At 42.3% G+C, this 244,612-nt stretch overlaps 3 protein-coding genes across 5 annotated transcripts; 2 read left to right on the top strand and 1 right to left on the bottom strand.

Moving 5' to 3' along the window:
• Nucleotides 1-36,288: 36,288 nt before the first annotated feature.
• Nucleotides 36,289-157,650, top strand: Fyb2 (FYN binding protein 2). Its single transcript, XM_032891730.1, has 21 exons — nucleotides 36,289-36,320; nucleotides 38,922-39,147; nucleotides 72,739-73,483; nucleotides 76,306-76,464; nucleotides 78,513-78,546; nucleotides 115,231-115,331; nucleotides 122,215-122,249; nucleotides 124,128-124,159; nucleotides 124,926-125,028; nucleotides 126,216-126,375; nucleotides 133,958-134,072; nucleotides 134,160-134,200; nucleotides 137,660-137,723; nucleotides 138,713-138,811; nucleotides 140,879-140,910; nucleotides 142,569-142,629; nucleotides 149,339-149,410; nucleotides 151,806-151,899; nucleotides 154,238-154,394; nucleotides 154,481-154,514; nucleotides 156,810-157,650. Exons 1-21 carry the CDS (start codon nucleotides 36,289-36,291, stop codon nucleotides 156,820-156,822), a joined length of 2,409 nt encoding a protein of 802 aa, XP_032747621.1. The 3' UTR covers nucleotides 156,823-157,650.
• Nucleotides 91,590-91,688, top strand: LOC116899453 (metallothionein-2-like). Its single transcript, XM_032901235.1, has one exon. The coding sequence runs from the start codon at nucleotides 91,590-91,592 to the stop codon at nucleotides 91,686-91,688; it is 99 nt and encodes a 32-aa protein (XP_032757126.1).
• Nucleotides 157,651-164,652: 7,002 nt separating the features above from the next.
• Prkaa2 (protein kinase AMP-activated catalytic subunit alpha 2) lies at nucleotides 164,653-234,661 on the bottom strand. 3 transcript variants are annotated; one of them, XM_032901203.1, is made up of 9 exons: nucleotides 234,503-234,661; nucleotides 203,785-203,926; nucleotides 189,102-189,195; nucleotides 188,406-188,550; nucleotides 186,883-186,970; nucleotides 184,013-184,237; nucleotides 174,202-174,706; nucleotides 171,623-171,749; nucleotides 164,653-171,158 (listed from the first exon to the last, which is right to left on the bottom strand). In XM_032901203.1, exons 1-9 carry the CDS (start codon nucleotides 234,594-234,596, stop codon nucleotides 170,920-170,922), a joined length of 1,659 nt encoding a protein of 552 aa, XP_032757094.1. In that variant the 5' UTR covers nucleotides 234,597-234,661; the 3' UTR covers nucleotides 164,653-170,919. The 3 variants fall into 3 exon arrangements, with proteins under 3 accessions (XP_032757094.1, XP_032757113.1, XP_032757104.1); XM_032901222.1 differs by lacking the exon at nucleotides 203,785-203,926 and having other exon boundaries at nucleotides 234,503-234,587; XM_032901213.1 differs by lacking the exons at nucleotides 203,785-203,926; nucleotides 234,503-234,661 and adding an exon at nucleotides 201,808-202,148.
• Between the last annotated feature and the right edge of the window lie 9,951 nt (nucleotides 234,662-244,612).

Genomic DNA, 244,612 nt, shown 5'->3' with positions numbered 1-244,612 from the left:
CTGAGAAACACACTTCTGATTTGTATGTGGAAATTTCAGAAAGGCATCAAGGAGCAGCTCTTTTCCTCTCCTCAGAGATGTAGGCAAAACTTGGCAGATGTGAGCGCCAGTTTTGAATGCTGGAAGGATCCTAAGACTGTCTCTCTGTTCCCCACATCTCTCTGTTTTTGATTCCTAGGTCTTAGCCTCCGTGTTTCCCCATGTATACATCATTTGAAAACTTTCTTTTCTTCTTTTTCCAGAAAAAGGAACCAAGTTTGCCTTTTCTGTGCTGTGACTGCAGATGTAGAGATGGGGGCGTTACATCTAGACACACTCGAATTGCTCAGGGTAGTGTATCTGGACTTCACCTTTCTCCTAATTCCTGACATGACAAATTTCCTATCTCAGACCCCTGGAACTGGAACTGAGGGTTCCCCAATCATTTCCATAGATTTCTTTATGAGGAACATACCTCCCCCAACACTGTCTTCTCAAGTAGGAGTGACATTATCCTACTATTGGCCACTTGGTAATGCCCAAGGATGCTTGTGATTGACCCATGCGATAGTGATATGCTACTGGCATCCAGTGGACAGAGGCAAGTCATCCCACAATGCACACAGGTCCCCACTACAGAGAACCAGAACTACCTCAAGTGTCAATAATGCCTATGTGAAGTACTGCAAGGGTCTGACCTGCCCTCTTCTTCCCTGACCTCCTGGGTCTCTCTTCATTTCATATGTATGATGATGGCATGCTCTTTTTAGACCCTCTCCTTCCTGAAATTTCCTAGGTGACTATTCTTACCTCAAACCTCGGTGACCTTCAGACTCCTAGTTGGCCTTTCATCACCTCTCCCCCAACATCTTCCATCATTGTCACTTAAAGTATATTGCTTTTCTCTGTAATGTTCCCTCCTTGCTTTGTCTTCACTACTGTAAACCATTCCAGCCTCTCCCTCACACACACTCTGAAACTCTCACCTGACTCCTGGCGGGCCTCATTTCTCCTTCCATTCCATGGTTGAGCTCATCTTCAACGATCTCATGGTCTTCTTGGTATTACATACCCCTTGCCTTCCTCCCACTTTATCCCAGCGGTGGCTTTGCTCATCTTGTCTCCTCCATCAGAACCATCTTTAGTCACCACCCCCATCTTTCTGCCAGGTGGCTTGTCAAGGTCTAGTCCCCTCGCAGATATATGACATATGGATCCAGTTCGAAGTTGTTGCCTTGTTAGCTCATAAACGTGGCAATGACCTTTATAATTTTTCTCCTATTGTTTTCTCCAGTGGGGGAGCTCTCTGGAAAATCAGCCTTACATCAGTGTAAGTCCAGTTCCTGATTCTTCCTTATAAGCTCTCCTGTCACTCAGTATTGGATCTTCAACAAGAGCTATTGATCCATGGCTAATCAAGTGATCCATTAAAATAGATGGCTTTCACAATACTTGCATTCATCATTTTTATCTTCAAAATGATTTTCTTTACTCTCTCTCTCTCTCTCTCTCTCTCTCTCTCTCTCTCTGTGTGTGTGTGTGTGTGTGTGTGTGTGTGTGTGTCTGTGTGTGAGTGCACATGTGTATGTGTGAACATGGGGACATGCCACATCATATGTGTGGAGATCAAAGAGCAGTTTTCGTTCTATCTTTCCACCACGGATCCTGGAGAATCAATTCAGGCTTTCACAGCAAGCTCTTTTATGCACTGAATCATCTTGCCAACCCGGCCCCCCAAAAGGATTTGAAGAGATCTCTGGAAGTCAGAACTGTGGAGTACGTGCTCTGTGCCTGCCACCTCGCAGAAGCACAATCCTCACAGAAATCTTCCAATGCCAAGAATATCGATGCATACTAATTAGTATTAATTCAATTGACTATGAAGACACCAAGATTTAGAGTGGATAAAGGGGCTGACTACGATCTCTCACAGAATGAGTCTGAATCACAATCTTTCCCATTTCTGAACATGAGGTTGTTTGGCTCTCGTTGTGCAAAGTGCCACGTCAGGCTGAGGCTAGATCCTCTAAGCCCCAGGTCCAGAGTCCCACCTTTTATGCATTAGCAGAAATGGATATCATTTCTAAGGACAAAGGAGCCAATATAAAACAAATTCAGAAAAAATGAAACAATAGACCCTAGACTGTATGTGGTGGCAAAGTCCTATAATCCCAGCACTCAAGAAACTGAGGCAGGAAGATTAAATATCCAAAGCAAGCCTTGGATATATAAAGAGACCATACCTCAAAGAAGAGAGTGGAAAGAGGTCAATGGAATTGTGTTATCCCTTTATGAGAGAGTATGTGTAGACCACTGGGGTGGTGACACCCATTTGCTCCGGCCAAAATTTTCTAAGATAAGTGGACAATGAAAACAGCAACAGCAAAACCTGCTAGGTTTGCATATTTGAATTTCACCTTAATAAAAGCATCTTGCTGTCAGTGATAGCTGTAAACTGCTATGCAGAAGCAACAGTAAGACGGTAATTCATTTTGAAAACACATTGCCGCCTGTCTGCTCTTCACTATAGAAATCAGCCTGTGAGTTATGGCCCCAGAACAGAACATGCCTACCCCGTGCTGGCTCATGTACTGCCATGACATCTGGGCTTGCACTTTGTAGAGTATGCTTTTAGAAGTTCTTCACAGTTCCTCTGCTAGACCTACAGTTTGCACAATCACATAGGAGAGCTGACTCTGCAAGCCTGATGTGAAAGGAAGCAGTTCCCTGGGGGGGGGGGTAGAAAGAAAGCAGCATTAGGTCAGAAAGAGCAGCTGACTGGTTACTATCTCCTGGCCTGGACTTCATCGTTTATGAAACAGATAAAATAATGCTTCCCTAATAGGACAAGCTTAGACACCAAATGAGGGGATCTGTCCATACCTGGGCACTTTGAACAGCTGTTTCTGCCTTGTTGAAGAAGTGATTCCCATTCTCTGTTTTTCTTCATTCATATGCACGGGAGATTTTCTTCAAATACTGAGGACAGGGAAGAGGGAAGAAAGCTCAGGTGTGGCGAAGAAATCATCAGAGAAAGATAAAATGTGAGAAGTTCACACCTAGACACTTTGGACTGAACGTGAGTCTCCTTGAACGACAGATGTTACTAGCAAGAGCTAAACTAATAATTCCAAATACAAGAAAGCCAGAGAGAGCTGGTCCCATCTCTGCCTAGGTGCCAACAGCACCACAAGGGTTTAAAACTCAGAATGACAATTTCAAGTTGGATGTGGCAATCTCCTGATGGCCACTAGTGCAGCTGGATTGGGCTCTCTCTCTCTCTCTCTCTCTCTCTCTCTCTCTCTCTCTCTCTCTCTCTCTCTCTGTGTGTGTGTGTGTGTGTGTGTGTGAAAGAGAAAGAGAGAGAGACAGAGAGAGAGACAGAGAGAGAGAGAGAGAGAGAGAGAGAGAGAGAAATATTCTACTTTCTCAGTGCAGTAGCCTAAGAGACACCCAACACAGAAGCTGGCACAGTCTGCAGACAGTGAATGAACACATCCCACCCACTGCCTTCCCTACTTCCTCTCCTACCCTTTGTGGGATCCCTAGTCTATTGTATCTGTTTTCCTCCTGATTGCCTCATCAGTTCCTGGCTGCAGCCTAAGACATTAGTGGTAGGTTTTCCACTAGAAATGAAGTGGGCCTGGGTTAAGTAATTGGTCTCAATCAAAGGCTGTACACTGGATGGGCTAATTCATGCCTGCTGCTGTCTACCTCCAAGTGAGCTCTGTATTTGCATTTAAGGACGTGGGATGAGGAGTCAATGTCTGGCTCATTACAGTAGAAATTAAAGACCTATCCTCCAGGAAAGGATTCAGCATTCTAAGTGGCTCTGGCCAAATCTGGGTGGTCCTTCGGGAAATCCTCATTGGAATTGAGCAGCAGTAAAAAGCAAGTCAGCTCTGCAAGCTAAGCAAGTTCTCCATCCCTTGGTCAGATGCCTCCTGTACCATGGTTCCCCTCATGTTGTTGCAGGTTGCCTCTCCCTTGTTTGTTCAGAGCCTGGTCATACTTCCTCATTAAAAGATCACCAAGGTGATGGCTTGTCACTTATCCTACTTGTGGTATCTGTGTCTTCCTGGGAGGGAGAGCTCTTCCTGACCCAGTATGTGACACTCAATGAGTGAACTAGCTCTGCAAATCAAGAGCAGCGTCACCTGCCTCTGGTGCAGGCATGGCGTGGGCAGGGGCATTAAAATCTATACAGGCTGGAAATGAGTGGTCTGTATGATGTCACCAAGGACAGGCAATTGTAAGCAAAGCCCCATAACTCTTTGCCCTCTGTTCCCTCCTGCAACGACTCTCCTGCTGCCTGCTGTCCCTGTGTGACATGGAGTGTGGAGGTGTGGGACATGTGTGTCCACACACAGGTAAATATGCATATTTATACGCATGCACAGCACACACATTTTACATGTGCAAAAATATACATCCTGGGCCAATGGTGACAACAGGACTGATCAGGATATGAGTCTGGAAGGCCTGGCCAAGCCGACTGCCTCCAACTAAGCTGTCAGGTTCAGTGATGGACCTCATATGGCAATTGGTCAGCTTCTGCCTTGTCTCCAGTCAGGGCTAGAGTTAAACATTGGTGGGCACTGGAGATGAAGAACACAGCTCCTCCCTATCACAAGGCGCCATGGCTGGGATTGGGAACAAGGGCCAGGCTTAGGGTGTCTATGATCAAGGACGAATGTGTAAGTGGGCTTTAGGGGAAACACTGGGGGAGGACTAGGAAATTATTTGGTGTAGCTTTGTTCTTTAGACAAAAAAAGAAGGTAGATCATTCTAGGCTTATCTCTATACTTTCCTTGTCTAAATTTTCAGGTTTCTATAATCCTGATCTAGAAAATCTCTTTTAGAACTGTTAAACTGGCAGAGAGAATATCTCTATCTATCTCTATCTAATATCACAGTGTACACACACACACACACACACACACACACACACACACACACACACACTTCTAAGCCTTTCAAGTCTCTCTGAATACTTTTATTCAACATTTGTCTTCTCAGGAGACACTCTGAACTATCACTCTGTAACTTGCCCTTCTCCCCACTCATAAGCCAGGCTGTGACAGCATCAGGTTAGCCCACTGCAAACAAATTTGGTCAGTCCCCTTCTTGCCAGTCTTGGTTCTGGTTGAGTGTATTTCGGCAGCTCCCGGGTGAGTGTTAATACCATCTACATATACAATAGCAAGAAGAACAATAATTTGGTGGACTCCCTTTTTTGGTGATACTCCAGATTTTACATCAGCAGCTTCTTTGTGAGGTGCTGTGGGGCACTAGGGGAGGGTATAGCAGGAAGGCAGTGCTCAGAACCTACAAGGAGCTAAAGACACAGGAATATAGTACCAGGCTTGCAAAGCAAAGCATGCTATACCACCCTTGCAAAGCAAAGGCTACTAGATTACTAATTTTCCTTGTAACCTTGTGTAAGTCCCTCCTAGAGTCTTGGATATCTTGACTGTAAAATGAGACTAAAGGCACTGCCTCATAGGCCAGAATAACTAAGGCAGTGTATAGAACAACCCTTGGAAAAGCTCGTGACTCAGCCTAAGGACTGATGATTCAGTATAAGTAGATCCACGTCTGAGTCCTGGAGAATGAGAAAAATTTTAGATCAGATGTCATTGCCCTAGTTAGCTTTAACTGCTACCGATGCAGCCTGAGGAGGGAGTTAAGGGACTGCCCAGAGCATACCACCAGCCTATGGGACATATCTATGAGGGGTTGTCTTGATTGTTAATTGATGCATGAAGTCCCAGACCACTGCGGGCAGCACCATTCCCTGGGCAGATAGTCTAGGGCTGCATAAGAAAACTAGCTGAGCGCGATCCTGAATAAGCTAGAAAACAGTTTCTTCCTGGTTTCTGCTTCAAGTCCCTACCCTGATTTCCCTCATCAATGGGCTGTGATGTGGACAGGTAAGTGAAATGAACCCTGTCCTTCTCAATGCTGCTTTTGGTCAGAGAGTTTTATCACAGCAGCAGAATAATACTAGACCACCCATGAAAATGCTTTCTGATAAAAATTGTCATAAATTAGCTGTAGATGACCAGTATACAAGCAGAAAGAAAGTCACAGACATTATCAAACACTGGTGGTCTTCCATAACTTTTGTGGTACCTTTAGATGGGAATACATTTTTTCTGGATAGGTATATTTTATTTTTTTCCTTTTATTTAGTTTTTTATTGATATGATGTTTTTATTGCATTTTTTATTTACATTTTAAATGTTAACCCATTTCCTGGTTCTCCTCCAGAACCTGCTATATCATCCCCTCTCCCTGCTTCTATGAGGGTTCTTCCTCATCAACTCTCCCACTCCCTCCCACCTATCCACCCTGACATTCCCCTACACTGGGACGTCGAGCCTTGACAGGACCAAGAACCTCTCCTCCCACTGATGCCCCACAAGGCCATCCTCTGCTACATATGCAGATGGAGCCATTCCTGTGTTCTCTTGGGATGATGGTTTCATCCCTGGGAGCTCTGGGGGTCTGGTTGGTTGATATTGTGTTCTTATTATGGGGTTGCAAACTGCTTCAGCTACTTCAGTCCTTTCTCTAACTCCTCCCATGTTCCAGCTATGTGTACTCTTTGCTTGGTGGTGTAGTCCATTGGATTGCATACTGGTACAATCACTCTCGAAATCAGTCTGGCGGTTCCTTGGAAAATTGGACATAGCACTACCTGAGGACCCAGCTATGCCACTCCTGGGCATATACCCAAAAGATGCTCCAACATATAATAAGGACACATGCTCCACTATGTTCATAACAGCTTTATTTATAATAACTAGAAGCTAGAAAGAACTCAGATGTCCTTCAACAGAGGAATGGATAGAGAAAATGTGGTACATTTACACAATTGAATACTACTTAGCTATTAAAAATTATGACTTCATGAAATTCTTAGGCAAATGGATGGAATTAGAAAATATCTTCCTGAGTGAGGTAACCCAATCACAAAAGAACATACATGGTATGCACTCACGGATAAGTGGGTATTAGCCCAAAAGCTTGGATTACACAAGATACAATTCACAAAATGCATGAAGCTCAAGAAGAAGAAATGTGAATGCTTCAGACCTTAGAAGAGGGAACAAAAATACTCTCAGGAGGAAATGTGGAAACAAAGTGTGGAGCAGAGACTGAAGGAAAGGCCATCCAGAGACTGCCCCACCTGGGGATCCATCCCATATACATACAACCACCAAACCCAGACAATATTGGGGATGCCAAGAAGTGTATGCTGACAGGAGCCTGCTATTGCTGTCTCCTGAGAGGCTCTGCTAGAGCCTTACAAATACAGATGTGGGTGCTCACAGCCAACCATTGAACTGAGAATGGGGTCCCCAATGGAGTTAGAGAAAGGACTGAAGTAGATGGGAATTCTTAAAACCAATCCAAATACAAAGAAACTGAAGTCCAAAACAGTAAAGAAGGGATAGAGGATTTAAGACCAGGTTAGTCTGACCTCAAAGTCTACTACAAATGGCCCTTGTTTAGGGCATTGCAAAAGTAGTGACATCAGATTTAGATGAAGAAGATATATAGTAAAGTCTAAAACAAGAAATGATACATTTAGGGTTACTACTGATCTTGTCAATGCAGCATCAAGGTGGATGAACTTCGGTCATAACCTACAAAGTATCACGGTTTCCCTTTGCAGTGTCCCTACATCAAGAGCACAGCCTGGGACAAAGCAGCTAGTCAATACTACAGCTGTCAGATGAGTGAATGAATCCCATAGGTGCAGATAGCATTCGCCACTTGAGCTTTTCTCACCAGTCACAATAATAAAATTTCTCACAAAAACTGTCTAAGGAACTTGCACACATTTGTTGAAACAACCATTTCTGTTTCACTGCCGTATAACAAACCATCCTAGAATCCAGTGGCTGGGGATGCCGGTTTATTGTTTATAAAAATTTGACAATGGTTGCTAACAGGTTCCGTTTGGTAGAAAGCTCAACTGAGATTAAAACATCCAAAATGCCCCACCCCTGCCTTCCATGGTCTCTCTGTATGTGGACTCTTCACTCAGACTTCTTTACCACGGTTGTACCTCATGCTGTGGCTGGACTTGGTAGTGTGTAAGAGTCACCCAGGTGGTACTGGTTTTGAAGGCATGAAGGGGTCATGAAGAGCAGCTGAGGCTCGGCACTGTGAGAGGCCATGGAAGGCCATGGTGAAGGTGCAGCCTCACTTGCAATTGATGGCCCAGGATTAAAGGGGTCATTGCAAAAAAAGTTGAGACTTGGTACCATGAAGAGAGCCTAAGAGAGGCTATTGGTGAAGCCTAGTTGCAGGGTTTTGGAGATGCCAGTACCATGAGATGACCACCAAGAACAGCAGCAGCAGTGGAGTACAGGCAGCTGGAACTTAGAAGACAAGGTGTGCACCACAAAGGGGGGAGCTGGAGAAGCCCTTGGAGGAGGTCAGAGATCATTAGTGGATCTCAGACATTGGACAGTGAGAGTTTGATTTTGTTTTTGATTGTCTCTGTGTCCTGATATTTTTCCCCTCTTGAAGGAAGAAAGTATTTTAGTGAAGCCCAATTAAGAGACGTTGAATTGAAAAAAGACTGAATTTTAAAAGAGATCGGATAGTTTAATGAGATTGAAATTTTAATATGTAAGAATTTTTAAAGACTATGGGACTTTTAAAGTTATTTTGATCTTGGGGATGAATTAGAAAATAAGGATTGAGGCTTAATAGTGATGTGTTTGTGTGTCAAGTTGGCAAGGGGTCAATTGTACTGGCTGGTTTTGTGTGTCAACTTGACACAAGCTGAAGTTATCAAAGAGAAAGGAGCCTCAGTTGAGGAAATGCCTCCATGAGATCCAGCTGCAAGGCATTTTCTCAGCTAGTGATCAAGGTGGGAGGACCCAGCACATGGTGGGTGGTGCTATCCCTGGGCTGGTTGTCTTGAGTTCTATAAGAGAGCAAGCTGAGCAAGCCAGGGGATGCAAGCCAGTAAATAACATCCATCCATGGCCTCTGCATCAGCTCCTGCTTCCTGCCCTGTGTGAGTTCCAGTCCTGACTTTCTTTGGTGATGAACAGCAATGTGAATGTGTAAGCTGAATAAACCCTTTCCTCCCCAATTTGCTTCTTAGTCATGATGTTTTGTGCAGAAATAGAAACCCTGACTAAGACAAATTGGTGGTGATTAAAAAGAGACCAGAATCATTGAGGTAAAATCTTCTAGGAAGTATTTTCTAAAAGCACAAAGAAGCTGTGTTCCAGAGATAGCCAAGACAGTGCCTCTCACAGCAGCAGTACTAGGTAATGTGTAAGAGTCACCCAAGTGGTACTTGTTTTGAAGCTGAGGCTTGGCACTGAAGAGGCCGTGGAAAGCAATTGGTGAAAGTGTAGCCTCAGTTGCAGTTGACAGCCCAGGACTGAATGGGTCATGCAAAGGATTTGAGGCTTGGCACCGTGAAGGGAACCTATGAGAGGCTAGTGGTGAAGTCTAGTTGCAGTGGAAGACCCTAGTATACTGGAGATGGCAGTACCAGGGATGATCACCAAGAACAGCAGCAATAGTGGAGTGGATCAACCTGAGCTTAGAGTGCTACAAAAGACAGAAGTGACACTAGCCCTTTGGAGGAGCCCAGAAGATCACGTGTGGATCCCAGACACTGAAACAAGAACCTGTAACACTGATGTTGCCTTGGAGACTCCAAGATGTGCAAGATGGTCTATCTGCTGAGAAAAGCTTCTAACAGGGAGTGGAACCAGCCCAGGTGAAAGAAATTTGTTGCAGTCAACAAAGATCAAAAAAAGGAGCTGGAGATCTGAAGACTGCTTTAGCATCAGACAGAGATGCAGAGATTGGAGTTTGCCCAGGTGGTTGTCTGTCTTGCTTTGGGGATTACAGTTAAGTGATTGGATGAATCTCAGAAAACACCTTGAATTTTGAACTTTTAACACTGTTGAGACTACTATAGACTATGGAGACTTTTGAAGTTGGACTTTATTTTTATCATGCTATGTTTTATCATGCTATGTTTTATCATGCTATGTTTTATCATGCTATGTTAGGTATGGCCCCCACAGATTCATGTTTAAATAAGCCTATGGGGGCCAGGGAGTGAATGTGATGGCTTACATATGCTTAGCCAAGGGAGAGGCGTGATTAGACGATGTGACCTTGCTACAGGAAGTGTGTCACTATGCAGGTGAGTTTGGAGACGCTCCTCCTAGCTGCCTGAGGATGCCCAATCTGTTCCCGGCTTCCTTCGGATGAATATGTAGGACTCTCAGCTCCTCCCCCACCGCACCTGCCTGGATGCTGCCCTGTTCTTGCCTTGGTGATAATGGACTGAACCTCTGAACCTGTAAGCGAGCCCCAATTAAATGTTGTCACTTGACAACATACCTTCAAATAAGACATACCTTGGTCATGGTGTCTGTTCACAGCAGTAAAATCCAAGCTAAGACAGAAGACAGAATCACCACTAAAGAAGCCAGGCCTTCTTTACTGCATAGCAGTTTATCCCCAAAGAGAATCCTTCAAGTCATCACAGTGGCCAAGCCTGGGCTCAATGTATAAAGGGACAATACAAAGGCATGAGTAAATTATTGCTGTAAAAGATGGCTTAGCAGGCTTAGAGTCCTGGCTGCTTTTCCAGAGGACAGGGGTTCCAGTCCCAACACACATAGTGGCTCACTCTATGTAACAATCTGTAACTCCAGTTCCAGGGGACTCTGGCTTCTGTGAGAATTGTGTACATGTGGTACAGAGACATACATGCGAACAAAATACCTACACACATAAGATAAAAATAAATAAATCTTTACAAAGGCATGAATATCAAAATGTTGTCTGTATTCACCTTCGTGAGTAGCAGATGATAATGATTTGGTGTGGTTAAGGCACTCAGAAAGGTGCCTGGCACTTAGTGTGCTCTGCCTAAGGATTAGTAATAGCCAATTACTGATAGTAATTATAGCATGCTGTTAGCGGCATTATGAAATTCCTTACTGCAAATGCTTTTAATTTACTGACTGCAATTCTGACGCAGCCCTCAAGCCCTGCACACACTATATTATGTAAAATATGCAATTGTGTTTGAGGAACTGAGTTAGCCAGAAAATACAAAGATGAATCCTTTTTTCCCTCTTTTCCCCTACTCACTTCTCTTTGTTGGATTACTCTCAACCTGAATTTTGTCCTTGCTTATTAAAACCCAAAGAAGAATTATTCATTTTTATAAGAAGTATTGTGCTGGGACTCATTTAGAAAGGGACATATGACCTAGCTCTAGCTGGTAAGAAGCAGAGGGAATTTTGCTGGTTATTTTTTTTAAGATTTATTTATTTTAAATGTTATTTATACAAGTACATTATAGCTGTCTTCAGACACACCAGAAGGGGACATTGGATCCCATTACAGATGGTGATGAGCCACCATGTGGTTGTTGGGATTTGAACTCAGGACCTCTGGAAGAGTAGTCAGTGCTCTTAACTGCTGAATTATCTTTCCAGCCCACTGGTTACTTCTTAGGAAGATTTCTTTGATGAAACGAATGAGATGGGAATCTATGTTTCCTTTTGTACTTCTGGACACTGTTGGGTGACAGCCTGACATGTGAAAGTACCTTCACATGTTCTCATTATTACATGGATAGTTCTCTAATCCCAGAGAAGAAGAAACAGAAGAGTGTAGCCCAGCAAGTCTGCACACTTCAGCTTGAAACAGAGTTGCTCATGTAAATCTGGATTGTACCAGCTAGGCCTTCAGCTGTGTTGGCTTGAATCTGGGCTGCCTGTTGGATCACAGTTCAGTGGGAAATAATGTGGTTCTGGATTGGGGAGAGTTTTAACAGCACAGTTGTGATGATAGCTAGCCAACACATCATCCAGCATCCTGGGCCACTGACAAAAGATAAGCTTCAGAATTTAAGATGGCAACCTGGCACCACCCATGTGGGAAGAGAAATGCAGCTAGGAGGTTCTTGAAGCAAGTGCCTCAGCATCTAGGAATTTAGGAAATACAAAGACTAGGTTCTACCTTCTCCTGAACCCTAAAGGCAGGAGTCCTACAGAAGTAGCCATGCAAGCAAGAGTAGGTGGGGACCGTGGAGTCCTATGATAAGACAATGAGTTAAAATATAACATTGAGTCTACCCCACTATTCAACATGATCCAAAGGCCATAGCATCACTAATCTAACTTGGGAGAGCTGATTTAATGACAGAGCATAACTGATTTAATGCAGCGTCCAGTAGAGAGATGGAGCCACCCCTGGTTTGCAGCCCCCATTTAATAAGTAAACCTGCAGCTTGTATTTCTGAGTTCCTAAAACATGCGGCTATCTTCAGTGTAGAGACTTGACTGTGCGTTCTCACATGCACCACCAACAGGAGACTCACCATCAGCAGTGCTCCGTCTTCAGATCCTACCCCCTTGCTTTATGTCCATACATTGCGTGTATGAACCTGGTTCTTCCAACAGACAAGCTCCCAACAATATCAGTATACATAATTTAAGCTGATGAGTCTCTGAGCATACAGTAATGTCCAAAGATTGTTAGTCAAGTGGGATCAGCAGTATTATTGCTGGAATTAAAGCTGTTGGTTGCAGGAACAGTAGCTGAGATTTCTGGAACACTTTCCACACTCCTAACTCTGTAGTGGTATTCTACATGCAGTTCGCCTGATCCTCACAATGGCTGATGACAGCAGTGTTGTGCTCCCCTGCTCCCAGGGAGTATAAAGCAACATCTCTCTGTCAGTGCTTCTCTGTGCTCACTGCAGAGAGCACTCTGTAGCAGCTGGATGATGATTTACCATTTCCCAGTAAGAATGCTGAATGGGAGGAGATGGTCTCACATCACAGAGCCAAGAAGAACCAGCATCTGGAATTGAACTCCGGTTTATCCACTACTGAATGTGTTCGTTCTGTTCCACCCTTCTCAGCAGGAGTGACACTCCACCCTGCCTCTCTGACCCTTCATCTGCTTTGACAGTCTTCTCAAAATCTTTTCAAGGTGGGAAAATGCTCGGTAGGTAAAAATGCTCGTCTCGCAAGCGTGAAGACATGAGCTGGAATCACCAGAACCCACAATGAGAGCTGGACACGTTAGCAAGAACATGTGCAACCTCAATTCTTTTGCTGAGAGATGGAAGGAAAGGAATGGGAGAATGCCAGAAACCCATGAGCGAGCTGCTATATTCAGCAGGAAAAACATGACAAGAGACCTGTCTCAAACAACATGATAAGACCTAAAGTTGTCATCTGACCCACATACCCATGCTGAGATATATGTAAGCCTGCATTCACACACACACACACACACACACACACACACACACACACACACACTAAAAGGTTCACCATCATTTGAGTGTGCTCTCCTGTGGTTGGAATTTGGTGACTTAAAACAGGGAGAAAGAGGAACACTCCTTCATTGCTGGTAGGATTGCATACTGATACAACACTGGAAATCAATTTGGAGGTTCCTCAGAGAATTGGAATAGACCTACATAAAGACCCAGAAATACCACTCGTGGGAATATACCCCAAAGGTGCCCCACCATGCCACAGGGGCGCTTGTTCCATTATGTTCATAACACCTTATTTGTGATAGCTGGAAGCTGGAAACAACCCAGGTGTCCCACGACAAAAAGAATGGATACAGAAAATGTGGTTCATTTACACGATGGAATAGTACTCAGCTATTAAGAATGAAGACATCCTGAGTTTTGCAGGCAAATGGGTGGAACTAGAAAATATCATCCTGAAGGAGGTAACTCAGATCCAAAGAACGTGCACAGTATGTACTCACTAATAAGTAGATATTAGCCAAAAAAGTACAGAATACCCAAGATACAGTCCACAGAACTCAAAAAAAAGTCAACAAGCTGAAGGCCCCAAGTGAGGATGCCTCAGTTCCACTTGGGAGGGAGAAGAAAGCAACCACAAGTAGGGAGAGAGGGAGGGACAGGGAGGGAAAGGGGATGGGGGGAGGGGAACATGGTCTGGTATTGGGTGGGGAAAAAACGACTGAAGCCCTGAGGGCCAGCAGAAAGAATGGAAAAAGGTGTCCTCAGAAGGAAGGAGGACCTTCTAGAATGTGCCAGAGACCTGGGAAGTGAGAGACCTACCATGACTGTTCTCCAAAAGACCCAACAAGCAGTTGAATGACTCAGATGCAGATATGTGCACCCAACCAATGAACAGAAGCCACTGGCCACTCTGGTTGAATTAGGGGAAAGCTGGAGGAAGCTAAGGAGGAGGGCAACCCTGTAGGAGGACCAGCAGTCTCAATTAACCTGGAACCCCGAGATCTCTCAGACACTGGGTCACCAACCCGGCAGCAGACACCAGATGAGATGAGGACTCCAACACATACAAGCAGAGGACTCCTGGGTGTGGGTTCAGTCAGAGAAGATGCATCTAACCCTCAAGAGACTGGAGGTCCCAGGAAGTTTAGAGGTCTGGTGGAGTGGGTGGGGTGGGGACATTCTTGTGGAGATGGGGGGGTGGCGGGGGTGCGGTAGGGGGAGGTATGGAATATGGAACTCTCAGGGGGTGGGTGGACCAGGAGGGGAATAAAATCTGGAGTGTAAAAATAAATAAATAAATAAATAAATAAATAAATAAATAAATAAATAAATAAATAAATAAGAGAGAGAACAGAATGACAAAGATTCAGTCTGGTCAACTCTTAGGTCGAGTCCTGATATTGGCTTCTCTCCCACAGTTTATGCCACAAACACAAGCTATTCACAACTCCAGTGTCCCTTTCAGGTGCTGTGGCGTGATTAGGAGGCAGCCGACGCTAAGAGAAGACACAAAACTATGCAATACCCAAACTGTACAGTTCACAGATCTCCTTCGTGTATTTTGGGTCTTGTACTCACTCCACAAAATAAACATCATTATGCTCAATTTATTCATAGGCTAGAGATGCCATTCATTGCTGAGCAATCTCAAATACAATACTTCATTTCAACATCACATGCCCTACAAAATAAAAATTACTATTTTGTCTTAAGGAGGAAGGAATGGAGTCCTGAGTGACATCCCTACTGCTGTCCCCTACACTCACGGACAGGGTGAGATTTGAATGAGAACTGTATCCTAGGACAAAACTCCCACTCAGTTCATGGGCAGTACTAGGTTCCTTTAAGAAAGTCTGTCTAGCCTCTGCCCTGGAATCTCACAGACAAACCAGACTCCATCGCTGACCCCTCTGAGTGTTTCTCCTGTCATTGGCTGTGAATGCAAATGACCTGTCTAGTTTGCAGGACTGCTGATCCAGAGAGAGCTTTGTCTCAGACACTGCACTCAGGGAGCCTTATCGGCAGCCTGGCCTGATTGATATCTGGATCCTGCACCTTGAACCCGAGTCTTCCAGCACACTGGGATGAGGCTTTGTGGTTGTCGTGAAGTGGTGAGCATGGCAGGCCTGTGGAATAAAGGCAAAGGAATTGTGGTCAGAGGGCAGACCAACCTGCTACTCTTAAAGCATGATTGCTGAGCCCATTCATATGCCTCCTGCTGTACCCTCTCCCTCAGTCTAGGAGGCGAAAGGCTTAATAAACTAGCTTCTCTCATCTCCTGTCCTTGGGAATTCTCAGTCGTCCATCCCAGCCACGGTTGTTACATGGGAGCCATAGATAGTCCCATATGGAAAGGAACTGACTGGTAGGTTTTGCCCACCATCTAAGTAGATCCCCAGAGGCGCCTCCAGCCAGTGCTGCCTAGAGCAGGGATCAGACCATACTGCTGAGCCTGACCAAATGGAAGCTTTATGAGCAAACTAAATGGCGGGTCTTGTCTTAAACCATGATGTTGCGGCTTGGTTAGCTATGCCATAATAAATAACGGAAGGAGTGGCCATCTTGAAATTTCTAGAGCCTGTTCTGCATGACAATACTGACAGCCCTTCCTAGACACATAGCAAGACCATCATACTGACAAATAGCCCTATGTTTTCATAACAATCTCTTGAACACATGAAACTGCAGCTCAGAAAGGAGCCAGTGGACCAGCCTAGAGCTGAATTCAGTCTGGTTAAAAGCATCACCCCCTAGCTCTTCTGTCTACACTACAGGCAGTGTAGTAGACTCTGACCTTTCCCAACCCTCGCCTCCCCACGCACCTGTGTCTCTAGTCCTATGGAGTCCTTAGGTGCAAAGCAATCACACTGGATCATTTTCTTCTCAGTGATAGGTGTTTGGAAAGAAACACATCTGGTATCAATTCCAGAGCACTCCAAGCAGTTGGATGTCACTGGCTGAGTCAGTTGGGTAACTCTCCCTCCACCTCTGCCTCCTTAGACTTCCCTGAGCCTCAGTTTCCTCATGTGTACATGGGGATAGCAATATTTACTTCTCAGAGGCATTGTAGAGATCTGGGAAGGAATTGTTAGGAAAATGACAGCGTAATACACAAACCATAGTAAGTCTTGAGTAAACTGGGTATCCTTGTGGTGGATGGGTTTAGCCTGAGAAGTTTTTTCTCACAACCTCCTAATGAAAACGAGGGAGAGGGAGAGGGAGGGAGAGGCAGAGGCAGAGGCAGAGGGGAGGCAGAGGAGAGGCAGAGGAGGGAGAGGCAGAGGCAGAGGCAGAGGAGAGGAGAGGAGGCAGAGGAGAGAGAGAGAGAGAGAGAGAGAGAGAGAGAGAGAGAGAGAGAGAGAGAGAGAGAGAGAAGAGGGCTCTCTGAGGGTCACAATGGATCAGCTATAACCCAACCCCCCAAAGATTCAGTCCCTTTGGCTTCCTCTTTGCTTGCCCCTCCGGAGGAGAACAGGCTCCAACAGCTGCTAAGCTTTGCTCACACATTCCCCCTTCACGACTGACTGAGCCCTGACACAGGAAAGAAACATTCCGTTGAATCATGTAAATCCCCACTCATCTCCAAATTGGGTGCTGGAGTGCCTCAGGGAAGTGATTTTACAACCTCACTGACTCCAGCCAAGGTAGGCTTCAATTGCTCTTGCAAGATAATTCAGCCTCAGCCTCTGCCTGGCAACAAAGCTGAGCAGGGGTTCCCTCCCTCCTGCCAGAGAGATGCCCCCTTAGGCTGAAGGAGAACAGTGTCTTTCCCCAGTAAGCAAAGGAGACCAGGCTTAAGCTGCCTTCTGTAGCCTTCTCAGACAGTGCAGGGAGGGGTAAGAGCCTGAACAAAGGCTCGCAGACAAGCACGGGAGGGGTAAGAGCCAGTGCGTTGGACTAAGAGGTCAAGGTTGCCTAGAATTCCCCTCACCCCTCCAGGATCTCAGAGGCAGGGTTATGCTATGATGGACTGAGCCATCCTCCTGCTTCACGCAAGAAAACACTTTCCAGCCTGCTGTGCCCCTGGGGAGAGCTGTTATCTGTTCTTGTATGGCTGCCTATTTAAAAAATTTATTTTCAAATCTGAGCCTCGCAATAGATTATTCAACCCACAGCCAACAGAGCAGCAAGAAGCGCATAGCCCTGGCCTCTGGTTTGGCTAACACAGCCTTGTCTTCCTGAGACACCCTGGCTGCTTCCTCATCAGTGGCTTGGGTCCCCAGGATTGCTACGAAAGATGGTGTTTCTCTCATGGTGTTGAGAGCTCAAGTCCTAGTGCAAATATTAGCAAACAGGTCAGTCACCTGCCAACAAGTGCTGCCGTTAAACCGTGTCAATTCACCGGCACGAGGACTTAATAACCAACCACCCAACCATGATTTTGTGCCACCAATTCCTATAACAGATCTTATTGTCTGTGTTCCATATTGGCAGAAACAAATTCAGTCATCAGGAGATTGGTCCAAGGGCTTCCATGGCTATGTGGAGGAATTAGAACGTTGGTTCCAACATCAGGAATTTTTGCTGAAGTCTCTAGGGAAGCCCTCCGCAGAGGAGTTTGCTGACAGACTGCTGGCTATGTTCAGTTAGTATCCTTCCTTCCAAGACTCCTTCACAGCTCACCTCACACAGATCCTGACTGAGTCTGGTGGCCCTCGCTTGTTACAGGTGCTGTGCTGCCCTGAGCCACGGGAGTTACCTTTCTCTCTCCCAGCATTTGCTTTGCACACCCCAGTGCCATTTCTGGTGTGTTTTGGCATGAATAGTTTCACCAAATTCAAACTCCTACTCCTTGGGCCCTTGCCATCTTTCCCTTGCTGTCTGGGTCCTGATATCAAGACTGGACTAGACCAGAATTTACAGAGAACTGAGCTGTGGGGAGATGTCTAGGGAATACCAGCCAAGCAAAGTGAGCATAGACTTTCAGTTCCACAGCCATCTTTATGAAAAGAGTAACACTGATTTTTTTTTCCCCTTGTCTACTGTGAGGTTCAAATGCACAGTCCACAAGGGTCTGTCCCTTCACTAGAGGAAACTCCATTCCATACCACAGCCCTTGAGTAGCACTTCTGCTCTGATAAAGTCTAGGCAACCTTACCAAAGGCTATTATCATGTAGTAATAATAATAATAATAATAATAGTAATATCATCATCATCATCATCATCATCATCATCATCATCATCATCATCATGGGTCAGTTCTACCCAAAGATGGGCAGCTAGTCATATCCATACTCTGAGGACCCAAGGAGAACTCAGTTATTAGTTGCAGCAGGGAGGCTGGCCGTTCAGAAAATGGTTATTAGGTAGAATGGAAGGCCCTCAATAACCTGGGGCTGCATGCAAGCAAAATCAGGAGGAAGTGTAGGGCTGAGTAACTAGAGTCTGAGAAGGACCAAAGGCATCCAAGGAAGCTAATCATTGGCAGAAAGAGAGGCAGAGAAATGCCAACAATAAGCTTCGGGTGAGTTATGCCAATTATGGGTGCTGGGTGCAGATCCAGAAAGCATTAGGCTGATACTTCTGGAACCCCTGCATGCAGGGGCTCAATGGCGGGTCTGGCTCCATGGGATACTATTCTAGGATTCCCAGGGGCACCTTCTGTCCCTTTTGCCAAGAGCATCTGTGCCGTCACCCCCTCCAGTGTGCCTCTTATTCCTGGTGCTAGCTACATAGAACCCTTCATTATATCAAAGAGAACGCTGCCAAAGCCCCAGCCTCCATACAGGTGAATGTGTGCGAGGTAACTGGGTTAGCTGTATCTTATAGACTCTAAGCTGGGTCAATGCTATGCTTTATCTAGGCATCGTGAGGGCGAGGGGACCTGTTTATGTCTTGTTAATGATCCTGTGGAGAGGTTATAAAGCCAGGCAACTGTCTCAGCTTCACCTTTACTTCCAGCGTGTGCCTTTCTGCATGCCTTCTCCTCATTGTTTTAACCTACAAGGTTTCACATTTAATACACTGTTAATAAGCTATAATTTCCTTTTCAAACAAGGAATGAATAAGCATGTACAAAGGCATAATATAAAAGTTGGGCCTTGGTGGAAAATAATTTTCCCACAAGGCTCGAAAGGAGAATGGTTAAGAACTGAACCTCTCAAGGAGGTGAGGACGGGGTTGAAGAAACCAATGAGATGAGATCAGACCAGGAAGAACTGGTACCCTTACCACGAGAGGAGTTTCTGGCACACCCCAAAGCCAAGGCATAAGGAAGTACAAGAAGACCAATACTCTGGGACTGCCTATGACCAGCCACAAAATAGGAGGCAGGAGAGATGCTGTGACCATCTTTTTTTTTTTTTAATTAACTTGAGTATTTCTTATTTACATTTCGAGTGTTATTCCCTTTCCCAGTTTCCGGGCCAACATCCCCCTAATCCCTCCCCCTCCCCTTCTTAATGGGTGTTCCCCTCCCCATCCTCCCCCCATTGCCGCCCTCCCCCCAACAATTATGTTCACTGGGGGTTCAGTCTTAGCAGGACCAAGGGCTTCCCCTTACACTGGTGATCTTACTAGGCTATTCATTGCTACCTATGAGGTCAGAGTCCAGGGTCAGTCCATGTATAGTCTTTAGGTAGTGGCTTAGTCCCTGAAAGCTCTGGTTGCTTGGCATTGTTGTTCATATGGGGTCTCGAGCCCCTTCGAGCTCTTCCAGTTCTTTTGCTGTGACCATCTTATCTCACCTTGGGACTTCACACTAGAGCTTCCAACTAGAACCTGCCAGCACCGTCCAGGTCATGGTTCTCTGTAACTCAGCCTTCCTGAGTGCAGAGAAAGGTTAAGGAAGGTAGAAAGGTAGGAGGGAAGTTTAGAATGAGCTGCTGAGAGGAATATGATGTCTGAGGATGGAACATGGTCAAACACCGTGATCACACTGAAAACTAGAGCAAGAATTGCTGAATGGTCAGCCCACTCTGTGGGACTTGTGCTGCTCCAGCATGAAATCTCACAGCAAACCTTGTGTCAGGACCTTCCTTGTCCAGTAGCCCCCTTCCTTCAGTCCGGACCACTATGGTGGCACCCTTGACTTCTGGACATCTGCAGTGTGTCTGCCAATGGTGCCCTAATGCTTCTCCAAGTCCCTCGGATTCTACCTTGTTTAGTCTCTCTGGGCTACTGTGACAGAATGCCACAAACCAAATGGCTTAAATAAGAAGTCCTTTCTTTCCCACCATTCTAGAGACCAAGCAATCTACAATCAAGACACAGGTAGACAGGCGTGTGTCTGAGCAGAATCCATGTTCTAGGACACAACCAGCTCCTCATTGCTGTCATGTGGGACAGGAGGTAGATGTCAGTTGGATTCAGAGTGGCTCTACCCTCCTGATCTTATCAAAGCTAACACAAGCACACTGAGATTAGGTCCAATATAAGGATTGGAGGTGGGCACAGCCCTTGAGGCTGGTCTAGCAGCTCATCTTCCTCTGTCCATGTGGTCTGCTCATCACATAACCAAGGGAAGCAACTCCTGCTAGTCCATGCAGTTGGGTGAGAGATCTCCGCATGCTCTCATTCCAACTGTCTGGACCATTCTTGACCATTCATGAGAAAAAATACTTCTCAGTTCAGCTAAGCGTCTAAACTCTCACACCTCTAACAACAGGCCTTCTTTAGAGCCGAGGGATTTAGGAGGAGAGCCCAATGCCCAGGTGAGTCCTCTGTCACCCAACTGTTTAGGACTTCAAAGGAAATCCTTAGGCACCTGAGCCTCAGACTCAGAATCTGTGAAAATAAAGAGGTCCCACATATTTGTGACTGTATTTAGGAAAGTGCAAAACCTTTTCCAGGAAGAAAGTTGGTATTGGTTGACCACCTGTGATGGACACACACACACACACACACACACACACACACACACACACACACACAGAGAGAGAGAGAGAGAGAGAGAGAGAGAGAGAGAGAGAGAGAGAGAGACGCACAGACACACAAACACAGACACACAGACACAAAGACCGCATCTCATACGGAGACTCAATCTGAGAGAACCGCTGTGCACAGCCTGAAGATGGTTTGCCCAAAGGCTCAGTTTCGCTGCCTCAGAAAGGCGAGGTTCAGTTGACTTTGGCAGTGCTTTCCTTACTGCGTGGCTCTGCAGCAGACCTTGTACCAGGGCTTTGGGCTTTCCTCATACAAATGTCCTCTTGTCCTTGATTCTGAACTTTGATTTGACCCCTAGAATCCTGGAAGTCTGTTACATGTCTGCAACCCCCCCTTCCCCCAGGCCTCATGCTTCAACTCTCTAAGTTCCTCAGAGGCTGCTTGTACTGCGGTGGACAGAGAACGCCACAGACTGGGTTTTGTCCACAGGGTCCTATGACATCATACCTAGCAAGGGCACAGCTTGTCCGAGTGACTGTGAAGAGAGGGGACCTTTGAAGACAATGGCTCCTTATGTCATAGCGAGCACTCTCCTAAGCACATGATTTGGGTTTTAAAGACAGATTTACACAGGAGAACAGTCTTTTGGTTCAGTTGCCTCCAATTTTCTGTCATCTGAATCATAGCCAAGGAATAAATTGAATCTTTTTCTAACATAGAATATATTACTCTTGAAATAGTAGGAAATGTTGATAATTGCCTTTTATTGGACTCACAAATAATTTATAAGTTGGTCCGATTTAAAAAAAAAAAAAAAGTATTATAGTCTTATTTCTTTGGTTTCTTCCTTGAGGCAAGTATCAGTCTCTAAAAATAGAACCCGTGTAGAGATGGGACTAGTGCTCCCCCTGGTGGTCACTATTTAGGATTGCAGGCTCCATAAATGGATCTGAAGCTGTAGGCTACATTTGAATAATTCCTTTTCCCCTAAGTACACAGAAAGATTTGATTTATTCTTCCTAGCCATGTCTGCGTTACAGAGTACTTCTCCTTATAAAGTCCATCTGCTTTGAGCGTAAGTAAATGATCTATTCCTCATATACATTATCAGGCTGAACGTCTCTGAGGTAGTAAGAGCATCCCCGGTTCTATCAAATGTCAGGGAAACTGGGAGTTTCTTCTTTGCTTTAGAAGATACAGAGGAGTGAAATGCAAGTTGGCTGTCAGAGAATCACGGTGACAAGATATTGAAGGGATAACTCCATGTGAATGTGTGTGGGGGCGGAGTGCTGTGGAGAGATGGAGAAAGAGGGAACACTACTGGCTCAGCATAGACCCCTGGGTCGGAGACAGGGTCCCGGGAAGGACAGGCCTTCACTGCGATAGCAGATACATACCCCCCTTCTCTGGAGAGACTGTGATCCCTTGCCTTCTTCTCAGGTAGCTAGAGACTTAAGTGGCGATTCCAGACAGTGGGCGGAAGAGCTCGCTGCAACCCTTATTGACCTAACCCTCCAGCACCCGGGATGGCTCCTGCTCTGTCTCTGTGTCCACACAAATGGCAAAGGAATACTCCAAGATGTCACAGGACGAAAGTGGACTCATCTCTTGTTTGAAACATACTTATTTTCATTTTTGAGATTATGATATAATTTATATCATTCTCTCTGTATTTTTCCTCCCTCCAAACTCTCCCATATGCCCCTCCTTGCTCTTTCAAATTCACAGTATCTTTTAAAAAATTAATTGTCATCTTACACGAACACACAAATATACATACATATACATATTTATATTTACATGAACATACATATTCATATATGTATATGTGTACATAGATGCATAAATACAGATGCAAGTGTTACTTTTATATATGTTTTCAGGGCTGACCGTTTGAAATTGCATAACCAATCAGTGTGTCCTTCCCTGGGGAAGACTGTTTCTTCCTCTCTCAGCATTGTTCAGTTGCTGTGGTTCTTTCTTTAAGGTTGAGGCCTCTCGTCTTTTCTCCTGTCCACCTTGACATGTCTATTATGTCAAATTGTGTATTATTATCACATGTCTAAGTTCATGCTTAGATAGTTGAGTTGGTGAGACTTCGTGGTTCTGGTTTCTGATATTCCTGGGAGTCACAGTACCACAGCAAACTTCCTATTCCCCTGACTTTTATAGTCTTTTGGTCCCCTGTTACTCAGTGATCTCGGAGCCTTGGTTGTGGCAGTTATATCATAGCTGTATCCGCTGGTACTAGGTTCTACAACAGCATGTTTTGATTGGTTGTGGTTTTCTGTAATGTTCTCCACTTATTGCAAAGAGAAGTTTCCTTGGTGAGAGATGAAAACTACACTTATCTGTGACTATAAGGACCAATGTTTGTAGTGTAGTTAAGAATTATGCTAGTTTAGTAAAGTAGCAGTTAACAACGGCTTTCCTCCAAGCTGACTTCACTAGCCCTGGGTGGTTGGTTAGGCTTCTGATACTGCCTAATCCAGGAAATGCAGGTGTATGTTCTATTGTTTTCTGTGTTGGCAATAATGAATTCTGAAATCATGGTTTGGTTTTCACCCAGGGTTTCTGCTGCAAGAAAAGGAATTCCTTGCTTCAATAAGTAAACAAAATCAGCTTCTCAAAGCCAGGCCGGCCCAGTGTAGATGAAATCTTGGGGCAGTTTAATCCACTCAAAGTGTCTTCCTAAATTGGCAGCATGCAAGCAGACATCGTGCCAAAGAAGCAAATGAGAGTTCTTCATCCTGATCCATAGCCAGAGCGAGGAGAGGGGGAGAGGGAGCGAGGGGGAGGGGGAAGAGGACAGGAAGAGGGAGGGAAGGGGAAGGGGGCAGGGAGAGGGAGAAGGACTTTTGAAGTCTCAAAGCCCACCCCAGTGACACACTTCCCCCAACAAGGCCACACTTTTTAATCCTTCTAATCCTTTAAAATACTACCCTTCCTGGCCCTTGGGAGCCATTCTTATTCAAACCACCACAGGTAAGTAAAAGAAAGAGGCTACTAGAGACAGCTTGGAGGGGCAAATGGTGAGTGTTATTTTGCAATCACTCCAAATGATCTTTCAGAAATTTTTTAGTTAACTGAATGATATGGTTTACAGCTTCCTAACCTCTGATAGTGAGTTTCCTAAAATACCCTCAGATATTGACTCCCTGTCTCTTTTGACAGTGTTGGGCTTTGGAAAAAGAGTTTTCATAAGAATATTGCTCTTCTATTCTGCGTTCCTTCCCTCTTGATTTGTGTGTCCTTTGATTTCTGTGTGGTAGAAAGTACATAGTGCTTTGTAGACGTGAAGGACTGGTGTGCCCTTCCCGGCTGGGATAATCACGTGGTACTCAATCATTAGGTAACCAGACAAATTTTAAGGAGATTATTTAGATACTCCCGAGAGTGTCCTAAATAATTGCCCTTGTGAGCAGTCACCTAGAGAGGTGATCTTCATATGCTTCCCAAGCGTCTTTCAGCCACAGCTCAGATTTTATTTCCTTAGTTTCAACCCGAAAGAATAGTCCCTTGTCAGACTACACTATGCATCTGACTGGATTCCTGGCTCCTGTAAGTCCTTCCAAAAGACAATCTAACTCCAAACAAAGGCTTGTCCTCTTAGATAACATAACTCAGGATAGGAATGCAATTGTCTGTAGAGAGGTAGAAGAACATTTTGGAATCTGGTATTCAGGATCAATGTTAAAGTAGGAAGTGTAGAATTTGTTGTTGCTGCTGCTGCTGTTGAGTAGAACAGAAGGAGGCAAGATGATATCCTGGTGCCCTGTACTCCTCTTCCTCAGTCAGCATGCTCTGACAACCACAACTCCCTCTCACGCCTTGCAGGAGAATTCCTCCAACCTTCAGGCTTTGGACTCTGAATACCATTCAAAACCCTATTCACACACAGACACAGACACAGACACAGACATAGACACAGACACAGACACAGACACAGACAAAGACACAGACACAGACACAGACACAGACACAGACACAGGCACAGGCACAGGCACAGGCACAGGCACAGACACACAGACACAGCCACAGACACAGACACAGGACACAGTCACAGACAGAGACACAGACAGAGCACAGGCACAGGCACAGGCACAGGCACGGACACGGACACGGACACGGACACGGACACAGACACAGACACAGACACAGACACAGACAGACACAGGCACAGCACAGGCACAGACACAGACACAGGCACAGGCAAGGCACAGGCAAGGCACAGACACAGGCACAGGCACAGGCACAGGCACAGGCAAGGCACAGGCGCAGACACAGGCACAGACACAGACACAGACACAGACACACTTTCAGACTGAAGGACTGAAGTTCTCTTTCCCTGCTGGGGAGACCAGAAAGCTGTGGCCCAGTCTTCCTCTGTTTTCTCTGCTTCTCCTGGCCTCTTTCAAATTGTCTTGTCTTATGGTCATATGAGCTCCTCTCAAACCTTTGACCCCTCCTAATTCACAGAAAGACCATGTTGTTTCAATCTTGTGGGAGGCAGCTGTCTCTTCACAAATGTTTTCCTCACATATGCCTGCCCTCTATCCAGTCATGCTCAGAACAGTTCTTCATCCCTGCCGAACTCCCTTCAGTCTGACAGAACGCCTCTTCCAGGCCCTTCCACCAGGTGAACCCTGCCTCTCCTGTTGAGTAGGAGGTGCTGCCGGGAGACTGGCGGAGAAGACACGGGAGAAGCTGAGTTATTCTTCTCTATGAAGCCTCGGGAGATACACATGTTAGTAGTCATGTGGTTCTGGCTCCCCCTGGATGTTCCCAGATCTCAGCCTGATGATATCTCCAGCTTTTTACTAACCTCTGGTTTTCTTGTAGCTCTCAGGGTAGGACCAGTTCTCTGTATGAAATTCCCTCTGTCCAATATTAGGAGAACTCCATGTTCTTGCAATTGCACACTGACAGAGAGGCCACTCCCCACTCCATCTAGCAGTATCCTAAGAAGTCCGACTTAACCATACAGCCAATGAAAGGATACATCACTGCGGTGTTTACCTATAACAGATGAAATTTCTATTTCCATTCTCTAAGACCTTTATGGCTCCTCCAAATATAGCTTTTCCGACTCACTTTTAGAAGAAGGTTCCACGTTTTCTAGCTCAGTGCCCTATTCCCAAGCCCCTTGTTCAAGTTAACCAGCACTGTGTGGCATTTGCATCCCTGACAGATGGTCAAGACACTGAGTACAGAGAGGGATCATCAGATCGGAAATGCTTCGGATCCACAGAGCCGGCGCTGCTGGCTGGGCCTGCAGCACAGTGTGAAGGACTGAGTACCCTTCCACTTTCCCAGTCTGATATGTGACTTTCGCCAGAATGAGGCCAATTTACTGTTATTCCCAGAGCCCAGGGCAATTTTCACATGAAGGGAAGATGCACATTTGTGGCCAAATAGGCAGATTTGGACATTGGACTGGATGCTAAAATGTCCCCCCTGTGCTTGAGGCAGGCACACAGCCGGATGACTGCCTTGAAGCTGCCTGAAACATTATTTTATTTCCATGGTCTGAGCTGATCAGAAGCCAAGCATTTGGAAAGGATCTGGGAATAGCTGGGGGGTTTGCATCCCAGCTACTTGAAAACAACGGCATATCCTGCAGCCCTCAATCTATGTTGCCTTTCCTGAGCGTGGCTGTCAAGGTGGGTGGTGGGCACATCAGAAACAGAGTTCTAGGTAGAAAAGAGAAAATCAGGCAAATATCTGGACAGCAATGAATCACTGTAAGCCCAGGAATGAAGAAATCAACTGCAGAGGCATCTGTAGCCAAGGATGGAACAGCCCCAGAATCCAGTTATGGAGAGTTATAAAGAGCCTTTGGTATGTGAAAAAACTTTAGACTTCATCCCTTGTGGTGGGGCCAGGGGTGGTTTTCATTGCACAGTATTACTATCACATTTACCTATGGGAAGATCAATCTGGAAAGACCCAGAAAACTTGCTTGATGTGGAATGGGAGACCAGAGACAGGGGCATCCTGGGTCTAAACATACATCTCCCTATAGAGGAGACTCACTAAAGAAATTATCTAGGGCAAGGGTCCTCAACCTTCCTAATGTTGCAATCCTTTAATACAGTTCCTCATGTTGTGGTGACCCTAATCATAAAATTGTTTTCATTGCTACTTCATAACTGTAATTGTGCTACATTTGTGAATCATAATGTTAATATCTGATAAGTAGGATATCTGATATGTGACTCCTGTGAAAAGGTTGTTTGACACCCCCCAAAAGGGATCATGACCCACATATTGAGAACCAGTGGACTAGTGAGATCTTCTAGAAGCCTAATAGTCTTCTGAGGTGAAACTGAACTAAGTCCCTTGATGACAAAGACTGTCTGACTTCCGGTGGGTAAGAGCCAAGTACCAAATACAGGAGTGGGCACAGAGACAGAGCCTTTGCCAGTCGCTGCCAAATGATGCACAGAGAATGGCGTTTAGGAAGGTCCAAAGTATCTTCGAGGAAGGTGAATGATTTCTGTTGCCTGGAGCAGGTCAAGGGGTCAGATCTTGGGTTAGGTCGTGGTCTTGCTGGGTTTGACATGTTTGTGGAAGACTCAACTGAGAACCCTCATCAGCATCTGGATACAGGTTGCTCGTTATGTCATCAATACAGAGAACAGCACCTACCTAACTCAATACCATGAGCCGGTACTCAAAAATATGTATTGAAAAAATGAACAGGTCAGGAATTCAGGAGGGGCCTGAAGTTCTTGACCACCTTCTGTGTGGCAGAGGTTGCCAATCTTCTCTCCCCAATTACTGACCCCCTATAGTACTTGAGAATGCAAGCACCCTGGAAAGATTCACCTGTGACCTAATGTTGGCTCCTTAAAGTGTCGACATTGTCCTTTTGTTCACTTCTCCATCTCTTGGCCTACTCTAGCTCACAGAGAAAATGAGACTAATATTTGTTGAATGCATGAGGACCTAGGAACATTTGATGTGGGCATGGATAGGATGTAAGGAGTAGCCAAGAGCAGGGAGGCTGATCATGCTCATCACGGAACTTTCAAGTTTGTCACTCTTCTGTAGCCCTCCCAGCTTCCTCTTCCTCCCCGACATGCCACACCTCCAAACCAGGCCCAATCAAACCCTCCTGTTCTTTCATCTGCAAAATGGGGATTTAGGACATACCCTACCTAGTGCTTGCAAGTACTACATGAGGTAATTCAATGCAACAAATGTCCACAAGGGTGATTAGATGCCTCACTGTAAAAATGCCTCTGAACAAGTCACTGCACACTGAGTTCTCCCTGGCTACTGTCCATGTGGATTGTGCCACCATGGCTAGAAGAAGCATCCCCTGCTCGTGGAGAAACACATCTTATTGGCAGAAGCATACCTGCCCTCCAGGGATCCCTTCCTTTCAATGACAAAGACTTTCATCTTATAATCTGAATAAATAATCTGCCTCCTTCAGCCTCTCCATTCAGATCACTATTTCTCAGACAGGCCATGGTGGTGAGGCCTGTCGGCACCTCCCCTCCTCTCGAGCTGTAGCACTGACTCTTCATTGCTTGGGTCTGAGCTTATGACCATGCTGCTAACACTGCTAGTGAGTGGGGGGATGGATATGAGCAGAGGAAGGTCACATGATAAATGCCACAACTCCTGAAAGCATAAGCCCTGCCTTGCACCTTTTAGCCCTCTTAAGGTCTGCTCAGGAGAGCTGCTTGTCAGTTGCTGATCTAGATCTCTTCTCTCTTTAGACTGAGCCCCCTCCCCCACCCTCAGTTCGTTAGGACTAAGAGTCAAATCTTGTTAGCTCTGTGAAGCCTGCCTCCCTCTCTGAACAGAAACATTGGTTTCCCTCTGTAAGTGAGAGGCTGGAGAAATACTATGTTCCTGCAGGAGTTACCTACTGTGAATGCTTCTCCCTATGCCTCGTATAATTTCACAGTTGCAACCATGTGGAAATAGAATGTGATTCCATTATACGGATCGGAAAGCCGAGGAGCAGATAAGACAGAGCTGACATGAAGTTGAATCAGAATTGGCCAGAAACCAAATCCACAATAGCAAGACTTTGTCCACGTTGCCCACAGAGCATGGATTTTGTAGCTTTGATTTTGTCTCCTCTAGGGCAAGGATCTCTCCTCTTCTACCTTGATGCCCAGACACACTGGGCAGGTCTAGAGGCCTTGATCACAGAGCAAGGTCTTTTCAGGTCCAGAAATTATCAACCAAGTAGCTAGGAAGATGGGGGCATCCCCCTAGCAGGAAGACCTGGTGTCATTCTTCCGCTAGTCTGATGCACATTAAACAGTCTTTTGTCGCTAGGGTGTCATTATATCTTGCCTAGTCCCCAGCCTCCGTTGCATGTGGCTGGCTCTGCCAGCTGGGCATCTGCTTCCAGTCTTCGTGTTCACGTGCCTTCTGTGAGAGGCCCTAATGCTTGTCTGCTTGTCTGATGCTCTGGCACCTTTCCTAGGCACATCAGGCTCGCTCCCTGGGCATTGAAATCCGTCTCTAAGATGCTGCCAGTAACTCTCTAAGTGTTTGACACCAACTCTTCCTCAGAACACAGTAATGTCACGCCTGTGAGCTTCTGTGAGGTCATCAGCCCACAATGCAATGACTACAAGCATCTGATGTTACCTCACCAATAAGGGCTGAGTTTGAAACCCAGCTCTGCTTCTTATGGGCCATGTAAACTAGAGCTCTCTTTATACTTCAGTTTATCCATTTATATCATACGATTAAGAGCACTGACAAAATAGGATTATGATACATGTAAAGTAATAACCACTGTTACTCAGAGGAGCTCAGATCATGTCAGTCAGCACTACAGTCTGCTCTTCCATTGATGCCCCACCCAAGGAGTTGGCTAACCCTTCCCATTTCAGGACATTTTCCCATTCGGTCTGTGCTAACTCTTCCCATTGACTTTCATTTCCCTTTCAAAGTAACCATGATTTTATAATGAATACAGGACAGGTGTATCAGTCAGGATAAGAGAGGCTTTGCCACAGTTACAAATCACTCCAGATTCTTAGTCCTTTAAAGCAACACAGTTTTATTCATAGCTCAAGCAGGTGCTTGGTTAACAGATGCCGAATCATAGTTCTCTTAGCAGCTCAGGGATACAGACCACTCTGGTTCTGTGCCTAGTCCATCATAACCAGACATGTTGCATGATTGCTGCAAAAAGAAAGGGAGGTGGACAATTTAATAGTCCCACAAGTCATATTCACTTCTTTTTACTACAGACTATTCCCAAGTGTGGTCACATTCTTAAATCTGCTTCCAAGGATGGTTAGAAATACACTCTTCTCCTGGGCCTAAGACTGGGAGATAAAAGTTAGATATGATGAGAACAAAGTGTCCTGCCTGCCCTCCTTAGCTATATTTATAGAATAACAACCGCAGCTTCGACGTGTGAGGAAGACTGGCTGCATCTCAGTACCCCTGCACCCACACTCTTCAGCCCTGGCAAATGACCCACTAATCAGTATTGCAGCCCTGCCAACCTCAAAGGACATGACCCCTTTTATTTAACACTCCATCCCACATGTGGACCAAAAGCATTTGCTTTTCCACTATTGCAGAGTAGAAGTTAAAATGAAATATCTAACAATAACGGGTTTTATAACATGGTTGCCGGCGACGCATGAAGAACAAATAAAAAATGCTCCTTTTTCTTTTTCAAAATAAATTTTAAAGTTCTTTAACTTGGATGTTCTTAAACCCCTTCCCTGCATCCACAGTTCAGAAGCCATCTCGCTTCTGCAGTCCAGGGATGCTTGCATGCACCGTCTACCCATAAAATGTAAACACAACATTTAAGGCAGAAGAACCAGAGGAAAAGGGGTGTGGACGTGAGTGCTAGAGAAAAGCCACCCCTACCTCAAAGGGAAGAGCAAGGCCACCTCTCAGACTTCAACAGAATTTTCTAATGCATATGAAGTCAGCTCGCTTTTAAAACTCTGATTCATGAGAACCGTTCCAATGTTTATGATTAAAATGCTTGTGTCCTTCCTCAAATTCGTGTTGTAGTTTAATATATCCCATGTGGAGGTTTTCAGAGGGCCTTCTAAAAGAGCTAGCAGGAAATATGGCAAGGCCTTTTTGCCCTCCTGTCTCCCACCCTGTGAGGATCCAGACGCGTTCATCCTGTGCAGAGCGTGCTGTGCTAAAAGCCTCTCCCTGAAAGCAAAGACTGAGCTCTGAGCAGACACCTGCTACTGTCTTGATCTCGGAGTTCTCAGCCTCCGTGACTATGATCATTAAAGTTACTCTATTCCTAGATCAGACAGTCTAATAGACTGAGATATCAATTGACCTATGGATTTTGTGGCAAGCCCTACCATCCCTACATCCTAATAACTCCTGGCCTTTATGCATTACAGTCATGAGGTGTGGCTATGCCTTGAAGTCCTGATCTAAGTAAATGAGACCCAAAGAAAGAGAGAGAAATCCCCGGCTTGAGTTTTCTAACTAAGGACCCACTTTTCTGGGTGATGGAACATGGGAGTGATTGATATCGGTAATGATTTCCTACTTGCCTAGGAGTCAAGTATTCCCCATCTCCTTGCCACGGGGGAGTATTCCTTCTTTGATCTCAACAAGACAAGCATATCAGAAAACATCTTAATAATTCATCTGAGCGGAGCATACATAATGTAACTGGCATTAGTAGAGGAAGGAAATTTCTGTACAAGAAACCAAGGACTACCACATCCCTAGCTCCAAGCAGGACACCTGGTGCAAAACAGCTGGTAAAATTCTCCTTAAATGATCATGAAAAAGTGGGGGACACATGGGCTGTTGAGGTTATCACAGTAGTTGAGAGCATTCGCTGCTCTTGCAGAGGACCCAGGTTCAGGTCTCAGCACCCACCTGTCAGCTCACACCACCTGTTACTCCAGCTCTCCAGGATCCACTACCCTCTGGTTTCCACAAGTACCAGGATGACAGTGGCCCATATCCACCTATGCAGGCAAAACATTCAGACATACAACATAAAAATAAGCAAATCTTTGAAAAGAGGTTGTTTAAAGGAGACCAACTTGACTTGGTCATGTTTGCTTAACATTCTTCAAGGTCAAAGTCTGAAAGGTATGAATTTGCATGGGATATGTTGAGAGGACCATGGGTGGACTTGGGAGAGAGAAATGGGGTGGTCATATTTCTTTGTATATGGTATGGCATTCTCAAAACTAAGGAAAAGTTATATTCTATCAATTCTTTGAGAATTCCATATAATACACTTTAATCATATCCACTGTCCCTTCCAAAACTCTTCTCAGGTCTACTCCAAACTACCTTACCCACCCATCCTCATGTCCTCCTTTAAAAAAATTGAGTTCTGTCTTAGTCAGGGTTACTATTGCTATGATGAAACATGGTGATCAGAAGCAACTTGGAGAGGAAAGGGTTCATTTAGCTTGTCCTTCCTCATAATAGTACCATCATTAAAGGGAGTCAGGGCAAGAACTCAAACAGGACAGAGAACCTGGAGGCAGGAGCTGCTGATTACTGGCTCCCTATGACTTGCTCACCCTGTTTTCTAGAACCCAGGGCCACCAGTCTAGGGTTGGTACCACGCAAAATAGGCTAGGATCTCCCCCACTTCAAACACTAATTAAGAAAATGCTCTACAGCCAGATCATTTTCTCAGTTGAGATCCTTCATTTCAGATGACTCTAGCTTGTGTCAAGCTGACATAAAACTAAATAGCACAAGTCCAATCTGTATTACCCATGTGCTTTGGATGTGAGACCTGTCCTGGAGTGTGGTTAACTTACAAGAGGTGACATCCTTAAAGAAAATGATTTTCTTTTCCCAGTAGATATCAAATTCCAAAAGCTCCTAATCTATGGATGGGGCTTTGTGCCATCCCCATGCTGGGATTTTGTCTAGCTTGAGTTTATACAGGTCTTACACATTCCATCATGATGACTATGAGTTCATGTATGCAATTGTCCTGTGTGTCAAAAAATTGATTTTTAAATTAATTTACAATCTCTGTCCCCCTCTTCACAGATCCCTGGGCATTGTGAGCAGAAGCATGATATAAATATACCATTTAGGGCTGAAAATTCCATAGTTTCTTCTTATTCTCTGCACATTGATCAGTTGTTCTCTTAATTGTAAGAAGAAACTTCTCTGAGGAGGGTTTGAGAGATGTACTAATAATCTCTGGGCATAGCAATATGCCATTAGGAATAATTTTAATGGGGGAATAGATGTGGTCATATTTCATTGTATACACTACAAAATTCTCAAAACTAAAGAAAAATTCATCTTGCTAAATCACATGTTAGCATGCCACTGATTAACATAAATAGAAAATGGGAGCACTAAGTACTGGATTATACACTTTTCTCAAGCAAAGAACAAGCGAGCCTTTTATAGGTCCTCAGACCTCCAAGATAGTTCTAGGCATTTCATCATAACATATAAACTACAAATAGGCTTTTATTGTCTGGTAATTCATTCCACATTTCTGATTCATTGTCCATCCCTTCTTACCCACCTACCTGCCTGTCCTCTATAGAACCCTCACCTTCTCTTTAACAATCTTATTTTATTTGATATCTTATGACTCAAGTCTTTTGAGGCTCCCATGAGGAACGGAAGAGAAGAGGTGGCTCAGTGGAGTATGGAGTCTGGGTCCTTCTCGCTCATGGGAAAAATCTGATGGTCAAGTGCATGTCTGTGGTCCAGTGCTTGCAGGCAGAGACAGGCAGGGGCTGGCAGAACAGGTGTAGTTCATGAGCTCCAAGTTCAATGTGAGCCCCTGTCTCAGGGATAAGGTAGAGAATGACAGGTAAAAACACCTGATGTCAACTTCTGGCCTCCACATGCAAACACACACACACACACACACACACACACACACACAAACACCACAAAGCAGGGGCAGCTTGTAGAGAAAATGAAAAGGAAGAATCGAATCTGAGTGCCAGAGCATCTGCCATGATCTTTCTGATCTCGCCCTCTTCAGTGAGAAGAAGAAGGGAAACAACCCTGAAAACTCTGTCATGAAAAATAGAATACAACAGATGCTGTGTCACTTGTTATACGATAGACTTCCAATAAATTTAACTTCCTTTCCCCTTCCCTTCTTTCCCCTTTGAAAGTAGTCGGGGTATAAATTATACATAAACAAATTACATGTTCTGCTGAAAGTCCTCAGACATGATTAATGTAACCAATAATAGCGTTAATATTAATAGCGGGCTACTCCAGCAGCAGCATCCTGAATGACAATCAATCTGTGCGCCCCAGCCTTGTCGCCACATGACAGATCGCGCTCAAGGCTTACCCAGGGAAATGGAGAATGCACAGGCTTTCTTCCCACTTTTCCATTTTTAAAAAAAAAATATTCCTTTTTTTTTTTTCCGTTAGGGTATTGTGGCTAAGCCGTTACTTGCAGTGCAAAGTGTAAGTAATATATTTGCCAAGAAATGAAAAACCGTGACGTGATAGGAATCCCTAAGAAGCTTCAAGTAATATCTAAGGCTGAACGGTTTGGAACAATCCGGAATGTGCCGGAATACAGTTGTCTGACGCTCGCTGCCTGTTGCGTTATTTTTCCTGGGAATTCACAAATGAATATTTGTTCACTCCAGACAGGCTGAAACCAGGAACCAAAGTTATGATTGTGCCCAAGTCGAGCTCAGTGATCCAATGAGTCTATTGAGAGAACTACAGAAGCACAAGCCAGAGAGAGGTTCTTTGAAGGATGTAGGTAGCCCCCAAAGAGCTTCACCACTGAAAAGTCTCACCCTAGCGTGAGCAGTGACTTCCCCCAAACTGCAAATATGGGGTCCCCGCTTCCATTAACTCTTCACCTCTTATAGACCTCCCTAGCCTACAGGCACTTTGGACAGAATTACACCTAGAATGTAGAATACAGAAGGCAGGGAATGGCTAGAATTTTAGGTAAAGGTCTAAAGACCCTTCCAAACCCCTCCTTCTAGGAGGAAGGTAACAGATTTTGTCTTTTGTAGGTAGCCATAGGCTCTCTGGAGAAGATGGTAGTGACTGTTATGTTTCCAGGGCAGTGGCCCAAAGAATAGATGGGCCCTGAATGAGGCTGGGGTGGGGTGGTTTGAATAATAATGGCCCCCACAGACTTGTAGGGAGTGGCACTATTAGGAGGTGTGGCCTTGTTGGAGTGGGCGTGGCTTTTTGGGAGAAAGTGCACCACTAGCAGGTGGACTTTGAGGTCTCAGAAGCTCAAGCCAGGTCTAATGGCTCACAGTATCTTCCTGCTGCCTGCAAATCCGGATGTAGAACTCTCCACCCCTTCTCCAGCACCACGTCTCCCTGCATGCCGCCATGCTTCCCACAATGATGACATAAGCTAGCCCCAATTAAATGTTTTCCTTTGTAAGTGTTGCCATGGTCACGGTGTCTCTTCAAGGCAACAGAATTCTTAAAAAAGAGGGGCACATCGTGTCCCCTATAGGAAAAGCAAACCAAAGATAGTAAAAGAAATATATAGAAGAATTTAAGCCGAAGTTCAGTCTATCTGTTAAGCTCTCCAACCTCCCACTTTCAGAACTCAATTGGGGGAAACCACTTTAAACTTCTAAGTTCTCAGATCCTGTGGGCTTATTGTTTGGTATTTCTTGAACATTGAAAGAAAAGGCAAACAGGCTGGCCGCGAGGGTGGAGTCGGCTGTCTGGACTGGAATTCCTGTCCTTCCATTTGCTAAATGCTGCCCAGAGGAGGCTACTTAACTTGTGCGTGCCTCAGTTCTCAGCTAGAGAGTAGAGCTCATACGAAAGATAATTAAGGAGCGGTCTGCAAGGTCTATGGTGCTGTTCTCCAGAGGCAATCGTCCGAGACACGCAGCCAGCCATTTCCTTGTCCCTGATTAACTGGAACTCGTGAGGCCATTTCTCCTGGCCCGGGGCTAGAGCAGATCCTCTGAGTACCAGGTACTTGGTCAGATTTCCTCTTTCTTGACTGATAGTGTTCATTCCTAAGGTATAGTGAGATCTAGGTTTAGTCCAGTCAAAACTCAAACTTCAAATCTCCAATTCTTCACAGTGACTGGATTTGCTCCCTTCCCCCTCCCCGTGTCAGCTGTGTGATTTGCCTTCGGGTGGAGCTGGACACCCACTCACTGGGATCTGCTCACTCACAGGATCGGGCTCGTGAGCAATTGGAGATCACTGGGGTTGGGGGTGAGGGATGGAACTGCGCTACCTCATTCCCGCAGTTAGGTGTGGCCTGTGCATTGCGACACGGATACAGTGATTTAAGGTAAGAGGAGAAAGGAGAGGAACGGCATGTGGGGCCTTGTAAAGTGCTAAGCACCATACCATGGTTCTGATGGCCGTCAGTCCTGAAGTTAACCTTGTTGACCTTCATTTTAAAGACTAAGAACATCACAGAGGGACTTGTGGACCTTCTCCAGGCCAACCATTAGAGGGACAAGGGTATTTCCCATCTGCATCTTATGATAATTAACATGGTGCCAAGCATAATTCTCCTACTGTCTGTTTACCTTGAAAAGTTTTTATTATTTATAATATCTAATACAGTGTAAGTGATAGATGATACATTATTAAAGAAAAAATGCCAAAAAATGTCCATTCGAATTTAGTTCAGATGTAATCCTCCTGCCCTCTCCATTTCCCCGGCCCTCCCTCCACTGAACCCTTTGGCCCCCGCAATTTCCTCTTCCCCTCTCATCACCCGAATGTGCCTTTGGCCTCACTGAAGTCATAATGTTTATCATCAAGAGCTAAATGAGTGGGGCGAGTGACATGACCCTGTGGTTAACAGCACTTGCTTCTACGAAGGACCTGGGTTTGGTTGCCAGCACCCACATGGTGGCTTTCAATGGTCTGCAACTCCAGTCCCAAAAGATAAAAAATAAAAGACAAACAAACAAACAAACAAACAAAAAGCCCTCTTCTGGCTCTGCAGGCACTTCAGACATGTACTGCACATAAATACATGGAGGCAAAATGCACACAAAAGGGCTAATTAATTTGAAAATTATAAAATATATTTTGTTATAGTCTTTCCCCTCCCCCACTCCTCCCAGATCTTGCCATTCCTACTCACCCAACATCATATTCTTTCTCTCTCCTAAAACAAAAATCAGCCTAGATGTCCATCAACACACGAACTGGTAATGAAATGGGGAGCACATACATGGTGGAATTGCATTCAGTTGTAAAGCAAAACCAAGTTATAAAATTCATATAATCCAGGCTTGTTCATATGCAGATCCTAGCTTCTAAACATTAGCTACAGTAGACAGTAGGAAGTACAGAAAGGCCAGGAAAGTCCAAAGGAGCCCAAAGGATGAAGGAGGAGGCCAAGCCTTTTATCTACTGGAAAAATAATTCCCTCGCCCAAGTTTTATGTAGGTGCCTAGTATACACTAGAACTCACCACTCTAACTAGCTCAGGGCCAAACCAGAAAACCTCTAGGAGCCTCTGGATCTAGGTGGGTTGTCGGGTAACCCTGAAGCCCTGCTTAACCCTCTGCCATGTGGGCTGTCCTGACGCCACCAGGGGGAGCCCTTGCGTTGGGACCATGGGGATGTTGGCGGCCTAAAGGCCCCTGAGGCTCAGAGCTGTGAAGTATACCTGGATATAGAGGACCAGAGCGCTGAGCAAATGACCCTTGGCCTTGAGGAAAGACAGCAAACATGACAGTGAGCAGCGCTGAGCAAAACGAAAGTCCTGCAGTCGGTTACCTCTTAGGGGATAAACAAGCGGGTACTTCCTTCCTACTCTCCTCCTGTCAAGACAGGGGAATCGTGTTTTTAAGACTTTGAAAGCCAAGGCATGGTGGTCAATGCCTTAAATCACGGCACTAGGGAGGCATAGGCAAGTGGATCTCTATAAATTTGAGGCCAACCTGGTCTACACAGTGAGTCCAGGGTAGCCGGGGCAATATAGAGAGAAAACAACAATAATGATTTGCTCGGAGGCCATTCCAAGTTAAATATGTGAGTCTGAAGGCAGCCTGAGTGGGAAATTCTGCACCAAACAAACAAACACAAACATATTTTCCCCCACAAAACAAAACAAAAACAAAAAAAAAACCAATAAAACTCAGCAAGCTATATATATATATATATATATATATATATAAATCAAAGCATAGGTCATTCACCCTGCCCACCTCCAATCCCCATGACAGTTGGGAGATCCGCCCCTCCCCAAATCTAGGAACTGAAGTTTGGGTTTCCAGCCAGGACCGACTCTGGAAGGAAATGGCAAAGAAATCAGAACTGGAAGTCATTATTAGTCAATCAGAGCCTCTTTCTTTCAGCATCCTACCAGAGTCACTCGAAGCTAGATAAAGGCATCTCTCTCTAAGCTCCAGTTCCTGCCCTGCTAAAAGGAGGACAGTTGGACATGCCAGGGCTACTTGTAAGAGTTAAAGGGATCCATGCATTCAAACACTGGGGACCATACCTGTCTTTAAAACAGGTATAATTTAAGTATAATTTATTTCAGCTTCCTCTCATACCCCCATCAAACGCACCTGCCCTATTAGCCACCCTTAAGAGTTTTCTTTTCTTGGGGCCCTGAGCAGCTTTTGTGAAATTAAGTAGCCACCAGCAGGGGCGGAGTTGGGCGAGGGTATCACTAAAGGAGATCACAGTGTCCTGAGCTTTCAATCTAACTTTAGTGATAAGATGTACTCAGCTCCTAGAAACTCCCCCGGATGGGATGTGATGGGAGAGGACCCGACGCAGACACAAAGTGAAACCCTTGCAGAGGGAGTGATGACAAGGAAGCCTTGGGAGCAGCGGGCAAAGCCTTCTGCCCACACACCTCCCCCTACCCCTATGCAGCAGGTCCAACTGGGAGGATGGAGGCCCGCCCACTCCCAGCCCTGAGGGAGGGAGGAGCCACAGCCCAGGTGGAGCAGGTGGAGAGTCCCGGTTCCAGCCTGTCCGGGACAGGAGAAGTGACTGCACGCTGGCGGGCGGAGGAGGGAGCGTTGTTGGCCCCAAGATCCAGCTCTGGGAAGCTGGCATTGTCTCCCAGTCGGAGCCTCGGAGGACCACAATGGAAGAGGTAAGGCACCCGCTTGCGTGTGGACTGTCACCTTGCGAACTTTAGTTCCTTCCAAAGGAGAAAGTCCTAGGGAAAGAGCTGCCCGGTGTGCCCTGGGCCGAACCAAACACGTCAGGTATCCTGATGAAACTGGCAGGCTGGCCTTGCTCAGGAGTCCCGTGTCCTGTGTCTCTACAGAACCGGAGGCGCTCTGTCTATAACCCAAGCCACAGTTGAAGTGCCTGTCACTTTATTGTTGACTTTCTTTCTCTGTCCTCTGCGGTGGCAGATGGGTATCCAAGTTCAAGGACAGAGCATGACTGTGGGAAAAGGTGGTAAGTGGTATGCCCTGTGGCATTTTTACATCGCTCTTCCCTATGAACTCTGTGGTCTGGGACGAAAGTGCTAGTGCCCTTGAGCCTTAGGGAATCTCACTTCTCTTAGACTGAAGGTGCATGAAAAAAGTTGAGCCGAGGCGTGTGAAGGCTCCAGAGGCAGAGGCTGCAGTGTTGAAAGGCTAAAACCAGTCAGAGTCACACAGGGGGACCCTGGAGGGTTTTGGTTTTGACAAAAGCAACACGAGGTTTTGAACGACGTTGAATGGCTGAATGCCATTGGCATATTTAGAGATTTTGCCTGGCTAACCCCATCGTCTCTAGTCCTTGCCCTGCTGTTCTGTTAGTGGCTTTCATTCCACAGAAGCATATAAAGATGTTGTGCCGTGTCTCTATTAAATATTTGGAAGAAAGTTATTTACTCCTGAAATTGCGTTACTTCCCACCCAGATGTTTGGTTTACAGTTAGAATGGTGGACCCATTCATCTGTGGCTGGGCAAGGACAGCTCCGGAGTTTTAAAGGGACGCTTGTATCTCTGCCGACACTTGTATCTCTGGCAGTTCACATCACTCAGTTGAGCTTTGGAGAAGGGGAGCCGAGGATGCCATTTCCAGCCCACTCGTGGCGCTACCATGTTTAGAAACTCATTCTTTTAGTGCGGTGGGGAAAGTTGTTCTTATTTAGAAAAAGTCTTTACAACCCAGGCTGGCCTCAACCTTTCAAATGCTCGAATTACAGGCATGTGTCACCATGCCGTCTTCTATTGGTCAACCTTTGGGACCTTCTTCCATGCTGGCCACCTGCCAGGCTGAACTGATCCATGTGGATTCAGAAAAAAAAAAAAAAAAAAGAGAGAGAGGACAATTTACATTCTGCCCTCTCTGGCTAACCAGGATCTGAACTGCCTACCACTTTGTCCTATCAACCTGATAGGACAAAGACCTAGAGGTCATTGTCCCCGGGGTTTTTAGGTGAGGAAGCTGAAGTACGGTACTGCTTCACGGGATGGCACCATCAGTCAGAGCAGGGCTAGGGCCTAGGCTCAGGTTGGCTCCTGGGTGCCAACTCCAAGCCAGGCAGCACAAGCAAGGATTAATTACTCCAGCAGAACGGTCAGAATGTACAAAAAGTACGAAAGGACCTATTTGCTTCCTAGTAACATTGTTTAGGACAAGAAAAACCAGTGCATATCTTCCTCTGCTCAGAAACACGAGGAAAGACCCCAAAAGAAATATGGGCAGTTTCTCATCTGGAAAGGATCCATCTATTGTTTTAGAAAGCCAACCAAACACTCCTTTATATAATATATAAATTTTGAGCGCCTTCTTTGTCTGGTCAACTCCCTTTTTGGGTACATGGATGCAGCTAGGAACCAAACAGTGCAGACTATTTGTGTTAGCCAGGTACACTGGTACATGTGTGATTCCAGTACCTGGAAGGCTGAGGCGGGATCAAAAGTTCGAGGCCACACTAGGCTAGGTAGCTGTAGAAAACTCATTCATGAAGCTTATATACTAGTAAGAAAGGAGAAGGAAACACAAACTAAGGGTTAAATGGCAGCTAATGCAATGCAGATGTTCAGAGAGGAGAAGGATCTAAGGTCACCAGGCAGCAGAGGAGACTGCCATTCTAAGGGGCAGTGTCAAAGGTCCCTGTAAAGAGGAAACTGAACAGCTTTAGGTTAAGAGAGTGGTTGTGTGGATGTTTGGGGGAAAGATTCCATTGAAAGGTACTAGTTCATCTAAGCTGCTTTGGTGAAGACCAAACCGTCCAGTATAAACTAAAGAAGCAGAGGAAGCAAGAGGCGAACGCTCGCATCATAAAGGGTGTGGAACCCTTAGTAGACACGAGCTTTGCCCAACGATGGCGAGTAGCTATCTGGCACCATCTGGCTTTCATTTCCTAAGAATCGGGTGACTGTAGTTTGGAAACGAGATGGCCAGAAGTGTGAGAGCAGCCGCTGGCTGACCTGGTAGAGGGAAGGTGCACAGGTCTAAGGAGAAGTGGTGTGGGCCAGGCTTAGCAGGGATGGTGGTTAGAAGTGACGGATTCTGGGTCTCTGACTTTGGATGATTGGTCTAACAATGTTTTGGCTTTCTGAGGCTCTCATTTGGTAAAAAAAAAAAAAAAAAAAAACTACTTTGAGTTGTGAGTTTCGACGTTTTCCTGGATCAGCCATTTGTGGTGCTATACAGGCAAATGAATATTCGGTGTGTTCTCTGTTGCTAAGCAATGAGTTTTACTAGGATGGGTGTATCAACTGCATTTTTAGCTTATGATATGGTATTTTCTAGTTACCATGGGATGGTTAGGCCATTGTCCTGTCATAAGTCAAGGTACATCTGTATGTTAAAGGTGGAGTCGTCGTGGTATACTGACTAGAAAAGGGAAGGAGGGAGGAAGAGGATTGTCGATGACCTGAAGGCATAAAGGCTCAACTTGAGGAAGGATGCAACGGCGTTTTTTTTTTTTTTTTTTTTTTTTTTTTTTTTCGGAGCTGGGGACAGACAGGGACCATAAGAGGCAAGTCTCTAACTGAGCTAAACCAGGTCTGCAACCGGCGTTTTTAAGACATAATTCTGAGCAGTTCAGGAGAGCAGGAGTCAGTTTTAGACATGGAATGATGGAAGGGCTAATTATCCAGAGGGATCCTCAGCTTCAGAGTTCACTGGGGAGGTTGAAGCAGGAGACTAATCAGAATAATATCTGCATTAGGACAGTGCTGTTTAAGACCATGGTGTTAAAACTGGCCTCACATGCTCCAATATTCTCCACAAGACAGGAAAGCAGGCTCCCTATTCTGTGTCTAGGCAAAACTGCAGGCTGCCTTGAACATTGCAGGTTGCCACATTTGGCCCTGTGGGACTTCACAGACCCCCTAGGAAACACACTGTCCCCGTCTTGTTTTGAGAAGTGATTCTTACAGCCCTGAGCTAGGTCAGCAGCCTTTGCCCTGCTGCTTTCATGCTGAAAATCACCTCATGTACATCCTGACTGACAGTTCCAGATGAGTCTTGCTTGCTGGCCTTCCTGCAAGACCACTCTCAGGGCCCCACAGACCATGCCAGCACCAGGCAAACCCCACAGAGTGGCTTTCATCAATACCCCGTGGATAGAAAACTCACCCAACTGGGCCGTGTTGATATTCTCCTCCTACGCAATTGGGAGATGCAGAAGGTGGGGTTTATGTTTGTTTTAGGTCACTCAATTTCCTGTTGTTTGGTTCTGTATTCGTAGGCATAAAATCAAAAGGGTACATTTAGGGTTTTTTTCCCAGTTATTAAAGGAAAAGTTATTTATCTGGTCATAGTAGTACACACCTCTAATCCTAGCATTTAGAAAGCTGAGGCAGGAAGACCTCAAATTTAAGACCAGCCTATGCTACACAGTGAGATTCTGTCTTTAAAAAAAAAAAAAAAAAAAAGTAATGTTGCTACACAGCTTTAATCCTAGCACTCTGGAGGCCAAGAATGTAGATTTCTGAGCTCAAGGCCAGCCTTATCTACATAGCAGTTCCAGACCATTCAAGGTTACATAGGGAGACCCTGTCCCAAACAAACAACGGCAGACAATTCTTTCTTATAAATATATGTTTTGGAGGAATTCTATAAGAGTATGTTTTGAGCTGGCTCAGTTGGTGTAGTCTCCTCATGCATATGCAAATATGTACACATAGGTACATATGCATACATCACACACACACACACACACACACACACACACACACATATGCCACCATGGGGGGCTGCTTTACAGATCCTCATACTGAGAGGTTGGTAAGTCCTTTTTCAAATGCATGTGCTCTTGGTCAGGTGTGTTTTCACTTGGGTCCAGTCTTGGCAAGAGAGAACTGTAGCATTTTTTAGTTAGAGCTCACTAATCAAGGTGTCACCAAACGGGGCTCAAATGTTTGATGGATAAGCTTGAACCACATTAAGAATCAAGCCACATTGAAGTTCACCTCTGCCCATTGGCAGCCAAGTGACTGCAAGTGCTGGAGTTGGGAAATCTCTCAAAGTCCAACCAGTTTAACAACTCCCATTTTATAAGGAAATTTGAGTCCCAGGGGCAGAAAATTGGCAGTGGTTTGAAATTACCCATCCAGTCTCTGTACCTTGGGTATCCTGTTCTTTTTCATGTAGAGTTGGGAGATCTGCTAGTTAGGCCCAGCTCTCATCATCGGATGGACATGGATCAGGGGTCTCCATGGGCCAGGCCCGCATTAGCATCTGAGAGGGACCTGCTTTACTGATGTCTAGTGTCTCTCTTATTCAGCAGAGCGTTAAAGAAAACAAATGGCAGAAAGTAGAATAATGAAGATCGTCCCAGCCTCAATGGCAGCAGTGTGGCTGGTGTCTAGCCCAGCATGAGGACTCATTTGAGGGGCTGCTGTCTGTGCAGAATGTCAGAGGAGTTGGTAGCAATGTATCAGAGGAAGAGGAAATGAAGAGTGGGGGTGGGGTGGAGGACAGCAGACAGGCTCAAAGGTACACAATGACACAATGTGAGTCAGGGGACACTTTTTTTAAAGATGTATTTATTTATTATATATAAGTACACCGTAGCTGTCTTCAGACACACCAGTAGCGGGCATCAGATCTCATTACAGATTGTTGTGAGCCACCATGTGGTTGCTGAGATTTGAACTCAGACCTCTGGAAGAGCAATCAGTGCTCTTAACCACTGAACCATCTCTCAGCCCCAGGGGAGTTGCCATAATGGAATCCTAAGATTTAGAAAGGACGAGGATTAAAAGGCCCTTGGTGATGCCCATGGTTTTACTCTGAAAACTGAAGTTCTCATTGGGTTGCAGTAGGGGAACTTTTCCTCTAAATTTCAGGGTTGAGCTGCATGTCCTGTGGTGGTCCTGAGGTGGTAATCTATTACCAACATCACCTTTGGCTAACTGGAATAGAATCTAGGCACGAATCCTTATGAAACACAGCTTAGCAATGCTTCAAGAGAAATGTTTGTTTGGTTTTTTTTTTTTTTACCTAAATAATCTGGTGTTTAAGGAAAAGGTCCTAAGGGAACATCTATTGTTAAATAACAGAGGTGCCAGCTGCCTTCTGTCTGTGTGTATCTCCAGTCACAAGGATTAATCCTTGAGGATCCTCCTGCAATGACAGACTCTGGTCGGTGAGCTTGTCTGGAGAGACTAGAAGCAGTTATGGTTGAGAGATGTGGTGGTGCACACTTGTAATCCCAATACCCAGAAGGCTGAAGCAGGAGACTGCTGTGTGTTCCAGGCTAGTCTGGGTTATGGGGTAAGACTATGTTTTTTTGTTTGTTTGGTTGTTTGTTTTTAAAGTTTGGCAACTTCATAGATGTGTTATGAGGGAAAAGCAACCACCCAGTAAATCACTGAATGAAAGGCTGGGCAGCTCTCGTCTGTCTTGCCTGGGGGTCTGTGGGAAGCATCCTCTCAGACTGTAGTGTTTCATCCTTGCTGGTGAGACAAGAAGTGGCCTGCATCATTGCCTCATAGCAACTCCCACCCTTATCATCCTTTCTTCAAAGGAAGAGTTAAATCCCCCTCCTCCAAACCAGTCACCTACATTTCTCCTAGGAGAAATGCTCACAGCAGGCAATGTGGGTCACATCATTCTGCTGTTGCATCTCAGTCATTCTTGATACCTGTAACAGAAAACCCATGCTTGTCAGCCCAGCAGACAGGGCTGCAGTCTTGGTGCCCACACAGTATCCTCTCACTTTAGCCATTGTCCCTGGGCTATCCCTCTTCCAGCCTGGCATTTCTGTAAGCATCCTTAGCCAGAGGCATGACCGAAGGCTGGTGTGGCTCAAATCAAGCCCTGCTTTGCCAAGAATTCTTTCTGAGCTCCTGGGCCACAACTGGTCTCTCCTCTCCTTGCAAAACCTCAGGTCCTTTGAATAGATCCAAGTGTAGGCTCTGAGGTCCCATGGGGCAAAAACCTGTCTTGTAAGAGACAGGAAAGCTTGCCTCTCAAAAATACAGCCCCTCAGGCAACCTGACTGGTTTGTCCCTAGCTCTGACAAATGCCAGTTTCTTGGTTTTGAGCAAGATATTTAATTTCTCAGGCTCCCAGGTGCTCCACTTGGAAAGGAGAGAAAATAATATCTGCCGTTTAGCATTCCACAGAGGCTTAAATATATTCCTAGGAATAAAGAACTCAGACCAGCCCACCAGGCTCAAAGGGCAGATAATGCTACATCTGACATAACAGTAACTTACAGAAGGAACAAGTGGTTGCTACAGTTGGATTGTGTCAGTCTTATACTGAAGGCCCGCAGTGCTTGGAGAGCATAGGTGTTATTTCGAGGGTCTTTACAGAATAGTCAAGTTGAAGTGAGGCCACAGGAGTCAGTTTTAATCCAGCATGAGTGATATCCTCAGAACAGAGGATTTAAACAGGGGCTATGCAGAGAATAGACAGTGGGATGGCACTGTGAGAATACCCTGTGAACATCAAGAGCACCATTGGGCTCCAAGCTGAGTGAAAGACCTACCCTCCCCAAGAGGGAACTGACCGTACCTGCCTCTTGAACAGTTACCTTCCAGAACCATCAGACAACAAATGTCTCTTGTTTAAGCCACAACTTATGGCATTTAATCATGGATGCACCAGCAAAGTTCTGTAAGAACCCATCTATGCAAGTTAACAAGAAAGTTGATGTTAATATTCGAGATTTTTTTTTTACACAGGGTGATGTTTCATGTTTGGACCCACTCCAAAACAGTAACTATTTCTTCAGAAAAGGGACTTGAGGGGCAGACATGAGGTTGATATCAAAGTTGATGTTCTACCCAGTTAACAAATGCCTAGAAAGAGTTTCAAAGATTAGTCAAAATAACACCCTATGTGCGAGGACTCATTAAATACAGACAAGTTGCATAGACTACTTTAGAAAGATCAAGCAACTTCGTACCCTGACTAAGAGTTCAGATTTCCCCTTTCTCTCATCTCTTGACTACTTTTACTGTTACCTTTCCATTCCAAAGACAGGGCAGGATCCTGGTGCAAACTAAGACTGCTTAACTCAAAGTGTGATTCTTCTGCGGTTTTTACGTTTTATTCACTCTGTGTGTGTGTGTGTGTGTGTGTGTGTGTGTGTGTGTGTGTGTGTGTGTGTGTGTGTGTGTGTGTGTACAGATTCGTGCCATGGTGCACAAGTGTGGAGGTCAGAGGACAACCAACTAGAAGAGTTAACTCTCTTCTGCCATGTGTGTCCTAGGAACCAAACTCAGGTGATCACGCTTTCCCACTACGTCTTCCTAATCCTGCAGCCTTTTAATACAGTGTTGTAGTCGCCTCCCACTATAGTGCTGTGGTTGCCTCCCACTATAAAGCTATTTCGTTGCTACTTCATAGTTGTTATCTTGCTACCCTTATGACTCATAATGTAAATATCTGAAATGGGAGCCTGAGGGGTCGCGACCCACAGGTTGAGAGTCATGCACTATGCCATCTTGCTGACCTTCCGGTTTCAGTTCTTGTTGACTGGCTTTGTCCCTTTCATCGTGACGGTAGTGGATGCTTATGGAACAGAGGGCTAAAATGTTAGTCCAGGACCTGCATGTGATCCACCACCTGCCATGCACTTGCTGTTTGTCCCCAGACAAGTGGGGTTGTCTTCTCCGACTTTAATTTTTCTCATCCGTTTGTGTGTAGAGTAACACCTGTCAATTTAGTCAATAAGGATTACATTTTGAATAGTGTATTTCAATAAAAAGGAAAACTAAAATGCTACACTCGCAGTTGTTGATAGTGCCAAGCTCTCCCATCCATAGAATTAGAGCAGAGCCACCACTTACCAGTGGTGCAAACCACCTCCAAGCCCTGCATCCCCAAACCCCCAGATCTTTGGTGAAGTAGTCCATAAGTTGTCTCAAAAATCAGCCATGGCTGGAGGCAAGCGGAGACAAAGGAGCTGGAGGCGAGGATTGCTTCTAAAACTTTTGAGGACTGAATGTTTATTAAGCCAGTATCATTTATAAAGGTTTAAAGGACAAATAGAGACTTGCCAGCTTCAAATGCCCTTTAAAACCAAAGTACCCACCACTGGTGTGCTCTTTCTTGTTTGGTTGGTGGTGGTTGTTATTGTTTATTGTGCTTGTTGTCCTTATTTTGAGTGACAAGGATTGAACCTAGTACTTTGTATATGCTACTCTACCAACCCATTCTGTTCACCTTTCTTCTCTTTTCTTTTCTTTCTTTTCTCTTTTTAAAGGAAGGGTCTCATTAATGGTTCATTGCCCAGTCCGGTCTTGAACTCACTCTGTAGCCCAAGAAATCCTTGAACTTGTAGCCCTCCTGCGTAGCCTCCCAAGCAGCTGGTCTCATAGGCCTGCGCCCCCCGGATCTGCAGTGATGCTCTTTGGAGTGTGTGGAATGTGTGTCCTGGGACTTTCCTGTCTTCTATGGTGTGAGGAAAGAGCATGAGGCTGGTAGTCTTGGGACTCTTGTCCAATTTGGTGTCCTCCTCATGCCTGGATACCTGAAGGTGAATTATTTTACCCTCTGTGGCCTTTCGCTTTATTGCTTGTGAGAGAGGAGTTAAATGTGGAGAGCAGACAGCTAAGAGCATGTAGCAGCAGAACTGCCTGTATCGTTTGACTGATGTGCAGGGCGGCTGAAGAGTGTGGTACATGAGACGTAGCCCTGGTTGAAGACTCCAAACCAGAAATACTCTCACAAGTGAGCTGCCCTGAGCACTGACTGACAGGGTATCACAGAGGTTTTCACACCATCTCCTTTTGGTTCATACAAAGAATTATTTAGATTACCTTCAGGCTACGGTATAAGATATATATGATATATACATGAATCTTGTATTTAGGTTTAATATCATAATACATATATAGGATATTCCAAACTTATAAGGTATATGAGAGAAACCCAATATACTACTGGGCCCACACATTTTGAATAAAGGATGCTTAAGTACTTATGTCTTCTGCCTTGTTTGATCTCCAGGTCATAGACCAAGGACCCCAAGGTCTGGTGGTGTACCACCACCATAAACCATTTATACCTGTAGATGTGTGTTCTCTGTTCTCACTTCTCCTTGCCACTCACCACAATTCTGTGCTTAGTGACTATTTTAATGAACTCAATGTCCTGGGGAGGATGGAAGATATTTATAGAGCACCGTCCAGTCCTTTCAGACACAATTTCATTCAGACCTCACCAACCCCACGAGAAAGACTCTATCTCCATTTCAGAGACAAGGAAATGGTTCTCTGGGTTGCCTGGCTTTGTTCAAAGTCTCATGGATGAAGAGCCAGGGAACCAATCTTTGAACCATATGTTTCACTTAAAGTCCCTAGATGTTCAGCAGAATAGATCACCACTTTCTGAGTTTATTTGGAAAAACACAGAAACATTAGCTTATGTACTACACTTTTAATTTTCCATTTGGAGTAGAATCATATGTTTACTATGATGCTTGGTCTTGGTCATAGACTTAACTGAATCTGGAATCAACCTACTGGGCACTCCTGTGAGTGCTCCTTCAAATGTGAACTCATTCTATCAGTTTTCTTCCTCCAGAGAATACTGATTAGCACATTTACCAAGAAATTAAATAGCCATCATTGTCTTAACTTCTCCACGAACCAGAAACTCTTCCTTGCAGCCAGGTTACAATCTCTGAGTATCAATCATTCGTCACAGAGGAAATAGAGACTCTGACTCTGTCTATCCTTTCAGAGAGAAGTTTCTGGAAAATCCTAGGACCGAGCCTGCCTCTTAAAGATTCCCATATCTGTCTGGATAGGAGTACTGGACCAAAGACATGCATGGCCTGTAAATCTTTAATATGTTCTGTACGACCAAGTGTCACCACCCCCAACTTTTCATAGAAAAAGAGAGGCTCTGAGGGTTAGGAGACATCTCCCATGGGTGGCTCCAGGTCTTTCTCAACCCATTGTGCCAGCAGGGAAAGGCAGTCAGTAGGTTTTCTTCTTATGCACCCTGTTCTCCATCACATTTCTTCATTATGATAGAACATGGAGTTTCTTAGTAAATGTCCCCAGTGGTGACTCTTGTAGTTAAATATCCTCTCCTAAACAGGATTCCATAAAACTACATCAACAGTAGCATTACCTCAGCTGGGACGTGTGGGAGAGTCATACACCACCAGGCAACGATGAACATCTACACACATTGATGCTTCAAGGACTTAGTCGGAAAGTGCTCAAACAGTCTCAGCTGTACTTTTTGTACAACTCTTTTAGGTGGAAACTATTAATGGGACAACATTCTGTGAGATTCATTGTTGTCCTGTTACTGTGAAGAAACATCTTTTCTGAAAGAAATTTGAGGAAAAGTGAGACTATCTTGGCCATGACATTTCCCTGCTTGTGCATAGCCAAAACTGCTTTTATTTTTTCCACAGAGACTCACAGGCAAGTTGTGCTTTTATGTTTCATGGGCTTGGTGTGTTGAAACTCTTCTCCTTCGACTATGACTATTCTTTCTGCATTGTTCCAGGGATTATGGGAAAAGGGAACTTTTGTAGAATGCCTCTCAAATCTCTTGTCTTCAGGGTGGGCTGTAGCTCGGTGGTAGAGCATCTGTGAAGCATTTTTGAGGCCCTGTTTTCCATCTCCAGCTTCACAAAAGTGAACACTTCTCAGTCCCTGAGTCTGAATGCTGCTACTACCTCCCACTGGGTGTGTGATCTTCAGCCTGTTATTCACATCTCTGAGCACCTCAGGGGAGGACCCTACCCACTTATTGACAGTGCCCAAACTCTCCTGAGCTCAGGGTTTCTACCAAACACTTATAATGGTACCAAATGCCATGAACACGATGGTGGCATTAGCTGATGCTGCTGGCAATGATGACAGCACACTGTCAAGGTACTCACAGTCCACAGAGAAACAGAAAAGCAGATGTGGTGAATAAAGTGAGAAACACACATGATATTAAAGACCATGCCTGATCAAACAGGGTCAAGAGAGGAAGATGTATGGTGTCCTGGCTATGGTAGATGGGTTGCTGAGAATAGTTAAAAATATATTAGTGAGTCCCTTAGAGGCCTAACATGTAAAAGGCCATGAGTTGGGATGGGAGAAGGGAAGAGATGGGAAACGTTTGTTTGTTTGTTTGTTTGCTTGCTTGCTTGCTTGCTTGCTTGTTTTTTAATGCAGACTGCATGGCTGGATTCACTAGATACAAATCGCCCTGGCTGCTTGCCCTTAGGGCCCTGTTCCACTGCTTTACGCTTTCCTTGCTTTATCTACAAAATACATCATAATAATAATGGAGCTTGCCACATAGATATTTTTATAGATGTGAAGCATATTACCTAACACATGTGATTCCTTTAACACTGGCTGTTGGTAATAAAATGCCCACGTCCCGTACATTTTCTGGAGGATGGTGTGGTAGAACTTCTAAGCATGAAGCATCACAGAAGAAGGTGCACAAGGCAATGGTGTACCTGACCATGGTTGACTAGGGCACAGCCATATGGCCAAGCTGCTTAAGGCTTTTGAGGTTAAGTTTCTCTTCTGTTGAATGGAATTGATAAACACGTCACCCACCTTTTTTCAGATGGTTATGGAGATCAGATGACATCAGTGAGGAAAGGGTTTTGTGAATTACAATACAAGGTGCCAAGGAAATTATGGCAGGGAGTGACGTGTAGCCTGGATAAATACCCAGCTCCCCCTCTCTCCTACTCTGCTACAGCTTGAAATTATTACTTATCTCATCACCTTGACAAAACACCTGACAAAAGTAACTGAAAGGAGGGGTCTTTTGTCTTTGTGCTTAGACTTCCAGAAAAGAAAATGCAATCCAAGATGGAGGTGGGGTGAGAGGTGGGGAGGAACAGGAGGCTGCTGGTCACTTCATATCCAAAGAGAATCAAATACTTGTATTCAACTTTCTTTCCTCCTTGGTTATGGTCCAGGACCACAGTGCATGTAATTGTACCTCTCACATCTAATATATATCCTGGTTAGCTTTGACTGTCAACTGGACATAGTCTAGCCATCTGAAAAGGAAGTCCATCGAGGAACTGCCTAGATTCCTCAATGAATTGAGGAAAAGGGATTGGCCTATGGACATGTCTATGAGGAGTTGTCTGGATTTTTATTGATGTAGGATGACCCAGCCCAATGCGGATGACACTAGGCATGGTCCGGACAGGCAGTCTTGGGCTATGTAAAGAATCTAATTAATCATGGACTTGCTAGTAATCGAGAAAACAGTGTTCCTCCATGTTTTCTACTTCAAGTTCCTGCTTGCATTCCTGCCCTAATGTCCCGTAACCTATAAACTGAAGGGAACTGTTGCCTCACCTATGTAGCTTTTAGTCAGAGTGCTTTATCAGTGTCACAGAGATAAAACCAGAATAGGGTGTGTCTTCCTACTTCAATTCACTTAATCTAGATAATCCCTCAGAGACCTGCCAGGAGATAGTTCCCCTGGTGACTCTGCATCTTATCCAGGTGATAATCAAGATTAGCCCTCAAGCTTGGTGTTGAATCAGGCTGGGCTCATAAAGGCCTGCTTCAAGTTAGTAAGCCCAAGTATAAGTTACGTAGGAACATTAAGGGTTCCACTGGCGAAATGTCCTCACAGGAAATTTTATATAACCTGACCTCCAGCTAGAAAGATTTCTGAAAGGAAGAAAGCAGCTCTCCTCAGTTAATCTCAAGACCCTGTTGGAATCCTTTTGGAAAGAAATGGGGAAAAATATGACTAGCCTTTCCACCAAGCAACTAGAGATCTTACGCAAAATAGAAATCTGCTGCGAAAGTAGTTTTAGTGCCTTTATGGCTTGTCAAGTTTGGGCAAACGTGTTAAATTCAGCTTGAATGCTCATACCCATCTGACCTTAGGGAAGTTCAACATGCTTTCCTCTTCCCTCCATTTTTTTTCTCTTCACTCTGCAAGTTTGTCCAAGGTTGGCCTGTGTTCATCGCTCTACCTACCTCTCCTGACCTCTAGTTACCATGTCAAAAGCCTCTTTGAAAAGTCTTACTACTCCACATCAGTTTTTTAGTGCTGTGGCCAACAGTGCTCAGTACTTACTTACCAGACATCCCTTTGCTCTCTTAAGGATACCCCAGCTTTTTTTTTTTTTTTTCAAATTATGCTGAAGTCATGTGACACGGGCTGGCCAATGGGATGTGAGTGCAAGTGACACTCCAAGGCACCACAAATGGCTATGAGTCTCTTAGCCCTTCTGAACCTCCCCAGATGCTGAGGTATAAGATGTCGCAAGGCAGATCTCTGGGTGAATGTGGAGACCAGTCAATCCTTCTACATATGTTGGGCATGTGGAAGAGAGGGCTGGAATGGAGGAGCCTTGGGTTAGGCCACTGAGATTTGGGGTCTGCTTGAATTCAGCAAAACCTATCCTATACTAACCACTGATCACCCCGTTTTCAAAATCGCCCAAGTATTGGTTTCTATTGATGGTGTAATAAGTGGGCCGCAGGTTACACGCCTCCTGTTATGAGAAAAATCTGTCTCCCTGCCTTTTTCCTCTTAGAACCCACTTGCTCTCATTGATTGGTGGCTCCTTCAGTGTGAAGGGCAGCAGGGTGGAATCTTCCTTTCTCTCTGATCTTGGCTTTCAGCCTTATATCTTTTAAAACAATTGATTTCTTATCTCTGTTCTATAAGGGCCCTAAGAATATACTGAGCCCACCCGGGTGAGCCAAGACCTTATTTCCAAAGTTCCTTTGACCATGTAAGACATCATAATAAAACAGATTCACAGGTTCTCAGACTTAGGACATGGGCATCTTTAGGTACTCTGAAGGGTACTATTGAGGTACTCTGGAGAGTATTATAGCCTACTTCTTTCCTAGCCCATCCTGACCAGTTGCTTTTAGAGAATTCATCCAATTGCTTTTAGTTTGTTTGTTTTGTTGTTGTTTGTGTTTTTATGGACAAATAGCTATTTCTTATACAATTTATTTGCCATATTGTGACTTTCATTCTGAAAAAATAATCAGAGGTTATTTCTTATTGTTATCTTGTCCACTAATTTATTTGATCAATAAGAATGACAACTACAATGATAACAAGTATGTTCGGAGGCCTGGGCATGGTCTCTTTCCTGTGAAGAATGTAACTGCATCACCTGGCATTCTGACAGCGATCACTCTACCTATCTCAAATAGAAAGACTGAACCCTCATGGGTTTAAATAGTTATATTCTGAGACCACAACTCAGTCATGAGTCCAGGGCTTGAAACTTAGTCTATGTGATCCCAGAGATCTTTCATTTAATAAGCAGAGTGCCAAGAGTCCATAAAATGAAACAATTTAAGCCTTTCTCAAACATCTTGGCATTTAATAAGGAAGATATACAACAGCAATATCACATCAATGCAGTGGGGACAAAAGCACCACACTCAAGTGACTGGACTCACTTGGTGAGTCAGGAGAGATCATTTCTGACTCAGGCTTCAAAGGATGACAAGCTATTGCAAGAAGGCTTTCTCTAACTAGGAGTAAACACTTATCTGCCTTCACCATCTGGAGCACCTTCTGGAATAAGCAAAGTATAATTCTACCAAAGTCTAACTTGGGGAGCCAGTGCCTTGATTGGGCTCACTTACAGAGCATGGGTGAGAAGTTCTCGACTGTATAGGTGACCCAAAGCAGTCACACTGTCAGAGAGTCTGACCCTGCATGAAGGATGATGTTCCAATATTGGCATTGATGGGAGTCCACCTTTTGGTTAACCTTCTACACACTGTATAGTCTAGTGCCTTCTGAGATCACAAGACCTTATGTAATTAAGGCAGAATTACATAAAATAGGTAGGAGTGTGGGGGAGGAAGATGAATCTCAAGTGAGGATCCACTTTCTTGCTTCCGTACCCCCTTCTTCCATGAAAGAACATCAACAACCCACAGGCTAGATCTTGAGGTCTCTTGGGAGTAGTCATGGCTACTTTGGTAAAAGTTGTGTCTGTTATGCCAGACGGACAGCATGCATAGTTCTAGCAATGGAGGACAGATGTGAGAAAGACATTGTAGCCATAGAGGATAGTGTGCCTCATGGACCTGTAGCAGAAAAGAATGTGCCTTGTGGAGCAACAGGCTGTATGTATAGCAAGGCGTGGGACTGTAGACAATAGAATCATGGACACTTGTACACCCCTGCGGAGGGCTGAATAGGCTCTCGGACGAAGAGCCAGGGGCAGATGATGATGAGAGCAGATCCTGGATTCGCTACATCTCCCTCCTTCACTTTGCTCTCCTCGGGGCTCTTCATGAGCCTTTTAAGTGCATGGTTAGAGCCTGGTTTTGAGATTTGAAACAGTTTCCCAGAATCCCTATCGGGGCTGTGTTCAGCTACATCTGGTTTCTAGAAATAGGTGGGCACTATTCATCCCCTCATTAGGTCACGGTTATTTTTGAGCTGCCACAGGTAGAATGCTGCTCCGTACACCAGTGTCCTCAGCGAGCTGTACCTGTCTCTGCTAATCTAGGTCTAGGCACTCAGCTCTTTCTACCCAGACCACCCTTTCATGCATTGCAGACATTTAAAGGAATTCCTCCAACCTGAGTTGCATTCTACTCTATTCATAACATCTTCCTACTTCACTTGATATTTACAAGAACTTTAGTAATGCAAAAGAATAAATACAATCATTTTCATTTTAGATATTACCAAAATAAAGAGAGAGTATACATCTCTAATTGGTCAACAAATATTTTACCTAACTTCCTTAAGCTGCGACATACTGGATGAGAATGAATTAAGATTAACTTTTACTCTAGCGACATGGTAGGCTCTGGGGTCTCTAATCCCTACTACAAACTTCCAAAACCCGAAGAGAACTCGTGTTCTAGATCATCAGCTCTCAACCTGGGGAGTGAACAACCCTTTCCCAGGGCTCACTGAAGACCATAGGGAAACACAGGTATTTACATTATGATTCATAACAGTAGCAAAATTACAGTTATGAAGTAGCAACAAAAACAATGTTATCATTTGGGATCACTTCAATAGGAGAAGCTGTATTAAGGGGTCCAGAAATAAGGTTGAGAACCACTGCTGTAGATGAACAGGCCTAGGCTCTGAGATCCTAATACTCTAGTGTTATTTCTCCTCTCAGTTTGGGCTCCAGGGAGTCAGATCCTCTTGAGGAACCAAAGCTTACACAGGATCAGAAAGCCATCACCACAGACCTTCTATTCTCTCAAAGCTAAATAATTGCCTGTGGTTTTTATCTGTGCAGTATCCTGTGCCTTTAAATGTCTTATTCATTCATCTTGTCTATTAACACACAGAAAAGAACACCCATCACTCTTAAAACCATGCATGCTACACAGATTGCCTGTGTCACTCCACCCTCCCCTTATTCTCACCATTAACCTTAATCTGGTTTCTTAGCCAAATCCCAGATCTGTCCCAGCACCCATGAGAAAATTCAAGGCCATCTCTAGCTGGTGGCCTCTTCAGATTCTTTCCTCATTAGGGCTCCCTTTGCTATTCCCCACATTTACTGACTATACTTGAAGAGAGACCCCCAGAATAGGGTAGTAATGGGCAGAATAAAGTTTTGAAGTGGGGGGTCTGGTGCCACTCTTCTGAGTGAACATCATTAGCAGACCTGGGTATAAGTTAGAAGTAGGAAAGAAAACATGAGAAGAGAGTAAAGTCGTAGGGTTTGTCAAGGTATGTAGATCAGGAATGAATGTGACTCCTTAAACATGAGATGAATGAAGACAACAATAGATATGCTAACATGGAATGGGTTGGAGGAACCCATGAGCCCTCAACCCTAAATAAAGAACTGTAAGCAACTAAGGAATGCCCCAGAGAACTAGTCTTCCTCGGGGAACAGCACATGGATTGCACACAAGAGCACACATTACCCAATACCAAATGTTCAGCCCTGAGAACATATATACAAATAACATTATGCAGACTGAACAGGCTATTTTTATGTATTTAGGAATATATATGTGTGCATACATATATATGTATAACAAGTAATGGAAAAAGGCCATGACATGAAAGAGAGTAAGGAAGTGTACATGGGAGGTTTGGGAGGGAGGGAAGAGACAGGGGAAATGATACATTCTCAAAAAATAAAAGAAATAATAAAGAATTCTGACCCAGAATATAGGTCAAATGGGATGGAGAGGTGGCTCACCAGTTAAGGCCATCTGCTGCTCTTACAGAAGACTGGAGTTTAGGTCCCAGCTCTGACACGGTAGCTCACAGCCGTCCATTACTCTGATCCCAAGAGATCTAAAGCCCTCCTCTGGTCTCCAGGGGCATCTTAAGACAGGCATGTGTGTATATACTCCTGTACATCACACACACATAGAAATAAAATAACCTATTTTATAAAACAAGTCTTCAAGAAACGATACTTTGAAAACTCTTGCAATATCATTGCTACATATTTCCAATAAATCATCGCTAAACACATCTTTCCTTTTTCCTATGGATCACAATTCATTTTTAATTGTGAATATATTTATTTTTGAACACATCACACAATAGGCTAAGTGTTATTACCTTTGTAATCTAGGTTGCATATATCATTGCTCTTGAGAATTGCTATATTGAAATTTGATTTCAAAATAGATTCTTTATTCATATATTGTGATACATTAATACTGTACATCAATGAATTAGCAAAGTATTAGGAATCCAGAAGAGCATGAGTGCCTCAAGCGAGAAAACTAAACGGTAACACCTTGGGTTTTTATGTTTTGTTCTCTGGTGATAGTTATATCTTAATAAGTTGTCTTTGTTTTCCATTTCGTTACTTCCATGGTCATGTGAACTCTAGCTCCTAGGCTAACAGTTGTTTTAGATACAAAATAGAGTTTGCCTTATATTCTTCAATGCTGATAATAATAAGTAAGTGTATATTACTACTAGAACATTTAAAATTGAAGAGGAGGAAGAGGAGTGGGTATGATGAATGCAGAGAAAGAGGGGTCAAGACTTGCCTTTGTCACTGGCAAGTAAAATGCCACCTATCAAAACTGATATATGATCCTCCCACATGAAAACACCAGGCTGATTAACTTGGGCACGTGTTTTTGTTGCCTCGGATAATCACCCTGCCAGCACTCACATGATAATCATGAGTGGATCGGCATTACCTCCACCATCACCACTCTCACTGCAACTCTCTGTCCCAACACCATTACTTAAGAGCCTCCTTTATGCCAGTTACCAGGCCAACATTATTGCCTGTGATGGCAGTGCTTGGTAGCCCATTTCATGTGTCAGAAGACAGGAACCAACTTTGTTAAGGGAAACACATCACGATGCCAACCTAAGGCATTTCAACCCTCAAACCCGTGCTCTTAGCCCCGCTCCCATTATTGAAAGTAATTCTCAGCCTAGGGAGAAAGATAAAAACTGGACCACAACAACAGCACAGTAAGACCATGACTGAAGGAGCACAGGGCATTCACCACCTCTCACTTTGGGAGGCTTACCAGGTAAGCGAGATGTATGGTGACTATTGAAACACACACATTAAGTGAGGAGAAGGCCACAGTGCAGTGCTCCGGCATGGCATAGGTTTCTTTTTAAAGCATGGTGTCCTCCAAAGGGCACCCGAAGTGTGTGAGCACACATTCACACTCAAGAAAAGTTTATTGTTAAACCAAACTGCCTCTTAGTAATGGTGCAAACCGAGAAACCCAGGGAGGATCAGTTAGTCTTCCCAGGCATAGTTAGTACCGGGTAACATGATGACCACTTACCACGGGTTGTCTTAGTTAATGGATACTGAGTAGATGGACCCTACTTGACTGATGGGAACTGATGTGACAAAGATTCAGCTGAAGGTCACCCAAACACAGCCCCTCTACTTCCCAGGTCCACAGCACAGAGTTTTAACCCTTGACTAAATTGTTCTCTCTCTAAGCCAGATCCTAACACTGTAAAATGGTAATGACACATACCATATCATATTGCTAAGGGGTTCAAAGGTCGTGTCTAAAAGGCAGCAGCTTATAGACACCAAATGTTGGCAGTTTTATAGTGGGGGTGGAGGAGGAGGGAGAAAGAGGAGGGGGAAGGAGGGAGTGGAGGGAAATATTGGGGGAGATATGTGCAGGGCAAAGCTGACTGGCACTTCATATCTTACAAGCAAGTTTTCTGAAATTCTAGCAGAAAGGAGGCATGGAATAGACAGAGAACCTGGGGGGCTTATTTGTTCCTTCTTTAAAATGTACTAGCACCCCATAAGCTAGAATGGGGTCCAGTTCCTCTCAAGGTTTCTTCATTTGGCTGGGATTCCAATATACAAAACAATCTAAGAAATTTAAATGGCCCGGTCAGCTGAGGCATTTGCATCATAGAGTGTAGGTCAAAGCAATAAAGTGACTCAGAAAAGCTACTTAACCCTTCTCCTTTAGGTGCTTGCTAGATTGCACTTTATGTAAAGCTGTCATAACCCTGGTAGGGAGTGACTGGCTAGAGAGGACATCAGGGTACAGAGCAGGGAGCGCTGTCAAATAGACTGGCTCTGTGCCTGCTTCCCAATAGGCAGCTTCTGCTGAAGCCTCCTTTCCCTCCTTCCTCTCCTCTTTCTCCTTCCCCTTTCCTCCTCCTCCTCCTCCTAATTGTGTATCTGTGTATGGAGATATACACATGTTAAAAGGCAACTCTCAGGAGAGATTCCGTTGTTTCCTTCCACTGTGGATTCTGAGGATCAAGCAAGGGGTTTTACCCCAAATATCTTGTCAGCCCAGAAACTCCATTCTTGCCCCTAAGCTCCCGTTCCAGATAATGAAGAATGGTTGGGCAGTTGGCAGGGCTATGGCACATTTGCACAGATTGTAAATTCCGATATAAGGCCCCATCTCCTGTCTGCAGATAGAATTAAAACCTAGGCTGTTGGCTGGGAGCTTCAGTTTGAAACTGGCCTCAGAGGCTTATGGCCCTAATTTCCTCAGAGACCCTCAACACCAGCACTGAGCCACTGCTCGGCAACGTTTTGATGTCTGGAAGCAGTGCTGAGCCACCACTGCTCGGCTGACTTCCTGAAAGGCACCGTAAATCCTGTGTCTGCAGCGAGCCGTGGTTTGCTTGGCCGGTCATCCTACTCGGTCGATCTACAGACCTGTGCCTTGAGGAGGGGCCTGGTGGCTCTGTGTGTAAAACGCTTGCTGCGCAGCTGTAAAAACTGGAATTTAGATGCCGCAGTATTCGCAGAGAGGAAGGCAGGCTTGGCACCTGCTCCTCGCTAACCAGAAGGCAGAGATAAGGGATGCCTGGGGTAAAGCCAGGGAGAGACCTTGGACAAATAGACAGTGATGGAGGGAGATAACAGTGTCAATTTTGGGCCTACGCCCACAGAGAGTATCACTTTCTTGTTACCGGATCTCACTACATCCCAGAAGGCATTTCGAACCATGACACTGAAAATGTGCTGCTCATTTAATGGTGTGCAGGCCTGGGGCTTACAGCCATCTCCACTCTTCTCGGGTCTCACTCCAGCCATAGGTGTGATAATCGTCCTCGGCCAGGAATCTCTGCCTGTTGGGCTCTCTAGGCCTCAGGCCTTTTAAAGCTTTCTCTCCTTGCTTCACAACTGGTAAATAACTGTGATTTCCACTTCCTAAGGGCAGCAGCCTCCTTTTCTCTGAGATATCACTTGTTACTCAAGCCCAGTTAGGTTTGTCCTGTCCTGTCTGTCTGCCTGCAGCGCTCTGTCCTAGCAGTGTCCTTGGGAAATTGTCAGTGTCACAGTATGTGGCCTCTTACACGAGACAATGAAAAAGCTGTGTGTGTGTGTGTGTGTGTGTGTGTGTGTGTGTGTGTGTGTGTGTGTGTGTCAATCCCACGAGGCCTTGGATGCTCAGGGGAAAGATAGCAGACTTTATCATTGAGGAAAAGGAGTGTATAACTGTGTTCTTTTGAAACCCCAAGCTATTGGTTGTCACTGGCTTCAGACCTTGTCTTCAGTGTTCATTTGCGGCCTGAAAACAGCTTCAGAAAGCTCTGGTCCTCTGCTCTGTCCTTATCTCAGAAGCCTGTTGGTGGAACTACAGAAACTCGCAGCAGAGACATACTGCCATGCACACCCGGAGAGGCAGTAACATAAACAGAATGGAATCAGAGTTCTCAGTCCCCACATGCATAAATGCATAATTAAAAGGACCTGTGTCATCTTTGTATTCTCTGTGCGCCTAAGCACCATGACAGGAACATGAGCTGGGAAAAAATGCATTCCTGGGCTCTGCAGACCTCAGTGTGAAACAGGGTGAGGTCAGAGCAGACAGACACATGTACACATAGACGACTGTGATCGAAGTAGGAAACTGGAAGCCGGTGAGCAGAGGCTGCTGTAACAGCGGTGTGTGTGTGTGTGTGTGTGTGTGTGTGTGTGTGTGTGTGTGTGTGTGTGTGTGTGTGTGGAGCGCGCCTTGCCTAGCCCCAGAGCTGGAAAACACTTCTGGGAGCTGACACCTCAGCTCTGGGTCAAATGGTGACTACGAGTCCAGAAAATAAATATGGAGAGGTATTCAAGGCAGAGGGCACACTGTGGACAAGTGCACATAGAAAACTTGGTTTTCTTGGGGGATGGGGTGGAGGGGGGTGGGAGAAGAGTCTAATGGAGTAGGAAGTACTAGGGAAAGAAGATGGAGGTGAAGGCAGACAGAGCCTTATGTGTGCAGCTCAGGAACGTGTAAGTTAGCGTCAGGCCATGGGGAGCTCCTGAAGGATTTTAATAAGGGAGTGCCATGATTAGAAGAGCAATTTAGAAGCACTGTTGGCAGCAAATTAATTGGTAGTTCTCTGAGAAAGCCCTTTTTGAGATGAGAATCCCCTCTAGGCCGCTATCTGAAATCTGCTCATTCACTTTGTTCTGGGTTGCTTTGGTAAATATTTATTGAGCACTCGGAGCCGCTTGTGGAGAACTCATGGGCTCTGTGAAAATGAGAGCACATCTCTACCTGCCACCAAGGAGCTCATGGAACCCAGGGAAAGCAATGTATTCCCTTGAGTCCTTACAGTAGGGCGCAGGAAGTGATGAAGAATAAGACCGGAAGAGAATGGCAGCTGGAGAGCTCTGCATCCAGATGTGTTGTTGGACAAAAGGCTGAGATGGCCACACAGAAAGCATTATGGATGCACAGATACCCTGTCCAGTGGGGGGCTGTGTAGAGGTCCCACATCCAAGACCAAGTCCCACATCCATTGCCAAAAGAGGTTTGAGAAGTGAGAGATTTTGAGGGGTAGTGATAACAGCCTCATGGGAGTTTCTGAGCCGCATGTAAAAGAAATAAGTATGGCTTGAACAGTGATCGCCTAGCAAAGATACCCCACACATTTCAGAAAACATTTCCAGCACAGGCTGGGAGGATGGGGGAAGTCATGGTCCTTACCCATGAAGCACAGCAGGTCTACGTGGTCATAGAATAAAGAGATGAATAGCATGGGCTTGGTGTTAGAATACTTGTCCAGCATTATGTAAACTCTTGGATTAGAGACTCAGTATGAGGGAGGGTGGGAGGAAAAAGCACATTTAACAGTGGCTTGAGATCCAGGAGCTGAAGTAAGAGTTACCATTTGTGCTGGCTGGCTTTATGTCAACTTGACACAAGCTGAAGTTATCTGAGAGGAGTTAAAAATATGCCTCCAACAGAGCAAGCTGTAGGCAGGCTTATAGGGCCTTTGTAAAATTAGTTATTGGTGTTGGAAGGACCAGTCCATTGTGGGTGATGCCAGTCCTGGGCTAGTCATCATGTGTGCTATAAGAAAATAGGCTGAGCAAGTCATGAGGAGCAAGTCAGTAAGCAGCACTCCTCCATGGCCTCTGCACCAGCTCCTGCCTTCAGCTTCCTGCCACTGCTATGTCTGATTCCCTACCTGATTTCCTTTGATAATGGATTGTAATACAGAAGTGAGACAAACCCTCTACAAGTTACTTTTGGTCATGGTGTTTCATCATGACATTAGAAACCCTAACTACTACAGCATACTATCTGATTAACAGTTCAGGGGAAAAGCCAGCTTTTGAAAAGAGAGTGAAAAATTGTTATAGAAATGTATTTTAGAGCCATCGAGTCATTGAAGGGTTGCTTGCATGAAGCTAATTGCTAGTGAGCAAACAATTGCAAAGATACCAGCTGAAGCCGATGGCCCACTGGACTCTCTGCTAGGGGTTATCTACAGCCACAGCTGCCATTTTCTGTACCTGGCACAGACTGATTGCCTTGCTCTCCTTCCTCCAACCTTGAAGAATTTCCTGGGAAATGGATAGGAACTCGTTCATAATGCCCCACTCATGTTTCCCAATGTGCCTTTAGGATGACTAATTTGTCATAACTGTCTTAGTGTCAGAACCCTACCTGAATCATCCCAAGAGAATTTCTGGTCAATACGTGTGGTACCTTCAGCAAGCATACATTGTTTTCCTAGGGAAACAGTAGCAGGTCTGAGCATATAGCATGCTACTGCAGTAGGAACCTTAACTAAGACAGGACTCCAAGCAGCTTCCCAAAGATAGAGAGAGAAATGAAGCAGGTTCTGTGACTTGTAAGACCTGGATGGGCAGGGTTTGATGAGGGAAAGTTGGTCATTAGTATTCATTTGGGGCACTGGAGATAGGATTATTTATATTGGTACCAAGGTACTATTAGGACCTTTGAATTCCAGTTCCAGTATTTTTCTGGTGGCTGAACAGAAAAACTTCCTCCAAAAAAAAGTTGTCCGTAGATATAGACTAAACATTGTCATCTCTGTCCTCCGAAAGGCTTTGCATCAAAACACCTTCTTTTTCTTATCGCCCTGAAAGCACCCAAGAGCATGGCTTCCTTCTTCCATCACCCCTGCACTGTTCTGGTTGCTCTGATCTGCTTCCCCGCTTTTATTTATGCTGTCCCATCCACCCAGAATGGCTCTAGAGCCTCTCCTCCAGTCAAAACACTTCATCTCACTTCCTGTGGGCTTCACCAAACTTAGTCTTGTGTCTGTGTGTGAGGGTGTGCACACACACGTCTACGTCTCTGTGTTTGCCTGCCTATCTGTGTGTCTGCCTGTCTGCCTGTCTATCTGTCTGTATCTGTGTCTGTGTGTGTCTGTGTTTCTGCCTTTTTGTCTGCCTGACTGCCTGCCTGTGTGTGTGTGTCTGTCTGTCTGCCTATTTGTCTGTATCTGTGTCTGTGTGGGTCTATGTTTCTGCCTTTTTGTTTGCCTGTTTGCCTGCCTGTATATGTGTGTGTGTGTCTGTCTGCCTGCGTGCATGCACACGAGCGTGTGTGTGTGTGTGTGTGTGTGTGCGCGCGCTCATACATGCAGATGTGGAGGTTAAAAGACAACTCGCAGGAATCGGTTCTCCCCACCTTGTAATTCTGTCACATGGCAAACTCCAGGAGTTTCTGTCTCCTGTCTCTGCTTCCTGCCTTGCTGAGGAGTGTGAGTTCAGCAGGTTGAGCTCAGGCAATGAGACTTGTGAGGCAAGTACTTTTACCCACTGAGCCATCTCAGGGCCCCAAACGAGGCCACGAGGCCACGGCATGTTTATTGACAAAACCTTCAGCCTTGGGTTAGGTGGCTGTTTCCATAACTGCCTTCACTGAGCAGACGGCCACTGAATGTTTAGGGTTGCTCTCCTCAGCTGGCCCAGCTATCAGCTGAAGATAACAGAGATGAACCGAGCTCCTGCACTGTGAGAAAATTGAAAGGCTCATTGAGCCAGTGGGCAGTTGAGATAAGTTAGACGGTGATAAGCAGGCCGAACTCACCCAGAAGAGTGCCTGGGGGCACATGACCACCGTGGACACTGGGAACTGCCTTCCGGTCTGCATAGTGGAGATATGATGAGAGAGGAATTTGACCCGTAGTTCCAGAAGTTCTAGATTCCGTCCTTAAAGCATATGGGGAGTGCTCCTTAGGATGCAGATCTCTGAGGACACAGTTACACTTGTCAGCCCTTAGACTGATTTCAGGGGCTTTAACTTTTCAGATTGAACCTGTTCTCAGGGAAGGTGAGGGGACCTCAGACTGCCCTGTGCTGTGTTTAGCCTTTCCTGGTGGTCTTAGGTGTTAATCTCTGATGCCAGGAATACAGACAGTCTTCCCACTACCCAGCTCTTGGAGTGGTGGAGCCTGTATTCATGAAAGGTGACTGTCTACATGCTATTTTGAAGTTGTCCCCTTTAGCATCTGGCAGCTATGACTACTCCTTTTACTGGAGCCTAATTCCTTGGCTTCTGCAGCCTTCCCTGTGCCTTGGATTGTTAGCTTGCCTGTTCCTTAGGGATCTTGCACTTTGCTTATGAGGAGGGACGGTTTCAGGTTCATGATAAACCTTTGTCATTGATGTTGCCCTGTGGTGAACAATAATTCTCAGCAATGTATAGACTTAGCCTGCACTTATGTTTTTACGTCAGCATTCAGACATGAAGTCATGGATAATTCATTGGAAACCTGTAGAGTTCTTTCTCATGTGGGGCTGGGGTGTGATGTGATGTAGGCACCACAGAGAGACATCTAGAGTACCATGACACTGCGTCCAGCAAAGACATGAGGCCAAGTAGCCTCCACCCCACGCTGTGTAAACTTCAGAGTGATGAATGATTTGACACCAAACTTGCCTCGTTTGCAAATTTACTTTAAAAGCATGACATCACCTAATTACATTTTGTTATTTAGTTTTGCGCTTTTATATTTTAAAAATTGCATTAAGTCAGAGCTGCTTTGAAAACCCAAGGGGGCATGGGCACGTTTGCTATGTCATTTGTTATAAAAATTTAGAATTTTGTTAAGAAAAAAATGTTGCGTTCCTGTCAATATAAATAACAAAAGGCAAATAAAGATTGGTTTTCTGAGGGCCAGAGAGATGAGTCAGTGGTTAAAAGCACAAGAGTTGCGTTCCCAGCCCCTCCCCCCCCAGAGCAGTTTACAATCACACCTCCAGATCCAGGGGATTCCACGGTGTTTCCTAACCTCTTCAGGCCCAGGCATGCACACAGTGCACACACAGATATACAGGTAAAACACTCATATGCATAAATATAAATTTTTGAAGTTTTTTGTTTTTGTTTTGTTTTGTGTCATTGTGACATGGCTTTCTGCGTAGACCTGGCTGTCCTGGAACTCGATCTACAGACCAGACTGACTGGCCTCAAAATCAGAGATCCATATACCTCTGCCTCCTGAGCCCGGGGATTAAAGGTGTGTGAGACCACTGCCTAGCTCAAAGGTTATGTTGTTTGTTTTTTAAAAGGTGGGTTTCCTGGAATTTTAAATTGCTTCCATAAAATAACTATTAGATAATTTTTGTTTTCTTTTTTTTTATTTATTGTAAATCACGAATGTGTTTTGCATGGGTAGAAGAAAACAGGCACCCATGCTCCACAGTGAGAGCATGGTCCCATGACGGTTTTCAGGGGTCCAGTTTTCTCCTTCTGCAATAGAGTTTGGGAATCAAACTCTAGTCTTTAGGTTTGCTCAGGAAGCCATTTTATTCACTGAACAGTCTGACTGTGACTAGGGACAGTTTTCGATGACACTGTGACATTGACACAGTTAGTTGTGGGACTTCTGTGAGACAGGAAAAGAATTACAAGCCAGTGCTAAATGTCAGCGTACAGTAGCAGAGGGGTTGGAAGCAGTCCTGGGATTCTACAGAGGAGGATTTGAATCTCTGTGTAGTGTTCCTTGTCCGTGATTCTCAACCTGTAGGTTGTGGTTCCTTTGGGGGTCACATGACCTTTTCACAGAGCTTGCATATCTGATATCCTGCTTATCAGTTATTTACATTATGATTCAAAACAGTAGCAAAATTACAGTTATGACTAAGATCGTTTCCTCTGAGTGGGAATACTGTAAAAAATGGAAGGAATATATGAAAGCTCTGCCATCATCACTCCAAATAAATTCTTAACAAATGTCAGATAGGAGCTTGTTTATTGTTTAATCAACACACTGTGAACTCTTGTGAACTCCCAATCTTTTAGCACCAATCCTAACTGCCAGCAGCCAACAGACGTTGGTTAAATGAATCACTGAAACAGTATAGTTTTCTGCTTGGGTTGAGGTGTTCCTAATCTTTTATGAGTTTACGATAATACAATAAAAAAAATTACAGTTATGAAGTCGTAGTGAAAATAATTTTATGCTTGGGGGGGTGGGGTCTCCACACCATAAGGAACTGTGTTAAAGGGTCGCAGCCTTAGGAAGGTTGAGAACCACTGATCTTTATAAACTTGAGTCATTTAACCCTGTTCCTCACATTAGCTTATCTATAAAATGGCACAGTAATCACACCTGCATGGTGGGGCTGGTAGAGATCAATCAAGACTATGCATCAGGGTTCGTGAGGACGAACATATGCCTGTCAGATGTGTCCTGTGCCCAGGAGCACAAGAGCAGTGCACTTATAGTCTCGGGGGTGAACGTGACCCCAAATCTAGGCTGCATGAATCAGTTCCTGGGTTGATCTTCTGTGACCTGGAGGGATGCACTAGGCTTTCTGTGCTTGGTATCTGCCCCTGGGAAACCAACAGAGGTGAACTGGTACTCAGATCAGCGTGTGGATGTGGGAGAAGCATCTGCCTCCTGTGTTATCACTGCTGTTAACGCTCCATGAGTCTATAAAATAAAAGGTGAATGAGAGACACCTGCTGTTCTCCAAGTTTGGCTAAACGGAGACATCATAATATCACATGCAGGGAACTGGCCTTAGAAGTGTTTGACCCTGGTGGCCTCATCCTTCTGAAGTGGCACTTACTTCTGTTTATGGTGTCTGGTTGCCCCTCCTTTCTGTGGTGGAGATAAGCCTCTTCTGTTTAGAGGACACTACACCTTTCATCTTTGATTGTCCCCACAATAGCTCAGGCATGGCTTTGCCATGTGCTTCCCAAATGAAGCTTTGGCGGCTCTCCTGGTCCATCTAGAACAGAAGTGCCCAGGACAGTTTCCAAAGCTATTTTTAGGGTGACCTGCTGACATTATAGAGGACTGTTTTTTTCTGTGGGTGTTCAAAGCTGACCTCACAACGATGGTGCAAGAAAACTTTAAAATTCTACAGTTCCCATCCACGTGTTGTATGGACCTGCTAACTTTTCCAAGCGTGCGTTCTCTGGTTCATCGATTCACCACAGACTTAGTGAACAAGGGAGCTAGAGGTAGGCTGAGATAAGTAAGACTCTGTGTGTCTGTAACATCTAGATTCTGAAAGGCTTGTAAATCTTCATCGATTCACTATTTTTTTTTTTTATTGAGCGGCTGTTTAAGATAAATATTCTTCCAGGTTCTCACGTTACATTGCAGGAGTGATCAAAAACTAAAACACAAGCAGGGGCCTGCTTTTGTGGAGTCTCCACTCTGACTGAGGGAGATGGACAGCGTGCTGGGTGCTCAGCGCTGCTGTGGAGCAAGCATAGCAGTGTGTGTCAGCCCTTTTCACTGCAGATCACCTGATCTGTTGTTCCTGGTCTAACAGCAAAGGGTTCATTATAGGTTCCTTTGGAAATTACCAAGAGCACTAGGAAGAGTGTCATATTCTACACCCATGGACATTACACATCCTGGCAACCTCTGCCGCACTTGGCTCCCAAAAGATAGGCTCTGGTACCCATCTCCCTCACCGGTGCTTGGAAACTTGGATGCCTCTGCTTGGAAAATTTCAGCATAGAGACTACCTGGAGATTTACGTCTGACCTTTCCAGCCTCTGCTTGAAGGACATCACTGCACCAAGCTGGATGAGTCAAGCTACGTTCGGGAGAAGGCAGGCAGAGGGAGTGAAGGCGATGTTGCTGGTTTGCAGAGACACGGACAGGGTATCTGTTGTAAATTGTGTTTGGCTCCTCAGTGGGAGAGCCATCCGTCCTGCTCCCTGCACTTAAGATGGTGGCCTCAGGCACTCTGAGAAGACCAACTTTATAGCCTCACCCTCTGACACTGGGAGCAGTTGTGAGTGGAATTCTTTGCTCTTCCGTCAGCAGCAGGCTGCTCCACACTTCTAGGCCCATGGTTCTTGTTCTCTGGATACCCTTTTCCTGTTCATGCTCCGTTGGTGTCGCCTCCAGGAAGCTTTCTTTGTAACTCCATTGCAGCACAAGCCTCTATTCCTGTGTATGCGACAGTCTACTGTATTACACTGGTGTGGTCCACAGGTGGCCGTTTCCCTTATTTCATGAGTCTGACTGGGAACTAGTCTATGTGTCACTCTAACTTCAGTGTCTAGCTCCCAGAAGATAAAGCAATACATACCTTAAAGCAACACAAATCAGATTTACTAATTTGAGGAATTAGGAGAAGGATGGGCATTCCAGGCAGAGGAAATCATACATTTGAAAGTCGAGCACTGTGAGAGGGCTGTGTGTGCACTTGGATTTGGTGAGGAGCTGGGCAGCCTGCTTCTCACCGAAGGAGGGGCTGCAGTGATGTCAGACCAACAGGATAGGGCTTAGGGATGTCTTAGCTGATCAGAAAATGTACTGGAGCTGGTTTGAGAGCTCGAGAAAGCCAATTTGAAGGATTTTCAGCATGTGAGGGACTTACATAATCAGATTTGTGTTGTTAAACAGATTTGTCTAACAGCTGGGTAAATGAAGGATTAGAAGAACCCAGAGTCACAGTAAAGAGACCACAAAGAAGTCATTTCAAAATAATGAGAAAGGCTTTGAGGCGGTAGGAAGAGCAAGGAAACAGAGAACAGTTGCTGAAGAAGACAAGGTCACAGGGATGTGGGAATCCATAAAAATGGGCTGCAGTTCTGGTCCGAAGGCTTTAACCCACTGTCAGCTCCCAGCCCATCCCCATGATGTCTATGTACCTCATGCTCTCAACTCTGAATTCTCAGAGGGTGATAAACTGTAAAGCCCAAGTCACACCTATTTCCCATGCATACCAGGAAGAAGAAGGCAGTGCAGTGCCGGAAGACGCTTTGGGGACCATTGAGGTGACACTCGCTATGGTACATGGCTGAGTAAAATAGTGGCCTCTCTGTGGTACCTCTGAAGATCAGATATGATGCCTCACGTTGCACGGCGCCTACCCCGTTCTCTATCTAGCTCCTGCCTCTAAGCTTTTCTTGCGTGTTATACTTACAGGTTATGTCTCCCTACTATTAAACTACAATATCCAAGAGAAGAGCCTTTCAGTGTTGAAAACCGTATCTCGTCCACATAGTAGGCACTTAATGGACATTTATTGAAGAGGAAATGAGCTGAGCATTATCAGCTTTGCCCCACCTTGAAGCAATGATCTTTGCACAGGCCCTTGGCTTAAAGGTTATCTAATGCACAATTCTGTTTCCTAATTTTTGCAAAATCATTTCTACAGAGATTAAATTTTACCAAGTAATAGCTTTTTGGCTCATATGGCTTCAGATAGTAAAGAAAAAAAAATATCACATTACTTCAAAACCATTAACCACTAGCTAGTTCACACCCATTTGGATGGCCAATACAAAAAAAAAAAAAAAAAAAAAAAAAAGAGCTGGTGAGTATGTTGATAAATAAGAATCCTTGTGTCCCAATTGTGGGAATGTAAAATGATGTGATTGCCATGGAAACCAGTATGGAGATTTCTAACAGCTTAAAACCAGAAGTGTCATGTGATCCAGCAATCCAACACCTGGGAACATACCCATGAGAATTGAAAGTGGTGCATCAAAACAATGTTTGTACAGAGTTTTATAGAAGTCTACTACCCAGTAACTAAAAATGTGCAAAGAACCTAGGTATATGACCCAGGCCAGCCTTGAGAGCAGATCCTCCTGCTTTGAGCCACCAAATGCGTGCCAGCCTGCCTGGCTGGAAGAAAGGAGATCTAACACTACAACCTGGCTAATCCTTAAGGGCACTGCACTGCACTAAGTTAAATCGCCAGTCACTTAACCATACCAAGTTACATAGCCAGATGAATGCTATATGTTTTTTCCATTTGTTTAAATACCCAGAAGAGTCAGACTCAAGAGTCAGAAAGTGACCTGGGAAGGGAAGACAGAGCTATTGTTTGAGGGATGTAGAGTCTCGTTTGTAAGATGAAGAGTACTGGAAATTGGTTGCACAGCAGCGTCCGTCCTTCTCATGGTGCTAAACTGAAGTCTTTCAGTAGCTAAGGTCATGTATTTTATATTAAAAAATATTTACCAGGACATATGTGCATCTGTTATCTTGATCCTGAACAGTTATGAGAAATGTATGTCTATTCCCAGCCCATCCACCACACCTCCTGCCTATATTATTTATGAGAACAGGTCCCCTTGAGTAGCCAAGGCTGGCCCTGAACTCCTAATCCTTCTGTCTCATCTGAATAAGTAAATACTACTCTATAGTAGAGAAAATAGGTTAGAATTATAAAAAGGATTTCATAAGGTACCTGGCTGGAGAAGGGCTAGCCTGAGATCCCAGATTTCACTCCCAGTACAGTCTTCTGCCATATCAGGAGAGAGGATGCATAGATGATTTACCTGGTCTGTTGCCTAAAGTGTAAGAAATGGACCACTGAGATTTGGAGAAAGAACTATAAGCAAGTGCTGGGCTGGAGGTGTTTAGTGATTTCAGAGGAAGAAAAACAACCATGGATATAGCATGAAATCCAGCTTGCAGCCAGCCACCTGCCTTTTGCAACGTGTCAACTTCCCTCCCTTCCTGAATCCATGAAGGGCAGGTGTGAGTCAACTGTAAACACGGTGAGGAAAGGACACACCGAGTTCCTGCAGCTGGCAAAATCCAAAGTCCTGCCATGGCAATGGCCTGACATGCAAGTTACAAAAAAAAAAGAAGAAGAAGAAGAAGAAGAAGAAGAAGGAGGAGGAGGAGGAGGAGGAGGAGGAGGAGGAGGAGGAGGAGGAGGAGGAGGAGGAGGAGGAGGAGGAGGAGGAGGAGGAGGAGGGAGGGGGAGGGAGGAGGAGGAGGGAGGGGAGGTGGGGAATGGGAGAGCAAGGGAGAGAGGGAGAAAGGAAGGAGGAGAGGGAGGAAGGAGGGAGGAAAGAAAGGAAAGAGGGAGGGAGGAAGGAACGGAGGGGAAGGAAGGAAGGAAAAAAGAAAACTTGAAGCATGATCAGGAGAAGATAACGGCTCTTTCTTTTTGAAATGACTCCATTAAATGTCTTCCTACCTCCCATGCAGGCCGAAGATGCCAGAATTCACTTACAAAAATAAATGAACTTTAAGAGGAGAAAGTGGGAACTCTAGTAGAAAAAGCATCACGCCTATTTGGCTAGATGAACGGCCAGCTCACTATGTAGTCCTGGACTCTCCCTCACTGTCCCCAACCCCGGCCTTCTTGCTGCCCTAGACCGGAGCCACCATTACCAAGTGGTATGGTAGCTTTTCATTTGCTTGAGTTGACCTGATCTCCAAAGGAACCACTAACAGGAAAATATTATCTAGCTTCTTGCAGCTTTTATTTATCATAGCCCTACCATGTGTTTGGCCCCATACTGAACACTTTCCATATAGTAGCCCCAACCCTTCTAGTGTTTGTAATATTAAGCGACTACATGTGACGTTAAGATAAGGTTGCTTATAGTGTTTGCCTGGATTGGAGGAGGCAGAGTCAGAACTTGGATATAAGCCTCCCGAATTTGCTACTAACACAGTGTGAAATTCAGCAGCCAAGTTATAAAGAGAGGTCAGGGCACCATGGAAGCAGCTGGCCCTACCTGGTCTGCTAGAGGCAATCGCAATGGAGAAACGAACTTGAAATCAATCAGGAAGTGAAAGGAAACTTGACATGGAGATGGGAGTGTACAAGGAGGCCAGGATGGTAAGCAGGGCAAGGTCTTCAGGTGGATTGTAAGCCATTCATTTGGTGTAAGACTGGTCCTCTTTTAATTGTTTTATATGGAGATAAAGTTTCATTATTCTTTGAGCAAACAGAGACTATATTATGAAGACAGTTGCTTTATGCCAACACAGATTTTAACTAATTCTTTTAAAAGAAAGAAGCCATCCAAAGGTTTATCAGCCAGACATAGTGGTATGCGCTTTTAATGCCAGCACTCTGGAGACAGAGGCAAATATACCTCTGTAATCCTGGTTCACACAGAGTTTCAGGCCAGGCAGGGCTGCATACTGAGACCCTACTTTAACAAAACACCCAAAAGGTTTATGATCAATTGCTATGATTGTCTCTGCTTGGTCCTTCCATGCAGTAAGAACATCCAGCACAGCCAAATTTAAGAGGAAGAAAATCATTAACGCTCATCTCACAGACATGGCAGTAGCACCGTCTAACGCGGCTCACCTGGGGAGCAATGCTGTCACATCAGCCATTGGAGACATTTAACATGAACAAGGAAGCCATCAAGCTAGATGTTTCCCCAGGGTAATTTGACTCTTTTGTTCTCCTTTGTGCTTTAGGAAGGAATAAGAAACTTCAAGGAACTTCGAGCCAAATTTCAAAAGCTCAATGCCGTACCTCTTTCAGGACCTCTTAAGTTGCCAGCTGGTGTTTCTCGAAAAGACGGTAGAGGGTACACACAGCCAAGTCAGGATCCGGCTAATAAGAAGTACCTCTTATCCCACCACTATTGGACCCCATCTAATTCTTCTGCTGGACTGTCCCATCCTCTTAAAACCCAGAAAATAAAGTCGGCTCAGAGAGATGACGTTCAAAAGAGTTCCCTGGGAACTCCAGAAAACTCTACTGTGTGTCCTGAAAGAAATTTCCAGAAAGCTGCCATGACATTGGATATGAATAAATCAAGATCTGAGACATCCAATGAGGAGAGAGGAATGACCCTCAGCAGCTTCAGATGCAAGCTTTGGAACTGGGAGAAAGTTTCATCTCAGAAGAGTGAAATGTTTCCAGCTGCACTCCTTACCAATGGGAGGCTTAAGACCTTCCATCTCGAAGGGCACAAAACCATGGGGCTTGCTCAAGAAAAACCAGAGAAGAGCCTGAACACAACAGAAGCCCAGCCTCTTCCTCCCCAGAACCATTTGATGGCCCAGGGAAAATCACCCACGGCCTCGAAAGCCTCTAAAGCTTCATCACTTCCTCGGTATAGCAGGAAGCAAACAGAAAGCCCTGGCACTGAGGGGAGCCATGAGAGCGGCCCATGCCAACCTGTTTATGAGTGTGAACTTGTCAGCCTGGTTCCAGGTAAGAAACTGAGTCTCCTTGGGACTGGGAGCGAGACCGTCATGTTTTCTCAGCCCAAGCCTGCAGACTTGAAGTGTATGTGGCTGGTGCAATAGAAATACAGCTTGGCTGTGGTCAGCCTGTCCAAGTGTAGTGTTGGGTGTGAATAAGCGTTTAATTCTGAATTACGCCATCACAGAGTCTGGCTGAACCTGGACTCGAATCCCAGCTCTACCTGCCACAAGCTGTGTGAGTGTGATTTATAAACTTCTTAAAGCTTAGTAGGCTCTGTGAATCGAATTCATCACCAGCCTTCTCTGAGTGGAATACATAGCTCAGAACTCAATTTTTTTTTTTCAAAATTGCAACCTGGGAGGGACACTCCAGTCTTCTGTCCTTATTCTTTGCATAGAATCCACCAACTGGCTCTTTGACTCTACCTTAAAAGTATCTTTGGAACCCCTCAACTTCTGTCTCTGCCCCGGGCTGTAGTCTCTACCACACCTTTCTCTTACAGGGCCATTGCTAGTGGTCTCATCACTTCCATGCGGTTACTCCCTTGTATTCTGTGTCCCTCCCCACAGACACGGTGATCCTCTAAAATAACATGAATTGGGCATCATCACACAGTGCTCAAAATCTGCTCAACCATCCAACAGTGCCTCGCATAGAGGTGCTCGCCTGCTTCTCTGTCCTTGGCTTTTATCCTTGCCTGCTTAGTCTTTAAATATAAGATGTTGGCTCCACCCCAGGTCTGAGCACTGTCAGTCATCTGTCAGGGTAATTCTTCTACAAGCTTCAGGGTGGCCAGGTGATGTCTTCCTCCCTTGTAGTCTCTGTCGTAGTGTCTGTCCCCTGCTCTGCCATCTCTGCTGTCCCTGTTACCCTTAGGCTTCCGGCAGTTCTTTGTTTTTTTTTCAGGTAACTTGCCTCAGCCCAGGAAACTGTCATACACTTGTTTGCCTTTATAAGAAGGAGATTTTCAGAGGATAAAACTTGCCTTCCTAAGCCCCTTACTCCCACAAAACAAGACCAGGTTGATGAAGTCTTCAACAAATATTTAGTGATTGAGTAGATCGATGGATGGATGGATGGATGGATGGATGGATGGATGGATGGATGGGTTAATGGGTAGATGGATGGATGGGTAGATGGGTGGGTGGATGAACAGTTAGATGGCTTGATAGATAATGAATCAGCTACATACAGTTCTATGACTTTTCCTTTTACTTAGAACAGAAACTAAACTATCTACTACAATCTTAACAATGTCTTTGCACATTAGTCCTTCCATCTCTGACTTCTCTTCCCCTAACTCACATGCCAGGTAGACCTCCAGAACTCTCTTCTTTGTTCTTTCTTTATTATTAATCTCCTCTTATGATAATAAAAATTCCTGAAAAGGAACTATGTTTGTTTCTGTTCTTGGTTCTAGCTCTAGCCCCCATGTTAAATCCTGGAATACAATAAAATAGGTTCTTAAGAAAGATGGGAAACAAGATGAATGAAAAGAAAGGTGTATGAGGAAAAGCGAAGAGTAGGTCATCTCCAGATAAAACTAGGGAGAGAGTTTAATGAGATAAACATGTAAAGTAGCCTCACACAGTGCTGAGGGTTGGGAGAGACCACGAATCTAGTTAGAAAGTGATATTTCATTTTCACTGTGTCTCTCCTTTGTGAGATTAAATTCCCAACATTACAACAAACTTACAGTTGACTCCTACAGAGAGTGTTGTTTGACTGTGAGCTTCTGGAGACAGGCATCTCGTGAAAGGACAAGAAGGAAGCAGTCCCTTCCATCTCAGCTTGCAAAGGACACAACCTTCCCAGAGGCACATGCCCAACCCAGTCTACTTGTTTAGTCTTAGCACGGATGGCCTATATAAACAACTACTGTATTGTGTTAACCAAGAATGAACATGCTCTATTTATTAAAAACTTGTGTCCTTTTCTGCCAAGGAAAATCACATATACTTTTTACATATAATGGAATATTGGAGTTGTATTTATGAATACAGAAAGCAAAAATACAAACCATTGGGACTGTTTAGAAAACTCTAGGACACTGAACTCATATATTCTAACAACCTTGAAGCCAGAGCCCTGTAAATTCAGCGATTAATTTCAGATCAATTCAGAGATCTGCTTTATGGTCCTGTGCTATTTGCTCAGCCGGTACTCGAGGAGTCTTTCCAGTGAGTAATCATAGCCCTCCTTCTCTAACGTAGGCCCTGTGCTTCAAGCTAGGACAGCAGTGTCACCGAGTCCCACAGAAGTCCACTAACCACCAAATGACTTACTAGATTCTTGGTTTTTCCCCAAGTGTGCAGCAACCTGAGCAATACAGTAGAGTATGCAGATTTGAGGGTGGTTAGTCCTACCCTTGATTCTAGGAAAACTCAAGAGTGCTGTAGGGGATCTGCCACTGGAGCTCAGCCTTAAAATAAGAAGTGGAAATTAGGATGAAAGGAGTCAGCGTCCCACGGTCAGGAGGAGCATACACAGAGTCTCGGGGATGAAAGACTCACAGAAAGCGTTTAAAGTCAGTAGTGGATCACTGAGAAGCCAGTGGCAAGAGTGGAAGATGTGTGTGCTAGAAGGTCGGGAAGCGGGACAGTGCCACTTGCTGATGAAAGAATCTGGAAATGTGACTCCAAATTGGACTGAAATAGCAGATCAATGACTGGGCCACATTGAAGATCAGCAAGACAGTGACGTAAGTGGGTGTGTGTCGGGGTCAGAGTGTTCTCACGGTTGCATAGAGACTAGTCAGGAGGTCAGGCTGGTTAGTTTTACCCAACAAATGTAAATAATACCTTATATGTTTTCCGATTTGTACTCAGAAAAACCAGAGAGCCAGCATTGCCAGCTTCCCAAAACAAAGCCACTGCCTTCCATTGAGAACCTTGGTCCGCCTCCCCCGAAGCCTTCGAAGCCCCCGTGCGTGAACATCTATGCTTTCCCCAGGCAGCCAGCTGTTGTCTCCAAGTCCCTGAAAGAAGGTAAGAAGATGCACAGGGCCCACCCTCCCTGGCCAGCGTCATAGGTGTCTGGACCACACATCCTGTCCATCTTCACCCCTCCCACATAGCAAACTGCTCTTCCAAGGGGTTTGGGCAGTATCACTGCTGTTTGCACCCACAGACTGTGGCAGCCTGCCTGTGATATGACACACGCGTAGAAACTGGCCCCTTCTTGCTCCTGAGCCAGTCCACTTCCCCCAAGAGAACTGCATTACGTCACTGGAAATCTGGCCAAGAGGAAGAAAATGAAAAGTCTTTAAGTGAGGAGGCAGTGAACCTTCGTGTGCACTATAAACAGTCAGTGCGGGAGGAAGAAGAGTAAGGGAAAGGGGAGAGTTGGTGTCAGCTTGACCTGACATATTTGCTCATCTCCCTCAGACTCCCATGACCTGTATCTTCTGTGGGATGCAAGGCATCATCCTTGGAAGACATTTTCCTGTCTTCTTTTGTCTCTTCCTCTGCTATTTAAAGGAACAGCTCTGTTCCTTTCTGTTCTTACACTGGTGTCGTCGTCCTGATTTCTTAAACACCTTTCCTTCTTCCTCCAATGAGCAAGAGGGGAAAGCACACTTCGAGGCTCTGTGCAGTGGGCGATGTGCTAATGTTTGCTTTACCACGCCGTCAGCACCAGCAGATGGTGTGGTAGCAGGGCTAATACGGGCTTTGATTGCTCATTTGTCTGCTTTGGGCAACCTCATAGTTGAATTTCCCTAACTCAGATGTAGATAGAATCTTTACATAATGTGTGGAAGCATCGCCTGTCCATAAAAAAGCCTCTGGCCAATGAGCTGAGGCAGGAAATAGGAGGTGGGAATTCTGGCAGAAAGTGAGAGGGGGACTGGATTCTGAGAAATAGACACTGGAGATTCGCCCCAGAACGCTCATGGACGCAGTCACATGAACCCAAGGAGAGGTAACTAGCCCTATGGCACTCGTAGAATAGAGTACGTGGCTAATTAAGTTATGAGCAAGTTGGCCTAAGCATTTATTCATAGATGAGACGTCTCAGAGTCATTATGTCTGGAAACAAAGAGGTCATGTGGAAAAACACAAGGTTACGGATGGCTTTAGCTACACTTAGTGCCTCTCATAATGAAACCAGCATCAGAATCACCTAAGTTTAAAAAAAAAAAAAAAAAAAAAACAACTCAATTCTAGAGCTTCTCATTCTGAGGGAGACTGAACACATTCCTTTTGAGCAGGTAGTGGCATGCTGGTACGTGCATATCGAGAACATGCACTACAGGCCACCATCAGTTTTACCTTTTTAAGAAAAGTCCACTCGCAGAGACAGAGCTCTCCTAAGTGTGTGCTGGTCATGTGGCAGTTCCTCACCGGAGAAGACTAAGTGACTGTGATTCCCCCTCTGGCCCCACCCCCACCCCCGAGCACGCACCTTGTTGTTGTTTTTCCAGACAGGACTTCTCTGTGTAGCTCAGGCAGTCTCTGAACTCAGATGCCTTCTTCCTGCATGCTGGGATTAAAGGTTTCTGCCTCCATGCCTGGCCGTGGTCTTTATAAATGTTGAAGAGCTCAGGTTTCAGACTATTGTCACAAAAGGGAAGATGACTGTCTAGAACCAGACGCTAAGTCTCCTGTAATAAAAACAGGCGTTTTGGATCTCAGCTCCGCACCAGCAGCTGCTTCAGGTTGAGCATGGTGGTCAGTGAGCCTCCTTTTCTGTCCTGCGAGGTGGGAACTGTGGTACCTCTGATAATGTGAAATTCTTGTGAGAAATTGTTCTGACCATACTTGGCACACTGCACATGCTTAGTGTATCTGAGTGTCCTTCAGAACATATGGCGAGTGGTTCTCTTTGCCAGTCCGTGTGATAAAAATGAGCAATAATTAAGAGATTGAACCCTGGGTTCCTACCCCTATGGAGGTCAAAGTGCCCATAAATAGTATATAGGTATGTGCTTCTGTTTAGCGATAGGCAGTCCTTAGGGTAACCAGGGTGGAAGCATCATTCGCTTTAACCAGACTGCTACCAACACCTTCTTTTCCTCTGCCTCTTGCTTTTGCAGTGACTACGAAGGAGAGCCCCCTGCCTCCGGACAGGTGAGTACCTGTTCCTCTCCTGTGGGAGAGAACAGCCCACTGGGTCGGGGGAGGGGAGGACTCATTGGCCTTCTCAAGCACAGGCAAGTTGCTCAAAACCAGTATGCATATCCCCCAGAAAGGCTGCAGGGAAAAGAAAAACAGACTTACCAAGCAAACAGGAATTTCTCGTTTCAAATAAATAAAGATGCATTTAACTTCTGTGCTGATGTTAAGTTGGAAACGTCATCCTCTGAGGTACTTGATACTTCTTCATTGTGCAAGTGGATTTAGTAAATTAAAACGTTGGCCTTCTTAGGTATAAATCAAATAAGAGGCTAAAGAGTGCTTTGGACAGCTCTGATATTAGGCGTTGGAAATGGGATAAAAAATGTTCTATTTTTGGTGCCCCCTCCTGAGAATTTCACTACGGAGAGGTCAGGTCATTAATTCACTCAGCCAAATAATATCTCTTGAGCCCTCTGAAGGGACCTGGCCTGAGCGGCCTAGTTTTCGTGTGTTTGCTTAGGAGCTGCAAAGTTGCTTCCACAGCCCTCATTGTAAGGCCTCAGACGCCCAGCTTCAGAAATGTTCTACTCTCCGGGGCCATGATTCCTGTCTTGATGTGGCTAAACCATTTTGACTAAGCCTCACTTCCCTCCTAGAGATGTTCTTGGCAAGGACAGACAGTCTTCGGAGGGGAAGTGTGCAAAAAAAAACACAAGCCATCAGCTGATCACAGTGCTCAAGCATGCAGTCTGAAATAGAGGACGCATATGAGCCAGAGACTGCACCAACGAGAGAACAGTACATTTTCCTCAGTGGGGACCAGGAAATCTTTAGAGAAGTACTCCTCCATTGCAGCATTAGTAACCCTTAGTAAAAGCAGAGTTTTAGTATGGCAAGTCCTTGGGGACAGCCATTATGGCCTCTAGACTAACTCCTGTGTTTGCAGACCATTAGTGATGCTGGCTGGAGTTGCTCAATGTCTGCAGCTCTGGAAGCTGGCTGACGGAGAACTGCTTCTAGGACTGGGTACTTAGACTTAGCACTGACCATCATCATAAGACAGAAATGTTCCCTTCTTGGTGGCAGCAGACAAGCAGGACAGTGGCGTGAACACTCACATTTCCCAGCCTTTACCAGGTCTCTTTCACTAAGGATAAAAAATTGCTAAAAACACTTCATCGGCCAAGTCCAGAGTCAGTCTGGAGGAACACTGAAGACTCACATGCCAAAGGAAAGGGCTGAGGGAAGGGTGGTAATAGAGATGTTGGTCCAATCAACCCATCAGTGCCGAGTTGAGTGTTGAGGATGAATGTTTGCTCCATATAACATAGTGAAGAAATGCTACAAGAGGAGACTGCATGTGTGACATAAACACTCTTGTTTGTGGAACAATAGAGTTGTGTGAAATCAGAATATAGACAGTATAAAATGTCTACACGGGACTGTAGAGCAGACAGGAGCATTGTGAAGCATCTTGTACACTCAAGGATTGTGGAGGTGGCCCTGTTCAACCATGATCTGCCTGGGTTGTGCTAGACATAATTCATATGCTCAGGAAATCCCTAGTTGAATGTCCATTTGAGAGTTGTGTATCAGATAGGCCAGTGCAGCTACATGCTATGTACAACTATGTGAAAGAGACAATAATGTAGATGGCTGTAGCTGTGGTTGACACTGGCCACTCTGTGATCACAGGCCCAGAGTGACAGTTGAAGTGGCAGTGAACTGCTGCAGCACTCAGAGTCGGCCTTGTCTCATGACTGCCATTCTGGAAACATCTCAGGATGCATGGAACTATACTGGGTACATTGTACTAAATGAAGATTTCTCTAGCATTTTAACCACAGCAGCAGCAACTCATTCCACACTGAGAGCTGTGAGGGGCCCGTTGGGAGACTGTTTCCTGTGTGGCACTCTCTTCTTATAGGATGTGTGAAGGCAGTTTTGACAATTCTTCCTTCTCACACTGGCTTTAGAATACACCTCCATCTGAACTGGGGTTTTGTTATATGTGAATTATGATATAGGCACATACGATAAGAAAGAGATAAAACAGGCCACATGACTCAGGTGGCTTCATGGAAGAGGAACTAATTTGAGGAATAACCTACACAATAAGCAGGAGGTCGGTAGGTAGGTCTACATTTCATTTTTTTGATTATACCATAAGATAGATAACAGAGCGTTCCTCCTGGGACTAACCATGTCCAGACATATTGATGGGTGGATGTTGTGGTTTGCCCTGGAGTTATCTGTATGTTGATGCTAATTCCACTGCCCCAAGGACAGCTGCCCAGTCACGTACTCAGGACTCAGGTGACTTCAACAGAACCTTCTCCCCATTGAATATATAAAATACAGGTGAGGGGCAGGTACAGGATAGAAGGAGGCCTGTCATTGGAGGAGAAGGAAGGATGGGTGGGAGAGAAGTTTGAAGGAAGAGGAGGAGACTGGAACAGAAAGGAGAAAGAGACAGGAGGGAGAGAGGGGCAGAGAAGCTGTGGCAGGACAAGATGGCGGGTGATGTTAAGATTCTGCTCTGTGTATTACAGGTTGTTATTAATGTTCTTAAGGGATGGATGGTACTGGGCTTTGTATGTTTAGGTGAACAATTATATCTTACCAATTGGGTCAAAGGTTATTGTGTTGTGTGTTCTTTTATGTGATGGGTTGAGTGTAGCAAAGTGTGCGGCAGCAGGAGACACTGGGCCGCCGTGGAGTTGGGATGTGTTTCCGCCAAGATAACTAGCAGATACCTGGGGCACTGCAGTGTGACCTAGCGGGGATAAAAGACAACCCTACTTTTTTTATTTTTAATATTTTTACAACAATAGGTGGATGGCTTGATGAACAGTCAAGATAGAAATATAATGAGATATGATAGCACATGCTTGGAATCCAAACACTAAGAAGGCTGAGGCAGGAGAATAGACACACGTTCAGGGACAGCCAAGGCTACATAGTGAGACCCTGTCTCAAAAAAAAAAAAAAAGAAGAAAAACCCAACCCCCACCCCCTCCCAAAAAAAAACCCAAGATGGCAAACAATGTGTTGAACATAGGCAGCAATAAAGAGAAATAAACAGACCAAACCATCCTGATACAGAAAAAATAATTGATATGTTTAGTGTAAAATACAATCAGCCATCTGGGTTCTGATCTATAAATTCAAATAAGCCGTAGGTGAAAAAAATTGGAAAAAAAATTCTGCCTGCTGAGCATCTAAAGCCATTCTTGTCCTCGTTCTCTGAGCATATGGCGTAACAGTTATTTGCACAGCACTGAAGCCACACTAGACATGCTAATAAGAGAGAGGTGAGGTAAGTGTGTGGGAGGGGAGTATAGGTTCTGTGTACACACTAAGCATTTTATAAAGCACCGTGGGCATCCACAGCCTTTCTTGTTTGCATGGATACTAGAAGCAATTCCCTATAGATACTAGGGGGCAGGCAACTGTATATTAAATACCATGATAAGAAGTTTGGACTTTGTCTTGTCAATGACAAGTCAGATGTAGTTTGAACACATAACTGTCATAATGCCCAAAAGCCTTAGATACAATTTCCATGGAAACTGGTGCTTGCTAGAGAAGAATATCTCCCTTGTTCAAGCGCTAACCTTCAATACAGATATTAGATTTAGGCATAAATTTATGGTAATGGGAAAAATACCTTGAAATTTCCTGATATAGCCAGGCATGGAATTAATGAGATCCGGGTTTTGAATCCCAGCACTACCACTTAGTATTTGGAATACTGAACATGCTTTAACCTCTGCAAACCTGCTTCCGTTCTTGTCTAATGGTTAAATGAGATAAGGGTTGTAAAGTGTTTATTACAGTGTCTGAGACAGTAGCTTACTTGGCTATTACATAACAGACCCAAAGATAAGAACAATGCATGAACCCTATTTTCTAAACATCTATCACTGGAGAACTCAGTAGCTAGAATACTCAGTACCTGTTTTTCTTTGTTAAACCCTATTTTAATTCACCTAAAATGTATTTCTCCAGCATGTTTGGTATACTGAGCATGCTTTAAGTCTTTCAAATTACTCTGGTGTAAAATTGGCCTCCATTCTCCAATTCAACCATTTATACCATCTAAACTTGATTCTTATGTATAATAGACAGGAGCTTTAATCCCCCTTCTCAGGACAGTGCTTAAAGCAGAGAATTGCAGTTTCTCAAAGTAAAAACACTTCTTGCTTTCAATCGTTATTGATGAAGTTATTGTATTTTTGCTGCATTAGAGGACATGGAAAACACACTGTAATTATTTTGCTAAGAACCCAATGCCATCAAAGGCAGCCATCTTCCCTGTGTTAAACCTGAGACACAATGCTGTATAACACAAGTGCTTCCGGAGTCAGAGCAGTATATGGTCAAGTCCCTCCTCCACAGTTAAGAAAAGCACCAGTGTGCCAGAGCTTTGTCATTCACAACCGCAAATAGACCTGTGATAGTAGTCCATTCATTGTGTTATGGAGACCAGTGTGTAAATACAAGCAGGATATAGATGATGCCCAGTGAGCCTTAGCTACTCCTCCCACACTTGAACTCACCATCCTTGTTGCTTCTGAAACATCAATATCCCGTTAGCGCCCAACAGTGATAGAGGTCTTTAGAAGATGCTCCTTTCCATCACTCTTTCGTGCAGACCAGGCTGGCTGGCATCCCTCTTGGATCAGCAGTTAGAGCTTGTGTGAACAAAGAAGGCTGGTCCCTGGGTAACAGTTAGCTTTAGGTTGCCGGCAGGATTTAGCAGGGTTGGTTGATGTTTTATTCATGAGCTACAAATATGGCTTTCTCCCATTAAAAAGTGGCAGAGGGTAATCTTGATTCAGGGAATGTCTGAGTTAGATGAGAGGGAATAGAGAGAGTATTTACTTCAGAAGTAGGAAAAAATGCCCACGTATGGGGCCTCAGAAGAGCCTGCAAGTGTGTTCGTAGAAGTCTACCACTTGACTCTTGTGTGTTTGTGTGTGTGTGTGTGTGTGTGTGTTTTGAAGAAAGTCCTACTATCCAGTCTCAGCTAGCCTTGAATGTATAGTCACTTTGCCTCTACCTTGCAAAAGAACTTTAAAAAATAATTAAGGTTTATTTTTATTATATTTAATCTGTATATGGATGCTTCTGTGCATGCATATGTGCATGTGTACAGGGATCCTCTGAAGCCAGAGGTGTGAGATCACCTTGGAGCTGGCTGTAAGCTGTTGACGCAGCTGCTGGAAACTGGTCTCAGACCTCCGGAAGAGCAGCCTGTGCTCTTAACCACTGAACCGCTAAGGGGACTTTTTTTTTATGTCTCTGATTCACAAAAGTTTTAAAACACCAGTATCAACTTATTTCAAGTCATGTGGCTGGTCTCTTTCATACTTAGTGTTTTGAAACAGACTTTGTATTTGTGCTTTTTGTATACTTACCTCATGTGAAACACAAAGCCTTCTAGGGCTGGATGGCTATTTGACTGTATCTAGGGCATTCCACACTAGGAGCAGGGAGTGGTTGGTGCCATGGAAGTGGGGGAGGGTAACTTTCTTAGGGTCAGGTGGTAAAAAATAATGATAATAGCAGTGCTGAGAACAGCCAAAGTCACTCACAGCCCTTCTCTGAAACAGCCACAGAGAAAGCTTTTAGGGAGTATTAGCATAAAACTGGGAATTGAGAGAACCAAAAGAAGTTTAGAATGAATGGCGGAGAAAGGCCTAGCGATGATGACATCTGGCTTAACATCTGAGTGAGAACCCATTCTACTCATAGAAAGGTCTAGGAAAGAGCATGCCCAGAAAGGGAGTATTCTCGAAGATTCAGAGTCTCAGAGGATTCGCACCCTCCACTTGTTAGAAGAACCAGACAGGAGGCAGTCATGGCTATAGCCCGCTAAGCAAGAGGGAAGGAGAGTCTCACCAGTTGGGGATAAGTTTGGAGTTTGTCCTAAACGTACTAGAAAGCCATGGGAGAATTTCAAGCTAAGGAGGGGTGTGAGCTGGCATTTGTTTTGTAAAGTTCACTATTAATGTTGAATAAGTAATATATTTAGAGAGGAAATGGGAAGATAGCCTAAGAAGTCACTAAATCAACAAAAGTAGCAACATTCACAGACTAATTCAAGAGGGTCTCTTCTGTATCCTAGCATTCCTATACTAGGTAGTAGCTATCCCTTTTCAGAGCTAAGAACACTGAGTCCCAGAGAGGTTAAATTAACCAGACCAGGACGAGGGCGGATGAGATTAGTGAAATTACTTGGCTTATGCTGGGGCTGTGTGGGGGGAACCCACAGCAATTGCTGGCTGAGGCATGGGGACAGAAAAGGGGAGTGGCATCTAGGATGGCTTCCTGCTCTTTTCTACTTCCCTCCTCGTGGCTGATAACACAGATGAGGACTTGGCACGCAGCCCAAGCTCAGCACAAGGCAAGAAAGTTTCTTCCGGAAGCTGCTTGGGCTCTTTCTACTTTGTAGCAAGAGGAGCACAAAGCCAATCTGCCTTTATCAGTGTGACTGACGTAGCTCTCAAGGCCACTTTTTAATTACTTAGTTTCTTCCCTGAGAAGTTGTGCTGCCGGAAATCAAGATAAATGAAGAGCAAAGGAAGCTTCTCTTGTTCTGTCCTGAGGGATGGGGGTTCGGAGCACCCGGAAACCCCAGTCTTCTCAATTAGAGTGCTTGGGGGGTAGGAAGAGCGAGTGTGGAGAGGACTTTTTTTTTTGAAATCTGTCTCCTAAGGAGTTTTAGATCCAGAACATTCTAAAGCTTCTGTTTAAGTTACTTCAAAAATGTCCCATCTGTTAAAATTGGACTTAGGGGACATTCCACACTCACGGTGTACCCTTCTCTTCACAAGGGCAGTGGTTTTGGGAGACATGGATGTCCTAGAAGGCTTCTCTTATGCCACATTTTCAGAAGTCTTTCTTTGAAACAAATCACTCCCAGTTTCTATTGTTATTTTCTAGTCACAAAGCCTTGAGTCTCATTTTCAAGCTCCCAGCCACAGTCTCCCTGGAAAAGAAGTGGTTTTCAGTGGCTCCTAGATATCTGGCCCGCAGAGTCAGGTCAAACAGTTTATAACAATGTATCTGGATCAGGAGGACCTGGTCTGTCCTGGTCAGCTTGGCTCTGGAACTTGGGGACAAAGGTTCCCTGTGGCTCTTCTTCACAACAGAGGAAGCTTAAGAAGCCTAAGAGGAGGTCCGCTCCAAAAATTTCTCTTTAGGGTTTCATTTAGGAGCCAACCAGGGCAGAACTAAGATGCAAAAGGGTTTGGAACCAGGCAGTCTTCACCCATTGTGAGTGGCATTCAGATGCTAAGTTAGAAAATTCCAGAACTGAGGAAAACAGACAGTTTGCAGGTTGCAGCCCATTTTTGTCTATTCTTTAAGGTTGACTAGAAGCAAATTTTTAAATATGGCCACATTCCTGGCACTTCTTACATTTCCCATTGCTGTTAGACACGTGTAAGATAGCATTTAGTCTTGTTTCACAGAGGAGATATCGGGGGTGGTGATGTTCCCTGACTTTCTCTCAAGTGGGAGATATACAGACCGCCCCAGTCCACGATAAACTCAGGACTCAATAAGGATCTCACCTGCACTGTACTGTCTCAGACTTACAGCAGGAAGGGCTGTGGAGGAATATACTGTACTACAAACCGTGAGTAAAAGAATCATTTTCAGCTGTTTCCCAGCCATTATCATGCAGGGATGGGTGAAGAATAATCACTGGATGGCCAGTGGAACGTCAGATAAACTGAATGAAAGGACGATGGTCAAGTGAACAATAAACCCTCCACTAACTTTTAGGCAAATGACGATAGGCTTCATTTCTTTATCTTGCACTGATTTGCAAATCTGGTGCCATATTCTTCTGTTGTTCAAGCTTAGTGAATGGGCCAAACTGAGCTCTTCACGTTTGCGTGGGAGCCGTGTGACAAGGGGCTCACATGAAGCCTTTCCTCTTCCTCTCAGGCTAGAGCCCAGCACCAGCTGAATTGCCAAGGCCTTGTCCTGATTCTTTTAGCTTTCAGGAAATACATGTTCCTCTCCTCCCCTCTTTTTTTTTTTTTTTAATGAACTCACTGGTCTGTGGATAAAATATGCCGTGAAATTAGTCATCAAACATTTGTCATCCGTTTTGAACTTAGAATAAAAACTTCAAAAATACGAAACTTTTTACCAGAGTCCAGGAGTCCTTTTGTCCTGTCCATTGTCTCTCCAGGCTTCTCTCGTAAGCGCCCCTTTCTCGTGATTGCTGCCTTTCATCCTATTGCAGCCTATTGGCCATTCATGCAGGGTTGCTACAGCTCTGCAGAAATATTAGCCGCCTCCTGTGTGTGGAAGAGTCTTCTCCCATGCCATCTCTAGTTAGCTCCTACTCGTCATACACGATTTGCTTATATTATGTAATTCAGTAATAACAAACCAAAGTATGTTCGAGCCATTGTTTATACTCTGCCTTCATACCGGATATTTTTTCAGTTGGAAGAAAGACAAGTAAGCCAGTAATGGCATGGACCATAGGCGGTGTCAAATTTGTCAACTTACCCGCCTTTAGCTCAGCTTCCTCATCCAAGGTACAGTTCACAGATGGAAAGGAGTCGGGCTGTTCCTAACGATTGATTCTTGTTTCTTATTTGACTCCTGTACTGCTCAGATCATGAGGCTCCTGAGTGCAGGCTCCTTGTGATACTCATCCCCATGTTCTAGAACAGTGAATGTATGAGAAACACCCTCATAGTCTAGATCAGAGAATGTATGAAGAAAGGAGTCAAGCCGGGAAACACAATGATGCAACATTATATTCCCCCCTGGGAATGTCTCAAATGATGCAATACACCTCTGAGCATTGACACAGTACCCAAAACTTTCAGGCTTTAGAGCACTTCTGATTTTCAATTACCATATTTGGATGCCCAACTGATAAAATGTATGCAAACATTCAAAACATGTGAGAAACACCGAAATCTGAAACAGTTTGTTTCCATGATTTTCTGATAAGATATCCTGGGTTTCTGTTGCTTTCAACACCAGAAGGTGATACAGTTGTCAACTGGCACCCAGTGTGACACAAGGTTTGTTGATCTTAGAGCCTGTGCTAACGGTGTTCTGCTCAGAAAGTCTCTTTTTGTGCCAGTTTAAGGATATTCCCCACTTTCTCTTCTATCAGGTGCAGTGCATCTGGTTTTCTGTTGAGATCCTTGAGAAATTTGAGTTGAATTCTATGCATAATGATAAACGTGGATCTATTTGCATTCTTCTATATGTAAACATCCAGCTCGACCAGCATCATTTATTGAAGATTCTGTCTTTTTTCCCTGTGTATATTTCTGGCTTCTTTATTAAAACCTAGGTTCCTATGTATGTGTGTGTGTGTTTGTGTCTGGGTCTTCAATTCCATTGATCAACCTGTCTGGTTTTGTGCGAATAGCATGCTGTTTTTATTCCTATAGCACTGTAGTATAACTAGAAATTAGGGATCCTGATACCTCTAGAAATTCTTTTATTGGTCAGGATTGTTTCAGCTATCCCTGGGTTCTACTGAAAGTAGGCCTTTTAAGATCTGTGAGGAATTCCGTTGGAATTTTGATGGGGATAGCATTGAATCTGTAGATTGTTTTTGGTAGGATGGACATTTTTACTGTTACCCCTACTGATTCACAATCATGGGAGATCCTTCATATTCCAATATTTTCTTCAATATCCTGAAGTTTTTAATCAAACAATTCTTTTCTTTGTAGTTAGAGTTATCCCAAGGTATTTTATAATAGTTGAGGCTATTGTAAAATATGGTAGTTTTTGATTTCTTTCTCAGTCTGTCATTTGTATATAGGAGAGCTATTGAATTTTATGATTTTATGTCTGGCTAATTTGCTGAACGTGTTTATCAGCTGTAGGAGTTTCCCAGTGGAAATTTTCAGGGTCACTTATATTTGCTACCATATCATCTGCAAATAAAAACAACCTGACTTCTTTTGTTCCAAGTTGTATCCCCTTGATCTCCTTTAGGTGTCTTATTATTCAAGCTAAGGCTTCAAGTAATGGATTGAGTAGGAATAAAGAGAGTATATAACCTTGTTACTAATTTAAGTGGAATTGTTCTGAGTTTCTCTCTATTTAAGTTGATGTTGACTATGCACTTGCTATAAACTGTCCTTATTATGTTGAGGTTTATCTGTTGTATTCCTAATCTCTCCAGGATGTTTATCATGAAAGAGGGTTGAATTTTGTCAAAGGTCTTTCTGCAGCTAATGAGAATATCACGTGGCTTTTGCCTTTCCTTTGGTTGATATGGTAGATTATATATTTATGTTTTTGTACGTTGAACTATCCCGCATCCCTGGAAGGAAGCCTACTTGATCATGGTGGATGATCATTTTTGATGTGTTCTTGGATTCAGTCTGCAAGAATTTTGTTGAGAATTTTTGCATCTATATTCATAAGGGAAATTGGTCTGTAATTATCTTTCCTTTTATAATTTATGAGGTTTGGGCATCAGGGTAACTGGCCTCATAAGATGACCTAGACAGTGTTCCTTCTGCTTCTATTTTGTGTAACAATTTGAGGGGTATTAGCACTGATTCTTCTTTAAAAGTCTGGTAAAATTCTGCACTAAAAATATCTAGCCTTGAGCTCCTTTTTGGAGGATGAGATAGAGGGAGTCTAGAAGACTTTTAATGACTGGTTCTACTTCACTAAGGGTTACATCTGTTTAAATTACTTATCTGAACTTGATTTAACTTTGGTAGGTTGTATTTATCAGTAAAAGTATCCATTTCTATTAGATTTTCCAATGTGGTTGAATACAGTGTTAAAGTATGTCCTTGTGTTCTCTGGATTGCCTTACTGTCTATAGTTATCCCCCATTTTTCCTTTCTAAATTTGTTAATTTACAGCTTCTTGTTCTGCCTTTTAGTTCATTTACCTAGGAGTTTGTCAATCATATTGGGTTTTCCCCCAAGAACCAAATATTTGTTTCATTGATTCTTTGAATTGATTTTTTTTTTTTGAGACTTGCTTTCTCTCTGAGTATGTGGTCCTTTGGAGAAAGTTCCAGTAAATGCTGAGAAACTATATTCTTTTACATTTAAAGTGAAATGTTCAGTAAATCTCCATTATGCCCATTCGGTTTATAACTTCAGCTCCAGCATTTCTCTGTTTTTGTTTAATGACCTGTCTATTGTTTAGAGTTGGGTATTGAGGTCTCCCACCATCAGTGTGTGAGAGTCAATTTGTGATTTAAACTTTAGTAATGTTTCTTTATGAACTTGGATGGCCTTGTATGTGGTGTATAGGTATTAATATTTGCCATGTCCTCTTGCATATTTTGTTGTTGTTGTTGTTAAGTTTTCTTCCCTATCTCTTCTGATTAGTTTTGGTATAAAGTCTACTTGTCAGCTGTTAAAATGGCTACACCTTTTACCCTGAAGTGATGTCTATCCTTAAAGTTAAGATGTGTTTCTTGAATGTAGCAGGAGTATTGATCTTTCCTTTGTATCTATACTGTTAGACTATATGTTCTTCTTGGGAAATAGAGACCATTGATGTTAAAAGTTATCAATGAGTAACATCTTTTTAAAATTTATGTTATTTAGTATTGGTGGTAGTGGTATGAATGGGTATGTGTCCCCTCTTTTGATTTGCTGGTTTGTGATCATTTATTTGCTGTGTTTTCTTGGTGTGTTAACCTCTTTTGTTTGAAGTATTCCTTCTAGCACCTTCTTTAGGGCTGTATTTGTAGATAGATATTGCTTAAATTTGTTTCGTCATGGAATGTTTTATTTTCTCCATCTATGGTGATCGAAAGTTTTGCTGGGTGTAGTAGTCTGGGCTGGCATCATTTGTCTCTTAGAGTCTGTAGAACATCTGCTCAGGCCCTTCTGGATTTTAGTGTCATTAAGAAGTCAGGAGTTATTCTATTAGATCTCCCTTATCTGTTAGTTGGCCTTTTTCTTTTAAGCTTATAATATTCTTTGTTCTGTAATTTTAGTGTTTGGATTATTTTGTGCTGATGGAGACTTTCTGTTCTGGTCCTGTCTATTGGTGTTCTGTATGCTTCTTTACCATGATAGGCATCTCCTTCTCAGGTTAGGGACATTTTCTTCTATGATTTTTGCTGAAAATGTTTTTTGTGCCTTTGGCCTGTGTTCTCTCTCTCTCTCTCTCTCTCTCTCTCTCTCTCTCTCTCTCTCTCTCTCTCTCTCTCATTATTCTTAGATTTGATCTTTTCATAGTGTCCCAGATTTCCTGGATAGTCCACACCAGAATCTTTTTATTTTTAATTTTCTTCACCCAAAGTATCCGTTTTTTTTTTTTGTTTTTGTTTTGTTTTGTTTTTTCTTCAGTGTCTGAAATTCTCTTTTCTAACCCTTGTATTCTGTTGGTAAGAATTGCCTTTGAGGCTGCTGCTAAAATTTTCTTTTTCAGATTTCCCTCAGTTTGTTCCTTCCACTTTTTGTTTGTATTTTCATATATTTCTTTAAAGGATTCAGTCCCCTTTTAAGGACCCCTATCATATTCATAAAGACTGTTTAAAGGCCTTTTCCTTATGTTGTTGTATTGTAATTCTCAGGGCCTTCTGTGGTAGGGTTGGTGGGCTCTAGTGGAGGCATATTGTGCTGGCTGTTATTGAGTTACTACTCTGGTGTCTAGGCATCTGGGTTAGACATTATTGTAATTTTAGGTACTGATATTGGGTCTCATGTTTGTTGAGTAGGTTTTTTTCCCTGCCTTGGTTTCTGTTGCCCTTTCTGGTTCTTAGGAGAGTGTGATGGCTGTGATCACTGGTAGGAAATTCTTCTGGTATCATGCTAGAAGTGGCTATTGTGAGTTCCAGGTCAAATGTATTTCTAGGTATTGAAAACACTTAGGAATGGGAATGGACTGGGAGTGGGTGCTGTGAGAGTCCACAGGAGGGAAGAAAGCAGGGTATTGCACCAAGGTCTGTTTAGTCCATGGTAATGGGGGCAGAGGATGAGTAGAGTCCATAACAGGTAGTCTGCTGTAGAACATTAGAACTCTAACAATGATCTCTTATCAATCTCCAACTGCCACCCCCACTCACCATGGACCCCAACTGCTCCTGTGCCTCAGATGGGTCCTGTTCCTGTGCTGGCTCCTGCAAATGCAAACAATGCAGTTGCACCTCCTGCAAGAAAACCTGATGCTCCTGCTGCCCTGTGGGCTGTGCAAAGTGCTCCCAGGGCTGCATCTGCAAAGGGGCTTCCGACAAGTGCAGCTGAAGTGTGAGGTGTCCCCATAACTGTGTAAATAGAATATGTAGGAAGGAAGCCTTTTTTGTAGAACCCTGGCCTGTTCTCCATACCTTTTTCTATAAATAGTGTAACCAATAATAAAATAAATAAATAAATGTTGACTTGAAAAAATAAAAGAACTCTAGATAACACTCAGGGATTCCCCTTTGACAAAGTGAAGGGAAAGTGAAGATAAAAAGTTCACCTACCTGCTTCACTGGGCTACTTGTCTCAGTCTGACTTGGAAGGTGGGTTCCCCAGGGAATGCCATTGGAGTTGGGGGTTAGGGCGAAAAGATGGTGGGGAGAAAGGTTAGAGGAGAAGACCTGTGTGATTCACTGTAGACCAGGAGCAGAGAGGGAGATGAGGCTACAGCAGGTGGTGAGCTCCAGAGCTGGCTATGAGACTTGGGAGATTAGATTTGGAGGAGAGGAGAAAGAGGTGAAGATCTTTGGTTAGCCTCCCTGCTTCCCAGGTTAGAGTGATCTGCCAATAATTTCTTCATCATTTTTATTTCCTTTTCTGAGATCTCTGTTCAGATCCATAGCCCATTTTTGAATGCGTCATTGTCTTTTACTCTTTTTTTATTTCCATATATATTCTGCATATTAACCCTCTATCAGATCTATAGCTGGCAGAAATCCTCTCCTACTCTGTGGGCTCCTTTTTCTCTCAGTTGATTGCTTCTTTAGTCACACAGAAGTTTACAGTGTTTATGACATCCCATTTGGCAGTTGTTGGCCTTTAACTGTTGGGCAATGCCATTCTGTCCAGAAAGTCCTTTCTCGTGTCTCCATACAGCAGGGCATTGCCCTTGTTTTCTGCCAGCATTGGCAGTGTTTCGGTTTCATGTCCAGGTCTTTGATCCATTTTGAGTTAGTTTGTGTGCAAAGATAGACATTGGCCTGATTTCATTTTTCTGTGTGTGGCCATCCAGTCATCCCAGCACTAGTTGTCAAAGATGTTGACAGTGTATATTTTTGGCATCGTTATCAAGTATCAGATAGATGTAGTTATGTGTCCTCTGCATGTGTGGGTCTTCTGTTTTGCTCCATTTGTCTGTATGTCTGTCTTGTGTCAGTACCACAGTTTTTATTTCTATAGTTCTACAATCTACCTTGAGATCTGGGATGGTAATCCCTCCGGCATTGTTCTTCTTGGCTCATGATTGTTCTGTCTTTCAAGAGTTTTTGGTGCTTCCAAATAAATTTAAAGATAGGGTGTTTTTTTTTCCTCTATTTCTTTAAAGAATGAGATGGGAATTTAGATTGGGAAATCATGAGTCACTGAATAAGTAGTTTTTGATATTTTCACAATACTAATTCTACCAATCCATGAGCATGGGAATGAAAGCCTTTGATGGCTCCCACTGCAGCATGAGCTACTCAATCACTTCACCTAGCGCATGCTTCATGTGAGTGGGTGTCAGAGTTGTGACCAACAGTTCAGATCCTGGAGTCAAATGCTTGGCTCCTGTACTCTGCTATACCACTTACTCTCTGGGAAGTTCAATTATATCTTAATTTCCTCATCTGCATATGGAAAGAATTATAGTGTTTACTTCATAGGGATAAATAATTTGACACATAATTAATACAGTGCTTAGCATACAGTAGTGATCAGTAATCATTAATTAGCTAGTATTTACCTGTCCTCGTGAATATAATAAAAAATTTGATAACCTACTATCAGAGTCAGGCACATTAATTTTGAAATTTAGAACAGAGGAGGTGGTATATTTTATAAGCGTATCTAGCACTTTAATGGCATTTACTTGGTCCTTATAGATTTGAGTGTTTTGTGAAGAGAATTAGATTACAGATACAGGTGTCTAGGATTGAGTGATACTGTATTTATTGTTTCCCAAGTCAGAATGCTAAGTTATATATGTGAATGCATGTTTGCGTGCATATATAAACATGTAAAATATATGTAAAGAAACATATACACAGAATGTGTGTGTGCTTGCTGTAAGAATGGTCTATTAGGAGAGCTAGTAGTGGTAGCAGACATTGAAGCCCGTGTGGTAGGAGTGGAGAGCCATGTAAGAGCAGGTGGCCTTGTATCTTCCTATAATTTATGTGCTATAATTTATGTTTGCTGGTAAATACCATAGAGAACAAGATACTTGTCATTCTGAAGATAGACGCAGGCAAATGTACTCTGTATTTTGAGAGCACAAGAAACATTTAGTTCCCTGATGAATTTTCATTTACTTACTTATGTATTTGTTCCTTTTTTTCCCTTTAAGCCACCTTGTCTTTGGCCTGGTTCACCTGGTTCTTACAGTGCTTCTGCTGAAGCCTCTACCTTGTTGGTGTAGCACTTGAATCTCTTTTTTTCTCATCTTTATTAACTTGGGTATTTCTTATTTACATTTCGATTGTTATTCCCTTCCCCTCCCCATCCTACCCCCATTACCGCCCTCCCCCTCAACAATCCCATTCACTGGGGGTTCAGTCTTGGCAGGACTAAGGGCTTCCCCTTCCACTGGTGCTCTTACTAGGCTATTCATTGTAGCACTTGAATCTTAAAACTATTTTGTTATTTTGTCTTTTTTCTTTTTTTCCAGAGCTGAGGACTGAACCCAGGGCCTTGCGCTTGCTAGGCAAGCGCTCTACCACTGAGCTAAATCCCCAACCCCTTAAAACTATTTTGTAACAACTAACAAAATATCATTGTGCAGAAAAGAACAAGAAGGTTTTTAATTATAGTGTATGGAAATTTTGAAAAAACAAGCAAACATTGTAAATTAGATTACTTCTAACAATTCAACTGAATGGAAACAATTCTCCAAAGCCAGTTGGAGACAACAGTATGTTACAAAAGGGCCAAATGTGATTAGTATGTTTCTAATTCCGTGGCATTACTGATTTAGGCCAATTTATTTGTATTAACAAAATTAAGACTCCCTAATCTCTTTTTAATATCAAATACACATATCTTGCTCTGAATAGAATTAAAAGAATTTTTCTTAGGATTATGCACAATCTACATTTATGTCTGCTAGAAAAGACTTAGAATGAAAAATATCAAAGTATAAATAATATTTTTTATTCAACTTGTTTCCTTTACCTACTATTTTTAAATTTTTATATACAATAAAATTTCTTATTTAAGTGACAATAGAAGAGCATGTGGGCTCAGTGGTGGGAGGAGGTGGACTCTGTGAATATTACAATAAACACATATTTTATGTCACCTCAGCATCATCAGAAACAGGAAAGGGGGCTGGAGAGATGTTTCAGTGCTTAGGGTACTTGCTCTCCTGCAGAGGACCCAGGTTTAGTTTCTAGAAACCACGTAGTGTCCCACACCCTCTCTCTAACTCCAGTCCAGGGAAATGAATCTTCTCTTCTGATCTCTACCAGGTATATGTGTGGTGCATATACACACACACACAGGCAAACACTGATACACATACATTAAAATCAATCTGAATATCTCTTTTTAAATAAGAGTTTATTTAAACAACAAGATGCTTGACTTGCAGGGAAAACTAAGATTATTTTGTTCAAGAGTAATTTGTTGCTTCTTAAAGACAGATTGCCCTACATGTTACAGTTATGTACTAAACAGTTACAAAGTTGCCCTTGGTTTTACAATGATCAATGGAAAACATTAAAATTCTCCAATCAAACAAGATACAAAAGGATTTTGTGTTGTTGAGTTCTTTTGTTAAAACAATGAGAGCAAAGTAACTAACTGGAATAAAAAGACAAGAGTTGAATGACCGTGTCAATAGTGGAGAAGGGGGATTTTTTTTTTTTCACAGAACCAGTACTGTCCCCAGACTGTCTCCATCTGATGTCAACCAAACAGAACAATGGCCCTTTAGTTTAAAAAAGGAAAAGAGAAAAAGAGCAATATGCCTGTGCAATACACCAGTCGCTTATGTACCATAAAGAAATGGGGACAGGAAAATGAAGGAAGAGAGAAAGCAATACTGTAGTTGTCGGGATATGGTGGGTCTGACTTGTAGCTTTCTAATTGAGAATGTGTTCTTGGTCTATAACAAACTTCTGAAGTAAAGTAGCAGGCTCCCTTTCAGTAGACCTCTCCCGTCTGCTGCTGGAACGCATCAATCGCACCTTCATCCTCCATTTCCAACTGTGCAGGTGTGTCTGTTTCGTTGATTGGCTGCCAGTCAAACCGGAAACTGCTCTGCCTCATTGACAGACCCTGTTGCTCACAAAAGGCTTTCATTGGTTTACTAAGTTGTGTATGTCTCTTAAACTGCACCGCAGAACCATCTCGTCCCACCACCTTCGAATTAATATGACTGTTGTTCTCAGTCCTGACTCCTCCTGTGGGTTTCTTGTCAGCCTTAGCAAGTGCGGGAGTTGCCTCAGCTGCCACTTCACAAAAGAGGCACCAAGTCCGCACGGAAGGAGCCCAGGAGCAGCATCGGGAGCAGCGGAAGGAGGCGGCAGTGGCAGATGAGGCAGAGGGCGCATACACATGTCCTGAATATCTTTTAAAGTTTATAAAAGGATAATAGGCCTTGGGTCAAACTCCCTATTTAATCAAGGCCTCAACCAAGGACAGCTGATAACACCTTTATCTCCTCTGACGCCGCTTCCCCTCTGTAATCATTTGTTGTTTGGTGGTTGTCACATTTAACCATTATCTTATGTGGAAAAGGAAACAGTTGTCATGGCTTGTAAAGAGAAAACTCCCTTTGACCATAGAACTCTGTGACTCTGGTGTAATTACACTTTTCAATTCTTCTTAGCCTGATTAGATGTCGAGGTTTTATTTTGTGTGTGTGTGTGTGTGTGTGTGTGTGTGTGTGTGTGTGTGTGTGCTCATATATGTGAGTTTAAGTGTGCAGTGCATGTAGAGGTCTAAGAACAACTTGTGAGACTCATTGCTTTTCTTTCACTGTGAATTTTGGGACTCAAACTTGGGTCATCAAGCTTCCATAGCAAGCTGCTTTACACACCAGGACATCTCCCTGGTGGCCCTAAATGTCACTATTAAACTTAGGAGAGGATTTCTTAGGGTTAACTGCTTTGGACTGGTGGCCTTGCCCAAAGCATTTGCTTGTGGGAATTGGCCAAGTTTGGAACCTCACGTAAATGTGAAGTCAAGTACTCTCTGGGATTGCTTCCTGCCCATAGACTGTCACGAGGGGCACTAGCTCCTCCGTGGCCCCCATTCTCCCTTATCTTTAAAGCCCATGTCCTGTTAGAACTGAAAGTGGGTGCAAAGCTCCATCCTGGTAAATATAAGAGGGCACGTGTGGGGCTTGATACTAAAGTTTCAACTTTTTCAGTTCTTTAGATCTTCTGGAACTTCCTTTCAGTCCATTTTTTAACCTGCCAAATTATATGTGTGGCTCCAGAAAAGTCAAGAAATCAGACCAGGTAGCAAGAGATGAATAATGGTGACCCTCAAGAAATAGTAACTATTATTGTGATTAGTAAGTTTACTGTTTGAGCACATAGTCTGTTGACTAAGCCATGGGAACCCCTTCTATGGAGAGTACAGCTGGGTATGGGGGCTGACAGACTTCTCTAAAAAACACAGGGATTGTACCAGGACCCCAGATTAATGGTCCCAAAGTAGATGGGCCAAAGGAACCAACAACAAGATGTCCCTTAGCCATGCATTAGCCAGAGATCTTCCCTGCTCAAAGCTTCATTTTGAAGATAAGATTCCAGGGGTACAAACAAAATTCAGAAAGTTCTAGTTTCTAAAACCATCTTTAGCATTCACAGTGCAGGTAAAGAAGAAAAGATGGTCGTGATGAAGGCTTTATTAAGAAACATTAAAGCTTTATGATGCTGAATTTGAATTATGAGAGGTTCCCCGTAGGAAAGTATGAAATTTAATGTTATATCTGTAATAAAGGATCTTTATAAGATACCTTATAACATCCTTCAAAATAAAATAATGTGACCAATGTAATATTACTAGTATGATTTTTTTTTGTGGCACCATTATGCAGAGGAAAAATGTTTCATTCCATATCCCCGCCATATCTGTAAAGTAGATTCTTTATTGGTATTTTACACAGTGGAAAATGGAGGCTCAAACTGTCCATCCAGTGCTTTCAAACTGGCATTTGAAGAGAGCTGGAGTTCCGGTTCCTTCTGTCTGCAGCCATGCTGCTGGCCTGGCTGGCATTCTATCTCCGCATGGTTCTAGCATTCTGCACACATTTTTCATAAATGTGGAGATAAGTAAATTGAACCGTATAGCTCTTATTTACCCATGCTCTCCATATTGATCCACACTGTTTAAAATCCAGATGGATCTTAGATCTAGCGCCAATGTCTTGGAAAAAGCAGCACATTCTTAGACAGCAAGAAAGGGAGTTTAATCACCACCGACACTATCTCTTTCCTAATGATGGGCGTGCAAAACGATCCTTGTAAACTTGTCTGAAAGATGTTGCTGCTTCCCACCCCTCCTCATCATCATCCTCCTCTTCTGCCCCTTCCTCCCCTCCTCCTCTTTTCTTCTTTCCTCCTTTTCTTTCTCTTCCTCTTCCTCTTCTTAGAAAAATGGTTAAAATACTTTATAATCATCTAAAATCAGATACTTACTCATTTTTGACAAAGCTTATGCAAGTAATTGATTGTATATCCTCTTTCAATTTCTCCAAAAACTGTTTCTCATTAATAAGGCTAATTTCCCTGCTCTGATGAGATCATTAAATCATCAGGCGTGAGATACTACAACACAGTCTCTAATTTAGCAACGTTTCTCTCAATAATCTTCTGCAGGGGTGAAAATATGAAAGAAAAAGTTCCTAAAGGATTAGAATTCTTAAGTTTTCTTTTTCAGAAAAATGGAACTAGTCTTGTATTTAAAAAAAAAAAAACTGTAGAGAATATGCAGATAAAGACCAGAAAAAAGGAGATGGCTCAGAGGTTAAGAGCGTTTTGCTGCTCTTCTAGAGGATTCAAGTTCTGCTCACAGCACACACGTCAGTCAGCTGACAAGTGCCTGCAAGTCCAGCTCCAGGGCATCTGGTACTGTCTTCTAGCCTCCACAGGTAGCCTTATGTAGATGTATACACGTGCGCACGCACACACACACACACGCACACACACACAAGCATGTGCTTTATTGCACACATGCAGCTTTAAATAAAATTCCTTAATGTAATCTTTAAAAACATAATGAATGAGGGAAAATGAGTGGATAGAATGTGCTTATATTCCATGGAGGAAACAAAGGGAGATAAATGTCCACCTTTTCATTTCCTGTGACGTAAGTGAACAAACCCAGAGATGGGAAAAGTAAGTAAGAGCCCTAACATGAGAGGCCCTCCTGTGTGTGGAGGTGGAAGGATTGCATGGTGTGATCTCCCCTAGGTCTCCCACACGGGATGTGCGTGCCTCCTTTGGCCCCAGCACAGATGTACTTCTCACCTCTAGAGCCAACACCTATTATGGATTCAGGGGTGTGTCCAGGCAGACCTTTTCTATATTAGAACTACAAGTTCATTTGCTTGTTAAAATAGAACTTTAAGTTTTTGTATAAAAAGCAGGTTTCTCTACCTTCCAAGGCTTGTTGTTGAGGAAAGTGGTTTTCTAAGCAGACTTAGGCAAGTCTAGTCTGTGGCGTTAGACTGCTGTGCCGTAGCCTATCAAACGAACATCACATTTGTTCACGTGTTCCTCACTGGGCGGCTAGGCTGCTTGAAAATGTCACACATGTGGTTGATCCAAGTGAGTTTTCCAAAGCCATTTATTTACCAAAGAATAGATTTGCAAAATAATACCAATTAGACAGCTTCAGCTTTCAAGACCTGGACACACTGTCTCCCACATTGGCTGTGCCAAGTCTCTCCCAAACCATATAAAGATTCACTACTTCTCAATTTTCCCACTGAATGTGATGTCATCCTCAAGCTGAGATTCACGAGGATCTGATGGGTAAAGTAAATGGTTCTCCTTTCCATTTTCCTTTTTACTGCGACTTTAAAGAATTTAAATTCAATTTTGTGAGGGCTTCAACCTGATTTTTCTGTGGTCACTATAACGATAGCTTTCCAGGTGCTATCCCTTTTCTATTGATGAAGAGCTTTCCATGGGCTATCTCTTTTCTATTGATGAAGAGCTTTCCATGGGCTATCCCTTTTCTATTGATGAAGAGCTTTCCATGGGCTATCTCTTTTTCTATTGATGAAGTTTCTGACAGAATTATTACAGATATTAACACTTTTTTGCACTTTGTCATTAACTGCAGTATTTGTTGGAGATCAATCTAGTTAATAAAATTTAACCCCACGAAATGCTTTTTCGCGTTTATTGACATCTGGTATTTTTTTCATATTAAAACTGTGATTGATTAGAGTGGTATATTCTCTAAGGCTGAGACATCCTTGTGGTTGTAATAAACTCTTTTGTTCTGTAGGTACTTTTAATACTGATTAATTTCTTTTTCTAGGATTTCACAAGCAGGGCTGCGTTGAATCTTTGTAAGTGAGCTTTGAACTCTTTCAATTTTCTTTTTTTATTTGATCATATTGTTTCTCATGTGAAGATAATACACATTAAGAAAATAACTCTTAAAATTAGTAACTTTACCTTGATTCTATTTTCTGAAACTTTCTCTTCACCTCACTGGCAGGGGCTGGGAGGTGGCTGAGTGTTAAAGCTCGTGCTGCACAAACATGGGACCTGAGTTTGTTCTTTCCTGTTTATTTTGGTGTTGAATTGTGCTGGCCAAGTGTCTGCCTTCTGCTAGTGTTGATTCAGTTTCAGGAGTTTCTCTATGCACAGGGACCTCTGCTGACCACACCTGGCTTCACAGCTGTGACTAGGACAGGTTCTCCCTCCCTCTTGCTTTCATTTGTTTGTCTTTCAAGGCAGTGTGGTAGTGGTAGTGATAGTTAATCTCAATCAGGGGTTTCTATCTTTGATCATTCAGTTCCCAGATGAAAGGCACACAACCTTTCTATTTATGACAAGCCTTTAAAGCACTAGAGCTGGGCAGAGATCTCCCCTCTAAGCTATCAGTGCTTACTTGCCCATCAGTAACCCCACATTATAACTTGCCATGTTCCACCTGGGCCACTCTTAACTCAAATTGGCCAACCCTCATGGCCATGTTTTCATAATTCACCTACCCCATGGCATCTTCTTCTCTCTCCACCTTCTTCTCTTCTCCCTTGTGGTCCTGCCTCAGACTCTAAGCCTCAGGAACCAAAACCTCACCTACCTCTCCTCTTCCCAGCTGTAGGCTGTAGGCATCTTTATTTAACCAACAGTTTTTAAAGTAAGGAGCAAGGTTACATAGCATCACTCAGTATATGTGAAGATTCCCTCATCCCTTGGGTCATCCAGACCTTGGGAGCCACTATTGAACATAGCTACAGACCAAACCTCAACAAGCCAGGGTCTTTTCAGTGTAGCCTTGGCTGTCCTGGAACCCGATCTGTAGGCCAGGCTGACTTCAAACTCACAGCAATCCACCTGCCTCTGCCTCTGGAGTGCTGGGATTAAAGGCATGCGCCACCATTGCTCCAGTCCCGCCCTCTTGAGTCTCCCCAGATTGAGTCCTTTGGGGTAGCTGATGTTCTAAAAGGAATCGTGTCCCAAGTTCAGTGGGAATATGGGAGGCAGGCACGTGCTGAGATCTCTGCAAGTTAAATACTGCTTAGAACACACACCCCTACCCATGTGTGTGTGCGTGTGTGTGTGTGTGTGTGTGTGTGTGTGTGTGTGTGTGTGTGTGTGTGTGTGTGTGCTCCACCAGCTTAAATGTAGGCTCCCTAGCTTGTAGTTGTTCCCTGTTTTCAGGCTTCCAAGATAGCACAATTTTATTTATTTCTTTTATTTTATTTAATTAGATATGTGTGTGTGTGTGTGTGTGTGTGTGTGTGTGTGAGAGAGAGAGAGAGAGAGAGAGAGAGAGAGAGTCTTTGCCTTCATATGTGTTTGTGTGCCACATCATGCCTAGTGCCCACAGGGCATCCATCCCCTAGAACTGGAGTCAACATGTGGGTGCTGAAACCCAGGTCCTACGGAAGAACAGCCAGTGCTCTTAACCACGGAGCTACCATTTCAGCCAGGTAGCTCAGCTTTGAACACTAGACTCCCTCTCAAGACGGCACGCAGCCACTGCCCTCCTGCTCTCACAGGCCATTCTTTTCCACTGCTGACCCACCACAGAGGAACTGCTGCCTGACCAAAGTCTACAACTAGATTTGAGACACCTAGCAACTATGGCTTGTCCTGAAGGGTGAGACTACTGCTCTCTTTGCTCCAGCACCACCTACCTTATTGTTGGATGGGGCTTTTACAGCCCTTTCCCGGAACAGGAAGCCATATTGTACTTGTCTTCAGTTTAGCCAACTGCCAGTCTTTTTGTTCTGCTTTTCAACTGTTTTGTCATTGCCTTTGGGAATTTCCAACACTCTTCCCCTGTGAAATAGAACCTGTTCTTTCTTAAGCTACCTCTCATCCTTAACCAAATCACACAGAGGCAGCTTCTAGCCTGGTGCCTTATTAATCTCAGGAATTATATTTATGGGCTAGGGAAATGGCTCCATCAGTCAAGTTCTTGCCTTGTAAGCACAGAGACAAATTCAACCCCCTCCCCAAATCTTATAAAATGGCCAATGGTGATGAAACACACTTGTAATCTCAAGGCAGGCAAATCTCTTACCAGCCAGCCTAGCTGTTCCCGGCCAAGTGAAAGTCTCTGTTGTAGAAAGCAACATAGATGGCACCTAAGGAATGATGCCCACTCTGGCTTCCACATTCAGGAACATACAGGTGCACCAACATGCACACATGAACACACATGCACACAAACAAAAGAATTATCTTTATGATTTCTTTATCTCCTTTCTCTTAGCCTTAAGTATGTAGAGTCTTCTTTTTGGGGCTCTCTTATTTTTACCTAATAGTTACTATTATTGACATAGTTTTTTTCAAATACTTAAATCACACTCTAGTAAGTTTATTGTCTCCATTGTGTACATCTTCCCACTGTTCTAAGGTGGCTCACATTATCCCATGCTTTTCAAACTTTGACAATAATCTTGTTCTAAGTGAGGATTGTTTCCTTTGGAGGCTTAGATATTGTGGACATGAGAATATTTCTATCCAAGTACACCAGAGTTGCTTTATAATGCAATGCAAACTCAGATGTCACTCCTAGGCAATGAAGAGATAGTTTACTATGAGTCAACATGAATGAGGATGGCCTGGGGATATGAATGTAAGTTGCCCCAAATGCATTCTTCTAAGAGGAACCAGTGACATGAAACTTTTATAGACACAGAACAAAAGAAAGTCACAAATCAATAGATTTGCCAAGTACATTGAGGGGGGCAGCCTGGATTGAAGCAAAGCAAGGAAGTCTCTGCTACATGGTAGCAGTATTAGCCCATGGTGCTCGAGGCTCTTACCCACTTTCTCTTCTATTAGTTTGAGTGATTCTGGTTTTCTGTGGATGTTCTTGATCTACTTGAACTTGAGCTTTGTACAGGGTGATAAGAATGGAATAATTGATTTTCGGTCTTCTCTATGCTGACTGCCAGTTGAACCAGCCCCATTTGTTGAAAATGCTAACTTTTCTCCACTGGATGGTTTTAGCTGCTTTGTCAAAGATCAAGTGACCATAGGTGTGTGGGTTCATTTCTGGGTCTTCAGTTCTATTCTACTGATCTACCTGCCTGTCTCTGTATCAATACCATATAGGTTTTTATCACTGTTGCTCTGTAATAGAGCTGGAGGGGAGGGATAGTGACTCTCCCTGAAGATCTTTTATTGTTGAGAATAGGTTTCACTATCCTGGGTATTTTGTTATTCCAAATGAACTTGCAAATTGCTCTAACTCTGTGAAGAATTGACTTGGGATTTTGATGGGGATTGCATTGAATCTGTAGATCGCTTTTGGCAAAATGGCCATTTTTACTATATTAATCCTGCCAATCCATGAGCATGGGAGATCTTTCCATCTTCTAAGATCTTCAATTTTTTCTTCAGAAATTTGAAGTTCTTCTCATACAGATCTTTCACTTGCTTGATTAGAGTCACCCCAAGGTATTTTATATTATTAGTGACTATTGTGAAGGTGTCATTTCCCTAATTTCTTTCTCAACCTGAGAAAGTAAAGAAAGGCTACTGATTTTGTTTGAGTTAATTTTATGTTCAGCTACTTTGCTGAAGTTGTTTACCAGCTGTAGGAGTTCTCTGGTAGAATTTTGGGGGTCAGTTAAGTGTACTATCATATTATCTGCAAAGAGTGATATTTTGACTTCTTTCTTTCCAATTTGTATTCCTTTGACCTCTTTTGTTGTCTAATTGCTCTGGCTAGGACTTCAAGGACTATACTGAATAGGTAGGGAGAGGGAGGGTAGCCTTGTCTAGTCCCTGATTTTAGTGAGATTGCTTCAAGTTTCTCTCCATTTAGCTTGATGTTGGCTATTGGTTTGCTATATATTTCTATTACTATGTTTAGGTATGGGTCTTGAATTTCTGATATTTCCAAGACTTTTATTAGGAAGGGGTGTTGAATTTTGTCAAATGCTTTCTTGGCATCTAATGTGATGATCATGTGGTTTCTTTGAGTTTGTTTTTATAGTGCATCCCTGGGATGAAGCCTACTTGATCATGATGGATGATCATTTTGATGTGTTCTTGGATTTGGTTTGAGAGCATTTTATTTAGTATTTTTGCATCGATATTCATAAGGAAATTTGGTCTGAAGTTCTTTTTCTTTGTTGGGTCTTTGTGTGGTTCAGGTATAAGTGTGATTGTGAATTCATAGAACAACTTGAGTAGTAATAGTTTGGAGAGTATTGGTATTAGGTCTTCGAAGAAGGTCTGATAGAATTCAGCACTAAACCCATCTGGTTCTGGGTTTTTTTTATTTGAAGACTTTTAATGACTGCTTCTATTTCTTAAGTGGTTATGGGACTGTTTAGATGGTTTATCTCATCCTCATTTAACTTTGGTGCCTGATATCGGTGTAGAAAATTGTTCATTTCATCCAGACTTTCCAGTTTTGTTGAGTATAATCTCTTGTAGTAAGATCTGATGATTTTTGGGTTTCCTTAGTTTCTGTTGTAATGTCCACCTTTTCATTTCTGATTTTGTTAATTTGGATGCTGTCTCTGTGCCCTCTGGTTAGTCTAGCTAAGGGATTATCTATCTTGTTGATTTTCTCAAAGAACCAGCTCCAGGTTTTGTTGATTCCTTGTATAGTTCTTTTTGTTTCTACTTGGTTGATTTCAGTCCTGAGTTTGATTATTTGGTACCATCTACTCCTCTTGGATCTATTTGCTTCTTTTTGTTCTAGAGCTTTCAGGTGAGGTGTGAAGCTGCTAGTGTATGCTCTTTCCAGTTTCTTTTGGAGGCACTCAGAGCTTTGAGTTTTCCTCTTAGCACTGCTTTCATTGCGTCCCATAAGTTTGGGTATGTTGTGCCTTCATTTTCATTAAATTCAAAAAAGTCTTTAGTTTCTTTATTTCTTCCTTGACCAAGTCATCGAGTAGAGCATTGTTCAAATTCCATGTGTATGTGGGCCTTCTGTTGTTTTTGTTATCAAAAACCAGCCTTAGTCCATGGTGATCTGATAGGATGCATGGCATTATGTTAATCTTCATGTATTTGTTGAGGCCTGTTTTGTGATGGATTATATGGTCGATTTTGGAGAAGGTATATTCTTTTGTTTTGGATGAAATGTTCTATAGATAAACTGTTAAATCCATTTGATTCCTAACTTCTGTTATTTTACTGTGTCTCTATTTAGATTCTGTTTCCATGATCTGTCCATTGATGAGAGTGGAGTGTTGAACTCACTCACACTTACTGTGCGAGATGCAATGTGTGCTTTGAGCTTTAGTAAAGTTTCTTTTATGAATGTGGGTGCCCTTGTATTTGGAACGTAGATATTATGAATTGCGAGTTCATCTTGGATTTTTCCTTTGATGAGTATAAAAAACTTATCTTCTTTGATAACTTTTGGTTGAAATTTGATTTTATTGGATATTAGAATGGCTACTCCAGCTTATTTTTCGAAACCATTTGCTTGGGAAAAGATTTCCCAGCCTTTTACTCTGAAGAAGTGTCTGTCTTTGTCACTGAAGTATGTTTCCTGTATGTAGGAAAATACTGAGTCCTCTTTACATATCCAGTCTGTTAAGTCTATGTTATTTTAATTGGGGAATTGAGTCCATTGATGTTGAGAAATATTAGGGATCAATGATTGTTGTTTCCTATTATTTTTGTTGTTGGAGGTGGAATTATGTTTGTGTGGCCATCTTCTTTTGGCTTAGTTGAAAGAAGATTACTTTCTTGCCTTTTCTAGGGTGCAGTTTCCCTCCTTGTGTTGGAGTTTTCCATCTATTATCCTTTGTAGGGCTGGATTTGTGGAAATATATGGTATAAATTTGGTGTTATCATGGAATGTCTTGGTTTCTCCATCTATGGTAATAGAGAGTTTTGCTGGATACAGTAGCCTGGGCTGGCACTTGTGTTCTCTTAGGGTCTGTATGACATCTGCTCAGGATCTTTAGCTTACATAGTCTCTGGTGACAAGTTAGGTGTAGTTCTGATAGCTTTGCCTTCATATGTTACTTGCCCTTTTCCTCTTACTGTTTAATATTCTTTCTTTGCGTAGTGCATTTGGTGTTTTGACTATTATGTAACGGGAAGAATTTCTTTTCTGGTCCAATCTGTTTGGAGTCTTTGTAGGCTTCTTGTCTGTAGGCTTCTTTATGGGCATCTCTTTCTTTAGGTTAAGGAAGTTTTCTTCTATAATTTTGTTGAAGATATTTACTGGCCCTTTAAGTTAGGAGTCTTTGCACTCTTTTTTTTTTTAAGATGTATTTATTTATTATATATAAGTACACTGTAGTTGTCTTCAGACACAGCAGAAGAGGGCATCAGATCTCATTACAGATGGTTGTGAGCCACCATGTGGTTGCTGGGATTTGAACTCAGGACCTCTGGAAGAGCAGTCAGTGCTCTTAACCACTGAGCCATCTCTCCAGCCCCTCTTTGCACTCTTTTATACCTATTTTCCTAGGTTTGATCTTCTCATTGTTTCCTGGATTTCCTGACTGTCCTGGGTTTGGAACTTTTTGCATTTTACATTTTCTTCTGCCCCTGAGATTCTCAGCTCTGGGCACAGATAGAAACTGGAAGGATCCTGTTTCAGACTGCTTCTTGGCTCCTCTAACCTGAGGGCTCCAGGCAGCTCCCTCAGAGCAGAAGTGGTAGTCCTACCTGCGCTTTCAGGTGTGTTAGCACTTCAGGAAGACCAGCTCTCTTCAGCTAGATCCAGGAACAGAGAGCTGTGGCACAGGATCAACTCAGGGTGCAGATGGAAAAACCAAAAGTAAGATGCATATCTTAGATGCAGCTGAAGATTGGTTCCAATTTATACATATATACTGTTCTTATTGGGGAATTAGGACCATTGATGTTGAAAGATATCAATGAACATTTTTATTCCTGTTATTTGGAACTGGCGAGGGGTGAGAGAGAGAGAGAGAGAGAGAGAGAGAGAGAGAGAGAGAGAGAGAGAGAGAGAGACTGTTTCCTCTCTTTTGGTTGGAGTTTTCCTTCTAGCACCTTCCTTAGGACTGGATTTGTAGATAGATATTGCTTAAATTTGGGCTTGTCATAGAATGTCTTATTTTCTCCTTCTATGGTGATTGAAAGTTTTGCTGGGTATAGTAGTTTGAGCTGGCATCCTTTGTTCCTTAGAGTCTACAGAACAGCTGCTCAGGCCCTTCTGGATTTTAGTCTCATTGAGAAGTCAGGTGTTTTTCTAAGACTAACCTTATATGTTAGTTGATCTTTTTTTTTTCTTGAAGCTTATAATATTCTTTGTTCTGTACTTTTAGTGTTTTTTAGGACAAGAGGATTTTCTTTTCTGGCCCTATTTGGTGTTCTCTATGCTTTTTGTACCAGATAGGCATCTCCTTCTTTTATTTTTCTATCTTTATTAAATTGGGTTTTTCTTATTTACATTTCAAATGTTATTCCCTTTCCCAGTTTCCAGGCCATCATCCCCCAACCCCGTCCCCTCCCCTTCTGCATGGGTGTTCCCCTCCCCATCCAATACCCATTACCACACTCCCCCCAACAATCCCGTTCACCGGGGGTCCAGCCTTGGCAGGACAAAGGGCTTCCCCTTCCACTGGTGCCCCTACTAGGCTATTCATTGCTACCTATGAATTTTGGAGCCCAGGGTCAGTCCATGTATAGTCTTTGGGTAGTGGCTTAGTCCCTGGAAGCTCTGGTTGGTTGGCATTGTTGTTTTTATGGGGTCTCAAGACCCTTCAGCTCTTTCAGTCCTTTCTCTGATTCCTACAATGGGGTTCCTGTTCTCAGTTCAGTGGTTTGCTGCTGGCATTTGCCTATGTATTTGCCGTATTCTAGCAGTGTCTCTTAGGAGAGATCTACATCCAGTTCCTGTCAGCCTGCACTTCTTAGCTTCATCCATCTTATCTAGTTTGGTGGCTGTTTATATCTGGCCACATGTGGGGCAGGCTATGAAGGGCCGTTCCTTCAGTCTCTGTTCTAACCATTGCCTCCCTATCCCCTCCTATGGGCATTCTTGTTCTCCTTTTAAACAAGGAGTGAAGTATCGACATTTTGGTCATCCTTCTTGTGTTTCATGTGGTCTGTGCATCTTGGATAATTCAAGCATTTGGGCTAATATCCACTTATCAATGACTGCATACCATGAGTGTTTTTCTGTGATTGTGTTACCTCTCTCAGGGTATTTTCTAGTCTCATCCCTTTGCCTATGAATTTCATGAAGTCATTGTTTTTGATAGCTGAGTAGTATTCCATTGTGTAGATGTACCATATTTTCTGTATCCATTCCTCTGTTGAAGGCATCTGGAATTTCTGCAGCTTCTGGCTATTATAAATAAGGCTTCTATGAACATAGTGGAGCATGTGTCTTTGTTGTATGTTGGAGCATCTTTTGGGGACATGCCCAAGAGAGGGATAGCTGGGTCCTCTGGTAGTACAATGTCCAATTTTCTGAGGAACCTCCAGACTGATTTCCAGAATGGTTGTACCAGTCTGCAATCCCACCAACAATGGAGGAGTGTTCCTCTTTCTCCACATCCTCGCCAGCATCTGCTGTCACCAGAGTTTTTTATCTTAGCCATTCTGACTGGTGTGAGGGGGAATCTCAGGGTTGTTTTTATTTGCATTTTCTTTATGACTAAAGATGTTGAACATTTCTTTAGGTGTTTCTCAGACATTCCACATCCCTCAGCTGTGAAATCTTTGTTTAGCTCTGAAGCCCATTTTTTAATAGGGTTATTTGTCTCCCTGCGGTCTAACTTCTTGAGTTCTTTGTATATTTTGGATATAAGCCCTCTATCTGTTGTAGAATCAGTAAAGATCTTTTCCCAATCTGTTGGTTGCCATTTTGTCCTAACAACAGTGTCCTTTGCCTCACAGAAGCTTTGTAGCTTTATGAGATCCCATGTGTCGATTCTTGATCTTAGAGCATAAGCCATTGGTGTTTTGTTCAGGAAATTTTCTCCAATGTCCATGTGTTCAAGATTCTTCCCCCATTTTTCTTCTACTAGTTTGAGTGTATCTGGTTTGATGTGGAGGTCCTTGATCCACTTGGACTTAAGCTTTGTACAGGGTGATAAGAATGGATCAATTTGCATTCTTCTACATGCTGACCTCCAGTTGAACCAGCATCTTTTGCTGAAAATGCTATCTTTTTTCCATGGGATGGTTTTGGCTCCTTTGTCAAAAATCAAGTGACCATAGGTGTGTGGGTTCATTTCTGGGTCTTCAATTCTATTCCACTGGTCTATCTGTCTGCCTCTGTACCAATACCATACAGATTTTATCACTATTGCTCTGTAATACTTCTTGAGTTCAGGGATGGTGATTCTCCAGAAGTTCTTTTATTGTTGAGGATAGTTTTAGCTATCCTGGGTTTTTTGTTATTCCAGATGAATTTGCAAATTGTTCTGTCTAACTCTATGAAGAATTGGATTGGAATTTTGATGGGAATTGCATTGAATCTGTAGATCGCTTTTGGTAAAATGGCCATTTTTACTGTATTAATCCTGCCAATCCATGAGCATGGGAGATCTTTCCATCTTCTGAGATCTTCAATTTCTTTCTTCAAAGACTTGAAGTTCTTATCATACAGATCTTTCACTTGCTTGGTTAGAGTCACACCAAGCTATTTTATATTATTAGGGACTATTATGAAGAGTGTCATTTCCCAAATTTCTTTCTCAGCTTCTTTATCTTTTGTGTTGAGGAAGGCTACTGATTTATTTCAGTTAATTTTATACCCAGCCACTTTGCTGAAGGTGTTTATCAGCTTTAGTAGTTCTCTGGTGGAACTTTTGGGGTCACTTAAATATACTATCATATCATCTGCAAATAGTGAGATTTTGACTTCTTTTCCAATCTGTATCCCTTTGATCTCCTTTCACTGTCTGATTGCTCTGGCTAGGACTTCAAGAACTATACTGAATAAGTAGGGAGAGAGTGGGCAGCCTTGTCTAGTCCCAGATTTTAGTGGGATTGCTTCAAGTTTCTCTCCATTTAGTTTAATGTTAGCTACTCGTTTGCTGTATATGGCTTTTACTATGTTTAGTTATGGGCCTTGAATTCCTGTTCTTTCCAGGATTTTACCATGAAGGAGTGTTGAATTGTGTCAAATGCTTTCTCAGCATCTAATGAAATATCATGTGGTTTTTATCTTTGAGTTTGTTTATATAGTGGATTACGTTGATGGTTTTCCATATATTAAACCATCCCTGCATGCCTGGGATGAAGCCTGCTTGATCATAATGGATGATCGTTTTGATGTGTTCTTCAATCGGTTTGCAAGAATTTTATTGAGTATTTTTGCATCGATATTCAAAAGGGAAATTGGTCTGAAGTTCTCTTTCTTTGTTGGGTCTTTGTGTGGTTTAGGTATAAGAGTAATTGTGGCTTCATAGAACAAATTTGGTAATGCTCTGTCTGTTTCAATTTTGTGGAATAGTTTGGACAGTATTGGTATGAGGTCTTCTATGAAGGTCTGATAGAATTCTGCACTGAACCCATCTGGACCTGGGCTCTTTTTGGTTGAGAGACTGTTAATGACTGCTTCTATTTCCTTAGGAGTTATGGGGTTGTTTAAATGGTTTATCTGTTCCTAATTTAACTTTGGTACCTGGTATTTTCTAGAAAATTGTCCATTTCCTCCAGATTTTCAAGTTTTGTTGAATATAGACTTTGTAGTAGGATCTGATGATTTTTTTAATTTCCTCTGATTCTGATGTTATGTCTCCCTTTTCATTTCTGATTTTGTTAATTTGAACATACTCTTTGACCTCTGGTTAGTCTGGCTAAGAGTTTATTTATCTTGTTGATTTTCTCAAAGAACCAGCTTTTGGTTCTGTTGATTCTTTGCATGGTCCTTTTTGTTTCTACTTGGTTGATTTCAGCTCTGAGTTTGATTATTTCCTGCCTTCTACTCCTCCTGGGTGTATTTGCTTCTTTTTGTTCTAGAGATTTTAGGTGTGCTGTCAAGTTGCTGATATATGCTCTCTCCTGTTTCTTTCTGCAGGCACTCAGAGCTATGAGTTTTCCTCTTAGCACAGCTTTCATTGTGTCCCATAAGTTTGGTTATGTTGTGCCTTCATTTTCATTAAATTCTAAGAAGTCTTTAATTTCTTTCTTTATTTCTTCCTTGACCAGGTTATCATTGAGTAGAGCATTGTTCAACTTCCATGTGTATGTGGGTGTTCTTTCCTTATTATTACTGAAGACCAGCCTTAGCCTGTGGTGGTCTGATAGGACCCATCAGATTATTTCTATCTTTCTATATCTGTTGAGGCCTGTTTTGTGACTGATTATATAGTAAATTTTGGAGAAAGTACCATGAGGTGGTGAGAAGAAGGTATATTCTTTTGTTTTAGGATAGAATATTCTATAAATATCTGTTAAGTCCATTTGGTTCATGACTTCTCTTAGTCTGTGTATGTCTCTGTTTGATTTCTGTTTCCATGATATGTCCATTGATAAGAGTGGGGTGTTGAAATCTCCTACTATTATTGTGTGAAGTACAATGTGTGCTTTGGGTTTTAGTAAGGATTCTTTTCTGTGTGTAGGTGCCCTTGTATTTGGAGCATAGATATTTAGGATTGAGAGTTCGTCTTGGTGGATTTTTCCTTTGATGAATATGAAGTGTCCCTCCTTATCTTTTTTGATGACTTTTGGTTGAAAGTCGATTTTATTCGATATTAGAATGGCTACTCCAGCTTGCTTCTTCAGACCATTTAATTGGAAAATGGTTTTCCATCCTTTTACTCTGAGATAGTGTCTGTCTTTGTCTCTGAGGTGTGTTTCCTGTAGGCAACAAAATGCTGGGTCCTTACTATGTATCCAGTTTGTTAATCTGTGTCTTTTTATTCGGGAATTGAGTCCATTGATACTAACAGATATTAAGGAATAGTGATTGTTGCTTCCCGTTATCTTTGTATTTGGAGAGGTGAGATTATGTTTGTGTTCTTGTCTTCTCTTTGTTTTGTTGCAAAACGATTAGTTTCTTGCTTTTTCTAGGATGTACCTTGCCTCCTTGTGTTGGGCTTTACCATTTCTTATCCTTTATAGTGCTGGATTTGTAGAAAGATATTGTGTAAATTTGGTTTTGTCATGGAATATCTTGGTTTCTCCATCTATGTTAATTGAGAGTTTTGCTGGATACAGTAACCTGGGCTGGCATTTGTGTTCTCTTAGGGTCTGTATGATATCTGTTCAGGATCTTCTGGATTTCATAGTCTCTGGTGAGAAGTCTGGTGTAATTCTGATAGGTCTGCCTTTATATGTTACTTGACCTTTTTCTCTTACTGCTTTTAATATTCTTTCTTTGTTTTGTGCATTTGGTGTTTTGACTATTATGTGACAGGAGGACCTTCTTTTCTGGTCCAATCTATTTAGAGTTCTGTAGGCTTCTTGTATGTTTATGGGCATCTCTTTCTTTAGGTTAGGGAAGTTTACTTCTATGATTTTGTTGAAGATATTTACTGGCTCTTTAAGTTGGGAGCCTTCACTCTCTTCTATACCTATTATCCTTATGTTTGATCTTCTCATTGTGTCCTGGATTTCCTGTATGTTTTGGACCAGTAGCTTTTTCTGTTTTACATTATCTTTGACAGTTGTGTTGATGTTTTCTATGGAATCTTCTGGTCCTGAGATTCTCTCTTCCATCTCTTGTATTCTGTTGGTGATGCTTGCATCTATGACTCCTGATCTCTTTCCTAGGTTTTCTATCTTCAGGGTTGTCTCCCTTTGTGCTTTCTTTATTGTTTCTATTTCCATTTTTAACTCCTGGGTGGTTTTGTTTATTTCCTTCTCCTGTTTTGTTGTTTTATCCAGTAGTTCTTTAAGGGATTTTTATGTTTCCTCTCTAATGGCTTCTAGTTGTTTACTTGTGTTGTCCTGTATTCCTTAAAGGAGTTATTTATGACCTTCCTAAAGTCCCCTATCATCATGATAAAATGTGATTTTAAATCTAAATCTTGCTTTTCTGGTGTGTTTGGATATTCAGTGTTTGCTTTGGTGGGAGAATTGGGCTCTAATGATGCCAAGTAGTCTTGGCTTCTGTTGCTTCGGATCCTGCGCTTGCCTCTCACCATCAGGTTGTTTCCTGTGTTAGCTTGTCTTGCTGTTTCTAACAGTGGCTTGACTGTCGTGTAGGGCTGTGTGTCAGGACTGCTGTAGACCTGTTTTCCTGTTTTCTTTCAGCCAGTTATGGGAACAGAATGTTCTGCTCTCAGGCGTGTAGTCGTTCCTGTCCACTGGCTTTCAGCTGTCCCTGTTGGCGGAACCAGAAAGGCCTGCCCCTACTTCTCCTAGGTCCCTGTGCACAGGGAACACAGATGGCACAAGGTGTTTTCCTCTTGAGTCAGGAATGTGGGCAGAGAGTAGTCTCCTCTGGTTTCCCAGGAGTGTCTGACCATCTGAAGGTCTAGCTCTCCCCCACACCGGATTTGGGCACAGGGAGCTGTTTGACCGGTTCAGTTCAGATCCGGGTGCAGTCTGGACCACGGGACTCCTGCAGCTTGACTGCTCATATCTTCCTGTGTCCAGAGGCACTATGCAGTTTCCTCTTGGGCCAAGGATGTGGGCAAAGGTGGGCAGAAGTGGCAGTCTCTCCTGTCCTGCAGTTTCAGGATTGCCTACACTTCTGGGTGATCAGCTCTCTCTCCCACAGGGTTTGGGAGCAGGGAGCTGTGGGCCAAGATCAGTGAGGTTCGGGTGCCAGCCAGGAAGTTTGCCTTTGTGTGTCCTGAGTCCACCAGGCAGGTCATTTGGAGCAGAAAAGTTGGTCTTACCTCTGGTCTCGGGCCTGAAATCGCTCCTCAGGGCTGACTTTCAGCTTTCCATGAGGGCAGCAACCAGAAGGGCCCTGCCCCTACTGCTCAGGCATCTCCTTCTTTAAGTTAGAAAATTTTTTCTTTTATGATTTTTGTTGAAAACACTTTTTTTGTGTGTATCTGACCTGCGTTTCTTTTCCTTCCTCTATTCCTATTATTCTTATATTGGGTTTTCTTATGATGTTCCATATTTCTTGGATGTTTTAAACCAGAATCTTTTTAGATTTAATATTATTTTCTTTGACAGAGGTATCCATTTCTTCACTGTCTGAGAATCTCTGTTGCATCCCTTGATTGTGTTGGCGAGGCCTCCGTCCAAGGTCCCCATTCAAGTTTCTAAACTTCATATCCAGATTTCCCCCAGGTTTCTTTATAAATTCCATTCCACTTTCAGGTCTTGAACTGTTTTATTCACTTCCTTCCTCTGCTTGTGTTTTTATGGCTTTCTTTAATGGATTTATTAATTTCCCTTTTAAGCACCCCTATCAGATTCATAAAGGCTATTTTAATGGCTTTCAGATATTTTCCAAGACTCAAAACCTATTGTTGTAGGGTCACTGGGCTCCAGTGGAGGCATATTGTCCTAGCTAGTTTTGCTGTTTTTTGTTTTGTTTGCTGGCTTTTAGGCATCTGTGTTTGGGAAGATTATAATTCTTGATAGTGATATCTGATTGTGTTTTTTTGAGTGGGTGTTTTGTTACTCAGTTTCTGCTGCCCTCTCTGGTTCTTAGGAGGGTTGGGTAGCAAGAAATTTTTTGGTATCCCACTAGATATGGTCACTGGGGCTTCCAGGTAAACTGTGTTTCTAGGTATTGGAAGGTGACTCTTAGGAATGGGGATGGGCTAGGGAGATCTGAGAGGATCCACAGGAAGGAGGAGAAGGCAGGGTGCTCTACCAGGATCTGCTTAGTCCCCTGGGAATGGGGACAAGGAGGAAAGAGAGGCTGTAGTAGGTGGTTTACTGTAAGGATGGATATGAGATTTGAAGATTGGATTTAGAGGAGTGGAGGACAGGGGAAGATTTACAGTTTGCCTGCCAGCTTCCCTAGTTGGAGTCAAGAAGCATGTGATTTCAATGAACCCTTTTTCTTCCATTCTTCTCAGTGCAGAGTTGGAAGAAGCACATAATTATGACACAACAATTTCATATCTGAGACACTCTGGCAACTCTATTAACTTGTGTGCTGCAGGAGAAAGTGCTGAAGGTAAGTGTGCCAAGGCCAACTGACCTTATAACCAGTGTGAGTAAAAGTGTGTCAAGGTCATAGTTCCCCTATAGCCAGTGAGACATTAAGGTTATCACATTCATTCTGCTCTGCTGTCTTAACTTCCTTTTTATCTCTCCCATATCTACTCTCTTAACAATCTTATATACATCAGTCCAGTTGGGCATCAGCGCTGATCTACAACCTTAATACCTAACTCCTCTATATACCTCCTCCTTTCTCCTATTTCTTTCCATCTCCGATCATTTTAACTGCTTTGCCCTTTGTATGTGTGTAGGAGGAAAACTCAAGATGCTGTGATTCAATGTTTCTCACTTGTCTTATGGAAACCTCACCTCTCACATCACATACTTAGTGTGTGGAGATGGAGACAACACATGATGATAATTAGGCTTTGTGGTCAATATAATTAAGAAAAGGGGGTTATCTAGTAACTCATAGAGTCCAAAGCTAAGTCCCTCAGCCTTTCATGATGCTCAGAAGGTTTCATGCAAAGGAGATGCCCAGAGGAAAAGAATGAGAAGCAGAGACTCATAATATTCCTGCAAGTTTCAAGGTCTTTGTTTTACTGTCAGAATCATCCAGTTCTCTGTAGAAGCCATAAATATCAGCACTAGACTCAATACTAGGACTTACAGGGCCAACACTATGAACTCCATTTCTCTGCTAGGCCCTCTGTGCAGATGTTTGATGATTGAATGCTCCCACACTGCTAGAGACAGGAGACTGAAGATCAGAGAGGTTGAGCTGTACATGGTGACCCAAGTACTGTGTGGTAGAACAGTAGTGTAAAACAGGCTCAGCCTGTCTGGACACACCATGCTCTGTCCATAAATCTAAGCTGCATCTGACTTGGGGAGCTTATCTCCCTTGCTCTAGAAGGCTCTTCTGGCTCAATTATTGCTGTACCAACATGAAGACTAGGTTCCAGGAAAGGAGTCATTGTCCTGGAATATGTACTTAGAAAGTTTGTACTGACATTTCACTGTCCTTTTCCAGGAGTGAGAAGTTGAACTGCTACTAGAAAATTCTACTGGGCAATGTCTATTATCAGTGATGCTACCTTGAACACTTAAAATTTAGAAGCTAGATCCAGGCCTTGGATGAAGCCCTACAATTGGCTACTGATATCTGCCAGAGATGAAGGATTTTGTTGTTGTTTGCTTTTTGTTTTGTTTTCAATCCATTGCCTTACAATCGTAGGATTGTAAGGTTCTAACAATCTGAAAGTCAGATGGTTGTCTTTGTGCCCTGATAAAGTTTGAATTGGGATAGATCAGATCACCTGTAAGAAACCAGGATTCTCCCCGAGGTAAAATACTAGCCATAGGAACAGAACAGGGCTTTGTACTTTCTAATGTTTGCACTGAACCCAAGAAATCTTACAGTACAGATTCTGATTCCATGGCTCTGGTATGTGGCCTTGGAGCCCCTTTTCTAACAAGTTCACCATTCATCTGATACTCCTGGTCTGTCCACTGTACTTTGACTAGAGATGCTAGGGCCACATGAAGGCAGAATTCTCACTGCTTAACTTTCTTCAAGACTAAAGGCTCACAGAGACAAGGGGAAGTTTCAGTCTGAGCCTACACCTTTTTTCTCTGGACCCCTGAGACAACCTTACCCAAAATCTACCATTGTGGAAATGCCTCATCAGGATCCTGGTTAGGGATTCTCTGTTGGTCCATCTTCCTCATGACAAGCTGAGCTGTAGGGGAGTAGTCCTGTATGTCTATGGATGTCCTAGACATACAGGACTACTCGTGCTAGAGGATGAAACTGAGGGTTGACTAGGGAAAGCTGAGAAAGACATCGTTCATTCACTCTGGGACACAAATTCCAAATTGGGCCTCATGGGACACCATTTCAGATACCTAAAGAAGGAATTGCTCACCTAAGCCTCTCTTCCGTCTTTTCTGACGAGTCACTTCTTTGTCGTACTTCAGGAGTAATGCCATCAAGTAGGCAAGGGCTGATGACCAAAGAGTCAGAAAGGGCTCAGAAAATGAGACCTGGTCCAACTAAGAAATGACTGCGTAGAACAGCACACCATCAGATGGGACAGGGTAGAGGTGGCTAAGACTACCTTTGTAGAAGGGCATCTTCGTAGTAGATGGGGATAGACCAGGTAAGACTTAAGAAACTGGAGATCTATGGCCAGTGGTCAGGAGGATTTCTGTGGTATGCCCTACCCCTTTACAAACATCAGTGGAATTGACAAATCTCTAGAAAGAGTGACTTAAAAAATTAACAATCTCAGGAATAAAATGAGGATCTCCTCACAGACCCTGTGGGTACCAAGCAATCAGGAAGCATTAGAAAGCACTGCACATCCATGAATTTGGCAACTTCGACAAAAGGAAAACAATCCTTCCTAAAGCACAGACTATCACGAATCACCCCAAATAATTTGATAACCTGTGACACTTAGGAATATCTGAACTTAGCACTTAAAGTGTCCCCCGACATAGGGGCTGAAGTTATGGCTCAGTGGGTAGAGCTTGTCATGAAAATATGAGAACTAGAGTTTTAATTCCCAGGGCAGGCGTGAAAGCTAGGAGGCAGAGCTACTCCCTATAATCCCAGCATTTGGGAAGCAGAGATAGGGAGCCCTGGAGAATCAGTGAGTTCTGGGTTCAGTGAGACAGCCTGCCTCCGAAAGTAAAATGAAGAGCAGTTACCCAACACTAAGCTCTGGCCTCCAAGTATACATGCACACCCCCAACACACATGGGAGTCCACATACATGTGAACATAATATACATTTGCACATCTCCATCACACATGGTGTGTGCGTACATGATATATACATACATGTGTGAATATACATACCATATACACAAGTTCCCCAAAGAGCATCTACACTCAGATGATTTCACTGAAACGTGCTTCCAAACACTTAAAGGTTTGATGTTTTTCACTGTCTTCAAGAAGAATAGAGGCAAAAAAAAAAAAAAGAATCAAGAAGAATAGAGGCAAACCATTTCTGGCTCATGTCATGAAGTTAGCATAAGCCTGAGAGTAAGACTAAACGGACAGCAACCCGCATGTCAATGTCCTATCTGAGAGTGGCTGTGAAGACACATAATAATTATTAAAGATATTAATAATAGAATTCAGCAAACATAAGTGCCCGTAGTTTGTTTCAGAGATGCAACACTGACTCAGTATCCATAGGTCAATCAATGAAACCCACCATAATGAAGGAATGAAGCAGTTAAATCACACAGTATATTCAGAAGGGACACTGGGAAAAGAAGTGACAACTACAGGAAGCCTGCAGAACACGCTGCTTGATGGTAAAGGCCAACAATTTTCTCTCCAAAATCTGAAACAAAGCAATGTCCTCCCTTACTGTGCTTACTCAGTGTAGAGCCAAGAGTTCTAACCAGGAAACAAGGAAATAAAAGGGCGAAGGAAGATAGCATCTTAATCTACAGAAATTCCTAAGAGTTTACAAGAACCTACCAGAGCTACACCTCACCCCCACCATCACTGCCCCACCCCCACCAAGAACCACAACACAATGGTGTTTGAATGCTCTATTCCCATGCACGTGGATGCTGATTTTGAAAAAGTACAATACCTTTAATGTTTTCTCCCCAGAAGATAAATACATAGACTTAAATTTGTCACAGCATGCATAGGATTTAAATGTTAAAGAGTAGAAAATTTGGGGCTGGAGAGATGGCTCAGCCGTTAAAGGCTAGGCTCACAACCAAGAGTAGAAAATTTGGATTAAACAAATTTAAATCTAATCCAAAAGAATGAAGGGACATACTGTGTTTGTGGATCAGAAGACTCAATGAGTAAAACTGACAGTTAAAAAAAAAAAAAAAAATACATCAGTTGTCCCCGAGTGGCACACAGGCTTAAGGCAGTGCCTATGAAAATCCCAGCAAGGAGTTCTGTAGCTGGAGACAGGATTCTGCTAAGATTCCTATGGAAATACAGAGGGACTTAAAATAGCTGCAGATGGGTTTGAGAAAGAAAACAGGAAGGATCAGACACTTGACTCCAAGGCTGTGAACCACAGTGGTCAAGATCGTGTGGCCTGGGTGGAGAGACACGGTATAGGAGAATGACGTTGAGAAACCAGAAACAGGAGGATACAAACACATCGAACAATTACTTATGAAGATGAAAGACAACTCGATGGAGACAGCCGTTTAACAAATGGTGGTAGAGTGGATAAGCGTCTCTAGGTTAAAAAAATCAGGGCAATCTGGAACCTAGCTCTCACGCCTTTAAAATGTAAATAATGTTTCTCTCGAGAGCAAGAAGTCAAATTTCTTATTAAAAAGGAGTGGAGAAAGACAGAGTGAGACAAGGAGGGGAGGATACAGAAGTTAGTGTCTGGTGGTTCAATCCCTTGAAACAAAGCCAGCAGTTTGGGGTGCATAGCACACAAGGTGCTCACCTTACAGAGCTCGATCTTGGATCACATGATTCAGGTTGTTCTGGAAACTACATAATTATCCACAGAGGTTATCAAGACCAGTGCTCTCTGACTAGTCTCATGGGTGCCCAGGAATTCTTGAGAGCTCGGGCCACCTTCAGACTATTAAGTTCTTGCGTGGCTTTGGGCAAGCTTCTTCACTTGCAGAGAATCAGTTTCCATATTGCTAAGCGTAACGATCAAAAGGAAGGGCACTGCCTACACTGTGAAGTTGTTGGCTAACCTTATTATCGAGTTATTCAATATTAATGATCCTCTTCTCACCTGATGTAAAAGGGAGACTTGTCTGAGATCATGTGGGAAATAGGGTCTCCAGAGCATGATGAATCTCTGCCGTTGGAAAGTGGCTGAGGAAACTCTTCTGAATTTTTCTCTTTCCCCACCACCCTGGAAAGCCAAGTCATAGAAGGAAAGTTACAGAATCCTGCATAGAAACAGAGTCAGACTCCAAAGCTGTGGATCAAACGCCATTGCCATTCCTAGTCCCTTGCTGACTCTTTTGGAGTACACCCCCCTTCTTTTATGTTTGAGATTAGAATCATCTCTCCCTGCCCCTTCCTCCCTCCTAACCCTCCCATCTGTCCCTTCTTGCTCTTTCCCAAGCCTTATATTCATCCCTTGGAGTAAGTCTGGATGCCAAAGCCTCCTATTGGAGAGACTTCACTTTGATAAAGCGTTGGTGTTATGAGGACACGTGTTAGCTGAGTTAGCTGAGTATGTGATCTCTGCCTGCTCGCTGGAGCAAGCATCCTCAGGGCATCTGCAAACCTTGGTTCTGTAGTTTTTAGACATAACATGCACTGATATTCTCCATGGTAGCCAAAGAGAAGCAAGTGCAATCACAATGTGTTAATTCTGTGAAAGACAGAAGACACGCACATGAAAGAGAAGATTATCTGTTTTAAAAAGTGGAAACAGGGGTTGGGGATTTAGCTCAGTGGTTAGAGCGCTTGCCTAGGAAGCGCAAAGCCCTGGGTTCGGTCCCCAGCTCCGAAAAAAAAAAATAAATAAATAAATAAATAAATAAAAAGTGGAAACAAGTCAACACTCAGAAGTGTCAAAACCTGTGTCATAAGCAGATTTGAATTTTTCTAGCTTAATGAGTGTTTGGCCAACACGTGTGCCCGAGACCCAAGGAGATTAGAAGAGGCTCTTGGATCCCCTGAAACTGGAGATGCAGGCGGATCTGGGCTACCATGTGGGTACTGGGACTTGAACCTATGTCCTCCACAAAACCGCAAGTGTTTTAACTGCTAAGCCATCTCATAAGCCAGCCTCATAAACATATTTATTTTTTTTAAAAATGGTGTTAAACAAAAATTAAAATAAAGGGCATAAAACATTTCTCCTGAATACTCACTAAATATGAACTTCTGCAGTTACCTAAGCAAAGCTACATTATTAATCATGCATGCAGAATTTTAAGTCTAAAAAAACCTAAATTTTAGGGAAAATTAGGATTACATTTATTTTGTCAGTGGACTGTATGTTTACATTAAGGGCTGATCAATGCGGCATTTTTGATCAATTTCAGGCCAGTAGTAAAAGAAACAAACCAGAAACCCTGCCTGCTACACACCTCCATCCACAGTTCAAAACTTTTATACATGATTGCTAAGCAAGAAGCAGTGAGAAGCAAGTTTCTGAAAAATCTGATACTTTTCATAAAGGTCCAGTGTCTTCTGTTATCTGGGAAGTACTGATGGCCCAGCTTCACAGATAAACGGGCTCCTGGGACTTCATCTGAAACTCCCAGGAAGAAAGTGGCAGGACTCATCTTTGAAGCCAATTCTTATATTTTTAATAAGCCACCACTTACATTTTTCAATAATTTGAGAAGTCATGATCTAGTTAACCATCAGGAAGGTCAGAAGACATTTATGTCCTCTCAGGTTCCTCTTTCAAGCTGAGTTTAAGATAAAGGCACTTGGAATAGAACATAGCAAATATCTGTTGAGTTGGACTCGGGTTCCTGTTACTCTGTCTCCTCAGCCCCTGCCCCCACCCCAACACACACACACACACACACACACACACACACACACACACACACCCCTCCCACATACCCCACCCACGTACTCCCACCTTTCATATTTGTCTTCTAAGTGCTGCTACTGATTTTCAATGCTTTCTTTTAAGCAGGATGTAGGCATCTATTGACTAAAGCAGGAAACCCAAGGTATGGTTTCTTAGGCTTTCACTGGTTATAAATTCCACCCTGGAAATCCCCATAGAATTCAAACCTTGAACCTTAGAATTTCCCTACCCCTGCAGAGCAGGTCAGAGATCAATATTCTGAGGGGTGAGAAAGCTGGACTTTGTGACCATGTGAATTGTGTTAATCCTGAACACTGTGAGAGATGAGTGGATAAACTGACTGGAAATATCTTTTGTTTATTTTAGCCACTTATGAAATTGAGATTGAAGAACTCCAAAAGGTATTGCTTCTCCTGTCCTTACTGATGTGTGACTAAGAATACCACACTCCCACGGACGTGAGTCTAGGGTACTCTCCAGCAACATGAAAGATCCTTATTTGCAGCAGGCTTTCCCAGGCTCCTAGTTGTCAGGATTCTGTACCCTGAACCTTTTGTTTAGAGTTAGAAGGTGCGTACTGAGGTGAGCAGACATGGCCTGAATTGATTCTTGGACCCTCCCTCATCTCCTGAGGTCTATGCCAATAGCTTTAATAACTGTCTCTTTCAGAGAGACACGTCCTTTAGGATAATGTCCAAATTTAAACATTTTATGCTTTCAAGAAAATAGCCAGAGCCAGGAAGGCATACTTCCTGGATCCTGCTGGTGGCATTAAGTGCCACCTGGGAGATGATGTAGCAACCCAGTTGTGGCCCCCAGTAGAATTGTACAGGCTTCAGTCAGATTTTGACTATGACCTTGAATGCTAGTCGCTATCCTACCCTGTGCAATGGAGAGAATAGAACACCGATATCTCCAGTCCTTGTGAGGGTTCATAAGGCAAGCCCTGAAGGAATGGTAGTTCAGAAGTACCTGGGACTCAGCATTCAGCTCTCCGAACCACCACTCTTCTGCAAATGGAGTATTCCACATGGAGATAGGAAGCATGTTTTACCACTGTGTCTGCCATAGCAAATGTTAAGTAAAGAGACCAGTTAGTTCTTCTTCAAACTGCAGAGAGCAGTAAGTCATATGAACTCTTGCTACAATGTCTGATGCATAGTAGGTGCTTCCTGAGCACTTTTGTGGGATCCGTGAAGGATCCCACATTCCATGCCCAGTGGGAACATTTTGGATTTTTAAGCTGAGTGACCAGAGTTCTAATTTTATCTTCAGTCATGCTAAGCTGGCTGTAGGGCTCTGTGAGCACAGTTCATGTTCTTACAAGATGCCCTTGGATCCTTAGAGAAGGGCTGGTTACCTCATCTCAGAGCTCAGAGCTCTGTTTCCTGTGGTTGACGTCTTGCCTGACTCCTGTTTGCATGTTGAGTCCTTTGTCTGACCTGGAATTACATAGCAACATCCAAACCTCAAGATGGCCCTGGGAGTCAGCACCCCGATCCCAACGATAAATAATAACTTGAGAACTCAGAGCTATTAAGTAGACAGCAATTAATAAATCAGAGATATTAAGAAGAGTCTGTCTGACTTGTCTTTTGGTCCTGAATTCCCAGAGTTCTATAAAGAACCACTAGCCATTGGATGAAGGCCCGTGGGTCTCTCTTCCAAACACTGCCTGGTGTGCTTGGCATCCAGGCAGTCTCTCAGATCCTTATTTTCTGTCTTCTTAGGGGTTCTTGGCTAGAGTCCAAACAATTACTGACATCAGATGTGAGTCCAGTGATTAAGGGGAAGGGAGTTTGTATTATGTTGTTATCACTGGGGCATAATCTTAACGAAACCAAATCTCTGCCACATAGCAGTGGAGTTTTGATCAGAGAGCATGAAGCTAGGATTCGGTCCAAGCAAGATTCACACACTGACCTACGTCAGTTTTGGCAACTGAAGTTCCCCAGATGCCACAGGCTGTGCCCTCCCAGGGTCTGGACACTCTTATTCTTCACAGTCATGTCTGGAAAGGGGTGCAGAGAAAATGGTCCAAGCCGTTTTATGTGCTATAACTTACACACGCTGTGCATTCAGAAATGTTGGTCTCTCTTCTGCTTTGCCTTCAGTCCCACCAGAAAGGTTCATGAAACTTTCTGTGGCCATTGTCTACTTTCGCCATGTTCTTAAGACTTACTTCCCATTGGATGAAGTCACCTGATGATCTATAACCAACAACAGAGCCTGCTTTGGGTAAACGCACAAAAATGACTGCTTTCTTTTTTTGTTTTTAGCCTCAGAGGGGTATTCTCCTTCCAGAACTGAGGTAAGTTTTATCTGCAAACCGAAAGCACAGTCTAGTCACTGATGACTCACTTTCTTGCTATGGGCTGGCCATGGTCCCAGTGCATAAACTGGTTCTGGTCCCTGGCACCTTGTAAGGTACCCAGTGCACAGCAGGTTCTCAGTGACCCCGCCTGGCCTTCCTTGCCATTGTCGTCTTAGCTCATACTATACTCATGCAGCAAACTGGAGCTGACAAAACAGCGAGGAGGTAAGAGAGATAGATCCATAGGCAACATGCAGTGATCTAAAACACTGGAGACAACATGACTGCTTGAGGGTATCAGTGGTGGACTCTCAAGTATTGTGACTTAGACAAAAGACATCTTGAGTTTGTTAGCAATGTAAGACGCAAATGGCATGTTTGGGAAAACTAAATGGCTAATAAAAAGTGAGACACACTCGAATAAGCTGGTGTGTTGGGGGAAATGGAGAAGCTAAACCCAAACAGAAGTGGAGGAAAGGAACAAAGAGATATGGAATTGGAAAGGAAGAAGCCTGGCATACCACAAGAGGACTTAGATTGCATCTCAGAGGTACTGGAGAATGAAAAGATTTAAGCAAGAGTTGGCACTCAACTCATACTGGTTGGAATAGGCGGAAGCTCTCGGGAGCTATCTGTCTGACGCGTTTGTCCTAGCTCCTCATCTGAAAGGAAAATTCACTGTTCTCAGTCATCTCATTAGGACTGGGCTAATCTACCATCTACAGTCAAGACCTTACTTCTCCTTGGTATCCTCCTATTACAGTCCTAGACCTAAAGATGGAGAAAACACCACAAGGGAAAAGGAGTCATGTGCATCAGAACCTCCAAAGCCAGGGAAGGTGTCGTACCCTAAGCATCCTTCCAAGGTATCTGTGTCCTAGGGCTCCTGATGTGGTTCAACCATGTGATCTGCCTTAAGTATGTATCTGATCAGTACCATTCACTGCTTGTCTGTCAAAAGTAAGAACTAAAATCCAAACTCCTTGATTTGTATGTAACACCACTCAGAATTCAGCCACCACCCATCCCGCTTTCAGCCTCCTCTCATCTTCCTCATCTATTTCTTCCCCCTTTCCTTTAGCTTAGTTCTCAGTACAGCTTCCACCCCACCCTCCTAGGCCACTGACACTTCTCCACTCTTTGCTCATTCCGATGAATCTGCCAGACATTCCTTTCCCCTTCCATCTGTCTCCTACCTACATTTTACAAGATAGGCTTGAACGCATTCTGCTTTTGGAAGATTTCCTGGACTCAATCTCCCAGTGAAAAGGACAAATCTCTCCATCCTCTGTTTCCAGGGCTGTGAACCCTTCCATGAGTAATACCACATTGACCCTAATTTCTCGTGAATGTGCACTGTGACCTGTATTTGAGATACTCAGTCAACTGTCTGGGCTACTTCCAGAGCTTCTCATGCTATCTTATATTCAGTACAGGTCTCATAGGTCAGAAAATGGAGACTAGGGAAGGGACACAGGTAGTGGATAGAAAGAGAAATGCCAGGTAAACTGTAGGGAAGGAAGGAGAAGTAACCAGCAGCTTCCTTATAGGCGATGAGAAGAGGGATGGAGTGCTAAGCCCTCCCTCAGTAGATTACTAATAGAGTGGCCCATCACCAGTTATTTGACCTGCCTAGATGCTTTATCAAGAGGCTAACGGTGGGGTTGGGGATTTAGCTCAGTGGTAGAGCACTTACCTAGCAAGCGCAAGACCCTGGGTTCGGTCCCCAGCTCCAAAAAAAAGAAAAAAGTAAAACAAAAAAGAGGACTAACGGCATTTTTTTTCTCATGGGATGCCATGATGATTGACATAGAAGGAAGAGCCTGACATAGAGTTAACACTCTCGAGGGCTACCTCTGTGGGACTCATTAGCACTCAGAAATAAATGAAGGGCATGGTATGTACTCTAAGAAGACATGGGGTCTAGTAAGAGAGCACTCAACAGCTAGTAATAATAAGACATGTTCCCACTGAGGAGCACATCCTCAGGATGCGTGAACAAGGAACTGAGGTGGCAATCAGCCCTAGCAGTGCTCTCCTTGCATGTGTTTAGGTTGCTGTCTGCGAAGGGACTCCAGGAAAAACCCAGATGTCTGGAGTCCAGGAGAACAGAAGGAGCATGCCAGCTGGGAACCAGCAAGCCATTATCGACATCATTCAGAGCAGACACTTCCAGGAGGATGCGATGCTGGCTAGGCATTCCCAGGGTAAGAGTAAGGTGCATTTCCCCTGGGCTCTCTTTACTACCAAACTGTTTTAAAGGGAATTGTGGCTGAGATCATAATTTATTTATGAATATATAAAGGACATTTATTATGTACCTAGTAACTCACCTGGAAAGGCTATCTCCCCAGAGCAGTGGAAAGATCACTAGATTTAGAGGCAAAGGGCTTGAGTTCAAGTCTACACATAAGTGAACTTAAGGGTTGTATGGTTAGTTCATATTCCAGTAGTTCAATTTCTCTGTTACAAGGGGAATCTGAACATGAACTTCACAGGAATTTAATGAGGACCAGCTCCAACAGCAGGTCATATGACAGTCTTGTTCTTTTCTTGTCTACCGTCTGACCCCTGCTCTCACCATTGACAAGCAGATGTATCACTAAGTGGCCATTTCAGCTGCATTTCAAAATTCTTGAATATAAACAACAATAATTAAATCATACTTGGTTAAACCACATACACAAAAGGGGCTCACTTGGCAGAAATTATAGGCTTGGTTTGATCCAGGAATACAGATAATACCACAAGGACAAAGTATCCTGAGTTTTTCTCTGAGGTAACTCTGTTTTTCAGGCAGAGTTGGTTTCTGTTCAGTCAAGCTGGCAGCAAGCAGTGAGAGTTACAACCTATTCTCTGATAAGCCCCAAAGGAAAACTAGTAATTTTTGTCTCTCAAAATTGATTTGATTGGATCATGTTCCCTCTCAATTTAAAAAATATGATGCCCTGATGGAACCTGACTGTGTCATACATGGAGCTAGGGGTGGATAGATTAATTTCTACTAAACAACATACCATCTGTCTTGGTGACTTTTCTGTTGTTGAGAAGAGACACCATAATCAAGATAACTTAGATTTCATGACCATCTTGTCAGGAAACATAGCAGCAAACAGGCAGGTACGGCGCTGAAGCAGTGGCTGAGAGCTTGTGTCTCATCCATAAGCACAAGGCATGTGAGGAAGAACTAATGGGGGATAGTATGAGCTTCATCAAAGTCCACCCCAGTGATACACCTCCTCCAACAAGCACCTCCTAATTCTTCTCAAATAGTTCTACTAATGTGGGACCAAGTATTCAGATACAATGAGTTTATGTGGGCCATTCTCATTCAAACCAAGACTTCATCACATGGAAGGAAAACAGTACAGCTGTTGTCAGGAGAATGAGAGTAGATGTTTCATAGATGAGCAAATGCACAGTGAATGAAGCACATTGGTTCATTATAAAGCCATGGATGTGATGTATACTGCCAGACTAGAATGAATTCAATGATCAAAAGGATGATCCTTGACATTTACTCTAGGCCCATGGGCTTTACCTATGCCACACGTATGCCCCCTGCATACTCTCTGCCCTGGAGGAATGATTTCAGACAGGTCATATGCTTTGATGGCCTTAAATTTTGACTTGATTTCTTTCCTCCACCTAGAATGTTTTATGTCCACTCTTTTACCTTACTGTGTCCTACTACTCATCTCTACAAACTCATCCTTAAAGTCACTTCTGGAGTTTACCTTAGCTTCAGCTCATTTTTCCCTTAGCCCAAATATTAATTTATTTTATCCTGAAAAGACTTAGACAAACTAGGATCTATTTCTTAAATCATACAAATAAAAGAGGTGGTGGTAAATCACAGAGTGAAGATAATATATATAGTTACTTTGTGGTTGTGATTAAACCATGTCTACAGCAACTTAAAGCTGGCATTTATTTGGGCTAATACTTCCTGAGGGATAATAGTCCCTCACAGCTAGGAGACACAGTAGCCAGTAGCAAGCATGGTGACAGAAAATGCAGAAACTCACATCCTCAATGGCAAGCAGAAACTGTAAGTAGGGCAAGGCTGTGTTTAGTCTCAAAGTCCACACCCTAGTAATATATTTCCCTTTGTAAGTCTGCACCACCTAACTGTCCCCAAATAGTGCTACTAACTGGGAACCAACCTAGCATTCAAATATGAGCCTATGGCCCCATTTCTCATCTAAACCACTGTACATGTTCACAAGTTTAACAAAGGACTCATAAAGGGAATAAATAAATCTTTTATATAGACATCTTTACATTCACAAAATATAAAACAGAAACTAACCATGTTTAAAAAAAAGAATGGTAGATATTGAAATTGAAAAAATATTTGAACTAGCAGTTGATCATAGGGGAAAGAGGGCCTCCAAAAGGTGAATATGCACTAAGAACCCAAGGTCATTGACTCTCCACTGCCAGTGGAACTGTAAGTGAAGAGCATCTACCATCATAGCATCTCCAACAAAAAAAGACTAAAAACATTCAGTGTTGGTGAAGATATGGACTAGGTCGAATGCTCCTATTCTGAGGAGAGTGTAAGCTAGGATCAACACCTTGGAAACATTTGTGAATGTTAAAAGCAAACACGTGTACTTTCAGTCTCTAGACATCCCAGGATACACATATCCCAGGCAGAAATATGTATTTAATTCACAAAAATATACAAATTGGGGGTTGGGGATTTGGCTCAGTGGTAGAGCGCTTGCCTAGGAGGCACAAGGTCCTGAGTTCGGTCCCCAGCCCCGAAAAAAAAAGAAAAAAAGAAAAAAAAATATACAAATTGTTTGCACCAGAACTTTATAGTAGTCTCTGACTAGAACTTGTCCGATGAGGAGTAGAATGGAAGGCTGGAAAAGACAGCATCCTGAAAGCCCAGCACTAGGGACACAGAGGTAGAAGGATGAAGGTTTGAGGCAGCTTGACCACATAGTGAAGACTGTGCTCTTCTTTCTAAATGATTTATTTTTTATTTTATGTGAATTAGTGTTTTGCCTGCATGTTGTCCGTCAGGTTCTCTGGAATTGGAGTTACAGACAGTTGTGAGCTACCATGTGTGGGTGCTGGGAATTGAACCTTGGTCCTCTGGAAGAGCAGCCAGTGCTCCCAACCATTGAGCCATCTCTCCAGCCTCAGGGCTATGTCTGATAGGGAAAAAGGCAACAACAACAATGAAAAGAGTAGACAAATACATCATATCCTGTTCACACAACAGATCAGAAAACGTAGTCCTAGTAATGGTCACATTGCAACTATCAGCAGCAACCTGGAAGAATCTCTCAGCATAGTGCAGAATGCAAGTGTGCAACACCCAGGAGTGCAAACTGCATTGCTGCGTGAATAAAAAGGTCAAAAGCAGGCAGAATGGACCTAATGGATGGGAGTCAGACCATGGTTACCCAGAGGTAGGGAATGGTGTGGGTGAAGCTGGCTCTTCATCTGCACCTATGAAGATGCTCAGGTTAAGACAATCCTTGGTCAGTAGTCTGGTGATGCATTCCCCTGTATCATGGCTGTCCTTAAACCTTACAACATTCCTAGGGATGCCGTTGAGCTGTACTGTGTTGCCCAACATGTACAGGACTCTGGGTTTGAGCCACAGCACTAAAGTCTAAAGACCAACAGACAAGCAAAGAATATGAAAGCAAAAAAATAGTAAAAGGTTTTTAAAAACACAAACATAACATATACACCCTCTAAAATGAGAAAATGAAAAATATCAGAGAAGAAAACCTTGGTTAAATCAAGAAAGAGGAAGATTTAAAAAGCAGAGAAAAATTTTAAAATATGTTATAAGATAGAAGGATACAGACATTTCAATATCAGTAAAGGCTGGGTATGTTTGCTTTAAAAATGCATTGGAATTGTTCAAAATTCAAATATTTGAGTGTCTTTTACAGGTCCTATACTCTGGGTGTGGGGATTTAGCAGTAAAAGAAACAACAACAACAACAAAAATCTCTTCTTCATGAACATAGGACTGAAGGTCCTGTCTTTCATACTGTACAAAACTCAATTCAAAGTGGATCAAAGATCTTACTGTAACTACTAGAACCCAGGAAGTCATGAGAAAGACACCTGGGGAAAACTTTAGAAATATAGAGATAAGCAACTAGTTCCATAAAATAATTGTCACAGATGAGACTATGCAAATGTGAAAGCTTCCAATGGCAAAGCAAACAGCAGACCACACAGAGGGCGACAGAACAAGTGAAGATCGTTGCCAGCTATGATGGACTATTAATATAGAGAATGTATAAAAGTTTAAAATTCAACACTGAAAAATCAAATAATCCAACCAAGAAATGGCACATGAACACAACGGGGTCCGCTCAAAAGACATGTAAAACACATTACATGGAAAAACATTCAACATCCTCAACCATCAAAGAAATGTAGGTCAAATCCATGTTTAGAGCCCATCTTACCCAATCAGAATGGCCATCACAACTAAACAAACTCTAAGAGAATGTTGGAGGAGGGGGCTCAACCACTGCCGGTGGGAATGTGAATTAGAGCAGCTGCTACAGAAAGTGGTATGACCAAAACTTTCAAAAAGCTAAAATGGAACAGCCACATGACACGGCTATACCAGGGATGGCTCTGTGCAGATGGGGGTCTAAGTCAGCCCACCCTTGTTTATCAGAGCACTGCTTAAAACAGGCAAGTTATAGAGTCACCATCAACAAATGAATGTCTAAAGAAAATGGAACAGAGAGGATGGGGGAGGGAACGAAGGAGGAAGAGGAAGAGAGTGCTTGTGTTATGAAGAAGAATGAGAAGGCTGGGAGACAGGGAGGTGGATCCATTAGTAAATATCTTGCCTTGAGAACTCAAGTTCAGATGTCATAACCTGTGTGTGAACAAGCAAACAGAAACCACAATAGGCATGGTGGTGTGCTTTATAATTCCAGCCCTGCAGAGACAAAGGCAGGCAAGATCCCTGGGGTTCACCAGCCAGCTCAGTAAGTTCCAGGCCAGTGAGAAAGCCTGTCTCAAAAAACAACGCCCAAATTTGACCACTGGCTTCCGCACATGCATACACACTTAACAGAATGGAAGAATGAAGCTATCATTCATACCAAAATGGATGCAACTGGAGAGGGACTGCGGACAGGCTCAGAATGATTTAATCATGTTTTCTCTCTCATGCGGAAAGATACTCACAAGGAAGACAGAAGGGTCCGTGTGGAGGGAGACATAGGTAAAACCAAGATGATGGGGTAAACAGGATCGAAGTGTATAAGCTGACTGTGCGAGCATCCCACAGTGAAGTACATTCTTTCTACAATTAATGTCAATTGATAAAGAGTCCCTGTCCCCATAAGGGTCACTTTCTGATCAAATGCAGCAGACAATACATAAACAATAAAATGTTCTTCTGTGAAATGGAGGTAAATAAGTCAAGAAGGGAAAGAAAAGAGTCATGGACATTAGAACTTGAGTGTGACTGTGGTTAGCTTCAAAGACCTCAGGTATATACAGAAAGGATAGTTCATGCTGCACATCTACATGTTTAGAGACACTGGAGATGCACCTCTCGGCACGTCCATGGGGGAATTTCCTGAGAGATTTAGCTGGAGAGGCTAGATGCATTCTGCATGTGGGGCTCACCATCCCACATGCCAGAGTTCTGGACTGGATGAAAACAGAAAAAGGAGAGAAAGTGAACTAGTAACTGCGTTGGTCTCTCTTGGCTGCCTGAAGGTAGAGGCAGGGTGACGAGCCACCTCACGCCCCTGCTGCCATGGCTTCCCCTGCCGTGAAGGACAGGAGCCAAGTTACACTCATTTTTCCTTAAGATGCTTCCGTCGGGGGTTTTAGCAGAGCAGTAAGAATAGCGGAGGGATGTGTGTATGTGACGCAGGAATATTATAGGGCAAGGAGAACAGGAAGCGAATACCTCCAGGCCAGAGCTGATCATCGGTGTTGGTGGAATATAAAATCTCGTGGTCGGCACAGAGAAGAGAGAGGTGGAGGTGGAAGACAGAGAGCTTTGGTCTCTGCTCTCAGTGAGACTTTCCAAGCCATTCAGAGCTTCGGGGACACACTAAAGGTCATGCTCAGAGTCGGCATGGGAGATACAGAAGAAGAGAACCAAGGATGTCTCCAGCACTTGGGGCCTGAGGAGCCTGAGGAACAGAAAGGATACATTCGCGCTTTCAGAAGCAGGGTAGATTTAATGACTAGCAAGTTCTTTCAAAGAAATCATGAGATCGGTTTGCAATCCAGTATACCTAGGACAACCCAGTGGAAGAAACATGAAGGATTTTGGTGGATTTGGAATTCACTGATCTGTTCCTTAAAGACATACATCTGCAAATTTTGTTTCTACGAAGATTCCATGGTGTGCTTCATAATTCAAGAAGAAAAATTAAGAAAGGCGATAAGGGAGTTGGAGAGATACCTCAGTGGTTAAGGGCATTTGATATCTTAGAGGATCTACGTTTGCTTCCCAGAATCCACATGGTAGTTCACAGTCACCCGTAATTCCAAGTCTGTGGAATCCAGCCCCCTCCTCTGGCCTCTGAAGGCACCTGGTATACATGTGTTACACTCACATACATGCAGGCAAAACACTCAGACCCTTAAAGCAGAATAAGTGCATTTTTGAAAAAAAAAAAAAAAGCACCTGACTATGTGCTTAGCATCTTTATTTTTTTTGCTGGAACCATTCTGATAACTTCTTCAGAAAAAGTAAGCTCCTTCCTCTGGGAACGGACACTCTCTGAACCAGTTTGGGGGTCATGTACTTCTTGCAGTAGGATACAATCTTCTCATTTGGTTCATTTAATTAATAGATACAAGTCGCTTCGCGTATTGCATATCTTTAGATACACTTCTTACGATAAGTGGTTCATGTCTGAAATGAAAATAGCTCTGAGTCACCCACAGCCTAAATGTGAAGCTGCACCAATTGATGAGGAGGTGAGACTTACGGCTGGTTTACAAGTTTACAGCTGAGAAATACCTGCATTTATCAGGCTGGCTCCGTGTACAAACAATCCCTACAGACTTTTCAGATTGGTGTGTTTCCTTGTGGTTGATTCTGTCTTTAATAGGACACTTGACATGTGTTCAATTAGCTTACTTAAGAATCTTTAAGAAAAAACAAAACAAAACAAAAAGACACCAACAGATTAGAAGCCGCCATTTTGATGGTAGAGAAAAGCTCCAGGGCTGAAGGACTTCAGCACAGAAGGTCAGAAGAGGCATTTCACTGGGGAAGAGCTTTGGTTTGCCAGGGAATTAGCACTCATTGAGCTTATACACTGCCCTTGCACAGTTACGTTGTCAATTTCACTGCAGTGACTAAAGAGATGGCAGGAGAAAGGAGAGGTTGGGTTTGACTTACAGTTTTACAGGTCTTACTCCATAGTCCTTGGCTCTGCTACTTTTAGGTCTGTGGTAGGACAGAGCATCGTAGTGTGGAAGCATGTGGAGGAGGAAGTGGATCATGGTGGACAGGAAGCAGAGGAGAGAAGGGATAAGGGATAGCCTTATAAGGGATAGTAAGGTGCCCCTTACTGACCTAACCAGGCTCCACCTCCTGAAGTTTCAGACCCTAACAAAACAGCATCTCTTTTGAGGACAGAACATTGCACACCTGAGCCTTGGGGGGCAGCTCTTGCTCAAATCAGCACATGCCAAGGTGGCAATTCAGCTTGATTCTGCCTTTTCCCACTGTTGCTCCATTGCCAGAGATGAGGGCAGATGTGTCCCTAAAAGCCAATGACAACTGTCTTGGGGATTTCCCTGTCTCCCTTACAGGTGGGTATGTAGAGGCTTTGGGGGTGACAAAAGAAACGCCAAGTCCAAGCACCATTAGGTCAAGCTCCTCTTCTGAGAAGACGTATGATGATGTGGAGTGCTCCAGAGAGGACATGTAAGTAGATTCTGCCCTTCAGGGGGATGAATTCCGTGAGACCGTGGACGTGCAGTAGGCGAATGATCTTTATATCTTTCTCCACAGACAAAAGTGGGACTTCTCCAGCTCGTTCACCTCAGACAGTGGTGAGTACTGGTTGGAAAAGCAGGATCATTCTGAGGCTGAGCAGAGACCACAGCCTTTTATTTGGGCACATTTTCCGCGATTAGAAACTGGGTGGTGTGACTGTAAGCTTGGAGCATGCGCTTAGAGGAGGGAGTAGTATTCTTGTGGCCAAAAGTAATTTCACACGAAACAGCTCTCTTTGGGCTGTCTTCGTAGCACAAGTCTGAGAAGTGATGTGCAGTTTTATTTAAAATATCATCATGGCTTCCTAAAATAGATTTTAATTACGTGTGTGTAGGGGCTGTATGTGCCTACCTGTTGGAGTCTCTGAAGCTGGAGTTTCAGGCATTTTATTAGCCAGCTGATATGAGTGTGGAAACCAAACTTAGATCCTCTATGATCAAATTATGGAGCCCCAACTTCCCAGTGCCTTTGATAGCAATAGCAATATGGCCTAATGGCTTTGAACGGCCTGGTGTCTCCCCAGCATTTGTGTGAGTCCATCTATGTCCCACACCACATTCAGGTTTCCCTTGAGAGGCTTCCATATTGACTCTTCTCTGCTTCTGCAAATGCCAACCAAAATCTGTTTGCAGATCCCCAATTAAAGGGACACTGTCCTTCTCGGGATACCTTAAGTGGCCCCACCCCCAATTGAAGTGACCCTGGCCTTCCTGGGTTACCCTCAGTGGCTTTTGTCACCCTTGTTTCATTTTCATTCGTGACACTTTCACACACTTCCATGAGGAATTTTAGTTGTTTTCACACTCTTTTATCCTCCTCCCTCCCCCACTAAAACTTTTCTCCCCTTCAAGTCCCTTCCACTTCCATGCTTTCTTTGTGTGCGTGCACCGCTGGATTTGGGTTCCTTTGTGTGTGTGCACCGCTGGATTTGGGTTCCTTTGTGTGTGTGCACCGCTGGATTTGGGTTTCTCGCCAGAGCCCAGGTGTGAAGTCACTCACGAGAACAAGGTCGTTCATCCGTGGTTATGCCATGAAGAAAACAGCAAACCCTCCCTGCAGAACTGACTAGGAGTCCGCCAGGGAAGTGGAGTATCCTGCAGGTCCCTCTGTCCACTCTTATGCACATGTGTGGCGATAACCACTGCTGTAGTTACTTGTGCAATGGCCATGTCACATCCAGAGAATGCCTTTGGGGGGTACATCTCTTACACTATTTCAGTGCTCTTATCCACAGTGCTCCCCAAGCATTGTAGGCAGCGATTCAGTGGCCTCATTAGAGCCAAGCCCTCCACTACACTAACTTTTGGCCAGCTACGGACTGTACACCGTGAGCTACCTATTCCTATAGTGTCTCTGATTACACCTGAGTGCCGTTCTAATCTGCAGATCTAAGCTCAAGGTCTAGACAGCAGTTTGAGAACATGATCACTTAGCAGTAACAACAACAACAACAGCAACAACAACAACAATAGCTAGTGGGGCTGGAGATGGCTCAATGGTTAAGAGAACTTGTTGCTCTGCCAGAGAACCCATGTTCAATTCCCAACACCCATCTGGCAGCTCACAACCACCTGTAACTCTAATTCCAGGCTCTCTTATGCCCTCTCCTGGCCTTCATGGGTCCTAGGTACACATGTAATGGACAGTAATATATGAAGGAAAAATACACATAAAGTAATAGTTTAAAAAAAAGCACAATAACAGCAGTTTCCCCTAGGGTTTATGAGCCCCTCCCCAGGCCCCATGCATCTGCTCTTTACCAGGTTTACAGAACCCAGCATGAGTTTCTTCTTGAGAGGTGGGCATCAAAACCAAGCAGAAAGTGAATTCATGCTTATGAAACTTGCATAATTTCGACAAAACCACTTAACTAAACCCCATACCGTCCATGCCACTACTAAAACAGAGGGTGTGTGAGGCCCGGCAAGGCATGTTGTAGCTTACAGATCCACAGCTGGAGAACACTATTGATGGCTTCCCCCATCGGTAGGCAGCAGAGCTCCTTCTGGCACCACGAAGCTAGACAGCAATGAGGACGTATCTCTCTCAGCTGTAGCTTGATTTTTCTGTCATGACATGGTGTATGATGACTTTGGGAATGGAGTCTTACCATCAGTTCCGCTGGAACAAAGAAAGCACCTTGTACTGTGCTGGGAACTCTGAGGTATCTCATATCTGGTGCTGATATTTCTGTTTAATAGCCAGAGCTCCTGAGAAAAGCATTACCTACTCATACAGGGTGTCTTAGTTACTGTTCCATTGCTTTGAAGAGGTGCCATGACCAAGACAATTCTCATAAAAGAAAGCATTTAATTAGGGACTTGCTTACGGTTTCAGAGAGTTAGTCCTTGATCATCATGGCAGGAAGCAAACAGGCATGGCACTGAAGCTGGAGCTTTATACTCTAGATCAAAGGCAGTTGGAAAAAGGAGAGGAGGAAGGAGAGGGGGAAATGGAGGGAGGGAGGGGGTAGAGAGTGGAGAGAGAGAGAGAGAAATTGAGACAGAGATAGCGACTGGGGTGGGGCAGGGGAGAATGAAGCTGGCATGGCATTTTGAAACCTCAAAGTGCACTCCTAGTGATACATCTCCTTCCCAAACAGTTCCACTCCTTGGTGAGTAAGCATTCAAGTATATGAGCCTCTGGGGCTATTCTAAAACCTCTATAGAGGATACCTCCATTCAAACTTTGTTTTTAGGTAGTATTTTCTAATAAAATAGCAGGAGGAAGAAGAGACTAATCAAATACTATTCCAGGCTCCCTCCTTAGAATCCAGAAATTTGACATGTAGAAACAACCTCAGAGAACATTAAATCTAATACCTTTTAATGAGAGAACAGAGGTACAGAAAAGCTCAAGAACTCTGCATGTGCACTGTGTTCCAGTCAAGTTTGAAACCTTAATATTTATTCCTTGAATCCAGTACTGTTTCCTTTAGACTCAGTTTCCAGGCTACACTCAGCGCCCTTCTATGTGTATTAAGCTTTTTGTGTTACATTGGTGCAAAGGAAGACATTCTTCACCATACATAGGTGCCCTTTCTTTCCCAGCATTTAGCATGCTGTTCCTCACTAACCATGGGAAGAAGGGACAATAAAAGGATCTGTTGAGAAATAGCTTTCTTTGGCTGACCCAGATCCCACATGGAATCAGAGGCAGAAGATAGATCTAATTCTTCTCATTTGTACAAACCTTTATATAAATTTATGAATTCATGCTTATGAAACTTGCATAATTTCGACAAAACCACTTAACTAAATAAAGTTGAGGGCTGGAGAGATGGCTCAGTTGTTAAGAGCACTGACTGCTCTTCCAGAGGTCCTGAGTTCAATCCCCAGCAACCACATGGTAGCTCACAACCATCTGTAATGGAATCTGATGCCCTCTTCTGGTGTGTCTGAATTTACAGTGTACTCATATATATAAAATAAATAAATATATCTTTAAAAAAAATAAAGTGGAAAGTACCTGGCAGCTCCTAGGTATTCATTCATGTGTGTGTGTTTTGATTTCAGAAGAAAATAGTGAAGAAACATATGAAGATATCTACAGAGCAAAGACTAGTGACCCCAAAACAGAGTGAGTGTCTTTCTCGGATTCTGGGCTCAAGGTGTTTCCTGTCTATCTAGTAAACCAGGATTTAAGACATGGCCCCATTTCCCACCACCATTGCTGGGGGAGACTACAGAGGGATGATAAGCTATTGAAATACTACACTGTCAATCGTCAGCATATTCATTACTGTGTACAACCACACGCCGTAATATTAAAGATTCATTGCTTTCTCCTTTGAGCGAAATGTCCGCTTTCTGGAGTAGAGAACTTTTATATGATGTGGTAAGAAGTAGTTGAGACAAGGAAAGTAAATAACGATAGACTTTGCCTTGACTTTCTAGTTGGTTTCCCAGGAACAAAGCAATAAGTTTAACTAAGCCCTTGTCTTTGTGAGTCAGTCAGACAGACTCTGGGATTTACCCGCTGGCATTGCAAACGACATTTGTTTGTTCAAATGAGCAGCACTGGTCAAGTTTAATTATAAACAGCACGAAAAAGAAAATAGTATGTCCAACAGTGATGAGTCTGGGGATGAAGGGCGCAGTGGTCTGGGTGGTTATGTGGGTACACTCCTTTCGTCTCCATCCCCCTAAACCGAAAGGATATTTAGAAGAATTTCATCATGAGCATGTCACCACAGGTGTACACTCAGCTACTGAAAATCAGTGACGGCACTATCAGGAGCCAGTAGTTCCTCTGAGGTGTCCCCAGTACCATTTAGAGGGAGCATTTCCTGGGTTATTTTCTCCCTGGAAAAGCAAGATTTTGCTTTATAATCTCTACAGAAATGCACACTATTTGTGGTAGATGAATGTTTGTACACACTATAATTACTCTATTCATGGTTGCCTCAGATATGCTTCATATCTCAGCAGGATCTCAGGAGACTTCACTCCTAGTTGCTGAGACATTTCCTTGTGCTTCCTTGAGGCTGAAGTCTCTGGTCCTTGATAATCCAACAGTGTTGTCTCCCACGTCTACTACTCTCTCAAACGCTCCGTGTTTCCTCTTAGTGCAGCGGGGAGGGCAGCCCTGAGAAGGTTGCAGCAGCTCTTCTCGAGAGAAAACGGCGTGTTCAGAATGAAGAAAACCAAGTCAAAAGAAATTGTCAGGTAAACCATCCCCTTTAGCCTTTCCTGCTGGTTGCTGCCATCAGCAACAATGGCCTTGCAGACACATAGGATACTTTTTTCCAATTCTCTGCACCAGGGACAAGAGAATCAGAACCTACAACTGTAAAGGCCCTGATTACATGATACCCTAAGAAAACAAGTGAGGAGAAAAAACTACCAGAATAGGCAAGTGAGATCCAGAATGGAACATGTGTGGAACATCTTAGACACCTTGTATCATTAGCACTAAACATCATGTTAGTGGTTACAAGGTTTCAAGTTCTCTTGGCCACATAGTCTCCAGTGGTCTTTCTTGTGTACCTGTCCATATGAAAGCAGCGATGTACTTGTGATGTGGACATGGGTTACCTGAATGGTTTGTGTATCTCAAGATCTTAGACTTAGAACCCCCGTCCCCACCTCCTTGTGTAACCTCCATGATTAGTCATTGGGAAGGTTCCAAACTTACCAGCAGTGAAAGAGAGAGGGGTTTCTTCCTTATGTGCTTACAGGACTTGGTTCCCTCAGGGATGCAGTGGAAGGGGGACTGTGCAGCCTCTGGAGACATTTCTCTTCATAAGGTCGATACAGATAGGCAGGTCTAGATCTGCACTTTGTGAGAGCAATTGGCCAAGTAATCATCTGCATTCAGATAATACGGAGCTATTGCCCTCTCAAGTTCTTCCCAATTATAAAATCTTGCATTTTTGTGATTTTTAAGCTCAGTGGTCCCCTGGAGCTAGCTCTCCCAAGAGATCCAAGCAGACATGAGTGTGGGTACTGCAGTTCCCATTGCAGCACGGGACATGCTGTTACTTTATTTCTATCTCCCTCCAGGACAGAAACTGTATCCAATCATCTCACTCATCTGGCATAAGAGCCTGGCTCATGGCTAATACAAAAACGTCTGTAGTATTGACTCAAAATTAAAGATGCAAAGGCACAGATCTGTCTGTCTGACTGTGTCTCCTTCCTTGCCTCCCTCCCTCCCTTTTCCTTTTCCTATCCTGCAACTCTTTCCATGTGACCTCCTTAGCAACCAGAGAACCAAATGCCCACTCCTACTTGGCAGGCTGCCATCTTACATTTCCACCTGACCTGGGTTTCTCTGTGCAAGTCTTCCTTTGGCTTAAAAAACACAGAAAGAATGTAGTATAGGCAGAGCCCCTCTGGATTTGTCTGTACACTGTTCCTTTTCCTTCCTCATGGTCATTAGTATATCTGACTGCCTCTCAGAAGGCTAATGACAGTTGTGGATTCTGTGGGTGCAGGTCTAGGTTAGGTAGGTAGGAAGTGAGTTACTGCAGTCCAGAGGGATGAATGAGCTCATTTGGAATGGGGTAGGGACAATCAAAACAGAGCTGCAAGACTCTCACTTGACAGCCTTGCCTAGGAGTACCATCTGGGTCAGGCACCTGCCTAGGCGTACCATCTGGGCCAGGCACCTGCCTAGGAGTACCATCTGGGCCAGGCACCTGCCTAGGAGTACCATCTGGGCCAGGCACCTGCCTAGGAGTACCATCTGGGCCAGGCACCTGCCTAGGAGTACCATCTGGGCCAGGCACCTGCCTCGGAGTACCATCTGGGCCAGGCACCTGCCTGGGAGTACCATCTGGGCCAGGCACCTGCCTGGGAGTACCATCTGGGCCAGGCACCTGCCTGGGAGTACCATCTGGGCCAGGCACCTGCCTGGGAGTACCATCTGGGCCAGGCACCTGCCTGGGAGTACCATCTGGGCCAGGCACCTGCCTGGGAGTACCATCTGGGCCAGGCACCTGCCTGGGAGTACCATCTGGGCCAGGCACCTGCCTGGGAGTACCATCTGGGCCAGGCACCTGCCTGGGAGTACCATCTGGGCCAGGCACCTGCCTGGGAGTACCATCTGGGCCAGGCACCTGCCTGGGAGTACCATCTGGGCCAGGCACCTGCCTGGGAGTACCATCTGGGCCAGGCACCTGCCTGGGAGTACCATCTGGGCCAGGCACCTGCCATCAGGATGACGTCTGGGATATGTCTGCTCCTGAGCATGACTTTTCCCCTTGACCTTTTTTGTCTTTTCCTCAGTAGCAATGGATTTTCCATGTCACTGCCTGACTTAGGTAAGTGCCATTTACTTTCTGTTGCCTACCAGTATTGCTGTCTTTGGGATTGGTATACTAAGGGGCAAGGGAAGAACACTGGCTTCCCAATGAAAAAATGGACTCATCAGAATGAAAGAATATACCTCAAACAGTGGAACTTCCTGCTTTGGAGAGATGAGAAACCTTTTTCTGGTATTTCCGTAAATAGGTGTTACTCTTTTTAGGAAGCTTCTAGGACTCACATCCATACTTTGTGATTGGGATTTGTACCCAAGTATTTCTGACTGTGAAGTCTAGGCATTCTGCATTGATCCGCACAACTCTAATGGGTTTGCTAGCCAGATTAAGACATGATAAGTGGAGTATGAGCATGCTGCAGTCCACACACTAGCTGATTAAAAATGGGTCACTGGATGTATAAATCATCACAGTGCCGGACACAGAGGATGCTCTCAATACACATCCAGTACATGGAATTTGCCAATAAACAAGATTTGTGTGATTTTTGTTCATTGGCACTAAAAATACAGCTTCTTTCATTAACAACTGTGACTCGGTGATTCAAACATGTATTTCAGAATTATAAGCTACCAAATCAAATGACAAAGGTTATATAGTCCTGATAAAATTGCAGCTCTCTCAAATATTGTCATAAAAAAACTCAAAAGGCAACCTGGCATGGGAATTCGTCTTACAGATGGATTACCTCTAATCCCCCAACCCACAAACCAAAATTGCACCCAAATCTGGACGTCTTTTTATTGCTGACAGAATTGAGAACTTCTACATGTGACTCCATGTGACATCTGCATCACATGGCAGGCACAGTGAAATATTATATGAAGTTACCATTAGGATATATGTAGCAAGTGCACATGAAATAGTAACTAACTTTGTTTGTATTTAACTTCTATTTCCAAGATACGGTCTGTATATTTCCCACTGTATATATGCAAATACTCTGAACCCGAAAATATTTGATGTCTGAACCTTTCTGTCCCAAAGCACTTAAATAAGGGAGGTTGACTCTACACCCCCACCCAAAGCTTAAAGGTACTGAGGGAAATTAGTAAAGTTAACAGTGACTATGAACACTGGAAAATGAATTGGGGATATATCACAATGTCCCAAAGTTTTTCAAATAGTGAATCATTTAAAAATCATAGAAGTCTATATTGCATGCTATCATGAAATAAGCTAGAAATATCTAATTATCTTTATACACTAACTCAGATTCGATGTAATACAATAGTATTCTAAAGAAACAATGTGTGTGTGCATGCGTGTGTGCGTGCGTGCATGTGTGCGTGGGTGGTAGGTGGAGACCAGCAAAAACATTCCCATTTGCCCTCCACTGGGTATTAAGAAAAGTTCCCTTGATGTTGTAGCAATATAAATCATTTTTCAGCTCCAGAAAATGGGACAACTTACAATTCGACGAAATCAAATTGATGTAAATGCATATGCAGGTCAGATGCTCAGCGAGCTCACTGCTTCTTATTCCCTCAGTTGAGTTTCTTCCCCAAAGAGACTCATTTTGCTCCAGCCTATCTATGTAATCAGATAAAAGGCTTGAGGACACATTTGGATAATTAGGTCATTGTGTATAATTTGCAGAGCCAGAGGTGTATGCTGCATAGCTAATAATTTTTTTTTTGATCCTGTCTGTGCCGTAGGACCTAGGTCTCATGATGGTATCATCTATGATGATGTGGATACACGTGACAAAGAATCGAAGTAAGTAGTTTACTTCATGGTCATCCCTGGGGGCGCCAACCACTGGCTGATGCTTCGCTAAATACAGCCAGAGGGGCAGATGCCGACAGACTGGACAAAGGTTCTTGACCCTCTGTTCTGAAGAGAAAATGATGAATACACCCACTGCTGGCCCAACAGTGGGACCGAGCCACAGAAAGGCATTGGAGCTTCATAGTCTGTGTTTCTTATCTTTGAGCCTTGAAAATTTCAACACATTCAAATAGTAATCTTTTGTGTACACTGAAAAATGCTGGATAGCAAGTGCTGTTTGATAGAACAGTTTTCAAGGACTAAATCACTATCACTGTTATCTGTAGAAAGGAAGCCATCAGACTTAGTGCCCCTCCCCGTTTCTGGCTGTCTTCCATTCAATCTCCACCAAGCAGCTGGTGATGGGGGCTTATTTTCTGTCACCTGTCCCTGATCACTGTACCAGGACTCTTGCTGGGTAATAAGCCTTTGTTAAACCAAGAGGTATTTTTAAGATCATACCATAATTGACTTTTTCTACAGTGTTTTAAAACTCTGGTCATGCTATCCTTACAGGGAAAAAGTGTCCTGTTCTCCCCACGTTTCCATGGAATGGTTTCCCATTCCTTCTCTTGGCTTGTCTTAAGCTTTTCATGTGAGGTTTCTTCTGCCACCCATGCCTTAAGTATCAACTGTTCAGACACCCCATAACCGTTCTGTTATCCCTTCAAGCATCCTTTGTTTTTACTTTTTGCAGGACTGGGGATTGTTATGAGGTCTCCTATATGCCATGCAGACACTGCACACTGCCCCCTCTAGGCGGGAACGGCACACAGTCCCCTCCAGGAGGACACTCTGCACTGCCCTCTCTAGGCAAGCATGGTCTACTGCCACTCTCTAGGCGGGCACTGCACACTGCCCTCTCTAGGCTTGCACTCTGCACTGCCCTCTCTAGGCGAGCACAGAACAGTGCCCGCCGTCCTTTCATTTTATATATTTCACTTTATTCAAGGTTTTCCTAAATTGCCCAAGCTGGCTTTGAACTTGGGATTTTCCTGCCTTAGATTATCAAGTGGTTTGAATTAGAAATGTGATACCCCAGTCCTCCCTCCACCCCCATATATTTTTTAGTGTTTTCTCAGCTATCACCAAGACTTTAATATAACCAAAATATCAAAAATTATACATTAAAGTGAGATTTGTTTTTCTGAATTCCTGTAAGCCAGGAGAGCAATATGACCTAAGCTCAGGGGGTTTGTAACAGTGCAGGATACAGTTTTCTCGTATCCAAACTTGCCTGCTAATCTCTATGGTAGTGATTAGAAACACAGTTGCCCCTGGGCTTTCTGATCCTCAGTTCTTGTGCCTGCTGTCCCAAGGTTTTGTTCTAATGTGTCTGACACTTCTCACTTCCCCTTCCTCATCACACAGCCAGGACCACCACCTGTGTTGCTTCTTAAATTCCCGTAAAAGTCCCCGAGTGGCCTTTACTAATTAACAAATATAGTCATGTCACAAAATCCACAATCCACCAGCTTTAAACATTTGGTCCTTATGCATTATTCTCAAAATGCAGTCCACACTGTCCCTGGCAACCCTTCAGCCTCACCTGCACCCCACCCCATTCTACACTACTGAGAATTCCTTGAACTCTAAAACTGTCCATTATTTCAAATCTTCAAGTATTCCAACACTATTAATTCATTCAGCAAATGCTGATAATGTATTTGGTACCAGATATTGGGTGTAAAGTAATTCAAAAGCAAGATGTAATACTTCATTTGGGGAAGGAACAAGTTTTCTCCAATTATGCACTAGAGTTTGGTTGTGCTGGACAGGAATATTTTGAAAGAGATACAAGTATGTGGGAAGCATTCTACACAGCACTCATTATTTGTTTTATTTTACTGAGGGTTTTTGCCAAATTGTCCAAGCTGGCCTTGAACTTGGGATCTTTCTGCTTTGGATTCCCAAGCTGCCCAAATTACATGTGTGATTCTCTCGGGTTTGGCTTCCTTGTGGAAGAATTAGCAAAGCCTTGTGGAGAATTCTCTCATCCATACCAAAGACTTTAATTACAATCATGATAGAAGTGATATCACAATTTATATTTTGAGGTCAGATTTTTTTTTCTGAGTCTCAGTAATCATCAGGAGGTGTTTGATATTAACTTACAGTAGATCATTCATCTCTATGACTTAGGCACTCCCTTTTTATGAAAATATTATTCTCATATCTAGAAAAAGCTATTTTCTTGTTTATGTCTTCTTGTAGTCTTAGAACTCCAAGACCCTATGCATGGTGGTTTCAGATCTAAATCATGTGGCCTGATACCAAAATGCAGTATGTAAAGTTGGACTTATGAAACTGCACAAAATAATCTGGAATCTCAACATGGTAGCTTTTGTGTCTGTTAACGTGTTGGTGTCTATACTGAGGCAGTGAAAAAAAGCATTTGACAGGTGGTATCTGGGGGCAAGAGGAGAGCCCAGAAACAGGACAACAGCTTAGTAGACAACCATTTACATGCAAAACACTGTGTTTAAGAAGTTTCTTGAAGCCAGGTAGCGGTTGGCGCCTTTTGGGAGGCAGAGGCAGGTGGAACTCTTGAGTTTGAAGCAGTCTGTTCTACACAAGTTTCAGGATAACCAGGACTGAAACCCCATCTTGATAAACAAACAAGCAAACAAACAAACAAAACCAAACAAATGAAGATCGGAGGAGGAAGAAGAGGAGAGGAGGAGGGTGGTGGTGGTGGTAGTTGTTGTTGTTGTTTCTTAGATGAGTGTGATTGTGCATGCTTAGAGGAAGTTAGATCTCTGTGAGTTTTAGGGCAGCCTGATCTATATAGTGAATTCCAGACCAGCCAGAGTAAGACTGTCTGGGGAAAAACAAACAAATCAAACTAAAAGCAAGTTGGAGCATAAGGCATATAATCAGAACATAAGCAGATGTAGCATGGTAGGAGATTGGAAGGCAGCCCTAGAATTTTTAGTCAACCACCCTATAATACCAAGTTAAAATAATAAATAAATTCTATTTGTAACAGTACACTATAAAGCACAATAAAACCAACCAGCCATCTCTATCAAACAAGAACTAGAATATAGCCAGTACTAGCCATCCCCATATGCTCACCCTCCACCTGCACATGCCTCACCTGCACACACCCCTCATCTGCATACCCTCACCTGCACATCCCTAGCCCCCACACCCCTCAAACTTCATCTGCACACCCCTTACCCCTACACCCCTCACCTGCATGCCCCCACTAGTACACACCCTTCACCTGCTCACTCCCCACCTGCTCATCCCCCACCTGCTCATCCCTCACCTGCATATCCCTCACCTGCTCAACCCTCACCTGCTCACCCTCCACCTGCTCACTGCTTTCCTCCAGGGGGTGTTCAGGACTTTTCTGTTCTGTGTGTTAATGTGGGAACCGGGGCTCACCCTTATGTGCTGGGATGGCACTTGTGAATTTGTATTCCATGTGTGCTTCTGTGCTTTTCTTGTTCAAAACAAAAAACATATTTATCAAATTATAGATGACAAAATTATTGTTTCATTATAAAAATGATTTCATCCTTTACAGTGAATTCTGTAGCTTCTGGTTTTACTCACATCTACTGCTTTGCTGCCATGCTTCCTTCATTTTTACTGCTCTTTGATTAATATTCCAGTATGCGTGTGCCACATTAATCCATCCTCTTGTATGGATTTAGTTCCGGAGTGATTTTGCATTTGCGATCAGTACTTCCACAGATATTGATCCCTGTTACCCTGTGTGTACTTGTCATGTTGGTGCCTGTAAATAGTATCACGTTGTAGTAATTTGCATCACTAACAAGCTCCAGTGCAGTTATACACGCTCTGGTCTTGCTCCTAGACTCTGTTCATATCCTTTGACTGCTTTCCTGAGGTGTTGCCAGGATTTCTCTTCCTCTTGGGTTTTAAATCAATTCATTTTGGATACAACTCTTTCCTTTCTCATGTCAATTACTACTACATCTTCTCCACCTGTTGGCAATCATTCTCAACTTCCTTTCTAGTCTTCCAAAGAATAGAAATTCAAATTCTTTTTTTTTTTCGTGTTGAATAAGTGTCCCTTTATTTGCTGTTTATAATAGCAACAAAAGTGTTTCCTTGAGTTGATGTCAGAGGCAGTTTCTCCCAAATGTTAAGTAAAGCAGTGTACAACATCAGTATTAAAATGTTAAATTTCACATTGTCTATACCACTTTGATCTTCTGAACAATTTAATTGAGCAAAACCTTTAAATGATCACTCTATGTGCTCTCTATACATTTAAGAGGACTTCTCCCAGCTCGTTCACCAGTCTCCTATATTCTCTTCTAACAGTTGCCCCTTTGCCTTTTAAACTCAACCTCAGGTCCATCTGAACGGAGGGTTTTTGTTTGTTTGTTTTGTTTGTTTTCAAGAGAGGGTTTCTTCCCTGATTGGGGATTGAACCAGAGCATCAGTGGCAAGAGGGTTGAATCCTAAACCTGAGACCACCAGGGTGCATCAAGTACGGCATGAATTGTGTTTTATTTTAACAAGTGACAGCCAGTTGTTTTCCTCTATACAGATAAATGTCTCTTATTTTCCCCAGCAACTTGCAATGCCATTTTGTCAAATCAAGTATCCCATCACCTGAAGGTCTGTTTCCAGGTTCTTCTCTTCTGTGGTTGCTTCTATCCTAATGGCATTGTGGAAGAGGCTGTGTTTTCTATTTCTTTTTTTTTTTTACTTTTCTTTTTTTTTCGGAGCTGGGGACCGAACCCAGGGCCTTGCGCTTGCTAGGCAAGTGCTCTACCACTGAGCTAAATCCCCAACCATGTTTTCTATTTCTTCTTCCTTTCTACTGCTTTAAAAACTTTGAAGACTTGGCTATACTGTTTTAGTAAAGAAAATAATCATGGGAGAGGATGTCTGCCCAGCCTGCACCTGTTCTCATGCTGTAGCTTCCTTCAAATTTTGTGCACAAGCTCATACTAAACTCTGTTCTGTGCCTGGTATTGTACAGAGCTTGTAGCAGATCCACTGGGACTAGGTCAGAGTTCCACCTTCTGGGAGCTAATACAGAAACCAAAAGTGAGTGAACATGAGGCCATTAGAAAAAAAGAGTAGTTTCTAGAGTCTTCTTCCAGGCTTCAAAGGTTAACAGATCATGAGAAAAGAGAGGTGTGTGAGATTCCCCAGCAAGTCAGAGTAAGATTTGACAGAACGGGTCAGAGATATTATCACCCAACTCTCACATGAACAGACAGGAAATAGAAGCTACTTAGGCACAGTGTAGAGTGAGTCAGGGGTAGAGGGCAGTTGATTGAGTGAAGTTCAGTTGAGTTCAGGCAATGAGTTGAGTTCAATTGAGTTTAGTTGAATGTAATTGGGTGCAGTTCAGTTGAATGCAGTGAGTTCAATTGAATTCATGCTGTTCTGTTCAGTTCTGTTCAGTTCATACAGTCAGTGGAATTCAGAGGCAGGTTTTCCAAGCAGAGCAATTTAGCAGAAGCCAAGAGCAACCAGTTTGAATCAATTAGCTTGGAAAGGAGTTTTGAGCCAGAACAGCTGAGTTGAACCAGCCAGCCAGAGTTCAGGAAGAACTAGAAAAGGTGAGCTTATTCAAAACTAAGCCTTTGAGACAATTACATCTGGTGACTAGAAGTTACTTGGACATATATGCATACATGTAAACTCTACTTACTAGGATCTACATGAGAAAGAACATAGGTTTTGTCACCTCATTTAACATTATACTTTCCAGACTTAACCATTTTCCCACAAATTTCATTTTTATTTACAGCTTAAATTCCATTGTATAGATGTACCACACTTTAGAAAAGAATTATTTTTAATTATGTGAATGTGTCTGTGTGTAGATATGTACATGTGAGTCCAGGTGATCTCAGAGACCGGAAATGTTGGGTCTCCTAGAACTGAAGTTACATGAAATTGTGACCTGGGAACTGCACTGGGTTTTTTTTGTAAGAGCAACACATTCTCTTAATTACTTAGCTGCCTCTCTGGCCCCCAAGCCAAATTTTGATTATCCACTTATCAGTTGATAGATATGTATCTGCTTCTAATTCTTTGTCATTGTGAATACTGCAGCAATGAATGTGGATGTGCAAATATAGCTGTAGTAGACAGGGAGTCTTTTGGGTTTATACCCAAGAGTGCTAGAGTTGGGTCATGTGGTAATTTTATTTTGAATTTTTCAAAAACCTCCATACTTATTTTTAATAGTGGTTATGCTAATTTGTACACTCACAAGCTTCATTGTTGGTAATCTTAGCCATTCCTACCAGAGTGAGGTACATCCTTAGCCATTAGTGAATTGCAAGTTTACCAGTAGGATTCACATTTTAGAGAAAAAGCAAGCAAGCCAGCAAGCCAGCCAGCAAACAGACAGACACACACCTGAGGCTCAGAAAGGACAGGTGTGATTACAAGCTGGCTAATTTTGTTTCTGGTTTCAAATTTGGGCCACTGAGAAGCCAACAGATTTTGTCCTGTGGGCCAGTGTGGCCTCGTTGCTTTGGTAAATGAAGTCACAACAGTGGGGCTAACGGGATGTTCACTGTGAGTATGTATATGGGTTTCTAAATGAGGCTTAACCTACTTTGGTCACTGACCTAGAAAACACTGGTGGTTTGGTAAATGTTTACTAGTTGAATCTCAGTGTACTTGATCAAAACATGTTTCTCCTCAGAGTGAAAACTTGGAAGGCTAAGTTTTTGACACCGAGAGTGAAAAAGGGGAAAGGCAGCCATGGATCCAAACGGTAAGGACACAAATGCACTTACAGCTTCACTGCTGCGGCCTCTACCCTTGCCAGCTGTGGGACTTTAGGCCAGTCCTTAACATGGACTCTCGGGTTCCTCACCTGCAACTGAGAGCTAGCAACACTTGCCTCCCAGTACAACTGAGAGGGGACAGAAGAGACAAAGGTACAAATACACAGTTCCTTACACCCATCTCCAACCTCCACCCTACCCTCCATCAATGAGGAATAAAAAAGCAAGGGAGGTAGCCCCTAGCAAACAACGAAGGACATACAGTCTTCTTGTCTTTTAGACCATAGGAGCATCCCTCCAGAAGGATAGAACTTCAGTAGAACATCAACCAGATCTGACTTTGCTAAAATGTAAGTTTAGTTATGACTACAGTCAGAATGCAGTCAGAGCATTTCATCAGCTCAGGACATAACGGGCACTCGTGGTGCTTCAGATTGCACTCGCTGCTCAGGGAGGGAGGCCATATCCTCTAATGATCACTTAGCTATGTGCTCCTCTTCCCTGATGCAGGATCTGGGGGACTTTCTTTGACATACTTCTTGGGAAAATTCTTAGTAAATAGTGATTTGTTTGTATCAGGAAACCTATGGTTTTCTCAGGGTATCCCAAGAGAAGTCACATTTGTTGGTAGCAAATTGAAACTCAGAGTGGCAAAGGCAGCCCTTCCCCATTTAGAAAGAGGCATCCAGACTAGAAAAGTTGATTTTTGTTTTTTACATTAAACATCATACTAATTTGCACAGGGCAGCTGGAGAGAAATCCAAATGTAAAGTCAGGAAGGTTTCTGACTCCTTGTCCAACACAGTGTTATCTATCATCAATACACATCTGTCTTTTGGGGAAACAATTTTCTAAACTGATTAATATATTCTCAATTTGAAAATATAATAATAGACTATCATTGTTTCCGAAGAGCAACGGATCAAGTTCTTGGATCCTTTTATAGTGGTTTCTGGGACAACTATCCTACCAATAAAGTGTTTTCGGTATTAGTTAACTGACAGCTTAGTCTACCAGTAAGTACAAAGTTTGGGTGAATATTCAAATACAAAGGCATGCATGGTCTAAATAGGCACTGTATGTAGAGGGAATGTGTATGATTCTAATGGAGCCGGCATTTGCTGAAGGTGCTCAAGACCCTGAAGGATGTTATCTGAGCATACTTAATTTAGAAAGATATCTCTGTAACGGGTATGCAGATAGATTTTTTTTTTTTTTACAAGAATGGACATGGAGAGTGGTATTGTTACCAGTTGTCAGGGTCTAAGAGGGATATTTCCAGGTTCTTGGCTTCTTATTCAACAAAGAAATAAAAAAAAAAAAAACCAAAACATCCTGCAAAGTATTGGGGAGAATTTATTCAGAGTAAAGAGCTAGAATAGGTCAGAATACACTATAAGGCTGTTTTATTTGCTTAAAGTCTCACCCATGTTTGCTGCATCCCGCTGTGTGGTCTTAACGCCGTTCATGCATTCCTTACATTTCCTATTGCTATAATAAGATATTCCCCAAACCGACTTAAGACAGAAAATTTTATTTTGACCCATAGTTCAAAGGTACAGTCCATCACCCCGGCTCTTGTTTCGTTACAGTAAAAGCATATAAAATCTACAGTTAAATGTTGTCAAAACCAGTTACCTTGTTGTGGTGTTTTATGATCAAGGCCCCCCCCCCCCAGTCTCAGGCATTTGAATACTTTGGTCCAGTTGGTGGCACTGTTTGGGTACATTTAGAAGATGTGGCCTTGCTGAAGGAAGTGTAACACTTGTAGGTGGCCTTTGCAAGTTTAAAGACTCAGGTTATTTCCAGTTCTCTGCTTGGTGCTTTCTGTTCCAGCTACTGTGCCCACCAGTTCCCTGCCATGATGGACTCTAATCCCCCAGGAACTGTAAGCCCAAATAAACACTTTCTCCCTATAAGGTGCCTTAGTCATGGTGTTTTCTCACTGCAACAGAAAAAGAAACTAAATGATACACCTACTATTCTATAAAACACATTATTTCTCCTATTCCATTGCTCCTCCTCCTGCACTCAACCATTCTCAAGTTTGTTTTATTCCATGCTTGCTTGCTATAAAAATATTGGTAGAGAGAAACCTCAGTAGTAGGACGCTCACTTAGTATCTATGGAGTGATGGGTTTAATCTTCAGCACTGGGGAAAAAACACATATATGTATGTATTAAACAGAAAAATAGTTATTACTTCTTCTGAAGTTATGACAATCTGCTGTAGTAGAGGGATGTGTTCACATATATAGATGTGTGTATAGATATATGTAGATTTATACATGAGTTTACCCTGAAACAGGACGAGTTCTAGACTCACAGATGCAATATCTTTGTCATGCTACACTCACCTCTACCCATGTTATTTCTTGCTAGTTTTTCTCCCAAGAATTTCTTCAGAACTAAGAAGAAAAAATTAGAAAAGAATAAAGTGGAAAAGGAAGAAAAATTGTTCAGAGAAAGATTTCAGGTATGTTCTCTTCTCAAAGTAAAAATTAGCAGAAAATGAATGCCACTGACAATCAAACCTTCCACTCCTGAAGACTCTACTAGTTTGTGGTGTCTCAGCCACTCTGAGATAGACATGATCTTTTTTAGAACAGTCTGATACATCCCTATATTGGCATGCCTTTGGATATTGCTATTCAATCGGTTAAACCTTCTACAGTGTTGTTTAAGGCTCTGTTCACCTCCCTCCCTCAGCTCATTTGTACAGCGTTGCTTGGAAAAAGAACTTTTCATATGTCCGTTCCCAATGTGCCGGCCATGTCGTTTCGAGCACTACTGCAACAGTGTCTCAAACTCACGTCTTTCATTAAGAGCCTGTGGAGCACTTTCTACTTCTCCCAAGTTGAAGTGGTCCTTCCTGATTGCATACCCTGCCAAAATGAGAACTTCTGAATTCAGGAAACGTTTTTATCACCATCCATGCGCTAGACAGCAGATGAAGGGAGACAAGTGCTATAAAGAGGAGGCACACTGTGAATCAGAGCGCCAGCAGAAATGTTTCTTGGTAGTTCCCTCAAGTCAGGAACACAGCTAATCTGTTTTCTCTCCTTACATCGTGTCCCTGCTCTTTTTGCTTTGCCAATAAACCACTCATAGTTTGGTTTCTAAGAGAGCTGGCGGCTCCTTCCTCCAGGCCCCGACTTGGTCTACTCCACATCCGACATGCCCACTCCACTCCGCACGTGCTGTGTTCACTTACCAAGAACCAACTGAGGCATCTTCTCATTCCAGAAAGACCTGCTCAAACCTTCTGGTTAAGGGTTTTCTCTTCTTCCCTAAGGAGCAACTTCTGTGCAGTTCATCACACTGCACTGTGAACTTCTTGGAGACAGTTTACCTTAGTCTTCACACCCGTGTGCTCAGCAGAGCCACTATCTCAGGCTTCACACACATCCCTAACTGTTTTGAAAGTGAACTAAATAGGAGGTTACATAAACCCTTAACCACTGCTATCATCTGCTTGGTCCAAAGGTGATGATGTGATTTGATTAGCTCAAAACCAACAGTGTAGCAATCTCTGGTTGAAAATACCCCTATAGTCCATCTAGCATTTACTTTCTCCCCTCTATCCCACATGGGACAGAAATCCCATCTCTGTATGCAATTTAAGTCTATCCTTAATTTTCTGAGGAGCTTCTAGTTACCTTTAGGGGAAAATATGACATTTCAGTTCAGCTCAAATGAAGAAACAGTGTGTGTTTCACTGGTGACAGGAACTGCAGGTACACGATGAGGAATGCCAGCTTCTCCTTTAAAAGGAAGCCAGTATGTTTAGTACACTGCAACAGTAAGCTGTTCATGGCAGTCCCCAAGGTCTGAGAGGTCACTGGCAGAAGAGTATTTCAAGTAGAAAAAGGAAGTGAGCATGCTTGAGCAAAGGCCTGAGGAGATGGAAGCACGATGCATTTACAAAGTCTCCTGGAGCTTCCTAGGGATTCCATAAGGAGGACAGAGACAAAGGGACAAGGATGACAGTGTGCCAAGGACCTCTGATAGGAAAAACTACTAGCAAAAACCATGTAGACCTCATCCTAAAAGCAACAGAGTTTCCAGAACTTTGTAATTAGGTGACCTATGTCAGATTCGTATTTGAAGAAACCATTGAGGATTCCTAGTAAACACAACAATGTGTTTCTGGGGGAAGCAGGAGCACTCTTAGCCAGCTGAGGAGGAGGCTGTAAGTGGAGGCATTCCATTCTAATCTGCCAGGGTGGACATCTATGACCTAAGCTACCTTTCCTAGGTTCTGTTTTCCCAGTCAGTGCATGACAAGGTGAACTACTTGTAGAGGCTAGCTCATCAGGAAGAAAATATCCTGTAGGTTTAGGAACCAAATTTCCAATCAAAGACCAATCCTCAAATACTTGTCTTTCATCAGACATGGAGAGTGGGTCTTTCTGTCTTATATCCAACTACTGCCATTTTAAAGTACATGTACTCTGAAAAGCTGAGGCTAGAGCATCCTCCAAAACAAAGTCAACTCTGCAGCTCTGCTAGATGTTTCCTCTCCTGGGTTGGGAGGCACCTTTGCTATTGCTACAGCATAACAACTATGGTTTATTCTAACCCACGAGGACTTGTTCTAATGTGCATTAGTGGATGTGAAAACAGTTTCAAGATATAATCAATTAGACAAATGTTTTATTTGGGATTTTACTATTATTTTTAGGGAGTTCTACTGTAATACCCCATTTTTTATTTTATCCATCTTATAGTTTGAGATTATTATAGTATATGTGTCATTAATTCTGTTATAATAACCATGCAAGCATGCCCTTACTACTAATTTCTCATTTTAGTATGGTAAAGAAATCATGGTCATTAACAGAGCTGTAGCATGTTCCGGTAACTCACGAAATGGAATATTTGATCTGCCAATAACTGCTGGAGAGCAGCTGGAGGTCATCGACACCACTGAGCAAAACTTAGTAATATGTCGCAATTCCAAAGGCAAATGTGAGTTTATGTTGAAATTATTTTCTTTATATTCAAGAATTTTCTCTACAACTCTCAGGTTAGTAACATGAGTTTTGTTTCTACAGATGGATATGTGCTCATTGAACATCTGGATTTCAAGTAAGTTGTTTAATATTATATCCAGTCATGAGTTACAGGTACTTAATGTGATATATATTCTAGCCTTCAGGGACCAGAGTTTACTTGGAAACCAGCTATGTAATGCACTGTCTGGGATTGCATCAGAGAAGGCCATGTCACTGGACTTCCAGTATACTTACCAAACTAATACATAGAGCCCATTTGTAAACAGGTTTTTAAGATTTTTTTATTTTGTTTTAAATTTTCAATTGCATGTTTTTATTTACATTTTAAATGTTATCCCATTTCCTGGTTTCACCTCCAGAAACCTGCCATCCCACCCCAACCCCTGCTTCCATAATGGTGCTCCTTCACCCACCTACATACTCCCTCCCACCTCCCCACCCTGACATTCCCCTATACTGGGACATCAAGCCTTGACAGGACTAAGGGCCTCTCCTCTCATTGATGCCTGACAAGGCCATCCGCTACTACATATTTGGATGGAGCCATAGGTCCATTCCTGTGTTCTCTTGAGATGGTGGTTTCATCCCTGGGAGCTCTGGAGGTCTGATTGGTGATATTGTGTTCTTATTATGGGGTTGCAGATCCCTTCAGCTACTTCAGTCCTTTCTCTAACTCCTCCATTGGGGACCATGTTCTCAGTTCAATGATTGGCTGCAAGTATCCACCTCTGTATTTCTCAGGCTCTGGCAGAGCCTCTCAGCAGACCACTATATCAAGCTCTTGTCAGCATGCACTTCTTGGCATCCACAATATTGTCTGGGTTTGGTGGCTGTATGTATATGGGACTCATCCCCATGTGGGGCAGTCTCTGGATGGCCTTTCAGTCTCTGCTCCAAACTTTGTCTCTGTATTTCCTCCTGTGAGTATTTTTGTTCCCCCTTCTAAGAAGGTCTGAAGCATCCACACTTTGTTCTTCCTTCTTCTTGAGCTTAATGTGGTTTGTGAATTATATCTTGGGTATTCCAAGCTTTTGGACTAATATCCACTTATCAGTGAGTACATACCATGTATGTTCTTTTGTGTTTGGGTTACCTCACTCAGGATGATATTTTCAAGTTCCATCCATTTACCTAAGAATTTCATGAAGTCATTGTTTTTAATAGCTGAGTAGTATTTCCATTATGAAAATATACCACATTTTTTGTATCCATTCTTCTGTTGAAGGGCATCTGGGTTCTTTCCAGCTTCTGGCTATTATAAATAAGGCCTCTATGAACATCATGGAGCATCTTTTGGGTATATGCCCAGGAGAGGTAAGGCTGGGCCCTCAGGTAGTACAGTGTCCAGTTTTCTGAGAAACATCCAGACTGATTTCCAGAGTGGTTGTACCACTTGCAATCCCACCAACAATGGAGGAGTGTTTCTCTTTCTCCACATCCTCGTCAGCATCTGTTGTCACTTGAGTTTTTGATCTTAGCCATTCTGACTGGTGTGAGGTGGAATCTCAGGATTGTTTTGATTTGCATTTCCCTGATGACTAAGGATGTTGAACATTTCCTTAGGTGCTTTCAGCCATTCGGCATTCCTCAGTTGAGAATTCTTTGTTTAGCTCTATATCCCATTTTTTAAATAGGGTTATTTGATTCTCAGGAGTCTAACTTCTTGAGTTCTTTGTATATATTGGATATTAGCCCTCTATTGGATGTAGGATTGGTAAAGATCTTTTCCCAATCTGTTAGTTGCTGTTTTGTCCTATTGACAGTGTCCTTTGCCTTACAGAAGCTTTGCAATTTTTATAAGGTCCCATTTGTCAATTCTTGATCTTAGAGCACAAGCCATTGGTGTTCTGGTTAGGAAGTTTTCCCCAGTGCCCATGTGTTTGAGTCTCTTGCCAACTTCCTCTTCTATTAGAATCAGTGTATGTAATTTTATGTGGAGGTCCAAGATCCTCTTGGACTTGATCTTTGTACAAGGCAATAAGAATGGATAGATTTGCATTCTTCTACATGCTGACCTCGAGTTGAACCAAGACCATTTGTAGAAAATGCTGTCTTTTTTTCCACTGGATGGTTTTAGCTCCTTTGTCAAAGATCAAGTGACCATTGGTATGTGGGTTTATTTCTGAGTCTTCAATGCTATTTCATTGATCTATCAGCCTGTCTCTGTACCAATACCATACAGTTTTTATCACTATTGCTCTGTAATAGTGCTTGAGGTCAGGGATGGTGATTCCCCCAAAAAGTTCTTTTACTGTTGAGGATAGTTTCAGCTATCCTGGGGTTTGTTACAGTTTTTAGAAATCACTTGCCATATCCTTACTGATACTGTGTATTTCATAATGTCATCATGTGTTCCTTTCTGTCCCAGGCATCAGGGCTGATCCCGTTAGGAAGGTATGCGTGACGTCAGGATGTGTCCTAGGTGTGAGTTCACCCCTAACAGCACTTTCAGCTCCTGCCTCAAAATGACATGGGCAGTGGAAACTTCTGTCGGAAACTAAGAAGAAAACCTTCAACAACTCAATGTTGGTTTTACTCCATAAAAGTTTGTCTTTCAATGTCTACGTTCCTGCTGGTTCAAGAAAGCGTGACACAGTATGTTAGTGTGCGAGCATTCGCCTAATGAGCCATAGCCCAAGTTAGAAACCTTGCCTTCTGGCACCGGGGAGTTGGGCAGATAGTAAGTGAACTTCTAATGTTAGTCCACTGCATGTGCAGCCCCTTGGTGCATATCTACATTTCATATGAATTCTGTTTAGTAAATAATGTGCTCATATTCCTTTGCATGACCATGACACCACCACCTGAGCCACCATCACCTGTTTTGTTTCTTAACCAAAGCGAAAGACTAGAAGACGAGGACTGATGAAGGGAACAGTTTGCTGCAGGGGGTGGGGGTAGTGGATTCTTTTCTGGACTCAACCAGAACTATCATTTGTGTTTAAGTATATTTAACAAAACTGTGAAGATATATAAAATATATACATGTTGTACCATGTTAAAACGGGGGAAATGATTAGTCTCTGTGGCTAAAACACATCCAAATGTATCTCCTTTATGTAACAGTAAATAGAAATTGCAGAGTTGTAAATAACATTCTGGTTCTACCTGATATGCACTGTATGTTAATAAAGTCTGCATATGCTTTCAACTACTACATTTGAAGTTCATTTCCTAATCTTCCAGAGGACTCCAGTTCAGTTCCCAGCACCCACATGCAGTAGTCACTGTATCTGTAACTCTGGGAGTTGGCATACCATGCTCAGCCCTCCAGGACACCTGCATTCAGGTGGCATAGGCTCGCACATGAAGGAAGAATTGTGCTTTAGCAAAAGGGACGAAGAAAGCTTTTCCCTGACAGACCCATTCTTCCTCCTTTGAATCTACTTTGTAGGCGTCCCTAGTCTCCTATCTTCCTTTACATGGTCCCAATGGCACCTGCCAATAAAGGCCATTTCATCCTAAATCAGATGAATCAAAGGTATTTACAGAGTTCTAAGTTTATAGAATAAACAGGTACATTACCACAAATAGAAAGACTAATCACATTATAAATGGAATAGCTTAAGGATTAAGAAAGGTGTTACAAAGCTTGGTCTGAAAGAAAGGCAGAAACTAGAAAAATCAATAGTCTTTCTGGAGACTGTCGAGAAATTCAGGCAAATAGTATTCACGGAGTCTGACTAGAAGTGCTGCTTGGAGGACTTCCTCTAAAGACTGGGGACCCAATCAAGGATTGAGCTAAAAGAAAATGCCAATGTTTGGGGGGCTCAAGGTTAATGGGGTTACAGATTACAGAGACCAAAAAAGGCTTCTTTGCAATATTCACTAAGGGGAATTTCACAAGGCTCCCACACTTAGATGAAGAGCTATAGGCAATCAGTGGCTGCCAAGAGAGGAACTCTCTCCTATAGGAATACGCTCCCTGCTAGGATTCAACCCAAAGCACACGTACAGAGAAGAACACTAGATGAGCCCAGTAGGTTGTTTGTGTGCCAGTAGCTCATCTGTTTGTTGTGTTTGGAAGTGAACTTCAAGGGGCAAAGGACAAATGCAGCCTTAACATATCAGCACAAGTAAACGGAACAAGCAGGCACAGCTCTACTGTGTCTGACCCGTTAGACTCAAACGGAAGCCAGGCACAGGAGGCAATCAATGTCACTTCTTTTTGATTCCAGGAACAAATCTAAACATACACTCAACAATACCAGTGCACCTAATTTCATTAGATTGACCCAGCTGGATATAAAAACATAGACTGATCTCCATATAGAAATACTGGCAGGTGACTTCAACACCTTGCTCTCACCCAGACACATAAGCAAGTAACCTTCAAATGCGTGGGACAGACTTCTGCATAATATTTCCCCCACAGAGTGCACATTATTTTCAGCAGCCTAAAAATAGACCACAGTTTTACAAAGCAAGTCCTATCAAATCTTTAAAAAGAACAACTAGAATTCTATAGCAGAAAAATTAGAGTAGTTTTCATGAAAATAGAACAACACATTATTGAACAATGAGTGGGTCATTTTTATAAAAGAGAGAGAAATTTCAAGACTTTTTGAACCCAATCATAATAAACACATAACAGAACCTATGCTATATTTTGAAAATCTCTTTACAATGGGAAGAGCACAGCTCTAGGTGGTGGTCACACTCATCAGATCAGAGTTGCCATGAGCATCCCGTGGTTTTGCCAGTATCACTCTAGCAGTCTGTGCACATCCCTCAAGGCTTTGGTGCTTGTCAGTCACCCTGGAGGTCAGCGTATGCTGCCAAGGCTTCCTCCAGCCCCCACACCCACAGTCCTGCTATCACCTAAGCAAGTCCAGATCACCACAGCCACCCCACGTGTGAGTAAGCACCTGTCATCTGGGCTCCACAGCTGAATTTCATGCAGGCGCAGTGTTGGCAACAAAGCACACAACCCTCAGCTATGACCCAGATACAGACTGAAACATTTTCCAGACCAGGAAGGATAAGAGCTATCCTCCTGCTGTTTGTTTTGCTTTGTTGGTTTGTACATATTTTTATTCTGTGTATTTTTGTGTTGTATTTTTTGTTTTATCAATATTTTAGTAGTGTGTGTGTGTGTGTGTCTATATGTGTAAAACTAGTCGCAATTTTGTACATTAACTCACTATGTGTCTTAGTTAGGGTTTAACTGCTGTGAACAGACACCATGACCAAGCCAAGTCTCATAAAAGACAACATTTAATGGGGGTTGGCTTACAGGTTCAGGGGTTGAGTTCATTATCATCAAGGTGGGAACATGACAGCATCCAGGCAGGCATGGTGCAGGAAGAGCTGAGAGTTCTACATCTTCATCTGAAGGCTGCTAGCAGAATACTTGCTCCCAGGCAGCTAAGATGAGGGTATTAAAGCCCACACCCACAGTGACACACCTACTCCAACAAGGCCACACCTCTCAACAGTGCCACTCCCTGGGCCACGCATATATAAACCATCACATCCCACTCCCTGCCCTCCCCCATAGGCTTGTTCAAGCATATGAGTCTAGGACGGCCATATCCAGCCAGAGCATAATTTAAAAAGTACATTTAGTCCAACTTCCAAAAGTCTGTATAGTCTATAGAAGTATCAACAATGGAAGAAATCAAATTATTCATTTCCAGATGACATGATTCTATACTACTCTATATTAAAAAACCTTTTAAAGTATGTGAGGAAGAGAGCTAATAGGAATTTTCAGTAACTTTGCAGTATACAAATCAATATACAAAAAGCAGTACCTTTCTTACATACCAGCGATGAAACTGCAGAGAAAGAAATTAGGTAAACATCCTATTCACTATAGCTCCAGAAAAAAATTACCCGGGAATAAACTTAAGCAAGGACAAGAAAGTCTTCTAAATGAGGTTGTTAGGACACTGAGAGAAAATGCTAGACAACAGAAAGGTCTTCCCTGCTCCCAGAATGGCAGAATATTGTAAAAGCCATTGTATTGCTAAAAGTAATCAACAGATTCAATGCAAGTGCCACCAACATCCTAAGGTCACTCTTCACAGAACTAGAAAGAAGGATACATGTGTTATGTGGACACAAAGAGTCACAACAAGCCTGCAGGGAGAGAACACGGTGACAGGCAGGCATCATACTACCTGGTTTCCAAGCACACTACAGAGCTACAGGACACGGATGGCCTAGGAACAGCACAAAAACAGACACAAGCCAGAGGAACAGAACAGTGGTCCCAGAAATAATCCCAGTAAGTTCGACCAACTAATTATTGACAAAGGTTTTAAAAACATAGTGAGAGGAGAGGAAAAGGCCAGCTGTTCAAAAGGTGAGAGAAAACCTGTAGTCTACCTGCAGATAAAGTTAAATCCACACCACTTCACCCGGTACAAAAAGCAATTTAAAGTGGATCAAACAAAGCCCTAATATAAAACCTAAAATGCTGAATCTGCTAGGAGAAATCACTTCAAAATAAAGGTATGGGAAAGACTCTCAAAACAGGGCTCTACTACCAAAGGAAACATAATCCCCAAACTAAGATACTGAATTGTGTGAAATTAATTTTTTCTGCAGAGCAAAACAAAACTATCACACGGGGTGAACAGTCTATAAAATAAGAATATTTTTGTCACCTATGCTTCACATAAGGAGCTAATATGCAAAACTGAAAAAAAAACTGTTGAAATTAAATGAACTCAGAAATAAAAATCAACACATAGGCTAATGAAATGAACAAACAGACCTCAAAAGAATAAACACAGATAGCCAATTAGTACTTTCATTTTTTAAGGGAAATAATATTCATTAACACACTGTAGTGGCCGAGCACCTGACAATATTAGATATATGTATATCTAATTACATATAATATTATATAAATATGCATATATATTCCTTAAGAGAAAAACATAAGGGCCTTTTGAGTTTATACATTGCTGCAACCACTTTTTAGATAAGTACACTAAATTCTAAGAGAACTCCTCCTAGATCACTCACTCAATGTATTCACTGGGAATTTAGCAATAAGCATTTTTAAAAGTATTCAACATCCCTAGTCATCAAAGTAGCACAAATTAAAACTACTGTGATAGACCATCTCATTGCCATCAGAATGACTATAATGAAAAACACACACACACTCACTCACACACTCACACACTCCACATTCCCACCCCATACGCACACCACATTCCCACTACACACACACACACACACACACACACACACACACACACACACACACACTCCACAGAACACCAGCAAACACTCCTTAAAGTGCAGAGAGGAGGAACTCTTACTCATTCCCAGTGGGAGCATGAACTAGTGCAGTCATCATGGAAATCAGTGTGACGGCTTCTCAAAGTCAACACAGGACCCAGATGCACCACTCCTGGGCACAGAGCCCAGGGTCTCTGTTTCCTGCCCACAGAGACACTTGTACGTCTGCGTTTATGGCTACACTACCCACAATAGCAAGGAAAAGCAACCAGCTCCAATGCCCATCAACTGATAGATGATGAAAATGTGCTACATATGCCTAATGAAATTTTAGTCAATTATAAAAAAATGAATTATAAGAAAGTAGGTGGATCTAGAAGTATTTTACTAAGTCACCCAAATTTAGATAGCCAAAAACTGCATGGTCTCTCTTATATGTAGATCCTAGCTTGTAATGTACACATGTGTGCAAATAAACGGGCATAAATGTGAGTGTAGCAAAAAAAAACAAAAACAAAAACAAAAACAAAAACAGAAACAAACCAGGAAGTAACCATGATAGGAAGAAGAAAGAAATGCTGAGGACAGACACAGGGACGTCCGTGGCTAAAAAGCTGACAGCTAGGCAGAGGAGCATTCGAGCAGGACAGGGGACGGGGAGAGGAGAGGAGCAGGAGGAGCACCAGCTAAAATTCTGTTGAAAACACCACAGCAGTAAGTAGTACTTTGTACACTAATTAAAGTAAAATTTAAAAAGAGGAATCATTACAGCCAGTCTAGGGAAGTCTGAACCATTAGAACATATTTTGACAACTTACATACCAAAAAACTGAGGAACACTAGAGACAACTGATGTATTTCCTTCCATGCAGCTACAGCCTACCAAAGGGAAACAAGGGAGAGTTAACAACTAAAACAGATACAAAACAAGCAGTGCAGCTAAACGGATCATAGTCTCTGATAGAAAAACAACAAAACAGTAAACGAAGAGCAAACAGGACCAAAGGACTCCTTACTGAATCCTGTAAAGAATGCATGAGCCCCCGCCCCAAATTATTCTGGCAAGCAGAATGGTGCCAAACTCACTTTATGAAGCCAGTGTTACCCTGATACCCAAACCAGACAAAGACACAACACAATAATTACCAGCCAATCTCCTTAATGAAGGTAAATGCAAATTTTTCAATAAAAATACTGGCAAACCAAATTCAGCACATATAAAAAAGATAACTCACCATGATGAAATTGATTTAATTCCACAGTTCATAAAGTATGCAGATCAGTAAGTGTAAGACATTATCATATAAATAAGAATTAAGGACAAAAAACATATGATCATAACAGTCTGTGGAGGATTTGCCAAACTCAACATCCTCTATATGCAGAATTCTGAAGAAACTAGGAATAGGCAGAGCAGATTTCAACACAATAAAGAATGCACACATCAAACCTAGAGCCAATATTTTACCAGAAGAGGTGAGATTAGGAACACAAAAAAAGGGGGCCTGCTTTTGTGACTATTATCTATTTCATTTTAGCCTTGAAAGGAAGACAAGACTGAAGGAATGAAGAAAACTAGCAGGAAGAGTGAGACAGGAAGAGAAAGAGGAGACATGGTCAAAGCACATATTACGGAAAAAGGACATATGTACAATTAATTTATCAACAAAGTATTGTGTTTTAAAAGTAATCAGAGGGGCTGAGGCCATAACTTAGGTGGTAGACTGCTTACCTTGCACGCATGAGACTCTGGGTTTAATATCCGCCACAGCATGAAATGGGAATAGTGGGGCATGCCTCTAATCCCAACGCTGGGGAGGTAGACACAGGAGAATCAGCTTAAGGTCACCCTCAGCTTCACAGCAAGTCCAAGGTAATTTAGTTGCCTGAGATCCTGTCCCAAAAACAAAGAAGACAAAACAGAGGTGGAGAAGAAGGGAGGAGGAGAAGAGGGGTGTAGAGAAGGAGAACGAGAGGAGGAAAATAATGACAATAACGATAACAGCACAAATTAGTAGTAGTAGATTTGTGCTTAGTCTCCTGAGAGAGCCCAAGAATGCCCATGGCACGTCCAAAGAGTATAACAATAAATCTGTGCTAAGTCCTTAAGATGGTGGTGGTTTGTTATAAAATGCAACACCCAGACGTGCCTCTGGTTAAAAACTGTAGTGCACAGTCACAAAGATGAACGTGGACAGCGACGGTGTGAAATAGCCAACAGAGTCCCAAGCAATTTCTTTCTAAAGAAGCTTTCTCTTAGCTGGAACATGGAATATTAGCCTAATTACTGAACAGAAACAAAAACAGCCTTCAAATTAAACAGACTTTAATTTGACTTTGTGGAAAATGCAGACACATGATTAGATGGGCCACTTTTCTCTTCTGTTTGTTGCCAAGGAGTCCCACACAAGTGAAACATCCATCAGAGAGAATCTGCACATAGGAAATGCTACTCAATTCACTGATCTTCTCTACAGGGTTATGAAGAGAAGTCCTCTCCACTGATCACTGAAATCTCAAGAGTGCATAACAAATAAAACTGAAATTATGATCTATAGTCATTTAAACAAAATCACCGTGAGTCTGCTGGTTCCTATTCTGAAACTGATTACAGAAAGTAGTCCCGATTTCAATAACTTAACAATGCTTTTAAATAGAGATGAACTCTGGCACTGTGCCATTATGGGACTACTTTACAGGCTAAGGATGAATGCAGGGTATCCCCAAAAGCAAATCAAATTATTACTCTCCAGTAATACACTATGTTATGATCATGGATATAACCTAGATCTGCCAACTTTGTTTTATTTTTTATACTCAAAAATCACTGTATTATAGTAAATGTGATAAAAACACAACCATTCCTACCAAAATAATACCAAAATACTATGACCCTCAAGATCATAGTTCATAACAACCTCACAATGAACACTCAAAACAGTACAACCATGAGTAGTTGTGAACAGTCTTGACAGCTGTATTTTGGTACATTAAGGCAGCTTCAGACAACATTTTGAATAACAATATTTATTGAATCGAAAGACAGGTTTGATATTTAAACATTTGAGGTTTTCAAGAAATTCTGAAGTGTCTTACAGTAAGAATATTATGATTTGTGAAACTGTGTCTTAAACATTCTCAGCACTATGCCCTTATTACATATGACATCTAAAAACAAGATACTCATTCTATCATTATCAAAGGTGTCTAGTAAAAAAGGAAAGATTGACATTGAAGTTGGGACTAGAAACCCCTACTTAGGGGCCTTCAAACGGTTTCTCACACACATCTGTGAGGTAGGTTATTATCCACATTTTGTACAAGAGAAAACTACACAAGGTTACATACCTTGTGCTGCCATAATAGCAAACAGGGAATTAGATCCAATTAGATCCGGTCCTTAGCTTTGCATTTCTTTTCTTTATAAACTTTAAAATAAAAAGACTGCTAGTAATTTCATTCATTTTAAAAGCATAAGAAGGCAGCCAAATAGTTTCCCAGGTGGCTTTACAAAGTGACACAAATGAACAGAAAATGCGTTCAGTGAAGACATTCCAATGGTGACGCTGTAAGGTCTGGTCAAGTGGAACCAAAAGGCAGAAGCAAACCACGTGACCGCCTGTGGGACAGGTCACAGGAAAACGGGGGAGCTGGGGGCCGCAGACTTTGAACACACGTTTACGTCTACTCTGCAAGTATTTGAGAAGGCACCAGGTACTCTTTCTTTCTTTGTGTAGACTGTGGGTCTGTGTCTCTTTGATTCTGGAAAAATGTTCTCCACTTAGAAAAAAAAGGGCTTCAAATTTGGTAACAAACCTTATTTACAAGAGACTTTTAGCTGTGAAAATGCACATTCAGACTAGCAGGAGAAAAATAACAATGCAATTCTTTCCCAGGAGGCTTCGGTGTCTCTTTGAAAATTTAAATTAACACAAAGTAGCAAACCTTGAATTAAAAAAAAAAATCACTGTATAAACCTTATCTTTTAAAAAGTCTCCTCAATATTTTTTTCATTCTATGACATTCTACAAATCCTTGACTTTTTTTTAAACTGGAGAGATTATGCCCTAGAATTTCCTTAATTGCACTTTAAATATACTTGAATTTACCCACCCTGCTTGTCCAAATAATCATGAATTACCTCTATAAAACTCGAACTGCTTTTAGACATAAACTACAGCTACCAAAAATCACATGCAGTCACAAAGGGCATTGTTATGCAAGGCTGGCAGTAAATATTACTGTTGGCGCACAAAATACAGGCCTGCAGTCTGATAACTTCCGGATGGGACCTGATTCTGTTCAGGTTATGGCTGAAGAAGTTTAATCAAAACTCAACCCAGTCTAGACTGTGGGCCTGTTTCTCATGCTATTACTGTTTAGTGGCATCATAAATATTCCAGGAAAGGCGGGTAAAGACGCTGCTAACTTGTTTACATGATACATATGTATATACACATACATATATGCATGGTTTAAAGCTCATTAACTTAAGTTACATTTCCAAGTTTAAAAAGGCTTGGAGCACTTCTATCAAGCCAATAGTGATTAGGTAGTTCATAGAGACACACTCCATAAAAACAGTGTCGTTCCATTTATGCACAAAATAAAAAATTATCAAAATGAAATTTAGATAAGCCTAATTCAGCTAACAGTCACAAACTGTGATCATTTAGATAGGACTGGGGCTAATTTTCCTTTACAAAAAGAGACTGTACTTTAAAAATCACGTAACTAAGGTCATGGGGTTTAGGTCAGCAGTTAAGCCCTTGCTTCATACATGTGAAGCCCTGGGCTCAATCCCCAGTACAAAACTCCCCACACCAAAATCATATAAATAAAGTTGCAGAAAAAAATATGTCCTAGAGATTTTTCTGGATTTTAAGCACCCTCAATAACTTATAAATACTTACAATAAAAATCAATATAATCATAAATACTTCACAAAATTACATCTAGTTAGTGCAATCAATGAGCTTTTATAATTAGACTAACTATGTTCAATTATAACTACTATATGTCATTCCAGGACTTACAAACAATACACCAGTGTTTGTTTTTATTACTTGTCTATCAGATGTTTCACAGACGCTTACCGCTCAGCCCAGAAGATGGTCAACAGCAATGAACAATTGGTCACCACTGCATGAGTGCATGTATATATACATACATGAATACATGTATGTATACATACATGAATACATGTATGGCACTGTGACTTGTGGAGAGACTGTTGAGCCTGCGTACTGGACTGCTTACTGCAAGGGTGCATTAGCAGACCTGGAAATGCATCACACCACCTCTGCTACATATCAGTCATTTTCTAATTAATGCTAAATCCCATGCCACGTTTTGATTTTTGCATTCCAGCAGTCCAAGTAGTTATGGTTAGTGTCCCTTTGAAATGCCTCAAACTAAGACAGAACACTCATACTAGTATAAAGACACAAATATATAAAATGTGAACACTAACCCTGATGTTCTGAAGAACTAAACAAGGCAGGGCTTTAGAGCTCAAAGGGACAAGAGCTTTTTATCAATCCCTTTCATTTTAGGGTTTTAAATTGAGGCCAAGTCCAAAATCAAACTTACTACATACATAGCCTTCATCAAAGTTTTCAACAGAGTTGCCAAGAATACTAAGTCATAATCCCTACTTAAACAAGCCACAGAGGAACTGAAGGACAAGTTGCCAGACTGAAAAGTTTTAGGTCTTTAAAACCAAACACAAAGCAGACAAGGCTAAGGGCAGATCTCACATTTAGGTATGAGACTTCACAGTGGGAGTTTAACTTAGTAACCAGTGACCAGACAGAGCTGTAGTGTCTGTGGTAGGTATGTTCCAGGCTGTTAAGTTTTGTAAATATCAGTGTGAGACCCACATTAACTAAGCATGCTCACATGTTAGTAGAGACTACAGATAAAGCAGTATAAAAATCTGATTTGGTTGTTTATGATTATTTTCCAAATTGTGTTTCATCTCACAAATCTGTGTTCCCTGAGTACAAACTAGCTAAGGAAAGAGTATACCCAGAGTTAAGGAAGTGTCCTGGAAAGCTTACTGTATAAAGGAGAGAATAATGTGCTTCACATACCCAATTCCCGGGCACACAAGGACTTAGTGTTTCTGCTTAGCTTAGGCTCCCACCAGATGTTGCAAGGGTCTCTTACAAGGTTTCTTGATTAAAACAAAACCCTAACCTGTGAATGGTTTGGGTTTTTTTCTCTCCTGGTAGATTTAATTTGAGACAGCTTTAATTTTGGTTTCCTAAATAAAAGGACTTAGAAAATGTTCAGTGACCATTGAAGAATGAATAAAACTGATTCACTCGTCATGAGGCCACACCAAAGCCACTGGTCTCTTACTCTTCTGGTTTTCCATAAGTAACCTTGTCTAAGACTTTTCAGTCATCCACTAAGGGAAAAAGAAGGAATAGATGTTCTACATAAAAACCATTAGTGTGACTCAGGATGAACATGTGTTCATGGTCAATGGAGTGGTTCTGAATTAGCATCAGGCTCTGGGAAAGAGGTGCTACTCAGTGTCACTAATGAACACACTGCGTGTGGCACTCAGAGACAATCATTTCTCATGTTTCCTTATGGGATGCTAAGGTTTCTTTACTGTTTACTTTGAAGCAAGGTCTTGCTATCTATCTAGTCATTAGGCCCCCAACTATCTTCCTGCCTCACGCTCCCCAGTAGCATTACAGGTAAGCAACCATACTTAGCAGAAGTTTTAAAAGAGTAAACTAGCTTGGGCCAAGTAGAGTTTCGCATGGTTATGTGGTTTGCTTTTTTCTGAAAGTCTGCAAGTCTTTTGTGTTAATAGTCACTGTCCTCTGCAAGGTGCAGAGCAGAACACAATGTATTCCAAAACTATTCTGCAGGATTTCTTTGTTTTAGGAAATACTATTTTGGGAAAAAGATGGACTCCATTTCCAGCCCACATAAATAAGGCCCACATCTATAACCTAACAGTAATTCTCCTAGGACCCAAGAGGATAGATTGCTCTAAACTCAGTACCTGTCATACTTAACCGAAATGTGGAGACTGTAAATTGCAAAGAATTCTTTCCTTTTCTGTTGCTCAGAGCAAGAAAACCCTGTGCTGTGACTATATTCCAGCCTCTTCTTTTCGAGACGAGTCACTGAATTCTCTCTGCAAACCAACTTACTCTATCACCTAGATTCATTAAATAATTATGTCTTAAAATGTTAAAAGAAACAAAATGATCTTCGGTTTTCCTAAAATTCAACAGGTTAACTGTCAACCTGTTTATCCATAAATACTAGAACGAGTAAGACAATAGTAAATAACTTTTAGCTCTCAAATGGCATCATAATCACTCACATAAAGTAATTTTGGTCTAAATTCGCTAGACTAAGAAAGCATTCTGCATCCTTCCTGCCTTCATAAATGCTGTGCATACTGTTATTAGAGGTAAGGAATCCAATCAGTTCCTTATTTCAAGGTCTTCCACATCACAATTAAGCAAACATTATGAAGTGGTCTCCCCTACCCCACAAAAAAAGGATACATACACATTTGGAGAAGCCAAAATTATGCCATCTTCATAAAACACATTAGACAAACCAGGTCTAAGTATTGTTATTAAAATAACTACTAAAATTACCATCTATTACCACAAGATGGCAATCTTTCAAAGATTAAAACCTTAAGGTACCTCAAACTGTCCACCCTCCTTTCTCAATTAGTGAGCAAAGGTTCCTTTTTTTTACTACTGAGATGTCGGAGTGATAAAGACTGACCGTCATTTTTAAAAGAACTACGAAGTTATCTGATGTGGTATGATGCAAATTCCTGATTCAAAAAGCTATTTAAAGATAAACTTGCCTTAATCACATGAAAAATTTGGTCTAACAGTCTCATTTGCTTCTTGGTAAATAGAAAATATACTATTTTTGGTGAGGAGAAACCTGTCAAGGCAATGTTACCTTTTTTTCAAGAGCTTAATATTTTCTAGGGTGAATCAGATCAATGATTTTGTTAATTACAACATAAATACAATAAATGAATAAATAATTATTAGATAAATTACACATAATTTAAAATACTTTTACCAAAACAACATATAATCAATTAACTATCTATCTTGCTATATAGTGTTTTTTAATCTTAAATTAAAAAAAACTTGTACAAAAAAGTTTGGTTTTTTTTTTTTTTGCTGATTAAAAGCACTGATGTGTCGATACATATGTATATATATGTAAACAACACATGTAGTTATTCCAGGAGAATATACTTTTAAATATTTAAGGCTTCCCTGTCCAATCAGGCTCAACAGTGAAGGTCACAGCAGATCAAGCTTTGAAAGTATATAAAGACCCTATGGCCAAAGCAAGGTTTTGATCTAAAGGAGTTAAAAAAGGGAAAAGCAATAAGCAAAGACAGTGGCTACTGAGGAAGAGAGAGAGAGGAGGCGGCATCAATAACAAAGTTCAAGTGAATTAGCAAAGATGCCCAAGGGCTGTGACTCCCAGCGCCCCCCCCCCAAGCCCCCAGCTACCCAGTCTCATAACCGCAAATGAGATCAAAGAATAGAATTTCCTTTTAAGAGACTGTTGGTACCTGCCTGTTTCCTTTAACTGTGCCCTAACTTTGCCTGGTTTTATATTGCTTTGTGGTAGTGGGATTTAACTAAGGGCCTTGCATAAATGTCAGGAAGCTGGGAAACTGGGCTCCTATTATCAGAAACAGAGTCTGTATGGCTAATACTAGGCAGTATTTGCAGAAACTATTAAAAAAGACTTTTGGTTTCTGATATTTAGGGGGACAGGATTTTCGGATTTCTACATTTAAATAATATTTCACAGACAGTTACTCTATTTCTGAATCTTCTTGTCCAAGAGTGCCTAGACAGCCTGACACCTGCGGAAATTTAGGAGGCAAACAGGATTTACGTGAACTAAACGTGAAGGAAGGCGGTCCCACCGAACCACCCTGAGTTCAGCGGGTTCATCAGTGAGGTGTGCTCGCCATGTGTAGTGAATTCACGGGTGTAAGTTAACAAGCTTCACCAGCACTCAGCCGTTCCTACCTATTCAAACCTATCATAGGCACAGCAGAGTTACAGAGTTCTAAAAGTAAACAGAAGGCCAGATTTCTGTGTTTCCATAACACTGCGTGTCACCTGGGAATGTTCACATCAACTTATATTGCAGAGCCTGTGATACCCGAGAGTGCGGTAATAATTTGAAGAGTGTATGTGATTTCACAGTGCGGTAACAGAAAGACAGAGACCGGTGGTGGGTTATCAACGGGCTAAAGCAGTGATAAGACTGGCGCACATTTCAAAAAAATCCATGGTGTGACTGCCCAGGCGCGGGGAAGCGGAGGACGAAGTGCTGCCAGTCAGAGAACCAGTGAGAGAGCCAGAAAGTGAATGGTTCTCGGCCGTGCTGGAATCGAAACTTGACCGAGGTCTGTGGAGGCCGGCAGCAGAACAGGAGCGCTGAGGTGTTGAAGAACCAGACCTCTGCTCCACCACCTCATCTGAAAAGACCAAACATCAGTAAGCAACGGCCCTGCTGAGCGCTTGCCCAAGTCCTCCCGGGAAACAGCTGCAGGAGCACGGGAAGTAAAACAGATCTGAGCAGGGAGCTTAGGAAGGACTGTCATGTTAATGTTTTAAAAGAGCCACTAACCCGCCCTTCCCACAGTCATAACACGGTACCCACCATTCATGGCATTTCAGACAGTGGGCCCCTAAGTCCTTCTCCACATAGGATGCAGCATTTGTAAGGAAATGAAAGGGAGTATGCTTACATCTGAAATTACCTCACATCCTTGGCAATTTATTTTCTGCTAAAGCTACATGTTTGGTTTCACTTAACATTTTGTTTAGATCTGCTTTAAGAGTAGAGGACCCACCCACCATGTCTTTGTGATGATTTTAACACTAGGTCACATCGTGTGAGATTTTCTTTCTCAGGATTCATTCCTGTTGGCCTCCTTACCATCTATGCTTTTGAAGTCTAGAAGATAGCTCCGATTGTCAACCAGGTAAAGCTGTAAGCTCATTTTCACGTAATTGCCAGTCACTGGGTTTTTTCTTCTTACTCGAAGATGGTACGCATTCACTACCTAAAGCCGGAAATAGGTAAATATTTAAAAGTACCCAATGCCTCCATCTTAGCAAAGGACATCAAAAGCAAACATGAGCGAGGGAGAGAAGAATTTATGGTTGACTTCTGTGTTACAAATAGTTTGATATCTTTAATCCCACTAACAGCAGCATTTGTTAAAAACTCAGATCCTATAGTCTAGCCTTTAGCTCAGATACTAACCATACTCAGTTGCCTTTTCTTCAGTCGTTTTGAAGGAGTAGCTGAGAACTGAATGTTAGTGGTTTACATCAGGTAGAACAATAAAAGCTAAATACCACCATAACAGAGGATGGTGTTAGTACCTTTGAGAGACAGAAAACTGCAGCTCAGATGAAGAGGATTCTGGGTCTTCAGAACTTTGGTCAGACTAGTTTCTAAATATTTCCATGGATTTCCTTTTATTTATATATTTCCATAGTAAGACAAGGCCCCACATTGGTCTGAAATCTAGAGAAATTCTCCTGCCTCAGGTTTTATTCTGGAGTGGCAGTACTATGGTCATGAGCCACTAGGTCCAGCAAAGTTGTTTTTAACTGAATAAAATAGCTTCAGAAAAAAAGACAAAGGCTTGAGTTTAAGTAATGTTATTTAATCAAGTAAAACAACCAATGAGAGCACACTAAACTGATGTAATAAAATGTACTGGATAGATGATAAATTTGAATTTTTTTCTCCCTAATGACTCATAAAACAAAACTGTAAGTCATGAGTTGGGAAGGGGACAAGTAGGGAAGAGCTAGGGTACCGAGACTTGGGGAATAAGAGAGAGTTGGGAGAATAACAAGAATTCATTTCATATATGCATGAAGTTGCTAAAGAATTAACTTATTTTTAAAAATTAAAATAGGCCAGTTGTGGCACTTGGAGGCAGAGGCAGATGGATCTCTGTGAGTTCAAGGCCAAACTGGTCTATACATGCTATACATGAGTTCTAGGACAGCCACAATGATGTAATGGGACTTGTCCTATCTTGGGGAAAATGGATGGATGGATGGATGGATGGATGGATGGATAGATAGAGAGAGAGATAGATAGATAGATAGATAGAAAGATAGAAAGATAGAAAGATAGAAAGATAGAACACACATTCATCACCCTCAAGGAAAAACAAAACAACAGTTAGTTAAAGGGATATCTTTTTTTTTTTTTTTTCCGGAGCTGGGGACCGAACCCAGGGCCTTGCGCTTGCTAGACAAGCGCTCTACCACTGAGCTAAATCCCCAACCCTGATATCTTATTTTTAAAATGTCCCATATATATTTAAATAGAGTTAAACTGCAATGAAATGCTAAGTTAAAAAGAAAGTAAAAATATGTGCTGATAGTAATAAAAATATGCCATAATGAAGTGTCAGCTAATACTGAACAGTGTTGGCAGTGTTAAAGACCATCGGGACCTCTGAAGCTGTACTGAACGCCCTTTCTACCGTGAGATGGTTATGATTCTATAGGAAGAAGAGATGAAAGGTTACAGCTTTGAACTGACCCAGTATGCAGGTGACAAAGGGAGACTGTGATGGTTAATCCTGTCATATGACAAGTCTACAATCACCTCGAGGACACACCTCTGGGCTCTCTGTAAGAGATTTTCTGGATGATGTGATCTGAAGTGGGAAGGGCTGCAGTCCTGAACTGACGGAGGGGCAGTGGGCTGAGCACCAGCGTTCTGCTTCCTGACTGAAATGAGGTGAACTTCTGCCTCACACCCCTGCCTCCCTGACGTCCTGCTGTGATGAGGCCTGTGTCCTAGAACACTGAGTCTGAATGAACCTTCCCTCCCTCCCTGACCCCTCCCTCCTCTTCCTTCTGACCCCCTCACTGCCTCCCCCTCCCTCCCCTCTCCCTTCCTCCTCCTTCCCTCCCCTTTCCATGTGTCAGATATTTTGTTGCAGCATGAGTAAAGCAACTAACAAGTCAAGGATATAAAGTCTAGATAGGAGAATTGATGGACTTGGGGAAGAGGATTGCTGACTGAATGAACATGTCTGGATAGCATAATGTATACTGGACACTAGCTGTCCTAGCCATCAACCATTTATGCCAAAAAAGCATGGGGAGAAAACAAATTTCCTGAAAAGAGAAAAAAGTTAGAAAGAAATTGCCTTTTAAGATTTCAGACATTTTGTTGCTATGAACCATGATGAAAGAGGTGAGCTGTTTTCGCAGATAATTTCAATTGCATGGCCAAGAATGCTATTCTGTAAATCGAAATATGTTCCCAGCATCAATAGCTCTTTGTCCTTTATTATGTTTTACTGTGTGTGTTATATAATTTAAAAGAATGAACCATGTCAACCAAAAGCATGAAGCCTGCTACAATTATTTCTAAATCAAAACCAACTTTGTATGGCCCTCAATACTGAACTGCTTTGACAACTTACATAAGAAAAATCTCTTGTGCAAACAGCCTTAGTACATTGCGATGCCTACCTTCCATTCAAAGTCCAGCTGCTTCATAGCTCGGTACACCTCCGCCATAATGTCGTATGGTTTGCTCTGGCTTCGGATCCCAAGGTGCCACTTGGCTTTTTTCACAGCTAAAGATTTGGGCTTAGTTGTGTTCAGTGCATCCAGTGGACAGCGTGCTTTGGGGCTGTCTGCTATGAGAGGTGGCATCCTTTCGGGATGTGGTTTCAGGCCGGGGGGAATATGCATGGCACTATCGTCCATGAAGGAACCCGTTGGAGGACTGGAGGCGAGGTAGAACTCACTGGCTTGGTTCATTATTCTCCGATTGTCAATGATGAGATGATAAGCCACTGCAAGCTGGTCTTGAGGGTCACCACTGTATAAACTGTTCATCACTTCTGATTCTGTACACTCAAATTTTTCACATACTTCTTTCACAGCCTCATCATCAATGACATTAGCATCATAGGAGGGGTCTTCAGGAAAGAGGTAACTGGGCAAATCCTGTTTAAACCATTCATGCTCTCTAGGGAAAACACCATACACACTATTGTAAGAACATGCTTTGGTAAGTCCCACATAATTTAGACATGTGGCAATACAACAAAAACACTCTAAAATACCAGATCTATTCCCAGTTCTGCCTATTAACTGCTTATTAACTATGTGACCCTACGTCAGTTAATTAATCTCTATGCAACTGTAGGCTATGTGCCCCTATTCCAGTCAATTAATAATTTATCCCTGAATAAATACAGGTATTTAGGCTCAAGATATTTCCCTGAAAATGAACAAAGTGGGTCTGTCACTTTGAGGAAAATGAGTGGCAATATTGTAACCAATATCAGAATCTAAGTTTCCTAGCAAATCCAGATGATGTACAGTAATTTGTTCCTGCCGCCTAGAGTTTGATGGTTTCTCAAGATCCAAAGATGATCTGATTGTCAGTATTGATAGTACTGAACCTGACTTTTATAGTGTAAAATGAAATGTTCAAAATCTGTATATTTCAATAATGTAAGATTCCCCAATCATGTGACAGAATTATACATGCATGAGAAGGTCACTTAAAATTTAAAACATTATATAACTATAAAGTGGTAAAATATAAAACTTCATTTTTCTCTCAGTTGATACTGAAAACTGTAAGCTTTGGTATAGTACCAAAGAATACCGTTATTATGTGTATGGCTATTAAAATACTCCTTTATTTTCCAACCACTTACCTGAGTCCACATTTTCCTCAGTAACTTCAATGAATATAAAATTTTTGCAAGATTAAATGAAGAAGTAGATTGAGAATCTAGCTGCTTTGGGTTAAACTAGACATTGAGGAGATCTATAAAAATGTAAGATGATACTTTTGACAAAATTTTTGAAGTTTTCCAAATACACTTATTATCCTAACTATTCAGAAGTCTCATTCAGAAGAATCTCAAGTTCAAGTCTTGCTTCAGCTACAAAAGAAACTAGAGGCCACACTGGGTAATGTAGTAAGAGCTTATCTCAAATGAAATATAAAAGGAGCTAGGGGAGGAAAACAGAGATGTAACTCAGTGGTAGAGTGCTTGCCTAGAAAGCACAGGGCTCTAGGTCCAACTCTTAGTTGTTTGTTTCTAAAAAGATATTTAAATGAATAGATTTTAGGTATATTTAATTCTAATTTTAATTATATATGCTAACTACTGGCATATTACTATTAAAAATTTCTTTGAGGTTCTCAATGACTTTTAAGACTAAAGAGCACTCCTCCATTGTTGGTGGGATTGCAAACTGGTACAACCACTCTGGAAATCAGTCTGGAGGTTCCTCAGAAAATTGGACATTCCACTACCTAAGGACCCAGCTATACCTCTCCTGGGCACATACCCAAAAGATGCTCTAACACACAACAAAGACACATGCTCCACTGTGTTCATAGCAGCCTTATTTATAATAGCCAGAAGCTGGAAAGAACCCAGATGTCTTTCTACAGAGGAATGGATACAGAAAATGTGGTACATCTACACAACGGAGTACTACTCAGCTATCAAAAACAATGACTTCATGAAATTCATAGGCAAATGGAATGAACTAGAAAATATCATCCTGAGTGAGGTAACCCCAATTAGAGAAAAATACACTTGGTATGCACTCACTGATAAGTGGATATTTGCCAAAAAGCTCAAATTACTTAAGATGCAATCCACAGACCATAGGAAGTTCAAGAAGAATGACCAAAATGCAGATGCCCCCACTCCTTAAAAGGAGAAAAAAAATAGCATAGGAGGGAATATGGAAGCAAAGTTTAGAGCAGAGGCTGAAGAAATGACCATTCAGAGCCTATCCTACATGTGGCCCATATATATACAGCCACAAAACTAGATAAGATTGATGAAACTAAAAAATGTAGGCTGAAAGGGACCGGATATAGATCTCTCCTGAGAGACACATCCAGAGCATGTCTAATACAGAGGTAGGTGGTTGCTAGCAGCAAACCACCAAACTGAGAACAGGACCAGGGAATTAAAGGAAGGATTGAAAGAGTTGAAGGAGCTTGCAACCCCATAAGAACAACAATGCCAACCCCAGAGCTTCCAGGGACTAAACTACTACTGAAAGTCTACACATGAATTGACCCAGGCCTCCAACTGCATATGTAGCAGAGAATAGCCTTGTTGGGGCACCAGTGGAAGGGGAAGCCCTTGGTCCTGCCAAGGTTGGACCCCCAGTGCAGGGGAATATGGAGGAGGGCAGTAAGGGGGATGGATGGGGGAATACCTGTATGGGGAAGGGAGAGGGAAGGGGATGGGGGCTTATGGACAGGAAACTGGGAAGGGGAATAACATTTGACATGTAAGTAAAGAAATATATCTAATAAAAATTTTTTTAAAAAGTGTAAAGAAGTACTAAAACTAAAATGTTTGCACACTGCTCTCTTAATCGTATTTTCCCTCACTTCCGAAACTTTATTGACTAATACTATGACTGGTGTCAAATAGTCTTCAAAGATTATATACCAGATGAATATAAGCAAATGTTTACAAATACACAAATATTCTGATAAAACCTGGGAGTGGAAAAACAGTAAAAGCTTGAAAGCCTTTGATTCAAAATGGGAGGCTGAGTAGGGAAGCCATTCAAGCTAACATCTGAGCACACACCAGAATGACCAGCACTCAGCTAACCAGTACATAGAAGTCAGTTATTGCAAAAAAAAAAAAAAAAAAAAAAAAAAGGCTCAATATCTGAAAATATCCTGAGACAACAAAGGGTTTTGCCATGTTATAAGAACCACTCTGGTCCAATATCATAAGAGTCGTGAGACATGGCAGAAAATGGTAAAAGGAATCAAGCATTGTAGACAGTTGTAGCAAACCTGTCAAATTAACCTTTTATAACTATAGCAATTTCCCAAAGGACTGTAATGACCTGGGAGGTTTATTTAAGCACTGGCTTTATAACTTCAGGAAAGTGAGACGTGAGTTTGTGAGCCGCCTCTCTCTCCTAAGCATCCATTATTTTCAGCTCCACAGAAGCCTTAAAATCCAACAGCCCCACACTCACGTGGTTGAGGAGAATCACTGGAATAACAAGAACGGAGAAATGGAACATCAGAGTTCCCTACAAGTCCCATCCCATTAAGAACCACCATTTTTATGCACCTAGTGTGCTAGTTGCTCTTTGTCAGGTTGACACAAATCCAGATATATCTAATTAGAGGGAATGTCAACTGAAAAAAAAATGGCTGTTTACGATTGGCCCATAGGCAAGTCTGTTGGGCATTTTCTTGATTAATGATTGATGTGAGAGAGTCCAGCCCATTGTAGGTGGCACCACCTCTGGCAGGCTGGTAAGTCATTAGGAGCAAGCCAATAACCAGCACTCTATGCCTCTGCTTCAGTTCCTGCCTGCAGATTCCTGGCTTAGTTCCTGCCCTGACTTCCCTCAGTGAGGGACAGTCACCTGGAAGTGTAGGAGGAAATGAATCCTTTCCTCCTCAAGTTTCTTTGGGTCATGGTGTTTTATTACAGCAATAGAAACCCTACGACACCTAGCAATTCCCTGAATACTTCCACATACAGCTTTGTCGTTGGTGTGACTTAGAATTCTATTACTGAAAGCCACCAGAGTATTTGCTTTAAAAAAAAAAAAATCAGTGCCTATTGTTTAACATTCTGGCTCTCTGGAATGGCAACCAAAGCTGGGTAACAAGAAACTCACCTATATATGTAGGTTAGGAAATAAGCACGCAGAAGAGTCTGAGAAGTTTTCCCGTATCTCTGGGACTCACAAAGGCCTGGTGTGCCCAGGAGAGACTGAGAAGACCCTAATTTCTCATCAGTGGCTTTGAGGCTCGTTACAAGCAGGAAATAAAAGCAAGGGCAGAGTTACCACCCTCCTACTGGAGAGCTAGAGATATGTCCCAACACAAACACAAAACCACTGTCAACGTCTGAAGGACTTAATATATTGTAGCATTTTAAGAAATTTTTGCAGCTCTTCATTTAGCTAACCAAAGAGAATTTTTGGTTGAAAAATGTAACAAGTGTATAGACTTTAAGGAATTAGTTCAAAAGAATCACTAAGCACATAGGAATATCAACAACCAACAATATATGATAATTATAAAATCTAGGTAAATACATGAGAAATGAAACCATATAACTATTAAATATGAATGTAAATGGTCATAAAATATTTATTAAAGTCACAATAGGAACATCCCAATGTCATCAAGAGAAAAACAAACAAAACTGTAGTGTATTACATAATAGAATGTTTTTCAAGGTAAAAACAATGGAGAACTAAACCTACATATGGAGCCTGTAAGAGCGGGCGGATCGGGAGTTTACTGTGAGATGGCGTCTTCTAGTAGGATCAGAAGCTACACCCACGAGTCTCGGCCTCACCAATATGACTAAAAATTAACTGAGGACAACAATTTACAAGGGAAAACCACAAGGCCTCAACCATATGCAAAGAACTTTTCCTCAGGTAAAGAAAGCTGAGAGCTAGGGAGGTGGTTAACCCAGGGATGACTACACCAACTAGTCGCACAGTGCCACACTCATTAGCCCTAAAAACACACACAAAAGTTACATTGTGCATACTTAGGAATACGTATGTAGGGGGTTGGGGATTTAGCTCAGTGGTAGAGCGCTTGCCTAGCATGCGCAAGGCCCTGGGTTCGGTCCTCAGCTCGAAAAAAAAAAAAAAAAAGGAATACGTATGTACAGACACATACACCTACAATAACAATTAGTGAAAAAGAGGCCAGGAATGTGAAGGAGAACGGGGAGGATTATATGGTAAGGCCTGACGGGAGGAGAGAGAAGGGAGAAGGGTTGTCATTAAACTCTAATCTCTTCACTGAGCAGGGCATAGTATGCACACCTTTGCTCTTAGCACCCAAGACAGAGGAAGGCAGACCCCTGAGTTTGAGGCTAGACTATTTTATATAAAGAATAGAGACTCTGTCTCAACCAATCAATCGATAACTTCATAAATAAAATAAGAGAAAGATAAGTAAATAAAAACAATGAAGTATGGATAAATACTGCACGTGCAAGTATCTTGAAAGCATTATGCTAAACTAAAGACTAGAGAAGCTGTTGCTAGCTATTTTTATGGACTGTGAACCCTGCTAGGTCTAAAAGGCTCCACACTTAAGACTACATGGGCAGCAGTAGCTGGACTCCAAGCTAAAAATTAATTAATTGATTAATTAATAAAATAGAATGGGGACACAAAGTTGGGAGGGTGTGGAATAAGGGAGGAGATGGGGAAGGAAAATGAATATAATAAAAACACATCAAAATTAAAAGTAATAAATTTTCAAAGAACCAAAACTATTTAAGACAGTACCTTATTACATTGCCTAGGTTAGCCCCAAGCTTACAATCACCCTGCCTTTTAGCCTCCCAAATGCTAGAGAGCACATACAGGTCAGCACAGCACACTTAGCTAAGTTTCAAATTAACTTGATTTCAAGAGTTGAGGAAACAGGTTTCTTGGGACCAGTGGCTAGCCTTCCAATGCAACTTGGTGAGTTCCAGGCCAGAGAGACCTTTTCTCAAAAAAAAAAAAAGAAAAAGAAAAGAAATACCGCACCCATGGGCGCCAATGTAAATGTACATCTGCACACATAAATATACATATGCAAATGAAGTTGAAGAGTTGAAGGTTCTAATATTCAATTAATTTTAGACCTATAAAAATAGCAATCTCACATGGCTCAATCTGGAATTACCTTCTCAGTAATTTCACTATAAATAGAGAGTAATTAAAGAACAAATATGTTAAGGAATAAAATCCCTATTAGTAACCAGGAACAAAACCAATATCCAAATCCACAGGTAAGCTTCAGACCCACTGTTTTCAGGCACAGTAATTTTAATGCTACTACTAATGCTACTACTGGGTCTAAAAGAGCCGAAGGAAACATCCCAGATTTCCAAGGCACGTGTCGCTCCTGTTTATCACTGTATTTCTGGCACTCAACTTAGGACCCCTCACACAGCAGATGTTAAACACATATTGGAAGGAAAGCAAAAACAATTAAATAAGCAAATAAGTGGAGGCATTTTTCTAACATGACAGCCTATGAGAACATTGTGCAGACAAGTTGAGCATCTCCCACCAGAAAATCCAAACTCTTAATGCTCCCAAATCTCAAATCTTTTTGCTCCCAATCTCAAAACTTTTAGGTTCTAAAACTTCTGCATTTAAAGCATTTCTGGGTTTTGGATAAGGATGATTAACTGGAAAAAAAACTATGCAAATATTCCAAAACCTGAAAAACTCTGATATGTAAAATACTCCTGTCTCAAGCATGTCATAATTATGCTCAATTTCCACAATAATGGTAAGCCACTAAGTATCATAGTACATAAGAAATACAAAGTATTATGAGAGAATTAAGGAGAAAAAAATGTCACATAACTCATGTAACAATCTAGGCGAGTAAAAATAGCACTGGCTCTAATTCAAAAAGGTTCTGAATTCCAATGTTTTCCTTTATAAATATCCCAGGCTAGCCTCAGACTTTGTGTGTAGCCAAAGATGACCCTGATTCTCTAACCCTTTAGCCTCACCCTTCCCACCCCGCCCCAGTGCCAGGAATACAGATGTGCAGCACCACACCGTTTGTGCAGTGCTGAGGATTGAACCCAGAGCTCTGTGCACGCTGTATGTACAAGAAGTATGCCAACTGACCTATATTCAGAGAGAGTACAAACAGAGTACTTCCTGTTATAAATATGTGCGACATACGCATGTGATATATTTAGTATGAAAATGTGGTCTGTAATTTAAAGTAACTTATACTTAGAAACAAATGGATATATAAATAAGTCATGACACAACCTCAATTTCAGTTTTATTGTTATAAAATGAAATTAATAACAGCTACCTCTGAAAATGTCAGTGCAACGAAATAGGTGGAATGTATAGCAAAGTGCTTGCTTTGGATCCACTGTTGAAACTTTTAACTTTTCCTTTTGAAGTATATTTTATCAAATTAAAAATTCTTATACTGAAATATTGAACATAAGCATACAATGGTGAGGATAAATCCAAAGTTATTACTCTAAGTATAGAAGTGTCGTCGTTACTTTGTCCTTTGGCTGTGAGCTTTATCCTGTAATGGTTAAGCCATCTCTCTAACCTAGAATATCACTATTTTATAGCACTTCCTATGGGTCAATTAATTCATCTCAATAGATTTATGTATACTTTTCTTCTAAAGTCTATAAATATATGAATAATTGTTTTGAAATAACAGAATTAACTTTTTTACTATTCTATACTCACAAGTGCTTATATAAGCAAGTACAAATATATTAGCATGTCTAATTTTTCCTCTGAGAAAAACCCAATGGGAAGAACTATTTATTCCAAAGAATTATGAACAGAGTTTTTCCCCCGGTTGGTTCATTTCCATAACTAAATCTGGCAGCAATTTTACAGCTGTACATTGTTCTGCACGAGGCCTGGAACACTGGAAAAGGACAGAGGAAGAAAACAACCTTGTGGTTTGAAGGTGCAATGCCCATCCCCTACAGGCGCCTGTGTTAGGACCCGTGGTTTCCAGCAGGTGATGCTTATGTAGGTGGCAGAATCTGTCAGGAGGTGGAGCTTCAGTTGACAAAGTAGGTCACTAGGGGTGGGGTTCTCAGCCTAGCACCCTTTCTATCCACTTTGCTTTCTAACTACTGATGCAGTGTGACCAGCCCCTCAGCCTCCTGCCTTCCCCACCATGGACTACTTCATCTCCTCAAGCACTGAACCAAAACAAGTCCTTCCGCCCTTAAGTTGCTTCTTGGCAGGGATTTAGTCACGGCAATGAGGACTGTGAACAGAACTCCATCCTGCTTACAAGAGACTGCAGCAGACAACAGGCACCACCACCTCAGCCATCCTCTGACTGTTCCACGGGACACACATGTCAAAACATTTCCTCTGGCTTTAGAGAAAAAGGGGAAAGGTTCTGAAAGATGTCAGAAGACTGGGCTTCTAAGCAACACTTTGAAATCTTAGATAAGACAAAAGCCTTCTAAATACATAAAGAACATGTAGAAGGCATTGCGTCATTCCTGCCATTACACTAGTTAATTCCTCAACAATCAAGTGATTCTCCACAGCAAATCCACTAGTGGCTACCAGATTAAAAATGTAACAAGCTTATTTTCTTAAATATACTAAGTAAGATAACCAGAGTGGTGCTCAGGAGGACAAATATTCCATGTCCTCTCTGATTAGGATTCTAGCTTCTCGTGATAGTATGAATAGAAGGCCAGGAAACTAGAAGGGGCCCATGAGACCGGAAATATGGGCTTTAATGGAGAAAGGTATGAATGGAAACCAAAGATATGGGGCATAAACGGTGTAAGGGAAATACAGGAAGCAGAGGGTTCGGGGGGAAAGGGAAGGCGGGGGATGTGGAAAGTGTGGGTGGGGACAATGCATGCTTCTGAGTTGAAATGGACAGGCATGATTTGTGCTTACATAGCATTTTCACTGTGTGAGACACTATAAATGAAAAGGGTGAGCCGGTTATAACATGGTGGTAAGGCTTCAGAAAAGGCCATGCATTACATCATCAACCACACCGAAAACACAAAGTTCTCCACTTCTCACATCTGAAATCTCTCCAGATTCCTTCTAAACTTCCACTTTCAGTAATGGTAAAGGAACAGGGAAGTATTCCTAAGACAGTTTGTTCCCTGACAGTTATAGTGCAAGAGAGGAGAGGTGCAGAGAAAGAACAGACACTGTGTGAAGGAGAAATAACAAGGCATGAGCTGGGGGCTGCCTTGCCACAATCAGAAGTTCCTACACAGCGTGAGGGGACCAGAAATGATTCCATGAAGCTGGTGGCACTCGAGCAGAATGTAAAAGAATGATTCAAATGCTATCAGGTGAGAGGGTGCAGAAAATGAGGGTCAGAATAATATAATTAAGGCACAGAACTGAAATCTAAGGTGAAGGATGTGGTGGGGAAGGCAAGATGAGACTCTAGGAGACTGGATCCTTCTCACACAGGCCTAGATGTTGTGCTACTTATGCCAATAACCATACAATCAGACATTTGAAAGATAAGTCATGTAACCAGGTTTGCATAAGTCCAGATGTCGAAATTCCTTGTCATTGACATAGTCACAGTCCATGCTGGCCTTGAACTAGAGATCCCCTTGCCTCATCCTCCTGGGTAAGCACAAGATGTACCACACACTTGGCCTTAAAATTCTCGTAAAGTTAAGTGTTATAAAGCATAGATGTGACAAATATTCTAGTATCACTATTACTACTACAATGAAAAGGCATACAAAATGCCAAAAGCTGTAGTCACCGTATGTCTTTGATAGTTGCTCGCTTCAAGGGGTCCACCTGCAGCATGTGCATCAGCAGAGTGGCAATAGAACGGTTGAGATACTCCGGGATGTAGAACACACCCCCTCGGATCTTCTTAAAGAGCGTAGGCACGTGCTCATCGTCGAAGGGGAGGGTGCCACAGAGAAGGGCATACAGGATAACACCACAGCTCCAGATATCAACCTCAGGACCCGCATACAGCCTGAGGAAGGAAGGCACAGGCCTAAGTGTCACTATCATTTCCCCTCATTGTTAGCGTCCTGCTTATATACATGATAAATGCAAACCCAACTTGGTTACATTGCTATTTAAGGTCTTCACTGAAACACAGCAATTTCCAAACCTCAGTAACTATTCTTTATAGGAAATTATCAGCCCAACTAATTATACAAATTTGTCAAAAGACTTGTTTTTACTTGTTAAAAATTAGTTATAAGTGCTCATTAAAATTTTATTATACTTTCTGGCCAGGCAAATGGCGTATGCCTTTAATTCTAGCATTCGGAAGGCAGAGGCAGACAGATCTCTCTGAGTTTTAGGTGAGCCTGACCTAGACAGTCCCAAGTCACCCAGGGTGATGTGGTAAGATCCTGTCTCAAAAACAAACCGACTAACAAACAGAAAAATTGACACTTTCTGTCTTATTTCTTTAAGAAAACATAAAAGTAGATAAACACAAGTTAAAAAACAAAACAAAATGAAAAAACAATAATCTACCCCACACACACACCAGAACTAGTACAAGAAAGAAAAGAAAATGAATATATAACAGAAATTTTGCCTTTGGGCACATATTTTAAACAAAAATTGAGATATTAAAGTACTTAACTAGTACCATATAGACAATGTTTAATTTGCATAACATCTTCTCTAAAACATTATTTATTTTTAAATTTTTATCTTATGAGTATTTTGACTGCATGTATGTCTGTGTACTACATGTATGTATGATACCTAGAGAGGCCAGAAGACAGTGTCAGATGCTCTGGGAGTTGTGAGTCCTTGTGTGGTTGCTGGGAATTGAACCTGGGTTCTCTGAAGAGCAGCCAGTGCTCTTACCCATGGGGCCATCTCTCCAGCCCTGGTATGACAGATTTCCTACTACTTTCTCTCAAAGTCATTGGTTAATTCACCGGACTGAGGCAGGTCGGCTCTGGACAGCTCGGCTCAGCAGCACAAGCCTCTCACTAATTTTGTCTTATCCTCTTACTATATTAACATTCCTAACAGCTCACTTCCAAAATCAAACTCTGGTCTGAGGTAAGAAATGTCTATAGTTCCAGTGGAAAGCAGCACATAATCTGCTTCCCTAGAGTGCTGCCCCTAATTTACATCATCTGCTGTATCACCCAAGCTCCTTACTAAATAATGTGTCCCTAAAACTGACCAGCTGAAATTCTAACCTCAAACCGATGGTATAAGGAAGTGGTTATTTCGGGGAGATCTGGCCCTGAGGTGGAACTCTCATAAAGAAGGTTAACGCCCTTATATAAGACTACCCCAGAGAGATCCCATTACCCTTTGACCACACAGGCTTATAGTAGGAGACAGTGGGCTGCGAAGAATAGGCCCTATGCACACACCAGATCTTTGTGGAGCTACAACGCTAGGACAGGCAGACTGCTGGTGTTCGTCAGGATGGTGTGTGGTGGTCTTCCACAGCCCACGTGAACTAAGACACTCACAATCTCCACCTGTAAGCACATACTCAGTACTTCTCTCAATGTGTTCTGTTCATTGTAAAACCAGACACTAGTCACTGTGAAATGGCTTCGCTTACCTCTGCAGCCTCTGTGAGTATTTCCTAATGTACCATTGAGCTAATTACACGAGGGGCCTCACAGTCTCCATTTGCATAGATGAACTGCTTGAAATCATACTGTCACCCAAATTTCAGTCTTCCAGAGACAGAATATAAAACAGCTGCCTGGAGACTGTGAAACACTATTAAATAACCAACTATATCTGACGAGTAAAGACAATGGCTTCAATTTAGCAAATCCTTACAGCTACCTGACATTTTCTAGAATAGAAAACAGACATTGCACAAGCTCTGCCTCTCCCTCTACCAGTAAACAAAATGCAGGGACATATGTACCACAATCAAAATGCAGGGACATATGTACCACAGTCAAAATGCAGGGACATACCACCATAGTCAAAATGCAGGGAGACAAAGACTATACATGGACTGACCCTGGGCTCCAACTGCATAGGTAGCAATGAATAGCCTAGTAAGAGCACCAGTGGAAGGGGAAGCCCTTGGTCCTGCCAAGACTGAACCCCCAGTGAACGTGATTGTTGGGGGGAGGGCGGTAATGGGGGGGAGGATAGGGAGGGGAACCCCCATATAGAAGGGGAAGGGGAGGGGTTAGGGGGATGTTGGCCCGGAAACCGGGAAAGGGAATAACAATCGAAATGTAAATAAGAAATACTCAAGTTAATAAAGATAAAAAAAAATGCAGGGACATATGTACTACAATCAAAACGAAGGGACATATGTACCACAATCAAAATGCATAAACACATGTGCTCCAAGGCCTACACGGAGTTTAAAAGTTAGCTATCCAACCTATGATAAAAGATACATTAATGATTGTTTCTATTAGTTAAAAAACATTAATGTAATTTCAATTAACAGTGTGTGTGTGTGTGTGTGTGTGTGTGTGTGTGTATGTGTGTGTGTGTGTGTGAAGTGAGTCAAAATTTTCATGTAGTGAGGTTCATTCCACCTTCACATGTGGTGTTCTTTATTATGTTAAAAAATCTTTTCCCAAAGGATTACAACTAAATGTTACTAGAATGGATGCAAGGTCACAAAAGCCTACTTATCTCTAAAACTATTACCTTCCTGAGATGACCTCAGGTGCTGCGTAATTTGGCGATCCACAGCTAGTTCGTAGAAATTCACCATCTGACATCATATTAGAGAGTCCTGAAAATAAAAGCAGTTTATCAGATGCGGAATACTGAAGATACAGGTAAAACTATGATGAGAAGTCTCAATTATTACATGCTTCAGAAATCAAATTCGTTATTTATGTTTAAAAGTAATGGTGGGTGGCAAGATAGCTCAGTGGGCAAAGTTAACAACCTGAACTCCATCCATGGGTCATACAGGGAGGCAGGAGAGGACTGACTCTGGAGGCTTGTCCTCTGACCATCACATCTGTACTCTCTCACATATACCTACAGACAACACACACACACACACACACACACACACACACACACACACACACGGTTAATTGAAATTACATTAATGTTTTCAAAACCAGAAGCACCAAATATTATCTACTTCTGTGATGAAGAAATAAAATACAGGCTGCTACTTAAAAACAAACAGTAACTGTTTTTAAGAGTCTTTCTTAAAGGGTTGTAGTTGGGTATTACATCTTTAATGCCAACACTCAGGAGACAGAAAGGAGGATCTCTATGAGGTTGAGGCCAGCCTGGTCTACATAACAAGTTGCAGACTAGCCAAGGCTACATAGTAAAAGTCTATCTTTTTCTTTAATTGTAATTAAACAGTGGACCAGCTCCAGCTGATAGGCAGGCTGGTGTCCTAGGAGCTAGGGTCTCACTGCTCTCCAGGGGAGTCTACAGTTGCAACTTCCTAGGAAAGATTTATAATTAGAGAGCTTCAATTCAACATAGTAAAACCAATCTTCTGAACCAAAACCCCAGCTGAACTACTTGCTGAAATGGTTTAAATAGAAATAGTAAAGCTAGTTTAAAGACAGGTACAAAACAGACAGACTGCAGCAGCCTTTCCAAGTATGTTTAGGCCAGAAAGTGTATGCTGATTTAAAAATGTACATTTTACCTTGCCTCTTACCAAGGACTAGTGTCTGATTTATGCATAAGTTATCAGATACTGCCCTAAAACTTACAGGTCTTTCCGAGATCAGTTCAGAAGCAGCACAAAGCTTTTAAAGCTGAGAACAAACGTTCACACACTTGTCTATTTACATTTATCAGGAAATACATCCAGTGTGTCAACAAGTTTTTCAAGGGAGTTTGGGACTCTTTCTCCTCCCATCATCACCTCTGTCCCAAAAAAAACCAAACAAACAAAACAAAAAAACAAAAAACAAAAAACAAAAAAAAATCAACAGGTACCATTGCCTTAAGAGGAAAGGCATGTTGAATGGATCTGTCTTGATGTGGCTTTCTAATGTGTTTTCTAGAAACTTCAGCACTATTTAAGTGAATTTAAATAAACAAAATAGGCCAGTGTGAACTGCAATCAATCCCTTTTTGTGGTAGAGGATTTGTGAGGGTGAATGGAAAGTTCTTAGTTCTGTAAGGCAGACACTGGTCCGTTCTAGAGGTGCGACACAGCTCTGAGCAGCCCTGGAGTGGCATACCGAAGTCAGCTATCTTAGCATTCATCTGGGCGTCCAGCAGCACGTTCTCTGGCTTCAGGTCCCTATGGACCACCATGTGCCTGTGACAGTAGTCCACGGCAGACAGAATCTGCTGGAAGAGCCGGCGAGCTTCCACCTCTTCAACCTGGCGAGCAGAGGAGAAGCGGCATCAAGACTATCCGGGACATGCGTTATTATGCACTTCAGTTTGTAACCAGTCTGAAGACAACTGATCAGGCTAATTAAAATCGACTAATTAGAAATCCAACACCTCAGACAAAGCAAAGCAGCTAAAACCTTGCCAAAGCTCAAATAGTATTCTAAGGGATTTTTTTGCTTGGCTGCATGACAATGATGTTTAATTTTCAACCAATATTAAATATGCACAATGTTTTGGGGAGTCAGTAAAACCAACTAAAACAGAACTTATATGAAAATTCTAAGAAAAGAAAGTAACTGAAGCTTCAAGGTAACTTTATACAGAACAGATTGGGAAAAGCACAAGAATCACTTGGTGATCACTTGTTTCAGTACTCAAAAGACATACTTCTCAAGAAAGGACATACGTCCTGCATGTGCAGTTGATGTTACATAAACAATTAAAGCACTTAAAATATCTTTGTGATTAGCTATTAGCAATTCTTTCCACTGCCTTACGTTGGGGCTGAGAGATACAATAGAAAATATGTCACTCACCCTCCCGTGTTTACAGATGTAGTCGAACAGTTCACCTCCAGACACATATTCCATTACCATAAAAAAGTCTGTTGGAGTGCTGATCACTTGGTAGCTTGTTCGGAAATAAAAAAAAAAGAAAGAAAGAAAGAAAGAAAGAAAGAAAGAAAGAAAGAAAGAAAGAAAGAAAAAGAGCGAGCAGGTTAATACAAAATGGCGCTCCCACAAATAATCAACCTCATCTGCTACTGTTGTTACAACGTCATACTCTAATGTTTGTATCATATTGCAGGACAGCAGCAGATTTTACAGTGTTATCAAACTAATTCCAGTGCCATAAGCATGGAAGGAGATTACAAAAGGAGAACACAAAAGTATCCCACTTCCTGAGACTTACAGACGATTCTCCTTACCTTTAAAATCTTCACAAACTAAGTTAAGCGTGTTCCCATTTCAACAAACTTGTTTAGTCAATAAAGATAGGTATTATATGCTTAGAGTATTCTTGGACAAATAAAAATATATCGCAAATATATATATTCAACAAAATTCAGTAGGTAGACAAATCATTCTTTCTTAAAGGTGGCTGGAGGGAGGTGCTACATACTGAAGCAATCCAAGAAACACAAGGATGGAAAACTACACTACACAGACTTGCTTTGGCTCTGACTCAACCAACTTTAAAAAACATTAACGAATCTGAGTTGCGTGGCACAGCTTTGTATTCCTGTATTCAGAAGTCTGCGGTAGAAGAAATCAATGACTTAGAAGTTAGCCTGGGCTACACAGTAAAGGTTTGTCTCAAACACACACACAACATGTGACGTACTACGGAAAACTGAACTCTGACTAGATTACTAATAAGACTCATTATGTTTTTATTTTTAGATGTGATACTGACACTCCGCTTATGTCATTTAAAATGATACATTAGAAATACTTTGAATCTGCCTCAGATGTTCTAGTAAGAAAACATGGAGGGAAGGAGACAAAGCAACACACTGCTGACCCTGAAGCTGAACTCCAGATACATGGGCTCATCACTTCAGTTTAGTACATGTTTAATAGTTTTACAATAAAAGTGTGTGTGTGTGTGTGTGTGTGTGTGTGTGTGTGCGCGCGCGCACACACACACACACACATATACATGTGTGCAGACACCTAAAGCTGGTCTTTCTCTTAGTCAGGGTTTCTATTCCTGAACAAACATCATGACCAAGAAGCAAGTTGGGGAGGAAAGGATTTTCTCAGCTTATTTCCACTAAAGGAAGTCAGGACTGGAACTCAAGCAGGGCAGGAAGCAGGAGTTGATGCAGAGGCCATGGAGGGATGTTTCTTAATGGCTTGCTCTCCTGGCTTGCTCAGCTTGCTCTCTTATAAAAACCCAAGCCCATCAGCCCAAGGACAGCACCACCCACAATGGGCTGGGTCCTCCCACCTTGACCAGTAATTAAGGAAATGCTTTACAGCTGGGTCTCATGGAGGCATTTCCACAACTGAGGCTCCTTTTCTGTGATAACTCCAGCTTGTGTCAAGTTGACACACAAACTAGCCAGTACAGTCTTATTAAACAAATAGTACGAAATCAGCTTAATTTTCCAAAATAAGGTTTTTCTCTGAAAATTACTTTCTCATACAATTTTACAAAATCAGATTTTGAAAATGAGTTTAAAATAATACTGATGTTTTAAATGAAGATTGCTTCTAACATTTACACAAATGTATACTGTTCTACTTTAAAAAAAACTACATTTATATCTGTATTTTTAAGACTTATTTATTATGTTTAAATATACAGTATGTGTATGCCTACTGGCATCCCATTACAGATGGTTGTGAGCCACCATGTGGTTGCTGGAAACTGAACTCAGGACCTCTGGAAGAGCAGTCAGTGCTCTTAACCTCTGAGCCATCTCCCCAGCCCCCATCATTATTTTCTTTACAAAGGATTCTCTATAGTCTTGTTGATTATGAGTACTGTTAGTTTCATAATGAGCTATTATTTAAGGCTGATAAATACAGCAATAAAGAGGTTGCTGGCTTCAAGTTACTCAGGAGAATACACAAGGAACTGACACCAGACTCCAGGCAATCCACCTTGATGGAGACTGTGTTAGAGTAGGAGCCCTTTGCTGTTTGTCTACCAATGGGCCACATTTTATTAGTGTGCAATAAAGCGAGTATGTTCTAGCTGGTGGTGGGCCGGGTAATCCTAATAGCCATCAAGTAGATGCATTACATTCTATCTATAGGAAGAGAAAACACATCATGTGTAAATTAAACACATGAAAAGATCGTCTGTCTGTAGCAGTGCTGCTTTCTCGGCATTTTTGTCGTTGAGATAGATGTCTGAGTCCAGGCTTGCCTCCAACTCATAACCTTCCCTGCTTGGCTCCCACATTCTGACACTACAAGTGAATTACAGGGCCAGCCTGGAGAGACACTTCAGATGGTAATCTTTAGTCTTTGAAGGACACAACGGGCAGGTATCCCATTTTATGTAAAACAAATGGCTATAAGAGAAATAAACTCGAGACCATTTCACGTGAACTGTGGAAAGGTAATTTTATTTAGAGCTCTTGACAGAAATGCTTTGATAAAGACTATCTGACAGGTACTGAGTGATCAAACAAACTGAATACAGTAGGCAGCAGCATCTATTGCTACCAACTCATTTTTCTGGTCTGATTTATTAATTATTGCCAATCACATTTGTGCTTATCCATTCTGGATGAGGCATGAACAAAACAATGAAACTCAAACTTGGCTGGTGATCCTTTGGAATACACCACAAGTCTTCATAGGACAGTGCTGGGTCGAATTGTCTCACGAAGCCTCTAACTCCACAGTATATGCTAACACACACCAAAGGCCACTTCCTACAATGAAAACTGTAGCTACCACGAGTGAGTCAGATATAACTGCTCAAATAAGAGACCTTAATACTTCAGGAATCCCTTCTTACTGTCCCTGTGTGAAACTAGAAGTTGGATCCTCTGTGGAGGAATTTGCAGTCTAACTATATAGTAAGGCATTGAACAAGGATTCTCTTCAGACACATACCTGAATTTCAGGGCCAGCAGCTTTCTATCCACCCTAAAGCTCCACACTAATCAGGTCCTGTTATCTGTCATTTCTCAGTATGAAACCCACAGTTACTCTCACTACTTTTTATTAATCATGCTTTATTTTCCTATGCTGCAGCTTCCTCATACAGGCTATTTCTGCTGACCTGTGTACCTTTGACAGGGTATGAGCCATCGCTTAGAATTTAGCTTACAGGCAACCTCCCAATTGTAAATGAGGCATCTTGCTTGCATAGACACATTTACCTGGGCTTTACAACTCATATTTCTCAGTTTGTAATTACATGTTTCATAATGATGATAATTTGATTAATGAGTTTGCATCTGGAAAAGTACTTACAACAAACTATTTAAATTAATGTAGAAATTACCACGTTAAAATATGTAAATAGCTTGAATCAATACCACATTGAACTGAAAGTAAAAAGAAAAATGGCAAAATTTCAACCAATAAAATTTCAGTTAATGAAGGGAAACAATTTTTGGAAACAGAAGAGTCCTAGGAAAACAGCTTCATATTAGAGAAGCTGCTTTGGTGGGAAAAGCAAGTCCCTGGGTTATTAAAAGGTAACTTCTAGTAATTACATGGAAATATTATAAAAATTACAATGAAGAATAATCAGTACACATAACAGCACTCTTTTAATGTGGCAGAAATGGAAAATAATATGCATTAAACATTTTTCAGAAACATTTTTAATTAAGAAAAAAAAGCAATTAGCCAGCTGATCCCTAAGCAATGTCTGGCTGGTAAGGTTATATCCATTGTTATGCAACGAACACAAAGTAATATATACAACTCAAGGAAAAAAAAAATCTCTCTGAAGTGAGCCAAGAATCAACATTCATGCACATCCCTGTTCCGTGATAATGTCTATACTGTAAAGTGTTATTTATATATTCTAGTATATACAGTAAGATTTTTCTTTAATTATAACAGCTGCATAAAACGCAATAATCATTCTCCTGGTCTTTTCTTTAGTTGATTGCTGTTTTTAATAATATCCTAGTAGGTAAACACAAACTATTACCAGGCAGTAGAGCGGGGCCTTGCCAATCCCTCCCATGTCGCCACACAGAGAACTGCACTCCACTGCAGCCCTCTTACCCTCACCCAAGAAAGCCACTGTCCTGAGGCCCATTCACCTTCTCTTGCTTTCATTTTAGTTTTATTTTAATATATGAAAATATGTACGTACATATTTATATATTTATACTTAACAGTGATTTATATCCATACACCTAACTTAATGGTTCAGGGTTTCAAATGGTATACATCATATGTAATATTGGAGAACTTCTTTGAGAAATCAGTCAATACTGTTGTGTGCCACGGTCATATGATATGACCATTACATAACAGTTCACTGTAGTTATCCGGTTATTCCCAGAGCTGATTTATTCATTTCTCCGCCACAGAGAGCTGCGAGGCTTATTGCCACAGTTCTGCTATTATGTGCTGCTTGACCATTTCAGTACATGATGAGTTTTCTCTCGATATATACTGAGGAGCTGAACTGCCCAGTTCCAGTACATGTGAATGCTCTATTTTGGGTGCCAGTTGTTTTCTGAAGAGAGTTTAGGGATGCTAAAATGACTAGAGAAAGTTTGTGGAGTTATACAGTATCTAGTACTTGCAAACTATCATATACATTTCTTCTCCAAGAAATGCTTGTGTCTTTTGGCAAATTTTATTGGTTTGTTTATGTTTTTCTAACTTATGCATGGACATAAAAACCATTTCCATAATAGTGTGGAAAATAGGATAAATATGCACTGGTTACTGAGTTTATAAAGCATACCTTCTGAATTTGCTTTCACTTTTCTCTATAAACAGATTAAATATACTCTAATGGGCATCTCCTTAAAATATAACTGTACGTGTATATCACTATCAGACACACATTTTGAAAGCCAAGAATATCTTCAAAGATCCAATCAGAAGACTCTTCAGTTACAATGTTTCTCCTTTTGTTCCTCATTTGCAGAATGAGATCCAATACCTTCCATACATTTTAACTGGTTGCTCTGCCTGTTTTAATGTATAGGTTGCTGATAGTTTGTTTTGGTTTGTCCTTGAGAGGATAAGTTCACTTTCTCCACCCATCCTTTAGAGCATCATGATGAACAAGGCGTAGCTCTTATTAGAACTGGAGAGCTGATCAGATTTCCATCTCATTAGGGTAACGACTAGACTACATGCTACTGTGCACTTCTAGCCAAAGACACAATGTCTCTCCTTCTGAAAGTCTCGATTCATCAATTCATCAACTAAATATTAAATTATCTTTTTATGTAAATGGGCATTTTGTCTGCATGTATGTCTGCACACCAGAAGAGGGCATCATAGCACTACAGTTATAGATGGCTGCCAGCTGATATATGGGCACTAGGAATTAAACCCAGGATCTCTGGAAAAACAACCAGTGCCCTTAACTGCTGAGCCATCTCTCCAGCCCCTTTAATTAATAAAAATTAGATGCTGTAATATTTGAACAATATAGCAATAAACTGTGTTGCAAAGAAAAACTTCATTCTAATCTTCCTCAAAATAAGTTCAAGATCACTACCTCACAAGTTCAAAGACATCTTCGGCCACATAGTAAGACCCTGTTTCAAAACAAATGATCAAAGAACATCAAACAAAAGCCCACTGCCTCTGTAGCATGCACCATTGTAACTCAGTAATGATCTCTCCCCCTCTCTCTCTTCCTGTACATCCTCCCTCCTCTCTCCCCTATCTTTTTTCCCCCATCCTCCTCCCTCTCTCTCCCTCCCCCTCTCCCTCCCCCTCACCATGTCTTTTTCCTCACTGCTATTTATTGTTTGTATTTGGAACACAGATGCTATGTATTTATGATACCTGTCTAACAGATAACCTCTGGGTTCCTAAACATTCTCATTTCTAATAATTTTTTTTCTTCCCACTACATACACTAAAAATTCATGGTCATAAATTTTCTAAGATTAACTCTTCAAATTATCTACTGAATTCTACCTGCTAAGGAACTTATCTGCTACAATTAGCCCCCTCTCTCCTGCATCTATTATTGTCTGGTCTCCATCCAATTCTTCTCCACTGTGGCACACAAACATCTATGACTTTACCCACCCTAAAAGACACCCCCTTAGACGATACATGCTCTTTGAATTACTACTGCTCTCTTTCCCCTCTCCTAAACTATTGTTTCTCTTCATCACATATTTTTTTTTTAAGTTTTATTTATTATTGTATTTATATGAGTACACTGTAGCTGTCTTCAGACACACCAGAAGAGGGCCCCAGATAACCATTACAGATGGTTGTGAGCCACCATGTGGTTTCTGGGAATTGAACTCAGGATCTTTGGAAGAGCAGTCAGTCCTCTTAATAGCTGAGCCACCTCTCCAGCCCCACATATTCTTTCTTCGTGTAAGATTTTTGACTTTAACATTCTAATGAAAGTTTTAAAACAAATGAACAAAAAAATAGTAACCTCCTGTTCACCAAATCTAATAAGTCCATTTTTGGTTTTCATCTTACTCAATAGTAGCCATAAGAACAGTTGACAACCTGCTGAGATCAAGCTGTTTCCTAAGTTAGTCCACAGCGTACTGTAAAGGGTTTGGGAGAGGGAGAGGTGGCCCAGCAGCCCAGGCAGGTACTGCTCAGTGGCGCTAAGCTCAGTTCCCAGCACCACATGTGGTGGTGGCTCACAAATGCTTGCACCTCCAGCTGCAGGAGATCCAACACTCTTTTCTGGACTCCAAAGGCACCTACATCACATGTACACATATGTACACATGTACAAACACGTGTACACATGCACACCACACAAAAATAAAAATAAAACAACTCTTGAAGAGGAAGAAGGGGAGGAGGAAAAGGAAGAATTTAGGGGACACAACAAAGCAAAGTGCTTGACTCCCTCACCTGGGTCCCATAAAGTGCTAGTTCCTAGCACTGCTATGCCATGGGCCCCAAAACAGGTCACTGATAACAACGTGCACATCAAGGATGGCTGTCCCTGGCACTTCAGCTCAGCCTGTCTCCTGCTGTGGATTCGTTCGTTCTATGGAATTGCTTTTAGTCACTGGTCCACCTGGGCAGCTGATGACATCTCATCTCACACAAGAGTAGAAGTTAAAGTCCTTAACAATATCCAGTACTGTTCTGTATAGTGTGGCTCCCTTTCTGTTTCTTACTCTACTAGATCAGTGTTCTCAACCTTCCTGATGCTGCAACCCTTTAATAGAGTTCCTCATGCTGCAGTGATCCCCAACCATAAAATTGGTTTGGCTACTTCCTAACTGTAATTTTGCTACTGTTATGAATCTGAATATCTGATATATATATGCAACCCACAGGTTAAGAACCACTGCCCTAGATCATTCTTCTCTTGATTACTGGAGTGTAGGATTTTCCACTTCAGACCCCCTTTGTATTGTCAGTTGCTCTGTGAATAATTCCTCTTCCAGGTTCCTTACCTCCTTACTGCATGTGATAGAGTTGACTATTGTGGGTTTATTGCCTACTTCCCCACCCCCCCACACACACACACATATGTTCTCCCTCTTCATCTCCATCCAGGATGGCTTTTCTGTCGGTTACTGTAGCATTAATGCCCAAAGGTGGTGTGTGTTAAGTAACGGATCAACAGTCTACCCTTCCGTCTTTGGCTTGCCCATCCTTTTCCCTATGCATACTCTGCGAACCAACTACACTGAGATTGCTTAGATACACATGCTTACATTCATCCTCTTGTTCTTGACTAACCTCATAGAAATGCTGAGGCTTCACTAAAACATTTCCTCTTTATATTTACAAGTAGTTATTGAGCATTTATTATGGGCTGGATAAGCGATGATTCTATATGACATCTCCATTCAGATACATAGTAAGACACAATATTTAGCATAGTTTAAACATTTCCTAATGGTCAGCACAATTCCATTGTTTCTTTCATTCCTCTCAGAAAGTAGGTACCACTATTGTTACTTGGTGGTTCAAGCCAAAAATATAGACCCTTTATTTCCTTTCTTTACTCCTTCTTTCCAATCTCGCAGTCATTCATTAGTTCTGGCTCTGAAACACATGACTAATTTTGCTACATGGACGTAGAGTCACACTGACTTTTAATGTTTGTACTGATTAGTGCTGCTCTCACTCTTGGTCACAGACACTTCTGTGTGCAGTGGGTCAATGCAGAGACAAGACACTAGGCAAAATACTAAGAATAAGTGACTGTGTGAGATCCGCCTTAGATGGGACATTGTATCACTCATTCCTAGGCCCAAGGAACACAGAAGAGGGACAGAAAGAATCTAAAATGCACCAGATGGGAAGGCATATCATGGAATGCTCTCTTCTGCTCATGACAGAGTTGTGTGTTGATGGGTGCACAGCAGTTCTCTCTGCACACGTTTGCACCTGACAATATTCTATCATGGACAGACAGGGGCTCCTGAGGCCCCACCCTTCCCTGAGGAGCTATAGACTGGTGACTGAAGGGGAAGGGTAGTCATACTCTTCTGTGATTGGGCACTGGTATGCTGCCCTTGCTCAAGTAAATCGCCCTGCAAGGCTCATGATTGCAATGTCAATTAAATGGAATGGGGCGCTGCAGAAGACATGAGAGCAGAAGTGAGGGAACAGCAGGGGACTTGCTGAGAAGGAAATGTCTAGAGCAGGGGTGGGGTGAGAGAGAACAGGAGAGAGTGAGCATGATCAAAGTATATTTGTATATGTATATATAAAAATATGTAAGAGATAAAGAGATTACTTCATATCTGTTCTGTCTATATTACTTACTAAGCACAAAAATCAAACCTTTAATTACAATTATTTATATATATATATATAAAAGAATAAAGATAGATTACTTCATATCTGTTCTGTCTATATTACTTACTAAGCACAAAAGTTAAACCATTAATTACAGTTAATTTTATCTTTAAAAGAATACACGTGTCTAGTGGTTGTTATATCAGATACCACAAACCTTATCCATCAAAATGGTTAAAGCTACCACAGTCTCTCAGCTAGCCAATGGCAATGGCTTTCTTGCTGGTCTTCCTGCTTCCATTTCTTCCTCTATACCACAGTCAAGGCAGTCCTCTAGCTCTCCCAAAGTCCCCAACGTAGAAGACCCAAACCTGTCTCCTGTGACCTTATGACCTTATCTCCATTCTGCTCTGGCCGTTACAGCAATCTTCCCTTCCCCAGGATGCTCACACTCAGCTTCACCCTAGAAGAGTGCTCCTCTCCTTTCTCACAACTATGTTCAGGACAGCAAAACAAATGGGAGGCCTTACAGAGATGACAAGTGATGCTCTGGTAGTAAGGAAGTCACTGAAGTGTGCACTCAGAAGGCTGCATGAGCCCCGCAGGTTGAAGTTCACACTTAATGTATTTACTGAGGGTAAAGAGAAACTTTTAAGATTAGGCAGAGAACAAAAAGGGAAAACCAGGGGCTAGAGAGACGGCTCAGAGGTTAAGAGCACTGCCTGCTCTTCCAGAGATCCTGAGTTCAATTCCCAGCAGCCAAATGATGGCTCACAACCATCTGTAATGGGGTCGGGTATGTCTGAAGACAGCTACAGTGTGCTTATATACATTAAATAAATAAATCTTTAAAAAAAAACAAAAACAAAAAAAAGGGGGGAAACCAGAAGATTAGGTCATGGAAACCTGAGGATCACAACATTCAAGATGGTGAATACTCTTAATTAAAAGCTGAGGATCGGGGTTGGGGATTTAGCTCAGTGGTAGGGCGCTTGCCTAGCATGCGCAAGGCCCTGGGTTCGGGTCCCCAGCTCCAAAAAAAAAAAAAAAAAAAAGAAAAGAAAAAAAAAAAAAAAGCTGAGGATCGGCTTAAAGAAGTAGATTAAATAATTAGCCAGAAAAAAAATCTTTTCCTATATAAGAAGTATTCACCTTTTGAGTGTAACTCGAACTACAGAGGAAAGAAAACAAAAACAAAGACCAATTCCATAAATTCTAGAGTCTCGGAAAGTTTTCACTTTTCCTTTCCATCTCAGTTGTTATGTTTCGACTTTTGCCAGTGGCTCTCAGATAAACAAACACTGCTCTTTTTAAGTTAATAAAAAAAATAATTCAGTAAATATCTGTCAGTCTTCACTTTTTCTGACCGATTCTAAGGGCAATAATGAAACCATTCTTGACAGAAAGTTAAGAAAGAACAAAACAAAGATTATGAATCAGATCTCTTTGTGTATATGTCTCTGTCTGTCTCTGTCTCTCTGTCTCTCTTTCTCTCTCTCTCTCTCTCTCTCTGTGTGTGTGTGTTTGTGTGTGTGTGTGTGTGTGTGTGTGTGTGTGTGTGTGTGTGTGTTTAACACTAACATTACTAAAGGCTATGTCAATAAACTTTCTCAGTTGGAAGAAAACATGAGTGTTTTTCTTTTTAAAAAATTCAGATTCACAATTCAAGAGGCAATGTGGATGAATGACTTAAGTTCATGGCTGAAAATGTAAGAGCTTTAAGCACTGATTCATCTCCGCTAATTACTTGCTGACCAACTCTAAGGCTGTTCTATAGTTATTTTAGTACAATGTTACAATAATTAACTCTAAGTCAGAATGAGACAAAAATTGTTAATAAATTATAGAAACAGCAACAAGAAAACACTGATAAATTACAATGTGAGAAATCAGGTTTTAAATTCTACAATAAGCTGCTTGTTGACTGTGCTCCTAGTTTTAATTAACAATTTGCTACAACCCAGAGTCACCTGAGAAGGAAGGCCCAGTTGAGGAATTATCTGGATCAGACTGGACTATGAACATGTCTGCTGGGGACTGGGCCGTCATAATGGTTAACTGTTGTAGGAAAACTTGGCCTGCTGTGGGAGGTGCCATCTTATGGGCTGGTTCCTGAACTGTCTAAGAGGGGAAAGGGCTGGCAGCCGGCAGCCAGCAGGACACATCATTCCTCTCTGCTCCTGATGTGGAAGTAATGTGTGTGATTAACTATGTGTTCCTGACCCGACTTTCCCTCAGCAATAGACTATAACTGTAATTACAGGCCAAGTAAACTCCCTTCCTCCCTAAATTGCTTGTTGTCAGGGTATTTTATCACAGCAACAGAATTAAACTAAAACAGTGATAAAACGCAATCTATGTTTTCAAGGGCAGAACAAATCTGTATCACACACTCCAAATGGGAGCTTCCAGGGCTAGCTTCTTAAAAGCCCAGTCAGAGGCATCTGTTCTTTCTCTACCCTCACTCTGGTACAAGATACTTTTAGTATGGCCATTTCAGGTTTCTCCTCTTATACATAATAGCTAGTAAGCAGCAAAACCCAAAGAGATTTAGCTTACAAGCCATTGAAGTCAATACCAATATGGAGTCAAGTCAGATGTAAGAAGGGCACAATGTCACTGGCACAGCACTAAGGAAGCAAACACAGGATTGTGAGTTTGCTTGGGTTACACCAGACTGTGAGTTTGATGGGGAGGTCAGACTGGGTTACACAGTAGTTCTATCTAGGTCAGCCTAGGTTATAACAGCAAGACTGTATTAAAAAAAAAAAAATGAGGGCTGGGGATTTAGCTCAGTGGTAGAGCGCTTACCTAGGAGCGCAAGGCCCTGGGTTCGGTCCCCAGCTCGAAAAAAAAAAAAAAAACAAAAAAAAAAAATGAACTGCTTCAGTTTACTGAAAACTACTTGGAGTCAGCTCAAGGAAGAATAGAATCAGCTCACAGGAGGCCAGTGCTTGCTTTTGTGTTGGCATTCTACCAATGCCAACAGTTACTTCTTACATAACACTATGAAGCACGCCATTTGAAAGTTAGAGAGTAAATGGGAAGAGAGGTGCATTATCCTCGACAGGTTGTATTGTATACTAACCTTCCAAACCTTTTACATTCACATTCTAGCACTTAGTACTAGAGGTAGTCTTAAAATCAAATATTGCCATGTGATTCTATGTTTATAATGGAATGAACCTAAAGTATCATATAGCATTGAAGCTTACTGCAAAGCTGGAAGTTTCATGGCAATTGTATTACCCAATGGCACACCAAACCAAGTATTAGCCAACTAGGAACAGTCGGTGGCATATTCTTGATGTTGGCAAGATGGCACTATGTGGGCTCCATCACCAAATATTTTAATTTGCAATAGTGCACTGACAAAAAGTACAACAACAAAAACTAAATATTTCAAAGCCTGTAAAATTGTACTAACCACGCATTTTAGGGATTTCACAAGCTGGGCTTGGTGGCACCTCTCTTTAATTCTGTCACTTTGGAGTCAGAGGCAGGAAGAACTCTGTGAGCTTGTGGCTATCCTGGTACACATAATAGGTCCGGGCCAGAGAGGGCGCTCCTGTCCTGGGAGGAGAAATCACAACTTGCTGTTTGCTCTAGCTTCATTTTCTGTTGCTGTGATAATACTGACTTAGAGCAACATGGGCAGGAAAGGACTGACTTCATCTTGCAGACTCCAGTGCAGCATGAAGACAAGTAAGGGCAGGAACACAAGCAGAGACAGTAAAGGAGCACCGCTTCCGGGACCACTCTCCGAGGCTTTGTCAGTTTGCTTTTTACCTACAACTGTCTGCCCAGGCTTGGCACTGCCCACAGGCTAGTCCCTCTAACACCAGTCATTAACCAAGAAAATGCCCCACAGACATACCTGTAGGCCAAACTGAGAGGCAACTCCTTAACTGAGGTTCCCTGTTCCCAGAAAACTCCAATTTGTGTCAAGTTGACAAGAGCTAACCAGAACAGTGTTACTGTTTCTTTGCCTGCATACTTCAAAGGTAAGAGGCTGAAGAGAACAGGCATGAGTTATAGCTCTGCAGATTAGTAGCCTAGCGCAGGAACTAAGGTGTTGGCAAGGTTTCGGTGCCTCTGAAGACTCCCAGAGCAAAGTCCACTTTGCAGATTTGGCTTTGGAGGCTGTCCTGTGTTGTTGCACAGACATTTCCCCATCTCCTAAGCCTCCACTAGCCAGCAGAGTCCTCCCATATCTGCTCACGATGACCTTTCTGACTCCTCCTTCTCCCCTGTCTGTTACTTGAGGATCACGGTGTCTACGTAGGCTCTCGAGCCATCCGGAACCATCTCCCCTCTTTCAGCGTAAGATAACAGTCACCTTAGTTTCTCTTTCCAATGTAACAGACAACATTCACGGGTTCTTGAGGTGAGAAGACAGACATTGGAGGACTCTTATCCTGCTGACTATCATCAAATAAACCAAAGCACTCCACAGGGTTATCAAGGTGCTCCCCATTAACAGATATTCAAAGATTGCTCACTGGGAGTTTTAAAAGAGCTTTGAAGTTGGACTTGGAAAGCGGGGAAGGGGGACTGGAGGGAAAGGAATAGGGTAGATTGGATAAAATGATTTTCATAAAGATTGATCACTAGCCAGGCAATGGTGGTGCACACCTTTAATCCCAGCACTTAGGAGGCAGAGGCAGGTGGATATCTGAGTTTGAACCCAGCCTGGTACACAGTGCAAGTTCTAGGGCATATAGGGCTATACAGAGAACCCTTTTTCAAAAATTAAAAGAGAGAGAGAGAAAGAAAGAAAAAGAAAAGATTGTTCACTGACTAATTTTTAGGCTAAATATAATTTATTCTGATTTTAATATACTAGCAAACAAAATCTAAAAGACAGTAATATCTTTACATTGATCTTAAATAGGCTTTCTTATGCAGCAATCTTATTTGAATCAAGATATACATTAACTCTCTTTCTACGATTTCTAGTACTATATTCACTAACTAATTTGGCATTTATAAAAACCATATTGTTCTTTGTTTACATACTTGAATAACAATATATAAATATAACTGGGTCAAAACCCTGGCTACAAATTAACTTTTCTAGTTGCTTATCCCTGTTGGGTATGCTGTCTTCTTACCAATAAAGTAAGCCTACCTTACCGACTTGTCATGATGTATTATGGGACTATGAATGTAGAATGCTCGGCACAGTCCTTGGCTACCCTCAGGTACTCCTTGAGTGAATAAATTAACATTTGTTTTATAAAAACTGCATCCTAGCTTTAAAGCACAATAAAGAAATTTTCTGCATCTAGAATGTTAATCTATTCTCTACAGAACTTTAAACATAACAGAAGATTACTGCATCCTTAATATCTAGATTTTCTATATCTAATTAGTTAAATTATCTTTCAGTTTAACTAACTAGCTTACAGCTCTTTCAGTATTTACCATTTTTAGACCAGTTTTGCTATATATCCCAGGTTGACCTCAAACTCACAACCCCCTTGCCCTGGTCACCAATTACAGTAATGTGCTGTTACGCCTGGCCTGAAATTACTTTTAAATTAAAAATAGAAAGAGGAAAAAGAAGAAAAGAACCAACATAGAATTACAAATGCTGAGTGATCTCCAGAGTGAATTCTAAAGAATCAACCTCCAAGGCTATACTCATCACGTGACTAGTACCAACTCTGAATCAAGGCTTTAATTTTAAACCAAGAATGTGCACTGAAGAACTGACAGAGGGGTAATGAATTAAAACTGAATATGAACATGGAAACTGATGTTTCCTAAAATTAACTTAAGGTATTTATAGAATTTCGGTTCAACTATTTCAGGACAGTTCTCTTATATTTTCAAGCACAAAAATACTTACAGTTTGATAATATGAGGATGACGAAAGAGTTTAAGATTTTGAATTTCTCGTTTTATTTTTCCAACAACATCTAAACTGCGAATCTTCTGTCTATTTAAGATCTTAACTGCCACTTTATGGCCTGTCAATTGATGTTCTCCAACTGAAGAAAAGAGAAAGAGAAATATTGGCTGTCAGAAGAACAGAATCACTCCTCATGCACCTTCCCACTGTGCTCTAAGCTTGGACGCACTCCAGCATCACGGGACACACAGGCCTGAAGTCCTCCTCCTGTACCTCAGCCTCTTCCCCTTGAGAAAGCATGCCTTCAACACAGAAGCTGTGCCTCCATCACCTCAGCATCCTCAGCAAAGCCGAGCAATGTTCCTTCCACCTCTGTGCAAAGGATTACTCAATTCTATATTCCATCATGGGACTACTAGGGAACATCTTTTAGACAGAATTCATTATATTTTCCTTATTTCTCATCTTCTATTTAACATCACTGTATTTATTACAGAAGTAATTTTTTAATAAACATAATAAAATAGTTAACTACTATTCAAAATTCAAGTTAACGCAATCTTTGCTACGTCCCATGCCACTTCTTGCTCCCTTGGTTCAGTGCCCAGACTCATCTCACCGGGCTGATCCGGCATTAATGGTTCCGCTGAGGAGGCAGTACTCTCGAGGTTACCCTCACTCCCTCCTATTAACTCCTAGGTGCTCTCCTCTCTGCTCTCTATTGACTCTTTAAAGATTAATGTCCCAGGCTTCTCCCCTAGATCCACGGTAGAGACACGAATCATCTCACTCATCACCCGAGGCTCATAGCTAACTAACGATCCTGCTCCCTCTTCATGTTCACATAGAGAATTTCAAGATGGGTGTTCCATAAGCACCTCAAGTTTAGCAAATTCAAAATTAGATGCAGCATCCCTGTCCTCTTCCTCTGCCAAACTTGTGTCCTTTACTAATAATGCACTGCTTGTATGCTAGAAAAAAAAGATTCCCACTGTGGTAGCTACTGAGTATTCCTTTGATAGTAAAGAACCATCACTTAAACACTATAGTAAAAGTAGCAGTCGGAGCGGCAGTGCTATTTCCTAGTGTGTACTGAGCAGTATTCTGAGTGCTAGCTGGCTTGCTCATCCATCCTTACAACAACTCTGTGAAGTCCGACTACTCTCCAGGGAGATATACATGATTTACCACAACAACAGGCAAGATCCAGCTCCTCCTTCCCCACTAACCAAAAGCACTGAAACACAGGTAACCTTCAAATCAAAGAAGACCATGGACTCCGTGATGGTTAGTCCTATCATGTTGACTGAGTCAACGCTTTAGAGGTTAGTGAAGTGCAATTCTGGGTCCGTCTGTGAAGGTACTTTCAAGATAATTAAAACCAGCAGACACTGACCTAATCAAGGGCAAATGCCTTGCTCTTCATGCTACCCCATTACAGCTGACAGGTGAGGTATGAGGCGGGCCTGTGGAAGGAGAAAGTCACCGGGAAGCGTCTTTAAGGAGGCAAGTGGTTCTTGTCTCTTTTTCCTTTCTGGCTGAGAAAATAGAAACTGATCTGCTCCAACCTGCCCTTCCAGTCATGATGGACTGGCACCTCTGAAGCTGGGAGCCAAAATAAATAATTCCTCCATACATGTTGTTCTCAGGTATCCTGGTCACATGATATAAACATATCAAATGTGATATTAGCCAAGCAGTTGGGTCATTTGTTTTAATATCACAGGAATAAACTGAAAACAAAAATGCTAGTGAACTGATTCAGAAAAGAATATAACGACAAAGTATTCCTTTGCCTCTCCCACATGAAATACTGAAGAAGAAACGGCATTTTCCCTAGAAATGGTTACAGTACTGATAAATGAAGTAAATGCCTTAAGTTAACAGTCAAATGTATTGACAACTCCCCCTTTTTTGTTAATTATACGGCCTAATGATACCTTCAGTAACTTGGTGCTTAACTACAATTAATTACATACAATAATTTGCCACACTTTTCTTTGAAAGCCAAATGAAAGTTCTAAAACTCTTTCAATAGCCAGGCAGTGGTAGCACTTGCCTTTAATCCCAGAACTCCTGGAGGCAAACACAGGTGGTTTTCTGAGTTTAAGGCCAGCCTGATCTACTGGGTGAGTTCCAAAACAGCCAGGACTACAACAGAGAAACCTTGTCTCAAAAGAGAAAAACAAATCTTTTCATAAATACGCATACAAAACTAAAAATTATCTTCTATGTATGTGGCAGACATGAACTTTGCTTTATGGAAATCAAATGTTTTCATTCATCAAAGTTTTACTTCCATTTACTTGACCAATTTGTAAATTTAACAAATCTAAAACATTTGCTAAGCATCTTTTATGTGCTTGTTGATCTTATGCACATGAAAAAAAGATTTACAATGGGTTTCAGAGTATCAATGGAGAAACAAGTGCAGCAACAAAATAACTATCCAAGAGTTCTTAAAAAGTAGAAAGCAGATCCACATGGCTTAAGAAAACCATCAAAATTCACATTGAAAACTAATGATAGAGCTGCTATTTAAAGCCACATCTTGGTACCTTCAAAACTATTCTTGGGGAAAATTAAGTTCACTTGCTTCCCACTTCCCAGGAGTCCTACAGACCTGGTAAATATGACGGGAAACAACACTGAGACTAGAAAGACAAGTACAATAAAACTCTTCCTTGTGTATTCTGCATATGCATGTGTATGTTTGTCTGGAGGTTAGATCAAATATCTTCCCCAATCACCCTACACCCACCTACCTTCCTTCCTTCCTTCCTTCCTTCCTCTGAACCTGCAGTAGCTAGTGTTGCTGTTGTCAAGCCCCAAAGATCTTCCTGTCTCTATCTCCCTAGTGCTATGACTATAGGTGCTACAACAACTGATTTAAAAAAAAAAAAAAATTAAGTGCTAAGGATAAAACTCAAGTCCCTAGGCTGCAAGACAGCCTTTTCCTATGCCATCTCCCTCATTCTCCAAACAAGTATATAATATATACATAAAACTATAATCTGATGGATTTATTAATTTATCCATTTGCATAGCCGTCCACACAAATAAAACTGATGATTTTTTTAATCAAAAGTGATGCAATCAGAAAAAAAGACTTCCTTAAATTTAAATTTTGGAAGTCTTTATTTTAAGAAGGTACTTTGAAAAAAAACTTAACGAATGGCTGTGTCTGAGACACATTTGCTGAGAAATGCATCGTTAGTAGCTGAGAGAAAACATCTGATAGAATCAATTTTTAAAATGTTTATGTTCCCAACTTTCTGCGAAACTGCCCACTTGATTTCCAAAGTCGTGCAAGTTTGTACTCCCACCAGCAGTGAAGGAGTTCCCTGTGCCCTGCATCCTTGCCAGATGATCTGTCCCTTGAAGTTTTGACCTTAGCCATTCTGGTGGTTGTAAGATGGAGTCTCAGAGTCATTTTGATTTGTATTTCTCTGAGGACTAAGGATATTGACCATTTCTCTAAGTGCTGCTAATCAATTAGAAATCCCTCTGTGAGAATTATCTGTTTAGATCCGTACCCCATTTTTTAATTGGGTTATTTGGTTTGTTAATGTCTAATTTGAGTTCTTTGTACCTTAGATGTCAGCCCTCTGTCTTATGCAGGGTTGGTGACGATCTTTTCCCATTCTGTAGGCTGCCGTTTTGTCCTTTGCCTTCTAGAAGCTTTTCAGTTTTGTGAGGCTCCAATTACGAACTGTTGATCTCAGAGCCTGAGCTCTTGATGTTCTGTTCAGGAAAGTGGCCTCCTGCGCATTCAAGACTACTCCCCACTCTCTCTTATCAGGTTGGTGTTGGGGCCTTTGATCCACTTGGACTTGAGTCCTTCTTCTATGCTCAGACATCTAGTTAGACCAGCACCATTTGTGGTATATAGTGCCTTATCCGCCCTGAATAAAATGTATGTGTCCACATCCACCCCAATAGAGCAATGTATGTGTCCACATCCACCCCCATAGAGCAATGTGTGTGTCCACATCCACCCCCATAGAGCAATGTGTGTGTCCACATCCACCCCAATAGAGCAATATGAAGAAGCTAAGATCGTACCAGTGAGCTGCTCGCTAGAGACCACGGCAGCGCAGGAGCAAATGCCAACAACAACAAATCATATTCTGACAGCAAAGGTAGTGGTAAGAATTCTATAGCAATAAATGCTCATATAATATAAAAAAAAAAAGGTTTAAAGCACACAGCCTAATCAGGTATTTTAAGGACCCAGAAAAGGAAGAACAAACCAAACTGAAAAGGAGAAAGAACAAAAGTCAGAGTAGAAATAAACACAATAGAACAAATACAAAAGATAAACAAAACAGGGGGTTTGCCTTTTCAATTTTTTTTCCTTTTCAATTTTTTTTAATTTTATAAACTTTATTATAGAAAACACTAACAAATAAATAACATTGGTTTTATAAAAAAAAAGTAAACTCAATACACCTTCAGATAGACACAAAAAAAAAGAAGATTAAAATAAAATTAGAGGTAAAAAAAAAAAAACCCTTACAACCAATATTAGAGCTGTAATACAAATAACCTATATGCCAACAAAATGGAAAACCTAGACTGATCGGATTTGATTTCTGAACACATATGATCTGCCAAAAATTTAACTGAAAGAACATTAAAAAAAAAACAAACAAACAAGCAGATCAAACAAACCAATAAAAAACTGACTGTTATACTAACTATTGTAGTTAAAAATAAATAAGCTAACAGGACAGAGTAGCTTTACTATTGAATTTTACCAAACTTTTAATAAAGGGTAATACTCTCCCCAGGGTATTCTAAAGAATTCAAAGGGACAGAAAACTTCCAAGCTTATTGTATGAGTCCAGCATTGCCCTGATAACTAACACACACACACACACACACACACACACACACACACACAAGCTAAAGAACAGAAAAGTAAAATTTCCCAACAAAATATCCATTGAAGAGTGCCAAGGACCAGCCTTGGCTTGCAGAAGGGTTCCTGAGAGAGGGGGTGTTTGAGAGCAGAGAAACAATCACTTGAAGTCAAATTCTGCGTCCAAGCTGATGGCCTATGTTCTGCATGAGTTGTCTCCCTGTAGCTAGTTCTTGACTCTGTAAGCTACCTCAGACAGCTCTCTCTTGCTAGAAAAAAAAAAAAAAAATTCTAAAAGCTCTCTGGATAGCTCATAGATTTTCCAACCAAAGTCAGAAAAGCTGCTATAAAAAGTTCTTCGATTTTCTAGAAAAACAATTCTAAAAGAGCTGTTTTAGCTCTCCAAGCTACTTTTAAAAATCTAAAAGAGCTATGGAAAATTCTAAAAGAGCTGTGCTCACTCTCCAGAGATATCCGGACAGATCAGCTCTTGCTAAAAATTTTTCTAAGAAAAAAAGAGAGAGAGAGAGAACTGCCATTGCTCTCTGCTGGCTTGTCTCTGCGGACAAAAGTCCAGTCTTTTATTTACATATCAATTCGGTCATCTACTCCAGGTTCCCTCTCGACCATCCCAGGAATCAGCATTCCAGGACCTTAGCTTCTTGGTCTTAGAAAAGGACAGGAAGTACCTTTTTTTAATATTGTAAAAGAATTCAGAGATCTGCCTGCTTTTGTAAACTTAGCCAGTTGGGATCCTGTCCTAGAATTACATTCCTACCATGCCTGGGCCTGAACCTAAACTCCCTCTGTCCCAGGCTGACCTTGAACTCAGAAATCTGCCTGCCTTTGTAAGCATAAACAAACCAACAAACAAAAATTAGCTAGGTGGGATCTTGTCCTGTGATCACCACTCCCTAAATCTCTCTATCTCCCTAGTATCTTTCCCACAAGCAGGCTCACAGTAGAGCTGCCTCTGCTCCTTTACATCTGTGAGGCGCTTATACGATTCATATTCAATCCTTATATTTTGCATAGTTGAAAAACATTTTTGAGTTCATGTTTTCAGAGTTCCCTCCCACAGCCTTAAAGCCTTCACAACATTCTACAATTTTGCTGAGACATTAAGACACACCCTTGCCTCCCGAACCTGTGCTGTCTCTGATTATCATGGAGTTATTAAACTTGGCAGAGAGGACACCCCTCAAAGGAAAAATATGAAAAATCTGTACAAGCTTTACGCCCACAGCAACTATCAACACTCATGGAGGCCCACGCCCTAATGGCTCTGCTTCAGGGCCCAAGCAGGACTCAGCAGAAGAGTACATCAAAAAGGCACAAAGGTTACATACATACATACATACATACACACACACACACACACACACACAAACACACACACACACACACACACAAAATATCACTGTGATCAGTGAATTTATTTCAGGGATCCAAGAATGGTTCAATGTTTTTAAATCAATAAACAATGAGACAGTTCATCAGGTAAGAGCACTTGCCACTAAGCCTCTCTGAGTTTGAATCCCAGGGCACTAAGGTAAAATGGAAGACCCAACTTTTGTGGGTTATCCTTTGACCTTCATATATGTGCAGTGTCATGCACCACCCCATCTACATGCATGCACAAATAGACATGAACACAGTAAATGAGTAAGCTCATAATTGTTAAATAAGTGTATTAAAATTTTGATAAGGGCTAATAGGATGACTCAGTGGGTAAAATCACTTGATATGATCATTTCAAAAGATGCATTAAAAAGCATTTAATAAATTAATATCTTGCATGAATTTTTTTAAAATTGAACGTATTGCTAACAAACTACAAAAATCAAACCTAAATGGACCAAAAACCTAAATGTAAAACTTGAAACTATCGTTTCAATTATCCATGTGTTTATGCATTTGATCACAAAGCATGAGAAAAAAAAAAGCAAAAACAGGCAAATGACAACACCAAATAAAAGGCTTCTAGGCAGCAAAGAAATTCATCAGTAAAATGAAGAGACGAAATGCTCAGTATCAACAGCTTCTGAGGTATTGTGTCAGGAGTGTCCAGACCTCGGCATGCCAGTCAGAGAAGACAGAGCAGAGGCCCAAAATGGAGACACTGCGACCTGTTTCCCTTCATGGTGTCAGACTCTGTTGCACACCGGAAAGGGAAAGCAGTCTGACATGAATGCTGTGGTTCCTGGTTTTCTCTCTAGCTACACAGGCACCTGGAAAGGAAATCAGGATTAGGGGTCCGAGGCCCATATTTCCCCTCAGTGTGTTTGCATGCCAGGCAGGAAGGGGAAGACAGAGCCTGAGCCGAGCAGGGTCTGATTGGACCAAGTGCCAAGTACTACATGGGTAGGAGAAGAGAAAAGCCTTATTTGGGAGTCTTAGTATTGAGGCTCTTTAGGCAAAGGCCTTCGCTGTGGTGATCTCTAGTGAAGCAGCTCACTGATACGATCTTAGCTTCTTCATATTGCTTTATTGGGGGTGGATGTGGACACATACATTTTATTCAGGGTGAACGAGGTACTATATACCAATTAGTGGAAGGATATGAGAATATCCAGGAAGAGAAGGTCATTGTTGAAGGCTAAGGCTATTTAGATACCTGATTAGCATGGAGAAGAACTCCAGGGGCTATGCTACACTACTGAGTGAGTGCCTGTGGTCCTCTCAGTTGGGTGTCATGGTTACCTGTTTTGGAGCAGGTACAGAGAAAGGAGAGGCTCTACTTATGCCATTCTCAAATCTCTGATATTCCTGGGGTTTGAGGCACTTGACACAGTCCACTTGCCCTACATGCCTCTAGGGAACTATAACCCAAACCCTAGTTAAAATGACCTTTTTTTTTTTCAAACGAGGAATTCTGTCATGCTGTCTGTTGGAAATGTAAAGCATAGCTACTATTAAAAAAAGTGTGTGCTCCCCACAATTAAAGGAAAACCCAGCTATCCCAAGCCTGAGAACACATTGGAAGGAAATGAAATCACTGTACTAAACACCTGCAGGTCCAAGTTACTGAGACTATGGATAAACCTAGGTGCACTGAGAAGCTCAAGAAAAAGTTATAGATAAGCACAATGGAGCCAGGGAGAAGACTGAAACCCTGCCTTTTACAGTAAAAGGAAAGGAACTGGATGATGAAAAATAAGCCAGGCACAACACGACAAGTATCATACATTCTCCCTCAATGTGGAAGCTGAAATAGCATGACCTAAATGTAGGAGGGTAATTATGAAAGTCTGGGAAGGATGGATACAGGAAACTGAATCTCATCTACATGTATAAGAATATCAAACTGAACCCTGTAGGATGGTCTTCATGACAAAATCGGAAATAGGGTAGAAAGAAACTAAAATAATATGGATGAATTTTAAATTCATGTCCTTTTTTTAAAATTGGACATTTTATTTATTTACATTTCAAATGTTAGCCCCGTATTGGCTGGCTTTGTGTGTCAATTTGAAACAAGCTGAAGTTTTCACAGAGAAAGGAGCCTCAGTTGAAGAAATGCCTCCATGAGACCCATCTGTAAGGCATTTTCTCAACTAGTGATCACGGGGGGGGGGGAGGACCCGGCCCATTGTGGGTGGTGCTGTCCCTGGGCTGGTAGTCCTGGGTTCTATAAGAGAGCAGGCTGAACAAGCCAGGGGAAGCAAGCCAGTAACATCCCTCCATGGCCTCTGCATCAGCTCCTGCTTCCTAACCTGCTTGAGTTCCAGTCCTGACTTCCTTTGGTGTTGAACAGCAATGTGAATGTGTAAGCTGAATAAACCCTTTCCTCCCCAACTTGTTTCTTGGTCATAATGTTTGGGCAGGAATAGAAACCCTAAGACAAATTGGTACCAGGAGGGGTTATTCCCGTGGCAACCTGACCATGTTTTGGGGAGGACTGTGGAAGGACTTTGGAACTTTGAGCTAGAAGAGCTATTGGGATGTTAAGAGCTTCTGTAGGAACTTGGAAGATAATGTTGAGAACAGTGAGGAAGATGGAGGCCTGACTTGTGAAATTTCAGAGGGGAAGATTAAAGACTCTTGTCAGGGCCATGTTGTGATTGTGAAGATTCTGTGGTTTTGGTTATCTGGGGTTGGAGAATCAGCTGTGATTAACAAGATACCAGAACTAATAAAGTGAACCTACGAGATACTGGAACTATTGATGCTGGTCAGCTGGAGCTAAGAAAGTAGTGGTGATTAGGAACAGACCAACATCATTGAGGTGACATCATCTGGGAAGTGTTTTTTGAGAGCTGTGTTCCAGATATGCCTCGTGCTGTGGCTGGACTTGGTAATGTGTAAGAGTCACTCAGCTGGTACTGGCTTTGAAGGCATGAAGAGGTCATGAAGAGCAGCTGAGGCTGGGCACTGTGAGAGGCCATGGAAGGCTGTTTTTCCTCCCACCCTTATAGTTCCCTTGATTATTTTGTTCCCTCTTCTATGTAGGACATCCTACACATCCACACTTTGGTCTTCCTTCCTCTCGAGCTGCATGTGAGTATTTTTGCATCGATATTCATGAGGGAAATTGGTCTGAAGTTCTCTTTCTTTGTAGGGGCTTTGTGTGGTTTAGGTATAAGCATAAGTGTGGCTTCAAAGAAAGAATTGGGTAGTGTTCCTTCTATTTCTATTTTGTGGAATAGTTTGAAGAGTATTGGTGGTTTGAGCTGAAGGGTATTTTATTGACCACCTGATTAGACCACCTTCTGTAGTTCACAGGGCAGCCTATCCCCGACCATGGTTTCCCTCTTAACTGAGTGTCTTTCTTCCAAATGTATCAAATTAGCAGGGTTGGGACGAATGTAAACATTAGCTAAGGACTAATAGATTTGGATAGCTTATTCTAAGAATGGAGCCCTATAAATGACATTTTTATATTCTAACTAGCTCGTATAAAAGACACACAGCCCTGATATTTTATTTACAAGCTGGACGCCTAGATTGCACAGGTTTTGAACTATTCTAACTAGGTACTAGGTATTGGTATTAGGTCTTTTTTGAAGATCTGATAGAATTCTGCATTAAACCCATCTGATCTGGGCTTTTTTTCTTTGTTGGGAGACTTTTAATAACTGCTATTTCTTTAGGGGTTATGGAACTGTTTAGATGTTTTATCTGATCCTGATTTAACTTTGGTACCTGATATCTGCCTAGAAAATTGCCCTTGTCATCCAGATTTTCCAGTTTTGACTATAGTCTGTTATAGTAGGATCTGATGATTTTTTTAATTTTCTCAGATTGTTTTTATGTCTCCCTTTTCATTTCTGATTTTGTTAACTTGGATACACTCTCTGTGCCCTCTGGTTAGTCTGCCTAAGGGTTTATGTATCTTGTTGATTTTCTCCAAGAACAAGCTCCTGGTTTTGTTGATTCTTTGTATAGTTTTTTGTCTCTATTTGGTTGGTTTCAGCCAACCAAAAGTTTGATTATTTCCTGATGTCTACTCCTCTTGGGTGTGTTTGCTTCTTTTTATTCTAGAGCTTTCAGATGTGCTGTCAAGTTGCTAGTGTTTGTTCTCTCCAGTTTCTTTTCGAGGTACTTAGAGCTATGAGTTTTCCTCTTAGCACTGCTTTCATTGTATCCCACGAGTTTGGGTATATTGTGCCTTCATTTTCGTTAAATTCTAAAAAGTCTTTAATTTCTTTATTTCTTCCTTGACCAAGTCATTGTTGAGTAGGGCGTTGTTCAGCTTCAATGTATATGTGGGCTTTCTGTTGTTTTGTTGTTATTGAAGACCAGCCTTAGTCCATGGTGATCTGATATGATGTATGGGATTATTTTAATCTTCTTATATCTCTTGAGGCCTGTTTTGTGACCAGTTATATGGTCAATTTTGAAGAAGGTACCATGAGGTGCTAAGAAGAAGGTATATTCTTTTGTTTTAGGATGAAATGATCTATAGCTGTCGGTTAAATCCACTTGGATCATAACTTCAGTTAGTTTCTCTGTGTTTCTGTTTCCATGATCTGTCCATTGATGAGAGTGGGGTATGAAGTCTCCCACTATTATTGTGTGAGGTACGATGGGTGCTTTGAGCTTTAGTAGGGTTTCTTTTATGAATATAGAAATTGTCCTTGTATTTGAAGCATAGATATTCAGGATTGAGAGTTCATCTTGGTGGACTTTTCCTTTGATGAATAAGTGTCCTTATCTTTTTTGATAACTTTTGGTTGAAAGTCAACTTTATTCAATATTAGAATAATATCTGCCCAGGATCTTCTAGCTTTCATAGTCTCTGTTGAGAAGTCTGATGTAATTCTGATAGGTCTGACTTTATATGTTACTTGACCTTTTTCCCTTATTGCTTTTAATATTCTTTGTTTTGTGCATTTGGTGTTTTGAGTATTATGTGACTGGAGGAATTTCTTTTCTGGTCCAATCTATTTGGAATTCTGTATGCTTCTTGTATGTTCATGAGTATCTCTTTCTTTAGGTTAGGGAAGTTTGTTTTGTCCAGCTTGTTTCTTGGAACCATTTGCTTGGAAACTTTTTTTCCAGCCTTTTACTCTTAGGTAGTGTTTGTCTTTGTCACTGAGGTGCGTTTCCCATATGCGGCAAAATGCTGGGTCCTGTTTACATACCCAGTCTTTAGTCTATGTCTTTTGATTGCGGCACTGAGTCCACTGATGTTAAGAGATATTAAGGAATAGTGATTGTTGCTTCCTGTTATTTTTGTTATTATATTATCTTCTTTTGGGTTTTTTGTTGCAAGATTAGTTTTTTGCTTTTTCTAGGTTATAGTTTCCCTACTTGTGTTGGAGTTTTCCATCTTTTGTCCTTTGTAGGGTTAGATTTGTGGAAAGATATTATGTAAATTTGTTTTTTGTCAAGGAATATCTTGATTTCTCCATCTATGTTGAGAGTTTTGCTGGCTATAGTAGCCTGGGCTGGCATTTGTGTTCTCTTAAGGTCTGTATGACATCTGCCTAGGATCTTCAGGCCTTCATAGTCTCTGGGGAGAAGTCTGGTATAATTCTGATAGGTCTGCCTTTATATGTTACTTGACCTTTTCCATTATGCTTTTAATATTCTTTGTCATTTGGTGTTTTGACTATTATGTGACAGGAGGAATTTCTTTTCTGGTCCCATCTATTTGGAGTTCTGAAGGTTTCTTGTATGTGTGTGGGCATCTCTTTCTTTAGGTTAGGGCAGTTATTTTCTATAATTTTGTTGAAGGTATTTACTGGCCCTTTAAGTTGGGAATCTTATATACCTATTATCCTTAGGTTTGATCTTCTCATTGTGTCCTGGATTTCCTGAATGTTTTTGGTTAGGAGCTTTTTGCATTTTGCATTTTCTTCGAAGGTTGTATCAATGTTTTCTATGGTATCTTCTGCACCTGAGATTCTCTCTTCTATCGCTTGTATTCTGTTGGTGATGCTTGCATCTATGACTCCTGATCTCTTTCCTAGGTTTTCTATCTCCAGAGTTGTCTCCCTTTGTGATTTCTTTATTGTTTCTATTTCCAGTTTTAGATCCTAGATGGTTTTGGTCAATTCCTTCACCTGTTTGGTTGTGTTTTCCTGTAATTCTTTTAAGGGATTTTTGTGTTTCCTCTTTAAGGGCTTCTACTTGTTTATCTGTGTTCTCCTGTATTTCTTTAAGGGAGTTATTTATATCCTCCTTAAAGTTCTCTATCATCACCATGAGATGTGATTTTTAAATCAGAATCTTGCTTTTCCGATGTGTTAGGGTATCCGGGGCTTACTGTGGTGGGAGATCTGGGTTCTGATGATGCCAAATGGCCTTGGTTTCTGTTGCTTAGGTTCTTGCACTTACCTCTTGCCATCTGGTTACCTCTGGTGTTAGCTGATCTTGCTGTCTCTGACAGTGGCTTGTCTCTCCTGTAAGTCTGTGTGTTAGCACTCCTTGGAGACCAGCTCTCTCCAAGCAGGAATTCAGTATGGAGAGCTTAGTACAGGGTCAGCTCTGGGGCACAGATGGAAAGCAAAAGGATCCTGTCCCAGGCTGCTCTTCCATTCCTGTGTCCTGAGGGCTCTGGGAGGGTCACTCAGTGGTGGTCTCACCTGTGCTCTCAGGTGTGTCAGCACTCCTGGGAGACCAGCTCTTTTCTGGCAGGATTTGGATATGGAGAGCTGTGGCACAGGGTCAGCTCCAGGCGCTTATATGCCTTACTAACGTAACAAAATGATATAAATGGAAAACATAGAAGGCTTAAAGCAGCATTATTCATAATAACCAAAATGCAATCAATACATCAATGAGTGATTACAAATAACAATTATATGCAGCTACAGACAAAAAATTCACAAACATACTATTAGGTAAAAGAAGCAAGATATAAATGATTCCATTTCTAAAAAACTCAAAAATGGGTGCAATTCTAATGGGAAGGGGGTCAATCAGGTTTCTGCTTCTGGCACCTTCCCTTCCCTGCTTGCTGCAACATCTTCACCACTATAATGGACTGTATTCCTCTGGAACTGGTTCCAAATAAATTTTCTTCCTCACATTGCTCTTTCTAAGGTATTTTATCAGAGGAACAAGAAAGTAACAAAGGCAGCATTGTAATTTTAAAAGTTAACTGAAAACTTTTGGGGATCCTGGGCATGACGGTACATGCCTGGCTTCCTAGAGGTAGAGGCAGGATAATCAACCCAAGTTTAGTCTACATGGTGAGTTCTAGGCCAACCAAGGACACTGAACGAGTACCTAAACTACAGCAAGCCAAGGGTTACCACTAAATCTATGAGATGCTCAGAACTTGGTGTAAAAGCGGGCTCAGGTTATTGGCCTTTACTCATGCACATTCAGAACTTTACGCTGGGAATCAGGAGTGGTCTGATGTGCATATGTTCTAACTCCTACCACCACCAGAGTCCCACCAAAATAGCACAAGGCTCCTTTCTTCTTTGCCCATGATGAAACAAAATGGTCTTACTGATTGTCTCCAAGTTTCCTTTTCACGAAGTCCTTAAGTTCCCTGAATATACTTCTAACATGGAAGCAAAAGTCTTTTTTACTTTTGACCTCTACGTATTGTGATATGCATGGCATATAGGGTAGACAGCATCGTGACTAGACTGCAGGTGAGGACAGCAGGAATCTGAAGAAGATCTGAATAGAGCAGCACACCCAAGACTTTCATCACTGCAGTGACAAAACACCCAACGAAGGCAGCCTAGGGAACAGGGCTCATTTCAGCTCATGGTTCAATAACTCAGTCCAGCACGGTAGAGAGTCGCACCTGCAGGACCTTGAGGCGGCTGGTCATACTGCATCCACAGTGACAACGTAGAGAAATGAATGTTCCGGCTCCATGAGCTTTTTATTCAGTCTAGGACCCTGAGCTATCAAATGGTGCTGCCCACATTTAGTGTAGGCTTTCTCACCTCATTTAACCTAATCTAGAAAATGCCTCATGACATTTTCAGAAATTTGTCTTCATGGTGATTCTAAATCCTATTACACTGATAAACAAGATTGACCATCACAAGCCCACTCACTGTCAAGCTGACTCACAGACTTCCATTTCAAGCCATAACCTTCCACCTTCGTCCTCACAGATTTACAGACACCTGATAATGCAAAATGTATTCAATCTAATTTCAAAAATCCCTATAATCTTAGCAAGTTTAAAATCCCACATAGTTTAAAATTCCAAAGTCCATGCCTCTGTTGAGATTCAAGGTAATCTCTTAATTGGGAGAAACTATAAATTTTTTTTAAGTTACATTCTTACCACATAGAAAAGGGAGCTCTGGGGCACAGGAAGAAATGAGTGAACCACAGGAAGACTGAAACTCATTAAGGAAAACACCAAATCCTACAGCTCCACTGCATCTTCTGGGGATCACAGTAGAATCATTTGGGTTCCAAGAGTTGGATGGCCCATTTCTCAGCTGGGCTGCTGGAGGTACACGTATAGTCCCTCTTTTGAGCCAACTCTCCTCCATGCCAACAGCTTTCTTCAGCAGAAGTTCCATGGTCCTAGATTCAACAACATGCTGGGGTCTCCAGAACAACCACAGTTTCACAGTCCGCTTCACATGCTGACCTCAGGATGTCCTCCTAGCAGGACTGAAACCCTGGCACACATCGCTGGCCTTAGTGGCTCTCCGGAACTGTTGTACAGACCTCATGACCTCCTCAATCTTGCATCTGTTGTGCCTGTGAAACCACTGTCATGTGGATGACTCTGCCAAGTTCTGCCAACAACCTGGAATGGAGCCTGACCTCCTGGACAAGAGCTATGGCGCCTTCTGTATGCTAATTCAGGGAATCCTTTCCCAGGAAACTGTTTTTGAGCTGGGAACCCCAACAGTATCATTCTTAGTTTAGGTTCCTTCCTTTCAAATGAATCTGAATCTCCTTCAGATGAAGCCTTCCCTGATTGAGGCCTTGTCCTCAGAGGACCTTTCCTGTTCTCAGGCTGAGTGCCAGATCCCTGTTACATGGCACTAGTCTCTTCAACAAGTACAGATAGTTTGTCCTTCATCAACACTCTGCTTGTCTGAAACCTGACACTTAAATCACACACACTTTCCTCCCCAAATGTCAGCTTTCTTATATCTCTGCTCGACCTTTGCTCTTTCTCACTATAGATGTGGAATATACCAATAAGCATTGAGCAGCAACCAAGACTGAATGGTAGTCCATCTTGAAACGTCCCTGATCAAACCAACTGGTCTATTACATTCAGCCTCACTCAAGTTCTCAGGAAATCGGCCAGATAGATTCTTTCACCAGAATAATCCAGATGGAGTCCTTGTTCACCTCTGACATTTCATGATAGAGGCCTCCTTTTACACGGGTCTTCCAATATCCCAATAGAATGTTCCAATAAGTTCTGCTTACAGTACTCCAGGGCTTTTGTAGCCCAAGGATACAAACTCTCCATAGTCCTCCTGAAAACCAGTTCCAAAAAACCAAACATTTCTGGGTACCAGTTATCTGTATAAATTAGCTTTCCTCATTAATGACCAAATTCCCAACAAAAGCAACGTAAGGAACAAGAGCCTTATTTGGGTTTATAGTTCATCATGATAGGGAAGTCATGGCAGTGGGGGTGGGGGGATGTGGTGTTGCTTATAGTAGTAATCACATTGTATTCCCACAGAGAGCAGAATACTGCAGCTCTGCTACCCTTTTCCTTCTCATTCAACAGGGACCCTCCCCAACACATAAAATGGTGCAGCTTACATTTAATGTGGGTCATTCCACCTCCAACTAATCTAGAAATGCCCACAGAACTGCTTCCACAATGATATTAAATCCCATCACTTGCATACTTCTCATTTGATGTGCAGCATGACAACTAAATGAAGCCATGATGGAAGGAAGGACACTGGATGACAGTAATCAAAAAGAACTACTTACTATCCCATCAAAGATCAAGGTCAGGCTGGAGAGATGGCTGAGCAGTTAAGAGCACTGGCTGCTCTTCCAGAGGCAATGAGCTCAATTCCCAACAACCACATGGTGGCTCACAATTGTCATAATTGGATCTGATGCCCTCTTCTGGTGTGTCAGCGACAGCATGCTCATATACATAAAAAAATAAATATTTTTTAAAAATCAAGGTTTTATCAAAGGACAAAGCTCTACCCTTTCTTGTGAATCAGACACACAAATTGAAATTGGAGACATGAAGGCTGGCTAAACTCCTTTGCTGGCCCCGTAATAACACATGAACATATATTCAGTACTAAAAGGATGCAGTCACACATCTCCAAAGGCTCTTCTCTCTTGCTTTTACCATGTAAGTGTGTGCAGTTATTTTTCATTCTTTCAAAATTAGTAAATATTGTTTGAAGTATATAAAGAATTGTCTTGCATTCTAAAAATAAGTGGAAGTTGCATTCTGGTGGAGAATATAACTAATAAGCAAATATATCAAACAATATTAATATTAGTTCAATGGCAATAAGATAAGAAAATACAGCACAGGACAGACAAGAAGCAGAGAAAAAGCAGACTGTTTAAAATCAGTCAGGAAAGGCCTGAGCATGTGTTTGGTTTCGCTTGTTTGGTTTGGTTTGTTTTGGTAAGAACTATACTTCTTGGTATGTTTATTTGTAATGGGGGAGGGGGGGTCTCACTGTGTGGCTGCAGCTGTCCTACAGCTCACTCTGCAGACCAGGCTGGCCTCGAACTCACAGGGCTACATCTACCTCTGCCTCCTGAGTGCTGGATTAAAAGCATGAGCCACTACACCAGGTTTCTGCTTTATTTTTTTAAAACTTTATTTATGCTGGCTCTATAGACTATAACTTTAAAATATTTCTTTAAAACTCGTCAATCCATAACAAATTATTAATTTCTTAGTTCCATAAGAAAATTAGCTTAGTGTTTACATAATAACCTAAGGTAAGATATAATCAGGAAAAGTTGACCAGCATAGAAGAGATTATTTTAAAATGCTAGAAGATACACTAGCATTCAAGTTGTGGATAAAGGATCTGAAATTTTCTGACTGTCCCCGTTCCTAGGAAGTGTAGCTCCTGCCAGGGGCATGACCACCACTACTCACAACCTCTCCTGCCTTTCCAGCCCCAGTGCTGTGTCCATAAAATCTCTAACAGTAAGTCGTGGAATGATTTTACATTCTCTACAAAATAAGAAACATAAAACCAGTTTTCACCTCAAGGGCTCTTGGGATTCGTTTTAGTAATCACCCCTGAGATTGTAATATGTATCCTTGACCCGCTAATGTCTAACACAAATTTGGACTTTTACTTTTCTCAGATAGTCAATGTATTCTACATAAGTCCACTCTCACATTTTGCTTTGTATGTACTTCTGACAAAGACTTTAAATCTTACAGGATGGACTTTTATTATCGGTATCTATTTAGTTACCGCTCTGTGGGCCCTTTCCAGGGCCTTTCTGTTCCTCTTGGGCTTTGCGGTGGTTTGAATAAAAATGGCGCCCCAGGAGGCCCATGGGGAGTGGCACTATTGGCCCAGGTGTGACCTTGTTGGAAGTAGTATGTCACTGGGAGGAAGGGAGGGGGGGAGAGAGGGATAGGCTTTGGGGTTTCAGAAGTTCAAGACAAGCCCAGTGTCACTCTCTCTTCCTGCCGCCTGCCAATCCAGATGTAGAACTTTCAGCTACCTCTCTAGCACTGTGTCTGCCTGCTTGTTCCCACGTGTCCCACCATAATGATAATAGACCAAACCTCTGAACTGTAAGCCAGCCCCAGTTAAATGTTTTCCTTTATGAGAGCTGCCATGGCTCTTTCTCCTCCATTGCAAGCCATACACCTGATTTGGCTTCTCACCAGTCTTCTCAAGCCAAGAAACAAAGCAAAACTGTCCTATTCCTCCATGGATTCAGATGAAAGCTGGTAACAAAATCAGGCACAACTCCAAGAGAAGACACTTGAGGAGAACGAAGCTGAACCTGTAAGGATTCACACAATGGTGAGACTAATGGTTTATACTGAATCATTGTCACCAATCAATCCTACCAAATGGAGTTCAACATTTTAACCTGGAGACTTGGTCATGTCTCTAAACTGGGGGTGTGGTTTGTCTAGTAATAAAATATAGAACCTAAAAAAAAAAAAAAAAAAAAAAAGAGTTGCCATGATGTCATGGTGTCTCTTCACAGCAATAAAATCCTAATGAAAAAGGCTTCCTGTTACTGAATAATTCTAATAATTTCCTTGACTGTGGTTATGCTAATAATAATTTAAATTTATCTCTCAAAAAAAGTGTGTTGCTTTATTTTTAAACTTTCTCTCCATTCATGTGGCAAAAGCTGGGGAATTTATTTCTTTCACTTCTTATCTTCAAAATTGCTCCTGTCCACTTTCTCTTCAAGAATGTGAATACCTACTCTGAAACTATCAATGGTCTTGAATCCAAAGTAGTGTTTACAAGACAGGCAATGTTCTAACTTCACTTCGGTTTTCTTAGTTTTCAAAGATTTAGGACATAGATGATCCAGAATGTCAATACAGCATAATCACACAAGTCCTTAAAACCCAAAGCTGTTATGACCAAGCACAATCTTCATATAGGACATACTAGGTTATGAGGCTCACATGAGTGGATCCTGTCAACTCTAGTAAAAAGACTCAAGCAGGAGCCATGTGTATGCATCTGAACAGACACCTTAAATGGAAGCTAGAAGTCTGTTTCTGTTTCCATACAACTGTGTAAAAATAATGACCTTACTTTTTCCATAGACCCTCCAGCCCAAAGTCAACTAACCATTTACAGGCGTTTTCATGAAAATGATGTTTAGAGACTGGCAGGATGTCTCAGTGGATATAAACTCTTGCACACAGGCCTAATGACCTGAATCCAAAATTCCCCAATTCCCCATTTCTCACAAGGTGGCAAGGTAGAACTGATTCTCAAGAATTAGCTATCCTTTGATCTCCAGACTCCCACAATGGCACATGGGCACTTGTGTACACACACACACACACACACACACACACACACACACACACACAATGCCCCTTGTACACACACAAACACACGATGGCACATGTACGTACATACACAATGGCACTTATACACACCACACACTAATAGCAGCAGCAGCAGCAGCAACAGTAGCAGTAGTAGTAGTAATAGTAGTAATAGTAGTAATAGTAGTAGAAGAAGAAGAAATAATAATAAAACAATAATGTTTTAAATGTTTGGTAGACAAACTACATAATCATATTTATCTTACTATACATTCAGAAAAAGTTCATTTTGAGAAGGAAAACCCCAGGAATGGAGAGATGCCTAAGCAGGAAGACCACGTACTGCTCTTATAGGGACCTGGATTCAGTTTCAGCACTCATAATGTATGGTTCACAACGCCTGTAACTCCAGGGCTAGGAAATCTGAAATCCTCTTCCAGCCTCTGTGGACACTGCATATATATGCCACAACACCCCCACACTGTAATACACACATACATATAGTTAAAATATTTTTAAAATATCACTAAATAAAGGAAAACCTAAGGTTATGTTTTCATTCACTCATACCTACATACCCTATAATTAACTTGTTCTGGGAGGTTCTGATAACAATTGTTCTGTTCCAATTGTGATTTATGCATTCTTTCTTTCTTTTTTTTTTTTTTTTTTTTTTTTTTTTTCCCGAGCTGGGGACCAAACCCAGGGCCTTGCGCTTCCTAGGCAAGCGCTCTACCACTGAGCTAAATCCCCAACCCCTTATGCATTCTTTCTATCCTCATCCCTCTATGGTTCAGTCTGGATATCTATGTTTGACCCATATCATTCACTACACTAATCTTTTCAGTAGAATCTAAGCTGTTAAGACATCTACAAAGTTCTGCTTTGATGACTGCATTTTTCGGTTCTACAAATTTCCTTTGCTTATCTGTATGGATTCCAAACCAGATAATAAAAGGCCCCATCTTAAATATATGAGTAAGCTAGAGTTCATGCCTGATAACTTGAAAATCTGAATCATGTTCCTGCTTTTCCTCTCCTCACAGACCTCTCCTGGAATGCTGAACACTGCATGTGAACATCTGTAGAGACCCCACTCGATTGTGAGGCTCTTGTTAGTTTGTTGTTTATTTCCTCTAGAGAAGATAGAAAGTAGCCATTCTTAGTCTGGGATTGAGATGAGCATAAATAGAATTTGTAACCTTCCAAGTGTTGTAACTAACCACAAATGCACATGTTTACCCAGGACTGGCTCTGGAAAACTTAATTCTATTTTCTCCTCAGAATTCAAACTGCTCAGTCCTTCTCTCTTCTGGCTAGAGCTCTCCGCTTAGCTTCTCACATTTATCATCCTCACAAATTAGCAAACTCAACCTGCCAGGCTCATGCCAGTGGATTTTTCTTCTCAGGATTCCTTGAAATAGGTTCAGCTGCCTTCAAACAGATGGCTGTGGGATTATGTGGGATTTCCTCTCCAGTTTTCTTTTTAGTTGTTAACTATATATGAAAGTTCATACAAGTCATAGCCAGGAGAGATGGCAATAACACAAAGAAAAAATGTGTATGCAATGACAAAATGACAGAGTTGGCAAGAGCATCATCCTATGGAAGCTATACCCACCTTCCATGCAAACTAGGTTGTCTGCAGTAACAATCCTGCTGGACGACCACCTACCCCCGAGGAAAGAGTCAATAACAGAGATCTCACGGATGTGTGCATTGGTACCTGGAAGCAAATCTAATTCTGAACGACGCTGTGTTTCTTTGCAACCATCTCCAAGGCATCGCCAGATATGGCAACTCTTTTGTTGTTTTTTTTTTTTTTCAAATACATTTTTTAGCTGCATCAGACAGTGTTTTCTCACAGTGTGAAAAAAAAAATCACATCTCCTCTCTGAGCTCGCACAGCACACTTTCGGACTTCTCCTAAATATAAAGCTTATTGTCAGAATGAATCACAATTGGCTGTCTTCTTTCCAAGCTGTAACACCCATTATTGCAGATTTGACTTAAAGTATAATAAAACAAAACTACTCCTACAACTGCCAACTGATGTTGCCTCGGCACATCTACGCTCCACCTGGCAACAATTTTATCATTTAAGCCTTCATAATGTGTAGTTCCTAAGCTTGTGGTCACCTAATACTCCCAAGTCTGAAATTCCTATCAACTGACCCATTCTTTATGCACCACCTGTGTTTTGGTTTGGGCTTACTTTAAGAGCTAGATTTGACACATGTCCCTACTGAATTTCACTCTTCTGGCTTTCATATAGCAACCTGAACAGTCTAGTCAGTGTAAATTCTGATCCTATGGTCTGTCTTCTAGCTATCTCATATAGCTTTTTGCCATCTTAAACAGCAGTTCACATTGGATCTGAGTCCATGTCAAAATCATTTATAAAAGAAAGAAACTCAGTGGTATGGACTAGAGAGCTGGCTCAGTGGTTAAGAGCACCGACTGCTCTTCCAGAGGACTGGAGTTCAATTCCCAGCACCCTTACCAGGCAGGTCACAACTGCCTGTAACTCCAGCTCCAGGGGGTCCAGAACCTTTGGCCTCTGCAGGCACATACACACACCCAGACACAGACACATGATTAAAATTAACAATAAACCTTTAAGACAACTCAAGTGTACACGGAGTACCCCTTTCTGATGATACCTAACTCTTTAAGGACAGTTGTTCAGCAGTGATAAACCATCTGGAGCACATATCCCACCTTAATCACAAAGCTACTATGAAAACAAAGTCGTTTTTCTAGCTGCAATCTCTTGGTAGTATACAATATAGCTGTGAGATTGTCTAGCAGTTCAGAGAGCACTGAAATGGGCTATGAAGGGAGGACTTGGAATGACTCTGAGAGAAGACAGGCTCATCATAAGACAGTAACTTAAGACATCAACCATGCAACAGAATCATTTAAGCCAGTTCTGTAACATTCTCACTTCAATTAAATTAGTAAGTCAGCTGTGCGTAGTTGTGTCTGTAGCCACATTAATAACATTAATAGCAATATTATTTGTGCTTGAAATTCAATGTAATTAAAGACAGCAAATGGGCACTGCTGGCATTATTGTATTAACTGATTGAGAGAACTGAAATCATCTCTGGGACCCCACACAGCACCAATTCAAACAGGTAAAGAGGAAACACACACAATGTATACCAATAGAATTGTACAAGTAAAGTAAGAATAGAGAAAAGGGGCTGGGGGTGTGTGCAAACATTTACTCTCATGATTTTCAGTTAGGACAACCATAGTTAATTGGGTATAGCTAATTATAGTTTAGAGAAAACCAACAGCACTGAATGAAAACACACTGCCCACTGGGCTTTAATAATACAGAAAAGTGACCAAAAAACACAAGGAGCAAAATACTTTCAATAACTAAGCACATTAACATTTGGAATAAAAATGCAACTTTTGTTAGTGTTTTTTAATTGCACAAAAGGCTGGTTTTTCATTGAAAAAAATTAATACTTGGAAAACAAAGACACCAGCAAAAGAAACAAAGTGAAAATCCATCAGAGACCAGCACCACCAAACAAGTCCCCACTTAAGCAAGGAGACTGCTCCCTTGAAGGGGTGAAGAAAGTTTCTATTATTAGCAGAGATAAAAAGTGCCTGAAATTCCTTCCTCACTAGCACTATGCTAAAAATAAGATGGTTTACCACACATCAGAATAGACCTTGCTTTGCATATTCATCTCATTGGCTTAAGTAGAAAGTACAAACCTAATGCCCAAACTTTCTCTTATATATTGGGTCTACATACGGTAAGTTCCTCTCATTGTTACAGAACACTCAACCCTGGCACCCACTTACTAATTAACTTGAAGGATCTGAGATTAGATCTTTCTGCTAGACCAAATTAAATTACCTACTTGACTTCAAAGATTAACTAATTTTTCTGCCAAATATTTTCCTTATCATTAAAGAAACGGCAGGAATCTCTGGTAATTGAGGTGATGTTGCATTACAGAGCGTGACCAAGGCTGGCATAACCCACAAGATATCGAGCACTCTGGCTTGTTGTCATAGAAGCAGTGGCAGTGGCACAAATGAGGAAAAACGGTGCTGTGTCAGCCCGAGAGGTGACAAAGCCCGTTCTGATCTCTTCCAGGGAATCTGAGGCACAAGTACACCACATGTGATGTACACAATACTTGCCTTGGGGGTCATGACGGGGAGAGGTTGAAAGTGAGCAGTGTTTACGCAATTAGAGATTTCTGAACACATTTATCTGCAAATTCCATTCCTTTCATCAAATAAAGTTCTGTTCTCAGAACTAGGTCACGGGTAGTGGTCCCAGTGTAGCTAACGGTGTGTATAAGTGAACCTCTTGAGCTATGTATGTGCATGCACTTTCCCTCACTGTGTAAGGATCATGAGTTTGGCATATGCCACACAGCTAGCTGGCTTATGATAGTTCCACACAACGTTATCCCACTCCAATGCTCTGGACACTATAAAGAGTATGCAAGTACCATGTCCCTGTGAGTGTGTTTGGAATATACCTGTCTACCGCATGCCACAGAAGATTACCTGGACAATACCAATAATAGCCTCGAGTGTACATAGTGTAATAATTAGAATATGGTTTTTTAAAAAACTTAACATTGTGACTTTCATCATTGAAGAGTTAAAAATGTATTTCCCTTTTCTGTTTCATTTTTGGGACAGGCACTGACTGTATGGCCAAAGCGGGAGTGGCATCCATGATCCTCCAGTCCTAGCCTCCAGTGCTGGGATAGATGCCTGTGTGCCACCATAACCAGCTGTGCTTCCCTTTCTGACATCTGACAATCCCGCTCTGCTCTCAAGAAACCCGAAATTCTGTTAAACCAAGGTCAGCAATTAAGCACAAATATGTTTAAATCGATTTCTTTTCTTAATCAGCTTAATCAGTTGATCAAGGTCTTTACATGTTGCATGTGTTCTCTTTTAGGATAGAGATATAGTAAGGGCAGAAATCTAACTGTTCCAGGCCTTCAGACTGGTGGGAATAAAACATAAATCTCAAGGAAAGCATAGTATACTTTTAATCTTCCAACTAGCCACTTAAAACTAGCTATTTACATTCTGAAAATTTTCATCTCAAAAATAAATGGGGACCTAGTGAAATGTTTATTTAATTTCATGAAATCCATGTGTCACAAATAACTACTTGAAAAGCAGGAAAACCTAATGTTCCTGGTGAACTTTGTTGTCTAGAGGGCGATTGATGTCACAGCAAAGTATCTGTTGGTGCACAGATATAAAAAAACAAAAGATCCGTCCTACTTATGCCACCTTTTCATAAGTTAGAATAGAGAGGTCTAGCTACAAGAGCTCCAAACAGCAGGTCTATCCTACCAGAATGGGTAAAGCTTTAAACCATCAACTTAGAGGAAATCTTTCAAGAGATCTGAAAACATACTGCTCGTTCATTTTTGTCAACCCATAGACTCTGTCTCTAGGACACTGTCTAGAAACAGCAATACTAGAGCCTAATGGAAGAGAAGATTCAACTTAGTCCATTTTAAATAAGTTTTTAATTACTTACTAGCAAATAAGGTTTTATATGCTTTTAAAGTAATTTGAAGCTATGTTATTACATGAAAGCTATACTACTATTTATATTTTCGCTTATTAATCTTAACTTAGATCAATAAATTTATATATCAACAATTGAAATTAAATTTAAATAGCATAACAGTTAAGTGAGAAAGTACATAAATGTCCCTCGCTCCTCTATTCCACGTGGTTATTGCCTCATAAAATTAAACCATCCACTATTAAGGTTTATAGAAGAGATTAATTTTATAAAGTCTAAATCTGTAACTATTAAAACTGTATGAGCTTTCAACAAAACATGCTGAGACAAGTGGATAAGCACACGGAAAAGATCAACGTTTAACCTCACCTCCATACTTAGCAACAAATGCAAAAAAAATGGATCTCAGAGTTAAATGTAGAAGTCAGAACAATCAAATATTCACAAGAAAAGATACTAAGCCAAGCCTTTCAAATCTCCTAGGCAAAGATCTTTTAACTATATCAAATATTTGATCCTACCCACCCCACCCTGGAACTCACTAAGTAGACCAGGCTGGCCTTGAACTCACAGATATCCTCCATCTCTTTAAATGATAACTCTGAGCTCAAAAACCTTAAAACCTTTTATATTTCAAAGACACAACTAAGAAAATGAGAAATCAGACAAATCAGTTGAAATGCTTGCCTAGCATGTGTACGAGCCTCATAAACCGGCATGGTGGTGCATGCCTGTAATCCTATCATTTGGGAAGTAGAGACAGGAGGATCAGAAACTCTAAGCCAGGCTTGGCAGTGTATTGACTTTGATGCCATTCTGGGATACATAAGATTCTATAATGAAAGAGAGGGAGATGGTGGGGAGGTGGAGAGAAGGAGTCCAACAAAGCAAGAATTTTGTTTGGAATATATATATTCAGCAAGGAATTTGTAACAAAAATTTATTTCAAGAAATCCTGTTAACTCAGCTTAAAAGTTGATGAGCAACTTGTCTTAGCCTGTCTTCTACTGCATATTTGAGAGCAGGTAATTTATTAAGTAAGGCAGTTTATTTGGGCCAGTGGCGACAGAGGTTGGGAAGTCTGCGAGCATTGTGCCAGCATCTACTCAGCTTCTGGGAACCACTCCATGGTGCTGGCTCTCATAGCAGGAAAAAAGCAGGACTAGCAAGTGCATGGGAAAGCCACAAACCACAAAGGGCGAACTAGCTTTATAACAATAGTTTATCTATCCCACTGTTACTTACGCACTGAAGAAAGGCAACGATTCCACTAAAGACCAGGATGACGCAGAAAAGTTCCAGCATCTTTCAACATGGTATGGGAATCAAATCCAAGATAAGTTGTCGTACAGAGCAAACCCTATTCAAGACATTCATTGTACACCTCAACTAAACACAAGCACATAGCCAGGTGGGTTGAACACCTTTAATCTCAGCACTCAGAAGGCAGAGTTCTAAGAGTTGTAAGCCAGCCTGGTCTACATAGCAAGTTCTAGGACAGTCATATCTACATAGTGACACCTTATCTCAAAAATCAAAACAACATATATATATATATATATATTTACGTATATATGTACATATATATTTAAGAAAATATATATGTGTATGGTTGAATAAATGAAATGATGGCCAACAGTAAAACACTGTCACTACTAAAATGCAAAGTCAAAACTCCATGCCCAGTGGAATAAATGTAACAAGTCAAATAATAACCACTGATAAAGAAATGGAGGGAAATGTCGGTGGGATATAAGATGGTACGACCATTTTGGAAAACAGTTTGTCAGCATCTCAAAAGACAAAACGATGCTAGGAACCAGCAACCCCACTGCTAAGTAACCACCCGAGGTGTGAAAAGATGTGTGTCCACAGTGGTGAGGTTTCGATAAGAGTTGTCCTCGAAATGCTGTGTGTTCAAGAGTCAGTCTCGAGTTAGTGAAGCGGACTGGACCCCACCCTCAGCAAGGGACTAATCCCTGCTATGTTCATAGCACGATCGATGACCATACTGGGTGGCAGTAGAGAGTAGGAGGTGAGCCAATCTTTAATGAGGTAAGCTTCTTTGCTTCACATATTTCCTACCACAGTGTTCTGCCTCATTACAACACAGAACGAAATGATCAAGTGACTGCTGGGATAATATTATTGTGCACTGTGTAAGGATTGTCTTTTATTGCTCAAATGCTGAGTTCTGTGCCAGGAGAGCACTGATTGCAAACCGGACTTTGATACTGTTATTCGTACAGATACATCAAACTTTGTAAACACTCCCTCTCTCACCTTCTGATTGGTTTAATAAAAAAAAGCTGACGGCCTATAGTGAGGCAGGAGAGGATGGACAGGACTTTGGAGAGAGATAGAACTTGGGAAGGAGAGTCCAGCCGGGGAGAATTCTCCAGCCAGATGCTGAGGAAGACATGGGACTAGAATAAGACATGGTAACAAGACACAAGGCAGAATTTAGGTGAGAATAAATGGGCTAATTTACAGGCTAGATGGGAATAAGCCTACACTATAAGCCCTTAAGCATTCATAATAAATATGTCTCCATGTTGTTACTCAGGAGCTGTTGGTCCCAAAGAAAGTCCCATTGCAAGTAACCACAGACTGAAACCTCTTAAACATGGCTGAACTATATGTGTCTTCCCTTTGAGTTAGTTTCCCAAGTATTCTCTCAGGGAAACAACACACATCCACACACAGGCCTTTGCGTATGAATATTCATGGAGGCGCTCTTTGTAATAGCCTGTATAGCAAGACAATGTCCAGCAGCTAAGAAGCATGGGGGGAGGGGGAGCATACAACAGCTCATGCAACAATAAAAAGGAAAAAATCAGTGATAGATATGAACCTCAAGAACAAAATGCTAGACATAGAGACACCATGCTCCACAACCCCAATTCATCTTTTTCCAGAAAAGACAGTCCTTATACATATTCGGTGTAAATGGCTGTATCCGAGGGTTGTGGGTGGGAATGGGATTAACTACACTTAAAATAAAGGATAAGATAAATTTTCTCCAGCTAAGCTACACGGATGGTTGTGGTACTTGGTAAACTTGGTACTTGGTACTAGGTACTAAAAACTGTTGACCTGTATACTTAAAATCAGTAACTTCTATAATATGTTTTATAATACCTCAATACACGTTTTTAAAACTACATATGCCTTGCATAGGGGAGGAGCTCAAGAAGGCCCACTCTCAGATGAGAAACTACCTACACAGTTCACAGTTGTTTATGGGGTTGGGGGCAAGGCGTCTAGTTTTCTTCAGAGATGTGACCCCTAGTGGGTTGGCCCCATACCCATGCACATATCTGCACCACTATATACATATGTGACATTGGGATGGAGATTTGGTGGGAGGGCATGAAAGGAGTTGGAGAGGGAGAGGGAGCGCAGTGACTCTAATTAAAGCACATTGTATGAAACTGTCAAATAATAGATTAAAACGTATTCTTAAAATGCGAGTGCTCTGTTTCACTAGTCCCTTGACTTAACTACTTAACAACTACGGCTGTACTGATTACAAACCCACACAACCTAGTTTAATTTCTGTCATAAAATGCCCTGACTAAAAGTTACTTAGGAAAGAAAGGGTTTATTTTATCTCAGATCTCCAGGCTACAGACCTTTTGAGGGAAATCAAGGCAGGAAGTTGAAGCAGTCACATCCTCAGTCACCAGCAGAGAGAGAGAGAGAGAGAGAGACAGAGAGACAGAGAGACAGAGAGACAGAGAGACAGAGACAGAGAGACAGAGAGCGAGAGAGACAGAGACAGACAGAGAGAGAGAGAGAGAGAGACAGACAGAGAGAGAGAGAACGAACACATGCATGGATGTTTGCTCATGCTTAGCCATCCCTCTATACTTACGCAGTACAGGACCCAATCTCAGGGAACAGTGCTGCCCAGAATTTTTTTTTTGGGGGGGGGGCCTTCCCACTTTAACATGTGCACAAGCTAATTAGATCTAAGTAACTCTTCATTCAGATTCCCTTTCTAGCTAAGTCTTCTTTGTGTGCATTTGAAATAAATAGTAACTATCACACCACACAGTGTTTCTTTAGGGAAGATCAAACTACATCAGGAAAACCCCCAAACAGCTCATTCCACCAGGGTTCTCCAGGAAAAAGATTTTTCTCGTAAATCAGAGGTCCCTTCAGTTCCATATATACTTTAGGAAGCTGGTGGTTTAGAAGCAGAGAATATAACCAAATAGTTTTAAATTATCCCGTGACAATGGTTTGAGGACTCAGAGTAGGTATTGCACTCTACACCGAGAGTACAATAAAAATTTTTTTTTCAAAAGCAAACAAAAGCACTTAGCAGAACATGAAAGCATAAACGGCTAAGTTATATAACTTACCCTAAATGGCAAAGCAGCCGTTTGCATAACTTTGTACTGCCAATCCAGCAAAGCAGTTCTCAGCAAAGATGGTGTCAACATCACCCATCTAATCTCTGGACCATCTCACGAAGATCCACAATTCTTAAGATCCCGATTTCATAAGACTTCAAATAACTTTACAAACATTTTAGTTCTTTACAAAAATACCCACTCGGTGAGACCATGTGTGACCACCTCAAAATAATCTGCCTCACAAAAGTCCCCATCCTTCCTTCCCCTAGTTGCCTTTCTCAGTAGGAGGGGGCATACATTTTGCACGTGTATTCTGATTGCATTTCCCTCTCGGAGAAAGTCCCAGGAAAGCTCAGGTTTTGCTTTCCTAGAACTCTGTTGCCTGGAACAGTTCCTCGCATGTGGTAAGAGCATTCAATAAGTAGTGTTTCTCATTGTACAAATGGGTATTAGATAGACCGAGAGGAGTTAATCCTCGCAGGAATGATGAGTCCCTGCCTTCTATTCAAGTCTTCGCTGAAGGTTAAAATGTGAAAAATATGCCTCAGCATAAAATTCCCAGACTGCTTACCCACTATTTATTCAACAAAAAAAGCTAACGTTTCACTTTTAATTCTCAACTCGCTACCAAGTATTTTCTTAACAAGAGCTGGTAATCAAACCAAACCCATGTGACTCTTATTAACTAATAAGAAAGCAAAGCAAAGTTTAATACTTAACTAGTAAGTGGAGTTGAAATTTCAAAAGCAACCTGGTTTTTCTTTTTTTCTCCCCAAAACCCACAATTCGCCATCAAACAAACCCCTTGCCTAAGCAAGTCTGACATCTTGGGAACCCAAATTCCATTACCAAGGAACATTTTTCCCAGACCCCGATCCCAGAAGTCTTCCTAGAACCAATTTACACACACCAATCAACCTGCAGAGCTGGGGTTCCCCTAAAGCCTCTGCCCAACCAGCTGCATTCCAGCGTTTTCACACACCCAGCAGAGGGGACTCGCCACCTCTCAGCATGCCCCTAGTCAACTCCACCATCAAAGGCCTGGGACAGGGAAGAATCTGGGGAAGCCAGGGGCCTTATCCGCAAGGCCAAAATTGGAGGACATTTTAGACCTCACCCCTGAATCTGCCAATTCTCTGTGACCTTGGGCGTGCCGCTGAAGCCTTGGAGCTCGCGTTCTCCCACCTTTAAGGTGAGGACCGCACCCTGGCTACGCCACGTTAAGGATTAAGTGAGACCACAGATGCTGCTCCACGCAGAGCGCTTGGCACCAGTGGGAGACCCACTCCCAATCTGCTGCGCCGTGACTACCCCATCCTCCCCACGCTTCGGGGCCCTTTGGACTGGGCCAGTCGCCCAATTCTGCAGACAAGTGAGCTGACGGGTAGAGAAAAGACAAGGTGCTCGCAGGCACCCCCGCCAAGGCACAGCACAGATCGTGGGTCCCCCCTGACCCACGCCCCGGCTGCCGCGCCAGGTGCCTGTGCCCCGGGCTCGCCTGCGAGCACTCCACCTGCCACCCGGCCCCGCGCCCGCGCCCGCGCCGCTGCACTCACTCTTCACTTTGCCGAAGGTGCCGACGCCCAGGGTGTCCCCCAGCACGTAGTGTCCGATCTTCACACGCCCGTCGTGCTTCTGCTTCTCAGCCATGTTCGGCGCGCGGCCTCCCCCGGCCGCGGGCTCTGAGCGCCGCCGCCGCCGCCGCTGCCGCCGCCGCCACCGCCTACCCACAGTGCAGCGGGCCCGGGGGGCGGGACGGGGACGCCTGGGGCGCGGTAGGGTGAGCGCGGCTCGGCTTGTGTGGACGCGAGCTGGAGGCGCAGAGCCCGAGGCGTCCTGAGGAAAGCCCACGGCGGTGAAGATGGAAGGGATGAATCTGAGAGCGACCGAGGTGAAAGGAGAATCTGAAGAGAAGTGGGGGTGAGGGGGTGCAGACCGTGAGACGTGCCTCAGGACAGCAGGGCCAGCGGGGAGGGCGGCCCTTCCCTAGCCCCTGGCACGCTCCCCCCAGGCAAGGTTTATTTGACTGGGAACGTTCTAGTCCGTACCCTCCTCAGATAGCGACCCCATTGTTTTAGAACTCACGCTTATTTTGTAGTTCCTTGTCACGTTATTGTTAGGTCGAAACCCTGGACAAACTGCCAAAGGAGACGCCTATCATTAACATATCAAAGGTGACGGTGGCTGCCAGGTTCTCTCAGCATCCCTCAGCCCCTACCTGGGATAGGGTCCTCCTGCCTGCCATACCTCGACTCCTACCCCGAACTCTCCAGCCCAGGGACTGGGCTGCCCCTTCCCTCAGGTCCCCTGGTCCCTAGATTATTCAGCCATTTTGGCTGTGCTAATCTCTCAGCCCAGACCACCCACCCCTCTAGTCCTGGCTCCTCTCTTGCTCCCACTCCCCCTCTCTCCTCACATGGCCCTGCTCAGTCTGCCCATGTTCACCCTGGACTCTCTCCCAAACGTCTCTGCTTCTGCCTGTCCGTTCGTTTATCTACAATAAGCCTTCTTCGTTGTGTTAGTTAAGGTTTTTATTGTGATGAAACACCATAGCCAAAAAGCAAGTTGGGGAGGACAGGGATTATTGTTACACTTCCACAGCACTGTTCATCTCTGAAGGAAGTCAGGACGGGAACTCAAACAGTACATGGAACCTGGAGGCAGTCCCAATGCAGAGACCATGGGGGGTTAGCAGCGGGAGGGTGCTGCTTACCGGCTGGCTCATCCGGGCTGGTACAGTCTGGCTTTCTACAGAACCCAGGACCACCAGCCCAAAGATGGCACTACGTACAATGGGCCCTTCACCATTGATCACTAATTAAGAAAATGCCTTACAGCTTACATCTTATGGAGGCATTTTCTCAATTGCGGTTCCCTCCTTTCAAATAACCCTAGCTTGTGTCAATTTGACAAATGACAAACCAGCATATCCACTGTAGCCAGGAGCAATTATGTCCTTCCTTTTATTTCTCTTCTTCATTCAGTTATATAGACAATCGTGTTATAGAGATAAAAGACACCCTCTCCAGGGCTCTCAATTCTAACTAATTTAAACAAAATTTCTCACTAAATCACAAACAGAGCCCTAAGTATATTTCAGCACTTGCGCATATGTTTGTGTGTGTGTGTGTGTGTGTGTGTGTGTGTGTGTGTGTGTGTGTGTGTGTGTGACTGGACAAAGGAGAAATACTAAAATAGGAAATAATTCACATGTTCAGGTAAATGCAAAACACAGGAGGGATCAAAGAATTGTGGGAAACAAAAATGATGTAAAAGTGCAAATTAAAGAAATGGATTACTGAGGATGAAAGTAAAAAAATAGTAAAGAGAATCCAAAGCATGACCAGAGTATTAACAGTGGGCAAATAATTTATGATCAAGCAATCTCTTCCTCCCTGCCTCCCCCTCCCCCTTCTCTCCTTGCTTTACTCAATGTTGGCCGATCCTTCCATACCTGAAGATTATTTGCTTCCTGTTACAGGAATATGAAACTTCATACTTAACTTTACTTCCATGGAAGTTCCCTGAACACATACAAACACTGTACTGGCTGGTTCTATGTGTCAACTTGACACAAGCTGGAGTTATCACAGTCAAGGAGCCTCCATTGAGGAAATCCCTCCATGAGACCCATCTGTAAGGCATTTTCTCAACTAGTGATCAAGGGGGGAGGACCCGGCCCATTGTGGGTGGTGCTGTCCCTGGGCTGGTGGTCTTGGGTTCTATAAGAGAGCAAGCTGAGCAAGCCAGGGGAAGCCAGCCAGTAACATCCCTCCATGGCCTCTGCATCAGCTCCTGCTTCCTGACCTGCTTGAGTTCCAGTCCTGACTTCCTTTGGTAATGAACAGCAATGTGAAAGTGTAAGCTGAATAAACCCTTTCCTCCCCAAACTTGCTTCTTGGTCATAATGTTTGTGCAGGAATAGAAACCCTGACTAAGACAAACACATTTCAAAACATGATAAACACTTGCAATTTTTCCCATGAAAAAAGTAATTTAGAAACACAAAACTGATTATTTGCTGTTTGGTGATTAAATTACTAAAGGTTAGTCAAACAACTGTGACACTGTGCATGCCGATAGAGTTTCATAGTCACATTCCTCAAACATGAAGTCTCAAGTCACGATGTTTGTACGTAAAGAGTGAACCAAGGAGATGGGCATAACAAAATTTCATCTCCTGAGACCTAGTAAACATACAACTGACCGACTCTCTTTTGTGTGTACGCCATGGCGATCTGATGAGAGGTGATCTCAGCGTATAAATTATAGACATCACAGCTGTCGGACACGGTCTATTTTTGTTCGCTCTTCAGATCACCTTTCCTGCTGACAAGACATCTCACTTACGAATCTCAACCTAGCTGGTAAATTTGAGAAAGCTTCCCAGCTATTTTTAAGGCTGAACTTTTATTTGGTTAAAGACCATTCCTTTGCTAGTCATTCAGATGGGGAATATGAGAAAGCTTTTCTGGTGAGAGTTACACATGTGTGTCTGTGTTGTCCTAATAATCTAATAAATGATGTCGAAGAGTCTTTACATTGTGAAGCTACACCAAGGAAAGCTATCAGTGGAGATCTTAAAGCACGTTGAGCTGCCTGTTCACTGACAATTAGTTTTTTTGTTATTACACTAACCTTGTGGTTTTATGCTAAACAATACTTTCTTGATTAAGAAGTTCATTTAAACTCAGTTATTTGTCATGAAGGAACATTATTGACCCCATTTTATAGATGATAAAACTCAGTTTTCCCTCCTTTTTTCCAAGGCTATGAAGCTAAAGACAAAGCCGGCCAGACTCAGATCCAGTTCCAACCCCTCCTCTTCCTTCCATTTCATTATAGTGGAATCACATGACACTCTAGCGAGTTCCAGATCTCCCCAACTCTGCCTCCCAAGTACTCACAAGGCATGCACCACACCACCCAGTTGTGGACAGGAATACCAAACAAGGGGGTGACCTGTCCTGAATATGGTAGCACCAGGCCATAGACTGAAGCCCAGGTAGAATAAAAGGGGAAAGAAGAAAGCATCAGCAGGCATAGGCGTTCTCCCTGCTTCCTGACAGACATGATATGAGCTGGGCCCTACTGTGACCTCTTCACCATAACCAACTGTGATCTTTGAAACTAAACCTCCTCTTCAGTCATTCTGGCAGGCATCTTGTAACAGCCATGCAAGGCAGTTAAGATTCCCAGGTTAAATATAAGGGCATAATTTTACATATCTCACCATCCCAATCAGAGGTGGGAAAGAAGCATGAGTCAAAAGCAACCACATTTTATAGATTTGTGGTAAGGCATTTTTATTATTCTTCAATTTCAAATAAAAAGAAAATTAAACATTTAGCAGTCATATTGATGGGATCTTGTCTGTAATACAGGTTCAAAATTCACATTCAAAACCCATTCTATGAGAAAATGAGTTTAAAGATGGGCAGAATGTCATCTGCCTGTACTTCCAGCATGGATGGGGCCAGACATGGGAAGATCATGAAGTCCAGGATAGGCTGGGCTACCCATAGCAAGATGCCAAGTAGACCCCATGACTGTTAGATACTGTTTACATTTGCCAGCCTAATTCTCTACGTTTTCATTATTAGTTTCCTGGGATATTTAATAACAAATAACCAGATAGATTGTCTCATTAGTAAATATCTCATTGCAAAGCTTTAGCAGACTAGGAATTTATTTTAGAAAAGCTGTACTGTGATTTCTAACAAAATATACAGTAAGCTCTTAACAGTGTGGGATATTTTATGTTCAATTTCTCTAAATTGCCTTATGAACATAATTTTACATTTTGTTTATTCTGTACCAGATCCAAAAAGAAAGTCGTGACAAGTATTTTATCTGTACATCTCTCAAGTTTCTTGTCTACAGTGGCTTCCACCTCTTCTTTGAGATGAAATTTGCTTTTTAAAAATTACAGTTATGGGTTGGGGATTTGGCTCAGTGGTAGAGCGCTTGCCTAGGAAGCGCAAGGTCCTGGGTTCAATCCCCAGCCCCCCCCCCCAAAAAAAAAAAGAAAAAAGAAAAAAAATTACAGTTATTTTACCTGTCTCATGTGCTAAAACCATGTTAGACATAATTATTTATTTTAATAATTCTTTATGACCATAAGATGTAGCAGAGAAAGCACTATGTTTAAAATAAAATAATTTGCTCAAGTTTAGCCACTTGACAGTCTGTTCCTAAGCCATTGTTTCACTATTCATTAGTTAAACTACTGATGTTGGTCTAGACTTTCTGCATAGTACATTTTCATTGTTAAGGAGTTTCACCCCAAAGTCTCACTCCTCATTTTAGAATAGGATTATTAAAAGAATAAGAAGCCAGTCCTGGAAGACCAGACCTGTGTCCTAGCTACTTGGGAGGCCGAGGCAGAAGTTTTATCAGTGCTTGCAAGGATTACAGAATGAGTTTGGGACTAGCCTGAGCAAAAGTACATTCAAAGGAAGCCTGAGAAATTTTACCAAGACCCTACTCTCTCTCTCTCTCTCTCTCTCTCTCTCTATATATATATATATATATATATATATGTGTGTGTGTGTGTGTGTGTGTGTGTGTGTGTGTGTGTGTGTGTGTGTGTATGTATTCTATATATATGTGTATATATATATTCTATATAGTATATATATATATATATATATATATATATATATATGATCTAGCTTGGCATAAAGTCATTTGCCTAGTGTATGGAAGGTCCTAGATTCAGTCCTCCGTATGATGAAAATAAATAGATAGATGATAGATACAAACATACATAAATGATAGATAGATGATAGATAGATAGATAGATAGATAGATAGATAGATAGATAGATAGATAAATAGATAGATAGATAGATTAGGATTACTATAAATCTTAGTAATTCACAGTTCAAGGTTTCTCAACAAATGCTTTAACACTGGCACATTATTTATAACTTTACCCTTTGACATTTATCATCACTGATTTTTAAGGTTGAAGGATAATACTAGGCCTAAACTCTTAAAGAGAAACAGATGCACATGACAATACCTAAAACTCTTTGAAAGAAATATAGTAAGTTTGAGATGTTATTTTTAGCAAGAATCCTAGTAAGAAATGTCGTTAACATGATCTATTTTCATTCTGTAGCTGCATACGTTTCTAAATTGCCTCAATATGAGTCAACATTAGAATACTCAATGTATCTAAAGAAAAAAACAGTTTGGGACAGGCTCTCTTCACAAGCAGATGTATTAATTGGAATAACAAAGGCTGTTTGCTTTGCTGTGTAAACATTATGGGTCTTGCCAGCATTTTGGGGAATCTTGCTTTCATGTGTATGTTGAAAGCTCATGTGAACTCAAACCCCCTTTTGAGACCAGTTAAATCACGACCCCTCACGGTTTCTGTGACTGACTATCTCTGCGAGTATTCTGAAGCTGCTGAGACTTGAGTAAGTGGATCCACCCCACCCCACCTCCCCCCACCCCCAGCCCCCCACCCCCATTCCCGACCCTCCACACCTTGAAGTGATTATCATCTCTGTTACAGCTGTCCTTTGGAATTAGAACAATCCCTGACAAAACCAAGAGAGAGAGAGAGAGAGAGAGAGAGAGAGAGAGAGAGAGAGAGAGAGAGAGAGTGTGTGTGTGTGTTATTTGAGCTTTTTCAAACACACTTTTAATGACCTCAAATGGGCATTAATGCTCCGGCTGTTAGCACAATCCTGTTAGCCTTAAGCACAAAGCTTTGACATGATTAATTACCGCAAACAAGATAAATTAGGTAATTCCAAATGTTTCTACAAATAACAAAATATTTCTCCATCTAAGGAAAAGGACTTTAAAGCTTTGCCAGAGAATTCGATGTTCAAATTGAACTCTGGTATTTGAAGGTTCTTAATTCTCAAGACTCAGGTTTCACATTAGCAGTTGTCTTAAAGCTTTCTCTAATGAAGGTTGAATCACTGTTGTAAAAACACCTGTATGGGGGCTGGAGAGATGGCTCAGAGGTTAAGAGCACTGTCTGCTCTTCCAGAGGACCTGAGTTCAATTCCCAGCAATCACATGGTGGCTCACAACCATCTGTATTGAGATCTGATGCCCTCTTCTGGACTGCAGGCATACATGCAGGCAGAAAGCTGTATGATGTATACATAATAAATAAATATTAAAAAAAAAAAAGAGAGAGATGCCAGAGCTATTAAAAAAAAAAAAACCTGTATGTTTAAAGTGATACGAAATCAAACCAATTTAAGTCCCCTGTTTAAGTTCTGTGGGAGCACTGCTTCTCTGTTCTAGATGCATTCCTTCTTTAGTGACATTGAATGGACAGCGAGCATATCAATGCATTCACTGGACACTGGAGATGAAGTAGGGAGAAAGCCAGGAGCTGCACTTCTCCTTATTATCACTCAGAATGGTAGCATCTGCTGAAGAAAGCCCAGGCCTTCACTGGAGACAGGAAAGCATTCCTTATTTAGTACTCTCATGATAGGTACAGGGGTGGTTGCCATGAGGATTAATGGAAGAAAGGAGTTTGGGATCAACTCCAAAAGAGGTTCTCTGTCTACATAGGTGAGGTATACTTTTGGATGGAATACTGCTAACCAAGTAGGGAAATTCCTTGTTAAACTGATGTAAGATTTTTCTGCTGAAGGCATGGCATGTGGTCAGGCATTACCTGGAAGACAGGGAGTGGAGAGTAAGGAATTTGATTAGATATCAGGATTGAGCACTCTTGTTACAACTGGCCTCTTAAGGACGTGTCCAACGATGAGGCGTAGCTGGACTCTGATAAGCAAGTCTTTGTCACATTCTAGCAGGAGAATCAAGCAACCATACAAGACAATGTAGTGCAAGTAGTGGGCGCTGCATGGAAAACTGAAGCCAAGTCAATGAACCCAGAGAGAAGAGGAAGAGAATGCACAGGCATTTGTATTTAGGATGTGAGAGAAAGTCCAGGGATGCAGCACTTGAGAATCATGTAAAAGATGACTTATATGAATGAACGAAGGACTTCTGAAATGTTAGGGATGAATCCATCTCGGACAGAAGGAACAGCAAGTACTCAACACACACGGCACAGCAGAGGACCAGCGAGAAAGCTCCTCCAGAGCTTTGACATGACTAGTGCAAACGAGAAAGAGGGTGGAGAAGTTCACAGTTAGAAGTGATGCTTCTGGGGTTGGGGATTTAGCTCAGTGGTAGAGCGCTTGCCTAGCAAGCGCAAGGCCCTGGGTTCAGTCCCCAGCTCCCCAAAAAGGAAAAAAGAAAAAAAAGAAGAAGAAGAAAAAAAGAAGTGATGCTTCTAGAGACTTTCAAACAGGAGAATGACGTGATGAAATGACTAATGTAAAGGGTCCTTTGACATGTTTATGTGGAAAGTTGTCTAAGGAGAGCAACGGTACAAGAATCGATGTAAGACTACTGTAGACTAGATGATAGCTAATGTGGGTTTACTGGGATGGTCTAGTGCAGATGAAAGAAGGCATTAAAATGCAGTAGGAAGACTGAAGATAGTACCATAGGGTTGCTGGTGGTTGGAAGAAAGGTATAAAGAGCACAAAGAGAAGAACCAAAAACTCAGAGCTCAGAGGCTTGAACCTAAGGCCTCCTGCATTCTGGGCAACCTCTCTACATAGCTCAACTGAATGATTTTCTTTTTGGTTTCACAAAAAGATTATAATTTTTTTCTGAAAAATTTGAGGAGGGGAGGGGCATCGCTGGATGAGAAACTTCTGCTTTGACTGTGGTAAGTTTATGGTGCCTTATAGGAATCCAGCAAACCTTGCCAACTGAGTGGTCAACCACAAAAGGGCAAAATTGGGAGGAAAAGTTTAATCCCAAAGTGTAAGTACAGGGCCACTTTTCTCACTACTCTGACAAGGTAGTTGATAACAGCAACTTAAGGAGAGGTTTGTCTTACCTCACAGTTGAGGGTGTGGTTGATTCTGCAGAATGGTGAGGCAGCTCATTACACTGCATCCACACTCAGGAGGTATGGAGGTGGGGGTCAGAGGTAGCTTCCCTTTTCCCTTTTCCAGGACACCAGTCCATGGATTGGTGCTACCCACATTTAGGGCGAGTCTTCACACTTGACTTAACTTGATCTAGAAATCCCTTCACAAATAAGCCCAGACATTCATCTCCTCGGTGATTCTAGAGCCAATCCAGTGGACAATAGTAACCGTGACAGTGTTTCAGAACCATCCACCTTTATATGCAGGGACTTACTTAGGAAGTGAATATAGAGAGCAAAGGAAGAGACAGCAGAATTTATTTATTCCAGATCTGGAGACATGGAAAAGAAGAGGTGCCATCAAAGGTCTGTAAGAAAGGGACCACTGAGTTAGGTGGAAACTTAAGATGTGTTGCCAGTTATTTCAAGACACTACTATCTACAGTATCTAATGCAGCCTAGATGTCAGAGGTCGAGATGAGAATGGAGAGTTGCTAAAGGATTTGATGGCTTTGACAAATGACAAATAGTGTAATGAAGATGAAATTGTAAGTGAAATTTGTTTCTGGAAAAAAGGGAAGAAGTATATTAAGCTTGCTATGAAAGGGAACAGACACAGATGAGTGTGTTTCTCTCTGTCTCTCCCTTTGTCTCTGTCTGTCTCTCCCCCCCCCTCTCGTGTGTGTGTGATTTGAGCATGCATGGCGCATGTGTGGATTTTGGAAGAGTGTTGGTCTTTTGTCTCCCATCTTGTCGGAGGCAAGATCTTCTGGTTGTTTTCCCACTACACATGCCAGGCTAGCTGGCCCATGAACTTCTGGGGAGTCTCTTGTCTCTGCCTCATCTTCCTGTGGGAATGCTGGGATTGCAGATTTTGTACTTTATATCTGCCTTTTTTTTCTTTTTAAGGTAGGGTCTGAGTATGAGCTTAGGCAGCAAGTACTTTTACCCAGGGAGCCATCTCCCCAGCCCCACATATTTGAATTCAACTATGAGGACAGTAGTAATAGCAAATGAATAAATGGAATCAAAGAGAGTTTTTGTTTGATTTTGGTTTTTAGGGTGAAGAAACCTATATCATGTTGGTATGCTGATGGGCTCTTGCCCAAGCAGTAAAGGGAAACCTGCTAATGTATAAAAGAATGAGTAACTGGAGAGAATATAGCAATCATCCCAGCCTGACAGCCTTCCAGGACTTCATCTGTCTGCTTTCTAGAAAATTACACTCCAGTGAAAACCGCGCGTATTCAGTAAATTTAAAAACTGAGCTAAGCACTATGCTAGGTAGATGGGAAGGACCGACAACACAGTGCAGAACTGTGCGTTAGAGGCTCTTGCTCTCGATCAGGGATCAAATGATGAGGACCCAATCCAGTGGAAGCCCCTGTGAGGAAGGAGGTGAGGAGGATGGAATTGAAAAATAAAGAGAATAAACAGGGCCTGGTGACTACTTATGGGTAAGGGTAAAATGGCTTCCTGGCTCAATAGGATTGATCACATGAAGTGCACTTTGTAGCTTATCTCTCTTCCCCAAAAGCATTCAAAGACTTTACATTATGTAAAGATCAACATTTAAAGCTAGGTAGCCTAGGCTCGGCACCTCTTAAATCAGCCCTTTGGGTGTGCCCTTTGCGTTATTGTAGTTTACATATTTCCTCGGAACTCAAAACCATAGTGGATGGGATTCAGCTTGAAGAAAAGCACTACAAAATAATTTGTGTGGTCCCTGC

Source organism: Rattus rattus, chromosome 1 (assembly GCF_011064425.1).
Source record: "Rattus rattus isolate New Zealand chromosome 1, Rrattus_CSIRO_v1, whole genome shotgun sequence".
NCBI classification, from domain to species: Eukaryota; Metazoa; Chordata; class Mammalia; order Rodentia; family Muridae; genus Rattus; species Rattus rattus.
Note: the sequence above shows the minus strand (reverse complement) of the source record. Positions and strands in the feature narration are given on the sequence as shown.

What these genes read in the sequence shown, in the direction of transcription:
- Fyb2 (XM_032891730.1), top strand. Translation starts at nt 36,289, where the DNA reads ATGGAACTGCGCTACCTCATTCCCGCAGTTAG. An exon ending in TACCTCATTCCCGCAGTTAG is followed by an intron (nt 36,321 to 38,921) that starts GTGTGGCCTGTG and finishes ACCCCTATGCAG; the next exon opens with CAGGTCCAACTGGGAGGATG. An exon ending in TGCAGGAGAAAGTGCTGAAG is followed by an intron (nt 115,332 to 122,214) that starts GTAAGTGTGCCA and finishes TGTTTATTTTAG; the next exon opens with CCACTTATGAAATTGAGATT.
- LOC116899453 (XM_032901235.1), top strand. Translation starts at nt 91,590, where the DNA reads ATGGACCCCAACTGCTCCTGTGCCTCAGATGGGTCCTGTTCCTGTGCT.
- Prkaa2 (XM_032901203.1), bottom strand. Translation starts at nt 234,596, where the DNA reads ATGGCTGAGAAGCAGAAGCACGACGGGCGTGTGAAGATCGGACACTAC. An exon ending in CATCCTCATATTATCAAACT is followed by an intron (nt 189,196 to 203,784) that starts GTAAGTATTTTT and finishes TTTCCGAACAAG; the next exon opens with CTACCAAGTGATCAGCACTC. An exon ending in TGCTAAGATAGCTGACTTCG is followed by an intron (nt 186,971 to 188,405) that starts GTATGCCACTCC and finishes TTTTATTTTCAG; the next exon opens with GACTCTCTAATATGATGTCA.